Source organism: Falco rusticolus, chromosome 3 (assembly GCF_015220075.1).
Source record: "Falco rusticolus isolate bFalRus1 chromosome 3, bFalRus1.pri, whole genome shotgun sequence".
Classification (NCBI taxonomy): Eukaryota; Metazoa; Chordata; class Aves; order Falconiformes; family Falconidae; genus Falco; species Falco rusticolus.
Window position 1 is genome coordinate 41718276 of NC_051189.1, and position 236275 is coordinate 41954550.

At 37.8% G+C, this 236275-nt stretch overlaps 1 protein-coding gene across 1 annotated transcript; it reads right to left on the reverse strand.

Moving 5' to 3' along the window:
• Positions 1–32507: 32507 nt before the first annotated feature.
• Positions 32508–214762, reverse strand: PREX2 (phosphatidylinositol-3,4,5-trisphosphate dependent Rac exchange factor 2). The gene is made up of 41 exons (XM_037380618.1): positions 214625–214762; positions 214307–214528; positions 165632–165703; positions 165438–165560; positions 163332–163436; positions 160459–160560; positions 158530–158691; positions 150805–150938; positions 146400–146503; positions 139169–139318; positions 135531–135675; positions 133872–133972; positions 129940–130043; positions 128573–128622; positions 127946–128021; positions 127127–127199; positions 125814–125956; positions 125576–125668; positions 124121–124269; positions 121611–121696; positions 119242–119378; positions 116107–116224; positions 115050–115234; positions 112124–112285; positions 108004–108226; positions 107448–107655; positions 101636–101815; positions 98729–98823; positions 96715–96797; positions 96287–96377; positions 94712–94840; positions 88671–88712; positions 85788–86005; positions 82946–83048; positions 80614–80757; positions 75834–75948; positions 62366–62432; positions 60337–60527; positions 48692–48794; positions 41939–42006; positions 32508–37842 (listed from the first exon to the last, which is right to left on the reverse strand). Exons 2-41 carry the CDS (start codon positions 214445–214447, stop codon positions 37797–37799), a joined length of 4821 nt encoding a protein of 1606 aa, XP_037236515.1. The 5' UTR covers positions 214448–214528; positions 214625–214762; the 3' UTR covers positions 32508–37796.
• Positions 214763–236275: the final 21513 nt, after the last annotated feature.

Below are 236275 nucleotides of genomic sequence, written 5' to 3' on the forward strand. Positions count from 1 at the left end.
AAATGCTACCTTTCTTATGATGCAGCTAAAATTCCCAATTGGCGACCCCGAGCATCTTGGCATGGTAATTTGAGTAGCCACGTATGTGCATCCTGGTCGCAGGTTGTGTTGAGTTCCCTCAAGCAGCCAAGGGCTCCCCTCCAAAAGCCAGCTGAGAAATGAGAAATTTCCAGTTGGCTTTAGGGAGTAGCAAGTTAACTGCCGCATCAAAGAAGTGGTATTTATTCTTTCTCCACTTCAAGTAATTAGTTGCCTGCCTTTTCTGGAAGCAGGGTCACAGCCAGCTTTTCCTTCTCTCTCTTTAGAGAAAAACAAACAAAAACATGCTTCTTGGGATTTGATGTTTCTTTTCTTCTGCAACAATTGATTCTGCTGTACCAGCATTCACCTGTTAAAAAAAAAACAACAAACAAACAGTGAAAAAGACATCTCTTATTTTTTTCACAAGAATGTTTTAAAAGCACAAAACAGCATTGAAGAATATCAGGAACACTCAGCACATCTGCTGAATCAGGCTGCCTGCTCCCAATCAAGCAGTGTTCTGCAAGTGCAAGAGTACAAGCTGCTCCTGATTCAGAAACCCTTAAAGAAAAGGATTCATTTTATCAGGAGTCAAAAGATCGGGAGTTCTGCTCACATGGCCATTGGCTGTTGTGTGACTTCAAAGTCCTCCTTACTGACCTAAAACTCATGCCTATACTTAGGAGGAGGTTGGGTGTAAGTGTATGATAAAGGGAGTTTGCAGCACACCCTATAGCATAAGCAGTGGCTTGTAGAATTCTTTAATGGATTGCTGAAACATGCTCAGTTTCGCTGCACATCCCAGTCTTGGTGTGGCAGAGTTTTTATTTTCTGTAGTAGCCACTAAAAAAAACCCCAGCTTTTTCCTTACTCTGATTCTGAGTGTGTTGGTAGTCTTCTAAAATTCATGTCAGCTCAGAGTGTTAGCATATTATCTCCAGCAAAGTACATCTGCTTTGCCCGGTACCACTTAATATGGTGCTAAGCTAGTTTAATCAGCCTAATTAGGATCATGAAATCATAAGGGTAATTGCCAGTGATGCAGGTTCTCCACAGTGGCTGTAACGATTCCCATCAAATGAGGATGTTTGTAAATTGCATAAATCTTACCAGAACCCGGATTGCTCCAAAAGGTGAAAGTCTTTAGCTTTGCTAAATGGTGCTTCCCTCCCATGATCCAAAAATGATAACACGTTTCTATAGCCCTACGCAGCCTGACCTTTGAAAGCAGCAGTACTTCCAGGCCTGCTGGGACCTGACCACACCAGAACTATCACTGCTGTCTGTACCAATAAGAGGACCGAAGAAAACAAGACTTTCAGCCATACAAATAGAAAAGAACCTATTCAAGGAGGCTTTAAAGCAGGGGTCCTCATACTACAGCCCGTGGGCTGGATACACCCCCCCAGGGTCCTCAGTCCAGCCCCCGGTATTTACAGAAACACACATACACACACGCCGGGGGCTGGGGGGGGGAAACCAAGCAGCCGCAGATGACTGCCTGCCGCTGCATCCGCGCGCCGGTCCCCTGGTTAAAAAGTTTGAGGACCCCTGTTTTAAAGATAGCATAACTGTCTATAATTGCATATTGTACAATTAGTTAAATCCTAAGATCTCACTGTGAAAACCTCAGAGTTTTGGGGTTTGGTTGCAGGGTGGTGTTTTTTCTCCCACAGAATCACAGCGTGATTGAGATTGGAAGGGACTGGACCCACACCCTTGCTACGGCAGGGTCACCTTGAGCTGGTTACCCAGCACTACTTCCAGATGTCTTCTGAGTATCTCTAAGGATGCAGGATCTTGCTGGTATCTGTTGTCTTTCTTGCTCCTATTTCCCTAGACCAGGGGTCCTCAAACTTTTTAACCAGGGGACCGGCGCGCAGATGCAGTGGCAAGTGGCAGGCAGTCATCTGCGGCTGCTTGGTTCCCCCCCCCAACCCCGGCGGGGGGGGGGACAGGGGGGGTCTGTAAATACCGGGGGCCGGATTGAGGACCCTGGGGGGCCGTATCTGGCCCGCGGGCCGTAGTTTGAGGACCCCTGCACTAGACCTTCTTTTCCGTCTCTTAATTCTCACCCAGACATATAACCTAGACTTTCCAGTTGGCTTGGGAGCCACACTAGCAGTCCTACTGTGGCTGGGAAAGCTTCCAACGCCAAATGCAGAATTAGCTTTCTAAACAGACACATCTTGTAATCCCACAGCTCCCATAATACTTAACTGACAGGTTATCCCTTGATATGGATTAGGCACTTTAGGGAGACATGAATGCAGACAGTTCCTGACTAAGAGCTTCATGTTACTATTTCCTAGTTGAAGGTCTCCAGCAGCTCCCTGACAGAGAGCTTGCTCTCAGTGCTGAAGTGTGGGAGTGCAGGTGTCTCCTGCAGAGAGCATAGGCTCAGTGACATGGTAAAGTAGGAACAGGAACTTCACTGTTAGCACTTTTTCCTCTTTTTTGTCCAAGAAGGCATAAAAACAAGCCACACTAAGATAGCAATCAAGAAATCATGTGATTTGCAAATAAGCACAGAGAGCTGGGTGTGTCCTTTCTGTCCTCTCAAGATGTTAGGGGAAAAACATTTTTTTTAAATTTATTAAGATTTTTAAGTTCGTTTTTAAAATTGGTATTAATACAGGTCTCTTAAAATGAACTTTCATTTTAATACCAAAGCATCAGAGATATTTTAAAAAATCTCTTGGATTAAAATAACAGTATATAGCATATACATCTGTGTAACACTCAGGACTGAACAAGAACAGAAATGACTGCAAGAATTTGTGCACAGGCATCAAAAAATGAAAGGTGTCCCAGTTTCAAAATATTATGCGCCATACAAAGTAAAAAATGTAAGATTCAAAAAAAAAAAAAGACAGGGAGGGGGACGAAAGAACAGAGCTAACTGTAAGATGCTTGTGACCACACTGTATTATTCAGTTCTTATCCTGTGTCCACAATTCTAGATACCTGAGCTCCGTGCTTCTTGCCATCGTATGTTAGCGGTTTTCTCCTCCTTCACTCTTCTCACCAAGAGAAGAGCGCGCATGTTTTGGTAGGTTGTTTCTGGTTTGACTTAGTTCAAGGACTTCACTGGAGTAGGGGCCTATTAAGTAATTCCATAGGATTCTACATCATTTCAGTTCTGTCACCCATTTTTCAGGAATAAGGTTGCTGCAGCTCTAACGCTGAGCACCGAATTTTCAGTTATGGGCACCTGCAGTACCCATTCATCATTGCTGGAGTTAAGTTACCCAGGCTTCACATGCAAAGAAGGTGTTCTTCAGGAGTCAGAGCTGCCACTGCCTAGCAGAAAAGGAAACTGATGACTTGGCAGGCTGTAAAGGTACTCTGTGGGTCACAAGTATCCAGTGCCAAGTCAACAGTTTTTTCCCTGCTGGCCAGAATTTGATCCATATGCTCTGTAGGAAGTTTGTTTTTTGTGATGGCATCTGGAGTGCAAAAGAGACATTCATATCTAAGAGAAATCTATTGTGGCAATATATGAATTTATTACAGATCTGTACATGGCTTTCTAGCTTCCATTAAGTGCTTTATGTTTCAGCTATCAAAAATCATCATCAAATCCTCAATAACCCTTTCAAAAAACAATTAGGGGAAAAAGAGAACAACTAGCAGGCATGTTAAGAGGTGGTATTCATCAAAACCTGGCAATATTTTCTTTATAAAGCTTTCAATTTTGTCACTATTTCCTTTAATGTAATAACTTTATAACAAAGAATTCCCCTGCCATTACTGTGGTTGTTTCTATTGAGTTTGATAGTCTATGCAAAGTCATCATTACTTGAAGAGGTAAGAGAGCCATTACTCAACAGCTGACTAAACGCTATTCTTGGAGTATGCTTGTACTTTTAAAAAAATGCAACTGAGCTTACCTTCAGGGCAATAAAATCCCTGAGTTCCTGCACTTTATAAATGAGGTATTATTTTTTATTGCTAAAGCATAGCCTTGGAACTTTACAAACCCCTGTTTTAAAATTTTCTAAAACGGCATACAGACACACACACACACAGGCTGAACATTGCAGTGCTTCAAGCTGTTTAAAATAATGGAGGTCTAGCAGTTCCTGACCTAGAAATCTGCCATCTAGCTTTTTATTTAGTATTCCGCTAAAAATGGATCTGCTCAGATAGTATGTTGCCAAAAGAAATTGAAGCTTCTTGGTACATTGTACTGAAATACCCAATTTACCTTTTATCCCACATCAAGTTAACAGACAGAACTGGGAATGACATCACTGGAGAGCTCGTGCTAATGATTTGGCGTACTTAATTTTGTTTGGTGGGAGTTTTTATACTTACTCAGTAAAGGATAGTATCCCTACAAGCATCAGCTTGAGCTTAGACAACCCTGAATTCCTTCCTATGGTGTTCTATTCGCACCAAGGTAAGAGCCATACAACTTCAAAATCTGGGCTAGCCTCAGACTTGTTGTATGAGCAAAGATTCCTTCGCATCATCATTCTCGAGAATTTAGCCTAAGTGTTGGATATTTTGTCCTTTATAATTATGATCTTGGTCACAAACACTCAGCCTCTGTGGTAAAACATTTCCTGTTCCCTGCAGGGCAGGAGCTCTTGGGAACTTAAAAGCTTGCATTATCCTCAGGCTCTTCGTAAGGACAAGAACAGATCGGTAGAAAATCCAAGCTTCCTAAACCCACACTGTGCTCAAGGAGGACGCGTGACTACTTTGATTCCTGTTATGCTCAGATGTATTGTGTAATTTGTTTTCATTCATCATGTTCACTTTCCTGCTTCCAATAGTTCGTTAAGGAACGCTCTTCTCTCATCCTATTCAGAGAAAAATCCATCTAAACTTGAAAACTTTAGTAAATATCCTATTATCCATCCAACCATTATTAGAAATCACAACTCTTTAAAGACTTTATTGCAGCTTATATCCACTTTTAGCACGTTTATAGTTGTTTTCTTTCTGTTTGGCTACGCATGAATGTAGCATGTAGGTAAAAGGGAAAGCAGCAATACTTAAGAGCACCCTGTTAATAGAGCAGAAGCTGACTGTATATATTAAATACGTTTCAAGGACAAACCCGCTCTGAGATTTCACAGTTTTAAGTGCAGTACAGAAGACTGCGGACAGGCATTATTAGGAAGCCAGCTAAGGCTGCAGCGCAGCCTGCTAAGCAGAGCTCTTGGTACCCGCTGAAAGAGGGATAGCCCAGATTCACATTCAGCTACACTAATACCCAGAGACTCAAAGAAGACTTAAAACACCAACTGACCGTGACGTTCTTCTGCCTTTCTGAGGGATACAAATATTAATGTAATTATGTGGTGGTGGCTAAGAGCATAAAAGCACAAGCCTTCAAACCCTGTGCCTTTCCCCTCCCTCTGGAGCACTGCCAGACCAAGCGCGTTTGTCCCTGCGCCGCTGGCACCCCGGCGGCGGGGGTGGCAGCCGGACGGGACCGAGCCCTTGTACCGCTGTCCCCAGAGGCTGGGCGAGCTCTAGGCTGTGACGAGTAACTCATGTTATGCAGGGCAGCCACTAGGGGGGAATAAAGAGCCACGCTGCCGACGTGCTGCGCTCTGAGCTGCGGGAAGGTCTGGGACGTGGCCGGGACAAGTGCTGCAGCTGACCCAGCCGGCGGCCCGGCACCGCGCTGCAGCCCCGGGGCGTCCGTAGTGCGTATTGCGCTCCGACCGCAGGGCTTACCCAAGGGTCGATAAACCTGCGGTACGTTTGTATACTTGCTGCTTCGTTACTATAAACGTTTGGACTGCTAACTGTAGCCCGATTACTTGCAGTGGTGAAGTTATGTAGGCTCTGAACTACCAGGCATTTCAGCATGTGTTTTTTAGCTGAAAACATACATGTAAGTTAGGCTGCCAGGTGCTTAAAGGTAAACATATTTAAAGTGTATTGATAGACGATGCCATTCCCAAAGGGGAGAGTGGGAAGGGGGGCCGGCCAGCAGAGGAGGTGGGTTACAGCTAACTACTCTAGGAGGGCTGTTAAACCTTGGCTGCCTGCAAGACCCTCCTTCGGGAAGCTGCTGAAAGCAAGTAACCTTGCTAAAGCTGCTGAAGAGTGAATCGGTGCAAAAGCCAATCTGGAGAGAGGAAGTTTAGGACAATGTTTTTCAGATGCTCTAGATAGCTTTTGTGTATGTAACTCCAACTCCTCTCCTCTTAACACAAGTTAACACTCCTGACTCATCAGGAAGCCCCAAAATGCACTTTCCAGCTTGCTTATTACCACAACACACCTAAGAATGAACAGGATTATGCTCAATGAGCATACCAGTAATACCAGCTTCCAACATCTATAAATAAATAAATAAATAAGGGTCTAAGCCAAAATCATCAAGAAAGACCCTAAAATAGATTTTAAAAGTTTAGATTTCACAGTTTCAAGGCCTCTGCCCCCCCCTCCTCCTCTGCCCCCTCCTTTGACACAAAGCTCTGAGCTCCAGTAACTTTTTTTATAGCGAAAGCAAAGATTCTGTTGTAGCCATTTGATTGCAGGACCTGAAGGCAGAAAAAGATCAACATGAAAGGAGTAATGGCAAAAAAATATATGAGTTGGCAACACCAATGTATCTCCTTTTCCAGGCTTAATGGAGCTGGCTTTGAAGACAATACCCAGGGATAAGAACTTAAAATTTGAAAATTGACTAATCTAAAGATTGCTATCCTCACATAAAATTCCAGGCAAAGAGGTGTGCGTCGCCTTTTAGTGAGAGGGAGGCTACCAATGATCCCACTTCATTCCCTTTAGTAGGAAGCTTAGCAACTATTCAGTAATAGTATCTCCTTAGGTGATTACTGCTTATACTTGGAGGGACAGGGTATTAGAGGAAGTCCTTGAAATATTAATGCCAATGCCTTTTACAGTCCTTGAAGAGGAGGACGAGGACCTTGGACTGAATGTGCCATTGAATGCTTGCCCTTGGCAGTGTTTCTGCCGTCACACACACATCTGATTCTTTCTAAAGGGGAAAAATTCTTGGCTTGGGATCCATCCCCTTGGGTTTGTGTCTCATGGAAAACACTGGACACAAGGTTATTTTATCATGGCTGATTTGCTTAATTGGAAAGAGAGATTGATATTTCTGCTATGAATGTAACGCATTTAACCTTTCTGCATCTGTCTGCTTTCATAAAGTTTCAACTGCTTTTCCTAAAGCAGCATGTGCACAGATCTTCGTAGGTTGCTGCCTTGATAATGAGTTACATTTTCGACCTGATACACCAAATCCTAGCCATAGTGTCTTCCACTAGCAATTATGAACTTGAAGCACTTAAAATCATACGCATTACAATAAGAACATACATCAGACAATTATCAAAAAGTTAATTGAATTTGTCTCCTGACTCAAAAGAGAGGGAAAAGCTTGGCTTGTTACTAGTAACATGACGTCCCTAATAATATTTTAAAATGTATTTTTAATCTAAGATTAATTTTCAAGCACTTGATAAAGCAATTTACATTTCATAAGCTTCATTGTCCTAACCAATTTTGAAATAAAGGATTATCTACTGTAGCAAAATGGAAAGGCTCATTTGGAGACTAGGCTACCTCTGTGTCTGAGCATTTTTATGAAAAGATATAGACGGTTATTTTGCTGGAAACTTTTTTCATGCAAATTGAGGATTGTATTGCCTATTTTACAGAAATATTTTAGGTTCAGTCTTCTTCTTCTCAGGAAATACAAATTCTGAACTCTACATATAAAAAATAATATGCAGGTTGATCCCAGCTTCCCCTGGAAAGAACAAAGCCTGCAAATATAGGCTACGTATATTATAGAGAAACTAATTCAGTGCTTATAAGCAATACTGCAATTAATTTTAATGTTTTGGTAATCATTTAATCATTATCTGACTTGCTTTAAATCTTACTGGTGTGTTTACATGAATTGGACTGCAGTTCTATTCCAGTTGTATTTGTGGACTGAGTCTTGGGATATTTTGTTCTGTGGCAAATACTCATGCCAACTGACCCATGTAGAATTATAGTGTATTTTTCATACTGCACTATAGAAATTCAGCATAGTGGCTTTCTTTACAACAAGAACTACTTTCTAATTGTTAGGTAAGCATTAATAAATTATTTAAAAGACTAATTTGTGGACTTCAGTACCTTATCAAAGATAAGCATAAGAATTTTTTAATAATTTGTCTGACTTTTAAGGCTTTTTGGCAAATGCTGTAGGAGAGGGATTTTTAAAAAGAAATAGGGAATACTCACAATTGTGAATTTACATAAGGACTTTTTGATGATGTCTAAATGATGGAACAGAAGCTGAAAAAGTGTGGAGAGAAGCACAAGGACTAAGTGATTGGAAAACCATTAAGGGAGGAAACTGTGTGAGTATCTGTATAACTAAAATAGTGGGAGTGAGCAAAGTACTAGAATCATGCAGTGTATGATATTAATTCTCTGGAGAATGCATGAAGTATTGTAGACCATGTGTAATGGTTCATTAGAAAATTATATATATATCAAGCTTAATATACTATGCTATGATGGCAGTTTTGTCAAAATTACAAAGTAAACAACACATTTGTCTACTTGTACATAAGAGGAAAAATTTCCAAGAGGTTTGGAATCACATTTGCAAGACAGAGCCTATGCCTCTAAATTTAGTGGGATCAGTATCAGGTCCACAGTAAGGATAAAGGGTAAAAAGAACAGAAAGCCTGAAGCTTTGAAAGGAATTTTAAAAGGTTGTGTTTCAGAAAACAGAAATACATGGATCTGCCAGATGCGTTGGTGCAGCCTTTTTTTTTAAGTAGCCAAAAAAAAAAAAATCAAGAAAAAAATGCATGAATGAGCAGTCTGTTTAAAACAGAGAAAATGTAAGAAAGTTAACAGGATTGTGGGTATCGCCAACAGATTGTGAGCATGTATGCACGTTGCTATTACTGAGCTTTAGATAAAGTACACTGGTATTTGGAACATTTTGAAACGTTTGGAGAAACAGCTCAGATAGTTATTGGAGATTAAACTGATAGTGAACATTTTCTGAAATAATTAATCCACAAGCCCATTCAGGAATGCAGTACCCCTCTTACTCAAATGTTTTTCTCAGTTCTTTTCCCCCTGTTCACTTCCTGTTTATCATTTATGATTGCTATGAAGAGGTGTTCAGAATAGATGAGTACAAGATCTGTCAAAGTAGATAAGCACATTATCTACTTCTTTATTAGTAAGGATGCTCTGCCAATTCAATATGAGTGGGGGGAGGGGGGGAAGAAACAAAGATGACTGGATTTTGGTCTCTGGTACCTAGGCACATCACACAGAACAATCCAGATTTTCACTGACAATGCATTTTCCTACCATAAAATCAGCATCTCTTTTCTTACTTTGTACAGAGTTTTCTCTGCCTAGGCTATAAAAGCTGCTTAGGTATCCTACTTTCCCTTCTACCCCTTTCTTTGGCATAGATGAAGCTTTCCAGCCACTGAAAAAATTCTTTATCCCAGGATCTACTCTTATTACTCTCATCTCAGATGCTAACATGGATTCCAACAATAGGAATCTTAGTTTTTCTTTAGGCTTTGTTTTGCCCTTCTCATCTGCCGAAGCTGAAACATTTGTAATAAAGATAGTTCTGTTTAAGGCTGCAGACCTGATGTTTCAGTTAAATTACAAAGAATGTAACCAGCTTCAGTTGTTTCAATGACATTAATAAATAGTACCTCAGGAGACCTTCTGTCTCCACCAACGGTAAAGTCTTGCTTCAAGAAATCACCCTTTTAGCCTTTCTATTCAGGGTTCTTAGGACAGAAAAATAATTGTAGTTACCCAATACCAGCTCTATAGAAATAATTACTTTATTGCAGATGTCCTCCTCCATCGTGAAGTTCCATTCACATCTGCACTGAGATTGAAGTTGCACTGATTTTCAAAATTCTTCAATCCTCTTCTCCCCCACCATTCTTGACAAGAGTTTTTCAGTCTCGGTCACCGCTCTTTTGCCCTGTTTGTGTCCTCTCTTACTTGATCCGTAGTCTACAACAATGAAAATCTATATTCTGCCTCATTTATTGGAATATTCGTATTTTGAATATTTCTCAAAATCATTTATTTGCTAGCATTACAACAACATATTTAGTTCTTTTTAGTTTAGAAATGACTGCCTGGTTCTTTCATTATGCATGACAGTAATGATACTATGTACAAATATATTTCCTTTATACAGTTATGACTGGCTGGTCCAAATGGTTGACATATTTTTTATGGCATTACTTTTTAACAGAAATTCACATAGGATATACACCGGTATGAGCATGCTGGTTTTGGCAGGGATAGAATTAGTTTTCTTCGTAGTAGCTAGTATGGGCTGAAAGTATCAGGGGAGACTTGAGGTTAACACCCAGGATTGGGGTTGGGGATACAGAGGTTCCAAAGCCCACTATAGTCCAACTGAAAAAGAGACACAGGCAGCATGTGAAGAAGTTTGAGCTGCTTCAGAAATCATTGGTTCTGTAGAATGTGCTGGTTCTGGCTGGGATAGGGTTAATTTTCTTCACAGTAGCTGTTACAGGGCTATGTGTTGGATTTGTGCTGGAAGCAGTGTTGATCACGCGGGGATGTTTCAGCTGTCGCTGAGCAGCGCTTACATAGTCGAGGCCTTTTCTGCCCCTCACCCCCCACCACCAGCGAGCAGGCTGGGGGGGCACAAGAAGCTGGGAGGGGACACAGCCAGGACAGCTGTCCCCAACTGACCGAAGGTGTATCCCATACCATGTGGTGTCATGCTCAGCATATGGAGCTGGGGGAAGAAGGAGGAAGGGGGGAGCATTTGGAGTGACAGCATTTGTCTTCCCAAGTAACCATGACCTGGGATGGAGCTCGGCTTTCCCGGGATGGCTGAGCACCTGCCTGCCGGTGGGAAGTGGTGAATGGATTCCTTGCTTTGCTTTGCTTGCACGTGTTGCTTTTGCTTTACCTATTAAATCATCTTTATTAAGTGAGTTTTCTCGCTTTTTCTCTTCTGATTCTTTCCCTCATCCCAGTGGGGGGAGTGGGCAAGCGGCTGCACAGTGCTTAGCTGCCAGCTGGGGTTAAACCACGACAATGAGTTAACAAGTTACAAGTCTTTTCATGACAAAATTAACTGTTATGTAAACAAAATTTTCTTCTTAGTTTAAAAGTAGGTTAGCAATAAGAAATACTAACCTTTTTAGTTAGTGTTTCTTGCCATCTGAATAAACTGATATTTCAAATATGAATCCACATTCCACTATAACTGTTACCAAAATCTCGGAATGAAGAGCTTATCAACACCAATTTGATGTAGATAAGCAGACACTTCTTTATTGACGGCCGGGTGCGTGAGTGAGTCCTCTCACAATCAGTGCACACCAAGTTTCAAAATCAGACACCATATATAGAAATTATCCATGCATATTCATTAAGTATTCATGCATAATCATGATATTTCCCAAAAATCATTAGCATACTCTCCTCCCATATCCGATTCTGTGCAGTAAAGGTTAGAAAGGTCCAGAAATGGGTCTAGGGTACGATTTGGGTAGGTGGTATATGAGTCAGTGGTCGCAATCTCCCTGTGCCGGCATTACCTTTTACTAAAGTTCACCGTTTCTTGGCCGGTAACTACAAGCTGTTCCAGTCGACTCTCCCCAGTTCACATTAATTCTGTATTCTGACATTTTAATACACTTTCTACATACAGAAGACTAGTCAAATACAAAGAAATCCTCTACCCAGTCTACCTGTAAATACTGTATCTAATTATCTTCAATCATCTTGAATCTTAAGTCTATTATCTAAGTTCTAATCATTCCTACTAGGTGATTCTGACCTATTCTTTTGGCCTTGCTACAGGGCTGTACAGAGGATTTCATAGCAGCTTTTGCTGTGCAACTACAAGTTTCATTAAAATATATTTCTTACTCCAAATGATTTTATAAAATCAAATAAAGTCAATTAATTCTACCTTATTAGCAGATCTGTACCATAACCCACACCTTAAACCAGTACATTCCCATCAAAAGCTGGATAGCCTATGGACACACTCTTCAAATTTTCATTCATTATATTAAAAAAATACATACTATTTCAAAATTATCTGGTTCTGATTTCTGAATGAAATTGAAATCATTCCCACCTCCTATGAGGATATTACCTAAGGAGAGCAGGAGAGAAGCTGCAACCTGAAAATTATTTTTGAAACATGTTAAACATATCTTTAAGTGTTTTTAAGGTAGTTCTAAATGTTCACAGAAAGCATTGCATGGACAAGGGAAAGAAATGGAAATACTACAAGAAGACATTTTTCTTACAAGTACAGAACAGTCTAATTCAGTTTCTGTTCACATTCAAGAAACTTGAAAAACAATGTTTCAGAAATGCAAATGTATACAATATTTTTGAAGACAAATATAATGCAATTGGTCAAGGCAGTAGCTAAATCAGGAAATTGACTGTAATTGTAGTTTATTTTATGAGAATGTAATAGAATTGCAAGACTGTTGACGCTTATATACATCAAAATTACTAGATTAAGACATAATGTTCTTTACATGAAATTCTGCCCTCAGACTCTGAGGCAAAGAATAAAGTGGCAGAGACGGTGGTAATGGAGTTAAGAGCCCCACGGGGCACTAGAGAAAGCCATATCGCCAGCAAAATTCAGAGGAGGTGCAAGGAAGGAATCAGAGTATCATTTCAAAATGAAGCAACACAAGAATATGGGATGAAGGAACTGCTTGGGCCCCAAAACACACCCTTTCTTTTTACAGGCTTCAGATCAGCCCGCCCCTACACCCACACAGGGTGAAAGTCAGGAGTATGAGGACACAAGTAGACTTCAGTGTCAAGCCTGGACTGTAGGTTGAAGTTGCCAAGGGGCAAGATGATCTCCCAGCTGATTCAGAGACACAAAAATAAGGCTGTTTCCGTAGTGCCCAACAATTACAGACAATAAGATTTGCCACTATGTATTTAACAGAAAACTGATACTGATCTCTGAGAGCAAGAAAAACAATGCTTGTAGGTTTGCTTGGACATTAACATCCCCTGTCAAAGGATTAGTTCATAAGTCCTACAGCATTTCCATTAGATTTGTAGAGTAAGTGCAATAAAAATCCAGCATGACTAAGAAAATTTATGGGGAATACAATGGTGGTGATGAGCTGTGGGATAAGATCAGCTGTGTTTTTCTCAGCCTACTGAACAATAAGATCAGACACCATTTTGGATATAGTCCAAGGACCATGCCAAGCAGAGCAAAAAAGATATGAGCTGATGGTATATTAGGAAATGAGTGATTACAATAAAAACAGATACGAGATGTGTGCAAAATGCATGCTGCAAGAAGAGGTAGGGTGATTTTAAGAAGTGGACTGGAACTGGGGTTTGGGAAGATATAAATTGCAGTGGTTGATCTATCTTAATGACAAAAGTAATGTCACTTTGGATAAAGTAAGAATGAGAAATTGGGACGTAAAGATACAAATTTCTCTAGTGGCAGACTAGGAATCCAATAGGTTTCATATACATTCTGTTCCATTAAGTTTTCCTAAAGCAACTGGACTGTGATGATAATTTGTGGTTTATTATTAATATACCACCCAAAAGATTCTTAAAATGCTACCCAACAGTTTGACAAGGTGACAGCCACAGTAGACACTTATTCAAAAGTATAATCCAGGTGAAAAAAACTCGTTACTTGTCAAAAAGACACTCCTGTGGTGCTGTATTTTCTATCAGCACTTTTCTTATGTTTACCTGAACTTTACTCTTGCATAATGTAGGGAAGCGTTTCAGTTCTAAGGAATTTCAAATTTCTTGGATCAGGATTCTAGAAAGAACAATTTTCCTGTTCTGTGTTAGACGAGGCCGCAAGACTGCCAGGAATGAAGTCTTTAAATTACCAGGTGAAAGAAGAGCTTTTCCATATAAATGTGTTACTTTCTACCAGCAGTTAAAAAAAGGCATTCTTTTTTCCAGTTCAGAATTTCTAGTAGGTGGGCAAAATAGAAATCTTCCAATAAAATATAATGCACTGGGGGGTAGTAAAGATCTTTGGTATACACGTATTTTCTTATACAAAAAGATGTGGAATGGTACAGCTTAATACATTACACAGAGGTTTGTGATCCTTCCACATCCCCCAGAGTTTTAGCCCTTATAAATTAATATAGAGTGAATGTGGATACAACTATGTAGACTTGGCAAAGGTACAGATGTTGGGTTTGAGTTTCCTTGGATTAGTCTGGTCTTACCCAGTTCTGCAATGGAAACATACATTAATAGACATATGCAAAAAACCTTAGAGATTCAATAAAGAAAGCCTAAAAATCCAAGAGTTTTCATTCTTTTCTCAATAACCCTATTGTCTATAATATGACATTTATATGCTTATTCCACAAAAGCTAGCAAGTAGGTAGTAAAGTGGTAATTATCGCGGGGCAGGGGGGGAATATTTTCTGCCCTCCATCTCCCTCTTCTCTTTCCTCCAGCTGGCAATCGGCAGGAACTTTCAGCCTCACAGTGAATAGCTATACCAACAATTTGTCATAGCTTTCTACTTCAAATGAGTACTTGATTTTGCAGCCTTTAGCTATTTAGATGCTGTTATGCATATGTTAATATTTAATTCAATAATGTAATTAGCAAGTCCTTATGTCTCTCCTTTGTGTAATACGGCCATTGTATTCACGCCCCTATTTTTTTTTTTAATGATGGCAGAAATGAACAGTAGTTCTCGTTGTTCTGTGATCTCATCAGCTTATACAAACTAATTTAGGTCAGGCTGCACCAGGTTTGGATGCTCTTCCAAAACACATAAAGGGACTTGAGTAGATTGAATTAGTGATTTGCAGCTTGAGAATTAATCTGGTGTGATTTAACGCCCAACGAGATGGAAGACACCACTTTGCTCAGGAATTATTTGTGAGGCAGAGTGGATTCCAGCTCCTGACCAAATTCGACTTCCTTCTTCAGAAGGATTCGAAGTAATATTATTACCATTAACCTATATAATTAAACTTTCCACTCACACATATATCAAGAATACTTGTAGACAAAGATGCTATCTGAGATGAATAAGGTATCAGAATTTGTTCCAAAGATTTATTGGCATCTTCCTTTTAATTACCTAAATGGATAGTGGCTAAGGGGTACACAGAACTCTCCAAGGGGCTTCCACTTGCTTTGCATTGCAGACTCAAGTACTGACTAAACAAGAACCCCTCAAGTCTGCTCTCTGCATGTGAAAATCAATTCCAGAAATTAGAAACCAAGGGAAGAGGAGGAAGTAGGAGACCCAGCTTTTCCCAGATCCTCATTTCCCTTATCTATTCCTATAATGACCCAAATGCTCCAGTCCACTTCAGAAAGTTTTCTAAATGTATCTCTGGACCTTTGTTGGTTTTCTGCCTTTGTGTTACCTTGCAATTTTTTTTACCAACTTTTCAAAACTGGTCTTAGAAAGCAGAGGGGTTTCCTGTGGGAAAGAGTCGGGGTTTTGTTTGTTTTCTAAAGAAAAGATTATCATTTCTTTAGGAAGCAGGTCCACAAATGTAATATCAGCTACTGACTGCAGTAGTGCTGCAAAATGGTAACGATACGTTGAATGAACATAACACAACAATAAGAAACCAGTACATTTATAATGGACTTGCAGTCCATCTGTAGATGGACATACAGGTCTACAGATTGGGTAAACATTGTTGAGGAATGGTTAAAAAAATGTGATTGCTATTATGGTAGGAATTTGAGGAGTGTGGCAGAGAATATAGTATAAACTTAGCAGCAAAACAACAACTAGCTTATGAAATTTGGTGGAAGGTTATTCATAAATTATCGGAACTAGGAAGGGGAATCGTAAGATAAATTAAAAAGACCTTTCAATTAAGTGGGATCAAAACTAGCACTTTATCTACTAAATAGTTTCAGTGTCTCCTTTGTGAAATTATTTCAACAGATAATATGGACAAAAATCATAACTACTTTAACTTCATTGGGCATTTGCACGTTTATTTTAATGTGTATAGAGGTTAATTTAAAAATATTTAAAATGATTTGAGATAAGTGCTCTCTATGCAGGAAAAGCATTATATTACTAAAATCAATATATATTTATATATAATACATATTTTCAGCAGAACTAATGCTTTTAATGGCAGTTAGATTTTGGTTTGGTGGGTTGGTTATATAGCAAAATCAGACAAGTGCTGCATCCAGAGAGCAAGTAATACTTAGAAAAAAACCCTGACATCACAGAACATATTAAAAACCTGAACACATATGCAAATGAGAGGGAAAACTCAGTAATTAAAATGTGGTGACAAATGGGACAAATTTTCTTGATCAGAAAAAGATTCATTGCAGAATTCGGCATTGTTAGAAACTCCTAGACAAAGAGGGACAAGTCAAAACAGTAAGGCACACAGACAGATTGCTTACCACAATTCAGTGAAAAATCCACAAATACTGGAAAAGGTCATGTGTAAGTATTGCAAATATCTAATAAGGGAGCCAGGGCCAGTAGGAACACATAAGCAATTAGGTAGCCTTGTTGTAATAGAAGTCATGGAGACTATAAGATCAAATAGAAGCAATATCCAGATGTTTAAATTTAGGTGTCTTGAGACACCTGAGACCTTGTTCCTGAAAGGATTTATACACATGCTTAACTTTACAGGTCTTAATAGATTCATGAGCACAGAGTCAACAGGAGCAGAGTGGTCTGCATCTTGGGAAATATGAGACCAGTCCACAGAGGCAGATAGGACAAATAGTATAAAAAAACCAAACCTGGACAAATGCAAAAGAAAAGAACATTTTATTCGTACACACACGTGTATATATGTACAGTTATGTATGTGTGTATATCTGTGCATATGTATGTATATATATGCATGTACACATTATACCCAAGGAATTAAGAAGAAATAAAGAAGTGCAAGATTATATGTCTGGTTATAATTGCCTTGAAAAAATAACACCCAAACACAGTTTGTTTGAAAAGTCTCCATATTCCACAGGCAAGGCCAGCTATTATTAAAGTTTGCTATAGACTGCAGAATACCCTTTCCAGTACATTTTGGTTCCAGTTCCAGCTTTTGCACAAGTAGACTTGCCATACTTTTATTCTAATCTACATTTTGTTGGATTCACATCTTTTATGCTACCCAATTTATTAAAACTCCTAGTAGGTAAGATAACAAGAATCTTCCCAATAGCAGCGGCAGGCAATAATTTTTACTTCTGTAATGCACACACAATCGTGTAGCAAAATGCTTATGATCAGATAACTTTTTGGAACAGGCAGAAATGGTTTAATTGATTTCAGTAATACCATTCTTATTTATAGCAGCTGAAAGTAGGTATCTTCATGCTTAACTTCTATTTTACATAACATTAACACAAAATAAAATAACTTTGCTCATGTCTAAAATAGAAGTTTTATGGTAATGGTTGCTTTGAAGTAGTTCCATGTTTGTTCTAAATGACCAGATACCATCAGTTCCAAAATGGGACTTTGAACATTCAAAGTAAAGAAAGAGCTTTTTTCTGTTGATGCTAGCAGATGTGCAAAACCATGAATGTGATACGAAATTAACATTGACTGTGTTTCATTATCAGACTGTGGGTCAGGGCAAGCTTAGATTCATACTAGAATGTCACAAAAACATTGAAAATTAGGAGTAGAAAGGTTTTGAGATGTCCTATATGTCATTCTTTTGTCCAAAGGCAAAATCAGCTACATCTGTATCACTTGAAACATATGTTTGCCAGTATATTCCTTAAGACCTGCAGTGTGAGAGAGTGCACGCATTTCCTATTCTTCATGCTATGATAGCAAGCATTTCCTAATTTACACTTTTTTTCCCTCTGCTATTTGAGATCTCTCACACAAAAGACATGGAGGGAAAAAAATCCCCAACCTTGCTGCAGCAGCATTCTGTATACGTGAAACTCAGTTATAGTTAAAAAAAAAAAAAAAAACACACACAAAAAGGAGAAAGAAAAAAAGAAATAAAAGGTTTAACAGAAAAAATGTACTGAGAGTAAGCCAACATTTTTTTAAAAGTACAATTTTCAATAGAATATTCTGACAGCTAAGAAAACAGTGTTTTGTTCTAGGAATGCACCTTTATTCTTTGTTTTTTCTCTAATGATTCTTGGATCTCTAAATCTTACTGAATCATTGTGCTGTCACTGGTTGCTACGCTGTAGGGATGAAAGCATGTGTACTTTATCATCACTATCTCTGTGTTCTGTTATTAATTTTTCAATAGGTAACCAAGACCATTCCAAAAAGGAAGGGAGGAAGCAGAGTATTCGAGTCCTCATGGGGAGGCTGTATTTTAGCCAGATTTCTATCTCTGCATTCCCCTGAGGAATCTCATTCACTGTTTTTATTGGTGGCAAAGAAAACTTAAGTATTCAAATATTTCTCCTTTTTGTATCTATTTGCATACCTTACCTTGTTTTAAAGCTCTATTTTAGGATTCTGTTCTCCGTCTTACACCCAGGCACTAAAACTTCGATGAGTTAGAACCCCTTTCTTGATACATTCTTGGATGGAAACCTTTCATTATAGTAAAGAAGTTCTGACTTCCTAGTCAAAAAGTCATGTTATATTCACGGTTCAGGTAACTACTGCAGGCAACTGTTTGATGGCACCTGACTGTCATTAGCAGCCTGGGACTTGTGTTCCTCCTACTTTTGCTCTTTTTTTATGCTTTTTCTAAGTCCCTTTACTACAGAAAGTGAAATCTCTTAACTTCCATGCAGGTGTCCAGGGCTATTTGAGAAGCACTGAAAATGTGGTTTTAGTTTCAAAGTGGCATTCACCTTTCTACTGTATTTTGTTGTTGAATAGTTTTATCCAGAAGTGATGGAACATTTGATTCTTATCATTCTTTGCCTTTCATTTAACAGTCTAATGAAATTGCTGACACATCCACCACACATTTGAAGTCAATAGCAATAATTTGTTAAGTGGTATGTAATATTCTGGGAATGTAAAGAACCATAAATATGTGCCCCCATTATCCCTAAGATCCATAAAAGGACGAAGAGGCCAACTACTTATGGCAAGGTCAAGTTCAAGACTAGTGCTTTCATGAGCACACTGATTCATCCACACTGCCAAGTAGCTGCAGTGCAGTTTCGCATACCACTGGCCTTGCATCTCTTCACACCTGCACGGAGGCCTGTTGTGTGACACCTTGTGAAACATCATGCAGTAGGTACAGCCAGAGATATCCACAGCTACCAACTTCAGTGCAGTAGTAATTGTTGTTGCCCCTTTTGCTCCTCCTGCTCAAGAGTCTACGCCATCTTCCCGTAGTCTCCTGCAGTGCATAACACAAGCCATTGCTATGTAGATAGCCAACTGTCTGCAAGAACTGGTGTTTGAAAACTGGTGGTGCATAGAAGGAGACATTTCCATCAGCGGCGCAGGTCTCTGACCGGTGGACCGTTTGACACCATTCTAGCCAGGCTCCCCATCACAAAGTGGAAGTTTGAATCCAGAAAACAAACGCCACTTGTTGAAGACACATGGTTCAACACTCCTGGCATGACCAGGAAGCCTGCCCTGAATTTTCAGAGGCAGACAGCCATATTTGAGAATGTGGCTCACCATATTTAGCACCTTCAGGAAGCCTGTGAGGCCTACCGCCCTTAGCTTGTACCAGTCAGCTGGCAACCAGTCTGGGGTCAGCATGTCTAGAAGGAACGTGCTGGTGGCTGAGGCCTTCATCTACTGGCAACTGATTCAGCACCCAGAGTAATTGAGGTCAGCGGGGACATGAAAGCCACGCTAACTTCAAAGTTAGATCAGATTGCTTAGGCTGTTTTCCAGCTGAGTGCTGAAAATCTGCAAGGATGATGGTGGATTTCACAACCTATCTGGGGCAAAGTGGGTCAGTGCTTAAGGTGACAAATACTCTTTCCCTTAACACTGGTCATTCTGCATTTCCCACATTTTATCTTATGACCATCACACCTTGTGCTTCAGCTCTGCACTTCTCAGAAGAATCTGGTTTTGTTTCTGCAACCCCTTCTCTCCTGGTTGAGCAAGCTCAAATCCTTCAACCTCACCTTGTGTGCCATGTGCTCCAGCCCTGTCTTCCCTCTTCTGCCCTCCCTGCCGTTCATAGACATCTCTTGTACGGGGATGGTGGGAGGGTTTGAAACCGGGCAGAGTACTCCAGCTGTGGTCTCCTGAGTACCAAGTAGATGGGATAACTCCCTTGATCTGCTGTTTACACTCTAAGAGAGCCCACAGTGTGGTTAGCTTTCATTGCAACTGCTGACTTACGACCAGCTTCATCACTACAGTCCCTGGGCCCTTGGTTCCAGACTTGTCACCGAGATAAAGAGTTACCCCAACCTGCACTGCTCTTCCACATAAAGGATGTTGCATTTGCCACTACTGAACTCTATGAGGTTGCCATGGGACCATTCCTCCAGCTTATCAAGGCCCCTGACAATGGCATCCTATCCTCCAGTGCATCTACCGCTCCCCACATTTTGGTGCCGTGCACAGCTGGGCTGTGAAGGTACATGCCATCCCAGCAATGACACTGCCAGATAGCATTGGCCCCAGTGTCAAACCTAAGTAAGCAAGGTGAGGTGTGAGGGGGGTGCCGCCTCCAAATGGAAGACTACCATGATAGCATGATGGTCAGGTATGAGAGGAAACCTAATAAGCTCCCAGAAGCATTGTTAGACTTGTTCTAATATCCCTCACCTCTTTCTCTCATGTTCCTTACAGACCTCCTCTGGTAGTCACTGTCCTGTGGCCAGTTGTTGTGCATTGATTCTGACTGTGGATTTGCTCCAGGATGATCTCCAGCACCCACTGCTTGGACAACCTGAATTTCACAATCCTGGGCCTGATGATCGTTGTGTCTGGAGCTGAAGTCTTCTCCTTTTCTCCATGTATTCCTGGAAAGTAAAGATATGAAGAATGCACATTCTTTCTTATTTCTGGGAATGCACAATATTCTATACAGCTGCATGCACCAGCTGCTTAAGAAACCAGTGTGCTAGTTTTGCAACTGTTACGAGCATGGCTGGGGTGGACTCATTCCTTGGAAGATACAACCTGCACCAAAGCCTTAGGGTATGGAACTTAAAATGTACATTTTCAAAGCCTTATCTGAAGACTCCCATCACTTAACTACCATATGAATTCAGGCAAAGTTTGAAAATGGCAAGGTATTTAAAAACAAACAAAAAAATCCAATACAAAGCAAAACACTTTACAGAAGTTTTCATCGTTTTTAAGCTTGATAGAGCCAACTTTCATCCTAGTTTGATTCCATCCCATTGCTGAACTCAAACACATAAGGTGGCAGTTTGCTTCATGAAAGGTTTGTAGAAGGCCTGGAACTAAGTTTGGCAATATTTAAAAAAAAAATAGATCTAATTTTTCACATGATACACTGTAAGCTGTTCTTTATAGAAATCAATACAATAACAGCTTATTGAGGCTTGTTATAGAAAAATCTTATTTTGGGGAAGAGGATGATTTTCTGTGATTGCTTGATAGAAGGCTTCATTATTTGGATTTATCCTTCTATTGCACTTCTGTATTTTTTAAATGGTTTAATTACATTACTTTTAGAAAATTTCTTCCTGTACCGATTTAATTTTGAAGTCTCTCAATGAGCCAATAAGCATTATTTTTTCACGTTCAGTGTTTCACCAAGATGGAACTGTCTGCTTCAGCGAACACACAGGAATTGGTGAAATCAATGGAACTTCTGGTTTTCAGTACTACAGAAAATCTGGTCACAATGAGCATGTGCAGTTCTCATGTAAGGCCTTTGGAATCTATGGACTTGCTCCAGAAAAAAAGTATCACCCATGATAAAACCGCAGAAATATTTTTTTTTAGAGATAGAATACTTTTTAGAAAAGGAGACTTCCAAATGACAGCAGAATTTGCTTAAGTAAAAAAATATAAATCTTCTCTGTCTTCTCAATGTCACAAATCTACGTATCAAAGTATCAAAGAAAGTTCTACCTGTCTGGCAAAAAAGCCTTGCAGTAAGAGTATTCAAAATTATTTTTTACATTATGCATAGCAGAACACCGATGCAAGATGTGATATTGACAGTGCCTCATTTTACCAGGAAAATCTTGTAGAAATAGTTGTAGTTTGGTTTTATATTCATGGCCATCATACTACATAAAGCCTTTCCTCAGAAGTTTTTTTGCTACAGGCCTAACATGATGGTTTACAGTAAAATAAACTGGACTTCTCAAAACACAGCCCTGCAGAGACTCACCAACTCAGTCCTGTTTTAAAAAATAACTTAAGCATTCAGGCTTCCACATAAGGCTTATGCAGCTTTTGATCCACTGATCAATTTAGACATACAAAACAATGCGTAATACTTATGCATCCAGCAAGAGGCCGTGGACCATGCTGAAATCCAGATTCAGTTCTGTATCCTAACTTCCATCCAAAAGAAACATCTTGACATTCTGGATAGGTCCCATCACTGGTAGTACAAAAAGGCGGAATAAAATCGGAATTACTCCAGGCATTAGTGAGCCCGTCAGAGCCAAGCACACCTAGTCTTAAAGTAACTACCCATTTCTCCACTGTTTCAATGCAGCGAAGTAGGAAGATGTTTGCTAACCCGCTGCAAAGAGCACAAGAGGCAGATCCATATAGGGATGATTTTTTTTGCCTCTGGAACCACTAGACCAGCAAATTTCTAGTCTATTGAGGCTCCAAATGCACTCTTTTCTTTTTCCTTTCCAAAGGCAATAACACCAATGTAATTCAGATGCACATAGCTGTCTCTACTGCAAAGAACAAAGCTCTAGTTTTCATTAACCGAGACACTCCCATGTGGAGTCTGAAAAACTGGAACAATTGATGCATCCATCTTACAGCTTTATGTAATTGCTTAGCAGGTCTTCTCAACTGACAAGACACGATGATTTTTCAACCTTTTCACAGCTTATAAAATGCCAGCCCTGAGTTGTTTCTGAGATAGGTAGCAAGAAACTTTTAAGTCAGTGCCAGTTACTTGAACATGGCTCCTCCACACTCTAGGGATAAGCAGATATGACAGCTGAGCTGCTTCCATTAGAATGAGTTCCTTTTGCAACAGTTGAAATGAAAAATGGTAAGAAGTAGATTTTTATCCCTGTGTTTGTTTTGATTTAAGCTTGAAGTTTGACCCTGAAGCATCCTTCAGACAGTATAATCTGTAGGAGCAGACACATCTGCCAATTTTGAAAATACTGTGCAACAATAAAAAAGCATCTTTAATTTTTTTTCCTGGGGGGGTGGGGGGTGACCTCTTGTATTTTAAATGCTTCACTAAAAATACAGGAATTCATTCCAAATAATCAATACCAGTCCTACATGCAGTTTTAGTGAATTCAGTCCCAGGTACTTAGTAATTCCAAATTACTCAGTAGTCAGTAGTCCTCATCTCCTAAGGAGATTCTTAAGATCTTCTCTATGACAGAAAAACAAACAAGTTCTTTTTTCTATAGCAGATAAAGCTATTCAGTGTTGCATAAAATCCAATGGGGAAAAAACTGAAAAGAAATTGTATAAGCAAAGCAGACACCACCACCCCCGACCCCCAGCCCCTTCCTGGAATTACAGTACACAGAAGCTCCCTATTCTTCACATTTCTTTGGTGCTTCATTTGCTTTTGCATACTGTAATCCAGCCATGAAGAATTTTCTACCTAAGTGTTGTGGGGAGAGGGCTTGGGGTGTTTTTGTTTATATTTTACAAATATATTGTTTCCTCATGCAATGTCCTTTTACCTCACTTTTCTCATTGTAAGTTCAGGAGAACTGTTGAAATTTAGTTGCCAAATTGTTCTTTCTTTGGATACTGAAGAGCCATGTCAAGGAAATTTCAGGAAGAATGAAGTTAAACAGCGCTAAGAACGTCACATTTGCAGTCATTGGATTATTTTAAATTCATTTTGGTGATTTAAGAGGTAACTAATGTATTAATGCATTACTTTCCCAGTAAGTGTTCTGCAGTAACATAAAAGCAAATGCATATTGGCAATATAGTCCTTTTAATGATTCCTGTCCTGAATAATCTTTCTTTGGGATGCAATATGATTATTTTTTTCTGTTTCACAATGTTTATACAGACACACAGTGTGTGCATTTAAAGAAATAAAATTAAAAAAAAAAGCAGAAATAATGTTTTGTTCCAGGTACACATCCTAGAGACTTTTTTTTCCCCAAACAAATTAAAGCAATCACACACTTTAAAGTTCAGTAAAATCTAAATTTAAACCACTGTCATTTTGGCCACCAGAGCCTGGAAGACGCTTCTGCACATTAAGCATCCTCAAGGGTGCTTCAAAATACTTGCTACCAACAAAAAATGGCAGATATTCTGAAACACATTTTATTCTTTTATGATTGTAGGTGTGATCCTGTTTCCAGAAGCCTCTTCAGCATTAACGACACTATGGCAATCAACTATGTATGTTTAGTATAGCTTTTGAGCAGTATCAATGGCTAAAGCCTCCATAGCTTTCTTTACAGAATTACAAAATTACAATTTATACAGCTTACTAGTCCAAGTCATAGTAAGACTACAGAGTTATGTCATTATCCAAGCAAATTTTGTGAAGAAAAAAAATCACCCTGAATGCAATCCAAAACCTTTTCAAATCCATGGATATATGAAACATGAATCTGTTGCTCTAATTCTTCCATAGTTGTTTTTCCTCCATGTAGTAATGTATATCATAGAATAGAGTCTATATTTTTCCTGAATATACAATGCGCTGTGTACTTGCCTGGCTTCCAACCCCCACATAATGCAAGAACTCCGCTTCAAAATGTTTTATGCTGCCATTCTGATATTATTTTCATCTGTAGGAGCGAGTGAGCTTTCTCTCATCTTCTTAATCAAGTGAAGGCTCCTTCAGGCCAAAAGAGGTTTTGCTGTTAAAGTTCCTGGGGTTTGAGCATTGCCTCTATCAAAAGAGCTTACCCACCTTAACAGCTTATTTATCTCCCCCCTCCTCCTCAGCTGCTTTCTTCCTCACCAGCTTAGGTAATTTGGAGGCACTTGAGAAAAAAAATAGCCTTTATGTTTAGAGGATGAGAGCATGCTAAATAATTAATCCACTGATGTAAATCTTTACCTTACTATGTAGACAGAATACAGAAGTACCTCTGAATGTATTTTGTTGCAAATGACCCATTTGTTAGAACATTTAGGGCAAAACGGAGCTAATTAATTATTACAAACAAAATTACAGGCTCAGCAAATTGCATAACTTCTCTTTTGATAGCTTCAAAATAAATACCATCCTAATCATTAGCCTGAAGAGTATTGACAGGGGCCTGATTCGGCATGTCTAGACCACGTAAACCCTTTGTATAGGAATAATCTGTAGTTATGTAGTGAAATAATTAATTCTGGCCTCTGCCAGAAGAACTGCATGATTCAGCAGTGCACCCCTTCTCTCAGTTGGTGCTTCTTGAAAAGTTATCAATTCTCCAGAAAGTCCAGGAGACGCAGATCTTCCTCTCCCACTTTCATGTAACTATCTATAGTACTGTACTGCTAGTAAAATCAATGAACATAGGTGGGCTGTACTCCCTATCTGCTGGAGGATGACCTGGCTATACCACCTCACTCTCAAGGTTGTGTGTGAGCTCTGATCTGACATTTGTGTTCTAAAAAAACTCCTGCTAGTGAAATACACAGGAGAATGTCTATTTTGGTTTCCAAAGAGGTTAAATCATTTACTAGACAGCAACAGAGACTTGCGTAGTTTTGGGGATGCCCCAAAGCAGGCAGGAAGGCAGGCAGTTCACTATGGAAATTTACTGGTGCAAATATCATGACTTTAAAAGTTGGCTGTCACTGAGAGCATTAAAAACTGGGACACAGATGCTTGTAAGCAGCGTTTGCATGCCTTTAAACAGAGAAAGAGGGAACAGAAACAGCAAGACCTTAAAGGTGGAAGGAATAGTACTCATGTCCCACAGATGTTGAAGCAGAAAAGCTTCCATGCATTTACCGTAAAGTACTTAAGCACATGTTGGCGTTTGGAAACTGCTCAGAGACTTCTTAATTCCTTGCCATGGTCATGAACTATCCTCCTTTCCTAACTTTAGTTACAATCCTGCAATAGGACAGGGAGAATATATATAACATTTCCACATGGATCTAAGAACAATGGGGTATCTAGAAGACTGACCAACAGCATGAGTACGATGACTGTACAGTGCTTTAAGATTATTGTGGTGCCTTGCATCTCCCTCAGGGAATACTTGCTGGGGACCAGTTCTTGCTGTTTCAACAGAAACACTGACTGACCGGAGTTCTGACCTTCCAGATTACACACAATTTAAAAAAAAAATATCTTTGGATAGTTGAGATGTCTAGGAAGCTGTGGTGGTACGATTACAACATGTTCACAGTTCACAGTGGGTAGGAGCCAGCCAGAGAGCCTGTCATTAAGCCGAGACATTTATATATTCAAGGACCTTTGGAAAGGAGGTTAGAGAAAACGAAGCTCTGAATATAAACCAGGATCTCTGAATAACTGATCATTTGCCAGTAAGATTTTAAATATAACTTGCCACACACTGGGATTGGCAATTCTGGGGAAAGATCTCTACAGCCATGACTCAAGCCAAACTAGACAAACATACAGCATACAGAACAAGTGAAAGGCTGTTGCTTTGACAATATTAAATACTGGAACCTCATGTGAGTATGAAAAAATGTGCACTGCTCTTAAAACTGAAAAATCATAAATGAAAGATCAAGTTTGTTTACAAGAAGTGCTATTTCACTTCCGTTCTGAAGGAAGTTTATGACACCATGAATATTACCTCCTTCATCTTGCATTTTATATGCATCTAGATGAGACTTTTAAAGCTACCTCTTTACAAATGGTGCAGATACCCTGGTGGGATTTTCAAAAGCATTTTGATGCCTAACTACCACGGAAATCATTTGTACAAGGCTTTAGACATCTTAACAAGTGGTTGTCTTCATGATTAGGTATCCAAATACAAATGTCTCACAAAAGGGATTGAAGATTTTTCTTGCCATAAGTCAGAAGAAGTTAGATGTTAATGGTAAAATTAGCAGAGCTGGCTAATGGAACAGGAGCATCAGTTCTATTCTCAGAAATGACTGATATACCTAAATACTTTGGTAGCACCAGTGACTAAATGAATAGAAGCCAGGTTACATGTCAGAACCCAAGTTCAAAGCTGAATTAATTCCTTTGATTCATATCTTAACATTAGCTGAAAATATATATATCATATATCAACACATATATATATATATATATATATAATCAGGCTGATAACCCAGCCCTAGGTCACTTTGAAAAATATGACATAATTTCTGATTTTACTTTTAGATAACTACAACTTCAGTACCTATACCAGGATGTCAATCATTAAGTCCAAAGACATTACTGAGAACGGTTTGTGTGTTTGCGTAAACTCCCCGGATGCCTTCCTCCTGGCTGAGAAATCCTTTGAGTGACTGTAGCCCTGCTCTGGTTATGCCCAGGGCTCACAGGCAAATAGCTTGGAGCATAATTCTCATCCAGCTGCCTTCAGGATCTGGAAACAAAGCAGGCCTGAACCGAAGCACACACATTTGTAACATCTAACAGACATGAGACTGGGCCACATGCTGAAAGGGTGCAGAAATCATCTCGGGGGTTTGTGGCCTGGCATTCGGAAGTTTTTAGTCCAAACTAAACATACGCTCTCCTCTACCTGAAAACAATTGAACGTGCTTTTCCCAGGACTGCACACCAGTGGCCTGGCTGTCCTCTGGAAGAGGAGCAATTTTTTCTCTCTCCTGCTAAAGCTACACAATACACACTGGTCCGACAAGAGTGCAAGGCAGAGGAACCTAGGCATCATCTCTGGTCTGTCCTCCCACATCTTCGTGCTACTATCAGTAGCTGAATCACTGCACAACTCTCACTTCAGGATGCAGACAGCAGATCATTTTTCAGTAGACCGGCTGTTACCATCCAGGTTGACAAAAAGTCTTATTCCCTGTAGCGGTGTATTTGAACACTCATGTATGTGATCCACAGAGCATATTTTGCAAGAAGAGGAATCACATGCCTTCCTTTCCCCCCACCTTATTCAAAGCAGACCTACTTCCATCTATCACAACTGCAATAATCTGGCAGAGCTTGTGTTTCTGCAGCACACCAACAGCCCTGCTCAGTGACAAACATCAGACCAGTGCTGAATGAAACAGAAAACTATTGTGGCTCAGCACGTTTGAAGAGCCTTCAGCACCTGTGATTTTCTTTCCTTTGAGTATGAGCAGAGCCCATTTTTCATGCTGGTTTATTCTTTGGCCGCCCCACTGAGCCTGCTCTAAGGAACGTTCACATGGATTATTAGTGTTTAGAAACAGCGAAATAGGACTTGGTGGGTGGAAGAACAGAAGGAGCTCCTCAGTTTCTATCAAATTTTCTACTTCTTTGGAGAAAATTTTGAACTGCTTTGAATTTTACTGAAATCCTAATTATAACGAGTGATACATCTTCATTCTTTTGATCTAATGTGGCCTAAAGCAATTTTAAATATAAATATTAAGGATACCTAGTAGCAAAGTAGGAATGTCCACTGTTTTTTCTGCCCTTCTCACTCTTTATTACTAACTTTATTACCATTCTAAAACATGTTATAGTTGTCCCACTTTTATTCTAACTGGTACAGAATATCCGTTTTCTGTTTTTCTAGCAGTCAGATATATAGAAGACCATCAGTAAGGTTCATATTCAACTTTCACTATACTGAACTGTCTTTTTTATTATAAGCTCATTTAGATTATAGCTAAACGCCAAAGGAAACAGGGTGCTTCTTTACCACAATCTTCACAGAAAGCACTTTGGTCATTCCTCCATCTTCAGAGTCCTCTTTTGGCTTGACCGCTCACCAGCAGGACACGCGCTCCTGCAGGAAGCTCCAGACTGTGGCCTTCAAGAGAGGCAGGCGTTGAAGGCACAACAGGCCTTTAACATTAACGTGACTGGAATCTTAACTTCCGTTGTTCCCCTGAAAGGCATCTAACCTACCATGAATTAATGAGTTCATTAAATGAAAGAGAGCTGTAATTAGGCAGGGAATTTCTGTTTCTTTCAAGATAAGGATTAAGACTAAAAGAGATTCTCTCTTCTCATGACTGCTGTGTGATGAGTATCCAGACAATGTAGTTTAGTCCCACACTACAGTTTCAAATATTAATGCTTTCTCTCGAAGTCATGGGAACTAGTCCAGAAATGAAAACCTACTGTCTGTTCTGTCTGTATGAGGCCCACAAACGTCCTTTAAAATTGGCACATGATTATAATTATTTCCATATGTTTCCCAAGCTACCAATTTTCCAGGGTGTGCTGTCAAAATTCCAAACACCTACCTGACTTCTTAATATATAAAAGCTTTACGTATTTTCCTATTTCGGAACAGCATCTAATATATTGATAAACATTCAGTCAAGCTTCACCTTGTCTTGAATTTAAATTCAACTGTTACTCAACATATTTTGAAATGTATGAGCACAAGTAGCACTGATCCGGATCAGACATTATTTCTATCTCAATCTGTGTGATACTTTGTCATTCACTTTTGCAACGATGCACTGACTTTAGTTAATGCAGTACTGCTCTTCATTTGCTTGCAATCTTGCCCTGTATTGGTTTAATTAGACCTACTGTATGGATGGTTGTGACAAAACCCCATTGATTACATGTGGTCTGCCTCTCATTTCCAGTCAAGCTTTGTGTCTTGGAGACATTAACTTGTTTCATTAATTAGGTGAACTAAACGCATTGACAAGCATGCAAGCTAGTCCGGTTCTGGCATAATAGTCCCAGTATTATGGATTCATCCTCTGTAGTCGATGAAAATTTGGTTATTCATTTAAATGAAAGCAGAATCAAAACTTATTGTGTTCCTTTTATTTGTTGATGCCACTAGAATATATCCAGTACTATTTCCTCCTACTCTTAGAGGCTGCTATGCTTCACAAGGAAAGACAACAATTATTTATTCCACATGTTAAAAGTCCCTCCTTGTCCTGGTAAAGAAATCTAAATAACAAGAACAAAACATGACTAGCTAAAACCTAGAGGTTTAAAAAAAAATATTCTGAATGTAGGTCAAAATAGTAAGAATTTACACTGAGTCTTCTATATAGGATGCAGTTGTTTAATAACATATGGACTGTGCTAATTACTTGGAAAAAAATTAAGTCAGATCTTCAGGACATTTCATTGCTGTAGTGACGCTACTCAGCACTCGTCTTACCTTGCTTTCCTCCTCAATAAACTGTATCTTCCCCCTCCCTTCCTCCCCTCCCCATCCTGTCATATTCTGGAGATGCATTTTCAAATCTTTTCACCAAATTAGGGCTACAGGGAAACTCTGGATGCTACCCCTAGTCCCAAGATTAAAATCAATAGAAAAGGCTTCACATCCATGGGCATTTTCCCCCACTACAGCACTCTAGTCCATTGATCTGCTTTAATGCAACACTTGGCAGCACTGGATACTCCTCTTGGGGAGCAGCAAGAGCAGGTCTGCTTCCTGAAGGAGAACAAGCCAGGACCCGTGGGTGCACACAGCCCAGTGGCTTCCCCCTGGCAGGACCGGGATAACAACAGGCTATGCAGACAGTCCAGGGATGATCAGACAAGGCGAAATTCTGAATCAGGTGGAGGATCCATCCGGAAAGTCCAGTCAGAAACAGCAGAAGATGGGACTAGAGACAAAGCTACCCGTAACACAGGTTCCAATGTCCATCCAGGAGCTGAGGCTGGAGATATGAGCTGCCCAGGCCGGAGCTGAAATGCTGCCCCAGATCCAGCGCCAGCGGGTGCAGGGGTAAGGGTGGTTGGGGCAATTGGGGCCTTTTAGTGCCCTCAGGACCCTGGCAGCACCACAGAGGCAAATGTATAGTGAAACAAAAGGGGAGGGGAAAAAAAGGTATCCAGTACTATCTGGGAAAGCAGTTTCAGAGAACTAAGATTTCACCAAGCAAGAATGAAGTAATTGTTAGAAATTCCACTTCATTAGTATAAGCAAAGTATGAGCATCATCTATCTTGTTTCTGCATGACACAATAAGCCATAAAAAAGAAAGTAATAAAATAAAAGTTTATGAGTAACATTTAAAAGGAAGTATCTTAACTTTCAAAGGTTAGCTGACACATACTTTGAGGCAAATATACATTATCTTTTTTGAACCGTGGACTCACACTGTGCCTCATATGCTCTCTGACACCTAAGTGTGGGAACTCCCTTTGGCAGACATTTTGACATTCAAATGATGATGACAGTAATGCTTCCTCATGAAAGATGAGAAACTGCTGGACACCAAAGCGCTACCATGGTGTAATTTATCTCTTTCTCAGAAGTTGGTTCAAAGCACTATTTATTCCCATCACGTACACTGATCAAAAAAAATAATTCTTTGGACTTAATCTCTGATGTATTCATGGTGAGAAGTCAAGACCACAGAAATGAGAAGTACTGAAAAAAGAAACCTCACTTACGATGGTGGAAAAGCAGGCCATATTTGAAATCATCTGGTCACTTCTGCTTCTCGATACTTCTCTGCAATTCCATGCTGCTTTCCTTCACAAAATTAGGGATAAAAGAGTACTTAGGAGAGAAGACCAAAAAAAAAGTTATCTTTTGAAGTCTAGTTATACAGAAATACTCCATCCTCACCCTCCTCCCTGCTAGCACAAGATGGAAAACAAAAGGGATTTTACAAAATCATTGCAGGTGCTTTTGGTCCTGCCTCCACTGTTCCTCTTGGTCTTGATCACAACAACCATGTAGAAATCAGAACTTCCTTCATACACAGACAACTGCTCAGGCAGGTCTAACATTTAATCAGCTTTCAGTCCTATAAAAGAAACATCCAGTGCAACTCCCCAAACCCCTGGCATCCCAACAGTAGCTAGGCACTAGTTCCCAATCCCTCTAAAGGATCAGTCATTTATAGGTGTTCTTTTAGCGGTGGGAGCACAAGACTCCACATTATGCTCGTCCGATGATCCTTGTGCACAGCAGTGAACAGATGATGACTGTTTCACGCTTCAGCCTGCAGACAAGGGAGTGCCTGAAATGGTGGGTGTGATGAACCTTCGTGGGCAGTAACAGCAGCATGGGGCCAGAAGGGGACTTTCATGGCTGTGTCTTTTCCAGCCTTCACAAAATACAGCTGCCCAAAGCCAGGGAGTGCTGCTCATGCAGGCTTCGGTTTTACACTGTCTATAAAGATACACTTCAATTGTCAGCAGTGAACCTAGATTGGGCCTGTGTTCTCAGAAGAGATTCTTACTATAAACATTTATTTTTAGCAGTTTAATTTCTGTTCTGCAGAAAGTCCTAGGGTAGCCATAGTGAAAGGGTTAATGACCCCAACACCCTCCCACCAACTTATTTCTTGCTCACAAATGAAGAGATTTGCAGTGGCCATATTATGAATGGTTTTATTACTGTCTGACATTTTGTAATACATTGTTATCATTCCAGTCTTTAATATGTAGACTAAAAAAAATACCATCGATCTAAAAGTACAAAGTATTAGTTCAACCCATAATCAATACAGCAACTGATTCAAAGTATGCTACACAGGCACTTTATAGAAAAGTAAAAAGTAATTTAAATCCATGTTTCAAGGATATTTAACATCAAATTCCAAAGGTTACTTCCAACAAAGTCTGCTACCCACTGTTTTAAAACAAAAGCTTACTGAGAGATTCTGTGTATGGCTGTACTTATACATAATACTTGAAAGCAGTAATGCTCTCGTGCTTAATGAGACGTTAAAAACAATATATTCTTCATTTGAAAAATGTGTGCAATACTCAATGCAGAAATTAAGTTCATTTGTAAAGTGTAACACAAGTATTACTGAATACATACACTATATACAGGGTGTTAAAAGTTAATAAGGCTGCTTAGTCTTTTAAATCTGACATATGGTACAGGCAGGACACCCACAGCCACAAAAGATGTGGATATTCTCAGAAAAGTCCAAATCTAAGTACTTGCAGAAATGTCCCAGCTACTTTGAACACTCTCTTGGACTTTCAAACTGAAGCCAAAGTTCTTTCTGAAGTAGTTCCCCTCTAGCCATATAGGATGTCTAGCATGGAGATGTTATTTCTGGAGAAGAACGTAAGAAATGACTACTTGATTGGCCTCTGGACAATCTGAAATTTCTCACCGGTGTTAACATCTGAATGACTGTGCACGCTTTGTATTCATTTATACATACATAAAAAGAAAACAAACCCATGTCTTCTAGCAGGAAAAGAGAAACATTCCTAATAATACATTTTCATTAGGAAAACCTGACTGATATATACAGTATACAAAAAAAGCCCTACACAATTGTCAGCATACAAAAATATGAGTTCAGTATCTTTTTATACTTTAAAACCTAATGATGAAAAATCCAGGTATCCTGAGACAAGTGTGTACTGTGCATCTAATTTATCAATGCCAGTGTACTGCTGGGGTACAATTAGAAGAGCACTACCTGCACTTACAAACAAGTACAGAGATAAAATACATAAGGCAATGCATTAGCTTGAGAAACTCTCCTTTCCTCATAATGTTAAACAAAATCAGTGCAAAATATGCTTAAAATGCTGGCAGACATATCCATGAAGTAGCTGTAGAGTACAGAACGATATGTATATATACTACAGTTACTTATTTCACAATTTAAATGAAAATAAATGGAAGATACTTTCCTTTTTTGAGCATCATGCTTAACCATGATGTGTACACTCACATTCAGGCAATTGTCTTTTTTATATATATATATATATATATATATATATATATATACACACACTACATCTGACAATGAATTAATAAAACAAAAAAAATTGCTGCTGTTTGCTTGTGAATTTCTCTGGCTAAAAACAGATCAATAAAACTCATTCATTTTTTTCCATTAGGGGATTCCAACAAATGAAATTTAAGTATGATTACTATAAATCCTCATCAATTTAAGTTTAATCATTTTGCCTCTAAAACAGTATAAGAGCCGTTCTGACCACTACTGAGTGCATTAAAACAAAGAAGTAAAAAACAACCTGAAAACCTGACGTTTTTGCTAAAACCCAGTGAAAACTATCTAAAAAGCCACTCAAGACTGCAGCTCTCTCAGTGGACATAAAAGTGGTCGGTTGGTTCAGCTGACAGCAGGAATATCTACTTTAAAATGGATCACTAAATACAAAAATGTTTGATACTGAGAAACTGGAATATATACATTTTTTAAATTCATTTACATTTACAATCTACAAGGAAGGTAAGTGTTACAAAATACCTAATTTGGGGAACTAGACTGAATCAATGCTCGTTTCATTGATTAAAACTGTTTAGCATCCTATTACTCATAGACGATGGTTACAAAGAGAGGCCAAACAGCATCAGCTCTGCTTTAAAATCAACACCTATGTTTTCTCCATGCATGAACGCTATGGCAACTTAGCTGTTCCTTGGCCCTTAACCTTCCCTTCCCAGCTGTTAAAGCTCCTATACATTCCCCACAGACTACCACTGAATCATGGTAGTCAGTATCTAGTAACGTATGTCTCTAGATCCTTGAATTTATTCGCAGAAGAATTACACTTGTCTTAGATGGAAAAGTAAAAGTTACGTACAGAATGTTTTCCTTAAAGCAGTTCAACACATTGTCACAAAAATAGGCTACATAATCTGTTGCTGTAGAAGCAAAGATTTAACAAGCTATGGGTGTTATTGTAAATCATCACTCTTGGTCATCTTGTCATCTGTAAGTCTAAAAATTTATGAGAGGATAAACATACCCTGATGAGAACAGGTTTTTTTCACTCTGCAAGTGCACCTTGCATAAGGAACAAATACATCCTCTCTATATACCAAGTAAGAAAAGCATAATTTAAGAATGGGCTTCTTAAAGGTCCATCTAACATTGTTAGAAGCCAGATGTGTTAGAATGCGTGGTGTGCTCTGAAAACAGAGGGACAAGAAAAGCTGCACAATGTTTCAAGCAAACACTGGCTTTTGAAGGAAATTTTGAGAAATTAGGCACCCACTTTCCACAGTCAGTGGGACATTTATGTCCAATTTCCTCTGGAAATCCTGTCTTTACATGCTACCTATAATACTAGAAAACCAGAGTTTAATTTTTTCAGCCCCTTTGATACCAGGCTAAATAGGTATTTCATGTTGCAGTATGGGTTGCTAATGAAGCTCCCAGTGCTGAATAAGTTTTTGAGAACTGCCTTTAGAGGGGGAAAAAAAGAATAAAGAACCAAAACTTGGACACAAAAACAAGAGGTCAAGATTTCTATTCCACAGTCATGAAACAATAGCTCAAGAATTTGGTTAGTGACTGGCTCATAACTCTTTGTACCTTGGTATTTACAAATGTCTATTACTCCATGCTTTCAACAACAAAAATTCGACAACTACCATATTATACAGGGAGATTATTTTGGCATATTTGCACTCCTGCCATTTTCAGTGCAATAAAGAAAAGCAACGACCAGTTACAAAAATGTGTGTGCGTGCAACAGATTTTGTCCTCTAGGTTATTTTGTATTATACAGGATCAGCAGCTCCATGCAGCTGACAGCTGACTCGCCTCACAGTAAAAACGCAAAGGCTACATGGGGAAATCTCACAGGAAGATGCGAGCTCGCAGCCAGGGCTGAAACCAGCACCATTCTTGGCACAAATTGGTTATGGCTTCTCTGCACTCCTAAACAAGCAGAAACTGAAACATTTTTGGTGCTTTTGCCTGGGGCAGGAATTACCCTAGCCAACACTACCTCTCTGAATAAAACACGTCCAACAGTACGAGATCCGGACTAGAACAGCAACTACAGAAATCGTGACTCACTCTTATGTACAAGCATTAGGTCATCCTACATAAAAAGTATACGTTTCTAAAGAGTAAAACTTCGTTTTCTGGTTTTGTTTTGTTTTTAATCAAAAAGATTACAGTCCTACAGCTTCCAGTAACTATGAAAGAGAGTAAACTTCAAAGCAGAAAGGTGAAATTGTTACTGAAGTGTTCGTTATTGTGTGTCACAGTTTAAGGCAAACATTCTGTATTTAAGGTTGGACCAGTAACTGACGTAACTACGTAGAATCAGAGAATTGTTTCGGTTGGAAGGGACCTTAAAGGTACATAAATATATACATATTGAAACTCACATATATGCGCAGACATATATATCTGTGGATATATAAAAATATTTATTTTCTTAGCAAAGTTTAAGTCTGTAAAAACATTAAGAATACTGAAAAAAGGTAGGAGCTCTAATTCCTCCTTTGGAGAAAAGTAACAAGTCCCCTAGATACCCTATATAAAAAACACTCCGCAAGAGTACAGCTCATTTTGAATTCTCACTTATTTAATTGTGGATTAATATATTTGTTGAAGATTTTATAAATAATTAGATAATTTGCCACAGTTATGTTGGAGGTTTGATTGCTACAGCGTAACTATAGGCTGCTGTTGTACAAAAAGTAAATTTTATTCAGTGTATGTCCTGCTCTAGTAGAATGGGTAGCTACTGCTACAAGTTGAACTATTTCAGAATATAGGTTTTGTTTTAATGTGTTCACATATAAAACTTAATTTGGGGCATTTTCTCTGAACATTCATTGGCCAAAAGAACAGCCAAACACAGATATATTTTCCCTGGGCCCTCTAAATACTCGGTACAATTTCAAAATAAATCAATCACAATTACCACTCCAAAGAACTGAAATGCTATCGAAAACAATACTGACAAAATAAGGGAAATGGTAGCATAAGACATCAACCCCCCAAACTACGCTTCAACTTAAACCACAGACATTTCCAGTTAAACATAACAATACTGCCTTATCCTTGCCTTATGTAGATTTGCTGGTATACTGCTACACAAGAATATACACAACTCTGGAAAACCCTGAAACGCAGAGGTGCGATGACGTAAATCATCCATTAGACAGAGTCTGAAATTCAGTCTAACTACGGATGAAGATCAGGCTTACCCTTCTTCTTCATTACAATGGCAACTAAAAAAGGGCAAAACTTCACCTCATATGTTGTATAGGTACTCCTAAAGCAGTACGACAACGACTGCTGAAGACATGGCCAAGTTTACTGATTACAGGCACACGTTCATAGCAGCAGTCTGCCTGCAGCCATTAAACACAATTCTGAGATGATTTTTCCATCTTTAAACCTCACTTACATTATATCCTTGAAATGGTAATGTCATCGTTCTGAGAAATTATGATGGCAACTGGAAAAAAAGGGATCATCAGTGCAAAGGGCCCCATATGAAGTGCATCCTCATTATCAAGCCTGGTTTATTTAGGCTTTTATTCCTTCCACAAGTAAGCATTCTGTGTAGTGTACGAGCGAAGTCATTCTCTCCGAACAAGACATTTGTTTTCAAGCTGCTGGCTGTACTTATCATGTGACTGAACAAGACACATCAAATGAACCTGATTCCAGTGTAAAATTCCCAAGGAAGATTCCTGTTCTACTAGTGTAAGGTTGGAGTGCACAGATTTGGAAGGAATTTTTCCAGGCCAATAGAGAATATTTAGAGTATTTCTTTCTTTATCCTGAGTAAAGAGGTTTTCTATTTATCAAAAACCCAGGCACATACTGCTGTAGTGCAGTCAGATTTTTGTCATACAGTCCCTGTATCTTAAAGACCATTATTGGATTATTTTCTGGAGTAGTCCTCCTCATTCTTCTCCAACAGGTGGTGGTGGCTGGCATAGTTTGTATAATCTGACAATGACAAAAAACAAAGCAATTGTTATTCTGAGAGCTTGGTTATTATTAAAATGAGTAAATTTAAGGAACACAAACTAAATTAAGTCTTCCTGCATTGCAAAACAAGAAGTGCTGAATTTAGATCAATAACATTGATATAAGACCAGTAAAATCTTATTCACGAGCATGAATGTTTACATTGGAAGTGCTGTAATTACAAACACATAGCTAGAAGCAATCTTATAAAGACATTCCAGTTTAGTCCAGTATTTGTATTTCTGCACTGAAGACCCTATTCTGGAGAAAGCTACATCTCCAGTAACCCAATTACCAGTTGTTGCTTTGAATTTCTGAATTGGAAAAGCTGCTTGGTGAATGCAATTGCCTCCATTTTTGTTTTGTTCTGCCACAGTCAGACCTCACTCTAACTGAGTTTCCTATAAAACTGATACTGTTTGAAGAACCTAAGACAGATGTCAGACATGTGACACACCAGCATGAAGATTTTAAATTCTTTCCTGCCTGTTTCTACACGTATGAAGTCAAGGCCAGTAAGATTTGGATCAAATGACTGCCTCAGTACAGACTGAAATAGCCACTCCTTCATTTATGAAGGCTTTTGAACTTCCCTTTTGCATGGACTTGGTTATCAGCAAGTGTTTGAAACTTTAACCTAATGTTAGGAATACTGAAAATAAATGGCAGTTGTTCTGACCTCAGGCTCTCTGCTCAGTTATGTCCAGTATACAGCATCTCCTCTGCAACCACAGCAATTAGAACAAGCAATAGACATGATCTCATTTGGAGATTACATATTTTCCTCAGGGAAAGTGTATCATTGAACGAATAGCAAAAAGAAAAGACCAAGTATGGCATGGGAAGGAGAAAAAGCATCAGAAGCCAAAAATAAAGAGACAATAGCACAGCATGTGCATTAATATTTCACATGAAGAATCTTCGATATTGAAATTCCAGAGCAATAGAAATAGCAGGTTTGGTAGGTCTGGCTGCAGACAAGGTGGTGAATCATCCAGTGGCTTGGGGGCTAGGGATATTTAAGATGTTCAGGGTGTCTGAGATTTCCAAGAATATTTTGCAAATTTGCCTGCTAAACATCACATTAATTTATATGACTACATTTTCACTAATTATAAATCTAAAAATCATACTACAAATCAACACAGAAAACAATAATCTGTACATGTGGCTGGGTTCCACAAACAATTCAACATCAGTAGGCTGGTGCCTTCTTGGCATGATACTGTGCTACTGAGATTATGTGAGGCACGGTATGTATGGCTGCCTCCATCAGCACTAAAAGCCTCTTCCAACATCTAGGCAGACCTTGTCAGAAAAAGCACCTTGTGGCTATGCAAGAACAGGGCAGGATAGCTGCTGTTCTCTGCTTTCAGTTCCCTCAGGAGTTAAAACCCATGAGACACTGACAACACACAATGGCCATGGGCTAAATAAGTTTTCTCTGAATCTTAATGGAAGTGATTATCCAGCAGTGTTGTTTCTGGATGGTAAAAACTGGGAGCATCAGCTCTGTCACCCACACAGCAGTTGAAAACCTGCTTTCAAGCCTCCACCACGATGCGTTCTGAAGATCATTGGGCTCTTCCACATTGTCATCTGGCAGTTCAGTAATGTGATCATTTAAGGTCACATCGTGCAGATACCAAACTATCTGTTAGCAACCATATATAAAACAATACATATATATCTCATATTTGTATACCAATGAGATATTAAGATGGCCTTATCTCTACACAGACAAGTATGCAGAGAAAAATAAACAGGGGTTATTTGAGTTATTTGATTCTGCTGCTGTAACAAAGGAGTAATATTCTAACCTGGCAGAAGACAGACAAAATTACTGTCAGAATCTCATCTAAGTAATTGCAGTGGGGTTAGTTCTTGACAATGTTTTAGCAAAATCTGATTTCTATGGAACAATATGCAGAGAAGCTCAGCCCCAAGTACCAAGTTCTGTATTCTTCAGGTTAAAATGGTAATCATTAAGATTACTTGTCTTCAGAGAAAGTGACTGGAATTCTAGGGGAATTCTGAAACAAACTAACAAGGCTGCATAAATCCTGAATGAGCTACAGTTGCTGAAGACAGCGTAGAGCAGAAACGGCCTTTTCTGGTTCTCTATATGGAACAACTATTTGAGATGGTAGAAAGAGATCAGCTGAGGAAAGACAGAAAACAGTGGCAACTGCAGACAACTGAGAACACCGTTAAGCGACACTTAAGGTTCCATTAAGTTGTTTAATGGAACCAAATGTAATGGTAAAATTCTTTTCAAGGCAAAGAATTGGCAACCCACAGTATTGTTTACCTATACATCAAAGGTAACACTCCTGCTGGTGACTATTCTGACTTACGTGACTTACCTGTCTAATGGGACACCACATGCTCCAAACGCTAAGGTCAAAAAGATACTACCGTGATGTCGTCGCAGCAACGAAGACAGTTGCTGCTGACTGGCAGGCATGCTGTATGCATCTGTCTACTCTGTGTTCTAGGAACTCTCGTAATTTTTCTTCAGCTTCTCATTGCTATGTTGTGGTAGTTTCAATGGGAAAGAGGTGATCTTTCCTCAACTGATGCAAAGCCAAAAAATGTCTCACAGCTAAGTTTTTCTTTTTAAGAACTTAGATTTTTCCCTTATCACAGAAGCTCTAAATCTAGATACGTGCTTTGTCATTTAGAGGAGGGAAAAGTTTGGTTTGCAACCATTCTTCGGCTGCCTCCAGAATTACGTCATGAAGGAGGAGGCCATTTAAGGCTAAAACTGTACCATTGAAAATATGAAAAGGCTTCTCGTAGCTTTTACTGTAACAAAAAAGTTATTTTACTGCCTTAGGCTCCCACAATGCCAGTCAGTTTTGGCCCTGGATTACCCCTAAGTTAGTCACTACTGTGAGAAGGGATGCCCTCATTTGCTGGTAAGGGCGATGACTTTATTGCTGATGGACTTACTTTAGAATCAGTACTTTTGTTAGATCTTATGTAATCTCCTTTACGGGGCAGGCAAGATGCATATATGCTCCAACAAACGCTGCTACTCAGCACCTGAACAGCAGCTGCTACTCAGATTTTCTCATAACTTGTACACTTAAGGTACACTCCTCTTCTAGAATCAGATCAAGCACGGGCACAGAAGAACGAGCAGTGATTTGTTACAAGAAATTATGAGCAGTAGCCTGATCCCTGCTGGGAGAAACTGGGACACCTAAGAAAAGTGGAGCAAACTGCCTAAGAAAAAGTTCCTGATTATTAGTGGTCAGAGCCCAGAAGACAGTCTTTCTGTGAAGGCTATGGATGACATACGTGTTGATTCACATGGCTACCTCTATCAGGTATTACTAATTCCCTGTTTCCTTACTGAAATTTAAACACCACAGCTTGTTATGTATTGCGCATATCTGTTCAGCTCATTCAATGTACTTTCATTATTCAACAATAAATATATTTTAAACTGGTTAAAAAGAGGTTTAAGCTAGAACTGGATTAATAAAGCCACTTTAAGATAAAATTAAGAACATTGTTGTTTGGTTATTTTCATTTATAAGTAGTGTGCTTGTTAAGACAGATTTCAGATATCTGCAATCCATCACAGCATTAAAAGGCTGTATAAATATAGAACGGTCACATTTTTCATTCTAATGGCTATTTCAGAAAGAGACAAAGAAAGACTACAGCATCTCTAAAAGCAACTAGAACATGATTTTGCAGAGATACTGCAGTACAGTACTTCATTAAAATGGGGGTATGGGTTTAGTTACAAATATTTCTCCCAAACACTAAACATCACAAGTGACTAAGGACTTAACTCCAGTGTTTTCCTAATTAACATGAATTAGGCTTCATTTTTCAAAAATGAATGTTTTGAAGTGCTACATAGCCTAAACTTCTGCAACTAATTCCCTAACCAAAACTGTATGGTTAAAAATGCAATTGTTTTTATGGACATTAAAAGCCCAAGCTTACCAATTAGTGCACAATACAGTCAATGTTTACTGTTAGCTTTTGAGCATCTAGGACAGAATTTGGTACAAACTAGAAAAAATCATTGTCTAGGACACAAACAATCAGTTACCTTGGCACAGACTGTGGCGTTCGATCCCTCACTCCTAAATTCTTGGCTGTGTTTTGTACTCTTGCACCCTGTAAAAGAAAAACAATTTTGCTTCATTTATTCCAACACAAGTTAGAAAGTTTTGTGAGCTTTCTAGATTAACCTAACTGTTGATTATAATTAATTAATACATATGCTCCATGCCCCAAAACAACTCTCCTCTTCTAAGGTGGAGAACAAGTAAAATCACTGCATTAATTCTAATTACTAATTATATATAAAATACTAATACTAATTAATAGTAGAGAACTATGCAGAAAAGAGACAATATCTTTCCACTTGTCATTAAATAAATGCAGATATATATATATTACTAACACAAAAGACTTCATAAAAAATTAACATCTAAGGTTTAAAACAATCCAAATGCATCTTGTTTCAATATGTGTAATTTTTGTCACCATTCTTTGTAGAAGGCATGGGTAACAAAGTTCTTTTCAGAAATGTCACTTATTTCCTATGAACTTCTGAACAAATATTACAGATTATTTCCTATTAATAGCTTTCTAGTTAAATCTAGAAAAAATGTCCTAAATTGAGGCACTAAATTAGGATTAGAAAAATACAGGTCCTGATCTTCCTTTATCATCATAGAATCACACACACACAAAAAAAAAGGTTGGAAGGACCTGAAAAACAATAACGAAAGTACTTTGTCTCACTGACTCATCCAGTAAGGAGGAAGCTGATAAAATACACACAACATTCATATACCATGACAGTAAAAAATGCCAACTCTTCTGCAAACAAACTAGCTCAGACATATGAAAGAACTTAGTAAAATTTGTTTTTAAATGATGAGGTATGGTTTTCAAATTGCAGTTTTATTAATGTAAAGTAGTAATAAAAAACGTATCTGTTAGATTTACAGTCCCTGTGTTTTCTAACATTTTAAAGGATATGGAAACTACTTATTCTGTCTATAATACATATGACTCTCCCTTTATTTCTCCTTCTGTACTACGTAAATTAAGGACAAAATAACAGTGAACAAAAATATATAATCTCAGAATTCTTACACTGAGATGTCAGATTGGTGTGAAACATCAAAGACAATTTACATTCCAAACAGAGCTGCAATGGGAGCTAATGATGTATAATCATTGATGCAATACACAGAGTAAGACTAGACCTTGCATTTGACTGAAATCTGGTACCCAGGTAATTAACAAGGTATTAGTTCACTGTTATGGGCTCAAACAAAAGACAAAAAAAAGCTGGCTGGTTCCACACAGGTAGGTTCTCAGAGTTTATGTAAATCAACTCGTGCACAAAAAAGACTGTGTCCTTACATTTCTTTAAGAAAAAAAATAGTGGTAAAGATAGAAAAAAAACCCCTAGACTACCTACAAAACTGAAGGCAGAATATAAAAATGATTTTACTAGCTTCACGTCTAGTTCAGTAAGCTTCTCTCCGACAGCTGCAAAAGACACATGACTACAGACCAGAACAAACATATGTCTTTCCCCAGAAACTCCTCCAGAATTCAGTCATTAGTCACTCAATACCTCCTCTGTTCAGCAGTATGTTCAGTGATTCTTTTCTCTTCTTTCCCGTATCATCTTGAACCCATAAATAATTCACATCACCAACCTCCTTGTGAAAGGAGATCCACATCTTGGATACAAGCTTGTTGTGTCAAGAACCACTGTTTTCTTTTGGTTTGAATCTGCCAGTTTCATCTGATGCCTTTAGTTCTGCACTGGTGAGAACAGTGGTCACTCCCTATCCATGCCACATGTTCTTTAGCCCTCTGTCACATCCTTCTTCACTCAAGCTGAACAATCCTAGATTATGCTGTCTGTCTGCCCTGTCTATAAACCATTCCCAACCACTGATCATTTTTTTTTCTGACCCTCTCTGAACCTTTTCCATTATGTTATACTCTCATGGAAGGAATCAGTTCAAAATGAAGGGTCATGACAGCATGATTTCTACTTTGTCGTCTGTCCTTGCCTAAACTATTATAACTTCTGATTTGCTTTATTGATAGCTACTGAGAATTGAGCTGATGTTTTCTATCATATCCTGAGGTCTTGAACATGAGATATAATGGCAAGCTTGCAGTAAATTATTTTGAATGTGAACAGGGCTTGGTTTTTTCCCCCATGTGCATCACTTCAGACTTATCTACACTCATTTTCATCTGCCATTTTATTGCTCAAGCATCAAGTCCTGTAAAATCCTTTTGTAATTCTTCATGGTTACTTCTCATCTTTAATAAAAGCTTGAAAAGAGTTCAGAGGAGAATAGGGAGAATTATTAGGTAAGAAAACAGAACTGAAAAAAGAAAGATCAAGTGAACTGATCTTTTTCTATGTACACAAGTGATGGCTTATCAGGGAAATGATAATCAAGTTCGGGACAGACTTTTTAGTATGGTCTGTAGCAATAGGACACGGGGTAATGGTTTTAAACTAAAATAAGGTAAATTCAGATTAGATATAAGGAAGACATGTTTTACAATAAGGGTGATGAAACACTGAAACAGGTTGCCCAGAGAGGGGATAGATGCCCCATCCCTGGAAACATTCAAAATACTACAAGTGTACTGCTAAAAAGGGTGTTAAAATCTGGTCTCTAAGTCTACAGTGTACTGGACTGAAAACAGGAGTCTGAAATTGAGGGGAAAAAGAAAAAAAAAAAAAAAAACACACAAAAAAATCCACCCTCAAATGAGGCACTAAGCACAACATCCTATTGAAAAGGTTAAGGAAACTCTGGGACAGAATGCTTGGGAAACACTGTGCAGGAGTCTGCACTGTTCTTAAACTTCTAATAGATATGACAAATGTGTCATTAATTATGTAAGGATAGCTGATCCAGTGTTGGTTACGAAGTTAGGCACGTTGAGTCCAGATCTCCATCACCTTCAGTTTCCCTTTTTCAGTGCCATTTTCTGAAATTCTATCATAATAAAGAAACCCCAGCATGACAGACTGCTGAGACTGGCATATGATTAACATTACTGAGAGCCAGAATATACATATATATGGGAAAACTATCTAAATTAATCACATGTAGATCCTGAACGTCAGCTGTGACTACCTCTGAGAACAAAACCAGCCTATTTTTACTTGCATCACTCACTAGACAAATTAATTTTAGTATCTTGCTCACATAATAAATCAAATGCATTGATTTAAAAAGGAGTCTAGCTTTATACAACCATGGAATTTACTGTTTACCAGGGGAACAAATTAGACCTTACTTACAACCACCAGATTCTTATTTCTTTGGAGGAAAAGCCCCCAAAAATTACTACTAACTTGCTACGTGACATCTGTCTTCACTGAGCAGCATTATACCATTTCTGTTTCAATATACTGTTAATTTATATTCTCCAATGTTATTCTTAAAGCTATAGCAATGTAAATAATGACACTGATTATCTCATGTAGGCATACGGGATAGTTGTGCTATGTGGCTCCAGAATGCTTCCCTCTGCATATCAGTAGTGCCAGAGCACCTGTGCAAGATGCCAGCAGCTCTGAGGAGACACCACCATCATTCTGGACTGTTGTATATGAAATAGTATTCTCATTGCCGTGAGAACAAAATAATAGATTTATTTTCAAGCTACACACTAATTTAAGGATAGCAAGATCCAGTCACATAAAGAAAAAGGATTCTCTTCATGCCCTGCTCAAAGAGCTCTGAGTCAGTACAATTCTTATCAGAATTATTCAAAATGTAGTGCTGTTACCAGACTCATGAGAAGGCATGGAAAAATGATTACTCACTTAAAAGACAACACAAATTCTCTCCTAGCCCTTTCTGTTTATCAGCTTTTTAGTTACCTTTCTTCCTCAGAGCCCTGTGCCTTCCTGCAGCTCCTTTCCTAGGCCTCTGTCCTCGCCACATTTTGCTGCATCCCAAAGACACGCTCCTGTCAGGATGCTTTACATAGTCTTTTGTGGGTACAGATGTTTACATGAATAAATATACATTAGTAGATAAAGCTACTAAAAGATAGTTGGGATGTTTTGTCAAAATTTTTATTTTATGAATCAATCTAGACTGGATTAGCAGACGAAAAATGGAAACCACTGAACTAAAACCATCCCACAGACCCAAGTTCATACCAACTCTCACAAGTCAGTCTCTTTTATTTAGTTCTCGCAAAACAGGTGCTTGCAAATACCTAATTATAACTGACAGGCAATTACTTTGAAAATTGTTCCAACAATAACATCAGAACTATTATGAGACTTGTTAAATGAGATCACAACCTCATTCAACTTAAAAGGAATAAACCACTTCCTGAGGTCATCCAGTCAGGTGTCTCCAATTATTCAGTACTGGTTCCCCAAGCTGGAAGAGGTGTCAGCTTTGAGTAGAGACAATTTCCCCCTGTGCAAAGCCGATGCTGGCAGGACATTGCTGGCTTCTCCAAAACAGGTGGAATAGATGTCCTTTCATTTGCACCTCCCTGTGGCTAATCCCTTTATTCTGCAAAAGACTCAGGGTGTAAATGGGCTAACAAAGTTGTTGTTTGGTTGGGTTTTTTCATATTAAGCCAGGTAAAAGACACAGGTATTGCCCTTTAACTAAATATTCTGCATCAAATCCCAAGAAGCCTTTTTTTTTTCTCCCATCCAAGTTTTATGTCCTGCATTATGCTCCTGACAGCTGAATCCTACAGATAATTTAAACATTAAATCTGGAACAGGTTTCTAGAAAATACTACAGCGTGTTGCTGAAATCACTCCAAAACATTTAGAATTTAATGGAGCGCTATATTTCTACTACAGAACTCCAAGACTGATTTAAAATTACAACAGAAGATTATTACTCTATTAAATGCTGTAGTGGTTTCCTGCAAGAGGAAGAATGTGTGAAAAAAGTCTGGCTTGATGTACTAGCAGGCTTTTCTGCAGTGTCTGTGGGTGGTATTGAGATATTGGTATCTTTAACAGCTATTGATCACCTGCTGTTTCACTTCAGAGAATGCAGCCTCACTGGAGGCTTCTTTCTACATCTCTATTTCATCAAGTACAGTTACAGCTGCTCAGAACCATGCAAGTTACTTTCGTCTTTCATTTTCATTTAATAAACTGCAGAAGATCCACAAATTAATCAGCATTTTTGAAAACTATCTAGAACTGTGCATTGAAAATGTTCCTTTAGACAGAATAAATGCTGCAAGCAGATGTGTAAAATTCTATGTCCACATTTTTTGATTGCAAAATACCCAGATCTACCTTTTGTGTAGAACTTCAGTAGACATACCAACCTATACATGCAAGTTTATCCTTATACAGCAACAGCTTTCTTTTCGAGTCAAGCTAAAGCTGTAATTCCTGAGCAGACCTACATGTTCTGATTCAAAACCCTTGAGGGTATTTTTTCACCACAGAAATTTAATTTATGCACCAAATACAGTGAAAGTCTGATATAAAAAGGAAGGAGACTAATTACTTTGATGTATCCATGTTAGGCAGCAACATTTACACACAATTGATCAGAACCTATGGCCCGACAATACCTACACAACTGCTTTAACAGACTAAAGGTTTGACTTAGCATATGTGTATTTTTGTCCACAGCAAGTTAGAAGTAAAATACAGCTGTTTAATAATTTTCATAACTAAACTGAGATTGCTGCATGGAATACATAGCAAAAATAATGAAAATAATAAAATCAAATGCAAACTCAAAAGCAGAAAATATGCATCTTGCCTTATCTGTGATTAATTGTTCTAATACTTAGTTTATCTTCTTGTCACTTCAGGATTGAGTGCATCCTGTATCTTGTTTATGCTTTTGTCATAAGGCTGAAAACTACCACAGGCTGTAATGTATGTTCCATACGCACACAGAGTGATTAAGCCCCCACTCAACCTCTCTTTGATTGACTGAATAGGTTGGGCTCTTTAATCTTCACTTCATAAGCCTTGTCTAACAGCCTCTGGATCATTTGCGCACATCCTTTGAACTCCTTTCAAGATTCCAAACATCCTTTGAAAATATTTACCTGATAACAAGATATTCTAGGAAAACTTGTGCCAATGCAGTAGAATGTACCCCCCATTTTCAGTTGATACTGTCTTTTAACCCAGCAATTTTTGTCATAGGTTAGCACTAAGAGTTCATACTGAGGTGGTTTTCTACCCACAACAGCCTCTAAATCCTAATATTCTATTATGACCAAAGAGTGGAAAACACTATCTTGAAATAAGCATATCGTCCTCAGGAATCTTGCCTGGAAAGTTAAGAACCATAGTATTTATTTCTCCCCTTCCCTCCTACACTTCCCCTTCTTTCAGTACATGAGTCATTTTAATAACAATAGTTAATAATCTTAAGTTCTTTTTACAGATAATATATATTAAAGTAGTCTTACTCAACAGACTATTCTGATGTAAGGTGATGCCACAGCAGCTACTGTACAAAAATTAAGAAAAATCATAACCCTGTAACAATTATGACGCATTAGACATACAAAGAAAGCAAGCAGCTGGTTAAAACCAGCTTGTACCATTATTTAAAAAAAAAACAAAACAAAACAAAAAAAACCCCAACACGGTTCAGTCAACAATAAAGGAAGAGAATCAAAAAGATAAACAAATACCCACAGTAAGAAAACTCACACAGCTATCACACAACATTAAGATGGAGGTTAAAAAATGCTTGGTCAAGTCATTCCTGTTTGATGATAGGAAACATCTTGTTAGGAAACATCAAGATCTCACCCACAGTGAGCATCTTACCTGTTTGCGCATGACATCTGTAGCTTGCATGATATAGCGGGGAGGTAGCCCATGGCTCCGAGCCAGAATGATTGCCTGCTCTAGGGTAACGCTCAGAGTGCAGCTGCAATGGAAGATAAAAGTCAGCTATCGGTTAGCAGTGATTTCCTTATAATAATGGCTTTTGGACCAATTGTCTTTTTTAAAAAAAGTATAAATAAAAAGATTACATAGTAGATCTGCCTCCTATCCCTCCCCTACCCATGCAGGTATTAGCCTGAACACTAAAATGTTTCTGGAGTAGAGAGATTTTGAGTGTAACAAGTGTTCCTGCTGACTTACAACCAAATGCATTTGCCTTGTTTTGCTGTTATTTAAAAAAAAAAAACCAACAAACCAACCAACAGAAACCACAGCCTGACTATCACTTGGCAAGTGCATGAGAGAGGGACAACCCAACAAGAAGAAATTTTTGTAACTGTATAAATCCCTTTGCAGGTGGTTTCTGCACATCTCTCACCCTCCACTGTTAATGCAGACCCTAGCTTTGGTGCCAAGGTCTTGACCTCTTGCTATTAATTTAGCTTGGTTATTCCCATGGCACATTAGTGCAGTTCAGTCCACCTCTGAGACACTGACCCCTTTCAAAAAAGAACAATAATAAATAAGTAAATAGGGCATTCCTTCAAATAAACTGTCCTTTCCTACTTCGCCAATCTTTTTCAAGTAAACACTTGAGGACAAAAACTGATCATGGTACCGCATCCTAATGAAAAGGCTGTAACTGCTTTGTCAGAGCAACCTGGAAATTTTCAGAGCTAAAGATCTTTCTGTAGGACAACGTATAATCACTACAGACAGGAAGCAGTAGGGAAAGTCATTTTGGACATGCCATCTGATTTCAGTTGTCATGGTGAGGACAAGCATAGATAGCTGGTTTCTCATGCAATCAAGACCAAAGCTATAGAAGACTCACAGATAAAGGCAACAATACTGACTAGAAACAGCTACTTTTTGGAAAGCACAACATGTTTGAGGGCTGCTGTCATCCAAGAGGTGAGAGCGGCTCCATTCTGCACTAATAAGCTGCTTGATGATTTTTCTGTTCACAGCCAAAGTACTGCAATAATCAGATTTTTTCAATCAGCAAGAGGAGTCATACAGAAAATGATCCTACCTCAGCACAACGTGACAAAAGCTGTGTATTTCAAGTTCAAATAATAAAACAAAGACACATGGTTAAAATAGACTTTTGAGTAGCCTTTTGGGAAAATCCTGACCAAAAGATTCTGCATAGTTTAAATTATGCACACCTAACGGAGAATATGTTTCAATCAAACACTCTTCTTACTGAGCATAAGATCTGTAGGAGGAAAAATGTGTCTGCACTTATTTTCTTACTGAAAAAAAACAACCCAAACCCTGACTCGTTTTAAATACTACTTAAGTAAATTTATGGACTGTAAAAAGTTTCACAGCATGAGTGTAGAAGATACTAAATTTGATCTGCAGCTTTATTAATGGTCTTTCATTAAAAATTTATAAGCTAAGTGATTTTCCTTGGTAATGAATTAATTTTTATTCCCCAGTTTCTTGTATACACTGACCTCAGAGTCAACTTGAAGCAAAAATCTATTGATCTTTGGTGTTATATGTTTGATTAAGGTGCATAATAGTTAAATATTTGCTAGAAATTTCAAACACGGTTTTCATCTTGTCTTTGAAAGGTGAAATCTTGCACAAATAAAGTACATGCTCATAATACTTGCCAGCACCAAAATATAAACATCTATCCTTCAAGATCAGACTGTAAAAAGGAAGCTTTGTGCCACCGACAACAGAAAAAAACCAGCAAAAGTATCTGAAATCTAATTTGACAGGTGTAATCTAAGCCAGAGAAAAAGGGCAAAAAGTCTCTCTGTAGGTCTAATAGAGGTTAATGAGCTCAAAGTACAGCTTTCAACCAACTAGTTACTGAGCCAATTTTCCCATAAATCTCATCTTCCTGGAACCCAAATGACTGAAAGAACAGAACAACTATAATCTGGATGCATGAATCAAAACTAACAAAAGAATCTCCTAAATGAAGGTCAGTCAGCTCGAAGAATTAGGTGCAAACACTAATCTTATGATTGGAAAAGACCACCAAACTGCTCCCTATCCAAAACCTGATGAAATGGCTGGTGATCGTGAACATTATGAGCTGTCTACATGTTGACAATGCCATCCATGGTTTGGAAATAAGGTTGCCAAGTGTGTAGACAGACATAACTAGAGTGGGAGAAGCAAAGACAAAGTGTAAAACAGCATAATGAAGATTTCTTTGATAGGCTACTATGGAGGTAGACAACAATGACGGTACAAACCTGAAACACAGGCTAAAACTGAAGCTCTCACCTCAAGGCAAAAAAGAATCGTAATTCTAAGGATAATATTTTTAATGTATGCTAGGAAATTAGTAGTGATGACAGCAGTGATGATGTTAACTACTATCACACCTTTTTAATAATTTTACATTCAAGGTGAAGTCTTACAGTAATGCTGGTTAGACACATCCACTGCTTCTTTTAAAAAACATTCTTACTCATCAACTTATGTTAAAAATGTTAAAGTAGCATCAGAGGCATGTTTGCATTTCAATATAGTATTTCATTAGAGATGTAATTTAATATTGCTAGATTTTGCCTTCTCTTAAAGCATGTAAAAGGTCTGATGAATGGCAGAATTAAATACAAATTATTAGTTACGGCTTTTGTCATGTAATTATGAAATGTTTACTACTTTCTAAATACAAAAACCAACACCACTCTAACAGCTTCATTTTGGTTGAATATTGAATCAATAAAATCCTCTAATAAAACTGATCATACAAACCTTCCACGGTGCTATGCTGAACTGACGCACCACTAAACATACATTTACATGCTTGTGCTTTCTCCCAGCTCTTCAATATAGTTTATGAATTACTACGTATCTGTTATCACAAACTGCCATGGGAACCAGCAGTGAAAGAAACAAATGCACACACAAAACATCAGATGGTAACATGGAAAAGTTGTAACTCAACAGGGCTGCCAAGTACAAAGGGATCAAGGAAATCCAAGTTTAAACCAACACAACTTGTGCAGGAATTCCTCATATGGTAAGACTGTTCTGGTGGTCCGAGAAAGGCTCAATATCAAGGATAGTCAGCAAATACGTGCAATATGTAATAATCCACCTTTCCTCCTCATTTTGAGTGCTGATAAGCAGATGGTACTAAAGTTTACAAAGCAATCTGGAAGCAATTCTGACCATTGAAAGTATCTGGTCATTTGGATACAATCAGCCCAGACAAACCAAACAAGGAAAATGGAGAAATGCAGTGCTCTCCTAACATTCTGTTATGGGAAGCATAAATCCCAAATTCATATATTTTACAGTGTAAGCAAATCAAAATCTGTTTTCACTCCCTCTCTTTTCCTCTCATCCTTTCTTTTATGCCAGAAAAACAAAAGACCCAAATTCATTATCTCAGAATTTATGTCAGTTAGAATCACAAATTCCCTGCCTTGACAGATTACAGCAGCAAGGCAGCATAGACATTTGGCTTTCCCAGCCCAACTGGGCTGAGAATTCCTCATTTTACCCACTTGGTTTCCAAGAACAGAAAGGGGTGCAGCTGCTTCCAGCTACTGCCTGCTATCTCCAGTCTCCCATCAGTCATGACAGCATTGACGTTAAGTTTAAATACAAACTTTCAAACAGCTTCTGGATCAGATCATCCTGAACAAAAGAGGTTAAAATAATTTTCTACCACCACTAGTCCATTAGTTTCTGACTGGATGTGCCTTTTACTAAAGGGCTGCAAATCACCTGGATAGACATACACCTACACTGAAAAATGGAGTTGTAAAAGACGAAAACAGATTGAAATTTTCTAATGGATTATTTGGTGACAGCTTGTTTAACGTCACCTGAAAGGAAAAATAATTTGAGTTCATGTACACTACCTACCGAGCTGACACTCAGAAAACTGTGTATCTATGTTACCAGAGCAAAAAGAATCTTAATCATTCAATTCATGCTCGTTTCAATTAAGATTCCAGCCATCCTACCTCCAAAGATGCATCAAAACATTCCTTAGAAAAATGCCCTGAATAGAAAAGATGAGGTGAAACAAATTGGTTTAGTAGTTACCACAGTCAGAGACGTCAAAATGAATTATGTTCTGGCTATGTGAATAGGAAAAAAGTATGAAAAGGATGCATGTATGCTTAGTCTAATTAAAATCTAAAGCTTCTATTCAACATGTAATTTAATGTTATTGTTATTATTTTAATTACTTTTCTTTCCATACATCATAAGCTAATCGTACCTACATTTGACCACCTTTTAAACCAATTACACTATTAGGTATTAATTTGTTTCTACTGTCATTTATATTAATGCTTATAGAGCAGCTATTATTTATGTCAGTGTATGCAGCAATTAAAAACTTATACTAAAGTAGGTTACTTTGAGGTAAACATTTTTAGAGTATTTCTCTATAATTACTAGTGATGGCTGGGTAATTCCATTGGTTCTTAATTGCATGAGTAACCCAAAGAAGAAAATAGGCCATGATAAGCCTAAAAAGGAGGGAAAATGTTGTTCAGAACTATAAGAAATAAGCATAAAAAGTATAGGCAGGCCTAACACTCAAGACCCTCCCACAATTTCTAAGCTCCTTTCATTGTGGGAATATGTTTCCACACAAGTAAAATTGAAGTTTGCATTATCTGTGCCCATTTACTGAAACTTTGTGAACAGAATTTCATCTCTTGAGAGGGAAGTTGGGCCAGGCAACATGTATTAGACAGAAAACGAGCAAGAAGTTTGTACATTAAACTACAATATTTACAGTGGAATTTTACAACTACACTAAAATTCCACTGGAGTTCCAGACTTAGGTTGAGTTCCTTTATGAACCTTTGTGAAGCTGAGATGTTCCCAGTGTGGAAAGACCACTACTTTAAAATCAGCCTTGGATTGAACCCATCCATTGAAGGTTAGTCCAAAATTTGTGTTATTTTTGCCCAGATACAGAAAGCTATTACTTTGCATGTGAAATACATTTATTGCATTATGATGTTTCAGTAACCATAAACAATGTTTCCAAAAGTAACTTATCTGTGGAAGATATTAAATGGAACTTCTGCCTTTTATCCATGAAACATCAGCATGCACAGGTCTCCTTTACAAGAGGCACTACTGTGATTCCATAGTTGCACAAACCTCAAAATAAATATATCCCAACTTCCTTATCAGGCACATATCTACAATCCCACAACAAGATAATCAAACACAGTTCTACCAGGTACTTTCAAACACAGGCTACCAACAAATTTTTGAGTTGCTGAAGTAGATGGCATGAACTTAGCAAGCTAGAGAATCATGCTTGGGAGGTAAGTATATATTAGCCACATTTCAGACCTAACCTTGGTCAATGACTTCTTTTGTAGGTTACAAATATAGTTTTAATCGGGTTTATTAGATTCAATATTAGTAATTCTTCTAATACTTAAGCATGAAACATGCAGTAGGTAATAATTTTTCTGTTTTGGTTTGGTTTGGTTTTTTTGGAAGATTCCTATCATCCAATATATTTCCAGAAATAAAATGTGATTATCCCACCTTTATTAAAAAGGAGTTTTTCAAAGAATAAGGGGGGAGGGGAGAAGGCACTACTTCTCACCATACATCAGTGTTAAAAAAACTGCACAGAGCATCTTTTCAATTTTTTCACAAACATTCTTTCTGTAAGATCTTGCCACCTCTAACCAGCTGGACACATTGCAAGAAGGCACTTCCATCATTACATTATTTATATTTTTTTTACGAAAGATCAGCATTTCCAAAAGATTCAAAGTATCCTATGCCTTTTGTTTGCTTATTCTCAGTGGCACTTGCAAAAACAAACAAAATAAATATAACCTCAAGTTAAAACGCAGCTTCAGCCATTATCTTTCGTTCTGTGCAGAAAGTCACATTAAAGGCTTCTTCCCATGTAAGCAGGCAAGTAAATCTGCTGGAAAATTGCAGTTTACTTCCCGTCTTGCAATAGTTCAGGTTATTCACTTAACCCACTTCCACTTTAAAAATTAAAGATTTGGATAAGGTTTTATTTAGATTGTTAGAGAGGATCTCTATTCTATTTTTGTTGCAACACAGCAGTTTTTGTAAGGAAGAATCAGATTCTTCCAAAGATGTGGACGGCAAATAAGGCAATACTGCAGGAATTGAAGCATGAGAGGATAATTCTATAGAGTACGGTGATGGAGTTGTGTGTCGATCCTACTGCTAAATGTCCGTAACGTTAAAAGGAATCCAAACAGAAAAAAGAACACATTGAAATCCATACTAGTAACAACTTAGATCCATCTTATCTGTTCCAGTGCATTTTATGCACCTCTCTGCATTTTCAGATTGCATTTTAAAGGAAATAGTAACTCAAAATCTAAGACATTATTAGAGATAATTTTTAGAGATAACTATTAAAGATAACAAAGCAAAAATGTACCAGATTACCCGAAAGGCAAATATAGATCAAAATAAAATGATGATCACTGTAGAAACAAGTGATTTGTGCTAAATGTCTTATTTTGTCTTAAGAGAAATTCTCACTTCTTTAAAAATTATGTAACAGTTTTCAAATAGTAACCAGCACAGAATAAAATACTCTACTATCCTGAATTATTTTACGAGAAGTTTGTTTATGCCTCAGTAGGTAAGGTATCACAAAAAGACATTAATTGTAGACAGACATAACAAAACGCCATTTAAAAACCAGAAGGGTATCAACTAAACGGGAAGGTAGCCGGACTACAAGCACAGTTTAGTGCAGACAGCTGGAGAGGTGCAAGGATTAGTTTTTCAGACTGTGCTGACTAGCCTCTTGAAAGTAGTCCAATCAATCCCAGAAAGCCTTCTTACTGTGGAGCTAACAGCCAGCCTAAATACAGCTGCAAAACTTCAAGGAGACGTCTTTTTTGTCGCATGCAGCCATTGAGCTCAGAACTAAATTCTTACAGAAAAATTTCTGAAATAACCTAAAAGGAAAAACTCTTATGATAGAATGTCTAAAATATATATGTGTGTGTGTATATATATATATATAAATAATATGAATGTTCGGAATACCTATTTTCCACATTGTTTCATTTGATTCACAGAAAGGCAGCTGGCCATGATGGACAGCTTATGGTGTTACTCTGCTTTGCTATGTGGAAGATGGAGCAGGTTTAGCTGGATTGCAGGAGCTGTGCCAGTTACAGGAGACAGCATAATCAACCCTTGGCAAAACCTGCCTCATCATTCCGCCGAGCGTCTGCCAGCCAGAACCCCACTGCTTGAAGGATGGTAATACTAAGGAGAGACTTTCTGAATTAAAATTCAGAAAAGAAAATAAGACCGTGATTTTTCTGGGGTTCATCAAAATTATGAAAGATTTCTTTTCTCTTATCCTACAGGAAATGCAAAATTTTAAATAAACTTGGGATTTGTTTCATTTGGATGCTTTAAGTGATTACTTTGAGCCTGTAAGGCCTGTGGTCCCTGAATAGACTTCTGCAGCTGCTGCACCTAATTTCATTTTGGCACTGAAAAAGGCTAGGACATGTCTGTGCAGTGCAGTCTCACTCTTCTCCCTCAAGCAGGAGCTAGCATCATGATTCAATAAAATTTAAAAGTGCCTTTCATCACCTACATTTGTACAGAGAGATTGCAGCTTCAAACAGAACTAATAGAAGTAAAGGAAACAGAGCATTGTTTACAGGATGACAGCTGACTGGCAGGCAGAAATGTAATTATGGATGATATAAAAGGAAAAAGAAAGGCAAACTATTGATTTCTTGGACTAATTTAGAGCGGTTCCTGGTGTTGATCAGGCAAAGCATGTTTGCTTACAATAATCCAAGGGGAGTTTGCAGTATTCAATGTCACTTAGGGCACTGAGGTTAAAGGGACTTATTTTACCCCGTTTTTCCTTCTGGTGATCGAAACATATTTAAGAAGAACTACTGTCTGAAATAGATATAGGATTGAAGGCTCTAACACAAACTGGTAAACATATTGTCATAATAAAAATCAAAGCAAAGCAATCACCAGCAATTCAAAATCCCCAGCATTATCTTGGATATGGGGATGAAAAAACGAACTCTGTCAAGCTGTTTTAGCGTAGTGCAGTGTAAAAAGCAATTTAATATGGATCACAAAGAAGTCAGAAACCAAGACACTGCTGATCCAGAGATCAGCAATCACTGTCAAAGCAGACAAAGCTGCTGTTTCATAGTTCTTGGCCTATTCTGCATTCGACTGCCACCCAGCGCCTCCCTCCCAAGCTATCTGGGATTTGCTTCTGGTTAGAAGGAGGGGTGGCAGAGACACACACACCCCCACCCCTGTCAATCCACGACACCTAAACTGAGAAAACACAGAAAGGGCTCTCCAGTCAGTTCAGTAAGAGACAGATAAATTGAGCAAGAGAAGGTTCATATATATTTTGTTTAAAGTCTATTAAATATATCTAAATTCTGACAGATTAAAGGTTTTCTCAGTTCCCACTCCTGATGAACAAAAGATGCTCATCAGCAAAGCACCCTGTACTTTTCCACAGACATTCTCTCTCATTAGAGACCAATAATAGAAATTAGGCTAAAATGAGGGTTTTAAAAAATAAAGCATAGACGAACCTTGCTCTGAGTTGATTATTCTTTATTTTTAAGCCGGCAAAACTAGTAAATGGAAAAATCTACTTTCAAAGTTGAACTTGCACAGACAATTCACATCTTTCCCCCATCTGCTTGCCTTAGTAGCACCTGTAGATAATACCAGTTTTCAACTCTAATATCCCTAGCATAATGTTAAACAACAGTCTTTGAGTCCTTGGTCTGGGCCAGCAAAATGTGAATTTCTGCAACTGATCACAATCAAGCATTCACACCATTTAGTTTCTAAGAACACAGAGGGCCAGATACACTGCTAAATACAACCAGGCATAAATATCCTCTCTTACTTAAAATTGGTAGCTTGAATTCTAAAGAAGAACTTACAACTTAAAGAGTACTATTTTGCAAGATTATCTGCCTTGATTAAATAATATTCCAACAGAAGAATTTAGCCTTCAAGATTGCAGGCAACAGGCAAAATCATCTATGTCTATGGGACTCTATCAAATCCAGCATCTTACTCCTCTCTTCTGTCTCCCTCACAGGATCTCATGGTGCTGCAAGACCACTCTGCAGGGCAGCAAGGGGAGTAGTTCACAAAATCGCAGCAGAATTTAGCAGTAGAAAGTTGGGAACAAAATTCACCCAGCAAGCCTACTAGCTGAAGACAAAATAAGCTTTCCATCCAGGCAAAGGCAATTCAGAATGCCAAAAAGCAGGGCCTGCTTAGTGCTGGACTGTAGAGGTGTGGCCTAGGGAGGCCAGAAAGAGAAAACAGCACACAAAGTGACTTTATATGAGTTCAGATTCTAGGGAAAAACTTCTTCATCCTCCCAGTTTGTATCCACAACAATAACTTCCAGAAACTGCTAAAAAAACTTCCTCAACATTTACCATTAAAAACAAACAAACAAACAAAAAGCCCACACAAGAATCCCTTCTAGTCTCTAAATACATGAGTTTTCTTTGGAACTCAGGGCAGAATCTCTTTGACTACCTATAAAATCACAAGTAACACATCCCTTTTTCTTGGAGGGCCTATCTTAAAATGCCTCTGGATAATGCCAAGAGTTGCTTCTTTCTCTGAACAGATGAGCACAAGGGCAGTATTAATGCAAAAGAGAACAAAAGTACAAATGGACTTGCTGTAAAGCAGAAGTAGTCATGCTTTAGAGAGGTGTTTTGCACCTTTATACAAATAGCTGATCTTGAATCCTTTAACATCTAGATGGAAACCCACACATAACACATTTAAGTCCCATTCCTGTTGCTCATAATATAATCTCAAAAGCCAATATATTGGTTTTCTAATATTTTGTGGGTTTAAAATATACTTAAGTAGACATTTAATTGCTTACATCTTTGAATTAGCCCCAGTTTTGAGCAGAAATCTGATGAATAATTTATTTTCCTCTAAGAACAGCTCACGTTCAGAATCAAGCATACCACTTCTTATTCAGTCATCAAATTATTCTGAATAATTTGTGACTCCACACACTGTGGAGTAATAGTTTATTGGGGCTACTGAAGTTGCTCTGACTTTATTCTTAAACTAGAAGAATTTTTAGCACAAATACGCTGGCAAGTTCAGAACGTAATCCATGGGACCATGACAAAACCCAGAGGTAGTCTTTCTCAGCTTCATTTAAAAAAGGCAATATTAAGCCCAATGTCTTTTCTGATCACATAAGACATGAAACTGAAACCCAAATAAAGAGCCAGAGACAAGCTGTATAGCTTCATGGTCTTCTGAAATGACAGCTTCATGGCAGTCCATAGTATATAGTATTTTCATCTTCATCTGATACAGTGACTAGTGTTAAATAATACAGCCTTTTTTCTGTTATTGCCTAAAATCAAGTACAGTATAGAGCACGTTGCATACACTTGTATCACTGATGGAGAGTAATACAAATAGTCTGTTGTAATCTCTGCTAAAAGAAATGGCAAGCACTGTTTTTATACAACTTAATTGTGTTGGCTATACATGGAGCTTTTCCTGTTTTTCATGCTTGGTAATCTGCATTGCAGCTATGTTGCCTTTTTCCCCCCTCCCCCCTTCCTCAAAGCTCTTTTAAATAAAGGACATTACTTAAAATTAGGAGAAAGCAATGCTCGTTCTAAAACAATGTAATGGTTACCAAGTCTGCTAAAACAAGGATTTGTATGGATCAGAAACTAAGGAGCGTATTTTTAACCTGTAATCTACAGTTTGGAATTCTTATAAAAAGAGCAGATACTCAGCATCAGATTCTTGGTTACATTTGTTTTTTTGTTTATTGGGGTCTTTCTCCCCCTCCAACTGTGGTCTGTGCTTTTTTGGTATAATGTACAAAAAAGTTGTAATCTGCTCAGCTGGAACATAAACATATTGCTGCCTTTGATGAATATAATGAAGTACTAGAGAGCTCTATTGGTGTATCATCATATATATATTTTGCTATTAAAATCTCTTAGCGTTTATGACAAAGATCCATCAATTACAGCTCAGTTAATTTTTTGACATTGTATTACTCACACTAACTGTTATACAGGCTGAGCTTCTAGTTATTATAAGGTACACTGGCAAAAATGCCTCTCTTCTGTTTCACTTTTTTCCTTGAAATGGGCTCCACTACAATTCCCCCTAGCATACAAAGTAAATATTTCAGCATTTCTTGCCTGTATTAAGAGTTTAATATAGTAGGTGTTATTCACCTAGGAAACCTTCCTTTTTCTGCTTTAGCAATTAAGATTTCTGCCTTTTACTGACTTGAATGAGGAACAATCCATTATAACTGCACAAAACAAAATCGTACTATCAGTCACTGCAAATACAGTTCTAGAATTTCACCACAAATCTTTCAGGTATGTTAGCTATTTAGTCTAAGATATTAGATATTTAGTGTAAGACCTCTCTATAAATAAAAAGCAGCATTCTCCAACCTGCAATGACTAAATAGCTATTGGAAACAAAAGGAGGAAAAGAAATTGTCATACCGGTGAACTCCGCTGTTGCACATAATTATGTGACAAGCTCCAAGCCTGCTACAGAGTTCAGATGACACTGAAAGCAATCCAACTCCAGAAGCACTGCATGCAGTGTAAGCACAGGCAGCAGTGCGCTTGGATCGGATAAAGGACCCTATGAGTCGGTAAAGTTCATCCAAGCAATTGAGAGGCCTCATCAGCTGCAAGACAGGAAGGGAGAGAGATATTTAAATATTTGCTATTGAAAGCACATGAAATGCTCTTCTAGAGCAGGTCATCACAGATGCAGATGCAACAGCAGGGCTGGCACAGAAAGCCAAAGCCAAATTCCATAACATAAATACAGAGCACACAGTCTTCTGCTCCACGACCTATGACAACGTTTTCAAATTTTTCAATTTTTACCATCACTGTTTCATTCCCAGTCTTGCCTACAGAAGTGTTCTTCACTTCAATAGACTGAACATACCCAACAGTGCCATTTCCATTAATGGTATTGGCAAAGGGAGGCCATGAAGAGGCAACCTACAACTGTACACATATACAGGAGGGATGCCAAGACTAGTTGACCGACTCACTGAGAAAATCAGCTTATAATTAAAACAACACTGTCCTTTATTTATGCAAATGTCTAGTTCCTAATCTTGACTAATAACATGGAAAATTAAAAATGAACAGGAGTGACAAAAACATATTACAAAACAAGAACAGTTAACTTTGTAGCAGGATTTAAAATAACCTCAGCATTACTGTACAGAAAATAAATGATGCACTTAGTAGTAAAGAAGGCAGTTTCAAGTGGAAGGCTGCTCTCAGCGAAAGAACCTTCGAGTGGTCTAGCAATGAAAAACATCACCTCGTGGTGCTTTGTGTAAAGGAGACATTCACAAGCAGTTTTTCAGACCTCGTAATTCCAAATTCCTATTCTCTTTATTTCAGCAATACTCAAAGATTCCAACAACCCCTCCTAATATTCAAAGAATAAATCTTTTGGAAGACAGATTCATTCCCTAAAGACAGTTTTAACTAGTTAGGGAAAGCGCCGTCTCACTTCCTCCCATATGAAGGTTACTTCACTGGAAAGCACAGAGGTCAAGTAAATCAATTTGAGTGAGTGAGTGTGAGAGTGAGTGTGAGAGTTAGAGTGTGAGTGCGAGTGTGTGTGTTTAGGGGTAACAAGCACTCCACATACAGCTAAATGTCTCCTGCTGTACCTGTGACTCCTTAGAAAGTTGCTGACTCACCAGGGAAGGAGAGGCATAGACACATGTCCTACTCCCCTCCCGTGCAGTCCAGCATGGAACCAAGAAACGAGAACTATCAGTCTGTTAACACCCATGCTGCCTGATACCAACATAAAATTTTAGTCTGTCATAGGGCTCAGCCGATGATTGGTGTATTTCTCAAGCTGCAGTAGCTCAATCACTCTTGAAGTCAGTGTAGGGAAGACCCCAGGAAATTCTTTTTTTCCCCTACTGGGCTGCAATATGGGCATTAACTCTCCAACAATAGGAGAGAGCATTAAATGAATTTTCATAGCCCCTAGGATCTCTCAGTCACAGAGATTTAAAAGACAGATGAAGGCATTTGAAGAAAGCCTAAATAAGGAGGTTCAGAAGAGAGCCTTCTGAGCAGGATGCTGAAGGAGTATTTAATTTGGAACCACACTTCCAGTTTTCAGAACAAAGAATTTCTGACTGCACCTGCTCTCCCTCACCCTACCCTTCCACCCCCATATACTCCTGGAGCATCTGCATTGCTCTGAAAGCACAGTGAAAAATATATTATAGACACCCTCCAGCCACACCTTTTGATACAGAAGCACATGGTATCACATACCCCTAAAACACAGGTGGACAAAATGCTGCAAGAGCTCCTCTTTCCCATGCCCCACACCGCCCCCCACCCCCACACCTACCTCCTGCCCCAGCTTTAAATAATTCAATTTTTCGATGGGATTAAGAAAGCCTCAGGAAAGGATTAAAAAAACAGTGTGTAACATGCAAAGTTTAATCAGGCACTTAACATTTTTATTTACCTTTTCTATATAAGCCGCTTTAGATGTTGAATTTGGAGGCAAGTTTGACTTGTCCAGGTAGAATGCCCTGAAAGAACAAACATAAAAAGGCAAAAACGTGTTAATTGTTTAAACTCCTGAACAAAATGTATGTAAGTGACTATTCTTAGACACCATCCTTTTTCTTTTTTTTTTTTTTTTTTAATTTAGTGCTGAGAGGATCAAGGAATAGTACATGGGTAAATAGGCACTCTCACTCTTGCTTTTAAAGTAATAAGGAACATTTTTTGTTCTGGAGACAAAAACTTTCCCTCTGGCCTTTGACAGTACAGTGCAAAATTGTAATGTCTAGTTAGCAGAAAAAATGGATATGAAAGTGATTTTCACCAAAGCGATCCATTAAAAGATTGGTAACAACTGTCTAGATTTTAATAGTGACTATGGGAAACTTGGCATATGAACACTGCCTGAGCCTCATGCACCACAAGCTTTTTTATTTTAGATGTATATAACTGAAAAAATATAAAACCAGAATCCCAAATACGTTACACAGTACTGAGAGTAAATGTATACAAGCTCACAGTATAAACAAAACCCCCAAAACCCTACAAGGAGCAAATATGCATATAGAAGCAAAACGGCATTTGCAACATCCACTCATGCATGCACATGCAAATAAAAAACAAACTGCCTTTCTCTATGATTTCTGCACACTGAAAATAAATTAGTGCATGAAAGGAAAAATCAAAGAAAACCGTTATTTACTTATTTACTTGCAGAACAGAAACACGATAGAGAAAGCATATTTACTGTATCAGATTTATCTATTATGTACTAAAGCTCATCAACCCACTTTCTTCCAGTTCCTTCTATAATCTTTCATTTATCAGTGAATAGTACCAGAAAAGGTTTCTATAAAATGGGTAAATGCAACATGCACTGTTTTAAAAGACAAAGGCTGGCTAATTTCTGTGTGGCATAAAGGAGACTGATATTTTGTACAGAGGGCTTCCATACTATCCTTCTCTCCTAAAACAGGAAGACTTGTTACTTAACACCAGAAAGGAAGAACTTTAGCACAGGAAGCACAGAGCTCTTCTGTGTCCTTCAACTCAGGAATACTAGAGGAGTATTTTTTTTCTTTCTACTTTACAAGCAAATTGCTCACCAAAGATAAACGATCATTAAAATGTCTCATAGGCAGAGGAAATATCCTGCATATCTCCAGGATAAGATCACAGTTTCTCTGCCTCTGCAGCACTGCTTAAAAAAAAAAAAAATACTATTCCTGCCCATGACAGGGGGGTTGGACCAGATGATCTTTAAAGGCCCATTCCAACCCAAACCATCCTGTGATTCTCTGATCACAAAACTCATCCTGCTGGTAGAAAAGCTCCTGAAACCTGCTGGGGCAGCTGAAAATAGAAACACCTTGTAGGCTTCTCTGCCTGGATGAGGCATCCAGTGAGAACCAGGCAACAGCTACCACTGCAGCAATACTGTCCAAGGTTAAAATAAAACACACCAAGAAAAACCACACTGAACTATGGAATGCGTAGGAAAAAATAAAACCAAACAGATTCTCCAGTGGAAACCTCAGGGTATCACTATGATGCAGCTTCACTGCCTGTGCACAAGGAACAGACCTGACTAAAGGTCACAGCTGACCCATGACCCAGGCTGGAACTATGTGGTAACCAAATTTCACTTGCAATAAAATATGAAAATAAACACTGAAAAGAATGCATCTTTGCATCCTAACTCTCAAATGACAGGATCACCTGGATTCTCCAGTCATTAAAACACTGATTCATATAACATGCATGGTTAAAAATCACTCTCCCCACCGTTTTATGGTTTTATTCCTCAGAGAAATTATTCAAATTGTTACATACTTGCAGGGTAGAGGTGCAGCCTGCAGATTTGAATAACCTTTTATTCTTCAATAATCTGGAATAACTGAGCTGATAAAAAAATCCAGCCACCTTTAATTCTAGTCTATTTTGTTTGTCCTACTTTTGCAGTTTTGAAAAGCATCTTCTCCCAAATTTAAGGTTTGAATTAATCCCCTCTGAAAGCACAACAAAGCTAATCTAGTTCTGTTATTCCATTAAGCCTGTTGCATGATCCCGAATGTACTCTGTGTCAAAGGAAGCTGGGGAGTATTGGAAGGAAAAGAGGTTTGCAGAGAAAATTACTCATAAATCACTTTGAGTGGCCACAGAACATAAAAGCTACCTCAGCAGCAACAGACCAACCTTTTTCTTTGCTAGGAAAGCTAAAAAACAAAGCATCACTCTGCCATCCACCGAACATTATCAGACTGAAAGCCTATACTGTTTTTTCCTGCCATGCCACAGGAAAATCTGATTCATTCAGAATCTGTTCAGCACTCCCATTCTCTTTGGACTGTTATTCAGCAAATTCAGCTGCATTAAATGAAACCAGAAACCAAATATAGAACAGTACACACATTAATGGAGTACATGGAAAATAATCAACTCGGAGTACAAAATGAAGCAACACGGACACTAGAATGGGATATACAATTATAGGAATTACTCCATTAATTCAGTCAATTATTCATTAACCTAAAAAACAAACAAAAATCAACTATGCACAACATTAATTTTAAATATCACGGTACCCTATTACAAATGAAACTATTCCCCCCAATCAGATAACACTCCCAGATGTTTCTCAAGTGCTTTATTTTTATTGCTTTTCATAAAAAATGTCTTCAGTATTTTACAGAACATGACAAACTGTGGACAGCATATAAATTTCCAAAGCACTTCACTTAATTACTAAATGCTTGTTAAGGTCCTTAATCATTTTTTATGGGAAAAGTTAATGGCAATCCTGGCATGGGGCCCAATTTGGACAATATTTTCTAATCCATTTGAAATGAACAAGAATGAAATCATAGTTCTTTGTCTGCAAATGTGATGCTAGTTTTGCTTCTATAAGCCTTACAATTTCCCTAAGCTGTAGCAGAAAAGCCTTTCTTTAAAAAAAGGTAGAAAATCCAATAGGCATTAAAACTATGGGGGATTATTGCTGTGTTCCACTTTTGTAAGACATAGCCTATGTAACAATGTCAAATAAAGGAACAAGTATCTCAGGGAAAACTTACACTGGCATGAGGTAACAAACATCTCAGGGTTCAAAAAGAAAAATCTGTCATAAGATGAATGCTTTCCCAAGATGTTTTCCCAGAATTTGAGTACAAAGGAGATGCAGAAATATTGATGTTTTCTTAGTGAAGCATTTTACAGGGTACCCTCTAAAACTGACCTGGTCACATAAAATCCTGGACATTTGAAATACTGAAAATTGAACTCTACAGAGGCTGCAAAACTGCAGAGACACACATTCCTGAGTAACTTTGTACATGCAAATAATTCAAGGAAAGCCAGGTTTCTAGTCTTACTCTCCATTGGTTGTTCCAGGAAGCCCACAGGGTTATCCTAGATGTTGACCATCTCCTCTTCAAAACACAAGGATAGTGAAGAAATTATCGGAGTGGGAAAGAGGGGGCAGTGCAGGTAACTGGGTTATGGCATTAAATAAAAGCAAGTTGTGGGTCCTGCTCTAGAAAGGTTTTGCTCTGATGTTATAGTAGAGAAGAATTTAGTCTTTTATATTTTTATCACTGTGGCATATATTTCAATAAATTCATACTGTCTTCAATAGAAAGATGGAAATATATTTTAATTCTACTTGATTTTCAAGCCCATGTCACAAGACATTCAAGATCCTGTAGATAAGCATGGTCAGCAACATGGCAAAAGATACATCAGTACAGAGGTTCAGAGTCAGGAAGTGTTAGAATTACTGTCCCTAATTCTTTTCCTCAGCTCAAACTACAAACTACAAAGCATGTATTTATGGCATAGATAAAGAATATCTCTGAACATTTGTATATATATGCACATATACTTCTGTACTGCTTTAATAACAGTTCTGCATTCTGCCATCTGGTTAACTATATAGGTGAGCATGTGGATAGTATGCATATGATATATATGTATAAACAGACATTTAGAAATATATATTTATATATATATATATTCAATTGTTTCTGTAGTACAAAGTATCCATTGCAGAAAACTATTTGCCGTCACAGCAAACAAATCTAAAAGTGTTTTACATGTTCCTTCTACTAAATGGTAAGTCTCAATAAATGATAAATTACCAAGTACAATTACCCTCTCAGCCCATACTAAGACCTAGTGATTTTAAATAATGTGCCCTAACATCTATGTCAGTGGTACAATCCCACATACAGGGTCATTACTAGTTAGAAAAAGGTTTAATTATAGCAAAAGAAAACCTTCATGACATTATCACAATTTCAAATTCTCAAAGGGCAGACATAGCAATATTCTGACCTTTCACAACTACTATGCAAACTGAAGTGCAGAACAGAAAATTTTAACACCATGTAGCTCTGAACTTACCACAGGTAATTCATATTTCACATGTAAGCAACTCAGTAAACCCTTCCTTTGGCACTGGTGAGGCCACATCTCAAATACTGTGTTCAGGTTTGGGCCCTCACTGCAGAAGAGGCATTGAGGTACTGGAGCGTGTCCAGAGACGGGCAGCGAAGCTGGTGGAGGGGCTGGAGCACAAGGCTTATGAGGAGCGGCTGGGGGAACTGGGGGTGTTTGGCCTGGAGAAAAGGGGGCTCAGGGGAGACCTTCTTGCTCTCTACCACTGCCTGAAAGGTGGTTGCAGCAAGGTGGGTGTCAGTGTCTTCTCCTAAGTAATAAGTAATAGGAATGGCCTCAAGTTGTACCAGGGGAGTTTTAGATTGGATATTGGGAAAAATTCTTCACCAAAAGGGTTGTCAAGCACTGGAACAGGCTGCCCAGGGATGTGGTTGAGTCACCATCCCTGGAGGTATTTAGAAGATGTGCAGATGTGGTGTTTAGGGACATGGTTCAGTGGTGGACTTGGCAGTGCTGGGTTAACAGCTGGACTTGATGATCTTCAGGGTCTTTTCCAACCTAAACGATTCTATGATTCCTGGCTTACTCCAGGCACAAAGAGACAAACCAGCTTTTGTCAGTCTAAGCAAACAGAACCATGGGAAACAGTGCAGTCTATTGGGAGGAGGATGTGACTGTAAGGTGAAACAAGCAAAATACACAGAGAAAAGAGGAAAATAATTCAATTTAGTTATGCACAAAAATACCTACAAGTATAGGGGTGCTAAGAAAATTTCAAGAAATGAAACTTAACAGCCTTCTTGGCAAGTGTTTGCTTTACCGGAGTAGACTAGGAGCATGGTTGGGACACAGACTTTCAACCCTTGAAAACCAAATTCCTAAGAAACTGGACTCTTAGACAGAGGGGATGATTCTTCATAGTGCTCCTCATTTCCTTGCAAGCTTGCAGCACCTGGCTAAACTACTGGTCTCCCAGCAATTTAAATTCTCTCCAGTTTGTGAAGAGGGCGTTTTGAGGACTTGGTGTTAGGGTGAGTACAAGTATCTGAGGTGCAAACAGAGAAGGATGGTTGCAAAGGAGCAGCCCAGCAGGCACATCACAGTCCTACTCTCAAGCCTTTATAAACAGACAAGCAAGGAATCATTGAAATGGGAGCACAGAAATACGAAGACAGAAAGTCATGGATGACAAAACATGGAAAAAAATACCGTTTGCTCTATGTACTGCCCACTTTTTACATGCTATATTTTAACTCCTATTTTCCAGGAATCTAGTCTCCAGCATTTCTAACTACTTCCAAGATCACTTGAAACAATCCCACTTGTGATGTGAAAGGGAAGTTCTTGGGCCACAGATCAGTTACAGCCACCTTCCAGCTTCTCCCATCGCTATCCAAACAGCCAAATCCACACTGAATGCATTAGTACTAATTGCTTCCACATTTGCCTTTCAGACAGTAGATGTCTCCTTTTTGGCTCCTGATATTCCAGACATGGAATACACTGTTAAAAAAATACAACATGCCAAAAAATCACTGTGTGGTCAGAGTTTCTACTACAGCTACAAGCTGTACAAGCTGCAGGCTTGGGCTGGATTCCTATCAGTGACCAGAAGCGAAAGAAAAGGCTCCACCTCTGATCACTGTGGATACGTGTTCTCTGTGTTTGCAAAGGATAAAGCAAGCAGAATGAACAAGATGTCCACCTCGCTGAGCAAAGACTCAGCATATATAATCTATCAAGACACACAAATTTCAATTTCGGAACACTACTATAATGAATACTGATTGTGCTCTGTCAAAAGCTTCAAGAAAGAATGAATTTACACTCACAGAAAGAGCATAGCACTGGAAGAGAAGAAAAAAAATACCCCAAAACTAAATTCAGAACACCTGGCAGTATCTTTTAGACCAGATAGACAAATTTAATTTACTTTATCCAGGATCTCTCTATTATCTCTCTGGCCTTGCTTCAGTTAGATGCAATGAATCTTAATTTCTGTTCTACCTAAAATGCTTCCCATTATGTTCATCAGGAGACAAATTTAGCTATTATTTCCTTGTTATGTCCTTCAGAGTAAATACTTAATTTTCAATCTCTCCTTCATACAGATTTTGCATTTAGAGAGAGTTCAGCCATGAGTATCTAGTTCATTTGGAACCGCATCTTAAAAATATAAAAGTCACTAGATTTCCAATTTTTATAGTAATAAAACCTACATGATAAATTTGTGTATGTAGCACTGCAGTCCAGTTTTACTGTTGCTTTTTTTAAACACAAAACAATGTATCAAATACCTAGTATTGAAAATAGGAAAACAGTTTTTCACTGCTTTACAAATGTTCCACTGCACCAAAAAAAAATATTTTCACAGAATCACTCTCCACAGCCTGTAACTCTCCTCAGGTTACTCTTTTCTGAATCTGACGGCAATGACAAAAACTGTTCATGTTGCTCATTAACATGTTGCTCACTGAAGTGGACAGACACGAGGGAAAGGAGAGTAAGACTAAAATCACAGGACAACAGCGGCATAAGGACAGACAACATAAGCTTCTTAACCACATGAGCAATTTGGTTTGGAAAAGCTTGGCACTGGAAACAATGGGGGAAGGAATCTGCCAGTTTGAAGGTAGCTTTTAATGCATTTATTACAAGAATTGATATATGATCCGGTCTTTGTGATAACACAGGTATTGCCTTGAGGACCCATCAGTTTGTTCCAGAGACAGACAAGCTATTTCTTTCATAGTAATTAACTATCTCTAAGTGGATCTGTCCTTTGTGTCATTGTATCTCACTTATACCAAAGCAACTACTAGAGAATTTTAGTTCAGCCTGAAGCCATGATGCCATCACATGTATTTTCTGCCTTGACTAAATTATACAGGATACAGAAAACATCAGCCTGCCAAGAAGCCTGCAGCCTGAAAGGCTGCTGTGCATGTATACGTGTGTGTATAAATAAAAAAGAGGTTCTATTCCTCAGACAGATTTTGTTCCATGCTTGCATAAATTCTAGGGGCAGAAATAGTTTCCTTTTCTTGTCTTTTTAAAAATTAAAAGAAACAAGAAAACCCAACAACATGAAAACCTCATGGATTATAACATCCCTGAATGAAGAATTAAGTTTGCTATCATTCTGTGGAGGGCTACTTATGCCATAAAATAAATACAGGAGGCTTCAGACACAGAAACTGTTTGAAGTTACATTGTAAATGAAACACTTTAAAATGACAAATATTACATTCCACATAATCAGATGTTCAATGTAATGAGGGTAGTTAGCTAAATCATTTGTCATTAGATTCACTGATTATAATTGCTTCCTTAGCATAACAGACTTGCATTTACCTCCTAAAATTATATCCAAGAAAGCAGCAACATAGCGGAAAAATCCCACCAAAAAAATAGCCTTTTCCCTTTAATACTTGCTTTAATTTTTCTTTTATTATGGCTGTACAACAGGCTACAAAAGAAGCTGGCAATAGCCTTGGACACAGCTGACTTCAAAGAATAGTTTCAAATCACACAGAATGGCAGGCTGGAAGGAACACTTTTTCCAGACCTTCTTTGTCTATTGATGCACAGGCAAGTTAATTACTATACAGTGGTAATTAACACCCACACCAGTGGTGGGGATGGACAGAAAACCTCAGCTGTCTTTCCCACAGCATGATCCTATCTTTGGAGTGCAGAACTGGGTCATCATACAGTCAGGGGTGTCACAAGAAAGTGCCACGCTGGGGATAGAAGAAGTTATGGGAAAGTAGAGCTCTCCTAATCTCACCTTCATCTATTATTTTGCATATTTCACTCTGAATATTCCAAATCCAAGCAACCATAACATCAGGAACCAAATGTTGAAGCTTTTTAGATGCCTATATGCAAGCATAGATGCTGAAAAGGCATTGGAAATGCTTATGAATCTAAAAGCCAGTGATTTCTCTAATTTTTCATCAGCTAAAAATTGTTGCATAGACAGTTTTGGAATCCAAACAGGTATACTGATATCCAGTTTTAGGCACCATAGTTTGCTTTTGCACTCAACAATGTGCAGCAAAGCATACTGCAGAGACCCAGAAGCTGGAAGCATATTTGGTAGATCCACAGCCCTGCACCCCACTGAATGATCTGTGCCCTAAATATCCTCTCTGCCTTTGAGATACATCCCTCATATGCACAGACATATCCAGGAAAAAAACACTACAGAGCAGATGTGCTTGGACTTTTTTGATTAAGAAGCTAACCAGGAGCACCTGTAGAAAATTGCATTTTAATAGAATGTCATAGGAAGGACCCCATTTTTTTCCCCAGAAAGAGAGTTCACAGACACCGGGGCGGGGGGGGGGGGGGGGGGGGGGGGGGGGAGAAAGAGAAAGAAAAAAGACTAATCTAATAAAATGTCAAATACTCGCAGAGAAGGGAAGACTGGAAAAGCAAGCTTTCTTACTACTGTAGATGGAAAGTCCCATTCTGGGCCATCAAGTCCAAACCTCTGCTAACTTGGACCAACATTAGAGAAGTTGTCATTCCTACACTCATCGAAGTCCATTTTAAAAAGATGGGTTAATTTTTGCAGGAAGCTAATCCAAAACCCAATTTCTCTGAGGATTAAAACTGTTCTCATATCCCATTAAACGTTTTATCTTACTTAGTCCAAGGACTGGCTGAGTTATGGCCATTTAGCTAACCTGTCTGTCAGGTCTGTCCCAGCTTCCAACGAGTCTGCATTGCAACCAATCTTTTGGTCGCAGTAACAACGATAAGATTTATTTCCATGCAATGTAGTAATAACTACCATACTGAATCTCACTCTGCAGGAAAGAGACCTTTCCCAAATATAAAAATTATATTCAAAGGACAGACTGTATTGTAACTAAGTAATTCTTCAAGCAGTAATGCTTCACAAATGACAATTAAAAGTTTACCCTCGTGCTTTTACAATTACATTGCTCACAATCTGCAAGAGAATACTTAAATCAACCAAGCAGTCCAAGTAAATACATTGCATTTGTGAGTTTTCGGTATTGCTATCAGCATTTGTAGTAGATACGGATTCAAACACCATTGTGCCCTGTGCTGCTGAAGCAAAATGGTCTCTGGTATCTGTAAAAGCAAAAGGACTGATTCAGAACGGAAAGAGCCTATTTGAACAGCAAGGAGTACCAAAGGAGGAAGATGAGGGAAAAGTGGGAGGAGGCAGAAGAATACAGAAGGGGCTCACTTAACATCAGCCCCTGTACAGGTGAGACACACAAGTTCTTTCTGGTCCTCTTCTGAATTAGAAGACAACTGCTGAGCTATCAAACACATAGTAATAAAGATCTTTAAAACCTTTGCTGACCTAATTACTTTCACTTAGCTGTACTGCATGTTTCTCTTTAGCAAACAATTTGATGAAGTTAAATTTATATTGCTGGCAACTACTAGCACCAGCTCAACTTGCAAACTGAATTTGAGCATAAATTTCTTTTCCTTATCAGTGTCAGAGAAACAGAACTGGTTAACTATAAAAATAAGTGTAATCTGACTGTGAAAAAGAAATCCAGCATAATTAAGAATAATTGTGGGCCAGTTGCTGAAGATTTCACAGCAGTTTCAGAAATCTAATAAACTAAGAATTGCTTGGGTTTTTTTAAACTGACTTTTTTTTTTCTGATAAAGGACATCCTACATACTGCTGGGGTAGGGGGTGTTGCCTCAGAAATTGTAGAAAAACTCCACTTTAGCTGGCCACATAATAAAAGTTCCCTTATATTATTAATTAGATTAAAATAGCTAGGGTTAAGCATATTACAGAAGATAGAGGGACATTCTTTCCATTCCACATAAGCATGAAATTCTATAATCAATCTTCAAATGTCTTTCATGCATTCTCATAAAAATGATAATCTTATCATTACTATTTCATAGTTGAGGTAGTATTTGCAAAAGCCCCAAAGCAAGAACCATGAAAGACAGAAGTTCTTATGATGCTCAAATCAGTGTCAAAGAGGACAATTTTGCACCTGGATTTATTGTATCACTTCTGATACTGTGAAAAAGCTGGTCACAGTTCCACAGTTACAAATGAATTTTGCAATAAAATCAAGGATTCAGCTTCGTGACTTTATGACTTTATATTATGGATAAAAGTTATCCTTCCTGAAATCCAGTAAAAATTTATTAATGTATCATAGAATGGTTTGGGTTGGAAGGGACCTTAAAGTTCATCTAATTCCAATCTCCTTGCCATGGGCAGGAAAACCTTCCACCAGACCAGGTTGCTCAAAGCCACATCCAATCTGGCCTTGAACACTTCCAGGGATGGGGCATCCACAGCTTCTCTGGGCAACATGTTCCAGTGTCTCACCACCCTCACCGTAAAGAATTTATTCCTAATATCTAATCCAAACCTACGCTCTTTCAGTTTAAAGCCACTAGCCCTTGTCCTATTGCTACATGCCCTTGTAAGAAGTCCCTCTCCAGCTTTCTTGTAGGCTCCCTTTAGGTACCAGAAAAAATGGATCTTTTTATTCATTCAGATAAATAATTTGCAAATTAATTCTTTTTAATGCACACATCAGTATCAGATGTCACCCAAAAGACACTACATGCCTTAAAAATTTTCTATACTCAAACTAACAAGATGTTACCACAAGAAATTTAGAAGTAGCTGAGCAAAGGTACTACTCATTTTTAATTTTGCTGTCCTGCTTGAGTACATCCCCAGTAAGGCCAACATCTGTGTTTGTAAGTGGGACCATACACAACAAAGTGGTCTCATCTGTTTCACATCATTAGAGCATTATTATTTAAATGTGTGAGGAATAAGAGAAGCTGAACTTGTCTCAAGAGTTCTCATCAATAGATGGCTCAGTTGTAGTCTCACTGCCAACCAGTGGTTTCATTCCCACTAGTTCCCACCCTCTGTTCCCATTACTTTTTCCTTTGCTGTTGCTCCCATTTGCCTTCTGCTGCTGTACCAATGGAAAGACTACAAGAAGTTCATTTCACAAGCAAGCAATGCATTCCTTTTCTATGGAGAAAGAATGGTTTATGGATTGTGCCTTGAATGACTTATTTTATTACCGATTAGGTGGTTCTGCACAGAGGATTTCCTCCATGTGAAGAGTTTAAGAGAGTATTATTGCACTTGAGTATGTTTCCAGGGAATATTCAATTCCACTTCTTTGTCCTTTAGAGCAATTATCCAAATGTTAATATCTTTTGCTGCTGTAGTTACGTTATTAGATTCTCTGGCCAAACACCTACACAGGCTAGCAAATGGCAGAACAAGAACGAAGCATCTGCTTTTCTGTTTTCCTTCTTCACATTATGTCAGTGAATTCCTGAAGCTGTTTGTGCCTCATTTGAGAAATGAGTAGAGTTTACCAGAAAGCAAACCAAAAAAATCAATTACTGAACATTCTCATTGGGCATTAGATGGCTAGAAAAAAAACCCACCAGTTTTCCTATTATTGTGACTAGACACAGCTACCCACGGTAATTTTTTGAATGCTAACTTTTTCATAGTAACTTCTTGCAAAAGTAGGCCTTGGAGGTTAGCAACTGATCAGAACTGTGAGTAACACCACCGTAAGAGGAATGTACCTCATTTGAGCCACAGCACGAATGGAGGTCCTAACACATGAGGTAAGCAAGGTCAGGGAACACTACAGCATAAAGTCAGGAAGAATTTCTTTTAAGGATTTTCATGGGGGCTAAATTGGGCCTATTCATAGAAAAAACTGCACAAAAAGTCTTGCCTTGTCCAACTGATAGAAATTTCTTTCCAACAGTAACTGACTTCATCTAGGCCAAATACTGGTATGACCAAAGCTTTCTGTAAAACTGATTTATAACATAAGCCTTGTCAACTAAATACTCAGGAGGAAACTTTCCCCGCCCCCCCCCGCCCCCCCATTGGAAGTTCTAATACAAGAAGGTGGAAAACAAATACTATCTTTGTCATTAACATAGAAGTGCACTGACACAGATGTCACAAATAAATGAAATATACAGTACTCACTGAATGCAAACAGATTTAAAATCATTTTTGCTAAATAGTACTGCTTAGATTAAAACAGAATCTAGAAAGTCCACTGCTCTGTTAACACATTAGAGAAATACTTTTGCAAGATCATGAACAAAACCTTCCAAAGACAGGACTGGGCCAAGAGGTGAAGGAATTGGAGAGACTCTCATTTATCCTCTTTCCTCTTCTGCACTGTCCTTAACTTCTTTTAAGACCTATTCTCTGCTGCTTTTAAAAGCTGCCTAACAGTTCTAGTGAAATGATAGTGTTTCCATCTGATTCAGGAATTTCAGAAATTAACAGATGTGATTTTACTGCAGTCTTTTGTGCTCCTTTTCTTCTACTCATGCAAATAAGAGTACTCAAACAGGCGTTTTTCACCAATACAGTGAGATGCAAATGGTCTATGTACATATCTTTATTATTTTACTTCACAACTAACAGGTTATTTTGTATACCAGAAATTCTGGTTTTATGTGCAAATTCTTAAAGAAATAGTTACTGAAATACACAGCTGCATAATTTTTCTTATACTGGCAAGTATGCACTCTGTAACTCGTACCTGAAGCTGATGCAAGTATCCAAATATGTTTATATTCCCGTTAGTATGAGGGGGAGCGGGGAGGAAGATGCATAGCTTTGAGGAAACAACACTATTTTTAAGTCCTATTCTGTAGAAATTAGATAAATACGGTCTGCAAAATCAGATCATAATGTTTAGCAGTATTCATACTCCATTTGTGATCACGTAGATATTTCCTTTTCTATATGCGTTAGTCCAACAACCTGGAGGCAACTACAGCTATAGCTTTCACGGCGAAACAAATTTTTAACAAGTAACTTAACAGTGCAGAAATTAAAAAGTCAGAACCATGAGTCTTGGAACTTATTCAATCATGCACCAAAAAAACCCCACCATACAACACACTTAAGTTTAAAGATGTGTCATAGAAACTGAACTGAGAAGCCGAACTTGGTAAACCAATCTCAGGAATGTTGGTTTATTACCCACCGTAGTTTCTGGTTATACTGCTTGACTTTTTCTAGTGAGGCTGCATTAATCTGAGCTTGAAATTCTTCTACTGATACACTGTCTCTGTAATAATATCCTTCCATGCTCTCCAATGCTGTGAAAAGAGAAAGGAGAATGTAGAAGAAAAAAATCAGTATTAAATATTTAGCATTCACCTTCTTCGTAGCTTTGTTCGCACACGGGTGAATTATTTTTTAACCTTGAGGCAGTGACCCCACTGTGGATTGCTGAGCTGTTTCTGTATGTCATCAAATTCATACAGACCACTTTAAGGTTTCATTTACAAGAAAAAACATATTTCTTGCCCTGTGTAAAATATAAAGGAGAGCCATAGTTTGAGTTCTGTTTCTCTAATTAAAGTACTTCTGCTCTGTGAATGCAAATGTGGGTTTTAGTTCTGATATATCCTGGAAGAAAACTGTAGAATGAGCTGGGGTAGAGGAAAGGGATTAACATACCAGCTACTTTCACAGAGAGACCTAACAACTTTGGAAGCCCAGTTTTTGGAGATGTGGAGCACTGGAACCTCTGGTTATTCCCACAGATAATGTGAATGCTTCCTTCCGGTCCAAGTAAAGCAAACTTCTCTGGATCTCTAAAAATGCCCTATAAGCTCCTTTTCAGGGATCAGGTAAGTTGGTAAGTTTCTGAAGTCAAATACTTGATTTTGACTACTCTTGCTGTATTCACTTCACCAAAGCAAGGATGAATATTGCAACAAGAACTCAGGAACTAAACAAAGACTCCCAGTAAAGGAAGGATTGTATTTTCATACGATCCTTTTCATATGATCATTGCACAGAAATTAAAAGGAGGAAAAAATGAACACACTACCACTCCATTTTGGGATGCTCTTCCTAGCAGTAGTTTTTCAAAAAAAAAGAAAGAAAAAAAAGAAAAGTTTAACCTTTTCTTTAGCCAAGTCAAAGTAAGTGTTTGAAAGGTTCTCAAGAAAATTCAGACTGAAAAAATCAAGATCTTCATGTTAAGAGGTTAACCTTATTACAACACAGAACACAGCCTCTCCTCTTGTTTTTTTGGGGGAGAAGTATTAAAGATTTTACAATTAGGAACATTGCCACTTTAATGATCCCTACATATTCTATGAATTCATCACCCTATTAGAAAATGCAAGCAATAAGCAGAGTTCTGATGGAAACATGCTGCTGTCTTACAGCTTCAGCTGCACACAGAATATTAATTCTGCTTGTACTGCTTAATATGAACAGTTAATAAATAATTCATTCATTGTGAAAGAACATGCAAATTGCACTCCCCTTCTGTGCTTTCAGAGTTTGTAATTCTACTTCTGTGCAAAAAATATTAAATTTCAACAGTCAGACTTGCTTCTTAACTTCCTTGGTGCTAAGTCACACCAGAAAGCCCCCACAAAAATATCCGCTGTACTCCATTTATAATAGCATGTTAGTGCAAACACAGTTGATAACCCATCCAGCTTATTTTAATGGCATAAAGTTGTTTTTATTCAATTAGATTCCCAACCGGGAAACTCAAGTCATCTGTCGGGACTGGCTGGAGCACATAGTTCTGCCTGTACAGGCACTGTGGGGGACATGCTCACAGGTGCTGGCAGAGAATCCCAGTGTGCTTTGACTCTCTCCTTTCTGAGGGGTTTAACATTTTTCTACCTAATATATTAGAAAGCTCTTTTGTAAGGATGCTTTCCTTACAAACATGTCTTCAATGGTATTCTTGAATCCAACTTGGTCCATTATGGTCTGAATAGGAAAAAAAAATGGGAAGGGTGAGTAGGCTCAAAGGGTTGTAGCAAATGGGACATGGTGTACCTAGGGCCCCGTTACAAGCAGAATATAACAGGGATCTATATTATTCAACATCTTTATCACTGACATGGAGGAGGCTAAGTCAAGTCTGCAGCTAATCCCAAAATGGGAGAAGCAGAGGATATACTCAAGTACAAGGACACCCAGAGAGGGATCCAGAAAGGCTGAAAGAATGGGCCAGCAGGAACCTTATGAAACAGAACAAGAAAAAATGTCAAGTCCTGCACCTGGAAAGGCAGAGCCTGAAGAACAGCTCTGCTGAGAAGGGCTTTGGGGCCATGTTAGACAGCAAGCTGAACATGCAGTGTTCTCTGGCAACCAAGAAAACCAAAAGCATCCTAAACTGAATTCACATAAACATGGCCAGTAGACTAAAAAAAGTGCTTGTCCTTACTTCACTCAACACTCATTAGATAGCATCTTGAATACTGTGTCTAGTTTTGGGTCCCACAGTACACAAAAGCTGTTGATCAACTGGAAAGAGTTGAGCAGAGGGCAAACAAGATGGTCATAGGCTTGAGGACACAATCTGTGAGGAGATACTGAGGGACCTGAGTTTGCACAGCCTGTACAAGTGATGGCTTTGGCTGGGATCTACTAGTCAAATGCCATTAGCTACCAGGAGGTCAACAAGAAGACAGAACCAGACGCTTCACAATGCTGATGGGACAAGCTGCAATGGACATAAATTGAAACAAGAGATGCTTCAACTGGATAGAAAGAAAACACTTTTTCACCATTAGGGCAGTCAAATAGTGGAACAGGTCACCCAAAAGGTTGTGCAGTTTCTGTCCTTCAGTGTTTTCAAGATCCTACTTGATAAACACCTGAGCAACCTGATCTAATGTCACAGTTGATGCTGTTATGAGCAGAAGGTTGGACTAGAGACTTCTTGAGGTCCCTTCCAATCTGAATTTTTCTAGGATTCTATGAAAAACTAAAAAATGTAAAACCGCTACATAATTGAGACTAAGTAGCAATTTTAAATAAAACGTCTTTAAATTAAGCTTATTTATTACTGAGATCTCAATTCTAATGCAGGAAATAGAGAAATCTGAGTGCCAAGAGCAATACCTCAATATTCTCAGACTCCAGTCCTGCAAATCAGGATCCATTTGAATGTATACACTTAAGTGTATGGTTGCACAAAACTGTTATATATGGGGAGGGATAAATAATATAGCCTGGGTAAACATTTAAAAACTTTTAAAAATGTCTACAGTGCCAATCCTGCAAATATATAGACTCGTAATTTTAGGCATGGAGTTAAACAACACAGAATGGAGCAACACAGAGATAGACGTGTACTGACTTATGCCTTGGGTAAAATATTCCAAACCCATGATTTTGCAAATGTTCCATTTGAAAACATCATAATCTATTGTATTTCAGGCAGGAAACAGCTTAGTTCTGTTAAGCTTGGGCAGCAAGAATTCACTTCACAGAGGAACTTACAGACGATTTCTACATTTGTAGCTAATAAATTTCAATTAAAGTTGGAGATCTACTGAGTTACTTTGATGGCAACTCAGCCAAACCTCACAGGAAAGAAGTAAAAACTAAAATCCCAACTAATTCATTAATGAAGAAAAAAACCCCTCAAAATAATGATTTAAACACTTGGATTTAACTTCTTATCCAGGAATTCTTTGTCTTGGAGCCTAATGGACTATTGTGGAGGGGGATTCTTGAAAATTAAAGAAATTTGGTATGATGAAGAAAGAAGAAATCTTTTGTATTACTGAAAATTATTAAAATATCTTTGCCCTTTTCCTTCAGCTGACTACGAAGATGCTTATCCTAAAACTAAAACACTTCAGGCTTCTGGAAACAGAAAGGGAAAGAATTCTGCAAAGTAAGTTCTATAGCACACTGAATTGCCCCTCCAAATCTAAAAAAATTTACTATTTCCAGGATATCCTCTGAACCAAGGTATTTTCTGTTCTCTTTTATATATCTTTTTTTCTGCTCTACTGAAAGCATTTCCTGCTCAGTGTTCTCATTTTCCCCTGTGACTAAAATGAATCTGTTCAAATGAAATCCACTGAAGTGTGTCTTTATTAGTTTGTTTAAAAGTCAGACTTCAGGGATCTTATTTTTCGAAAAAATCTGTGTTTTAAGTTTACAGTAAGTTTGGCTTTTTCTTCACGTATCTTACTGTTTGCTATTTCCTTTTACATCCTCCTCCTCTAGCAGCGACCTCCTCAAAACCTTCATTTGTATGCCTGACTTCTGCCTATTCCACACAGACCCTCAAAGCCTTTCACATGATCCAGAATACCTTCAGCTCCCTCTGAAATCAAATGTGGCTCAAGGCAATCAGTACCTCGCATTCACCATTTCAGTGAATCAAACTCCACGCTCCTGATGACTGTAATGACACTGCAGCTAATGCAGGCTGCCTGCAATTTTCGAACAGCCTGAGCTGATGCACCACCATTCATCACTTCAGTAACATTTGCAGTGTCATAACTACAAAAGCCTGAAAACATTATTTAAATCTTCATAACATTTTAAAGAGACAGAATTCTCAGATGATAACAATTCAGTCCTTAAATCTGAAGTAAAAGGAAAATATAGCATTTGGAAAGAAAAACAGTTTTAAAAGCAAGTTTCGTGGTGTCACTGTTTTTCACTAATGTCTACAAAGAACAAAACAATATGGGTGAAAGAGGATTCATTCTTTGATGTTGGAACCATATAACAGGTATAAATTCAGAAATGTATACCCGTGCCTCTATTTTTTTATCACAAATCTCAGCATTTCTTAAATTCACATTTTAATTCAAAGATATCAATAAATGCCTACAATAAACAACATATTTAAATATATGCATTCTACCCTTATAGTTATAAAGGATTTAAATCAGGGTAAGTAAGTAGAGTTTTAAAGAGAGTTAAGTATTATGTGAAAGAATTGGGTAGGGGGTGCAGGGAATTAAAATGCAAGTTACCTTGTGAAAAAAGTACTGGGTGGATTTTAAATCCCCCTCCATTCTTCAGCCTTTGAGGAAGCTGTTCAAAATGGTAACTGTCAAGGTAGAAGTAAACCTTCAGGGTTTGCCGGCTTCCTTCTGCTTGATATGTGATCGGTATATCTAAGAATACAGTCAGTGTTACTATTTCATTAAAAGCAATGACACATCCTTTTCCAGAAACTGTTGCACCCAAAATTCACGTGGTTAGATAAAAATCACTGCAGACACAAAACTAGTATGTGCCGCACTTTGCATTATATTCAGTGTTGCTGTGGTCACTTTTGGCCTATCCATTATCAAGAAGCAGACAAACAGAAAAGTAGTCTTGATGACAGAAGACTGTCATCTTCGTCAGCCCATCAGTGACAGCAACAATACTAAGCAAATCACGTAGTTGGCAACATCCAACTTGTATTCCCTGTAAATCTGAAGAAACATCCACATACAGCGCATAGTTTGAAATCATTGGAAGGATACCTTTAGCCATATTTCACATGCCTTCCTCAGGAGCATGATGCATAAGATCGGTGTGATATATAGAGTCAGATTCTCCTCAGATTTGTGTGGGATAGAACACAAGTGAATATACAGTAGCTACCAGCATATTCATTAAATTATTATTAAAAATCAGGACTCAACTGAGAAAACAAATGTATTATGGTAGAATATAATGAAACTCTAAGAGCACATTTGATTACACTTTAACAAACTAAATGTCATAATGCATCAAATGGTGTAGAGTTCGGGGCAACTAGCAGTATGACTTTGCAGTTACAGTGACTCCCCAACGTACACTGTGTGTATTATGCCAGATGATTAACGTGTAATGACCATTAGGAAAAGCTGACAAAAATTGTCCATTTAGCTAAATCTCTCAGAGGAAGTCAGTTAATTCAATTTAAGCTTTATATGTATTTCCTGTTTAAGTATCATAAAATTCAGTGATTTGCATTAATAATCATATTATTATGCAGTTTTTACACTGTGTGTATAAATTACTTTGTACCTATATGGAAGAGATCCCAAAGGAATATTTTTCACTATTTTTTGTAGTAAGAAGAACTTTTTTCTTTTATCGATTGTGCAGAATCTTAAATGGAAACCCCAAATTTGCCAGTTCCTTGTCTTCTGTAACCACAGTCAGGCACACAGGTGGCAACACTTAAACCAAAAGGAAAGGCAGAGTTTATTACTATCCTAGAACACACAGACTTTCTATTTATCTGTGGTTTAGCACTGACACCTCAGCTGGAAGATATAGCAACGTGAATGCTCATGACACAGGCACAGGGTTAACCTTCCCATCAGCCCACCCTCCTGTAACTCCAGTTCCATGTTGGTACTTGGTTTGGCAGGGCTTCTTTTTAAAACAGATACTCCGAATAGGGTTTTTTCTTGAATTATACAGAAATATAATATTCTTTTTCTTATATAGGTTGATTCCTACCTAACTACCAGTCCTGCACTACTGAATTCTTCAGAGTGCAGGCAGCTTTGTGGAGGAGCCTTGTGTCTTCTGGTTTTGGTTATTGCAGAAGTTCTCTCATGTGTGGTCTTGATCCAGCAAGGGAATTGTTTTAGAAAGGCTTGATGTGAAGCAGACATGCTTTCCTCCCTTCCCAGGGGAGTTATGAGACAGGAAAAAATGAGGGCTTTTTGCTCACTAAACAAAGTTCACTGCAGGAAAATCTCTACTGGCTGAAAACATATTAATAAAGGAGTGGCTGAAAATGAGTGAAGGGTGCAAACAGCAGACTGTGAAGACAGTCCCTTCCTGTGAGTTGAGCAGTATTGGGAGGAAGGGTTCAGGACCCTGACTGTCTGCACCAGCAGGTCTCAGAGGAAGTTTCTTGCACAATTTAAAGCTGTGTTTGCCATCTCCTTTCAAGGAATGGTTCCAAGAACTACTTTGTCCTTCAGATGACAAAATGAAATGTTTTTGATGCTTCTCCATCTCATCTCTGTTGCATTCCTCTATTAAGACCTTCAAACTTGTTTTACATATGACTTTAATAACAACTAGATCTTACAGGGACTTTCCTGATGCAGTCACATACTCCAAGTGGAAAATTCGGTTACGCAAACAGTTTTGCCCCAAGATTACTGACATGGCCAGATAATGATTCTGCATTGTCACTGATAGCTGTATTTCAGGATGTCTAGGAATATTAGGAGAGCTACCAGATCTACCAATTCTCCATAATCCAAGTTATATAATACTCCCTGCGGGAGGTAATGTTCTAGGGGAAAAAAAACATTACAAATACAGAAAAACAGTAAAAGCCAGATACTAATTATAATTACTTACTTGCAACTAGTGGTTCTGGCTCTGACTGTCTGAAGTAAAAAGTAACTTTTTCCAAGTCAAAAAGTGCAACCAATGTATCTTCTAACATGGCTTGCTCATCAGCCTAAAAAAGGCAAAAGAAAAAGTGAAATGGTCATTTCAGCCAGATGTTTTTCCTACCAGAAATAATATGAGAGCAGGACATAAAAGTAACTACAGATTGTTGCACAATATTTCACTGATGGAGTGTATAACCTAATTAACTCCTACAAACAAAGATATTTACATTATCTATCAGCACCTTCCCATTTATTACTAGTCCAAAATTATTAAACTGAATGTTAAGTTTCACAGAGTAAATTAATAGGTAATTTATAGCTACCATTACTTCTTATAGATTTTAATCAAATAATACTGTAATTATTCTTTATGTAAGATACCAGACTTCAACAGCTTGTCCTGACACCAGGTCTAGCTTGTAAATTAACAGTGGAAATGTGAAAACCAAAACTCTTTTCTTTTAACAACTTTCTTTAAAAAACACTGTAACTTTAGCCTTTCATTTATAAACAATAGATGAGAGTTCATCATGTCCACTCTAAGCACCAATAATTGAACCAGTAGCTCAGAGCGATTTGCACCTTGACCTACAAAACTCTAGGTACAAATAGATATGCCAGTATTCTGATTTGCACCTATGCGTCACTCTGTGTACTCCTGAGCTGAAGAGATACCTAAACAGATCCAGACTAATTTACAAAAAAAGCTTCAGGAAGTAGACTACTAATTTCTCAGGACACTTCACTGAACCTTTAAAAAGGAAAATCATAACCTACAACTATGGTTACCTTGAGTTAAATATGCAGAGCAATTATAGCAGACATCAATAATCACTTAAAGTAATTCTATTCTTTATACAACTCTCCCCTAGCACCTTAAGCAAGAGCCAAATGGAAATCCGAGGCATGTATTTTTCTTCTAAGAACTGAAAAAGTACGAAGGCAAAGAATAATAAAACTAGCTGCCTATAAAATAAGAATAAGCTATAGCTTACTGAATTATAGAAAGCAAAAAGAAAAAAAACCAAAAACAACCAAAACTATGACTTTCCCTGATCTACACAGTGAAATAGCATTCCCCCTTGAATTTATGAAAAAGCAAAGCTGCTAGAAGTATTTTGTCTCCTGGTTCCATTTATGAAGTCCCTATGGACAGAGCAGTTTATCAGCAGAACAGTTTGAAAACCATTCAGTGACATGGGAAATCTTTGCACAACTGCTCATTCTTTACTGAACTCTGGCCATAATGAGTGTAATTTCCTTCAAATACCCTTATTTAAAATAACACGGATCATTTGTAAGCAAAACAGTGCTGAGAAGGTATTGAAAAAGTTGTCTTTAAATACTTTCCCCTTGGTTAAGAACAGTTAGAAGAGTCTGAACAGTTTCATTTTCAATATGACAATGTGTACTGCTGGTATCTGATTACATGAAAATAGCCAAGTAGCACACATTTTCACTACAAAGGAAATCTCTACAATCTTGAATGAAAAAACAGAAGTATTCAGTGCTGTAAAGACAACAGTTATTTTGTGAGAATATGACAACCAAATACATGGAAAAACACCGACAGGCACCTAATGAACTTCAAGGACTCCAGCACCAGGACATGTTGGTGCTGCATGGTGCTAAAAAGCATGCAAGACTCAAGACACAAGCCTGAGCTCCCCTGACCATGCTTTCTTCACATACTCCTCATGCAGATATAGAGTCCTGTTTCTCCCAGGCACCGACTTTACCCTTTTTTAAGCCACACACCTTGTCCTGACATGCCCTGTCCCACGCAAACCCATGCAGGTACCTCAGCTACCTATGAGGTAGTTGCTCACAATAGCTCAAGTAAATGCTCTCCAACAATACCATAGACTAACACTATGATTGTGATTTAGAAATACCTTTACTTTTATTGATCTCTTCTGCTTCTAAAGTTTATCAGGTTAGCTTGCCAGCAATTTGCTGGCGAGATAGACAAGGCAAGGAAATAAGATCTTTGATAAAGAAGACCTTTGATACGAGGAACATCATCTGTTATTTGCATGGACTTTTATATAGTCGGATGTACCAAATCAGTTATTTTCAGTGAGCCATTCCAGAGGTTGAGAAGACTGCCACAATTCAGACCATGCAGACTGCGTCACAGTTCTTCAGGTTAGCAAGAACTAGTCTAGTTCTAATTCTAGTGAGAAGCAGCTTAAATAGCTGAAGGAGCACTTTGGATAACTGGTGATTAGGGGACTGCAAAGCCATGTCCCTTCTAATTGTTTAAGCCACGGCTCTTTGCCATGCCTTGTGAAGAAAAAGCAGATTTCCAGCTACCCTGACAGGCTATGAGGATTTGCCCTGACAGGAGCAAAACAGACTAGCTTGTCTAGTCCTTCAGCTACTACAGACTTATTGCTTTGGTAGGGGGTGGGAGTGGTGTATCATACAGTTATCCAGACTAGCTATTTTATTTATCTTGCATTACTGCATATTGCAAACTGAAGTTCTGATTATCACTTAATGCTACATTGACTCCCAGGGAACAGCTACAAGAGCAGTGGGGAGTCAGGGGTAAAACTATCTGCTGACTCAAAACAAACATAATACTGTCTTTGTGGAAAACATATTTCCCATATCACAAACAAACATTTCCCATATCTGTAATTATCTAAACAGTGAATTTTCCAAATAGCAGCTAATTAAGTAACAACCTAAGCCCAAAGGACACCAAAAATAATTTTTAACTGAGACACTTCAACAGCACCCCTGGTTCAGGGAACAAACACAGGCTGTAACCAAGCATGCCACATGAGAAGTCTTACCAGGTTAGGTGAGAGCAGGGACTGGAAATGAAGGAGAAGACCTGCACTGGCTATCTGTTCCAACCACCTTCTGCTGGCCTCCACTGTCTCCATTTCATACTCTTTGTTGTTGTCAAACATCTGATTTAAGGCCACCATTAGTTGCTCTGAAAAGGCACAGACTGTGGCCACTAGGCTCTGACAGAAGACCATGTCGCGCCTCAGTTGTATCTCACTATCTGTGGATGGGTAAAATCCAAAAGAGGAAAAGAAAAAATGGAGCAGGAGATTAATTAGCAGCAAAGGAACCAAACCAGAATTTTCCTTTTTGTCTAAAAACCAAGTCATTTTAATTTAAAGTAAATTACAAGTTTACAGCCTTATGTCACTCCCAGTAAATAGCACTCCATAACCAAACCTGCCACTTACCACATAAAAAGATTATTTTATAATTCTAAAATTATATAGAAATGTATTTTAAAATCTGGAATTTAAAGTAGATCTTCATAAACAATGTATGTTTATCTTGTTGATTTTAATATCCATGCCATCAATTCTATGTACTTTCGATGTTACAAGGTGATGGATGTGAGTCAGATCTCTGCTGCAATGTGAGAACCAGCTGGGCACAAAAACATTCCCTTTCCACAGGAAAGCAAGGAGGGTCAGAAGCTCTTAGTATCACTGCATCATCTGGTCAACTCCACAGCTACCAGCCGGGTAGGGCAGATGAAGACTGACTGCTGTAAAGCGCAGGCAGGGAGTATAGGAGTGTTACTATCAGAACACAATCTAACCAAATACAATATATATATGAATATGTAATCTATAAAATAAGCACAGATCAGCACCACATATCCAGTAAGCAGCAGAGATTTCTGGCATCAGGAGAGTCCAGGACAGGTCCCTATGTAGAAGTCTATGGAACTATTAGCAGATGATTTAAATTAGGGACTAGCTAACCTACCAATTTATTCTAGATGGCACAGACATTAGATTAGCTAAAGGTCAAGAGAGTTAGAAAGGGAAACATGTTCTCAATAAAGCACAAAATTGTGGTAATAAATATTCAGTGTTTTCTCCTTCTCTTTTCTGAAGGTCTTCAAGTATTTTTATCACTATGAGCTTTTAGGCAAACATCAATCACAAATGGTACAGGTAGACTTAATCTTTCTCAGAACAAGAGGAGAAGATAGGTGATACCGAAGTCTTTCCAAAGCCTAAAATCTTTGTCCTCGCTTTCAGATTCCTTTGCCTTTAAGAGGCTTAGCTCCTTTTCCACTTTCTCTGTGAAGCTGGCAAAATTTTAGATGACTGGATAAGTCTGCAGAAATAATTCTGTATTCACAAAATTAATACTGGCCATAAAAATATGCTTTTCTTGGACTCCAAGTATTTCTCAAAGTAACTCCATTCTGCCTGTTTCCCTTCTGAGTTCTTCAGTCTTTTCCTTGACTGTTGATAATACTGACCACTCTTTTACTATCATTTTGATTCCATTTGCCAGCCTCTTAGAACTTCAGGTATATTTTCTATAAACAGTCTAATTACTAGTGCTTTTGCACTATGACTCATTGGTTTTTTTTAATTATTATTAAAATTAACCTCTCTCTCTCTCTGATCTCTCAAGTTAGGCAGAATCCAGTACAGACAGAATTTTCATCTTTAAAAACTCCATCCATCTCCAGCTTAAAAAAATCCCACTGGCTTCTCCATGGTCAGAAACTTTCCAATGTCACAGCAGCACTCAGGGATTTGAGCCCAACACACATTCTCTCTCCTCTCTTTGCTCAATTTTATCTCTGTTTGCCTAACAGCAGCTGACTTTCAGTGCCTTCCTCAGTATCGCCTGCTTCTCAAGCAGCCCCCTTGTGTCTCCAACAACTCATTTCCAAATCTCATTTAATACTACTTGAACATCTGATACTGCATCCAAGAGCACTTTGGGCTTTTTTTACAAAAAGATTGTTATAAAAAAATAAACTATAGAATTTATGAACTTATGAAACCATGTAAATAGGGAAAACTGCTTTAAAGAAATAAAGTTTGGGGTATTTTCTCAGGTCACTTCTTATTTTAAAACACCTGAGGAATTACTAAATGCTTTTGTAATATTTGGAGCAAATCTGTCAACAAAGAAATGTTATATTTTCCTTTACAAAACTGCTGTTCTGTGTCATAACAAAACCATGAAACAATAATGCATTCATATAGTGTTGCAAGATGGTTAAAATAATCAGCTTTTACAGTTAAAGGTGACAGCTTAACTTGAGCACTTACACACCTACAAACTATAGAGAATCTTCTGCCATTCTTCCAAGTATTATTTTCTAAATACTGATTTATGGATATTTTCCAGACACAATGCCTATTTTATGTATTTGAAATTGTATGCTGTATGGGGTGATGGCAGAATAATAGATAAAATAATCAGACCCCTTCCAAAAAGGAGGTACTTACAAAAAGATATTCTGTAAAAAAACGATAAAAGGAAATGTATGCACTAGAATAGTAAGGTAAGTCTGGAAATAGATGGGAACAAAGAGAAAATAAAAAAGATAGCAAAAAGTCCAAAAGAAAAAAGACAACAGAAGTACTGTGCACAAATTCAGTGATTTAGAAGTTACTTCATTTGCCTAGATCCAAAGTAAATGACCAGAGAAGGCATTTTGCGTTTAAAAAAAAAAAAATAGAATGTGCAATGTTTGTTAGAAATGTCTTTGGAATTGCTGTGGTCTTCAGGAATCCTCATCGTAAACACAGCGGTAACGTTGTTGATTATCAGGTTATCATAACCGAGATTTTTCTCCTTTCTCTAAACACAGTATTCTGTCCAAAAGCAAAAAAAAAATATCTCAAACCATCTACATTCACATCCCCCACCCCCAAAAGAAGCAAAATTACCTGTATACTCAAGAAGTGCCAAGAGTATTCGTGCCTTCACCTCTTAAAGAAAAAAGAAAATATATTGAGGTCACGGTTCAAAATGTTTTCACCAACAAATAATGCATCTATGGTTTCTCATTTTATACCAGCTTAACTCCACTTTCTTGTGTAGGCAACCCTGATTTATGCCTACAAAACAGTAATGAGTCTCAATTTCACTTAATTTTACAAATGACTTAATAAAATTGATAATAATCAAAAGCACCAACACTGAGAAAAACACATGAAGAGGCAGATGCTTTCTCAGAGTACATGCGTAGCAGCTGGCCAGTGCAAGTCCAAATATGAAGAATTCCAGTCTTAAAACTAAAAAAGACCAGTTTTCATTGATTACTAGGCTACCCCAATTCTTTCTTTTTTCTTCTTCCTCTCTCGTTCCATACTTCAAAATTTAAAACTATCTTCATTTTAATGTACACCAAAGCATCCAGGAAAAATACAAAAGCATTTCATTTTATTCTCAGCCTTCAGGATTTTATTTTACTTCAAGCATTTCTTTTCACTTAACAGTCTGTGAAGTAAAAAAGTACAGATTAAAAAAAAGTATTAATTTACACTACCAAAAACTTGGGGTTTTATCTCTTTACACTTTTTTTCTGCCCTCCCCCCCCCCCCCTTTTTTTTTGAGGGGGGGAACTACTCAAAATTTGCAGGCTTAAGGAAGTGATTCTTCCTCTTTACCACATAGCAGAACACAAATAAAAATGTTAACCACCACTGCAAGGAAAAGCCAAATTAAAAAAGTTCCCCTAACCTTAGAGCATGCCAAACTTCCAGCACATCAGCTGTCCTACAGTAACTGCCTTTTGCATCTTTCCAGACTTTTTACACAATTTTCTGTGCAGTCCTATTCCAAGCCCTGCTGAGTGGACCAGCAGAACTGCTATGGGGTATATGGACAATATGACAATTTGGGAACATGTTGGCCCCTACTTAAACTAACCTAATATGTTTGAAATTTGAATATAACTCAGAAGACAGAACTGACATTGGAGCTGACTGTACCAACAGCACCATCTGGATTCTGCGTGTACTTGCACACATCCATGAAAAGCCACAATCTTCCCCAAAGGTGACTATGCTGAAAAAAGAAAACCTTTCAAGTCTGTTCTTCATTCAAGCTGTACAAACATTGCAAAAAGAACTGGCAGTGCCTACGCTTCTGAAATGCATGCCCACGAAACCTCAAATACAAGCATTAAAATACTCAAAATTACCGGTTATTCTTGAAAATTGCCTGGTGGTAGGTCTTTGCCTTAGCCTTCTGTCTTTTGAAAAAAACTTACAGAGATTAGTAACTTGGCATCTTGGAGTCTGAACATAGCATAGTAACTAAAAATACAATATAGGGAAATACAGCATTTACCTGAAGAATTTAGATACACTGAGGCTATTACTTGCAGCTTTTTTTATATTAGTTTGTTGTATCTCTGAATTCAAAAGCATTTGACATATCTATAAACAATGATTTCCTGATTCTGAGAAAATTACAGGACATTGCAACTCTCCTTTATCATTGCTTTAAGTCTTCTCCGTTTCAAAACATACCCATAGGCAAAAGAGTATTTTTAGTTTATTTATGTAAGTAGAGATTTATCTGGGGTTAGAAGTGAACCCTGGATGTCAACCATTTGGTTTTCAAAAAATTCCAAATGCTACAGAAGTTTTCACCCCTTCTTGCTACATGGCATATGGCAAGGAATAACTACCTAGCAGTTTCTCTTTAGACTAAATAATTTGTAATGCAAGATGCCTTTAACTTCTTTTATTCTTAAACATTCTTTTGTACTTTTCTTTAAAATCATGTTATTCTAATATTCTGATCTTTGCCAGTAAATGCTAGATTTTAGTTTTATTTTGTTTCTTACATCTGAAAATATTTTTTAAATAAGACTGAGATTTGCACTGCATGTTTTATGATTTAAATTGAAATACTTTTTTTTATACCTTTAATGACTGAAAGGCTCCTAATTTAAATTAAAATAGATGTGAACTTTCTCAATTCCATAGTATTTCCTGTTTAAACTTTAAATTTTTGTCCAAGCAAAACAGCTGCACTTCCTTATGCAGTTATGCAACTAGCTGAATAGAAAACTGACTTGCTCTAAAACATCTCTTCTTTTGACCAAAAATCTTACATTTTCTTCCTTTGGGAAAAAACAGCTACAGAAATTTCTCCTTCTCTTTGTTCTCTTTAAACTTTCTGTTGTTATGCTGGCCAGTTTTGATTTTACTTTTCCTTCCATCCCTCTTGTGATTTTCCTGGTTCCTACACAAGTCACCCCTCAGATTTTCCTCTTGTGATTTCTGATTCTCACGTTACATCTCTCACATACATCCACAACCCTGTACCTACATTATTCTTTCTCTGTTCAGTGACTGTTGAATTCCTGCCCTGACTACTGCTCTCTCCTGCTCCAAAATCAAGCACTCCTTTAAAGATCTGCCTGTGCCAACAACTTATTTTCATCTTTATCAGTTTAACAATTTAGTAGGCCCAGTCGCTCCAAGAAATAACTTTCATCTTTTCTTTAGTTACTTAGCTCCAGATAAATCCTCCTAGGATTGGTATACTGTTTCAGAGAACTCTTCAATTCTATCAACTTGATTAGCCTTCTAAGGCTGCCTTTTACAGAAAGAAAAGTTTTCTATAGTTACAGTAATGATATAGTAGGACAAATGAAATGAGACAAAGCAATCTCCACATATGCTTTAAATTTACTGTCAAGAAAAGTTTGGTTGTTTTTTTCTGGTTTGTTTTTTTTCTAATCTGTGCAAACCTTCATAGATTTATTAAAAAAAATTCTTCTCCCAATTCCAATACTAATAAAAAGAAAACTGACAGACTAGAATGATCATCCTCAAGGCATTCTGAGTTTAATAATTTCTTCATACTTAAAGTAAATTACAAGAATCCTAAGATCTAGGGCTTAAAGTTTCTCATTTTTGTGGGGCTCCCATGCCTCTTTCTGCTTTAGAGCACTAATCAGTCTAATGCAACACGTTTTACAACACAACAGAACAATGAGTAAAAAATTACAATAGACTTTGATATTTTTATGAAAATAAAAATGAGTCAGTTTTCAATAAGGAATGCACTTACTGAAAGCATTCATCCTTACTTTAGGATTCATCAATAATGGTTAAGTATGTCTATAACAATTGGAGGTTTTAATTACAACAGATTTTTTTTCCCCACAGTGAACAAAATTGTATCTGTGCTCTCCTTTGACTACTTCCTCTAGCATCTGCTAGAAGAGACAAATATATCTGTTTTCCTCAATTATGAAAATACTGCCTTTTGCTTATAAACAAACATGAAGATTCTTCTAAAATCCCAAGACTTAGTTGGGCTTATGACGACAAGTTGAACAAAGCAGTCAAATTAGGGGACCTTTTTTTTTTTTTCTTCTTTTTTCTGAATCAGGCAAATAAGAGGGAAAACAGGGTGATAAATCTCTGTACCATGTGTTAGATTTTCAGCCCAAAATAGCTCAGGGCAGTACTTGCGGTTCTTCTAGGTATCCAGACCATTTGTGAACGCAATGCATGATGGTAGGATTGGAAAGGAGAAAACAAGAAATGTCAATATGAAGGGGAAAATTAGCTGCTAAAGCATTTTTAACCCTGCTTTGTGCTCATCTGATCTCAGTTAGGTCCAGCCGCTGGTTGTCTCTCAAGTCTTAATTTACACAGGCCTAAGCCTGTCTGAATCACAGCAGTCTCCCAAATCTGCCTGAGGAGCACATTTCTGCCCTGAATCTTTTCAACACTAAATGACATACACCTGTCCAGACACGCCTTGGAAACTAAGGCTAGAGAAGCAATTATTCAGTTCCATTCTCCTGTTTCTCTTTCATGCTATTCATGCCAGAGAAGCCACAGGATCATAGGCTTTCAGGTATCCATTACACCACAGGCAAATCATAATTATGATGAAGTGGATCATGATTCTCCAGACTCCTTCCCAGGAACAAGTACTAGTGATACCAGTTTGGAGGTGGTGGAACAAGAATCAAATTAATGAAAAAAAACCAAACCTACAAGGGAATAGAAAGATGTAAAGACTTATGGTGAATAAACAGCCTAAGAAGATAGTTTTACATGTAAACCCATGTATTTGGTTAAGAAGATCACACAGAAGCCAGTTGGAAATCTCTGACAAAAGCTGAGATGCCATGGATGGAAAGGGAAAGCCAAGAATATTTAAAATTAGCAGAAAACTTCTGAGACACTGTGATGACAGAAGGTAAGATGGAGTGTGTGCTCTCCTTGAACAGGACAGTAATAATGTCTTTTACTATTTAGCGCTCTGAACCATATAACATTCACAATCATGATAGTTGCAATAGTTACTATTATTTCTTCACAGAGAAAATTTTAATCCTAATTTCTAAGACACTAGAAAATGCCAACAGTTTTATTGTTCCATAACATCAAGATTCCTTCTGATAAATATCACCATTCCATTACAGTAGTACTGCAAAAAGAAAAGTTTTGTATTATAGAGGCAGCGAGTAATTTTGGCCTTGCTTAACTGTCCCATAGAAATTTGTGTAGATTTAAAACCAAATTTATCTGAACAACCTCAGCTCAGTACTGAGGGTATATGACCAACGCTGAAATGGGTTAAGTCTATTAATTCTACTTATGGGCAAACAAGTTACACGAAAATGGTCTGTTAGGCTTAGCTTCAGAAGGGAGGCAATGAAAGGTGTTAAACACACATTTAGATTCCTACTGAACTGTGAAAGAAACCATGATTAATACTTGAATATAATTTGGTTTAGGATGAAGACAAATCTATAGAAAAAAGAATCCAAAACTTTTCACTCAGTGATAGCCAACATTAAAACTAAAAGAAGCAATTTTAGTACTGAAGATTCAATCCACTGTGATGTCCTCAAAAAACAGGAGGTATTTTTGAGGCTGTTTTTATAATTTTCTAACCCACAGCCTGAAAATATGATTGCATCCGAAATGAGAAATACCAAAAGTCAGAGGAGGAGGAGTTTGTTTGGTTTGGCTCGTTGGCTTTTGGAGGTTTATCTTAATAAAACTTATCAGAAAGCTCTTCCCCGGTGATCTGAGATTTAGCAGTTTTTTTATGGGACACCATGGAAATTAGCCAACAAAACAAAAGGAGCTAAGCATACACACAAATCATTTAGACCTAGAGCTGACAAGTTTTTGTTCCCATGTAGACTCTTAGTGCAAGTAGGTTTATGAAAATAATTTTGCTCATTATTTCTGTTTCTCTATCAAACAGCACAGGAAATAAAGTAGAAGCTCCAGGCAAGATTTTTCTGGAGAGGAAATCCCAGTTACTTTCTTATGGAGTCAGGGGAGAATGCAGAACACCTCAGGTCACATAGTCACTTGGTGGTGAAGAGGAGCAGAGTACTAGGTAACTTGTAGACAGTGGTGGGAGGGAGGTGGAGGAGGAAGACTGATAGGATCAGTTGTGATGGAGTAAGTGAAAACCAGTGGAACAGGTTTGGCTTCATGACAAATGAGGGAGCATGAATTTAGATGGATAATGATTCCAGATCAATACCAGGTAAGAACAAAATATAGGACAAAAGTTGTACAGAGTCTTCATCCTTCCATTTAAGACAGTAGAAAAATGGGAGTTTAATTTCAAGGAAAGCCTCATTCTGGTGTATGAGTCCCAAGAATTTCTGTGACAAATCAGTCAAGCCAACTGGACTTCAGCAGCAACTGAAATAACATAGAGCGTGCAACATTATGTTTCATTTGTTTTCACTTGTCAGAAGATACAATTTTCTCTTCAGTATCTGAAGCCAATAGGGTGAACATGAGACAGTTGAGATACACAGAACATAAAAACGTCCTGAAATTCAGTAATTTCTCATAGAATACACTGTGTTCAGCAAACCTTGCCTAGTAGCAACACAAGGCAGTTGTATATCTCCCCATCCCTTCCCCAGGCTCTCTATCATTAACAAAGTGTTTATGGGCATGTTGTTCTCACTAACCTTCAACAAATTTTCTGATATTCTGGGCAAGACTCCGGACACTACTGGGGAGGTTCCAAGGGTCTTGCTTAATGTGGAGTCGTAGCCTCTTTGGACAGTTAAGCTTCGGTTCCATTTCCTGCTGAAACTCTAAGCAAGGACAAAAATAACATTTTTCTGCTTAAATCTCCTTAGAAAGCCACAGTAAGACATTATCAATTCCTAAATGTTTTCACAGCTCAAGAAGCTGTTGACTTATTTAACTCTAAGTTAAAGCTAGGGTGACAGGTCAAAGAGTTATCTAAGCTCTCTACTTAGTCAAAGGAGAGAGCAATCAGCATTCCCAAACATGACTGTTTCTGAACCAGGTACATAAGTAGAAGGTACCTGTCTCCATGGAGTAAGTGGGACCCTGGAACTTCTAAGGGAAAAATTAATTCAATCGGAAAATTAAACTTAAAACAAAATTACTTATTACTTAACCTAGTCTATCTTTCAAACCACTGAAATGCTCCTTGTATGGTTCATGAAGATGGTGCAGATCAATAATAAAATACCTGTCGTGTTCATATCTTGTGTCTAACTGAACATTTATAATACCACTGAAAGGACAACATTTTGTTATGCAAGCCTACTAGGTACTCTATCTAAAACACTGAGAAACATAAGAGAGCAGAACTGATCTAGGTTCATCCCCATTACTTTGGTCCCAAAATAGGAAACAAAGAAGGAAGAAGAAAAACAGGAGGTTATGTGGTCTTCCATGCAAATTAAATGAGGGGGAAGTACTTTACGTTTTGTAAAAATCAGATAATTGGGCTAGAGTAATCATCCTCTGTTGACTTCAGTGGGATTTTGGTGATTAATAAAAGCCAAAGATCCACCCTCTGGCCATCTAAAATTAGTTTTCATTGCCAAAAGACATATGCAGGTTTGATTATGATTTTATTGGTCCTATTATAAATATCAATACAATATTCAGTCTCCCATTGAGCTTTTTTTTCTTTTTTCTTTAATCTCAGTTCACTGAAAGAAGTCTTTTTCATTCTTTATCATAATCTTATGGCTACCACCAGTACCCATTTATACACTTAGACTTAAGCAACTACGTGACTGTTAGCAGAGTATCTGAAATTACATACAGCATTTTTTTTAAATGATCAATAATACTTATACAAGTATATATTTGGCATAAATATTACTAAGACTATAAATCTACATGTGCAAATTATTTATAAATCAACTTCACAAATATCTAAAAAACATAATAAAAATCCAGTGTTAGTAACAAAAAAGATCAGAAACTGCTTCAGTAGCTCAGACAAAAACATAATAAAAACACCTGCAATGTACAAAACCTGTATCTTGCTTCAAGTACCTCAGAAATTCTATAATCAGTTCATTCTACAATTTAAAGTGTAAGAAGCTAGTTTTCAACTAAGAATAAATTCTACTTTACGAGAATTCCAACAATTAGCTCTTGCAGAATACACCAAGATTAAGCAACATCAGTTCTTTAGCACGCAGCTTGAATAGTAGTCATATCCGTGTACGCTTCAAGCTGTCTTTTGTTTCTCAGACAGAATTACACGTTACCTTGAAGGCCTCGACCTGGTGTAAAATATTTTGTCTGTTCAAAGGCCCTCATCACAGCTGGTCCTTTCAGAAGATTGACAATGGAATCGACCTGTTGGGATCAAGGTTCTGTGAGAAAGATGTTTTTTACAGTAACGATTAGAATTTCTTTCTTTAAGAAATATGGACTACAGAGAAGTAGTTTTGGATTCTTTCTTACCTAATGGCTCTAGTTAAAGTAACAAACTAGGGAATGTTAGACTAAATATAAGGACCTGTTTAATTCACAGTTTTTAACTATTTACAGAGAACTGAAGGAGAATGAGTAAATACATACCATCCCAGTAAACAGCGGAAAGCAAAAGTAAAAAGAAAAGGGAGTATTTGCTGACGATAACTTAGCTCAAACACAGACATTAGTATCAAAGCCAAGAAAAAGAATCTCATACTTGACCAAAAAGATGTTCCAAACAGCTATGGAGCTTGTCCTGTTTATCATGGGAGATTCGAACACTTATGGGAAGCTCATCACCTGAAAAATATTTTAAAATAAAAAACTTTAGAAGTTTCAGTACATTTTCCAAAATCTTTGTAGCTTAAACTACTTGGCACACAGACCAGTGCTAGGCTTTCAGGATTATATGTCCCTATATATTTTGCATTTAGTAGTTACTCAGTAACACAGAAATAGCTCTTACAGAACGGACCACATTCAAAACCTACTGGCTATGGTCCTGGACAACCTGCTCTAGATTAACCGGCTTGAGCAGGGGATTGGGCTAGATGATATCAAGAGGTCCCTTCAAACCTCAACTATTCTGTGACCAGAACATCCAATCCTTCTATGCTGGAGAACATCCTAAACACCAGACTAAATAGTTAAGTAATGTGAACATAATATAGCAGACCATGAAGCCACTGAAATGCATTCACAATATAATTTTTACAGTGACTTTACAGGTAATTCACAATATTAATATTCTTAATAATTAAATTGTTCTGAGATTTTAGTAATTCAACAAATTCTGTATTTGATATGAAGCTTTTAGTAGTACATACCACATCATTTCCTAAGAGAGCACAAAGGAGGACTCTTGTAGGTCACTGCCCTCAGTCACTAACTCTCTCAGGCAATGGGTGATGCAACCTGAACTCTTTGAAAAGCTGTGAAATATTGAGCTTAAAACTGATTTTCCTCCTTGCTGTTGCAGTGACAGGTAAGTAGCCACTTGATAATTTATAATCCAAATTTATTCATGGTCAATCTGGACTCATTTTTCTCATGTCAGTGAAACACTTAAATAGCACCTTTCTGTCCTTGATTCTTTTTTATCTCATTTAGATGTCCTTACAGCCAGTAGTTATAACCCTTTACAGGGTTTTAATTGCAACAGATGGAGCACAGTGCCAAAGAGCCCTGATCTGGAGTTAACCAGGTTAGCTTTGGAACTAGAAGAAAATTAAGTTGTCAGGAGAGTGGGAGTTTCACTAAGCAGCAGTATTTATCAACTCAAACACTGTATCTGCACTTGGCTAGCACAGACATATTCTTTTAGGCATCTCAGCTGGTACTTCAGCTTGATGATGCATGAGCATATATCAGCTCATCTATATCTTAAGTTGAAGATAGAGACCCTGGGTCTCCTCTTTTATTAACAGTTCATTATGTCCTTCATCCTTTCCTCTGTATCTGCTCAGTTCTGTAAGTATGTATTATTTCTGGAAAGCAGTCATCTAGTTATTCACAAGGTATCTCTGTTATCTTGCGTAACGTCATTAATATTTTCCTGTCTCGACTGAAAATACCTCTCCTGGTACAATTAGCAACAAAAATTGCCCTTTCGATGGCCAAGTCTCCCTGGTGGCTCATATTCAACTAATTACGCCCAGTTCTTTCTTTTGCTAAGTCATTCCCAAATTATAAACTCCCAGCTTAGAGCAAGTATTTTTTATTAGTCCCTCAGTATATGACCTTGTACTCCATGCAGTTAAATCCCATCTCACTCCTATTAGCAGCTGCATTTATTTAGATTCAATTTGTCATAGCATAAACAAGAATGTGCTTCTATGTGGTCTCACATTCCTTCCTACAAACATACACAGCCGTATCCTGCCATCCGGGTGCTGACACAGGCTGGGAGAGCACTCCACACTCACCTAAAATGCTCCTTACTCTGTGCAACATAACACACTGTCAAGGTTAAGGCATGAAAGTGGTTAAAAGCAGTGACCCTAAGAGCTCTAACTAATTCTGTCTATTCACAGAGATGCTGGAATGTTGGCTTACTTTCACAGGACTCTTCAGCGCAGCACTAACTAGGCAGAAGCAAAATGACACACTTCTTTTACCAAGGAGGATGCAATTTTTAAAACAGAAACAACAAAACTGCCAGGCAAATGAAAAGAATAAAACTGAATAAAAGGAAAAGATGACAGATTCACAGCTGACTTTTATAAACATACCTGAATCCATTTCATCACTGTGAAAATAAGAACTGCACTGACTGCTACAAATGCTGGTGAATGAGGCAATGGAATTCCTATTGCTGTTGCAATCGCTTGAAAAAAAACAACCACAAAACAAAAAAAGAATTAATGTCCCTTAACACAGGCTCTGTATCAACATTATGGAAATTCTTTCCCTTTCCCCCTTTTAAATTTAATGATGAGATGGTCTGTACAATTCTTCATCAACAATAAATATCCCTATAACTTAGGTTATCATTTAATTTGCAATCCAGGTAGGACTTGGAAGACCTAATTCCGAAAACAGATGATTCAGTTGTCTCCCTTCACCTTGCATGTGAACAAATACTTGTGGAATGATAATACACACTTTTGATGCAAACCCACCAATTTTTCTTACACAAGTGACAGTTTTTGAAACTGTAGCCTCAAATGTTTTAGTGACTCCACATTTAAATTCTGTATTCTTAGTTCATAGCTAATACAAACGACAAAATAATCTAGTTTACGACTTGCAAACTAGAATCCATAATGTGTTTAGAAGAGATTTGATCCATTTGAGTAGCACCAAAACTCAAATTACAACTATTTATGATCTCATCTCTTCCAACTGTTTGTATTATTAAACATGTATAGACACTTAGATCTGTGACTTCAGTTAAAACTTTTATGTATACAAAATGTGACCCACATTGGTCTATTAAGATCTGGGGATTTAAATGTGGGGTTTTTTCTGCTCCTTTATCTCAAAAATAAATTGTTCTGTACAGAAAATAGATGGAGAACATACCTACTTCTGAAGCATAAACACAGTAAAACATAGCCTTTTGTACTAAAAATCCTATGAAAATAAATTGGAACTCAAAGTCTTCAGAGTTATTTAGCCACATTATCATTTAGTTTCAATGCAGGAAATACTTAAGTAACCACCCAGCAGAGAGAATCTTAAAAACCTAAGTGGATAAGATAATGTAGCAGTCTACCTAAAGGATATATATATATATACACACACACACATATATATAATGATCTCATTTTGGTTTTATTAATTGGGTGTATCCACTCACCAGGATAGGACTTATCTATATTTTACATATAATGCTGCAGTTATACACATACCCATGTGCTCCTTACTTATTTTCTTTATTTTTATAAATACAGTAGTGATGTTTCACTAGTTTTGGCATACTGACTTACATTTCCTGGCTAAGGTATACGTTTTGGACCTGTAACCAACCAGGTAAGTGAATGGGGAAAACTTTAAAATGAAGGAATAGTATATGATTGTAATTATATCAATTAAGTAGATGAAAAGACATCAGTAACAACATGTTCCTAACAGAGGGTGAACAGTCCCAAGGAGTATTAAGAACTTCTGGCTGGATATTACAAAATGTTTTCTAACTAGCTTTATTCACTTATTAAAGTCTCCAAAGGGAATATAAAGGTTATTTAAAACCGGACTCTGTAAAGCATGAGAAAATAAAACACAGGAAAATGAGAAATAGATTAGATGTATCAGCTATATCATTCTGCATTTTATTGTGTTGTGTTGTATTTTAAGGTTTAGAATGAGACCCTACATCACAAAATGAGAGCATTCTAATGGCTGAAATTAGTCCACTAGTTCCAGTAATAACCAGTGGCATTATGGGATCTGGAGATTTTAAGTACTGCCTAATGTAATTATTTAAGCAAAGAAACAAAGAATTCCAATCTCACTCTAATGATTGTTCCAAGCTCACAGATTTTATGATTATTCTGCATATGAAACCCTAGATTTTACTATTCTTAAACAGCCAGAATGGACTATAAATGACTGGAACCAGAATAAAGAAAATGTTTCAAATTAAGTGGTACCCATGTCCTAAGTAACACCTTCTTTCTCCACAGATAAATCTTGTGCCAACTGGGGAACTCTGCAACTGGAGCAAGCACAAGCCACTGGAGCAGCTCCTGCACAGCCAATTTGACACATCATGGACATGCAGAAATTATAAATGCACTTCAGCTGGACCAGCACTTTGCTTGTGTGCTCCCCATGGCTAGAACAAAATGGACTTAATCTGTGCAAATTATCTCTACATTTACTTCTGTACAAATTTATACATATATTTCCATTGCTACTCTGACAAAGAGTTCCTATCTACCATGCTGCAATAATCAAATATTAGTGTATGCAAGAGATCTCAGCAACACAGGGTTCTGTAGAAAAAATTATGACCCTACTGAGATTCTACTTTCTGGGCATAATAATGAACCATGATAATGAACAAATAATGAACCCTTATTTTACTTGCAGCTAAAATTCTAATTTAGATTTTCTATCATGTAGTTAACCAATTCTCTTTAAGCAATAGAAGATCATCTTTATAAGACCTATGCTTGCTGTAATTACTCCTTTTTAAAATTCTTTGCATTTTCATTCACAGTAAGCATAATGCATTATGAATTCTAGAGATGAGATGATGTTAATTTTTAGAGTGGAAGAAGGTGAAGAATATATGTTGAGAAACAGATACTTCTTTTCTTTAGATCAGCAAGAGTGGTGGCTCTGGCATCTTGCTTTCCAAGGCAGATATTTGGTTTGTTGTTGGGGAACATAATAAAAGAAAATATTTCTGGGTTGTTTTTTTTTTTTTATAAAACAGGTAATCTAAAGTAAAGCTTCACATGTCTGGCTGTGATATCCTACAAAGGACAGGGATACCAAGATCTAATAACTAATATCTATACTAATAAAAGAGTTTAATTTACACATCTTGTAACACATCTTGATGCTAGTTATTACTCTGCTAGAAATGTCGGAATCATTATATTCTGATACGACTCATAGTCTCACTTGACAGCCTATGAACCCACAGGTTTGATTCAGTCGACAAATAAAAAGTTATTAGTAGTTACCTGTAAGAATCCCTATTGCTGATGGTATCATGACCAGAATCTTCTTGCTCATCACCTGTCACACTGAAACAGACTTTCTTCCCATTCCTTTCCCCCTTTTCGTTATCACTGTCTGCTGGTATTAAAGGTTCAGGTGTTTTACGTTCTGATTTGGGAGAATATGTTATTGAAGAAAGAAGGCTGGGGGGGGGGGGGGGAAGAGAAGAAAAATTCATGTTTTTCACAAGCGAGCTAACAACATGCTAACATTTCTCATCAACATCCTCCAACTATTATTCTGTAATATGTGAAGGGAAATCTTAACTTGGGCCATATCTATTTGAAACAAGAGAAGAAAGTAACACATTCTGCTGTTAAAAAGTGTAACCATGAAACCCATTAGCATTACTAAATGCTCAATCTTGCACAAAGGCAATGATTCTGGCTAGGGAAGAGATACAGAACATTCTTGAACACTTGAGGTCAAATTTTATATAAACATAACTGATTTTAAACATGAGCCATGTACTTTCAGCACAAATCAAGAAAACAAACCAAAGAAACTATATATCTGTGAAAAGCATGTATTTTCTCAATTACTACTGTACCAGACATCTCAGCCTGCATCACAACCTATTTCACTAAGGCATTTTAATACTCTGTATTAACATATCTGTGTATTCCCTGACATTCAAAGTGTCTAAGCCAGGATCACTAGTAAAACTGATGATTAATCTACAAGCTTTTGTGATGAGCACAAAAGCAACATCCAGTCAAGAGGAGAGAACAGCGCAGACTTCTACATTTAGAACATGCACAAATACTGGAAGTAAAAGATTCATATTCTTGGGTGATTAACTCATATTGAGATGTTCTAATTTACTTTCAAGATCAGAACACCTATAATGGCCAATTGTTCTTTAATTCCTATTACTCAAACACTCCATTAGAATGATGTTTTCAAACTAGTATTTGGATTTGAAAGGCAGCATTTTTCTTGCAAAAATGACCTTCTAACGGCCTGAAATCAGAAGACACTGAATTAAGCTTTTTTTTCCTGTAAAACTTAGACAGAGTAGCAGGATTTTTTGTAGGAGCTGTCAGAATGGTCAACTAGCAAACTTTCTATCAAATACATGGCATGATTCAAACATACATTAGATCTTTTTGTTACACATAATTCTTACTTCTGAAGCGAAGCTACAGGAGATACGTATCTTGTGAACAAAATCGCTGCCCTAATTTTTATTAAAGGCTAGCATTCAGAATTCCTTCCTTTTATTTCTCACCACACATATTAGCATTAGCAACACAAGGAGGGGAATTCTGATTTTAAGGGTTTTAACACTTCAGCTTAATTTTGTGGGGGTCTGCCAGCTGAAGCAACTCATACTTAGCTTTTTCAGCTACAGTTACATCACTACTGAGCTACCAAATTTCTCTACTCTTTTGACAAAAATACTCTACCAGAAAACAACCGAAGGTGTTCTTGAAGTTTCTGGACTGAGAGCAGTGACTTTTTGCATACAAAACACAGATAAAGTGTTCAACACCATGTTCAACCATAAAGTTTTTAAGTATACACAAATAATTTCTGGACTCTCAGGAATGGAAAAAGTTTTTTATATATAAATAAAACCATATACTTTGGAAATACATATACAGAAACCATATACTTTGGAAATACGGTAGGTAGATTATCCCTATAATACTGTCTGTTGACTGTATAGCAATGAATACATACCTCAGATGGTATATCAAGCCTGGTCTCATTGAAATCAGACCCAACAGATGCTAACATAGGGTTTGGCATTAACTTGAGGGAGACAAGGATGGTAAGTAAAGCTTTTTAGCAAATCCTTTCATCATTTCTGCATAGCTTTCTCTGGCTAAGAGCTAACAAAAGATAGATATTTATCCTACATAAAGAAAAAGGATCTGAATTGTAACTACGATATACAAAAGGTATAATTTTACTGGACTTTAAACTCACTCATCCACTAGACAGACAACTTTTGGGCTTAACATGATGCCTTAACACTTCATACCAGCGTGAAATCACAACTCAGTTCTTCCCTATCACTTAAGTCACTGTATTTCACAGCACTGTTCAGTTTTGCTCTACCCACTAGGGCATACATGTTCTTGAATATATCCCAAGAAATGCAGACCTTAGAGAATCAGTTCTTCATAATTGTAAAACTCACTTTCTGAGTACAAAAATACAACAGAAGTTCAAAAAGGAATTAAACAAATTAATAGCAGATCATTCTAACAGTGCTCTTAAAACAAAAGGTCCATTCCAGAAAGACCTTGTAGCACTGCCTGCTGGAAGATGAGATGAGATAAGGACAAGGATTAATCTATACTTTTGTTTTTCCCTGTGTTCCTGTTACCATCCACTTCTAGAAAAACCAAAAGCAGCCTTTGGGCAGATCTATTCTGGTAACTTCTTGTGGATTTTGTTGTTGCAAGAAAATAATCAAGAGTAAGAAACAATCATAATGAACTGCAATTTCACCTCCTGAAAATATCTTCCCCTGAGTAATTATCTGTCAAGACACAGACTATTATATCCTCTTCTTTTGTGTGCCTGTTTAGTCACTGCTGCCAAGATCTCAGTAAAAGACTGATTAAGGTAGCTGGAGCTTTTCCTAAGGGAGCTTTTCACTTCTGCTCAGCAGGCAGGCTCTTTTTCTAAGGAAAAATTTTCTGCTGAACTACCATGAATGAAAGCTGGAACTCTGGATAACAGAGTTCTGGAGCTAGTAGTTCCTGAGGTCACTGAAGTGCTCTTTGAAACCCAGTTCAGGGAGTCTAAAACACACAAACCTAAACACGGATGCAAAAAAACCCACCAATGATCATGCTTAAAGAGACTTTTTTTTTTAAGTGGTCTTTTTCTTCTTAAATGCAGCAAATGCACATTTTCCTTGGAGATGGGTCTACCCAAAACAGTATTATCTTAGGTGTCTGTGTCTCATAGGAGAAATATGTGAGCAAGTAGTAACTAACTGCTAGAAATTCTCTGTAACTATGCAGAAAATTTCCATGAAACAGAGAAATTTAAATCTTGACCAAAAAAATTCACACATGTGGAATTAATCCTATATGCAACCCAAATCAACAGATTCCTAAAAATATGTTAGAAACAAATAAAACCTGCTAGGGTGAGTCAAAACATTCAAAATTGATAGCCACAGGCAGTAACAAAAAAACCCGCAACCTCTGAGCTGCTTTGTCTTTTCTGCACCCCACAGAGGCTCAGAAAGTGTTCAAGTCTCTTGTATACTCCCAACAGACATGTTTCCAAAACATAGGTGGGATAGACAGACTGCATGTGAAAGAGGCACCACATGGAACACAACTGGGAGGACTTATTTCTATATAATAACTAGCATCAATGGTGGGCATCTAGCAATGGTACTAAAGAAGTACTGGCGTACTATTAAACTATTTGAATGAGTCGTCAGTGGAACTTTAAGAGGCTACGAAAAGGGGATATATACCTTTTTGTGTGTGTATCTCTCTTTCCCTCTCCATCAGGACTGCATTTCTTATACAATGCAATCTCATCAATGAGCCATGACAAAAGTTATTATGAAGTTAATGTAGGAGTACACAACCTTCTCTTAGACATTCCCTTCCCATAATCCACAAGCTCTCACAGACCTGCTCTTCAGGTGAAGCACTTTTTTTCAGTTCATTTTCATTCACTAACAGACAGGAGAGGCTGGGCAGGTAACACTGCCCCATGATTCTGGGAGTTGAGAGAGAGACCATTACTGACCTCAACACAGAGCAGAAACACCTAGTAACATGGAGAGCAAAAGTTTTTCAACAGTACTGTTATAAAGGGTACCAAAGGTCCGTTATTCTATTATTCAATATCTTATAAATTTAGAATTGTGATGGCATGTTCATATTTTCTGTCCTGAGAAAATCGTAATAATGAGGATTGCTTATAATTATAAGCAATTCAGTAAAGACATCAATTTTATTGTTGCTATGTTGTAACAGAAAACAGAAGTTCTACAGTCTTCATAAAGTTCAAGGATAGGTATGTTCAAGCATTTCCTCTAGCTGCCGAAGTACAAATATTTGTAATTAACACACGGCTGTTTGATTATCTTATCTTACTACTCTATCTTTTGTTTCTTAGTAATTCTAACTTTTCTCTCAATAATTAATTAGTAGTTGTAACTATGTTCTATTGTGATACACCACATACTGCTGAACTGCTCACACCCAGACAGTCCCAGCTTCCCTCTTCCCTGTTCAGCAACATTATGTAGGTCCCTCGGCTATCCTGTTTCCTGTATAGAACTGCTTTCCTCCACAGCAATAATGCACTGGCAGTCCACTCAAAGTCTGTGAGGAATAAAGTATGAAAAGTCTCAGTCTTACAAATAGCAAAAGGTAAAATTTGCTATATAAATCTGTGCACCTTATACAGAATCTGCTACAAGGTCAGTGTACAGGAAATTTATGACAGAAAAGAAAGTAAACCCTTATGTTTACTGTCACAACTGTGTGACTCTCAAAATTAACATATGTATGTATCTGTACACACAGCATATACATGTGTATGCGTGTATTTATTTACACATGTGTATGAAAGAAAGGTTCTGAAGTTCCTGTGCTTTTGCATCATGGGCTCAAGAGAATGGATAGGAAAGGTGTGGTAGACTGGGAACTGGAACTTCCCGAATTATTGATTCATCTTTCACATGTAATTTTCTGACTTCCTTAAAGGAAGAGTGACAACACAGGCTTTACAGTCAGTTATTTTTAAGTGCACCCAAGCACTGAAATTATCTTAAATTTAATTAACTGACTTCATATTCAGCATGATAATTAGCAGAACTACATAAAGGCACAGAAAACAATGTTTTCCGTAAAAAATCTGAGACCACTTACTCTCATTCCTATCGCAGTATGTAATACATTACAATTACTTACTACTGTGTAACTATTACATCATGTTACCACTAGAAAAGTACAAAAATTTCCCACTCTGAAGTAACTATGAAAGGATAAATGATTGTACAGTCTTCAAAATACCAGGAGAAGCAATGATATACCACTTTATCAAAGTGGAGATAATGAAAAATAGTCTTTTAAACCCCCAAAATTGTGTTATTTGTATTTTCAAAATTAGTAACTTCTGACATTTGCACTACATATGGAATTTTCCAAAACTGAAAGACCTATCACCCTTCTTCATCCTCATCCTGAGACAGTAAATAGCCCAGCAGTCTTACCTCACAAATGGAAAAGCAAGTTTTAAATCCTTGTCATGAATGAGGACAAACTGTGGTGAGACTCTGGGTCTCTACATTCAAGTCAAGTATCCTCATCATTCAAAAGTGGCCCTCCCTAGATCCATAGTTCTTCGTTATGGCCAATTTGTTTCTGAAAAATGTCTAACAAACTAATAATCTTCCTATGGGTGAAAAATGCTTTACCTAAAAGTTTATCTTCGGGACTATTCTCTTCAGTACCTGAAGAGTTCAAAAAAAGCTGTTTCTGTACCTCTGCCCTTTGTTCCCATTCCTAGTGAAATTACAGATGTCGTGTGGGTCTCATATTTCTCTCATTTTAAAACAATTAGCATTTCCACGTTTTAGACAAAAGCTACAAACTAAAGTGGGAAAAAATCAGGGACACTGGGAAAAGCAACAAAATATAATATTACCTACACGTAAATTCTTTACCTTCAATTATAGCTGAAGTCAACATTGGTCTCACACTACGCAAAAAGGACACCCAGGTTTACCAGTATCTTCAATGAAAAAATTAAAGGCAGGTCCAGATGGTAACATTTACTTACTCGTCTATTTGACAGACACATGTTTCCACCTCTTTCAGTGCAGCTTGTAATTTGAACAGCAACTTTTGATAGACATCTTGTGTTTCTAAATCTTCTTCTTTTAAGAGGTACCTCAGACCATGGCCCTCTTGCTGGCCAAGAGACTGTCCTGAAGGAGCAGCCATAGTAGTAATGGTATGTTGGACATAAATCATGGGATTCAGTTTACCTGGGAATAATCCAAAGAGGTTACAACATTAACTTTTTTTCAACATACTTTTTGAAATTAGTAGAAAACCTAACAAACATTGAAATACTGTCTTGCTTAAAACTTCATATATTTAATTTTGCATTTCATTTTGCATATCAAAGTCAAGTTACTTGAGGGAAAATTATTGTGGATTTATGACTACTTTTTATTATGCTTTAAAAATAAACCTAAAGTATTATACTAGAGGAATTTCATAAAGCCATGTCTTTAGTTTTAATATTTGGGACATAAACCTAAACCAGTTACCTCTTAAGGCTGTATTATCTGAAGCACCAGCAGTAGCTCTTTCAAGCTCAACTGACTTACCTTGATCAGTGCCTTTGTTTTCCTTTTCATGGGAAAAATGTTTTCTGCTGTCTAATTGTACACCAAAGGCACTACCAAGGGAAGTTAAGGTTTTAGGGTAAGACACTTCCATCACATTGATGTGGCAATTGGTTGGACAGAAATCACTGCTGTGAAGTGGTGAAATCTTTGACTTAGCTTGTTTGAAGGTAGGCCAAGCTCTGTTTTTTAATACTCTTGAAAACTGGAAGTGAGAAAGAAAACAAAATTTTTATTAACAGCTTAGGATGCATCAGTACTTGGTTGACAAAACTTGTGTACCTGAAGAGAAAACAAAAGTTTAGTGTATTCCAGGCATCCTTGACTTCAGATGGCTTGACTTCATGATTTCCATCTTTACAAGAGAAAGAAAAATATTTTTCATTTTCTATTTTTGAGGGGGGTTGAAGTAAATTATATTTACAAATGTAAACAGCCTTGTAAAAAGGAGACAGAATTTATTTCCCTTGCAATGTAATAAAATATTGTGTCCCCCTGGGAAGAAAGATTGGAAATGCTCTATGATCCAGTGCTGTACTACACATGACATTTATAAACACCTGCTGACATAGATGTTTTCAAGTCAATGTCTTGCAAAAAAATCTGATTTTTTTGCCTGAAGCTGTAATAAAGACAGAATCGGAAGCCATGAATTACGAATTTCATATTCAGGAAGGATGAAGTCCATGCTAATGGTTCCCTGGGCTGCATTAGGAGAGGTGCTGCCAGCAGGTGGAGAAAGGTGATACTGCTCCTCTACTCAGCACTGGTGAGGCCACACCTGGTGTACAATGTCCCATTCTGGGCTTCCCAGAAGTAGACAGGCATGGACATACTTGAGAGTCTCCAGCAAAGGGCCACAAGATGATTAAGGGAATGGAGCATCTCCCATAAGAAAAGGCTGATAGAGCTGGAACTGTTCTGCCGGAGAAAAGAAGGCTCAGGGGGATCTCATCAATGTGTTCAAAAACCTGAAGGGAGGATGCAAAGATGATGGATCCAGGCTCTTTTCAATGGTGCCCAGTGACAGGACCAGAGGCAATGGGTACAAATCAAAACACAGCTGTTTCCTCTGAACATCAGGAAACAATTTTTCACTGTGAGGGTGACTAAGCACTTGCACAGCTTGGCCAGAGCAGTTGTCAGACCTCTCTCCTTGGAGATACTCAAAAGCCATCTGGACACGGTACTGGGCAACCATCTCTAGGTGGTCCCACTTGAACAGGGGGGTTGGACAATACCTCCAGAGGTCCCTTCCAACCTCACCTATTCTGTGATTTTGAATGATTCTGTGAAGCTGATAAACACTGGATCATAAAAACCGCAAACACCATTTACAGACTTTGCTAGTCCACCACCTCTTCTCTCACCTATGTATCAGTTCAGCAATTATGAAAATTCCCACCCCCCACCCTACACACACACACCCATTTTATGGTCTAATTCTAATGCAGTGCTTTCGTATCTTTTTCACTATAACACCTGAAATTTTGTACACACTCTTGAACAGGCTTGGAGGTTTTTGGTTTTTAAGATGAGATATGTCAACCCAAAATGGCTAAGACTAAACCATACTAAGTTTGGACATTCAGAAAATACACCCACTTCAGAATCCTAAAAGTCATGAGATTGAGCTCTCCCATCAGAAAAGAGACTTGTCAGTCACAAGTAGGATTTTTGTCTAAACATGTCCTTTTCCCCTTTCCAGTGCAGTTTGTGGTTAGGGGAGGATTTTTTCTGGAAAAGACATAATCAGTTCAAAGGCCCCGTTATTTTAATCACCCTGTCTCTCCAGTCAAAATACTGCGCAGACCTACCTCAGCTATGGAGCATAGATCATGCATAAGAATAGTTTCAAAGTTAACTTGCAAAGTTCCTTCCCTAATAAATGTCAGTACAAATTCAATCAGTCAAGTTTTGACTAACACTTCAGTTGAACAAAGGTATGTCCCTTCTGAGTAATAAAAGGTTTTTGTGCTGGGATGTAAATTTTGGTTTGTTTTGGTGTCATATTACTCCAGCCAGATGAACATTTGACTGATTAATTACATTTAAATCTTTATATCAGAACAAGATCTGGAAGATTACAAGAAATCCAATTATGGAATTACTTGAAGGCTGAAGAATGTACAAATAGTTAAGAAGGGCACTAAGGACATTCAATGATGAAAATGTTCCTGCAAGCAGTACATATTTCACATCTCAATCTCCCACACATCCTGCTCCAGAGAGACCGAATGCCTGGCTACAATTTAATCAGGTCATAAGTCAGGCCCAAAATTCTTTTCATATATGTGTTGAGAAACATCTGGGACTCATGGCCCTGGACTTGAGATCTATTATGAGCAAAATGTTCTGATAATAATAATAGTAGGAACTGCAGAAATCTGCAGAGTTTCTATTTATAGAATTTGAACTTTCACAGTGAAACCAGCAGCCAAGCTGGGCTCAGGCACTCCAGAACTCTCCTGTAACTATGGTTACCTTTACTTTGCCAAGAAAATGACATACCTATTCCTGAAATTCACTTGTGTTTACTAATTGTCATTAAGAGCTGTAACTGTGAAACTACTGATTTTTGAGAAGATGAGCTTGAAAGTGCAGTTTATATCAGCAATACCTGCTTCTAAACAGTATAAGCTCTACAAAAACTTCCCTGAGGCTGTCCATTTCATATCCAGCATAACACAACAAAATTTCATTTATTGCCTTGGCCTCCAGTAAAGAGATTATATATCGTGCTCAATATTTTTGCTACAGAAAAGGTATAAACCACCTACATGTTACTCAAACTCTAAATACATTATTATTAATGTTAAGACTAACTAGTTTATTATTTTTTTAAAAAATATATTGATTTGTAATCAAATTGAAACCACAGAGGTTTATAATTCAGGCAAACAAGAGAGAATGAATGTTTGGTAATGCAGTATTAATATGTTTTTGATGTCCCCTTCAGTGACTCCTCAGTTTATTCCATTTCCTGTCCAAGAGCACCCTGAAAAGTCTTTGGAAAGCTGCTTTTTTGCCTTCATCCTACTGATGTTTTCCTTATAGTTTTCCCTCCTTTTCCTTTGAAAACCAAGAAAACAGTATCTGCTCTTTTCCATGCAACTTGTAGAATGGTGTGAATTCTACACTGAACCTCTTTTTCCTTTTCTTTTTCCGTTTTTCTTTACAATTTTTTGCATATTAACTCTCAGGACAGACCAGTTTGTAAATGTTCCAGCTGAGATCCCCAACTGAGATAAGACAGGGCAGAGCCAGTTCTATGTAGCCATTCTGGGCCTATTTCAAACTAGCTCCAAACTCCCAAGGCTTAGGTTGTTTGGGAGAGGAACCAGAAGCCAGGGTGAGAAATTAAGTTTCCATTAACAAATTGGCAAATGGTTGATTCATTTATGCCCTGCTCAGATATACAACTATAGAGAAATACACCGACAGCAACTCGAGGTCATACTCTGGGTTATTTATTAATTCACATCTCATTAATTTAGATTTCAAGTGTATGAAAGTCAGCACCTTCTTTTTTCCATGCTATCATGTTTTATTAACCCAAGTTAATCTAACAATTTACAGAGCTATTACTGTTAACAGTAATGCTAGAAAAAGTCGTACCAATTTGAAGGGCATAGAAGATGAATAAAAGGGCAACAATTTGTTATTTAAAATTAAGATGCATTAGAAGGAAAAAAAAAGTTTGCTGTTATTGCTTCATTTTTAGTTAACATCTGCAAATTCACTAGAGTATTGGTTTAAGACATTTACAAGAATGCTGGGCCTTTTGTGGGAAATATGCAGTTGATTGTATCTAAAACTGAACACAGTAAACAAGAAAGGATACAATCTACCCAGTGACTAAAAAAAGGGATCATAAAGATCATAAAGAGCACAGTTTGAACACAGTTTATGCAATTACTCAGTTTAAGCAGTCACACCTCAAAATAGCTAAACTCTCAGCTATATTTTTGCCATTGCAATAGACATTTTTAATATTCAAAAATTCAGTATGTTTGAACTCTAAACGTCCAAACTGTACCACATTCCCCTGTTTTTCCCTTAAAAGACCAATATCAACAAGGTTAGGACATGTCGGTCATACCTTTTTATAACTAGAGATTCTTCGGTAGATATGCTCAATTTTCTCACTGCAAATGACGCTGAATTTACTTTGAAGCTCAGTGGGGATCACTTCGTTTAAGGAATTGAGGCTGTTGCAATTCTGCACAAAATGTTCATCACTTTTTGCCAGTGCTTCAAGAATCTAAGACAATAGAAACAAGAGCAGTACGTTATGAAATATGATGTTTAGGATAACCTCTTAACCCCTTACTTATAATCCCTTACAATTAAAGCTGAAAAGCGTGATAACCAGTTGCCTTTTAACATTACAGGCAAAGCTGCATAACAACAATTAATAAAACTTGGGAAGCAAACATTTTTTTTAAATCTATCTCCTGCAGAAGTTATACACATAATAACTACTTTTATTTGGCTTCTCATGACATTGTCTGATAATGGGTTTACTACTAATTTACTACTAATGTAACCATTATAGCTCCTCCGAAATACATTGTCTGCTGTATTTTCTTGAACAGCACACGTTGCAAAGCTGATATATTAATTCATTACTTGTAGCAAAACTTTGGTCTGGCAGTATAAGCAATACTAACACGTTGAAAAAGCATGCAAGAAAACTGAGTGCTATCCTCTTGTACATTCTGCATATATAAACAGGAAACAGAATAAGCTATACAAGTCTTGCTATGATGGAAATAGAGCCAGCAAGTGATGGTGATAGAAAACTGAGGAAAAAAAGGCATGTTGCAGAGATGAGGGTAGTATATAGCCCTTTTTTTGGAGTCAGATTTACATTTCAAGCATTGAAATTTGTGTTGGGGAACTTGGGAGATGCTGGTTGGGTCCAACTCTGAAGATTGGTTTGAAAAAACACCCCAAAATGGCTTTCTAAGAAAGGCACCCAAAATCCATATTAAGGCACCTAAATAAGGAAAGGCTCACATTTTAGAGATACTCAAAGAAGTGTGGACAAACAACACATACAGTATTAATCTATCATGAGACTCATGTCTGTACGTCACTTCTGCTACAGTTCATTATTACACTATTCACGATCACAGATAGAATATATGATTTATAAGCTGGACCGAGGAGTTTTGAAAAAAATGACAACATACAGAAATTTTGGAGTGCAAAACCTGAAGTTTTTAAGATGTCACAGATTATAAATGACTAGTTCCTGAGAAATTTTTTTCTACAGGTCCCCAGCAGGATGAATTAAGCCTTTAACTCTTCTGCTACAGTGTTCAATTACTCTACTAAAACCCCGCAGTCACTTTGGTCATACTTTTAAGCTTCCTTTATGTCAGGTTTAATCAATAATACAAATTCAAATAATTCAAGTGAGGTTTTTTGCAGCTGTGCATTAAAATAAGTGCATTCAAACCCAGTAACTTTTGCAGCACAAGTTTGCATGCTTTCTCGTCATAATAATTAACACAAAGATTTGCACAGTATAGGAAAGCAGGGCAGGATTACTTCATTGCCTAATGCCAAGCAGCAACAAATACACACCATAGAGAGAAGGAAGCATATGGAGAGAAGCATAAGACCCCACTGAACATACAGAGAAGTTTATGCTTACATCATTTAAAACCATTTGCATTGATGAAGTGCTATGACACTTTTTATTATTGCCTTTGAGTTAAGGGACCTGATTTTTCTACCACTGGACCTTTTGTAGTCATTTAGACCACTATCACTTGATATAAACACTACATTATTCTAACACAGTCACATTACATCTCCTTATTGTTTTCTAATAGTTTCTAAATATTTAATTAGTCAGCCTAATCACTAAGGGTGATGACACTGCATTATTTAAGGCCACAATCAGTGTTCTGGAAGTACTCCTTCACTTAACTACTCTATATACAAGAATGGAAAAGTATTTCATAAGCAGTTAGAAAGTAGTAACTTAAAAAATTTATATGAAATTGTTTACAATTTTTTTTTACAATAATTACAGCAAGAATTAACATCTTTAAGGCCAACGACCTGAAGCATTGACTAGACCAGCTCTAGCAAATCTTGCGATGCTGGTTCAAGAAGTTACTCCCCTGTCTATCAACCTGACTGGCTCCAAAGTGAAGTCAGGGAAAAGAAACCTTTGCCCATGTCTCAGTCATTTCAGTAAAATATCAGTACTTTAGTTTACACTTCTGATGGAAATATCAACAGAAAAAGAAATTTGCAGGGATCAATACACTCTCCAAAAGTAAAGAAAAAGGGCTTTCATACTTTTATTAATTGTGCTTTGCTAGCATGCGTATGTGTGTGAAAAGATGAAAACAAACTTAGTAAGAGAGCTGTATTACTACAGTATTTGTCAATCTGACCCAGACAGTATTATATATATACAAAATTTCACATCCCATTCACAGCAATCACAGATTTTACTATTTGGAATATTCACAAAATAAAAACTCCAAAGTAAATTTTAAAGTTGCACTTTTTCTTTTTCTTCCTCTGTGATTTTGCACCTGTATGTACAGCTTTATTTTACTTTCAAACACAGAAAAGACAGAGCTTGTGCTACTCCTCCTACTGAAACAAATTTTAAAAGTTGAACATGCAATCCTGATGAGATTAAGTAACTTTTGGAAACTATAGCCTACTTTCACCAAGTTTTGACATATCAGTGAGTCTATGACTTTCTTTCAAGTTTTCTTTGATAATTAAGAAAAAAGGGAGGGGGGCAGGAGGAACAGAAGACCTTAAAGTTCTTTTATATTTTTTCCAGTTTAGAGGCTCAATTTTTAACCACGCCATAACTTAGTTTGCTTCCTGGATGCACAATCATTCTCCAAAATGTCAAAGGTATAAAGGTGACCAATTGTAAGATACTAAATAAAATACATATAATCCTAAGAATAAGCAAGAGACAGATGTCAGTCCATTGGTATTAAGCATAGTAAGAATTAATACATATAAAAATTGCTTCATACCTTTGCAGTCAAGCTGAAAAATCCTTTTGGTTCAATCATTTTTTCTAACACGTGGCACTTTATTCCAGCTGTGCTGTCATACTCATAAACCACCCCATACTCCAGATGAACATTGTCAACAGTGAGACTCACATGATCCTTCTTCCCATCAATTATTGCCATAGTGTTAAATTTGTCAATTACCTCTAGAATAAAGAAAATAACACAAATCAGTTGAGGAGGGCTGGTCATTAAACAAACTGAAAAGGACACAGGCAAACATTCTAGTAACAGGTATACTCTGATCATTCTATTTAAAAATGCTCATCAAAAAACCTACCTACCAGCTGAATAATTTAAAAATCAGAACACCAGTGGGTTTATGGATGTTAAAATACTAGATTGCTAAAAAGGCATGAACAGACAAGTCACAGTAGTCCCTCTTTAGAAACAGTTATTGAAGGGACTAATTTAATTTCATTTATAATCCAGAAACATTAAAAAAAAAACAACCAAAAAAAGGGAAAACTAAGAACTTTAAATAAACTAGAAGAAAATTACCATGAAAAAACTGTCAACATTCAGAAATGAAATCACAGTATCAGCATTTACCCAGAGAACATAAATACAGTTCACGTTAACTGTCGCTTTAATTACCATGATGCATGAGTGCAGCTTTATCTAAATGTTAATTGCCTGAAAATAATCTGAAGGATAACTGATCTGTTATTTCTTGTGCAGTAGTGACTAATGCATCTAATTTAGCCTTAAATGATTACCAGTAGTGAAAACAGATTAGGTAATTCCTAGGATTATGCATCCTATGAATGAAAATTGAACAGATTTTCCCGAAAGTGTTCACAGAAGCTTTTTCTCAAAATGGGAAATATAATAATTTTTAGAGAATGGCAAATTAAATTTACATGTTTAGAATGCATGAAAAAGCAAATCATTATGTAAAATGCACCTTACAGTCTGCTTGCAACTTCCTCTCTGAAAACAAAACTACTGCTTGTATTTTTCTTGCTACTACACAAACGTTCTGATCAACAACAAAATCAAAACAAGCATCACATACCTTCCACTTTGCAGTCAAAGGCATCTCCTCCATCATCTCCAGAGGGCTTGGTGTTTGTTTTCTGAAGATCTTCCTGTGCACTTTCAATGCTGTTGTAAACCCACTGTATAGAATCTTGCTAAAAATACCAAACAAAAAAAAGACAGCTAGGAAAAACTTTGCAAGTACAATTGGTAGCAACTTATTTCATTGCTCTCAAACATGAAATATTTGCTTTAATTCCCTGATTATTACTAGCTTTACTGCCTTCTGAGCTCCAAGTTTATAACCATTTTTTTAAAACTACAGATAATTTTGGTGTTCTCCAAAACCATCTGAGGTATTTTGTCAGCTTTTTATTTCAGAATGTACTATCATGAGACAATATGAGGTCTGTGATACCATGACATCCATCAGTTTCATGTCTCTGCCAAATACAATATAAGGCATTTCAAATCAAACTGCACATTGAAAAGTATTTGAGACAAGAAGTTGTGAAGAAATAAAGAGAACCGATTTTTGTCTTGCTAAATCTGCTGTGCATCTACCGAACAAAGATATGCTGTGTCCAGTTAATCTATCACCCATGTGCCACTGGCAAGAAAAATATACACTACAGCTTTCATTACTTATACTTGCCTTTACTACAGTTATTTTACTAGATGTTCCTTATTTTTGCCCCAGCTTAGCAAAACCCCCAAAAAAGACAGAATCACAGGCCCTGGAAATCCTGCATCTCATGCAACTGAGTGACACATGAGCACAGAAATAGTGACTTGGTCATACAACCTATAAAGAAGCCACACATATGCCTTAGATCTTGTTTTCCCCCCTTAGTTACTCAGCCACACGCCCATCATATCCTTGTGGAAGGGCCTATCAAGCATGCCATCTCCAGACTACTTCTTCTCTTACCCTTACCCTTCAAAAGCAGCTTAGCAGTCAGCTTATCACTCCCTCTCCAACAGCTACAGCAGAATAAATGGCATGACTATGACTAATCCTAATTCACAGACTTTAAAAAGTTGTTTGTGGAAGAGTTCAAAGTTAAGCAATGATAGCAAAAGTTTAAGCCAAATGTTACAATTGTCACGCAAAATCCCAAGCACATCTGATTATGCTTCTCTAACATACAATATTCAGCTGCTATCTTTGCCCCATTAATCATAGATAACTATATTTTTGTATGACTAAGATACTGTTTCCTAAATTCATCCATGCTCTACTTTTCACTCAATGGCACTGAACTTATTTGATCTTAGTATGACCTAATAGAAGGAGTAACAACTTAAACTGGTAGTCTGTTTCTCCAAATTTAACAGAAGACAGAATGCAGTATGATTTGGAGCAATGGTCTCCAAAACCATTACAGAGGCACAAACTAAGCATAAAATTGTCACAGCATGATGAGTATCACTGCAAAGAAATTGTAATTCTAAGAAGTAAAATCTGCTTTCAATTTTCTTTTTCCAGACAAGACAGAAATAATATAAACACTGTCCAAAAGAAGTTACTCAGTTATTCACACTGCAAGAATCTGAAATGAAACTTCATGCTCCAGGCAATCAGGAAGAGTCCTCACCCTGAGAAGTGGAATATGCAGGAAACAGAAAAAGTTCTCTTTCAATTATGCAATTGCCAATGACAGGAGAGACTGAAATATTAAATTGATATTAATTAAATAAGCTAATGCACTGTACTTACAAAATAGGAGAAATCCATAATCATCTTCCCAATAATTAAAAACTCAAACTTCTGAATAGGAAATGAAATTTCAGCTGTCTTGACACCCATGGGAAAACTGCCATCTATTTCAGTCTAGACACTTCTCCCATAGCATTTGATAGCACTACATCCTAAATGAAGTTTTTCTTGTCAGTCTGAGGGATTTTAGTTATTTGTGATCTGCTGAATTGTGATAGCTGCTTTTTAAGATTGAAATAAATACTCTGTATAGGAAAAAGTGTTAAATACTCCAACATATTACACAAGTGGATTAAAAAAACAAAGTAATTTTGCATGTCAAGGCATTCATGCCAGCCAACATTAATCAGTCCTCTCTGGTTGTCACTAATCCCTATAGGAACTCTACAGCTGCACTCAGAGAGAACACACCTGCTATAAAGAATTTAACTTATCTATTATTCTAGCCAGTTATGCTACTAGTGCACAAAACACCCTCTCTTTACTAGAGTGCATCTTCCTTTAAAGAATAGGTGGGCTTGATCTTAATATGGTATGTAACAACTTAAATTCTGTATTAGAGTTTAACCACAAATGTCCAAACACTTCCATAAAGACTGTATTTGCATGACACAGTTCTAACTACCTCTTACTTGTAATTCTTATCTCATATCTATGCAGTTGGTGTGGGAGAAGGATTTCACTCTTGATTTTAATTGGATTTTTCTTCTCAATTAACATGTACTGGAAGCATTTGTGAAGTTAATTAATGATACTGAATCACAGTTCATGAAAAATTTGCAGGAACTTGGAAAAATTACATTACAGAATCCAGCTGGTTTTGTTTTCTTCTTAAATTTTTTGCCTTGGGATCCTGAGATTTTCTCCTAAACTAACGTGAAAAAGATAACAAAAACTGCATGTATGTATTAAAAAAAAAGATAAATTTTGAGTCCTTGAATGTATGTTTGTTCCCAAGATTGGGATGCAATGGGAAGACAGAGACTTTTATAGGTGGAATATGTGCACTCTGCTATGTGCTGAAGTGTTACAAAATCCTGGAAGAAGATCAGCTTTTTTTGCATTGCATTCTCCTGCTGCTGAGCTGGCAGAGAGCTGTGTAAATCCCTCTCCATCACGATGAGAATATACCTCATAATGCTTTCTGCACAGAACTGCAGAAACACTTGAAATAATCCTTTAAAAATACCATATGAGAAAAAAAAGAGCTGTAGCTTTATATTTATTTCAATGGAGAAATTAAATAGACCTCGAACATCAGCAATATATTGAGCAATCTTTAACTTCGCTACTTCAACTGGCCTCCCTTCACTTTTATTCACCACTCCTTTCCCCTCATCCCATTCAAACACAACAGATGTGGACAAAGATAGAGAGTACGCTGTTTACTTTGACAAAAAAAAAAAAAAAAAAAAAAGAAGAAAATCTGCAAGGGTATGAAGTGAGACATACCTGCATTGGCCGTCTGTACTTCCTGCAAGCCGTGACATGAGCGATAACACTTGCATGAGTCTCTTTGCTAACATTAATTCCATTCACTTTGATTATGCATTGGCCAGGATGAAGACCCGCTGCAGCTGCCACCGTTCCTATTAAATAAACCCACACAGATAACAGACTTCTTTTCCTAAACATCTCCTTTAGAGCTTTCAGTCCAAAAGCCTGATTTAAAAATCAGAATCTGCTCTCACTGACTCTTACTTAGTTCCTCTGACCACAGGATGCTTCTGCAGTCAGCTAGACTCCAAGAAAATGGAGTTCCCCAGCAGATGATTCCATAAAAAGAGATCACACTTTTTTCTAAAGGCTGTTTAATAAAACAAATGTCGATTAGTGATACGACAGTGTGGAAATTCCATCTTAAAGAAAATGATTTTAAAAGGATAAAAAGGCTCCAGCTTGAAACGACAGTGTGGAAATTCTGTCTTAAAGAAAAGGATTTTAAAAGGATAAAAAGGCTCCAGCTTGAAACTCACTAATTATAACATAGACCACTTTTATTGTGATTTTTTTTTATATGCCGCAAGCTTATGAGCATCTTGACTACTTTAGATGTCTGTGTTTTAAATATAAAACAGCAGCTTTCTGATAATCCATAAAGTATCACAGCATACTAGTGTTTCTTGTTAAACACTAAGCAAAATACCCAAATCCAAAGCATTCCCAAGGATCTTGTTCTTATTTTAATCTTTTTACCAACTCTTTTATAACAGAGTGCTTTACGGATTTATTCAAAATACGCAAAGATAATCAAGTAAGAGATCTCAATTTTTTTGTTTGTTTTGTTTGAGAAAAAAAAAACCAACAACACCAAAACTTTCTCTTTGAGCAACATAAAATAGACGGTTTGACAATTTATTTTCACACTGGAATAACCACCTTGGGAAAATCTTCTATGCATTGAATAGGTACTACGAAAATAGCAGCTGTCTCCAGGTCTTTTCAGTGTGACTCAAGCCCAGTCTTGAAAGACAGCCTGTTGGAGTATGGCCTTAGTTCCAGCTACCTGAACATTCTCTATTGCCTAGAGACTGCAAGGCAGAGATGCAGAAGCTAGCTCCTGTAAAAGAAAAGGCTAGACTGAATTTGCAGGGCTGACAAATAGAAAGCTTGTCATGACTTGTCAGCTGAGCAGACTTGACAAGGAAATAGCTTAAATAATATACCTGGATTTCCTTCATTTTAGGTACTATCAGGTTAGATGAGAGCTGCATTTTAAATGCAGTATCAAAGAAAGTCTTTGGAAATTACACCATTACGAGCTATTGATCGCTTCCCAAAAAAAGATTTAAAAATAAACGTTTAAATAGGCCTTATTACATCTCTCTCTCTCCAAAAAAACCCATACCATTTCTTCAAAAAACTCAAGGTCCCAATTCAGCAAAGTATTTAAGCATATGCTTAAAATCTTTCAGGTTTAGCAAACCACACAAGCAAGCACTTACATATTGTTGAGGCTAATTGGAATAAAGTATGTACTTAATGAATAAGGATAGGCAGTTGAATTGAGATCCAGGTGCAGAAACAATTATCACATCAGCTCAACAGTCTGTGGTTTATTACTTTCTCTTGAAAACCTAATTTCTGGCACCACAGCCTAGAAAAAGAGTCATCAGCTTTGTTCAAATCTAGCTGCTTTGCAGATCTGTTCACTTTAAATTCCTCAATTACAAAAGGGAGGGGGGAGGGGGGGAAGACAAAACTGCCCCACAATAGCTGAAAATACAGTGTTAGTTGGCTCCACCTCTAACGACATGTGACAGCAACAAAGAATGCTTCTTTGCAGAAGGACTTTTATTGCTAGTGTACCCAGTCAATAACATACTGAGTTAGGGATGGCAAGCATTTGACAATCCCATCACAAAATGGACAAAACAGTGTTTAGAGGAAACACTGCAATTACTAAAACAGACTAGATTACTAGCACCCTTGAAAAGATTTGTGAAAATTGCATTTTCTGTAAAATGTTTTCAGAACACTGCAGAACCACATGGCTACCTAACAAATTAATGTTCAGGAAGTGAGTGGTTCCCAACACTCATTTATTGGAGGTGATTTTGCATCCAACAGCTATTCCTTAGTCTAAAAGAATGCACAGCCTTAACTTAACTTCCCTACATTTGTCAAAAGCCAGAAAAACTATCCAAAGCTTACAAAGTATAAGAACACAAAATAATCTTATTTTGTTTTATTTAATACTGTATGTTACTTTAAAAGAAACAAAGAATCTCAGCTGAATCACTGGACCTAATTTGGATTTATCTCAGCCATGCCACTTAGACATGAAGTATCTGTTTACCACTGCCATTGACAGCTCTTACCTCTCCCAACAGCATGGACAACTGATGGGCCAAATCCTCGGATTTGGAATCCAAGTCCATCTGCAGAATCAGGAATCTTCACTGTCCTGATACAAGCAAACATTCAATATGAATGCAGCAAAAGGTAGCATTTTGTTATTCAAGATAAAAGTGGACAACAGTAAGTAGGTTAAAAGGGTGCAAGATGCCCCACTTTCATTCACTTCACAGTCTCAGATTCAGCATCGCTCATATTCCAGACACTTTGTACCACTGACATCAGAAATCAGAGCGAAGTGAGATAACAAAACCAGTCAGAAGAAGGCAATACTATTTTGCAGGGAAATTCAATATGCCAATTACAACCTAAGCACCACGGCTTTAAAATTCCTCCCAAAGGGACTGCAGTTTGGGTAAGTTGCCACAGCACAGAACACTGAAAGCTCTGGGAAGGCAGGCAGTCTCTCAGCTAAGAGGACAGAGCCTGGGGACCACAGATCACGGCAAGCCTTGACAAAAGAACTGCATTAGACTGCAGAGACTAGATCCATATTACAATTTGTTACCATCGAAGTGTCTGCTTGGTGAGTTTTATTGAAAAAATATTTTGTTGCAGTTTTCTTCTAGCACCTATAGAAAGTACTGGGTTTTGTAAAGCAAGAATTGGCTACTGCTGTTCATATAACTTGTAAGCACATTGTGCTGCACTCCTGCTGGGTCTTAGTGCAACAGTGATATGCCTACTGACAAACATAACCAACAAAAGCAGTTCTGAGAATCAAAATTCACATTTGCTCCTTAAAATGAAGCCCTGAGCTCACCCAAAGTAAGCTAGCATATCTGCATGATATCAGCTCAGGTTCCAGGAAAAGCAACACAGCTGCATTAGCCCTAATCAGAGCTAGTTAGGTCATGCATAACAGTGCACTCATTCAACTTCGCAGCCTTTACTTCCAGAGCCAGCTTCCTTATTACTTAAGGGATCTTTGCTACAAGCTCCATTTGTCAGTGCAAAAGCAGACAAATTCAAATTGATGCTGAAAAGTGATTTTAGATTTGGACCGTAATAAACTTCATTTACAGGTGGTTTTGAATAGCATCACTGCATCATTTCTTGTACCTTCGGTTTTTTCTGGTATACACGTTTAGTATTTGGAGATGATTATCAGCAGAGGTGAGATCCAAAACCCACTGAAGTCTACACATTTTTTAAAAATATTAGAATATTCTTGAGCTTAATAGATTTTAATTTGAAATATTTTCTGAAGTATAGCATCATTTAGTATACTTATATATTAACTAAAGTTGATACAATCTATATGGTTTCATTCTGAAAATGTTTTGTGAACATGCTAATGAGCTATGAAAGACCATCACTGGCAATTTAGGCCAAGAATTTAGGAAAGAATCGTCTCTTCTGCCAACACAGTTGTGCTAGCAGCAGCTCCTGACAAAAAGCAGGCAGCACTGAGAAACAAATTATTCAACCCCTCTGAACTCCTCATTCACTAGATCATCTCTGTTAATCTTGAAATCCACCCATATTTTTACAGGCAAGATGTGTCAAATTAAACCAAGATCTACATTAAAGAAAGGCCAAGTATATGCCTTTTATGTTTGCTAAACACTATCTTCTACTGGTTTGAGGAAAATTTTTTTGGTGTTGTTTTTCTTTGTTTGGGTGTTTTCTCGGAGTATCTGTCCAGATGATCATCTTTATGCCATATTTCTTTCTTTGCTCTTTTCCCCTTTCTGGGTGCCATATGCATTCCACTGCATAACAGGAGAAATGTGTCTCCACTCCACCACTGAACCAGACTCACTTCCAAGGTACTTTGCGCTATCTGGTAAGAGAGGATGGTTCCTCCTTACCCTGCAAAATTTGATCAAAATTTCTCCTGACCACTGTTTCTTACTTTCCTCTTCCTTTCGTATGTATAAACTAGTAACAACTGTATTAACTTTATTAATAGACCTATACTCATTTACATACTTACTGAACCCAGCCATTAGGCCTCATTTTGTATTTCTTTAACGTAACAAAAATTGCATTTAGGTAGGAATGGTCAAAACAGAAACACATCTGTTACATAAAGGTGGAGAGCTGTTTACTTGCTCCTGCTGTTAACACAACCAGCACACATGCTGAAGTGGCCCATTAGATCACAGAGTCCAACTTCTGCCAAACCAGCAACTAATCCCCAGACAGAGGAACTTGTTTAATAAACACAGTGAGAGGTAAGTGATCAAACCAGTTCATATAGTCAGGGAAACTTCATGTTCTCTTGTGGCTCCTGCAGGTATTTAAAGTGGCAGAGCTGATGAACTAAAGCACTTGTGTTTCACTTTTGCTGACTGTCAAATGTAATAAAACAAAATCAAAGCATATCAAATTGCTTGACCTTACAAAGTCAGATTAGATGCAGCATTTCAAATAACTTTACAGTAGTGCTGTCTGAAGTTCCACCAATCCTTTAAAATTCACTTCAACTGTAGTTTGTAAAAATTCCCCCAAAGGAATGTCAACTTACTCCCGTGGTTTGGTGCTCACAAGAACCCGCAGGGGCTTTCTGCTGTTTAAACATGCTTTTAGGAAGCAATCCACTTCACTGAAGGGTCGCAGAAAAACCAGGTCACCGTTAATGGCAAAGATTTTTTTCCCAACCTCCAAGCCTGCCATCTAGAAAACAAAAGCAGTTGTGTATATGTTTGTTTTTTATAACCACTAACATTATGTTTTCTTCTGCTGGCATGAAATCCCAATAGAAATAATGACACACATCTTCCCTGTACATTCTTTACGCCTCCTTCAATTACCATGTGCAAAAGACTTACACCACAAAACATTTCTAGAACTGGTTAAACTAATATGAAGGGTACAGTAAATATTCATTCTGAAGAGATCAAAATACAAGACTAGTCTTAATCAAGATTTTATGACAGTATTACAATATCAATTAATATTTGTAATATTTAACACTATAGCTTGAGGCAGTTTATTTTTTATGATATTACCTAATTTGTCCATCCATCATTCTCCAAAGGAACTAAAGCTTATTTTCATAAGGAAAGACCTGATTAATATTTTAGTAAGTTAGTATTTATTAAGTTCCAAACCAAAACAATATCCTCAAACGTTTCATGGCTTTTGAGCCAAAGGTATGGCAAGCCAAACTGCATAGAGTTTTTAAACTCTGGTCTAACAAGAAAGGAACTGTACCCAGCTGGATGGCAGGAGTACACAGAGCAGCTCAGGGCACAGGCTAAGCTTTACCACTGTCTGAGATCACAGCAAAACCTGACTGCTATAAATCACTCCTGTGTGGCTCTGTGACTGTATTATATTATTGATTTGTCGTATCTATTTTCATCTGAAATTTCTATTCCAATATGAGATTTAGAAAGGCTTGAGATCCAGGTTCAATTTTTTTCTCTCATGGAAAAGACCCATTCTTTATACATGTATAGAGACTCCCATGCAGTTCAGTAGAATATGAATTTAACCAAAAAGTATCTAAAGCAATACTAACAAACAGAAAGGCTGCAATTTACTCATTCAGATTGTCAAATTCTAAACTTTATCCAAAGCTTGACACATCCTTTTTTATGAAATATATCAAGTGTGACTCACAGACGAGCTTTATATTCATTTCATATTCTACCAAAAATATTTATTCTACTCATGATTAATGTCATCACTGGAATATTATAAAATGTACAAAAATAAAATGATAAATTTTATATCACCGCTCAACATAACAATTTACCTGAGCAGAAAATGAGTGTTGATAATGGTCAGAACAATATTTAAAAAAAAAAAAAAAAGGAAAGAAAAAAAGGAGGAAAAAAAAGATTCACAACCACAGCTTTCCTGGAAAGTTGTTGTTGTTACCTTCTACTACTACATATTTTGCAAACTGATGTACAAAACATACACCTGTGATCAAGTGAATAAAACAGGGAAGATAATTTGTAATACTTGATACCTCAGCATTTGATCCTTTCTCCACCACTTTAATAATTGGCACCTTGTTTTTATCTTCTAAACCAAAACCATAGGTGCCTTCATTAGATTTAATCTGAAAAACAAAATTGTTCAAAACACTGTTCAGAAAGGAGAGCTAAAGTATATCTCCATTAAATAACAATACACAGTGCTAACATATTGTCACAACAATCATTTTTTTCATTCATCAAAGCATACTATCATTGGGTTTCACGCACCATTAATGACTTGGCTATGACATTTTCCACTACTTTCAGATCATGTTTCATGAGTCTCTGCTTCATATTTGACCCTTCCATTTCTTCATCCGCATAAAAACGGAACAGCAGTGGTTCATCTTTAAATTCGCTTTTCTCTAACACTGTATAATACAAAACCACACATATTAATCCTTTTTGTTAAATTTTTTAATATAATCTTTCATCTTTTGGAAAATACCAAAAATGCATACACATATTAAATGCTAGCAAACTATTTTTCTGCATGAATCTAGGAAAATCTTAATTTTTAATGTGAACAACAATTTTTATTTGGATCCGTTCCACATAGGTATCACTAAGCTCATTTTCAACAACAACATCTGGATTCCACCAAGCTGAGGATGACACATTAGCCCGAAACAGTTTTAGTGAAAATGTTCAAGCAAAAGTTTTCTTCTTAAAAAGAATTTTAAAACATGATTCTGAACAGTGCTTCTGGAAAACTGCTGGAGATGCTTACCACCAAGTTCTGGCACTCTCCAGGTGGTGAAACATGTCAGGTTCAGTATTAGAAATGGGTTTGGTGGGGATGTAGAAGCAACTAGAACAGCAGATGTATGCAGTTTGTATGTTTAAAAGTGAAAGGAAAAAGAATGAACAATGCCAGACAGGAAGTTAATTCTCCCTCCTTCTCTAAACAAGCTGATGAGAAAATAATTTCTTCCTCTCTTTATTTCAGTAAATTACCTACTGCTTCAATCCTTTCACTGAAATCTTCCCTCTGATGGTATTAAACATGACCTTGTTCACCTCATTTTTGGTACTGCACACACTTCTGCTCTCATCTCCCTCCTTCTTTCTTCACTATTGTCCTTATCATTTTCCCATTTTTCTACACTCCACTTTCTCCCGTTGTCACCATTTCACTTTTTCAAAGTCATGCTCCTCCATACTCCCTTCATTCCCCCCCAGATGTCTCCTTTCTTTCCTACATATTTCCTAAATGTTACTGTCTCACCTGTCCAAATATGTGTTACTATCTTAAGAAATTTCTTTCAAAGTGGCTAATAAAACTGCCCCCTCCTAAATACTTTAGAAGATTAATTCCTCAGTACATGTTTTAAAATTGACTGGAACTGATTTTCAGAGTATACAATAGCTTTTTTTTTTTTTTTTTCCGGAAGACAGTAGCACAGGTCTCTTTAGCAATACAATGAAAGAACTTTCTATCCCTTCTGTAATATCTCTACCAGCCCCTGCATTTCCTTCCAGCTATGTAAACAGCATTAAACAAAAGGTAAGCGTACCTTGTACAGAATGTACTTACTTACCATGGTGCATAAATCCATTATCACAAAGAGCTACGCCGAATATCATAGCTTCCTCCCTTGTCCGGCAATCCCCCTATTAAACCGCAGCATATTTTTAATATATTTTAATGTAGCACCAAGATGGATACTATGCACAATGGCATAACTTCACACGGCTGACAATGGTTAAAGATTATATTTACCACTGCCACCTTCATATATACATTTATAGCATACATATAAAACAATACATACATGTTTATCATAAAATAGTTTGGGTTGGAAGGGACCTTTATATGGTATACCTCTTCATAGTTACAAATAAATGTAAACATTTAAGCAACACTGCATTCTCCATAAAAATTTAACATTAAAGAATCTGAAAGCGTCAACGTTTTTAACTTTTATTTTATAAAACTTATGCATGTTGACTGAGTGGACAGGATACCTTGTTCTTGTTCCTAGTTCACTGAAAATAAAACAGAATTGATGACAGCAAATTGGTACTGACTTTTGTCCATTTAGTTAGTAATTCAGAGTTTTTCAGAGCCTATCCATTTCATTTTAAGCCATGAACAGTGTTACATGCTGAATCACAAAGCTAAGTCTCATTAAAACATTTAAAGTTCAATTGCAAATAAGGAAGATAAGCACCACAGGGATGAGCAGCGTGGCTGCTGATGGCTGATTGCTTTTACTTTACTAGTTTAAGAGGATTACACTTACAGAGGCTGTTCCAATAACCCTTAGACAAAGTGTCTGCATGTTATTCTGCTTAATACATCAGTAACTTAGAATTTAAATGCAAAACATACTTAAATCCAAAAGGTGAATACTTGCCTGTGCAATCAACCAGTCTATCAGTTTGTTAGCCATAACCACAGATTTGTAGGTCCTCAAGTGATAATCTTTATCCCTGTTCAAAACAAAACAATTTTTAAAAAACAAAACCTCAAAAGAGCCTAACAGATGAAAACTTGTATTTTATAAACAAGTTAGTGCAAGCATGAATTGAGTGTGTTCTAATGGTTCAGAAGTTGCCTCTAGAGTAAAAAAGTGAGTCAAACTGTTCAGTGTAGATAGAAAGGAGGAGGCTGACAGTATCTTCCTTGGGCAATAATATCATTGGAGTATAAATACAGTTGTTTTGTTACAGCTGGGACTCTGCAAATAAGGTAATGGGGTGCTAGTAAAGGAGTGTATTAATATATACAGTAAGCATATAAGCATATCCATCAGGACCTAGAAGGCTCTAAAAGTCTGTAAAAAAAGGTCATGTTGAATGGAGCTTGCAATCATTTAATGATTCAGTTATGCTTTTTGTCTTGATAGGCCTTCAGTCTTGTTTGATTACTCCCAAGAGACGAATACTGAAAGGATGGGTTAGGTTCCTACATTCAAACACAGTATCTTCAGGTTATATACTTCTTCTGAATTACTCTCTAAGGATTTCTCAATTGGACTCACCTAATTACTGGGGTAAACAGACTGTGAAGGCGACAGTACAGTCGTACACCCTGTTAAAGAGAAAGATGAGGTTAGTTAACAACACATTCACATCACACAGAATGTTAAGAGGAATGGACACAGTACTTCATTTAGATAGTAAAAAAAGTCTGTTCAAATTTCTGTATATTTTCACATGCCAAAACTTAGTATTTCATTGTAACAATATTGATGAATAAACTGTGAGAAAGAAAACATTTCCGATCTAATCTAAGCTTCACTGAGACACACGCAAAAAGGACAGCTTTAAGGTAGCATTAAAAAAATTTTGAAGGTATAGTACTTTGAAAGAAAAGTATACAAAACCTGAAAGATAAAGCAATTTTTCCATGCATTAAGGTCTACCCAATCACTGGTTGTTATTCTACACACAAAATGAGTAAAAACACTGCGTTTGATTATATACATCCATATGTTACTGGCAAACTGAAATTACAACTAACCAATAAACTCAAGAAAAAGGCAAAAAGACTCAAAGATTGAAAATAGCTTCAATTAAAAACAAAAAATAAAATATTTGGAGGAGTTTAAGAAACTATTATCAGAAAACTGTATTTTAAAAAAGAAATCACATTAGTATTACTTAGCAGACTGTCAAAAAACATTTATGTTTATAACATGCAAGAAAAAACACATATAACAAAAGCTGTGTCAAATTAGATTCCATTCTACTTCGCTGTGCCTAGTAGTTCAGTATTGAAGATTCTTCCAGATACACCTTACACTAACAAATGCCAGCAGAAAAGTAAATGACTCTGTAATGTAATACCCAAATGCTGACATTTTCTACCACCTCAAAATCATGAATATGATTTTGAATATTAATAAGTTTAAAGGCAACTTTGTTCAATCATTTTTTTGTGCTCAGTAATGTAAATGGATAACACTACCTGTGTTTAAACATCTATGTGACTGCAGATTTACTGCCTTGTTAAGGCACTAATAAGAGACACTCAGATTTAAGAGCAAATTAAACCCAATTTTCTACATACAGCTTCATATCTATTAAAATGGACTGAAAATACAATAGACTGAAACACCAGCTTCAGAATAACCCAGAAACACAGGCAATGCATCCTGCATTTGAAACCATTAAATAAGAAAAATAACTAAAAAATAACAAACTTTAATTTTGTACTTAAAATATGTAACAGTAAGCCAAAATCTTCCCTAACAAATGGAAAACCTAATTTGATTCACATAAATACAGAGACAGGCAAGAGTGAGCAGCTGTTGTTTATCCTAGCATAGTATTTTACAATTTTTTCAAGCAGAACCTTCATTTTTGATGGGTTCTTCCTAATAACAGCAACTATTCTGTCCTGTACCTTAGAGATCACATCCTGCATCTCATTTCTGGGGTAGTATGTTCCATCATCGTATCGGAATCTGTACAGCATGTGTTCGGGTTTGAATTGGTGCTTATCTGTAACTAAATTTAAAAAAAAAACAACAACAACAAAAACAAACAAACAAAAAAGTTGTTAGGTGACTTTCTAAAGAAATCAACCAGAGGGCCAACATCATTTCTTCTAGTAACAGCCCATTACACAGCAATAGGTAGACTTCAGACAGGGAGGGCAGGAAGCCCAATTAGATCATTGGCCTTAAGTTCCTTTATGTCACCAGTGACATCTCTTACAATGTTTAAGTAGTCCAGAAGAAACCAAACAATTTCAAGTCACAGGGCAAAGAGTAAGATGAACAAACAGGCAGGGAACAGCCTCAAAAATTAGGTTCTCAAATGTTTTTAGTCTTCAGTACTTTTGTAAAGCATATTAACCAAATAGCCAAATAAAGCTTCTTTTGCAACTATTCATATTACTGTTCCACATCATTCTCTGTTCTAATTCTCACTGAGGCAAATCTCCAATGAACCAGCAAAAATACAAACCCTCCACAACACATCTGATCAGTCTTGCACTGGGGAGAAAAGGGAGAGGGAATGTATTCCTCCATACATAGCCAGCTGAAAGTCTTATGTGCAAGAGACCAGCAATCATTATGAAGGTGTGGATTTCCCCAAAGACCCATGAAAAAGGATGTGAACAGGTGGGTTTCCAGAGTTTCACAAGATTCCAGCAACAAACTTCACAACTTCCAAGTGTTTTGCCAAAACAGTCATATCGTATGATACAAAACTTCTACAGCAAGTCTTTCTGAAACACAGCCGATTCATTTGATGGCTGAGGATAGGACTAGGCACCAGCACCACCCTAGGATAACTGTCTTGTATTAATTACTGTTTTGCTTGCAGATGTAAGCTTTAATTTTTAAACTAAATTTGCATGTCATTGACTGATAAAAGAGGGTATGTCTTCATTAATCAGAGTAACAGGCCTGACAATGTCAGATAATTCTTCTGTGCGTGCCTTCCTATACCAAGTGATTAAACCATCATACATTGTTCTCTTCAAAAAATTTAGTTAGGCATCATAAACTTTGTATAGTCAAGTGGCTTCTGTCTGCATCATTTTTCATGCCCTTCCAAGCTGTTCAGTATCTCCACACATCATCTGATACATGGACATAAAAATTGGACTCCATATGTTAAGTGGTTTCACCAGCATCATGTGCAAGAGCAAAATAACTTCTCTACCTGTATTCAATATATCTACTAACAGTAAAGCCCAGAACACTATCCCAACTGATTGAACTGATGGTTCACGATAAGGTAATTATCCAAAATAACCCCTAAGTTCTTTCACATATCATTGCTTCTCAATACACCAACTACAGACTACAAAATTTTCACATGTAATACCTAGTATAATTATCTAAATTAATTTTAATGGAATATAAATTTAACTCAGCAAAAAAGATATCTTCTAGTTCTGTAATTAAAAAAAAAATAATCCTGCTTTTGAAGGAGAAAAAATATGTTCGACTAGATTAACATACATTAAGAGTTTTTAAAACCAGCAGCTACAGAAAATAGAAAAACCATAACCAGGACAGTATTGCCTAAGGCCAGATTGTTCCTCGCTTTACAGAGATGCACTGGGAGGGAACCAGGACTACAAAGCACCTTTACATTCTTGCATGCCCATGATGAACACAGCAGACTATACCCTTCAAGGAACACGAGCACCACTCTGTCTTTGCAACCTCTACTTAAACACAGTGCACCAGACACTAAAGGAGCAGGTCTACAGAGCTCACACTTCCTGACTTTTAAACATTAAAGCTGATAGAACACTGCATTACCACTGAAATAAGGAACCCCAAGCTGCTTTGCTTGTCACTCCCAACAATGTACCTATATTTTGTCTTGGGACAAATATTTATATGGCACACGCTACGAAAAAGGGAACTGATCCAGGTTTAAACTGGTCTTTTCTTTTACTTTTTTTTTTTTTTTTTTTTTGCCAAGGTAATTTTGACTCAGTCCAAGGAATCGCACAGACATGTAAATATCTATTGATAACACTATCTGGTATTCAGATTCTTTTTGTAACTACAAAGCTTTTTACTGCCTTGAGAGGAAGCTTCCATTTCTAATAAGCAGCAGCAAGAAACTGGACAGAGTATCTCAGCCCATTGGCTAATAAAAGTCATTTCAGATATTAGTGAATGCCACTAGGTGGATTCAAAATAGCAACATACAAATAGATTCTCCCCTTCTGCAAAACTGGGGGGGGGGGGGGGGGGGGGACAGGGGGGACGGACGACACACACAACAACATGGGAAAACCATAATTTTTCTACTTGCAAGAGATCAAACACCAGGAAATAAAACAATGTCCATCACAACATGGTTCTGTCACTGCTAGAATGAAGCCCAGCACAGTGAAAATAATGGCCAGCACAGTGAATACGCAGTCTAACAAAGCCCTCTATAACATTTGCAATGTGAGTAACAGCCAAACTTTCTTTCTCCCTTGCTCCCTCTGTGAAACAGATGGTTCATTCAACTTATTTTAAGAATTCTATTTTCACTGAACCACAGCTGGATCCACTATTCAAGTAGCATGTCTGGCTCCCATTTCTATGCTCTAATATAATTACCCTTTTATTTCATGAAATTACACAATATTCATTTAACTCTGTATTGAGAAAGTCTATGAGTGTATTTGGGATATAAATTACAAGATCAGGAGAAGAATCTTTAGCAACAGAATCATTCCATTGAAAACAATTCTATGTGTAGTAAACATAATAGCATCTGACATTTGATGATGGTGGAGGAAAACCATGTAGACTGACATTAAAGAATTAAAGACTACATGACTACGGATGAATAACCTTAATGTTTTTCCTCCTACTCTGCATATGTTTAAAATGCACACAGCTAAGTGGCACTCCCACTTTTTTTCCAGTCAAAGATACTGAAAACATCGTGGCAAAGAACTTTAAAAAGTTAAGTATTAAATTCATTGCTGGTTAAATTATTAAAATGTATATTATCAATGATTCCATCTAAATACACACCCTAGATCTATGCTGGAACAGTAGCTAACTTCACAACTGTTTCAGTATTTGTTTTTCTTTAAGGTGCATGTAAGCCAAACATGGCTCCAAAAGTAAGAGTTTCTCCAGCTCATTTATGTGATCCTCTTGGACTGTACCTTGTAAAAGGGACAGAGATGAGGACCTGCACTGGTAAGAGAAAAATGTTACCAATGAAAATTACCTTCAGAAATCAAGCCTTCTTACTGGCTTAAGAATTGAACCATTTCAGAAGAATACTTCTCTCCAGAATGACCTAAATGCAGGTAGACTGACTGAAAGTGTCAGCATAAAAATACCAAATTTAGTAACTATACAATGTAGTGTAAGTAAGGCCTTAAAAGACAAAAGATTTAACTGTTGGGTTCTAGGTTGGATTCCACTAGCTCCGCTTGTAATACCAAACAGACGAGCAGGCACATTTATCAAGAGCCAACTGTGACTCACTCTCTTCTACAATTCTTAATTGAACATGTATCCCTAGAAAGCCTGGCCTTAATAAAAGTTTTAAAATGTTAAAAGCAATCTACCATTCTCTGTTCCCCCAGAATTTATTTTTGTTTACAAGAGAATAGCAATGTTTCTCTAGGTCTCTTAGCAATGTTGTGATCCCAACAGCATAGATGTAATCTGATTAAATTAATGGAGTCTGTCCCAGGAAATCTGCTAGCCATGGACAATGACCCCATGAGGTCCCTGCAAGGATATAACGCAGATTCAACATTAACGACCATCTTTTTGTCAAAATTAAGTCCACTCTAATTACAACAATTACTTTGAAAGCAAGTAAGTTTAAACTAATTATATTTACCATGGTGGATAATGCCATTCTCTAATAAAGCTTGGCCAAGATGAACACCTTCTTCAGATTTGTGTATCTCTCCAATTTCCAACAACCATGACACAAATTCACTGAAATAAGAACAGATATAAAGAACAAATTTTAAATATCATGTGACCAGTTCTACTACATTCCCCTCTCAGTTACCAGTGTTTCTTACTAATCTAGTAACTGATTCTTAGGCATAATGCTCTTCAGAATGTCGTATCACCTTTAAAAAACCCACTCATTTCAACTTTATTATTTCATCATACATACATAAGGTTCCCCTTGAGATGTTTTGTCTTACTCAGAAGTTTTGCCTGTATGAAGTTTACCCTGTACACGGTAAAGACTTGCCATGCTTCCTGGGATTTCCTTAACTAGCACAGACACATCTGACCAGTCAAATATAAGACAATCCCAGGCATACGTACTGCACCTGCCCAAGGCAGATATGCCATGAAGGCAGAACATAATCCCAGTATGACAGAACAGTACGCTTGTGACTTCCCAGGTGTGTCAAGACACGTTGATATCCTGAGCATATACACAAAGTACATACTGCATGTGCAGGAAATACCTGGCTTCTATCACAAGAAACCTGATGCAGTTGAGAGACAGCAAATTTACAGCATGTAAGATATTTGCATGCATGTTACAAATCAAAAGAACAGTGTAGAGAGGTCGTGCAAAATTCACATTCATGGATTTTAACTGGTGACCTGGGAACCAGCAAAAGCCTACTTCAAAAGCGTCCACTTCAAAGGTAGCATAGAAAAGCAGCCATTTAATGGTAGGTTTAAATGTTTCACAAACAGCTCCTCACCATGAGTGTATTCATTACCTGCTTCCAACAACTTCACTGAAGGAACATGATTCAACCACAACATTAATCTTAATCCTGGTTTCAGTTCTTATCAGCTATGTGTCTTCTGACAGTACATGAAAATCTCTCAAGTTTCATTTCCACATTTGAAGCCACTGAGTATCTTCACTATGCTTGCGTAAAAGTCGCTGTACTTTATAAAAATACGTTCTACACTTAACTCTTATGGTCAAATGAAATAAGTGATAAACCCTCTGCCCCTCAAACTCATTTTTTGGTCATATACACATTTTTAGGGTCTCTATGGCTTTCTGTTTCTCTTGCATTTAGTCTTCTTAAGCCATAGGTATTATATGGCATTATAAAGATCCTCCTGATAACAGGGGTAAATTTTTAAACATGTAAACTTTATTTAGTAACTCTGTCCCTCACATTCAGGCAAGAGGAGGACAGAAACAGTCTTAGAGACAGAGATTGTTTAAAGTGGAATAAAGCAAATTTGATATTCTAAACTAGGCATTTCAGAGACAAAATGCATCAAACAAGCTGGGAATTGTTTCTTTAAAGAAACTATTTTATTTAATGCATTTTCACATTTTCAACATATCTTTGCAGTCTTGCTCCTTTAATAAAGCTACTTTTGGAATACGAGTAAACATATTTACATTTCAGGCAGACTAATTTACATTTTGGTTAAATTCTGGGAGTCAAATAGGCCTAACAGATATTGCAAATAAAGCACAGTTTCCGTAGCATCCCAAAGAAGATTTAAAATGTGGTTTTAGCTGGTAAAAAGTCATGCTATGAAATGCATATAATACCTTCCAAGAAAGCACTTGGGGAAAGTGGTTAATTTCCTCTTCCTGTCTTTGATGAGATTCCCTTGTTTGCACATCATTTTGTACAGTCTTTCTCCTTGCTCAGAGATCATCACCCAAGTGTCCTGTTCCATGCCCAATTTTAAACCTGACAAAAACACATTAACATTTTATGAAGTGATATTGCCATTATATTTTAGTGTCTTCCCCAAATAAAGAAGCAATACCAACATTTTACATACAAAAAAAGTAAAGGAACCATTTCCACTGTTATACTCACAATTAAGTTAAATCATAAACATCTGATCTTTGTAATGCATAACCAAATGATATCTTTACGTTCTTCATAGTGAAGTTAAACTGTTACTATATTGTCATCATGACTGATATTGTAGTAATAAATACTAATGACGTGATTTTTAGACCAGTATATGAACGTTTCAAAGGGAGTAGTCATGTCTTCACAAGTTTAAAAGAAAAGGGCCTTGGTTTTGCTCTTATCATGTGATAATAAAAATGTTTTCACTTAAAGGAAACTTTTTCAAATTTCCAATTACTAGTTACTAGTTATTCATGATACATTTGTTAGTTTCACCTAATAATAATTCACCCCTTTTTCACAAAAGCATATACACAACTTGATTATTTTTCTTCTCTTCAGGATTTTTACAACAGCAGAAAGGGGTTTGTTCCAAGATTTCTTACTGGTTTATATTCCTCTGTTTCGCTTCTTGAGAAAATCATCATGTCTTCTAAGTAACAGATGATCAAAACCAGTTTGTATTGAATTATGCATCCTACTGGCCACTCACAGAAGCTTGTGCTTCCAAGGAATACCACAGATCTTAATAATCCATGTGATTTCTCAATAAACAATTATTAATTCTGGACAAATCCACAGATTTCTCAAATGTCTTGTGCACATGTTCTCAGTTTCTGTTCAGATTTTCACATTTTTAAAACTATAACTGTACACATTCAATCTAAGTAACAGTCTGCCACTTCTTCAGTTCTGAAAATATTGCCAGAAAAAAATGTACCTGTCATGAGAAAAAGCTAACAATGGTACTGGACACAGATAAAAGGAGTCTCTCTCATTATCCATGAGCCAGATAGTGTTGATGCCACACAGATAAAACCTCGTGTATTGCTGCGAAAAGAAAACTTCACTGCTATACTACTTTTGGAGCTCATAGGATGTTGATGCTCTTATTTCTATTGGCTGTTTGAATCAGGTCACCACAGCAACATCAGTCTTAAAGATGACCACCTTTTGAATAAATTTCTGTAACTAACTGAATGCTTCAGTTGGTTACAGAAAAGCCCCAAAAGTGACAGAAAGACTTCCTAGCAAAACGTTTCCAATTCAGCTTGATTTCTTTCCTAGCAAGAAAATACAATCTATAAAGTCATCCCAGTTGATAATTCAATTACAACCACTGAAATCTTTGCTAAAATACCTCATTCAGGGCATTTTCTCCCTTTTGCTCAGCTTCTGCTATATGGATTCCAAATAAAAGTGTAAGTTGAATTTCTCTAAGAACCCTGAATCTCTGAGTCTCCCAACATGAATGGCGTAGCAAGCCCCAGCTACATGGAACACTCAAGCTGTATTTCTGTGCCTCACTCCTGCTCCACGTGCTGTATTTACCTAATCCGGAGATCACTGCAACCTGTGTGAGAGATGTGGAGTCTACAGGACCGCTACAAAAAAATGCATGGGCACAAACGGCACAACCAGGATAGAGTTACTCACATGAGCCTCACCCCCAGCCCAAGAGTTCTGGGAAGCGTGTTCTTGATTTAGTTCATCTCAGACTTGCAAAAGAGACAAAACACTGTTTTCACATGTGCAGTCACTTAGACTTCAGTGTAATTGCCTATATATACACACACACAAACAGGTTCTATGTCTCACCAAGTTAACATACAATTAAAGCATCTCTATGTTCATAGTGAATGGGAAAGTGTTACCGGTGCATTTAGATATAGTATTTGAATTCTAAAAAGAGAGGTGTTTGATTCCCAAGTTGTTTGGCAACTTGATTGCAATTAAGCTGATGCACCTCCTGCTTTGCAAGAAATGTTAATACAGACATTTAAAAAAAAAATCACTGTGCTGGAGAAGGTAAGATAAATGTATATATTCATACACTAACAGAGATCTTCAAGAACTACTTTTGAAGATTTTGTGTTGCTAACTAAGTGTATACAAAATCCCCTCCTCCTCCTTTCATGGCTGTCTCCTTGGTGGCAAACCCACTGAGAATGCCAGGATCTGAAAATTTCCCTGAATCATTGGATGCTAAAATCCATGGCTTGACTTTGGGATGGCGACCTCTGTCCTCAAGCTTGGCAGGCTTTGGTGCACACTCACCTCAACTACCAGCTGCTCAATAGTATAATGTGAAGTAGAAAGAATACTTCAACATAAAATACTCCTACTTACTCTGTTTCTTACCTAAATGTATCAAGAGTCTAGAGGAGCTAAGAAACTTAACAGTGAAGTGCAACTTGTTAAAAACCTTTTCAGCCAGTTTCAGACAAGGCCCCATAGAGAAGCAGACAAACCTGGTTTTTGTTGTATTTGACACCATCTTAATCATATTGCTTTTTCATTTGTTATTTTTAAAATGTTAAGTTTTTAGAGGCATCTAAGGCATCATTTTAGCTTTTCTACTATTAATTCCTGATGTCACTATTAATTAGCCGGCGCTCAGACACCCTAGTTGAAACTCTGGTCCTACGGAAGATGTCCTACAAACGTTCAGTATTCAACTTCAGAAGACAGAAGAATGTACTGCTGGTCTCCATTTACAATGGAGGCGCAAATCAATGCCTACTGCAACAGGTGACACAAAATCTGCACAGACCAGGAAAAAAATCTCAGATCTAACTACAACATCATCTTTTCCTTCAATAACAAGGCTCCAAACATCATTATTGATTAGGATATTTTAGCTTGCAAATGAAATTAGCTCCAGAAGATGATGATGCATCATCTTTCCCTGGTCCTACTTTGTTCTGTGTTCATCTTGAATACATGAGTTTATTCATGGTTGCATTTGAGATCAGGACTATATTTCAACCAAGTATTCTTCCAACGTAATTCAGTTATTCAAAAAGGCATTTTTCGTCAATGGTGATTTCTTACTTTCTTGGAGATGGAAGAATACATCAAAGAAGAGGTTGTGGGTATATTCTGTACTATTTCATGTTGGATCATCTGCATGAAGATCCAACACAGACAACCTGCTCATTTCAGTGATTCAAAAAGCTAGTCACAAAAGGGAAGCAAAGCATACAAATCCCACAAGACATTTAGAATAGACCGTCATATATTACAAACCATAACAGTACACAGGCCTCAGTGAAATTATACTGGTTGAGGATCGGCTGCAAAATCATAGATTAAATCATCTCCCCACTTCCAAAACAGCATTCGCTACCAGCCTACATGATTCAAGCCATTATGCCCTTCCCAATACAAGTTTGATTTATTTTTTCCAAGATGGTATTCATAAACCTTAGCTGAACTTGACACCACAAGTTTGCCTAGCAGTTGTTTTTGCTTTATATCTCAACATAAAAATACAGCATGGATTTCTGGCAAAGCAACACAAGGAGGTTTATTAACCTACCTTTTCTCCTCTCTCGCTCTTTCAAAATAGCTTCCAGCCATTCTTGCTTCTCTTCAGGGGTTTTTGCCATGCATACAAACCATTTGTTCTTTGCTGTGTTGTGGATCTTCCAGCCATTAATAACAGTGTGGCCACTGCTGTGATAGTCAGCTGGGAATAGACAGAATGGCTTAAAGAGCACCAATACTTAAAAAAGCAACGGTTTCTATAATTACTAAGAACTCTTTACACATAAAGCTCAGGAAATAAAGAAGAATAAAAATTAACTTAAAGTTATCTGTGCTGCTTGTGAACTATGTTATAACTTAATAAGCTGTACTTTTAACTTTTAATAAATAATGTCCTTCTTAAAATGTAACAGAGAATTGCCTAGCATATGGAAGAAGGTATAAACTTAACACTAAAACAGGCAGAGTCCTATTAAAAGAACAGATGACGGTACTTTGAGTACTTTTGTTCATGTTAAACTGTAATAAATAATTCCTTTAAAAAGCAGCATTGTGGTTTTGCCCCTTAAATCACTCAAAGCTGCTGTACTGATTGAATGACTTACTATTAAAATGTTAAAAGGACTAAATATACAGGGGGGGGAAATACAATTTCTGTATGACAAGTAAGCATATTATATAGATTTGATATCTCTTTACTGGTTACCTGAATAAAAAAATATCTACACTTATTTGTTAAAACAAGTTGAAATACAATACAAGATTTACCCCGATTTAAAAAAAAAAAATGCATCAACAAAATGCATAATTTTTGAAATACGTTCCTAACAGCCTTATGTTCAGTGTGCACATTATAGGAGAGAGGTAACAATTGCTGATGTCCTTAGATATCTTGAACTTCTGACTTCTAACATGTAAACACTATGCTATAAAAATCAGACAATTTACTACTTATTAGTCTTTCTTCACTTCTATAACACTTGATTTTAACATGCTAGCCATAAATCTTCCTCAGAAATTAGCTAAACAGACTTCCTCTCCAAAACTAACACTCCTGAATATCCTTCACTATGATTACATGCATTTCCTGGGGGAAAATTTTAAGCCATAAATGCCTCATGATAACAAATACATTTTTTTGCATAAAATACAGATTAAAACTAGAACTAGCAACCACCGTACAAAATACTAAGAAAATCAAAAGGTCAACATTTTCTCACCACAAACTTTCATTAAGAGGCAAGAAAGTCCTAGGGCCAGCCCTGACCTACTGTAATAAGTACAGAGCTTTTTTCTTTGTAAATATTTTTCATAATTCAGCCCTATTTTGTATAATGAGATGGGATTTTCCAAAACTGAAACCCTTGCTGACATGCTTGCTAAGATTTATCATAAATCTCAGCAGACATGCTAGTATCCTTTCAATAACTCTGCATTTTAATTAGATGGAAAGCAGCCAAGCTTTGTATACTGGGCTGGGAAATGTCAGGATCTACTAGGAACTCATGAGACTGATGGCTAATTTCTAAACCAACAAAACTGTCTAGTATTCAAAGTGTGTAAAGAAAGCACAAGCAAGTCTGTGAGAGGGGGTGGGGGGGAACGAACTAAGTTATTTCTGCAACATCATGTTTATATCACCTATTTATCATGTTTTTATTCACATAACATATACATGTTTTTATTCACATAACATATACATGATATTCTTTGTGCCTTTAAAAACACTGTTTCTAGAAAACTAGCCATCATATGGTGACACGCAATGTCAGAAAATTGGAGTCACAAATCAGTGAAAGGAAAGAAGCCTCAGACAGAAGCTCTCAGCTGACAGACCACAGACCTTTGGAGATCAAAGGCACAGCTGGAGGAAGGAAGGTTAAGGTCCCTTTGTATTATTTGAGCATATACTTCCAAACCTTGCAATATGGCCCTAGCTGCACCTTTTTGTTTATTTATTAAGCTACAGGCTAATACATATAAAACTACAGGGTGATATTTTTCCTGTGGTCTTTGTTATTGCATATATCTATCAGCACAACACCCATGTAATGAAGGCAAATATTATGATTTCTAATGCAGTGAACTGCAGCAGTTAAAATTGTGGCCAAAAAGGTAAAAAATGATGGCTCAGACTCAAAAATAGATTCAGATCCTCGCATTTCACTCTGGGCAGGAAACTGGTATCCACTTAAGCAGTTTAGTTTGGAAAAAATGGCTCATCCAGCCACTTGAGTATCTCTATGTAAAGATGACATTTTAAACGTGCAGCATCCTTGGCATCTGAAACTCTGTAACTGCAGGGTCAAGAACACTGGCAGTTTGACCACATTTATCTCATGCCACTACAAACTTGTCCAAATTCTGTGAAAAGCCCAATAACCTAGCTAGGTACTAAGATTGCCTAATGTGCACAGATGGCAATGTTTTCAAGTGGAGAAAAACGGGTGGCTATCACCCAGTTTTGCAATAGTAACACACTCCTGTGATGGCCAGCTCAATTTCAATCTCTGCATTTAACTGCAACACCCCTGCTTTCTCTTTTGTTCCCCACGTTCCCCATGACTACAATTCTCCAAGGTTCCCATGAGCAATTTGTTCTCCCCAGTACACCCATGCCCATAGTCTCCTGAAAAGTATTTCAGCATTACACTATCATCCCATATAAACTCATACCTTTTTTGGACTGGTTATGGAACAAAATCTCACCAACAGCTGTGGACATACCGGCCAGCCAGTCAGCCAGCAGGTATGAAAGTTCTGACTGGCCAGCTGCATAGGATATATGCACACTCTTCACATCAAGGCAGTAACAGCTGCCAGTCAGGCTAAACAAAGGATCTGCAAACCTGATATAATAGTTAACAGAAGGAGGAAGAGCATGAGACTTCATGTTGCCCCATGCAAAGTCTGAATAAGCATGCTTAACAAATCATTAACCCTCCAACTTCCCAAGAAAAGGTGACAAAAGATGACAAAAGATACTTGATAATACATTAAAGCTTGCCATTTGAACTGTAATATATTGTTCAACATTCAAGACTCAAACCTTTGAGAGATGCCTGTGAAGCTATTTGTTACAGCCATATACAATAGATTCTTTTTCTTCTCTTGCAGTACCAAACAGAAATCTCTGTATTGAGGTACTTCTAAGCTTCTCAGACTTTAAGTTCTTAGGAGCACTGATGCTCAGAAATACCAAGGAAATAACTGCTGCATAATATCATTCCTTTCCCCCTCTGTATACTTTCTGATGCAGTCTCTGGTTACTATTATCATGTAGTGCTTTTTCTATATTGTGCCTCATTTCAAGATAACAGGGGACAGAACTAAGATAATATAAGCAACCATAAATCTGGAATTTCCTAAGTCTCAAGTGCTTGTATTCATAAACTGAATAACATTCACTTAATGGCAGATGAATGCCTTTATAGATATACTTTTCTCTCAAAACTGAATTTTAAAAACTGAACACAGAAAAAACAATACCATCACAATATACCAAATTTCTAATACTTGCAAGTGGTTGCGTAGCCACATTGTTTTAAGAACACAAATAGTCTGCCCTAATAAGTAATACACATTCCACTTTAATCAGTGCAATCAAAAAAAACCAGAATGCTTCATGATGTTGAAACAAAAAAGAAAGCTTACACCAACTGCACTGCTCAGCCAAGGCCTAATTTCATCAAAGAAAAATTGCTTTTCAGAAAAAGCTTTGTTAATTTCTGTAGGCATGCCATTAGCATGACAATAAATCCCACTGGGAATCTGTTTTCCTATTTCTGTGCTTCTACTTAAGAACAACGAAAACTACATTCCTACATCTATCAATGCTGAGAGCGAATGCTCGTGTTCCGCAGAGCCTTATGGTTTCTTATACCAAGTGAAGAGAGGATCCCCAAATCTACTGTAAAGAACTGTGGAAGCATCATCTGGACTCAAAAGTCTAATGTTTACAGACATTTAGAGACCCATGAAGAGTACACGAGAAAGAGTCATGCATAGATACGAATATATAAGTACTCTGCACGCAGAGCTTCCACATAGAAAGTGATCAGTAATTGATGATTAAAGAAAATAAAATAATACAATGCCAAAAAAAGCACATGCAAAGCTAATGTGAATGAGGTTCAGACAGCCAGACTACTACACTTATGAGTGAGATGAGACAAAGAATACAGCCCAATAGCACCAGGTTACAGTTCAAATGTGGATGACTACAGGGAATAAAAAACAAGAACACAGAACAGTAAAGAAACCAAGACAAAGCAAGGTTAAAGAAGGGCATCATGACCGAGTGAAAGAAAAAGTATCAGTGTGAGGAGAGGGAATACACTTCTGACCAGAAGGAAGGAAAAATTAAGTATTTTTTTCTAAAGCAGGGGGAGAGGGTGGCAAGAAAAGGGCAGAAAGGTGCTACAGGCCCAGGAAATAGCACAGACATTTCCACATTTCAAAGAGAACCATAGAAAGGAGGGGTAAAATAGCTATAATTTCAAGAAAAAAATACTTTAGGATATTGGACAAACTGAAATGCAGAAGGTGGAAAATGCAAGGATATGGGGAAAAAAGCAGGTAAAAATAACCATAGAATCATAGAATAGTTTGGCTTAGAAGGGACCTTTAAAGGTTATCTAGTCCAATTCCCTTAATAATAAGCAGGGGTGTCTTCAACTAGATCAGGTTGCTCAGAGTCCTGTCCAACCAGACCTTCGATGTTTCATGGATGGGGCACCTGCCACCCTAATAATTTAGAAATCAAAATAACCAAACCATTAACTGATGTTTCATAAGTGTGGAAAGGAGGACAGATTTTAGACACGTTGCATATATAAAGGCAACAAGATTTGATATAGCTCAGGAGAGCAAGTGGGAAGGAAGCACAACAGCCTCCAGTAAAATGTGTAAGGCTGTAGGAAATGGGGATGGCAGCAAAATGTCCTGTGGCTGGAGGAAATCAGACTACTGGTGTCTGGAATAGAAAGGAAGATGATTTGTGCTTAGCCAAATTATACTTGAAGATTCACTGAGAAAGAAAACAAGTAAGAAGGAAAACTGATGGTGTGACAGGGATCAAGGATTGAATAGCTACAACAAACAAATGAAGAAAGGTGGGACAGATTTGAGAAAGGCAGGGCAGTCATGGAAGGAGGAAAAAAAGAAATATTTGCTAAAGCCAACACTAAAAGCATGGCAGTATCTGGTATCAGAACCAGTGAAAGAAAAGAGATACAGAATTCTTGGGGTATTCATCAGGAAGAATATGGTGGGTATAAGCCTCTGTGGCCACAGTAATGTCAAGATTTCTAAGAGATACCCTCTTAGAAAGTGACATAATGGAAACAGGAAAACTGTCTCCTATTTCTAAAGCATGTAATAATAATACATAACATAAAAGACTGAAACACTCAACTTTCTTTTTTGCATAAAAAAAGGCATTGACTGAAATTTCATACAAATAAAGCTAACAATTGGGCAGGAATACAGGCCAGAAAAGGGAAACAGCAGCATATAGAATATTGGATAAATTATATTCAAGTCAATGAGGATTGATGAAATTCCCTACAGTGTACCCACAGGTATCTCTAACCCATTAATTAAATTTGCGGGCCTGGTAAAGCACATAGCCTGAAACAGATGTCAAGGAGTTCTTACAAAAAAATGTATAAAAACCAAAGAGAATTAACCAAGTGTGACACCACAGTGCTCCACCTTATGTTCAGCATTTTCCCCTAGTTCTACCAAGAGCTTAAACAGTTCAGCAATAACTTTGTTGATGGCACCCAGGCAAGAAGCACTGCGTGAACTTTCAGGAACAAGACATGAATTCTGAATGCTTAATAAGTTTTGGAAATAGTAAGACAAAATTCAGTACAGAAAATAAAGTAATTATTAGGACCTACTCTCAGATATTAATACAGTATAAACCAGAATGGAAAAGGCACCAGTAATGCACAAAAGGATCTGGTGTGGGATTCTGAAACACAAACTAAAAAATCAAAAATAATGCTCTCAGAAAAGCTAGACAATCCTGGGATTAGTAACAGACATCCCACATGCAGCACTACAGTAATTATTCTCTTCCACTTGGCACCAGTAAAGTTTCAGGTCTGGACACTTCATAATGTAACAAACTAGGGGGAAAAAAACAAACCAAAATTCCAAAAGACACAAAAAGTAATAAAAACTTAGAAAACATGACCCATGGCAACAGGTTGAAAGACTTAAAAAGAAGAGATGGAGGACAGACAGAACAGTCTTCCAATAAACTGGTTTGTCGCAAAAAGAGCAATAGTCAAACAGTTCTCCAAGTCTACCCAGTAGAATAAGTGAGCAAACTGTTTTTAAAACAAGGAACACAATTTCAAAAATTCTTGATTTTAAAGAAATATTTAACTTATACTAAGGATTTCTATGAAGCTTACTTGAGCTGTAGGATCCTTGTCATTAATGCTCAATTTTAGAAAGGAACTACATTAAGAAATGCTTGGAATCCATAGATGTAGGACAAACCTAATGCTACTTTTAAATCAGGAGAAGTAATATATAACTCACATAAATTTCCTCCAGACCTACATATTTGCAATGCCACTGCAGGTTTCACGCCACCACCACCCCCTTTTTTTTTTTATAATTTTACATTAAATAGCTGAAAATTATTAAGGTTTTCCTTATTAATCATAAGGAAATTATAACAGTTAAGCTCAAACGTTAAACTCAAGTTTCTAAAACAAAAGTTGACATTTCTCTGACTACTTTGGTTTTTCACTTTTCTAATGTGTGTCAGGAAAATTCAAGCAATCATAGGGATTATATCCCTAAAGGTATTTAAAGCATCCTTCCTTTTTTCTTAAACACTTATTTTACAATTTCAGTATTTATGGTGTTTGAGGTTTCATTCCAACAGAGGTAACTATTCCGTTTGCTTTTACAAATATATCATATACCTAGGGATAATATCGTTTAAGAGCACTGGAATGCTGTAAAGTGAAGTTAAATATATGATTTCAGCCGAGCAACAAATATCACTTTATTTTATTACTCTGTTCATGTTTGTGTAAAACAGTCATCTACAACTGCCCAGCTAATAATGTATGAAAGCAATGATCTGTCACAGGAGCAGAGTTTTGATACAAGCAGATAGTGCTCTTAAAGTGGCATCTTACTCTTGCTTTCTGAGTATAAGAAGCACCCTCCATTCTCAAAGAAATCACAAAGCTGCATTTGATTTCACCACCTCAAAAGACTGCTCTGTTAATGAGCAACACAAATATACTCACCTGTTCCATCATCTACATTCTCTACTTCCATCACTTCTGTATTTATCCTGCCCCGAAAAAGGTAACGGTGGCCATCTGTAGATGCTTTGCTGTTCTTCAATCGCCTGATAAAAGAAAGAGCAGGTAGGCATGTCATCCACCACCTTTTTCTATGTTTCTGCACCACTACCTGGACATGTAGCATTTAAAGACTACTGTAAGAATCACAATACATTTATACATGTGCAGTTGAACTGTGGAAACCGTTGCTGAATGGGGCACTGCTGATCCTAATGCAAACAACATCCATCTCTGGTACGACTAAGCTGCAAATTGGTGGCTGACATGAGAGTTTATCAGGGAAGTTCCAATCTGTAAAAGCTCTGTCCCACCACTTTGGTATCTATATGCCACTGTCTGCCATCAAAGACAAAATACTGTACTGAGAGGATCTTTCCTCCTAAATGATGCAGCCTCCTTATGCTAGTCAAGAAATTCAACACAAGGGTAGCATGACTGAAAAAATGAAATAAGAACACCTTTGGATATGAATCTTGACCTACCCATATTAGCCTCATAAATGGCATTTATGCATGGAAGAATAAAGACAACATTCTTTCTTCCTCACATAAGGGTTAACCAAGAATTACAATTCAGAATTGCCAAAATTTTGTGGCAGTTTCACAGTGGTGTATTCCAAAGCAGTGTGCACTGCTGTAACTCTGTCCTCAGTGAAGTCAAGGCCTTTTGAGAACCCCAGCTGTAAGTAGGTTTTCCCACCTTAGACAAGCTAGAGATGATTTTTCTGTCCATTTTTGCCTATAACGATGGTAAAGAGTGTATATCAAACAAAGGTATAATCGTCTGAATTCTGACCTTCACTCACTCCAGACAGGTACTAAACTTCAGAAAATGACCTGCCTCTCAAACATTACAGTCTAATGAATAATCTAATATGGCATAAATTTCTTATTCAAAAATTGAATAATATATTTTTCAAAAAACAAAACAGCACCAAGCATAAAGGTTCAGTATTACATACTTTTTTCTCTTAAAAGTGAAGTAAATCTAATAATTCTAGTGACCTTTGTACCTATGAACCCAAATTTAGCAATCTACATTTATACAACTCCACAGCAAAAGGATGCTTTAAAATTACACAAAATACCTCATATTATAAAAATAGGTCAATTTTTGTAAAATTTCCAAAATACAAACCTCCTGTGAGCAACACTTTCTTTACCTACTTGCCAATCAATACCCAAAGTATCTTGCTGGCATATAACTAATTCATTTCCCACCATAAACTCTGAAACTATGTTCTAAGTTGAGTTATTCTCATGTCATCAGAGACGTCACCATGTGACATCCAGCTACATGTCACCCAACGACATGTAGGACATGGTTGCTCAAAACTAAAGAAATCGCAGACCTGTTGTGTGTTTTGAGATTTTTCACCTAATAGTGCATTTTAACTAGAATATGGCTACAAAAATAAGTAATTCATAGGTGGACAAGTGAAAAGATACTACGTAATCAGTAATTTAATTGTAATTGTCAGACAACAAAATCTAGCAAAAATTAGAAATTTTGAGAATAGCTTAGTTTATATTTAACCAGTCTACATAAAAATGCAACTGAGAAGTTTTAGGAGGATATCCTTGAAATAAATTCAGTATTCAACACTAGGTATAATCACAAGGTTCTTAAATGGTTCCTACTATGACTGTTCCAAATGTTCTGCAACCTAAGCAAGAGTTGAAACAAAAGCAAAGGAGTGATTCACTATAGCTAGTGAAGTATAAATGAACTATCTTCTCACATGTAAATGCTTCCCTGTTAACAGAGTATTCTATAGGAGGAAACAATATTGACTGAGGAAGAAGATTTTTAAACCTTCCTTAGGATTAGTCAGCAGCTTCTTCAGTGGTAACCTACTGGGAAAAAAATCATTTCCAGTCCAGTCTGAATAAAGTTCTTACAGAACAAACTCAGCAGCTTTACCATGTGGAAAGGTCCCTACAAGACATTCTTTATCACTAAGGTTCATGGCTACTTTCCACAATTACCACTTTCTACACCACATACTGATGAGTCTCATCTTCCCAACATATTGGTTCAGCAAGAAGCTCCACAAGTGCTACAGTGAATCTAACCACAAGTCTACCATAGAATCATGAAATCATTTAGGCTGGAAAAGACCCTTAAGATCAAGTCCAACCATTAACCTAACGCTGCCAAGTCCACCACTAAACCACATCCCTAAGGGCCACATCTACACAACTTTTAACTACCTCCAGGGACGGTGACTCAACCGCCTCCCTTGGGAGCCTGTTACAGTGCTTGACAACCCTTTCAGTGAAGAAATTTTCCCCACTAACCATCCCAAACTTCCCCTGGTGCAAATTGAGGCCATTTCTTCTTGTTCTGCCACTTGTTCCTTGGGAGAAGAGACCAACCCCCACCCTGCTACAACCTCCTTTAAGGTAGTTGTAGAGACCAATAAGGTCCCCCCTTGAGCCCCATTTTCTCCAGGCCAAACACCCCCAGTTCCCCCACCCGCCCCTCATAAGCCTTGTGCTCCAGCCCCTCCACCAGCTTCGCTGCCCGTCTCTGGACACGCTCCAGCCCCTCAGTGTCCCTCCTGCAGTGAGGGGCCCAAACCTGAACACGGCATTCGAGGGGCGGCCTCACCAGTGCCCAGTGCAGGGGGACGGTCACATCCCTATAGTTAGCACAGAAGGAGAGTGATATCCAACCCTTAGCCACCTGCTCTTATGTATGACAAAATGAGTACGAGCATAAACTTATTTGGGAAAATAATTTTTAAAGCATTTAAAATAATACCTTTGAATGATGAGACCTATGCAAAACCTCGTATGAAAAATACCATATATAAACTATATAGCACAGCAAACAACAAGGGTTGCTAATAAGATTTTAAAGCCTTAATGAAAAATTGGTCTCAGATTTGTGCATTTTATGCATAAACTTCCATTTACTTTGGTGGTTGTAGCTGTATATGTACTACTGATTTTACAACTAGACTACGCAACACATGCTGTGGTACACAGATATAAGACTTCTGGTCTTTGTTATCCAACCCTCCTATCTCCATCCCTCTCATCTGCCCCCACCAAAAACAGGTAGCAAGAAGAAGACAAAAAGCACACACTACTCCCCACACATAGCTAAAGCAATGGGAGAGGAGGAAATCATTATGTCATCAGGCTGCCCTCAGTCTTTTCATCCCAAAGCTGATGGTGCTGGGTGCTCCCACATGCTGGACTGCATGACCAGCTACCTTCACTCAGATGCACTAAGCGTACATTTTAGCATTAACATTTCACTTGACCATCCTCTCATGTACAGCCCTCAAAAGCAGCTAGGTCAGGATTCATCCTTTAAATAGGACCACTGCCAAGCCAGAGCACTAATCTAAACAAATTGATATTACGGGTGCAGAGAAAAACATCTTTCATCTGGATGCTACAGACAATCCAGGGTACTAGTAAAAGACAGTTGGGGACAAAAAAGGATGAAAGCTGGCTATCAAATCTGGAACCACCCTTGAAAATCTTGCAGCACTCACACTGATCCAATGGGCATGGCAGGGGTGATGACCGTAGAACCTGGATTTATAAAGCTACTGTTTCAGCAGTTGCAGTCAGTTTTCTCAACTGGACACTAAGGTCGATGATGGGAGTTTCCTCTGACACCACTCACAAGTGTGCAGAGACAGAGCAAAGATAATGGTACTCAGCAGCGCTGTTAAGAGACCATATTCAAGGTCTTTCACGTATCTAGGAATCTATCAAGGATCTATACAGTAACATGTATTCAGTGGCTACTCAAAAACAGGTTCTGGGTCAAAGAAAGAAGCAGTTCCAAGAGGGATGCATGTACACAGAGGTCTTATTCCTCAGAAGCATAAGAGCACCAAATATTAACTGCAGAAGCTTACTGCTAAACTAAGGTATTGCTCCTTGCAATGCAGCAAGCAGCAGCTTCCTGGCTGTTTTCCCTGATTAGAAATACAAGGCTTGAAACTCTTGAATCTGTAAAGATTTATTTTATAGCATAAGCCGTAATACTCATTTGTCTGAACTGAAAATTCAGTCTGTTGACCCTTCGCATAAGAGAATGAGGCCACCACATATAACCTGTTGTGGAAGACTGACAAAACAGGTTGTGTGTCCCTTTCATCATTTGGATTCTGCATTCATATAAAATATTTCCAATGTTTGAATTAAATATACTTCTCTTTGGGTGACAGTTCCCCTCTAAAAATCCTGACTTTTATATTGCAGTTAACTGCAGTAAACACATTGGTGGTGTTCAAATATTCTTATGAAAGAGCATACAAAGGATTAGCTCTGCTGTGAGAAAAATACATTATTTTTGAAAGTATAAATTAATCATTTACCTGTGCTTTTTTTTGCAGTAGACCAAAAGGTTATCAAAAAGAAAAAATATCCTCTCTTGGATATTTCCTGCTGAAATTTTCAGTAGTAGTCCACTTCGCAGCATTTCTGTGCACGTATCTGTGATGTTGGACCCCTAAAATCAATTGGAAAGAGATTATTTTTTTATTCTGCGAGAACTGAAGGACTGTGCACCAATTAAGGAAAAGTTTCTTATACAAACTCACAACCATAATGATTCTCTGGAAACGCCAAGAATAAAATTCATGGTAATTTATTACATTGTAATTAAATAATAATTTCTAATGATGCTTAACACCAGCTTTGTATTCATTCAGTATTGCCATTAACTGGAGAGGGTGTGTGGTTTAATTGCTAAAGTTTCCAAATTGTATTACGTATGTGCACAAGATCACTCCTGAAAAATCAGGCCAACTTCATACAACAACTCTTATCCTCAGTAACTTTACTATTTAGTCAGAAATGTCTGACATAATCCATGCCAAGATGAATTTGGAAGCTGAAGCAACCTGTAACTTGAACATCATCAAGGGTATATATTTCTACATTAAATAAAGCTAAACACAAAATCAAAAAACAGCTAAGTTTAAAAGTCAGGCAAACTATTAGTGGCACATACAACTAAGACTGTCTAGCATACTTCCTCATAACACAATCTCAAGACATCAGAATTCTGCTAAGCTTAAATGTTTCAAATGAAACTTCTCATGCCTCATTTTTACTTCAAGGTAGATCATTCTTTCAGGCATTTTCATAAAGGTTAATGAAAAAGAAGCAATTAACACAGCTTAACATTTTCCTCAAAATACTTCTGTGAAAAAGTCATGGCATTTCTACGCCTTATAAAGAGAAATTTACCTCTCAAGAAAGCCTGCCTTGAATTCGGAGGTGTATTTTGCTATTCTGAAAATCCACGTGCTTGTGGGGCAAAGCTCCTGTCCATGAGCTATATGCATCCAGCCATGTGACCTTATTGATAACTATGCCTGCTGGCTGCATCAAGCATACCCATCCATGGCTTGAGGAGTTTCCTAACTTGAGGCAGTCAACAGCCAGCTTGGAAACCCACAAAAGCTAGGACTTTCCTTTCAACTACAGATGATCTGAGTGACTTATGCCTGCAATAGCTGTAGTTACTTCCTCTTCTTGATCTAACCACAGTAGCCCAAAGGAAAATGCATTCAATTAAGAGCCAAGAAGCAATCATGGGTTCTGCTCTCAGCTCTTCATCTTACCATTCATCCTTTGTACATCACATCCCTGAATATTGAGCAATAGCTCAGACTGTTCTGAGGCGAATGCAGTCTGTTTACAGAGATGATAAGAGACATTGCACAGCCATCACACTGGAACACAATTCAGGTCTCTAAATAAAGCAGCTTCAGCATCAGAACTACCTACCTACTCATTTCCATTTAGGTTTGAACGGAGCCAAAAATGAACATCATCCATAGAGACTACACCATACTTCCCTTCCTACGACAGCATCAGAACCAGAAGCCGGCACACTAATTTTACAGTTTTATTTAAAACCAAATATTGGAGCACCTTAAAAGTACACTCAGTAATATAAGTTGAGCATAATTTAGGGCTGTACTTAATGCTTGCTGACCACAACTACAGAAAAGCAGATAATTTTGTTCCATTCTATTTCGTTGTCTTTGTGTATTAAAAGGAGTAAACAATATCTGATTTTGCTTTTAAAATTTGCTGGAATAGTACTTAATAATAATTTGCATTTTAAAAGGATAGATATTTTTTAAATGTTTCTTGTTTCTTTTCACAGAAAACTTCAGTTTTGCTGGAAATCTGGGGTTATTTTGTAGGGAAGCCAAAAAAATTCAGCTTAAGGCTTCAAAATCGTATCAGCAGTTTCAGCTTTCTACAAAAGGGTCTATTTTTTTCATAGAAAGGGTCTTATGAAAACATTTCATCTCTTTTTACATAAAAATTTCATTTTCACTGTAGAAAAATACAATCTCTTTCCAACAGTCCTAGAAAGATCTGCTACTTGCCTGCATCAAGTTATAAAATACCATATTTTATACATATTTAAAACATATATAATTCAGGCTACGTGAATCGTCAGGATTTACTTCATTCATGATTCAAGTTCAACATTACAATACGGCAGTGAAAATTATCTGTATCACATTACTACCCTTTGCTACTGCTTTCATCTTCATTTTCTTCCTTTCCTAATATAAACTGCTAAATGATGAAAAAAACATTCTAGAGATACTTTTTTTCCCTTGGAGGCCCTCCTATCCAAACACTGAACAGCATTCAGTTCACTTTATCAGATACCTTCTGACAAGATCACAACCTGTGCTGGTGTGGCCACAGGTCAGTGAATTTTGTTACTGCTGGTTTATCTGCTGAATTCCAGGGAATAAGGTAACAGGATCAGAAGCCACATCTGGCTGTCCTACATAAGCCTGCTAGTAGAGAAAAAAAACCTGCCAACCTCTTGTCTATGTAACACTGTAAGGGTCAGCCTGTTCCTAGACTTCAGGTGGGCATGGAGTTGAAAGGAAGAGGAAGGGCATGTTATGTGAAAACACTGCTGTCTATACACCTGGGGTGAGCGCTTCCTTTAGGGATGAAAAACATGATGAAAAAAGGATAAAGCAGAGGGCACACAAGCACTACCATATCCACCATGCAATTCAAACAAGGACTGACAACTAAAACAATGATTTCATGAAGGATGTAGCTACACCTTGAACCTCCACATGGCTTTAAAGCAGGAGCACCAAGCTACAGTTGATATCCAGCCCAGCAGGATAATTCATTTATCCAACTCCGAGCTGTCTCCCTCATAGGGAAAGGTTTGAGGCTGCAGTAACAGATGAAAGATCATTCTTGTCCCAGAAGCAGGTGAGGCTATCTACTGCACAGCTAAAGCTGAACTATACTACCTACAAGCCATACTTTTCTAACAAATATTACGAAAACCTTCTAATGCAAGCATGTTTTTACTAAATGTTTCAATTGAAATTACCATGGAAATCTCAAATATGAGCAATATGGACCTGGAAAGTAATTTGCTATTTCAAAGATTTCATGAATACGTACATTTATACTCAGGGCTTGTAAGGGAAGATCATGCAGTTGCTCAACCTAAATGTAAAATCATTACTACTACGCTGCAATTCATGTTTCTACGCATTTAAATTACCCACAATTAGTACTGATGGGGCATTTTCAGTGAAACCAGCATTTTTGTAATAGGTCAATTTGGAAATGCCATGTATTGTAGAAATAAACCTGTTTTAATCATCTTCCAATAAAACATATAAAGGATTCAATTGGAAAAAACTGACCTGCAAAGCAGGCTTATACTGTGAATCTAGATTAGGTTTTCCTCCATCTATCCTACTGAGTCACTGAAGACTCCGAACATCTAACTAGAGCAGTCCTCTCCTGTGGGTAGCACTAGTGCCAAGGACTCTGTGGTTTATCAAGACAGCTGGTAAGGAAGTTAAAAGCCTGTAAGATCTCAGAGCCTGCAGGCTGTTCAGGTAAAACTGCTTCTAGCAACCTTTGGCTGCCAGTCAGTCACCTATCATTCCACTAAGGCAAAGGCTTGGGCAAGAGGTCTGAAATGTGGGCTACCATGACTGTATCATAAAATAAATGCTTTAAAATGCACTGGAAGGAAAGAGACTATATGCAAGAAATTTAAAACAGTATTTTTTTTGTTTTTAAAAAATCCTTAAGTCACTAAATACCCATCTTTGAGATTAAAATTTATGACTTTTATTACCTTGCAATGAAAAGCAGCATTTGTTGGTTTTGCTTGTTACAAAAGCTACTTATCTACATATTCCAGGCAAATTTCAGTCAAACACAGAGGTCTGACCATACTGATTCAGTGGCCAACACATTAACAGTGATAAATGTCAGATTTTACAGATATTGACATACTCTTCAGTACTTGCACATGGGCATAGGAAATAGAAATAAAATAGGGGAAAGGGCCAAAATTTCTGGTGTTTATAACAGAAATCTCTATTAAAATACTACTTGCTGTTATGGCAGAATGGAAAAGAACAGAATATCCCATGCTATTGTCACTAAATTGGTCCGTGACTCACACTGTTGTTCAGTTTCCAGATCACAACAAATGCAACAACTTTATTTTTTCTTCTCTCACTGAAACTTCCACGTAAATTTTACTGACAGACTCCTTCAGTTGCTGAGCCATTCTCCAGCTGAAACAGCCACCTACACAAGTTCTGAATTCAGGCCAATAAATTTAACCACTTAGGAAATTAAGTGAGAAAGAAAATTTTTAGTATAATGACTTTCTTGAAACAGATGTTCCATTTTTCCATGAATCTGTATTTTTATCATAATAAAGAAAAGCTTCACTTTGTGACACTTATGTATAGGAATTCAAGCCATGCTTTGATCAGATTCTAAAAATAGTCTGTATGTTTTTTTCCTTTCCTTCTAGTTGGGGCCAAGCAATGTGCTAAAGCATTTCCTTCTGGAAGGAAATCTCCAACAAGTTTGCCTCTATTTTTAGGCAATGCAGAAAACCAGATGTTTATTTAATTAAATCCACTCTCATACATTGCATTCAGAGGTTTTTTGTAGTTGTTGTTGGGAATCATTCAAAATACGATTAGCTCTTATACATGCTCTGGGATTCTTACCATTTCAAGGACTAACTGTATATTATGTTTGAAAAGGATGCGCATATTAAGATCAGTGCAATTTTGCCAGATTGGGCACCCTGTAGTTGCCATATGATAATAGCAGACCTGATCAGCTAAACTACAATAAGCACCACATAACTCCACTGAAAACATAGTATTTTAAAACAATGATGCCATTTCAGAGTTCAAGCACAAGTGAAATCCTAAATTTAAATTGGGGTGGAGGGTGGGGGTTGTGGGTACACAACAACCAAAGAAAAAAAACCCACAAGGTTGGAAGGAAATTCCTATGTTACGGTTCACAGAACACATTCTGAGCAGACTGTTTCCCATGCTTCTGTCCGTATTGTTATCCTTTCTTATTGTTAGCTTGACTTATTAATATATTTCCAACAGCAAACATATTTACTACTGTATGCCTTACTAAGGGTTCAGAAGAAACAATGCAGGAAAGTGGATTCCCTTTTCAGGTTTAGAGGTTTGAGAACAGTCTTAACCGACTTCCATGACTAATGATGCACTGAGTTAATAATACTGTAATTCTACACTGCAGAGCATTCATTAAGATGGATTTGATAAATATCTGTAAGAGTCAGGCACTGAAATCAAGTAGAATAATATTAATCACTACAGTGCAGTACAAAATTTAATTGAAAAGCTGAAAATAATAGAAGGAATAAAGTCAGTGATAGGCAATAAGGATTATTTAACAAATTTCCTTGCCATAAAATATTCAGCACTATAAGCACTTAACTTGCTGTTGCTTCCATCATGAAGTTATTGTACAAGCATGTCTAATGCATTTTAATTTCACATACACTAGTCTTTCCAAGTTATTGCTGATGTCAGCAAGTTCAAGCTAATTAAAAAAAAGAAACTTATTTTCACCTAGTCTAAAAAAATCAGCTGTGAAGATATTGCTTCTTTTGGAAAGTGTTAGGTCAACTAGACCTCCTCTCAATTACAACATTTAGAGGTTTACTTTATCTAACTAGTCCTTTGTTTTTCAAAATCCTACAAATGATATCATAGCGTGAGTACACACACACAAGTCATTTGTCTTTAATGACGCTTTTGTTTTTATAAATAATTAAGATTGAAGATTAAAACTAAATGTAGAAAGGCTTGTCTGAATACAAACCAGTAATTATATAGCTTTTTTACTTGCTAAAATTCCTTCTCTTGAGGCACAGTGAATTTTTGTGGAAGGTGCTATACTAACAGTCCTGTACCAAATGATTACAGTGCCCTGAACTCGAGCATAAGAGGGTTGCTGTGCTCTAATTATACCTAGCCCAATTACAGAAATTGAGCTGTTCTTGAAAATGCTGCTACACAGGAAAAATACCTTGAGTGATACATTTCAAATCCCACAATGCACTGAAGTAACACAAAGAATTTTGATTAAAGTAAAACTGGTTGCTTAATCCATGTTTACAATTAATCAAATCTTCCCATACTACTCAATTAACAACAAACCAAAAGTTTGCATAAGTCCACAGATCAGGAGATTTCATGTGGAGCAGACAGGAAATAATATTGTGGTGTCATGGGCAGTATTTAGGAGGTTCTTTGTTCAGCACAATTTTTATGCTTACTTCAGATAGTTACTTGTTCTGCTGCACTCTTCTGGAAAGCATCGGAGAGACTGAATCCACGGCTGCAGAACCAGAGTGTGTACTTAGGCACAGCAAGTTCAAGAAACAGCAGGTGGCAAGGAGGAGATGTAGAGAGGGAACAGAACTGTGTAGACACTATTTTTTCTTTCTGCTGTTTCATCTATTACTATGAGCATCTACTTAAAAGTTGACCCTTCTAATCAATATTCTAGTTTTTAGTTGTCACACTTCCTGACAAACTGTGTCAGTTGAAGTTCAGACAGGTCTATCTCAAAGCCTTCTCTGATTCAGTGTCCCATCAGTGTCCCTAATCCTTTCTTTTCTCTGCACTGTACAAATGTCGTTTCCCACTACACAGCCGAAAGATCAGGTCTCAGTCTATCAGACTACCATGTAAAAAATACCTTTTCCTTGCTACCTTTTCCAGTCAGCAAGCCTTCCACAGAGCTTAAAGGGATAAAAATATCTTTCTCTAGTTCTTAAGTATCTCTCTTAGGAAGAGAAGTAGCACATTTGAGCAAACCATTCAAAAAAGGAAGAACTACTTCCATGTTGAAATTTGTGTCTGAAAAAAAAAAAAAGTGTATTACATTCAAAATGGGGTTTTTAAAAAACATTTACATTGCTTACATTTTTTTTTACTGGAACTGCACTTGTGTTTCCCTCTCATCTCACTGCAGGCAGCTCAGATGTTTCAATAGAAAAAAACTCAGGCAATTTAAAGATACGTTCCTATCTACATCTATCTTTCTGTATAAACTAATGATAGTGCTCAAAATAATACAAAAGGAAGATTCTACTACTACAAGTACTTGATCTTGTTATCTAAGGGAAAGGGTGGCTCTTCTGGTTACTATTGAAAACTAACTCAGAAACAGACCTATGGTTTCTTCACAAACTAAAGCATTAAAGAGCTTCCACTTGCAAACTATGGAAAAAAAATAAGTCTTACACAGATTCTATTGAATACATTTATGTTAGTTTAGCTCAGCAAACAGTAAGGGACTACCTACAAGCTGAAAAAAACTTATGGACTCAGTGCTTAATCAATAATAAACTATCAATTATTTTTTTCAACCAGACAAAATGCAATTAGGCAGCCATGGACAGCATTAAATCACAGCAGCAGTTAAATGAGGATTTATAGATGTGTATGTGTGCACACATGCATGTTGATGTAAATGATCAATATCCTAAGGCTGACACTAAATATTTGCCCTCCTTCCTGGAAGTCTGATATTTTATACAGAGATGATCAGTCATGGACAACACAATTTACAGAGCAGATCCCTAATAAAAGCTGAGATTTCACAGAACTGAGGAGCTGACAGTACCTCAGGGTCACAAAAACAGTACAATATATGCTTGTTGAAAACTCTTACTCCCTCAATATACAAAGTGACAAATCTTAGGACAGTACCTCCCATCCTTCAACATGAGACTGCCATTCTTCTAAAAACTCCAATTTTTCCATTTGTCTCTTGGCCTCGTTTATGTTGGAACAGACAGCTTTCATGGCCTGGAGGGCTTCCATTAGCGCCGCATAGTCACTGTGCTTCCTTGGAGTCCGCTTCAGTAATTCCTATTTAGACATTTAAAAAGAAAAAAGAAGGAAAAAAAAGAAAAAAGAAAAAAGAAACCTGTCTTTGATCTCTAAATGTACATTACAGGAGACTTAAATAGACTAGGATACAAAATCAAAAAGTAGCCATACCTCTCTTTTACTAGGTGGAAAATAAACCCTCCAGCATTGTGTCCTAGTATGACACTAAAACTCAGAGAAATAAATGACTAACAATAAAAAAAACTACTTAGGAAAAAGTTTGCATTTCAGCTACTTTCTCCCTCCAAAAACGTTTCTTCATGTTGAGCTTCTTTTTGGGGGATTGGGGTGTTTTTTGTTTCCATCCACAGGATGGAACTGTTCGACAGCAAGGGTAAAATTCTGCTTAAAAATGTTAGTTTACTAATGTCAAAATTAACACTTGCCTTTCCTGCAACTCAGGGCCAAACACATGTTCCTTTAGCTCCACACTGTTGTTTAATCTAGTGCAATACACCAGAAAACTGAACAATAGCTTAGGTGACTCACTGATTTCAGATGGTTACTAGTAATGGCAGCCATACTAGAAAACAAAAGTGGAGTTGCCAGTACTCATTTGAGATTTCCCATCTCAATCTGCCAACTACCCCTTTACATCTGGACTGACTACGGACAGCCCTCAGTGCATATGCTGACGGAGGCGTGGGTACATTCCTCTGGAGCCCTAACCCTGCTGCCACAACACCCTATATTTACATTTATTTAACATAACTATATTAATTTAATTGTCCCCTAGAGTAATTAGTCATTTCCCCATTTTATCTGTAGATCCTTCATTCAAAAAATAGAATATAAAAATAATTTTAAAATAGGACAAGGGAACTGTAAAACCAAAGATATCTGGGATGACTCAAACATCACTGAAATTATTAAATTCTTTAACTTCTTCTAAAAATCTTTATTTTAACATGTTTACTTTTAGGTTTTTATGTCAGTGCAATGAAATGCATATGCCTCAAAACTGGCAATGTTTCAGATAGAAACTCATACACACTGTAAAAAATGCTGTCCCATAATCAGATTTCAAGTAGCTTCTCGAACATTATCTGCTCTGGCTTTTCTCTCTCTATTTGAAACAATAAACAGTATTAGACCTTAATGTGTTAAGCAAAAATATTTTTTTCAATATTTACTTTCCTGATAATTGTATTATTTAATTTCCTAACATGGAAAAATTTCAGTAACTCAGAGGTTTTAATATCTAATATTTATCAGTGTAAATTTACATTTTTCATTAAGTTTTAGGTTGTAACAGTAAAATAAAAATAAACATATAAACGTGCATAGAACCACCTACAACATCTTACTGTTACTCTACAGTTTTTCTTACAAATCCTTTTGATAAATATTTTTCATTTACAGTTTGCTGATGGTAAATTAGAATCATCAAAGCATGTCGCCAACTCTGCTATCCCAAGCACTTAAAGCGAGGGCATGGTCAAACCCAGCTGAAATCAGTCTCATTAAACTCCCTTAAATGGCTCACTTATATTCAACAATGGAGAGTCAACCTTACAATTAGATGCAGAAGGGAGCTAATCGTCTTGACCCAGCCAAAGTCCTCTGTTTTTTTAATACTGATGTCAGAAGACTTGCCACTAGCTTTAATGAGAGCAAGTCTGGGTCCGATATCTAATAAAGACATTATTCACTGTGTAGAGAGATTGTTCCTGCAGTTTGGAAATATGCTTAGCAACCAGTTTTATACAGAAAGTATAAAGTCCTAAATAAAAATCTTGGAAGTACCTTTAAAAGAAGGGGATACTTGCATATTCTCTGTATCGGCGTTACTAGATATCCCTCCAATGGTACATCTGTGTTCTTGCGTCCTCCAAGGAGCATGCAGTTCTGGGATGTGAACAGTTTCACAAATCATTAAAAAATCCCAAGAAAATTATCAGAAATAAAGACAAGGTCGTATGTACACAGCAATATAGGCTAAGCTATATATAAATTATACACATATATGTAACGAAGGAAGTTTGCAAGACTGTCAAAAGAACAGGCCTGAACACATGCACAGGTAGGTACACTGACTACCATACATGACAAGGAAGACACAATGGCATTACACAGGTATCTCCCCTAGGTACCTTGTTCATCCAGTGTGATTAAGAGAGGGCTTTTTTTAAGTTTATAAATAAAAGACAGTAAATAAAATGCTAAAAATATGATTTCATATGTCAACAAACACAAAAAAAAATAATTCAGGGTGTCCACTGTAGGGGCTTTTGGTTTCAAAACGTGTCTGCAACATTAAGTAGCATCAAAGATGGTCTGAAAGGTCTGAACATGGCCATCCTAATACACACCCCAAGAAAAGTGTTCTGTTTACATGTTTCTATATTTAAACATTATGTGTACTGAATAAAATATACTTAGCTGTGGGCTAAAGAATAAGTAAGCTTTGACAAGACATCAAACTATTGAAGCAGAGAATAATACATGAAATATTGGGTGGAAGCATCTGTGAAAAAGCAGCTGAGCCAGAGAAAAGAATAAGGACTATTTAGGATAACAAAGTATGCAAGGGACATCACAGCAAATATTTGGAATTGCTGGAATTAAAGTGTAAGTACACAAAGACCTAAAGTAATGATGAAAATTATTTTATGGAGAGATCAGAAGGAATTGTGATGCAATGGCATGAGATAATCTACAGCTTCAAAGAGCAAGATGTCTAAACTGAGAACACTAAACAAAAGTAGTTTAGCACAGCCAGATGGTATGTTGACGCAGGCCACAAATCTGGATGCAGACACATTGCTGATGGAACAGAGGCTACACAACCAGACGGCTGCTCCACTCAGCACGTAACTCACAACGCACATACCCCATAACCAGTGCTGCTATGGGGATTTCTACGCCCACCCTTAGTCTCCGCTTTGTACTCATGGTTAAGCAGTTTCTGTCTTATCCTAAAGGATTCTTTATCCTAAAGGATTTCATTCAACCTGCCAACAAAAAAAGCTTTACTGATAAAGACCAAGCAAGATAATGGCAATGCAGACTATGGTTTATATATTTGAGCCTATACTCAAAGGCTCAAAAGTCTGGTTTCAGCTCCCAAGTATTTAAAGGTAATTGTATCTCTAATGACCTGAACTGTTCTGTCTGGCTAGAAGGCTTCACTGCACTTTCAAATCACACAGTCAGACCTCCTGTTCTCTAGGTTAGACTGCTGCCACTTATTCTAAAGACCTGTCCTGAATCTATGAGAAACCGAAAGCAGTTGTGAAAGCTCTGTGCATGCACCCAGGAGTACATGACACTGACACATCATGAACTGCCACAACTGCACACTTTGTTTCCTTTCTCACAAAACAAGCTCTTTGCAGTCTTTCTCCAGAGTATTTTGCTTTTTGTCTCTGTAGTCAGCATTCACCCCTTCTTCTGGTGTCTGGCCATGCTGATCCCAATACAAGAACCATGTGTGTGAAGCTCCTCAGTCTGGGGCAAGGTGAAGGATACCTGTGTCAGCCGCTGAGGAAAAACAGGGCAACTTTGAAGCTGCTTTTAACTATGAATGAAATACTGCTGAATAAGAGACTCTTAGCAAAAAGGCAGATGGCACTTCATGTCACCCCATACCCCCCTACAATAAGGAAATTCACACAATGCTCATTAACTTGTCTGTAAGTAAATGCAGCTAGGAAGGCAGATCCAGTATCCAGCAATAGGACAGCTTCACCACGAACTCTGTCAACAGCAGCAGTGAAAGCCTACTGCATGCTAAAAATAACTAATAAAATTAAATAAAACTTGTGATACTGCCAGCACTGTGACATTTTGCTGGTAGTGTCATTTGCTCTCCAGTCCCAAAATGCAATAATCAGATCTGATCACTCTGAAGTTTGATGTATCTATGGTCACCTTCTCAGGTATTGAAGTTCCAATATAGTAGGCTCCACATTTCAAAGCCGACCTTGTTATCACAAGACACCATGAAGGAAAACACAAAAATGATTCCACGCTGAATCCTTCTTTTAACAATTTATGTCAACTATTAGGAAACTCAGTATTTACATGGAAACTGGTTTTGCTGTGAGAAAATCATAAGGCCTGTCAACTGTCATAACATTTTAAAACCCCTCCTTTATTTGCTTTATACAGTGAAAGACTAATTGTGTAGTTGTTTCTTTTGACCTCATATTAAGTCAGCATCTAAGATCAGGACGGCTACTCCTGTGATCTATAACAAAACATTTTCCTATGTGGCACAGCTGTGGCTACAATACCAGAACAAGAACCTTCTCTTCAGAAGTACTGATGAGTCCTCCAGCCCCCTTTCTGTAATTTCTTTCCCTATCCCTCCTTATATATCTTATCCTATTCCTTTTCCTTTCTACAGACACAGCTGGTTTTACACCCTTGCCTCTTGATCAGCAAGTTCAAGGCACACTGCCTATAATGCTGTATTACACGCAGCTTCAAGTGCAGCAGTGAAAATATGGCGTAGGCAACCACTTCCCCTAGAATCACCATCCCCAGCTGAAACCGCCTGCTAACCACTTGCAGGTGTGCTTGTAGTTGTTATGGTGGAGGTGACAGTGCTAACAACTCACTGCCCAGTCAAAAGTATTAAGCTTAATACCATAACCAGTTCAAAGTTTATTTACCAAAAGAAACGTCCGCACTGTTCTTATTTTGTTAAGGTCAAGAAGAACTTTCTGTGCCTTCTCATGGTTACTGCAGTATTCATCATAGATACGGAATTTCTCTTTCTGCAGAAACAAAGAAATACATTGTTCTTCACTTGCCATTTTGATTTAATTTTTTTTTAATTAATAAAACATGGAATTAATACTTTTCAAAGCTAATAGCCAATATAGTTTTCATTTTGGAAGGTCAGCTTTTCCTTCTACGTTTATTATTTAAGGCCCAGCCTCAAATTAGAATTATGAACAGTCTGGAAGCATCACTTGGGAATTTCAATCATAGAATCATAGAATACCAGGTTGGAAGGGACCTCAAGGACCATCTGGTCCAACCTTTCTTGGCAAAAGCATGGTCTAGACAAGATGGCCCAGCACCCTGTCCAGCCAAACCTTGAAAGTGTTCGGTGTTGAGGAATCCACCACTTCCCTTGGGAAATTATTACAATGGCTGATTGCTCTCATTGTGAAAATTTTTCCTCATGTCCAATCAGAATCTCCCCAGGAGTAACACATACCTGTTGTTATGTATCCATCACCCCTTGTCTTACCCATGTGACTTCTTGTAAAAAGGGAGTCTCCACCTGCTTTGTAGCTACCCTTTAAATACTGGAACATGGTGATAAGGTCTCGTCTAAGCCTTCCTTTTTCAAGGCTGAACAAACCCATTTCTCTCAGCCTTTCCTCATATGGCAGGCTTCCCAGTCCTTTGATCATCTTTGTGGCCCTTCTCTGGACCCTCTCCAGCCTGTCCACATCTTCTTTTATATAGCTCGGACCAAAATTGAACACAGTATTCCATGTGTGGCCTGACAAGTGCCGAATAAAGTGGGATAATTACTATTTTATCTTCTATTTTATCTTTCCTGGTGATGCCCTTGATGCAACCCAGCATCCTGTTGGCTTTCTTTGTCACAGCAGCACAGTGTTCACCCATAGTGAGCTGGTGGTCCACCAGCACCCCCAGGTCACTTTCCACAAAGCTGCTCCCCAGCCGGGTGGATCCCAGCCTGTGCTGCACTCCTGGATTATGTTTTCTCTGTTTGTCTCTGTTGAACTTCATAAGGTTTTGCTAAAAAATTTCAGAGGCTGAACTATTGCAAAACACCGGGGGGAAAGAAAAAACTAGGAAGAAAATGCACAAGAGGCTTATTTGCTGACATCATTACCTTTTTCATCTGCAAACACTTATTTGCAAATATGATCCATACTTCTGCAGAGTCAAAAACTGATGTTACTCAACTTCTGTAAAATGTTTCCTGAACCATTAATAATTTTCTCCTCCCACAATGAATAAATAAAGACTTAGCAAACAAACAGGACTCTAACCTAACAGGAGATAACAATGAAACCTAGACTTTTTGTTAGGCCTGCCAACCAAAGCAAACTAACTTGTCCTGATTTTGCAGAGCTCTGTAACGCTGACATCCTTGTTTTGCTCCAACAGGAAAAATAATAGTTCTAGAAAACAATTACTACAGGGCACACAAACATACTTGTGGAAGTAATGCAACTGTCAGAAGTAAAATATCTTCACAGTCCAGAGCCATGGAGATATTTTACCCAGCATATGTAATTCTTTGTTAAATATTCACATTTATGCTTAGCATCAAAGGGTATAAATACCCTTTAATAATAAAAACAAAATAATAAATATATAATAACAATATATCTATTATATAATAAATAAAATAATTTATGCGTAATAAAATAAACTTTTATTGTATTTATATATAAATATATATTTATAATAAAATAAAATTTTATTATAAATATATACATAAATCAGAATAAAAATAAAGCATACTATTACTTTTGCTGTTTCATGCAACCCTGAGCCTTGCACCTCTCAAACAAATGTTGCCCATTTGATATGTTCATTCTCCATTTTACTCCTCTTTTTTTTAAAAATGACAGTAACCAAGAGATAATCTCAAAGTACTCCACATTATGCAATCAAGTTGTATTTTGTCCTCGTGATTATGTACACTCATCATCATAACAGTAATTAATAAAAGACAATTAATAAAGGAAAAATGTGAAATAAGGCTGTAATAAAAGATAGCGTACATAATGAAGAAAGCAGGTTCCAACTTCGTGCTGCGCATTAGGTTCTGGCTGTAAGCACTCCTCCACCAAGGACAGGAAGTTTTTGTGAACTGCAAGAATATCTTCAATATTTGAAAACAACATCTGCAAAAGAATAAAGCATACATAAATAAAACATCAGATGCAAAACAGAAGAAATATGCAATTAGACTAACCTTAACTGTCTCTTCTGTGACATTTTTATCCACTTTGGCTGTAGCACATTGGATCATTCGGTGAAGGAAAGCCTGCATGAAATAAGACAAATAAGGAAAAACATTTCAAGAAGACTCAAACAACTTTTGGCACTTTACACTTATAATTTCTTTCCCAAATTTCTTACACTTTGGCGTCACATAAGAATATTATTTGGATGTTAAAACAAGTGTTTTATTTATAAAGCATTTAGTACTCCTGTCATCCTAACATGATATAAAACGCTATCTACGTAGTGTTAAAGAGTTAAACAGTGAAGTATGAATGAAGCTGAGAAACTAACATTCTCTGAAATGCCATTTCCACCCTGCACTCATACTACAATCAAGCAAGAGCAAAATGGGCCATTTTCAAAATCTCATTCTAGCACTTTACAAATTGACTACAAGACAAGCCAAAATAATCCACTAATTTCTAAATTAAAACTAGTCAGGAGGTACTACTATGAAATGTAACTTTTACCTTAGTAACCACAAGTAAGAGTTATATTAGTAATCAAACCTATTATAAAGTAAATTGGCTCAAACAAGCCAGATGCATCTGATTTTACTTAATGAAAATGTCCACTCTTCCACCCCAAAGAACCTTATCCCTGGGGATCAAATGAGAAGATAGTAATACCACTAATGAAATACCAAAAGAGTAAGTTTTCTTATACTTCATGTTCAAGAACTAGAGACAACAAGAAAGAGCAATGTACAGTAAATTATTCCAAAAGAAATAAATCACATTTAGGCACAAAGGATAAAATTAATTTTTAGGAACTCATTCCATTACAAAGACTTGGGGACATTCTGAAAATATCTACACACTGTAGACTGAATTCTTACATTAAAATTCTTCACACAGACATGCATATTCTTTAGTCATTAAAAACTGGCACCACAAATGCACAAACGTCATGTCTTTCATAACCATTTAGCTTCAAGTCACTGTGCATTGTACACTGTACATGAACTCATCTAAATTCTGGCATGGTGCAAATTCCATAAAAGAGGCAATAAATAACCCCTGTGTGGAAGTACAGCAGTCACAGCAACCCTTTTTTTCTCTCTGCTGGGACTTAAACATTTTCATTCCCAAGCAGTGATCCTTTCTCTGCTGAAAAAGACTATGTAACTGGCATTAGACAATTTTGTTACTGAAGAGACAAATCTAGTTATCCAGGACATAAACAGAATTATTTTTGGAATATTGCCAGTATATTGTATGCTTCATATAACTCTCTACAGTGATCCACAGCGATGCAGGTTTTCTAATTCTTTAAACCCCTCTTTTTTTGACTATTTGTGCCTTCTTTCTAATGTTTTATTGATGGTAAAAAATGCCATTAATTCATTTGCAGCAGTTAACCATTGGTGGACGACAGCCTTTTATATCCTTCCTTGCTATAAATATCCACAGGGGTTATGGCAAATTTGCTGTGTGCATCACCTGTACAGTGTACAAGCAATCCCACATAGAGTGAAAGTCTGTTACACTCTGTGATTCTAAATTAATCTTTGAAAGAACCAGCCAACAGTTTTAAATTCACTTGGGGGGGTGGGCGGAATTGCAAGAACTACATCTGAAACTCATGTCTATTTTTACTATCTGTAATCTCTCTCTGTTCAAATTATTTCCCCATAGACCAAACATACTGCTCATCCACACTCATGTTATCCCAGAAGATCTTCATTTCCTGTAACTGTGAAGGAAGGTGAACATTCAGTTGGCTGAAGGCAAAACCGAGACCAACCTGGAAGCTGCAGCATTAGTTATTCTTGAGTGATTCAAGACACTAGCCAAAAGTCATGAGGTCAAAAAGAATATACATCAGTTGCAATAAACAGAGCTGCCCAAGCAGCACTGTCTCAGACCCCACATCTGCAGAGGTTATCAGAAACTGAATCCCAGAAAATCCAAACACAGAACCCAGACACAAGTCACTAATTAAGGTAGGGAGGCTTAGGATGATTTCAGCCCCTTTGAGCAACATGGTGCAAGCCCGTATGTTATGCTGCTGCACTCATACTGCAGGAGTAGTGTAGTCACAATTCCGGTTTTTCCTAAAGACTTGTTGTCCCTATCAATGTGGATTTGCTTCCTGAAAAAATCATAATACTGTCCCACAAATCAGTGGATGTGACCATTTGAACCTTTCAGGGCACTTAGATGAGAGCACTATGAAGCCACACGTATCTCAAAATAATTGAAATACTCGTATTTTCTAGAAGAGTTGTGTAAGAGAATTCAAGGAGTGCAGGCAGGATGGAAATGTCTACCTCCATCCACTTGCCACCAAGACCCATCCTTGGTGTATTTCACCTGCTGTGGAGTGAGTAATGCAAAGCAACAATGAAACCCAGGTTCCCATTATGCAAATACCCTCACCAACTCCCTTCCTGGAACAGAGAAGACAGCACTGACTCCACACACACCACACCTCTGCTCTGGGACATTGCTAGGGAGAACAGGCCAGCTGTCACCAGGCAGGAGGGTAGAGAAGTAACTGTTTTTGTTACAGTGTAAAATAACTTAATCCAGCCCTTTGACTACGGAAACGCCTATGTCTCTGAACTCGCGTGAACACGCAGTAGGCCTGAGAGACAGATGACTATTCAAGAGGCTCCAGTATTATCTGAACATCAGCTAAGGACAACCAAGAAAAGTTCTTCAAAAATTAGTACACAAAGAAAAAGCAGGTCATTTGTAGACACAGCTTTAAGGAGGACCCCAACATAGAACAGACCTTAAAAGGAAAATATATAAAGATGCACAGAAACTACTCAGGAGTTGACAGCTGCTGAGCCAACAGAAAAAAGTTCATAGCAGCTTTTGAAAATACACTGCATAAACAATTACTAACCATAGAAAAAACACACCTGTACAAAAATGAAAGAGAAGTAAAATGGACATCTCAGCCAATTTAGGATTAATTAAAGAAGGGAACACACACAAAGAAGTCAGAAACTCCTCTGAAATAGCAGAGAGTGGTTTCTAAAAATTATACCATAACTTCAAGCCTGCTGCTCAAAGTCCACACTCATTACCGAGCACCAAATTACATGAAGGAGCAAAGTATTACAAATTGCAAGGACACAGCTGAACAGCCCCTGCTCCTGGACTGAGCAAACAACTGTAGAAATCAATTGGCATACATGATTCCCATGCTCATGAAAAAAAAAGGAAAAACCAAAAAATAACAAACAGCCAAAAAAACCACCAAAGCACAAATCAGCTCAAACTTAAAGCGGTTTCATTTATCATGCACACTTGTCAGTAAATCATGACTCATCTTTGTTTCCTGGAGTATATTGCACATCTTGCTGAGGTTACTTCAAGATTTAATCTACATTAGTGTAGATGTTTCTTACCACAACATCAAATGCAGAGAATAACGTGTATCCCTGTGCACTCCAGGATTCCAGACCCTTGTCACCTAGACAGTGAACCTCAACTTTCTCAAAGCTTTTCAAGTGTATTCCAGAGTTTCCCTTAACTTACCTTCAATTCTGATTTTCCTCAAGTAACAGCAAAGCCATGTAGTTTAGCTTAACATAACAAAACTCTCCAAATTTTCATCTTGGGCTACCAGCATTCTAACTAGGTTGCTATAGTACATGGATTCACCCTTGCAGTACTGCGAATGGAGGTCTGCTGCTCCTGGCACTCTCTGCCAGGATGACTCTTGCTGATGGCTCTTTTAAAAGATCTCCAGCAAACATTTCAGAGGAGCAATCTGGCTGGGTACCACAAAGTGAAGTCTGTATTTAAAAGACCAAGTGAAGAGGAAAGATAAAAGAGAGGATGTTTGTTGTTTACATTAAAATAAATAAATAATCCAGTTTCATCTATCAATGTTTAGAAGTGTCTATGGAAAACTGTCATTCTAGGAATATCCTTGAGTCACTCAGATTGCTACAACCCCTGCTTCTGCAAAGTCTGACATTCAAATGACAAACCTGAACTTCCTCAGGCATCCTTCTGGAAACTTCATTAACACAAAATGGCATCTAAATGATCAGTGTATAGCTGCTTTGGAGAAGAAATGCCCAAGAATGCTGAGAAATTCTAAACACGAAGAGGCACACCTTTAGAAGTTTGACAAATTCAGACCGAAACCTGGGGTGCTGACTGAGTCTTTCAGAATAAGGGAGAAGCTATATATAAAATATTTAGGATAACAGTTTAGGTTCCTTAACTCCACTCAGGTCCTACTTGGGACATAAAACCTCTTATTTCTGGCTATGTACCACACTGGTAAGGAGTAGGGCAATTTGCCTCTACCTTTGAGAAATGTGGCAAAGCATTACACAGAACATTTGCAGAAGATTTCATACTAATAATAACAATGAAGGCAACTATATCCTTTTCTCATGAATGTGTATTTATTACCTACAAAATATTTTTACATATTTCTCTACTAGTCCCTGTTTCTAACTCTTTTACCCTTTGCCTGACACTGCTGTAACACACTATAGGAAACACTGGGACTGAAAATCCAAATTCAAAGACTTATGAAAGAATCTGTTCATTATGCCAAATAAACACTAATGTGTGTGCCTATCTGTTGATCTACTGCCATTTTGGAAGGCAGTGTGTTTCAGAGAACACACACTGAGTTCCTGTTACAGGGATTTTACTTCGGGTCTTACCAAAATAAGAGTAGCATTGTTGGGTTGTTCGGTGAGGGGTTTTTTCTCCATAGTTGCTCTATGTGTTGTTGGAAAAAAAATACGAAAAAGGAAAAAAACCCAAAACACACCACCACTACAGATAGCACAAGAAGCTGCCAACAGCACAAATGACTTCTCTGGCATCTGGAATGAAATCAGGGAAGACAAAGAAGTCTGTCTGCAGAAGATTCCCAGGGTACAAAGAGTTTTTGCCTTCTCAACAGACAAGAAATTAAGTCTTGAAATTATGTCAGAGCACCTGGATCACAAAATACATGTAACTATTTTTTCTGAAAGCAATCACCCTACTTTTGTGAGCCTAGAAAGAAATATGCTTTTTCATTTGAAAAAAAGAATTAAAGGGGTTTTTTTTCCCCTAGACTTTTTAACGTTGTTTCTACCCCTAAATCTATACTGTCATAAACAAAAACAAGGTGCACTGCAGAAACATAGGTATCTTTAATAAGGTCATTTCCTGTATATTTTCACTTTAGGAAAACCAGTTCAACTGAAGCACCCAATCTATCTTATTGAAGCCTGCTGAATAAAGCTAGCAAGATGTTTTGTACATTAAAACTGAATAAAATCTTATTTTGCACACTGCCAAAAGACAAAATCCTAGAAGAAAGCCACAACAAGGAAAATGTTCACATATTACAATTTTGTGTCTACGACAATAGCCTTGTCTTCACAAATTTTGAAACACTTGTGATTTTTGTGCTTTTTCGTTCCATTCTTAGTGTATCTATAGACATCTGGATGCTGGAAAATATTTTGCTCTTCTCACAATATTCAAAATTATCCTAAGGAGAACACAGAGACCTACACTTTGGAAGAAAACTGCTCAAGATCATAGGTGACTAGCCCAATGTATTTTCTTATCATGGCTAATTCAGCTTGCAGACACTGAGGTAGTGTTTTGCACAGGAGTCTGAGGTCCTGTACACTGTAATTAATGCACGTCAGACTCCAGGTCCCAGAAGAACACCACGCCAGTTTTGTTGAAGCACTTTTGCTTGATTTTGCCACAAAAAAAAAATCTCAGTAGAGCAGCAGCAATAGCAGCTGTGGTAAGCCCTGTGTGCTAACCCTCCTCTTCCCATTAACCTGTGCCAGAAGCAGTGGCAGCAGAGGCTCAGGCTGGCTTCTGCTATTGAACAAAAGACTCCTCTCTCCAGTAATTCACCAGCTGAGGCACCACCTGTTTCTCCCATCTTGCCTGCAGGACTGGATAAATCAAAACCAGCAGTGAGAGCGTGAGCCAAGATCAGATGTATTCTTTCTCCCTACTGCACCTACTACAGCCACTTTCAAAGCTGGCTTCAGATTCTGCTGCCTGTAAGGACAGGGGAATAGATGGATGCATCTGCAATATTTTCCATTCTAGTGCTAATTTCCTTTCACAACAGACAGAACTATTCCCTTCTCCGTTCATTCAGAATGCCCCCAAAGGGGCACGAGTCTGCCTGAAAGAGCATCCCTGGCTTCCTTCCTTAAAGTAAACATGAATTTAGAAGTAAACACACACACAAAAATTATTGCATTGAAGAAACATGGATCTTCTAGAACCTTGTCATACATGGTGAATACACTGCCACATTTTGGGATAATCTTAACCCTCTCTCCATCATGTATAATCTTTTATTTTCTGATAAAGTTTTTCTCTATTGTATCAGAAAACTTCTTCCAAGAGAAGAGCAAGAAAACCTTTCCTCACCCTGTCCTGTGTCTCAGTCACCCTTTCCATATTTCCCTCACCACTGACAATATTTTTCAACTCTATACTGCCATTTTCTTCATCCTATCATGCCCACTGAGACTGCTAACTCAGTTTCCTCCTTTGATGAGGAACTGCGCCCTAAACTGATCTCCCCCACCTCTCAAATCACCTGAGCTATGACTGTGCTTTCACTTTTGATCCCTTCCTTCCTTTCAGCTCCACAGCAGATGACAGGAAGGGATTTATAGTCAAAGTCCAGTTCCCCTCAGCCAAGCAGGAAGTCAGATGTCTCCACCCTCTTCCTTGTCCTGAAGCCATTCTCAAAAAGATTTAGTACAACCTTTTCCTGGCCAGAATCAGAAGGTATCTGTTCCCTTTTCTTCCCAGATGTCAAGGATCCCAACACTCACATCTGATATCTTCACGTGGGGAGAATGGTCTTCTGAGGACTAGCTATGCTCTTGCAGGTCAAGTCAAGTCTGGTTGGTGAGTAAAGATGGAGTTACTCACATACTCAGTTAAGATCATGCCTAAGTGAATTACCAAATCAGAGGCTGGATGTTGGGCCAGCTCACATATGCTGCTACAATCTGAAGCCATGTGCAGAGAGCTGCTTGAAGATCATCTAAATTCTTTCTTGATTAAAATGTAGCTTAACTAGAGCTTTAGAGAAAGGCCATACACCAGCATAACACACCCATCTGCAAGCTGAGCAGAAGACAGTCTGCCTAATATTCTTGGCAAATATTTCATGCAACATGGGTTGCTGCTAACTGGGCCTTTATCCCTTTAAAACTACAAACAGGTTAGATTCCAGCCTCAGCATCACCAACAGACAGTCTTTGGAAGGGTAAGGGGGAAAGAGAGATTTGCCGGTCCCATATGAATTTCTGATCAGACTGCTGAGATTGCAACAGATCAACCGACAAAAAAAGAAGCGTCCATATCAATAAATAAAATGTTTCCAGCATGCTTGTGAAGAGGTACAAGATTAATCTTCATTGTATTTTGAAGATTTCCTGATGAAGAAAAAGATGCTCTGGACTGAAGATACTCTGGATTGAAAGATGTTCACATGTATGTGGAATTCCCTCTGGTAATACATACGGTCCTGTTGGTGCATGTTACAAAGTGAATAATATACTGCTAATAATACAACTGATCTTGTATCACTCAAGTGGAATGGAAAAGAAATGACGTCTACAAACAAAGTCTACCTCATAAAAGTCAGCAGTTTCCTGAATTTACAGAACACTAGGTTCTTACTGGGAAATCTCAGTGAAATCAGCTGTGTCCGCTACCAGCAAATCAGAACAAGAAATTAGGAAACTTCAGAGCAACTGTACATCTGGAAGTAACAGTATGTTCCCATTAAACTGCAGTAATAATTAGAAAATAATAAATAATTTGAAACTTTTATACTTCATACTACAGTTTCTGCTTTTTTTATGCAGACATGTCTGTTTATTCTAATTAAAAAAATCTTGAATTTTCACTTAATTTTTACTCCCAAAATGATGATTTTTCTAAACTTTTTTTTTAGTAGGAGAACACAGATTTGGAAGAACTAAACACTTCCAAAGTATTTCTGAGAAAACTTTTTAATTCTCCACTTCAAATTTTATTTCCTTCAGCAACTCACAAATTTCAGAAAGTGTAAAACGGTCAAGAAATACATTTGACACAAATTACCCCTTTGAAAGAATGTTTTAGATTTTCTGATTCAATTTTAGAAATAAGTTACAAATCTCAAAAATAGTACAAGAAAGTAATTCTCTGCTAATCTCCCTTCTTTAGCTTGCCAAAGTTCATTAACATGTTTTAAAAACAAGTTTGAGTCTTTTCTGACTCAAAAATATCCACCAGAATTAAAAGAGCCATAATCTTTATCCCCAATTGTGAAAAAGAAACCTGAAATAACACATCACGTCTCCACTTTCAGAATTAAAATTTAAAGTTTAATTCCTATTGCATTTGATTAAGGGAGGAAAGCCGACTCAGCACCAATGAAAATTAATTAAATCCTTAATGATTAAGGCAGCCAATTTAAAAAACTACCTGTTTTACCTATAAACTGAGAAAACCTGAAACTACTGACAGTCGATCATAATGGGAGCTCACCAAACTCTTTTTATATGCTCAGTTTTCAATTCATAATACATTATTTTTCTAGTATTGGATTGCACAGTCCTCAATTGTGAGTTTATTTAATGTTTAATAGGGTTAGTTGTAAATAGGAATTAGACTGTTTGAGAGTTCTACAATTTTTATTGCCAGAGCTGTATAAACTGTACTTTTCAAACACTACTCAGTTCCAATTCTGGCTGCCATTTGTATTTGCACACTTATGCCAAGAAAAATATGAAGCAGGGAAGAATATGAAACAGCAGTTTTCTATCCCAATTTCAATTCTTCACAAAGTCTACAGAGAAGCTTTACTGAATACAGCACCTTCAAAAAGTACCCTCCCAATCACAGAAGAAAGCAGGAACATCCCATTTAGTTATTTTCCAATCAGTAGAAATCAGAACACTTCCCTGCATAAGGAAATCTCTCTCATGTCTGGGATACATATCGCTGATTCCTATCACTTGTCACTTAGATAGATTCTGGGATGACCAAATGGAACCAAATTAACAGGCTTATATGCAATGGTGCCTCATTTCATGCAACAATCATGTGCCACATTTCTGAGTCTCTTACTATGACAACAGTCTTATTCTGGTAAAACTCCCAGACAATTGTATATACTTTGGCTTCACCTATAAAATATACAAAACTGAGAATCTGCATAATCAAAAGACGTGAGGATCTATAATACAATTAAATAAATACAAACGGTAAGTCATGGAAAGGCCTTGAAAACATAGCAAGTAATCCTAGACCAAAAGCAAGGCTTTACTACTGTCAACAAAAGGTAGGGTAAACAAAAAAAGCATCATGGAGAACAAGCTCCCAAGAAATACAACAAAAGTTAAAGTGAATCCATATTTTTACAGTTATCCCAAGCATGTTTACCTCCACCCAGTAACATCTGCATTTCCAGATTAATTTGAAATAATTTCACAGCAATTTTCATATGTTCAAGTATCATGGCTGCACTCACGTGCTTTCATGTCCTACAAATCATGGGGGGAAAAAACTTAAAATTTCAAGTCCAGTAAACCAGAGTTTATTTGAACGTTAAGAGAATACTAACCTGCAACCTTTCCACTGGCCTTGGATGTGTAGCATTAACTGTAAATCAATTCAATCACAACTGTGAAGAAATGATGTACCAGAACACCCAAAGCAGCCAGAATGGTCATTAAAGTGGGCTTTAATAATAGCCCCCATGCACAAAGTGGCTGAAGCATCTCCATGAATTTGATCCTTAATTTGAAATCCAAGATTATATACGCTACACTTTGCATCAGGGGAACCATTCTGACAGCAGATTGTCTTAACAGTAATTCTCCTTCTACACAGATATGTAGAGCCATTAATCTTTGATCCAAATGTTCATGGACATATTTGAATTCAGGTAGACAAATCAAGCAGAGGTTCTATACGCCTGCCCTGGTGAAATTACATGTGTTTGCAGGTTTAAATCACTTCTTTCCCCCCCACCCCTTTTTGTGAAGCTGTGAAGTTCTCAAAATTTCATTGGAAAACTGGATCATCTTCACAAGAAAATTCAAACACTGAGAGCAGAACCTCTTTGTAAGTAGGTCAGAAAGCAGTTTCAGCTGTAATGTATTTATCCAGCAATAAATTTAGTGACAGACTACTTTTGAAGATAGTGATAATGGGGAGTATTTAACAAAACATAGAAACACACATGCTTACAGAGATAATTATATCTATTCTTGCTGTACCATCATGTAGTACAAAATGTCTTCATCAGACAAATACAGTCTTATCACACTTGTATAAAACAATTTTAGATATTTAATATTTGTTTAAGATCAAAGCTCCTACTATCACTCCTAGTTTTCGCATTTCAGAATTTTAAATGAAATGTAACACTGATATGAATGACCCCACCATCCCAAACCAAGAAACAGCCCATCTACAAAACCCAGGCTGTGTTAATTGCTACCAACAGCAGCTTATTTAGCACTTGCACCTTGTACCACTTTGTCACATGCTGGAATTGAAAACAAATTAAAGAATTTCTCAACAGTAATGAGATCTTCTTGTAATCTAGTAATGAACTCTTCCCAGGGCAGCACACACCACTGAATTCACTGGTATCTGGTCAGCAAGGCTGACCAAAGCAATTCTTCGCAGAAAGGCTGACCAAAGCCATGGTAATTACTTAAGGCACAAAGGTCTGAATTAAAAAGAAATTGTTTCAAAGCAGAAACACACAACTTTACTGTAAGAAGGTGACAAACTCTTGCTTCTCTTCTTGGAGTATTTTTCCTGAATTTTAACATCTTTTTTCTTGCTAAATGATCAAGAGTAGATAGGTTGAAGAAACTAAACAACTAGACTACTCTGAGAAATCCAACTGGCTGCAGCAGTAAACTGAGGTTTACAATTTCTGAGTATTGGCACAGACCCAGCTTTCAGTTTTGTAGGGTCAGACCCCCAGCACTTCTGATTCAGGATCCTACAGGAATCACTGACAATTCAATGAAAGAACGGGACCCCATTCAACTGGATCTTACCGCAGTGTTAAAAGATTAAATTACAACCACGATCGATTCTCCATCAAAGATATTCTGGTGAAAAGAAGTGGACTTAAAATTCACCTTGAAAAACTAAAACTATTTTACTTAAAATACATTTTTTTAAGTATTTAATAAATACTGCAGTGGCACATGTATACTTAGATGATTTGTGACTTTAAACTCTCATTTCCAAACAAATGTTTTCAAGTGCTGGGAAAAAATAATACATTTCTTGTATCATCCATGGAAAAAACTACAATTACAGCTATGCAATTTTTTGCAACCTGTCTTGAAAAACTGATTTTTTATTTCAATCTAGAACTTAAAGAATAAAATTAGTAAATGAGGAAACTACTGCCTTCTGAAGATTAGATACCGATGTTAGTTGTCTTAACTCTGTTCCAACAAGAATACAACCACACCAAAATTTAAATTATTTTACACACAGCTTCATAACAAACAAAAGATTGTTACATGCCCCTATTGCCTGCCATGAACTGGTCTCATGAATTTTCATCTGCCTATATGGTTTTGAGCCAATTTCCATGGAAATGCAATCATTAATAATATTTTTTCTGGCTTATATTTGATTCATGAGATGCTTCAACTGCACAAATGCAAAGAACAGTTCATCTTTAATTTCTTTATTGGCTTGATAACTATCAGAAAGAGTACATGATAAAAAAATTCTAGCGCTCCAACTTTTTTGTTCATGCTACCATCTAAACATCTGGTGAACATTAATTATATCACAGGATATTTACATGCTAATCTCAGTTTACATCCATCAAAGAGGTTTCATTTCTTGAAGGATACAATGATCACCAAGGACATGATTTTAGAAAAATAAATGGAGCATATTCACATCCAGAATACAGCTGCAGGAATAAAGCCATACCATCTGAATTTATCCACATTAGCTGGATTGCCATACTGTCAAATAAATGTGTAATTTCAAGAAATATGGACCGGGATTCTGTGTGCATGCTGGGGAGAAATAACCCCACACATGCTAACAGGCTTTCCTTCTCTCAGTGGCCCTTTCTTTTCTCCTTTCCCTATTCAGGAACACGAAGACTGCATGGCTGTTCTTGCTCCTTTCATTTATTTTTATAAGAGAACAAAAGACAAAATCTGATTACAGTACAATTTTCATTGCCTTCCTAATTAAATTTTTGTCTGAATGCTGGGACCTTAAGATGAGAGAGCTTATTACTACCTTTTCTTGAAATAAGAGGCTCATTCTTTTAAGTTATTATCAAAAGCTTTAAACCATCCTCTAGCTGAAGCAGAGAGAATTGGGGACTTTTTCAGACATTAACTCTGTAAATAATAGTACAATAAAAACTGCCACTCCTAATCAGTCCACAGGGGCAGTCTAAGACCGCTACTTAAATTAAAAAAGGAGAAGACTCAGCTGTCGTAGCATCACACGAATTGCCCTCCTCACCTGCACTGTAACTGCAGACAAGTACAAGCAGAGCACTTTGGTGGCAACTGCCATCTGTTAATACTCAGCCAGAGTTTGACAGCACTGAATATTGCTCATACCAGGACATAATGCTGCTTACCAAGACACCCACGTTGATTACTCAAACTAAAGTCTCACCAAGTCTTTCCACATAAGGTTACACAAGGATAAGGAACATTTATTTGTTTTTATTATTATTATTTTTATTTCATTCATGAATTTGTCATGAGGAACGTACTTTCAGTTCCTATTCTCCAAACTAAAAAAAAATTTAAAAATTGTCTAAACCATTCAAAACCCCAGACACCAGACTTCTAAGAACAACACAAGGGAACAATAGTGTTAGTGGGACCAGGAAATCAAGAAACCATAAATAAATATCAAGTATTGTATTCCAACATCTTCAATAGTTTTAGATCCTGCAGTCCTTCCTCTGGGTGAGGAAATGACGCCTCCACAAGTTTTCCTCTTGTCTACAATAGACCACTATAGTTTGCCATGCCTGGGCAAACCAAAGGCATTGAACTTTCAGATGGTAAGCCATGCACAGGCCCATCTGCTGGGCAATAAAAGCCACTGTGACCACAGATTCACTTCTTGACTACAAGATGCTGCTCCTCCACTACAAAGCCTGATTCCCCTCTTTTAAGGAACAGAGTACAGCTGTCTCAGAGATGACAAATTCATCTGAGCCATGGCACTGCATGACTTTATCAGCAGAGACAGCTTGAAAATACAGGCAAAATAGCCTCAGAAGCAATACCATGGCTAGGGAGCAGCTTTAGGAGGAGAGCTGATGCCAAGACCAAGTCTGACAGTCTTCAGGTCCATCCATGATCCTGGTAGAATTCTCTTTATCTCCCTCCTTCCCTTTGATCCTGCCTGTAGGAAGAACCAGCAGCAGGGAGGCAGTGAGGCCAGGGCAACACATTCTCTATTAACATCTTCCCGGATGTGCATTATTCACAATTATACCAAAAATGAAGGGAAAGAGGAAGAAAAACTTGTGGGAAGACAGGTTTGCTTTAAATTAGGAAGCACAAGCCCTGAAGAAGAATTAATACTTCACACACACAAATGAAGCCAAAAGTGCACTAACAGGCTGAAATCCCGTCAGAGAGCAGCAAAAAGAAAAGTAGGTTACTTGATCTTGCAGGCTGAATATTACTTTCCCCAAACTGACTATTAAAAAGTTACTAATTGCTAGACTTTTATTTTTTCCAGTGGCATGTGAAAGAAACTGGGATAAGTACAGAGGAAAGTTGCCAAATCCACAGAGTTAGAAACTTTCCACAAGCTTTTTTTTTTTTTTTTTTTTTTTAAGAGACGGAGTTCCATTTCAAAATATTTTTCTAGCCTCTTCTACTGTGAAGACTGCAGTGCAATGATGGATGCTATCTCTATAGATAAACAAAACCATCATTCCCAAGAGATTTGACCTTCACCTTCCAACCTAAAATAGTATGGCCAACTACATAGCAGCAGACAGCCCACATCCTTAAAATATGTTTGACTGAATTATGGTACTAAGTACTAGTCTTGACTTCTCAGGTTTGCTACAGACTGCAACTAACTAGAAGAATAAAATATACAACTAAACCTAACAGTTAAGTTTGCCAGAAAATAAATTCCAGCAACTAAATGGTGACGGAATATGTGTACTGTTTAATTCGTTGTTGTTCTTAAAAAGAAGTGCTCAAAAAATGCACAAACTTACATCATCGTTACATCAACTACAGCAATAAACTACAAGCTTCCAGGAAGTTTATCATCCTGTTTGCTGACTATAAATTGGCTTGTTGTGTTTTGATACCATGTTCCTGTTCCTTCAACTCACTCCAAACTAGGCAAGCATTGGAGGCAACTCACTGCCTGTACTTCAAACACTTACCCAGCCTGTATACCTTCTCATCCCAAAGATGCTGAAAAGAGTGTTGTACAGCAGGAACAGTTTCACATCTTCCCCCAAATGTGAGGGAATGAGCAGAACTGTGGCTCTTTTGACTAGAGGAGGGTAACAAAAACACACCCATGTGAAAAGCATTTTAAATATACTGGACATTTACTGACCAAACATGGCGTGAATATTTAGGTAACAGGATGTTAATCTGGTATGTTGTCATTTAAAGAGGAGACCACTGCAGGTCCAACAAACAAAAAGATTTAAAGTTTACAATTAGGCTTCTATTTGTTGGGTGTTATGTTACATTTTAATCCTACTTTTAAATTTTTATGGAATTTCCTTTCCATTAATATGCTGCTTCACCAGAATTACCAGCAACCAACGTGCAAAGGGAAAAGCATGAAGCCACAATACAGTCTCAGCCCTAATATTGCCACTATGATTTCTGCCACAAGGGTAACTCTTCAATAACCAGCATGCGACACTCTCACTACATAATTGATATTTCCTACCATTTCAATGGTTTTCAGCAAATTCTGTTCTAAGTCTGGGATAATAGGATTAACTCTACCACACGAGCTATGGAAAAATTTAAATCCTTATCAGTGATACTATAAGCCCTCTCTTGATGACCAACTCAAAAGCAGAACTTTTGAAATACAATAGTCATCACAGAAAACTGAGGTCCCTTTATAATAAATCAGCTGAACAACATGAGTTCAAACATTAGCATGAAAGAAAAACTAACTTGGTATTAGGGAATACTTTCTTCTTTATTTTGTAGTCTCTGCTGTTATCTATGAAGCTCAGTAAGCACACATCACATTTTACTCTCTTTGTAAAGAAACTCAGCATCCAGGACTAAGACAGAAAGAAAATTTCAAGGAACTTTGATAGCATGGCAAATACTGCACATTTTCCTTCTGAACCCTGAGTGGACAAGCATCCTGGTCATATATAATAAAGAAATGCAACATCCATTTGCAATGTAATGTAACGTAACAGAAAAGCCTTCTAGAGATGTCTTCATTTAGTGATAAGGACAGTATAGCAAGGCTTAAGTTCACAGAGCTGTCATACATGAGGGTAGATATTCCCAGATCCAAGCAGCTCATAGATACAGCATCCCTTCTGGAAGCACCAGAAAGCTTGTCTCATTTTCTGAAGGGATGGGTGACATCCAGATATTGTTTTTCAACTGTCCATTTAGACTGCGAGGACACTTCTTTTTCATTGTCATCCAAAGAAATAGACCAAAGGAAAAGAGCACAATTTCCTGCCTATTTTGAAAAAAATCAGAGTTCACCTAAGGAACAAAGCAGGGTGGAGGCCCCAGCACTACAAAGTCCTCCTGAAGCACAGTAAGCGCTTGGAAATAGGCAACACTCAGCATGTCAACTTGCAGCAACCAGATCACAAATAAATAAGCCTGACAGACAGACAGACAGACAAACAACTAACTAAATAAATAAGAAATAAGAAATCTCTATGTGCAGAAAAGGTGGGCCAAACTGAGGCCAAATCCCCAGTGAACACAGAGCTGTTCAATATACCAGTATGCTTTGCAAGGCAAATGCACAAAGGATTTTATGGCCAATGTAGTTTTCCTGGTCGTGTGATATTATCTAGCATTGGATTGTGCATTTTCAGACAGAAAGGGGCCTTAGCCATTGGCCTTTTTCCAGGAGCTAAGGCAGGACAACAATCAGATTAGCAGCTAGATCAGACTGAGAAATCAATCATAAGTACATACATATCCTGTCTGTCACACAGCTGGTATGTAAACAGGTAATAGTAATTAGCATAGCTCCACACAAGTATCTACCTATGCAATTAATTATGTTCAAGAAAAAAAGACTAAGTCATTCTGTAAATACTGCACAATACTCTGTATTTTTGTCTTCTCTTCAAAAAGCAGACTGATTTGAAAAGATTCCATAACATGCTCCCATTCAACGAACGGGCAAGAATATTATTATTGCACAGCCAGCTTCTCCCACAGTACCCATTTTTGTCAAATTTCTTCTGCACATGAAAAATTCCAACGGCAAAGTTCTGGATTATAGCACACTGTGAAACCAGAAGGGTTTCTGAATGCACCTTGCACAAGTCTCTGTGCAATGCTGTCAATCTGGCATCCATCCCTATAGCTACTCCACATTTTTCATTTAAGCAGCATGCAAAGATCTGGAAATTCCCCAAACTAAAGAACAAGCAAAGTTGTCAATAGGCATGAGCCTCCTGCTCCTACATAATCACATTTTTACATGGTCCTCAAAAGACTACTGCATCAGGGAATCCTCTGAGAAAACACAACAAAACAAAATAAATCTCTCATCTTCCTGAAGCGTTCCTCTCCGCTCACCACAAAGGAGAAAAAAGGACCTGCTTGCTTATTGTATTTGCTCTGTTTTGTTCATGTCCTAGATAACAGAGGAACTGAGGCAAAGTTCTGCCCTTACTTCTGAAAGAGCATTTTTCCCAGTTTTCTCCATGAATTGTATGATCTTGATCAAACTCTTAAAGTTCACATCTTGTATCCCGAAGCCTCTGTCTTAGCAAACAACCAGACACTGGATCACATACTATAGTGTAGGACAGGCAGATTTGGCTTCTTAAAGAGTCCAAAACCTCCCCTGTATCCCATGAGTAGTCAGTGCATAATGCTGTTTTTGAGAGGTGTTCCTGGTAATTCATAGCCAGGTTGCTGAGCTATGGGCTATTTAAAACTTTTCTTAGATAAGGTAGTAGAATTTGTACGATTCAGATAAAGTAACGGAGTCTGAATAAGCTTGGCCAACAGTACTGGACCAGTGGGTGCAATGTTCATGTGAATGCTCCTGTAATCACCATGAGAAAACTATCAGCAGTTCCTTCAGGCTATTCAGTCTCACAATTTCCAGTGCTGTCAATATGTGCACAAAGGTCTTGTGTGTAGTTTCTGAGATTCCTGGACACTAGAGACAAGTCAAGTAGACACAATCCTCCCAGCTCCTGTGTTTAGACTATGTATGTGCTTTGCAATCCCCATGAATGCCAATGGTTTAATTTTTGACCACAAGAAAACATCCCCAGCTTTACTGTTTGCCTCTGGTTGGAGCAAATGTAAAACTGCAACTTTGATAGGAAGGAGGACCTACACATCTGGTTTTGCCTTAAAAAAGTCCTACATGCCTAGTCACTGATTTCAGTGAAAAAATGACTTTGAAAAAACTAATATTTTGTCATCAATTTGCAATTCTTATCCTGAGTTGACAAATTGTGTTTATTGATCACTTTATAAATAACTTGAATCAGATTTTGCTAAAACCTGACTTTTCACTCTGCCTCAAGAGTATGCATACAGGGCTATTGCTCCCAGGTGCTTTGCCAGCAGTCTTCACACTGGCAGAAGCTGATGCAAAGTCAAATATATCAACTGTTATCAGATCCACTACCATGGTAAATAAAATCAACATATTCTAAGTTCAAAATAACAACAGGTTTTCTAGCAATGTGAAAGTGACCTGGGACACATCAGAAAGACAAATACCTGGGTAACAATTACCAAGGCTTCAAAAGTCCACAGCAGATTTCCTGCCTAGTCAGTTATTTAAATACAAGAAGTAATAATCACTAAGCACTTTCTTGAGAGTTCCGTTATTTCTATATAACATGTAAAGACTTCCTCATGAATCAGGTTGAATGAGCTTTCCAAAAAAGCAAAAAGGACCGAGGGGGCAGAGCAAAGGCTGATAGATGGGACATTAGGATCTTAGTACAATACCCTGTTATGTAGCCTGAAATACCAAATTTGTTATAAACTGGAGTAACTTCTCACTGGCTAAAGCCACCCTACGTAGAGCCCAGACTGTTAGATTATGTACATTTACAAATGCACTGTCTCACATGAGGAGGTCCTACAAGTGAAACTAGTCAGGATACAATTAAAATTATCCATAATTGAGAGGATATTCTGTTCTGAGTTCCTGGGGTTTAGTTTTGTGGTACTGTTGCCATTGTAAAAAGCAGGTTTGTTCCCTTGTTTGGCATTCCTCGTGAATGACATTTTACTTGTATGGTCTAGTCCTACTCCTGTAGTTCTCATGCTATGAGATGAACCTCAGGAGAAAATAACTGAATTCAGCCACATATTTTCAATAAATATGTCATGTTACCCTTTTGAAGTACACTATCTGTATGATGTTAAACCAGGCTATTCTAAGCAAAAAGTAAAGTAAAATGTCAGTGGTGGATTTTGTCAGGGTATTGTCACTTGCAGCACTCCATACACATAGAAAGAACCATACCACTTTTTTAGAATTTGGTTTAGATGGCTGCATTAATTTTATAACATGTTTTAAAGTCCTCTTACATGATTCCAAGTATCTGACTGAATTTATACTGGGTTAGAACTTCAGGATCAAGCTATTTTTCTAATTGGGTGTACAGTCATTCATTTTTAGAAAGGATAGACACTCTAACTGAAACACATTCTTCAAATATGAATGTTCAGTCAAAGTCTATGCAAGGCAAAATCCAGCATCAATGTTTTTCTCTATCTTTTTTCCTTATCACACAGGACTGTATGCTAAACGTATCAGATTCAAGTCTCAAAGGCTCATAAAAGCGCTGGTTAATTAGATATTTGGGATGCAAAAAGAACTGCTTTTCCCACAGAATTTAACATAGTATTTTGGAAAAAGAGTAATCCTTGACTGAGTGTATTAATTTAACCTGAAACCACTGACGTGTTCCTGCCAGAACAGATTGTAGGAAATTTCAAGGTCCAACATTTTCTTCTAAGTTCGATGAAAACAAAGCCATGAAGATCATTTCAGTCAACCTCACTCACAGGAAAAAAATGCTGGAGGAAGCAGCCAGAACAGTAAGGATGTGCTGATGCAAGCAGGAACTCAACCCTTTTTTTCATGTTAGAAGAACACCCCTCTCAAAGAGACATTAGGACAGAGACCTCATTGGTAAGAGGGTGGTAACTAACTCCAGGCTGAAACAATGTTCAGGACAGTCTCTCTTTATTGTGCCACACTAGAGCACACCCAATGTTAGTGATGCAACATCAGAGGATTTGTACTTCTACCTCCTTTCATGCATTAGTCAATTATGTTTGCAGTTTGCAGAAATGTAGACTTCTGGATCAAGTCTTATAAAATATGCAGGTTACATCTTAAAAGGAAAATACCAACTCCTATAAAAAAAAAAAATTTAAAAAAATCCTTTATCATTTAAGACAAGCCGTGCTTTCAGAAGCACGCCCACAGCCCCAGGTGACTGAACCTGAGGCTGTTTCTGCTGGGTTCTGCTATACCAGCAAGCCCAGCACTGCTGTTCAGACCATGCAAATGGGGCATGGCTGTCTTGGGGAGCTCTTCTAAGGTGCCCACAAAGACAGATCTGTGCTTTCTATTTTGAATGGGGCTCCAGTAAGTGTTCAGTCAGTGAGGCAGATCTATCTATCTGTGTATATCCACACACTGTACTTACTCAGTGTTTACTGCAGGCTTTTTTCTCCCTACCTTCTTCTTTTGTTTTGGTTTTTTTTTTTTGTTTGTTTGTTTGTTTATTTGGGGCAGGGCAGGGTTAAAGATTATTGTCATCACAAGTAAAAAACAGCTTCTCAATATTTGGAGGATGGTAAATATGAGGCACAGTCATCCAGGGGTATGGAAGCACTTTACAAACAATACACTGAGCTTCCACAACGTACTTGCAACATTAAATAACTGTAGAAGCTCAAAGTGAAAAAGGAATGCTGCCACACATTTGCAACAAAGCACAACTTCTATATACAAAAATCAACTGGCATTCTTTGCAAACGAAAGTGGGTTCTGAAAAGATGCAATTAAAAGGCTTAATTTCCATGAAAAACAATCAACACTGAGAGGAGTAAAGCCACATAATTCATTAAATCCACTTACATTCAACTGGAATAATTATTAAGGCCTGTATTCCCATAACAGATCTACATAACTGTAAATGTACCCCAGCAGGAAGCCTTCAGCGCCTAATAACTCCAACTAGTGCAGAACGCAGACACAACCCTGAAGCAAAATGAACTGAGAACATCATGCCTATTCGCCTTCTCTACAGAATTTTAGTATGGCTTCAAGGAAACACACAGACAGGGCCTTGACGATGTAACAGATTGTCAAATCTCAGACTAATGGTTATGATGGACATTTCTGCTCCTGAGGCTCCATGCAGCTCTCTGCAAGTAATGTTCTAATTAATTCATACAAAAAGAAAAAACTTAGACCATCGTTAGTGGTTTTACAAGAAGTATTTCCTGATGTTCTTACAGGAAATAAGGCACATTGCTGTCTCGGTCACCTTCCGTTCAAGTGCGGAACACATTCTTTTGATTTTGCCTTCCCTTAACAAAACATAACAACAAGTGTATTCAAACAAACAAAAAAAAAAACCATAAACCTCTCGAAACAAAACACTCAACTGCATTTGCTTTTAACCCCCTGCAGAAAAGCAAAAGACCTTGCAGAAAAGCAAAGACCATATGACAAATATTAGTCACATCACTTCTTATATAAATGGAAGACACTAATAATGTCCATGATACCAGAATTTACATAGGGCTAAAAGTTTAAGAGTGCTTTTACTATCCTGAATGGATATTTTTAGCAGATAGTTTTACAACCAATGCACACACTGAATTGCCATTGGTTTCCAAGTTTTTCAGAAGCATACAGCTTTGGAACCTTCCTTCAAAATTTGTGTTTAAGTGCTGGAAGCAGCCCATTTTGCATATCCTTTCATTCTTGCATCAGAATTAAGTTGCTTGTATCTGTTTTCTGTGCATGCGCTTTTTATAAAATTTGCAGCAAGTCTGAAAGGCAAAACTTGCCAGTGCACTTCTTACCAATTGCTTTTTCCTTTAAACTGTGTAAAAGACACAAAAATAAAATATCCCAGATTTTAAATAGATAGCTCTATGAGGTTTTAAAGTGATTCATTTTTTAAATTATTTTTTTTTTCGCTTTAGAAATGAAGCAATTTTTAAGTGAGGTTTTGAGCTACAGCAATTCTTACCTCATTAGTTTGGAAAGACCATTATCTTTCCCTTTTTTTAAAATAACTACTAAGAAGTTACAATAAAAAGCCACAGTTAAAAAATAAGGTCACAGAGTCATGAACCTTAACCACACGACCAGTTAACTTCTTCCATGGAACTGTGGGAGCACTGGGCAGAATGGCAGGCCCTTCCTGAATTTACAGATCACAGTCCTATAGACACCAGATTGCTGTGGATTACATTTAACACACAGATATAGCAGCAAGAGATGCTCTGTAAATCCAAAAAGAAAACAACCAAAGTAATAATTTTCTCCCATGTATAATACATGTCACATAAGATACATTAACTTACTTCCTTTCATTTTGCTCCATCCATTCCTATACTCAAGACCATAAGGCTGTAAATTACAGCTTTTTGGAGACAGTACCTGTGAGAAGCATTTCTGAGACTACTGCTGAAGTTTATCATCTTCCTATGAACAGTTCACTCAATGTCTCCAGAAAAATGTAATTTATTGCAATAGCAAATGAAACTGAGATGTGAAGAGGTCTCCTTCCTTTAAGTGAGTTAAAAATCTAAAGAAAAATTACGTACATCTATTCACCCTACGACAACACCCCAGGTAAGAACATTTGGGAAATAGCTGCCTTTGCAGCAGGAAGATTCACCATTTACCTTCTCCACACACAATGCAGAAATTCAGTGCCCTGAGAGAAAAGTGCAGATAGTTTAGGCTTGAATTCTAACACAGCAACCCTGCGATCAGAGCCAGGGAGGCAGGCATCATGTCTGTCTCATCCTTTATATGAAATCAGGGAAACTCTACAGTGAATTATTATAGTGTTGTTTTTTTCTTTCACTCCCAAAACATATGTATGAATGAAATAGGATTTCTTCAGAAGTAAGGACTTGCTTTCAACTGTTGAAACAGCCTTCTTAACCTGCACAAAGCTGTACTTCTAAGAGCAATGTCAAATGATGACTAGTATCATCATCTGCCCTGTAAAGGCTCAGTATTTGAGAATTCTGTCAATCTCCTTCACAAAAATAAGACTTCTGACCTGTAGAAACCAATCCCTTCAATTGGGATTAAAGAACTGGCTAAAATGGTAGTTAGTTTACCACAGATCATCTTTAAAGTCTGAAGCTAACAGCAGCTGCTTTGGGTTTTCTCAAGAGCAGCACAGCCAGCACTTACCTTTGACTTTTTATACCATTTGTTAACATATTCTCAGGTACTAATAGTTCCTGCTTCCTTCTGATAATAATGTGATCTTTTGCTATATGGCACTATCTCACATACGCTCCTCTACAAGAGGGGCCACTGGCTGACACAGGAAGACAGCGTGGCCAAGGCATCTTTGTGAAGGGGCTACGACTGCTGCCTGCCCCACCTTTTGGTAGCAAGCAGGGAGGCTGGTATTATAAAAAAGGAGCTGAAGGTATGTTACTGTTGCTTATTTATAATTACAGTAAGAGAAGTTTTAGTTACTTCTTTTCTTATTAAACTATCATTTCATAAGGCCTTGCAAGCTAAACAAAAAGAAATTACAAATTATTACCACCTCAGAGAACTGAGGGAATTTATAACAGCAGATTTGTTCAAAGAGCATTTTTATCAACATCTGCTACGTAAATGTCTTGTTTCCTAAAATCACCATCACCTGCAGTACCTACAGTTAGTTAACTGTTAGTAAGCTCATATAAGCTAGAATTTCAGAGTTAGAAACACATCACACATGCCTGGAACAGGCTACAACAGTAACCAAATCACTCAATTTAAGGAACCCGTGTGGAGGAATTTACCCACTAAGCAATATATTCAAAAGCACTTTTAGTCAAAAAGACTGTAAGAGAAGTTACAGAAAGATGAGTACACGAAATAAATACTTACATGTCTTAATATTCTGCCTATGGGCCAAATTCCAGAGATTATTAAGATTAATCCTAAATTTGGACTTCCTTCATTTACTGTGGCATAAACTGATCTTTGAAATAAAAATATACACTCCTTTCTTTGATTATTTTTTAATTAACTGAATTAATTAGAGTATTTCATTACGGAAATATTTTTGCTTGTGTGTATTGCTTTAAATCCTCAGAAACTGAAGATTCAAAATTCTTCTAGTTTTTACCTCTCTGTACTGTCATGTGATTCAAAAACCAGTGACGTAGAACAATAACATAAACCAAATGAACACACCTCTAGTATTGCCAAACTTTGTTAACTGTACTATGACAAGTATCAGAGGTTTTTGCTTTTTAAAATCAGCTTAAAGCAGAGAATGCAATGCTTAGTTGTGGTCATCCTATCCTTCTGTTGGACAATACAGGATAAACAATGGCATCTGCATATCATCACCACATCTTCATCATCACAGCATCATCAAGAATAGTCAACATATTCTCTTTCTCAAATTCCTGGGTGCTCCACTGAATAAATATTTCAGGGATTGAAAATTTTTACAAATACTGAAAGCAGATAATTTTGTTCCCCCATCTATAGATTAGAAGCTAGGTAATCTGTGCAGCACTGGAAGGATGAGTTAGATCTTTCAGAAGCATCGCCAGAGAAAAAAAGGTTGCATCAGAATCTGTTTTTTTTTACTTTACATTTACACCTGCCAAACTATATAGAAATGAAACAAAGGAAATAATTATCCACGTGTAATGAAGCAAAGTCCTCAAACAATTCTGGGTTTATGGAGCGTAATTTTTTGAAAATGCAAATTTCAGTGAAATTCTGCAACTGCCTGTTGGATTTCAAAGGGATAAAAAATTCAAGTATTTTTATTAACACACTGAGCTTTGTAAGTCAATGCATATGGTTGCTGAAATCTCTGACCTTCAATTCAAGACTCATGGAATGTGAGGTATAACACATTGCATTTCAAATATATTAACATGCCAGAGGCATCTTTAACTCATCACATCTGAAAACCCAAAATTCCGATTCATATCCCAGACTTCAAGGGAGAGAATGAAGAATCACTGCAGTTCAAATTTATCAGAAAGGAAAATGCCAGAACACAATTACTTTTAATTGGGTCTGAATAACAATGAGAACACTTCTTACCACTTGAAAACTAAGGTAGAAATATTAGTCTCATCATCATCATCCAGGCCAATGTCATAACCACTGTTTTGTTTTCATGCACTTTTGGGGTTCTTCTTCCTGAATGTATTTTCTATCAGGTGCAAATAATTTAAATACCACCTCTCAATTCTGCTTTAGTACAGCTGAGTATGTTTAAGAACTAAACAAAACAGCTACACAAATATTTCAGTTATGAAGAGTTATTTCCATTTTTAAGCACAATAAGAAACTGCAGACAGCTTAGAGCAATAGAGGGGAAGAAGAATGTCCTCAGATGGCAATAATAAACAAACACCCTTTTATTCTGGTCAGACCTAGTAACGATAGGGCACAACAGTTCTTAGTTCATCCTATGAATGTAGATCACAAAGATCTTTTACTCTGATTCAGCATCTTTAATTCATTTAAATTTTTAAATTTTGCACATGCATTGAACCTCTAACTGTACCACCACTTGAATGTTTCTGACTGTACAGTTTGGAAAAAGTTTTAGGACCCTTTACCTACCATCCAGTAAGATGGTCCAGGCTCATTCCATACACAAAAATGAATCTACTGTGGCTTTAATTTTGTTTTACAAAACAACTGAGACATAAACTAACCCCAAACCTGACTGTATACATCATATTGATTATGTAAAACAAGCCACAAAACTAGAACACGACAGCATTTTGAAAGTGACTGTTACTCTGGCATCTAAGTAAAAAATGAGGGGAAATCTGCTTACATTTCTAGCTCTGCAGAACTATTCAAACCCAGCAAAGCCATGACGGTACAGGAGAAAATTATTTGCTTCATGTATATCAAAAGCTGGTAAGCACATTCATTTTCTAAGTTGTACACACTACCTTGATCTTTAGAGCATTAATAGCTAATAACTAGGAATGCTTTCTGCAATTTTTTCTGCTACTCACAGAATTCTCTGTTCTTAATGGAACAGTTTTGTCTATAATTAACAGGTTTTAGTCATTAACATAACTGGGGGGGGGGAGGGGAGGACACACACCAACCAACCCACAAATAAAAAATTATACAGTTCTAATTAGAGACATACACAAAAATATTACATCTGAAAACAGGTATGGATAATTCTCAAGGTTAAAAAAAACTTGACAAAAAGCTGATTACAGTCACACCAATCATTACAGCTTTATTCTAAACTCTGCATCGAGTTTTCTTCTTTACAAAAACAGTATCAGCATCACCACCCATCCTCCAAAATGAAATCACATTAATTAGCTAGGGAGAAAAGTTTCAAAGCATACCAAATGCTTACTAGAGCTCACTCTGCTATTGTGTTTAACTTTGAAAACAAGTCATGATGAGGGAAATCTACATGATAAGCATACTTCAGCTACAGAAAAAAGGTTTTAATCTCCCTAGAAATTGGCAATCACTTGCTGTGTTTTCTATACTTTATGTTATGTTTCTCAGCTCACTGGAACGAATTGGCTGCTATGAATGAAAAGAAACTTTGCATCTAATCAGTGGCATGAATTTAGACTGAAAGCTGCTGTGCAGGACTTCTATGAAGAATCTGGGCCCTCTGCCATCCTTGTGCTTGTGAATGAAACGGCGTGAGCCACATGCCCTCCTCCTCCTCCATCCCCCAGCCGGGGCCTTCGCCCTTCCCTTTGCTGGGGGGACTGGGGAACCAACCTTTTGCTGGTGAAACGACCATGACCCAGAAAGGCATCAGTACCATCAGTGCACACGCTTGAGAGATCTCAGCTGCACTTTCCATCCTGCGGCTTTCACTCCTGGTTTCTAAATCAACTTGTGAACCAATGGCGAACCAGCCATCCTGACTCATTCCCTTGATAAATAGGCCCCTAAATTGATCTCTGACCTCTCTGCATACTTTTCCTAAGTTACTGCTGACCCCAGAGACTCTGCACCCTGCTGCCCATACAGGTTTGTCTCTGTTTTTGTATCGGGACATACTGATCAAGAAGAAAAAGCAAACAAACCAAAAAAAACTTTCTTACTATACAATTACTTTAACAGTAAAGTCCCTATTCTTCTATTCACTTGAAGAACTACCATATGTTTTTGATTAAAGTACTACAGCCAATGAGTTTTCAGGAGATACAAAATAATACATAATTATTTAGGCTAATGAAATTTCATATTTCCTTCAAAATTAGTGATAGATGTCCTACTTAACACAAAGAAGTTCATAACAAGCTAAATTGTAGATATAGAATATTGCTGGATCTGGACAAAGAACGAGCTGCTGTCAAGTAATTAATTAACTTAGAAGCTGAGTCAGATTGGAGAACAGGCTATTAAAAATTTCAAAAAACAAACACAATGTCTGTTTCATATATGTATTTGCTCAGTTCTCTTCTGTAGTCTATGTTCAAATACTACTTAGAACAACTTCAATAATGCATTTTTCAAAACAATTTCAAATATATATTTAAAAGAGTAGAACTATAAAATACCACCATTTTCCATAGAATACTATATTAATGGTTTTCTCTCATTTAAAACATGAATTTACTAAACCTCCTAGCATATAATTCAAGTTTATCACTTCAGTTTTCAGAACCATCTTGAAAACTATCCAAGTTTTTCTGTTTCAGGAGAAAAGTTCTTTCTCTATATATACACCCAAAGAATCTATGCAGATATGTTTCCATTCAAATAGTAAATATTACTAAACCCTTGGGCTTTGCATTTTTTCATTAATGAATGCTTCTACTTTGCTAAACTACTTATAAAAGCATTCCATTTTACTAAAAATGTATACTCTAGTGCATCTTAAGTAACCTATGCTTATATACAAAGAGCGCAACAGATCAATTATGAATTGTCAAGGAAGCTTCTGGCTTCCAGCGCAAGGAAGGGTACTGATCTCCAGCACGTGCAAGAAATCATCCCCAAGCACAGGACCCCTATGACAGCAGAGGCAGCTTCGCCTCTCTCTATCCAACAGAAGCAGCATCTCTCTGTCCCATAGTCAAAGGTACATCAGACAACAAAACTGCAGATGAAGTGTCAGGTGCTTTGTCAAAAGTTGAAAGATAGGACTCAAGGCTGTCTTCAGACAAAGATTTAATACCAGGTGTTACACTGTAAAAGCAATGGACTTCTACTGTGATCACGCCCATTCCCTGTCACATGACAGATCCTCAGTAAAATGTATTCCCTGGCTGCTGAAAAAAAAAAATGGGGTCGGTCAAGCAAAGTGATGATCATGGCAGGAAGAAGAGTCAAGATTCATAGTTTGGCTAGCTGAATGATGGCTTACTTGTCCCCAACATCATAACACTGTTGCACAAATTACGTCTTAATCTACAACACCGAGTAGATTCTATACAGAAAAAAAAGTTGTTCTATGGTGACAGTGCAACCAACCAAGAGGAGTAACAGGGCAACAGACACCAGCCAAGGGCACTGCAACAAAGACTGATCTTGCCCTGCCCTTCTCAGTCCAACTCACTTAAGATGAACAGTGAAGTACTACTCTAGCAATCATTTCAGTAGTATCTTTTTTTAAGCTGAAAAATATACATTCTGCCATGTAAACTGATACTCACCTCTGCTTAAGTCATTAGCCTTTACATTCAGAGCAGAAATCTCTACTGCTTCAGTGGACTAACTGGTAATAATATTAGATTAAGTAATCCTCAGAGTTTACCAGAGCAAGAAACTGCACTTTCCTAGTGTTTCACAATTACTTCTTAGCCAAGGAACAAACAGGAAGACCTAAGAACACGGAATTTCAGTCCAAGTTTTTTAGGCAAGTACACTCAAGTGTTCTTATGTCTGTGTTCTTATGTATTAATTTCTGCTTAGAATTTATTGGCTTTTCCTGCCTGTGCTCCCTTGCTTGCCATTTCTACTCTCGTCATCCACTCCTGCCTCATAATTCTGTTGATTTCTGCTTTCATGCTCCTTTTCCCTGATCCTGCATTTATCAACACATTCATTGAGTGGGAGAATAGGCACAGTCTTTCCCAATTCAGCTTTAAGATTCAGTACTGAAGGGGTGCAGGTTATCAGACATAACTGCCCAAAAAATCCTGTTCAGGCCAGCGGCTCTGGACTGGAACAGGCTCAGCGGCTGTACAGAGATGGCAGATGAAGAGTGAAATCAGTGCAGCAGTGTGCAGGGTGCCAAGAACACTGAGTGCAAACAGATTCTGTGGGCAGCGATGGTGGAGGCTTCTAATTAGCCTCCACCAAGCGCTTCCGAGCTTTTCACTTGATTGGACCGACTGGATTCACACACAAGAGTAAAAGCCAATTCTCTGACATTAGGAAAATAACCCCACCACATCCTCCACTTTGTCTTGCTCTCTCTCATGTTTAATAAAGTTCTATGAAATATGAAGGTGCCAGTTTCCTGACCAAACACACACAGAACCCTATTCTTGCATCTTCAGAACCCTACTCTTGCATCTTATCTGTTCATTAAAAGTAAATGTGCTTTACTGACGGCCATAAAACAATAAAGATAAGCTTTTCATTTGTGCCGAGTGCTTAAATACATGCAGAATGAAGTCACTACTCACCATGCTATACAAAGTCAGCATCATATTTTCTCTATACTATAAAAGTATTGAAATATAAAACCACTAAATGCTCTTTTCACCTTAAAAACTTTAAATACTACATCATGAGATCAAATGAATGGGCTTTTAAAATTAAAATTAATAAAGCACTATCAACAACCTTTTGCTAACATAGGGCACATACATATCACTGAAAGGCACCAGTTTATATTTAAACTATTGTTAATACCTAAAGCCCTGTATTTTCTCTTATCCCATTGCTGTTTTCCCTGCAGTACCTTCAAATTAACCAGTCCTCTCTTTTATCTGTTTCCAAAACAGTTGTCTCAGCCAGGTTCCCAAAGCCTGCTGCTCTTTCCCCCAGCAGTATCAATGGCTACTCTCATACCAGTGAACCTGTTCAGCAGGATAGTGGATCAGCTTTACACATCACGTTTTCTTGCACTATGGCAGGCTAACCTACCTCAGAAGTAGCTAGAGGTTCAGTATTTCAGACACATCACTTAAGAGACAGCTAAATTTACCCTTTATGCTATTTCTCTAACCAAATACAGGAAACCTATAGAATGTTTCCAGTGTCCATAGGTACACGTTAAAACTTAAAGTTACCCTAGTTATTAAAATGCTTGAGCTAAGAAAATAAAATTCCACACACTCAAGTCTCTTCTCTTGCAATTTGTTATTGGTATGGCTAGCAGTTGCTGTAACATTCAGCAGTCTCTGTCTCTGGTCCTCCCCATATTTCATTCAGCAACGACTCCAGATGCCAGGCATCAGAACACCCACCCACAGTGGCACCACTGACAGGAACAGCATGGTTTGAGTTCCAGTTGTTCCAAATAATGAAACCCTGAATCTATCATAAATAACATGCAAATCTCAAAATAACCGTGGCATTTTGAGAATGCTTATCCATTATGTGTTATCCAGCACTACTATCAGAACACACAATCTACAATACACATTAACAGTCTTTTTGGCTAATGTAAATTTAGACTTTCAAAGTAAATATTTATCTAAACGAAGACAAAGCACTTCCATTATGACACTAGAGTTCCAGGATAATGCTAACTTCTTAGTGCTTTTCTTGAGCCACAAGTACGTACAGTAGCTCCTGTAAAAGCCTGTAGAAACACAAACACTAAGTATGCTTCTGGAAACTTAAGTATTTTATTCATGGTCACTTAATTTATTCATTTTTGTGGTTACCAAAGAGAAGTGACAAAAATGGTCATCTTTTATCCATACTAGGGGCAGACAGAAAAGACTGACAGTAAAAAAATGGAATGTGAATAAATTATTTACAGTGTAAGAACAGATTTTTTAATGGGAAAGCTAAATCTGAAAATGCATAGACAAATCTGATGGAAATCTTGGCTGCTGACGTAACACCAATAAAGAAAATGGATCATACAAAGGGGGGGGGGCGGGAGGGATTATGTATTGGTCAGCATTTAGGAAAGGTATTTAACAATACGTAATGGGATGGAAAGGAAAGAGAGACAGAAAGCCTCCTAACCAAGGTGCTCTGAATTAGTCCTTGAGGCAATTTCTCTTCCCAAATTAACTACCTAGATAAACAACTCCAAAAACAGGTACCTCTAGTAGATGCCTCAGGTTAGGACAGACCAACAGCCATATCTGCATATACATATATTACACAACATAATTCTTTTACTATTCTGATTTAGCATTGCTTTGTCTCCCTTTATCTAAAAAGAGCCTGGAAATAAAACTGTTATTAGACTAGGATCAGTAGCCTGTTCTCCACCTCACCCCAGAATCTAAGGGAAGTTTTTTTCCCCCTGTAATTTCCAATTAACAGGACATCCATAAGTATGAGCATACAAATTTAGAAGCTTATTGTGCAAAAGTTTGTTTACAGAAAATTAGGGGCAAACTAAACATATTTTCATTCTTGCATTACCAGAGTCCTTATCACTGAAGCCATTCTTTCTCATTAAGGGAAAAAGTGGTCATAGACTTTATAATTAAAAAATATGAGCCTCTGTGGAGAAAAAGCATCAGTATCTAATTCCCCAAGGCCAGGTGGCAAAGTCCTGAACACTAGTCATTAAAAGAGCATTTAAAAAAAAAGAGAGAAAATTATCAAGTGTAAGTACACACAGAGGTTGAGATGAAGTGCCCTGCCTAAGTCCTGTTCCCATGTGAATAGGTTAGGGTGGCAAGAGCACTGGCAGATGAACCGCTTTCACTCTGCACCAGAAGTGTTGGAGATTGGAGGAGAATCTGAAATTTAACCAGTATCTGGTTCCTCAGGTCTTCCTGGGCATAGCATCAGGCTACATCATAATTTATGTTAACTATCCATTTTTACCAGGACATTAATCATCCCCTAGAAAGAGCAGATTCACATGGACAGCTGACTACTTCTTCTCCGTACCCTGGACACAGCCTGTGCACATACAGCTACAGAGAGTCGGAGGCATAAGGACCAGCAGTGACAGGCTGACACCTCCTGTGGATGCACCCATCTACAGAGAACTACCACTTAGGGATTTCACAAGGATTTTTAAATCTCTTTGCACCATTTATCAGAGCATATGCTTCCAAGATTGGCTATAGCCCTTAAATATTTTGAAGACCTATCTTTATCTCTCAAGTTCAAATAGATTAGTTACCATTGATCTACCGTGCTTTTTGAACAATTTTATTGTACACTTTTAATCAAAAAGAGAAAAATTATAACACACTTTTCCCTGGATACAAAATATGGGACCTAAATTCAAATATCAATGAGATGTTACTAAAGTCCACAGACTAAGCTTTTTTTCTTTAAAAAAAACAACACACATTCACACCCCCAAAAGACCTCCACAAAAAACTGAAAAAAGGAAAGGAAAAAAAAGACAAGCTACCAGAGAAGAAAATATGCATATAACACACAACAGGCATAAAATAAAGTGAGAAAATGAAAGGTTTAAAATTTGTTTTAGCAATATGTTTCTGTAACAATTAAAATGTGATAAAAAACTATACTCATGTGTGAGGTCTGGTCGTGACTCATCATGGCTTTACAATCCACATAATATTTTAGGATGTGTGTAAACTAGAATTAGAGACATACTAGGTATGGTGGGCCAGATATACGTGTTAGTAGAGGCTTTTTCGAGGCCAAACCCCATTATTTTAAGATCCTCTCAGTACCAGTTAGCCTTCATTTTCTCTCAAAACCTTAGATGTGAATGGAGTTAGAAATTTGGTTGCATGTGACAAGTGTGCAGTTAGTTCACTTATATGTTGCATTAACCAGAAAAAAAATCTCATAACCTTTCACCGTACAAGACTTCATACCACAACAGGAATATTCAACGTGCAAGTATTTGCTTCCCATCCATAGTGCACAGTAAAGCTACAGCTGCCCTACTGTCACTGACTATTGCAACTATTGCTTAAGTCCATTTATCTATAAGGAACAACACTGTCTCCTGCAAGACAAAAATAAGTAGATAAAATAAAGGGTCAATAACCAGAACTTCTGTGATATACTGGTAAATTCCTTTTGGAATTTCATGGGATAACTATAATGAATGCTTCATTCCATTACCACTGGCCAGCATGTAAGAAATGTTTACTCTGTGAAATTAAAAGATTTAGAATTAAATGGGGAATTCAGAGCGCTGCATTAGCCCAGAGCTGTTTGGTGGCTGCAAAACAACAGGAAAAGGAATGGAATAGCCATTACAGCCTTTATTGCCGTGGCACATTAAGACAGACAACAGTATACAAAGAACAAACAGTTTAGACACACAATAACATTTTGCCAAAATCCTGTTTTACATCTAACAGTTCTTGCAGTCAAAAGCCAAACCACACTTGGCAAGTAAATATGGGGAATTTTTCAGTACAAAGATGCATAATATGCAAATGCATGATAGTAGTCATGGTGGTCATATTGACAGAGAGAGAGAGAGACCATTCAATCCAAATCTAGCTCTCTTAGTAGTAGTAGTAGTAAAAGCTACAAATGCAAAACTTCATTGTCAATTTCTGTGCTGGAAGCTGCTGTAATACAGGTAAGAACTAATTAATCAAATGTATTTTCAGCACACATTTCTCACAAAATGCCCAAATTAACTTCATTTTCATGATACAATTGCCAGCAGAAAGCAACACTGACTCACACATTCCATACAGTAACCTACATAAAATCACTTTAAACGTCACGAGAAGAGTATTTTACATAACACTGACATTGATAACTGCTGTAAAATCACATTTATATCCAAAGCAGGTTTGACACAGAAATAGGAGAAGCTTCAGAAAGTAAAAAGCAATTCCTTTTTACCAATTCACCTGACAATTTTGACTCAGAGCCATGAAAAGTGTCTGAAAGGATCTTGTTATCGAAAACATTTCTCAGTGAAGTGTGCTGCAAGCAAATTTGGAAAACCTATGTTTTATGTGATTGTACATATTGACAACTCCATTACAACATCCAAGTTAAGAATTTACCAAGACTGAGCAGTAACTACTCAATTTAGCAAAAGTTTCTTCATCTGGTCTACTGAATGAAACGATTGATTCCTGTTAAACATTTATCTTCATGTATTCTAACTAGAATAAGCTTTAATCATGACTGAAGGTCATCTCTACCAACTCATGGGAGTGTTCTGTAAGATATGTATAGGAAATCTGAAGACAAGCAATCTTTTATGAACACATCAGGCTGAATCTCACCGTAAAGGGCTTTTGCAATGGGTTGGTTTTTTGAGGGTTTTTGTTTTGGAGGGTCAGATGCTTTGTCTCTCCCTACCTATGGAAAACCACAGCTTATATTGCAGCAGTGTCAGTGTAAATTATCCTCAGCTTCACATGAAAATTTCATCACTGTATTTGCTGAGACACTGATTTACCAGCCTTCCCCAATTCTGTCCTGGCACAGTAAAATAAAAAAACAAAGCACAGTTCTTTTTTGCAGTTATTTTATTATTCTGAAAAGATTTCAAGTCTGCTATTCATATTCTCCTCCATTTCCCTTTTGAGGATGTCAAAGTCAGGTCCGTAGTAGGCACACAAACGTGAGGATTCTTTAAAATAATTGTGTTTCATCACCTATCCAAAAGCATTCTAACCACAGCACAATATATTTGAGCATTTCTAAGGGGAAGTTTTAAGCCTTCCCTGCTGTAATTTACTATTGCTAACTGCAAGTACTGAAATGTAATCAAGACAGGTAGAACAGACAGTAAATTGCCTTGTAAAACATTTAATAGAGTGAACCACTGCTTTTCAATAGAAATCGCAGCAACTTCATATACTAATGAAAACCAGTTCTTTGTGCATTTACACTCAGACTGAAGAAAGCTTTGCCTTCCTTGGGGCCAAAGAATTCTTCAGTATCTGCGGAAAACAGGAAACTTTCCTTCCCATTGTTTCTGTCCGGTCTGACTATTATAACAGTTCAGTATAACTAAACATGGAAAAAAGTCCCTTTATTTCCTGTGGGGACAACCTCGTAGCATATGGGAAGAAATTGACACACTCATTCAGAATATAACTGCCAACTTCCAGGCATTATTCTTAATAAACAGGATCTCACAGTGTTGAAGAGATAAATGAATGAGGAGTAAACTTAAACAAAAATAAAAGTTACTGCTATCAGGTCTTCACTCTCCTGCCCCTCTCCACATAAAGAATTCTTCCAAGTATATTACAGCATATTGAAATGCAGTAACCACATGCAATTAATATTTTAATTTCCATTCATTAATTCCAATGTTATTATTAATGGTAGTTACACGTGGTTTTGTGTAGCTGAACTATAGAATCAACATCTTAGAAAATGAGCCTTTCTACTTAGAAAAAACAGCAAATATGATCCTTCCGTTTAAGAGGTCTCCTCCTCACACACAGAAAGATCTGAACTCTGTCAACAATATTTCCAACATTATAAAGCAATCTAAAACTTGTCACTTTCCAAATGTTAAATCAGTCACATCATCTTGAAAACCTGGAAGTCTCGAGATCAGCTAAAGACAGCTCACATTTTGCTCTCTAATTACAAAATTCAATTATCTCTTAATAATAATTGAAACTTCCTATTTCATCATAAAATAAATTAAAATAAACACAGAAGAACCAAATGCAAAATAATGATATTTTCACGCCTCAAGCTGACTGTATTTGAAGATATCTAAGAAACCACATTTCTACCTTATTGCTTGTCACACTCCCTTCTGCCATCCAACACTGTTAACTCCTGAGACCACAAGTGGCACTTAATTTAGCACTGCAAAATACAGTGATGCCTGTCTTATTAACACAAATACTACAGTATGAGGAAATCTCATCACATACTTGACATGTTCCAACGGGGGTTTTGTGCGCTTTTTCATTTTTAGAAGAACCAGTAACCATTCCCTTTTCCTTTTTGCCTCGTTTGTGCAGTTTTCCTCCATTTCCAGTATTCCCTCCCCCTGGTTTCCAAAGCAGAGTTTCTCCAGTAATCTCACACCTCTCATTCTTCACATTTATTCCTGTTGCTGGCTACTTTTATCCTCTACTGAGACCTCTTTTCCATAACTTTTCCCCACATACTGTTTCACACTGCAAAACAGAGTGGTCTGAAGGATCAAACGGCAGCTACAACTCATACTTCAAGCATGTTCCCGTATCTCTAAAAATACCATTTCCAATATTCAAAGGTAAATGAAGAGAGGAAAGCAGGGCCTAAGCAATGTGCTAATAACACTTCGCAGAAGAAGGATAAACAGAATTCTTTAACATCTTTTGGTACAAGAAAAAATATAACTCAGTACCTCAAACATCTATTATACATATTTGGGGGTTTTAATTTTTACCCTCTGAAGAGTGTTGTGAAAAAGATGAAGAACAAAACTTGAGTGAAGATCAGTGATACTGACACCAGAAGAATTCATCCCAAAGGAGTCTGAAAGATGATCAGAAGCGTGAAAAGGGTTTCATAACAAGAATAATTAGACTTGGACTTCTAACAAGAAAAATAGTGACGCAAGCACATAGTGAATTTTTCAGGCAGGACATTTAAAATGAGCAAAAGAGATTATCTTGTGGGAAACACATTCAGAAGTTACAGGTGCCAAAAAAAATATAAACTGTACAAAAATAAACTAGGCAAACTCAGAGATTACTTAGTTTACATCCAGACCCTGCATACACAATGTCCAGTAGAGACAGCCCCCAAACCATTCATGCCTGAAGTACACCATCCTTAAGTAATGCTACTAACCATTATAAAAAATTTACTGTGGTAAACCTATTATTAAATCTAGCACAGCAATTCCAACACCTCTCATTTTAGGTCTTTATCTTATACTGCAAGTTCATTTTTAAGTGGTATTTTATAAGCTTTCAGGAACAAATATCAGCAGGCACTGGAAGGAAGGAAGGAAACAGCTATCATTATAAATTTAGGGTGGCCATTTTTACAAAGGCATTCTACAAATCAGGACATATTTACTGTCTTCCTGCTTTATATGGCTTCTACAGAATAAGTCTCCCCCACAGGCAATAAAAAGATAAATAGGAACTATTCAGCAATGAACATTTTGCAAGAGACAAAACACTAACTCTACAGGTGTGTGCCACTCTTCTCTCCCTCTACCTTTGCTATCTGCTTAATGAAAGCAGTTCTTATACACTAGAGCTTCCATTGCTTCCAGATGTTTAAATCTCAAATGCCTCTATGACTCTCAAAGCACTTAAAAAAAAAAACAAAACAAAAATACACACTTAAAACTCCCTTTACCATGCTCACACTACAGAATCTGAGGATGTTGTCTCAAAGCATCCTGTTGTATGCTATTTCTTCTAGGCATGTGGACACACCATATGCTTAAATTCCTTGGGTAAGGTAACTTAGCACATACTAAGCAATAAAATGAAGTGATTTTCCAGTCTTGTTACACAAATTCATAGCATCCCAGGCATCAATCACTTTGTTACACAGCACATCATTTAAACTTTACAGCTTTGTGCTTTTAGTGCCCAATTTTTTTTCAAAATGTCATAATAGGGATTAAAAAGTAAAAACGTGGCAAATTAAGTTCACAGAAGAACTGAGAGCATCCTGAAAGTGTGTTAAGGGGAAGGGAAGAAGAATCTTGCTTGCCATTCTTCCATTTTCTATCTGGTACTTTCTAGTTTATTTCAATAACATAAAATGGGAAGTTGATGACTCTTATGGTATCTTTTGTTAAAGAAAATAAAACTACTGAATTACTTCAGGGGTTGCTCCACTTTAATGCTGTTACCTAGTAATCAGTATTTAACTTAATTCCCAATCTGCAATTTTTAGCAGGGAAATAACGTAAAACCAGCTTTGTTTTAGAAACACATTCATCATGTTTTGAACTGTTACTTTTTTGGGGGGGGGGGGCTGTCAGGACGTAGATACAGATGATTCAGGGTTTGCCACTGAACACGTCTCAAAGTGTCTCGTCTACTTCACCACTTTGTGCCTATTACAAGGTAGTCTTTCCAGTACAGGTAACTGGCTACCAAACTCACCCTTCACTACTTGCCAACAAGCCCTGCCTAAACAAGCCCCAAGATACAGGTCACTGAAGGCTTTCTGTAAGCACAACTTCATGAAGTTAGTAAGGCAAAGAAATTAGGCTTTTCAAAAAACTAGACATTTATGACAAGTACAAGTATAAACACAATTCTAGACCAAGTAAGAAAACTTTCTTGTGGTTTAGTCTTTCTTTCTAGCTTACAGTTCCTGAAATATGCCCCAGCCATTTCAGCTGGGGACTCAGAGGTCACAGCCACACACATATTCCAAAGGGTCACCTTCAGATTTCTTTCTCAGACTGCCAAGTACATGACACTAATCATTGTACCTCAACCAGTCAGACCTGGCCAGCCTTGTGGCTCTGACCAGCCACTACCCAATTATATTTTCTCTATATTGCTTTTTGTGATACAAATGAAAACATCCTTGTTATCTACCAAGAGTCTACAGTCCCAAGTACAGAGAATTTCCAATGGCCCAGCCCATACCTAACTAGCTACAATGAGGATTAACTGCATAAGCATCATGGATAACTCATCCTGGCCTTGACAGTCTCCATGTTTGCAGCCTGTTTCTCCTTTCCTATTCAGCCTCACTGCTGATTGCTCTTGACTAATCCACGCTATTCCAATTTATTTATATCGCTGATGGGGCTCTTAACACCTCATTTTTGAACATCACAGAAGACACCAGGCACACACCTCAAACAACTTGGCTCTCCAATACATTACCACATTACTGTTGAGCTACACTGTGACACGTTACTAACATGGATACTGGGTAGGGCAGCAAGTTACCTTCTGAGGCTTCTCTAAGAGCATTCCATCTCTGCTGTTGCTCCTCTGTCACATCATGTTTGATTTAGTATAAGAAGGCTGGGATTGTTAAGTCAACATGTAGGAACATATTCATCTCTCACTCTAGGAATGACTCCATTTAAACAGCCTGAGAAATTACTAGTATATTTCACAGGGCAAATTATACAAAAAACTTTATTTATTGTAAATTCACCTGTCAGTTGCTACCGGTCACTTGCTGTAGTTGTTACAATAGGCAAAAGTGTATTTAGAAAGCAAACTTATCAATACATATCATGTATTTAAACTCCAGGTGCAAATACCAGCAGCTACAGCTAAATTTAATTTTGAAGTGAGAATGCATATAAAACTTCCCTAGGAAGGTCAAGGAGTAGATGATTTATTTTGCTCCATTCAGCAAGGTATTATCATTTTGTCAGGGGGCCTGCATCACATAACTGACGCTGAAATAAGAAAATCTACCCTACTACATCATATTACTGGTCTTTTCACTATTCTTCAGTTCTAGCTGTTTCTCCTACCCATTCCCCTACACTAAACTCATGCTCACCAGCCTTGAAGTTGAAAGCTCATAAGGTATGCCAGGTGACATGGCAATCAGGCTGCCAAGAGCATAAAGGAGAATCAGGAGGTCTCACAGGACTTAAAATAAGTGTCATCCCCTAGTATCTCAGTTCTATCCCTACAACTGGAGAAATTCAGCTGTGAACAGTCCATGAGAGAATCATAGGAGCAATAAAGCTGACACAAAATGAAGCTGGCTTTGAAGAATTATCCTTGCAGTTTCTCAGACATTTTAAGTAGACAACCATTCTTCTAGCATTAATTATACATAAAGGGAAAGGGCTGCTTTGCTGTCAGACTACTGAACTGGGAATCAAGACATCAGATTATATTTCTGGCTCTGCCACTAACTTCCACTGGGACCCAAAAATCAAGATCTGTCTCCAAGTTTCCCATTTGTAAAACTACTCAGATTTGATTTATGAATGACAGTGATGCACTGAGATCTCTCTGAATAGAAAATATTACAGAAGTGCCAGGTTATCTGTTTCCTGAGTAAATATAATACAGTTGAAAAAAAAAATCTTTGCATCTGAGTTTCTTCTTGGATTTTGAATATTTGTTTTCTGAGAAGTATAGCCTGGCCATCTGTACTGCATTTCAGAGGATAAAGGAAACAAACCTGAAAAAATTGCTGTCCTGAACAGCTGAAACTTCAAGACAGTCTTTTTCCCCGTCATACCAACAATAAATTGCAAAATGGATGAATCATGTAGGTTGGAAGGGACCTCCAGAGTTCATCTAGCCCAATTGCTTAAGCAAACCAATATCAACTACAACAGGTTGCCCAGTCTTGCCCAGTTCAGCTTTGCACAAAATAAAGATTATTATTCCACAGACTCTGGTCAACTTATTCCAGTTTTCGACCATCCTCAAGGTAAATAATATTTTTTCCCTTCACATTGAATTGGAATTTCCCATCTTCCATTGCCTCTCCTTCTTCCACTGCATCTCTGAGAGGAATGAGGCTCCATCTTCTCCATATCTACCCATCAGGGAGTTGCAGACAACAATAAAAATTCCACTGACCTTTCTTTTTTTAAGGTTGAAGAAACCTTGCTCTCTCAGCCCCTCTTCACAGTAATATGCTCCAGGACCCTCCTCACTATGCTGGCCCTCCACTAGACTTGCTCCAGTAGGTAAATTTATTTCTTGAACTATGGAGACCAAAATGTATGCCACAAAGGTCTCACAACTGTAGAGTAGAGGGTAAAGAATCACTTCCCTTGACCTGCTGGTGACATCCTTGCTAAAACAGTCCAGGATGCTGATTGTTTTCTGCACTGCAAGACTGCACGGCTGACTCATGTTCCAGTTCTTGTCCACAAGCACTTCCAGAGCCCTCTCTGTAAAGCTGCTTCCTAGCCCCCAGCCTCTACTGGTGGACAGGGTTATTCCCTCCCAGGTACAGGGCTCTGTATTTGCCTTCACTGAACTTCATGAGGCACCCATCAGTACTGTCAGTACCCCACCCTGTGAGATCTGAGTACTCAAAGTGCACCATCCTATCCCAGCATCCAGAACGTTACTGAAGACATGATACAGCATTGGTTCTTGAGGGACACTACCCATAACTGGATACCATTTGTACCCTGTGCTGTTGACAACTGTCCCTTTAGTCTAACAGATCCATCAGTTTCCCACCCAACTTACTGTCTATTTACCCAGTCCAAACTGATGAGATCTGGATGTAAGGATACTATGTGAAACCATGCAAAGACTTTGGTTAAATCAAATAATATCCATAGCTTTCACAAAGTTCACTGAGCCAGTCATCTCCTCATAGAAGGCAATCAGGTTAACCAGGAATGATTCACCCTTGATAGATCTCCAGAAGCTGTTTCTAATCATTTTCCTTTCTATTAGCTGCATGGAAATGGTTTTGAAGATGATTCACGGCATTACCTCCCCAAGGAATGAGGTGAGGCTGACAAGCTCGCATTTCCCCAGATCCTCTTCCTTGGCCTTCCTGAAGCTAGGTTTGCCATCTGCATTTTCCCAGTCACTGGGAACTTCCCCCAGTCACCATGACCATTCAAAGATGACAGACAGGCCTCACACTGACATTGGCCAGCTTGCTCACACACATCCCATCTCATCTTAGACTTGAGTATGTCTAATTGTCACAAGTAGTTTGTAACTCTGCCATCCTCTACTGTAGGCAGTGACACATTCTCACAAAATCTTCAAGTAAGCTTCAAGAGGCCTAAGGAAAAACCCTCATTTGTGAAAACACCAGGAAAAATAGCATGGAGTACTCAGCCTTTCCTATGTCCCCTTTTCGTAAGGCTCCCTGCCCCACTGACCAGTAGGCACACATTTTCCTTAGCTTTCCTTTGCTATCAATGTACTTATGGAAGTTCTTTCCATTGCCCTTCACACCTCTAATTTCAATGCCAGCTGAGCTTTGACTTCGCTATCTCCATTCTTGCATGTCTTTGTATTCTTCCTGAGCAACCTGTCCCTAAGCTCTCCCTTGAGTCCCACACCAACACAGACAATCTATTCACCAAAGACAGTCATAATCCTGCTCAGTCCAAAACAGAAAACTGAACCAATATGCATGTAGTTCAGAATTAAAGCAAAAACATTTAAACAAAATTCCTGAAAAAGAATATGCATGAGTACATAGGTATTCGAAGTTATTCAAGATACTTGTATAAAAAGATAGAACCTAAATCATTCTAATTATTAACTGAGATTACCTTATTCAAGTCTGTATTTCATTCATGAGTAGCCCAATTCCTTTCCAAACAGGGACATGTACTTAACATACAGACACATGGTTACAGCCTCCTACAGACTGGGAAGTTGCCCCCCATCAGTATCTTAGGTCAACCATAGCCAGTTTGGATTTGTTTATTTTCGCCAAAATTCAGTTCCTTTTGGTTTCCAATGTGAAGAACTTCTCAGTTCCTCTTATAGTATAATACTAACTCTGCCTTCGACATCTTCGTCAAAATTGTTCTTCTTGCTAACCCTACCAGAAAAATACAAACCAGCCTTGGAATGTATCATTTCAAAGTACTCGGTGCTTTAAAATGGTGAAAAAAATCACTACTGAAGAGGGTTGAAAAGTATGTCTCTATAAGTTTTTGAAATTACTGCAAACAGCATACTATTCAACAGTGTTAGTCTGCACGGAGTAACTTAATTCTAGAGTTATTGATTGATGGTCCCCTCCAAGTAGTCTCTTCTGAATTAGCACCTCATATTACAAACTTGTGAAATGTATGTGGCAGGAGAGTCAGCACCGAGCTATAAGGCAGAGCAAAGGAATAAATGGAATACTGCAAATATGATGATATTTATAAATACAGATAAATCAAGAAATTGTACAACATTTCTAAGCATATCATGGTCTTCAGCATGATGTGTCTCAGTCTACAGTAAGTCTTAGGAACAGAAAAGTTTCTTAAGTGCTGTGAAACAAAGATTTCTCCTTTCAGTATTTTATTTTCACTGAGCAGCTAAACAAACAGCTGAACCTTTCCTGTTAAAGAGCAGCTTTTCACAATATAGTCTAGGTACAACTGAGAGCAGTAAAATGAAATCCACTGAAAAGTATGAAACATCTGTCTAGAGTATAATGCAGTATAATTCCCTATGCTTCCAAACTTCTGAAAAATCTCTACTTTTTGCTGTTGCCATACCTTGCATGAACTCTGTGCTTAGCTAGTAGAGACCCCAATAATCTTTCTTGCTAATCCGTTCTATAAAGCAAGCATTCAACCTTGGGGGCAGGAGTTACAAAGAAATAAACAGCTTTTAAGTGGTTACCGTTACTCTGATAAAGACCACAGGTGGTGCTATTGATATAGCCAAGCAAAGTCAAATAAGAATAGAATACCACACTCAACGGTTTTTGTAACACTTAAGCAAGTTAAAAACAGCAGAAATTGGAAGTGAATGGAAAAGATATTGACTTTCTATGGTAATTGTGTTTGCACTTCCTTTCGACTTTTTATGATGAAGGAGCCATAGAATGTTGTTTTTCTTTTTCTGAAGAGAAAGGAAATCACATAACCTTATCAAAAAATGCAGCCAGCTAAAACCCTTCCCTTCCATTCATTTAATCCCTTTTATAGAATATAAATGCAATTATGCAAACCATTATGAAGTCACTAATCATTACTGTAATCGAGATATACATATAACACGTTCAGGGATTTGGACTCAATGATCCTCATGGGTCCCTTCCAACTTGAGATACTCTATGATATATACACATACACACAGAAACAACACACACACATTGTTACCGTATCAAACTACAGCCAGAAAAGATCATTTAAAAATGGTTCTTTTGTGAAAGGCCCAACACCTAATGTCATCGTCTAGCATGACCATTTCAGGAATTGCAATCCAGGCCATAAATCCTCTATTGCCAGTCAGTGTGAGTAACACTGAATTTGACTGAAGTTTACTTGGAGTCTCAATTACACTTGTGCAACTAAATGGTCTGCTCAATAACCAGAGAAATACCTATTGAACCAAGCGAAAGGAAAGACTCAGCATGGCAGGGAAATACAGATCTTTGAGGAGTCGCACAGCCACTGAGAAGGCTGGGCAACAAACTTTATAAACAAGATCTCTTTATGCCTACTGAAAAGCAAGGATTCAGCTTCCCTTAACAGGGCACACATTTAAAGAAAGCGAACCCCTTTTTTTCACTTTAGTGCAAGCAGAAGTGAGGGGAGAAGATAGTACAGTAGGATCTAATGGAATTAAACTAAGATTTGAAAGCTAACTGGCACAAATGTATATATACTCACAGGAGAGACTCTGTAAACCATAGTATAGTCTACATAATAAACTGGCTTTGTTTTTTCACCCAGCTGCTTCAAGATCTAACTAGTCACCCCAGCTGAGGCCACGGCATTTTGGAAGGCTTACACAAGTGCCAACATCTGCTTCTATTCCCATCAACGTCAAATTTGTCAGAACATGAAACTGCCCAGAAAAACAATCCCTGTCATAGAAAAATAAACTCTACTTCCGTGGATATCCCCTGAAGTACCAAATGTAGCAGATCCATTACATTTCCAATTTTTATTTCAAAATAAAATTTTTCACAAATATATATATATATATACATTTTCATATATATTTTTTTACATACATATATATATTTGCCTACTATTGTGTCTAGCCTATTTCCCTGCAGCGTACTTGCATCCTACAGCTCTTTATGGCCTGGTTTGCCTTTACTGGCCAGTCAGTCAATGTAAAGCACTGTTATAAAAACTAAGCCTTACACCAAGTTACAAGGTGACAAATTAAGCCAGCCACTTTTTGGCAACTCTTTACTGTTAAATACTTATTAATTTCTCAGCAACTTCTACCCACAGTTTGACTGGTTTCTTTACTACTGCTATGTTGAGGGTTCAGGTGAGTACCCTGATTTATACAGTAAATGAAACCTTACATGAAAACAGTACACAAATATAAAAAACCACCGCAACTTATTTTTTAAAAAGTCATTAAAATTCAAATAAATTCTCCAGAAAAAAATCATGGATCAATGAAAATCATGGTAAAGTTTATGTAGTTTTTACTCTAGTTAGCTAACTGTGCTTATAGAGCAAAATACAAAATTTTCATTATGTTTACACAGTGCACAGTAAATACACATGCTTTCTCATTTGCTGTAAAGAATGAAATAGCTAAGGTATATGTTGATAAAGTCACAACATTTTTTTAAAGAGCATCTTTACCATGAACGCTCAAGGTAGCATTACTTATTGAGTTACACAATCGGATGACACATAAATATTCACCAACTGTTGCTTTCTCTCCACTCCAGACAGTGCACTTCGGTAGCAAAAAGATTCTCCTCTATCCTTGCAAGTACAGCTTCTTTTTAATTGGAAAACAAAGATTTTGCCATAGGAAGATGATATGATCACCAGCGAGATCACCCAGCAGCAGAAAAATCCCAACTGCTAATTTAGCCAGTAAAGTATGAATAGTTTTTAACAGAAACCTTATATTGTAGCTCATCAAAAGCTCCATCTGTAGATACAGTTTTCAAAGACATTTTAGCACCTTAGGTAAATTCTCCCATCACTAGATTTATTTCTTTTAAGAAATGCTAAATGCTAACAAGAACAAAACCTCTGGTATGGCAATGACACTCAATGTTACAATGAAGTATCTGAAGGAAAAGTGTAAGCCTTTCTTCATAACTTCCTGTGCATGCCTCCTCCCTCTGACATTGCTGCAACTACTGGTGGATTTCATTTATCCACCTCACATATGTTTACATAACTCACTCAAATGGGTCCAAAATTGTTATTGCTCAGTATTACTGATGTCTCAACATACTGCGCTACTATAGTTTATTACTGGAAGATTTAGGAGATCTGAAAGAATAATATTAATACAACAAGACCTTTCCACTCAGACCTGATCTGTGATGAGTGCAAATTAAAAGCAATACACTGTATTTACACAGCGTAAAGCCAAAAAGAAGAGGCGAATGAACTCACATGGGAATGATTACTCAGCTACATTATCTAATAAAATAATGAATATATTAAATCTTTTGCTTTGCACTTAATAGCCTTGTAGACTTTTGACAGAACACACAAACAAAGCTGTTTCTCACTACACTCATGACAACTGGAAGACGAAGAATCACAGAGAAGTAGGGCAACAAGAATACTCTAAATAAAAAAACCAGAAATTTGTCCTCAGTGAGACACTCTTTCCTTTTAACATAAACTGAAGCACCTGAATAAATGTAACGTATAATAGACATGTTTCCAACGCAGTGAGACCAGCAAAGCATCTCCCATGTTGATGCACACCAGCAAAGCCACTTGCTCCTTATAATCTCTTCATTCTCCAGCGAGCCACAAGCTGTACCAGGGAAAGCCCCATTTCTCCAACGTGACTGCATCAGCAACAGAGGCCTCCTTCTCCCACCACTCGGATAAATCAGGCTTATGCGTCCCTTTCACTCCTGTCTGTATTATATATTGCCCACTGCGACAGTGTAATTTTGCCTCAGCCAAAGGGGTCATGCACGTTATCAATTCACTCCATATGATCTCATGAAGTACTCAGGAAAATGAGTTATGTGTAGTATGATGTACACCATGCTTCCACACAAACTTCACTTATATCCTGCCCCTTTCCAATGCAAGAACAATCAATTGAAGAAATCTGGACTTTCCTGTTCCTTAATTTAACTGCCTCCTCAACAGGGCATATATACAAAATGGAAACTGCAATCCAAATTGGTGAAAAGTTAGCTGTCTTGCTCACCGCTACTACACAAGTCCTAACGTATTTTTCTGCATGAACCATACACATCATCAAAGATTACATTCTGGAACGCAGCAGAAGAAATAGGCTCTAACCCTGAAACCACAGGGTTTTTTCATTTATCTAAGTGAATACTCTGTTACTGTTAACTACAGTGAAAACTGCAGGTACTCCGTGCAGACTGTTACAAAGACTATAAATAGCTTCAGCTTCTCAGTCAAAAAGGAAACACGGTTTCTACAACAAACTGAGGCAACCTGGAAGCCTAACTCTTAACTTTTACTGGAACTTCAACCCCTCAGGCTGCTTATACTTTCACATGACATCCTGGAAAACAGGGTAAGGTTTGGACAGAGAAATAGTAAGTGCTGGGATCCCACACTGTTGGTGGGAAGGCCACTTCAGACTAGCTCTAGACTAGTCCCAAGAACTGCACGCTCACTAGCAGACAGATGTGCTCCTACAGAAAACCTTCCAGATCACTTGCATCCAAAAGGAACCCAAGTTGTGGGCCCCAAAACCACCTCATGGTGTGAAACAAAGTAAACTGGGACAGTGTTTGTATCTCAGAAGAGCTGGTCCTAGGACTGATAATGGTTTTAATAAAAAGAGAGGGAACCAGCCATAAGCCTAAGACACATAAATGAGAGGATCTAGCCTCCAGATCAACAAGTAACCATAGGAACAAATACAATGACAGTTTTGATGCCTTATGTAAAGTAAGTGTGAAGGTCTCCATACTGGCCCTAGTCCAGTGGCCCTTATAAATCCACCACCACAGCTGCTCTCAATAGCAGTCCTATCAGGCAGGCCAAAGGAAAGCTCAGAAGTTGTTTCCTGAAACCAAGGCTGAAGCACAGTTAGAACACATGACATTTCCCTCTGACAGGCTTAATCTCTGAACTGTTACTTGAACCCTGTTTGCAACCATTAATGAGTAAGAAAAACTTTACACAGAACCAGGTATTTGACTCCAGCCCTCTTCCCTTTCTCCATACAATTTATTTAGATCATCTTGATCCGAAGTGCAAAAAGAGTTATTACTGAATTCAGTATTTGGATGCAACTTGAAATGTGTACGGTCTGGTCTTTAGAAGAAGCTGAGCACTTACTGCTCAAACATCAACATCTGTTGTGTCTTAAAATGTGGAGTCCAAAATTAAAGACATTACAAATTATTTCAATTTGCTGAAATGATCTAAGACCAACACACACCAAATTTGAGGCTGAAGATACTGAAGAACATTCCCTTAGGATAGATAATTTTTTACAATAGGTAAAATCTGACTGTTAAATGGAAGCAAGTAAAGCATAATCACACGGTCACTTTGTTAAACATACGTGTTAAACTTCTTTTCTAAAAAAAAAGAAAACACATTGGACCATTTACCATTTTTCATGGTTCTGCTGAGGATAAACATATGGAGAAAATAAGCTACTCTGCAGATCTTATTTCACGCCAGTGTCTGTGCTTTTATTCTCCCTGTGACAGCCAAGTTGGGAATTTCCTCTTTCATGATAATAAGCAGAAAGTTCACAGATCTCAAGGCAGCAAAGCAGGAAGTTTGCAGTTTGAAGGATTTCCCCTCTTCAGCAGGACAGGGGAGGAGAGAAAAGTACGAGGGGGCTACTGTGAAATCTTTTAACTTATGCAGCTGATTTGGACATATTTATCTCAACAGGGTCCTAAAGCGATGCTGTCAAGACCATGTGCAAATGAACACTACCTGCATCCGTTCTATAATAATTTGTCATTTTGGCTTTTTGAGAGTGAAAACCGCTGCCGGTCTGATTAGGGTATTACCTGCCACAAATAAACCTAGCAACATTGACAGACGTAAAGGGAAGCTAAAGCTGCTCCAACAGTGCTCTCACCAGAACTTGCTACCTTCCCAGCTGACCCTGTACCACATGTGGCTTTAATGCCAGGCAGCTGCTGCACACCAGCACTCCCGCTGTCCTCCCCTTACCTCCCTGCACCGCCCTCTTTCAGGGACTAAGGCAAGTAATGGAACTACGGCGCCCTGGAACACAAGCCCTCACACCCGAGGCAGACCTGACCCCAAACACATTACCCCCTTAGCTTCCCTGCCTGGAGAAATGAGATCATCAGCGTTTAAGTGAGGTCACCAGTGCAGGCTCTCCGAGGAGAGCGGCTGGGGAGGGGGGGGACGACACAACACGACCCCTCCCCAGCTATTTCAAAACCTGTTACTCTCCGTCGCTTTTCGGCAAAAGCGGACGCCCCGCAGAGCTCGGGGCGGAAGACCCCCCCCCGCTGCGAGCCCCGCGGTCCCGCGGCCAGCAGCAGCCCGCCCCGCTCCCCGCCCGCCCCGCGCCCCGCACCAGCGGCTGCGCGGCGAGCGCGGCCCCGCCGGGCGAGGCGAGGCCCCCCCCGCTCACCGACACCAGGAACTCCAGCGTGCCCACGTAGTCCCGCTCGGTCTTCAGCAGCTCGTTGAGGACGCAGACGCGCAAGCGAAGCTGCTTCTCCAAGTCCTTCACGCTTTCCCCCTTGCCTTCCCCTTTGCTTTCCTCTGTCATGGTGCAGCGGGGAAGGACGGTGCTCCCAGCCCGGCGCCTTTCTCGGCTGCAGGCAGCGTGCCCGAGCGCCCCGGCACTGCGCTGCGGACAAGGACAACAAAAGACCCCGCTAAGTTACATAGCGGGGCCGGGCTCCGGCCGGTCCCCAGCCGCGCAGCAGCCTCGGTCCCTTCTCACCCAGCTCCAGCAGCGGCCCGAGGTCCGGAGGCAAGGAGCCACCCCAGTGCGTGCGCCTTTCCAGTCAGGAAGGGGGGACAGCCTGGAGGAAACGAGCGGTCACTGGTTCCCAGCTCGCCCTGTTAGCTGAGAGGTTGGAAAGCCTCCGCAGCAGCCCAGACTTGGACATTAATCAAAAGCTTTGTATCCATGTGACTCCAACCCCTTCCCCCCCTTCGCTAAATCTCAGGAAAAAGGAAAGGAAACAACTTCAGGGAAGATTGCGTGCCAGCAGCTGCCTGTTTCACACACAAGCTGCGAGCTCCAGTTTGAGGCTAATTGGAGATCTCCAGCAACATCGCACAAGAATTATAAAAATGTCCCAGCAAGCTGGCTGGCCAGGGAATCGACAGTTGTTTTTGTTTTCGTGTAATCATCAGCAAGAGAGACATCTCAACTCCTTCCACGCCTTCCCACGAGGTGTATATTACAATGTGTATTGCAACTGATGTGTATTGAAAATAGATGCTTTGATATTCCTCTCGGCACACACTGAGCTAAGCATGTGCTAGCAGGTACAAACAGTACATTCTGCAATACGTACAGAAAAGTTCTTCTGAGATAAGGGGTTCTGTAGGGGGTTTTTGTTTATTGAAACAAGGTGCTATAAAATCCCCAGGTTATACAGCTTTCCTGTCTGCACTGGAAGTCCAGATTTGCACGATACATTAAAAGAGTAAAAAAAAGAATTCAGTAACTTTTCAAACAGCTAGCAAGAAGTATACAGCTACTTTATACAAAAGGCACTGATTTCTTGAAAACTGAGATGTCAGGACACTACCATGTGCATTTTGAGACCACTGATGAGAGCTTAAGGTTCCTCTGGCTAGCTCTTCAAACTGTGACTGGAAAGAAAACCCAGGTCCTCAACTTAAAGGTTCCAATGTCAAAGTATATTTCTAAACCTGCAACATCCTAAAAGGGAGGAATAAAATTAAAATCAAAGTGTAAAACACTTCTAAAGCCACAGTACAAGCTGTGGGAGCAAGAGTCCTTACCGGGAGAGAGTAAGCAAAGATATTCATGTTCTGGTAACTGAACGTCATCTAGCTGTCTGCCTCAGACATCTTTTGGGAAATGGAAAACATAGTTCCCAAAAGGTTTCTCAAAGAGCAGAAATAAAAAAAGCCTGTTTCTTTGAATGTGTCCTACTTCCCTGCATTCTCCCCTTCCCAAACACACACAGCTCCCTCGCATAAAACCTAGGCAAGAAGCAGCAGCTTCTGGGGCTGGTTCTGCTACAGATACCCTGTTTAGCCATTTATGCATGTGCAGCCAGGCCTGTGAACTTGTCTGCTGACCTCAGTGTAGCTCTTTCCTCAGTGAGACGTTAGTTCTTTCCAAAAAAACAACACTGATTTTCATGAAAATCAGAACTTCATCCTTTCAAGGACCTCACTCCTTTGCCAAATCTGGTTCAAATGAACTGATGGGCTGAAAACAGGCTGGGGCAGAAAAGCCAACACAGTTCAGTTATTGAAGCGAGTTCACTTAGAAAAACTGTGTCAAATAGACAACATGTCTGATTATTAGCTCAAAACTTTTTCACCCTCTCAGGTGGGCTTCACCAGTGAGGGACAGAACCAAAGTCCCAAAGCCCTGTGTCATCTGCCCTGATCCTATGGAGGAGATTAAGTGCTTCACACTTGCATTAGCACCAGGAAGGCTGATGCTGTGGTGGAAAGGCAAAACATTAGTGACACACTGAACCCCACAATGAAGTTTTCTCAAGTCATAACCAGCAAAAGGATCCAGAACCATTGGAAGAGAACACCACACTATTGCTTTGCCACTCCTAAATGCTTGTGGGTGCCCTTTCTCAGGCAGTCATAGCCAAGTGCCTCAAGCTAGTTGAATTTCCTGCCAGCAAGCACCATTTCTTTCTTTTAGGAAAGCACAAATAAGGGACTGCTACAGTTTCTTATTTCAGACATTCCCCTTTGCTCTTTGCTTCAGCCACATGCCATTAGCTGTCACAACCCACATGCACACTCACAGACCAAGGTGAAGTCTAAAAGAGGCAGGAGCAGCAGCTTACTGTCTTTTTCTTCCCCATCATCTATAGTAGTAAGAATTCCTTCCATTTACATCTGTCATCTCATTGCCAGGAGACCTAAAAGCTGAAGTGATCCTTGTCCCAGTTTACACTCCTGCTGCCCTCACTCAACTGATTCGCGCCCCTTCATTCAGGCAGACAGCTCCAGCTATCTGGGCCAGCAAAAGCATTCCTGACAACACAGAAAAGATTTTTATGACTCACTTAAGGCCACTGAACCCAGCAAAGCCCACGCAGATGTGCAATGATAGGAAAAGTAGTTTAAAGCACCATAGACAATCTATGGATTGTGTATGGAAAGCATACGTGCATACAGGCTTAGCCAATTTTCCTGACAACCTGCTCGAAGTACTAAAGACAAGGGCAAATTACTCTTTTCTTCTAGTTTCAGGGAAGAGCTGAATTGCTCCAATTGTAGTTTTCACTACACCAACATTGGGAAAAAGAATAAAATGAAAGAAAGATAGAACATACACACAAGATGAAAAACTTCAGCCCAACAAAATGTTTTAGGCACACTGTGATTTATAGGGGAACCTAACCAGTAAATAGCACTACCTGTCTTAGCTACAGAAAAAAGTTATGTAAAACAGTCTCTTGATTATGCTACCATGTGAGAGAGCAATTCTTGCTCCCTATGGTGAAAGCCACAGGTTTAGAGAAAAAATTGTTCCCATGGCATGCTGTAATATGGAATGCAACAAGAACTATTTTGGTCCAAGGGTACTCAAGGCCCAAGTTTGAACTCCGTTTAAAGAGTCCTGTTGAAAAAATATGTCATGACACAACTTTTGGCCTATTCACAAAACCACATAACTGAGGATCGATGGGACCTCTTAAGATCATCTAGTCCAACACCCCTGCTCAAGCAGGGTCACCTACAGCAGGCTGCCCAGGGCAACAGAACAGGTTGTCCAGCCAGGTTTTGAGTTTCTCCACTGATGGAGACTCCACAGCCTCTCTGGGAAACCTGTGCCAGTGTTTGACCAGTGTTCTACAGTAAAAAAACCCAAAAGTCCTCTCTTGTGTTCAAACAGAATTTCATGGGTTTTAATGTGCCCACTGCCGCTTGTCCTGTCAGCAAGCACTACTAAGAGGAGTCTGGCTCCTTCTTCATTCCCTCCCATGAAGCTTTTAGAAACATTGTTAGATTGCCAATGAACCTTCCCCTCTCCAGGTGGAACAGTTCCAGCTCTTTCAGCCTCACCTCATGTGTAAGAGCCTCCATTCCCTTAATCATCTTTGTGATCCTATCTGATGACCTGGAACAGGTTTCCAGATATTAAAACCCTTATGCATGACAGATGGTAGTAAACAAACTTCAATGATCTGCCATGACACTTCTGTACTTTATGGGAAAACCACATGAATTTTTTTCTGTTGCTACTGAATGATGGCTACCAGTGCAAGACAACTCCAGTATCACATGTGAACAAAAGCAAACATTCTGCAGGGCATATTATCTTGTATCACAGCACTGCAAAGGTCTCTTCAGTCCAGCTGGGAATTCAAAATCTTCTTTTCAGAGAAGGCTGAAATACATTTCTGAAGCTATATCAATAGATGGGATAGCTCATTCTGCAGGCGGCTTGCTGACACTGAAGACATTTCTCCCTCCAGGGTTAGTTTCCCTGAAGAACAAAAATAGGGACAGACTAATACAAGCCAACCATTTCTACTCCCCTTGAAGAAAACACTGCTGGAGGTCCCTTTTCTCCAGATAATACTGATAATGCAGCAATTTCTCCTACTCTAACCTGCCTTGAACAGTCCATGAAATGCAGAAATGGCTATCAATCAAAGCTAAAATTAGCCATTTTTCCTGTAGCAATCTTCGCAACCATGTAAGAATTCTTGAGAGATCCATCCAATAAATGTGATTAACAAATGCTAAAAAAGTTCATCTGAACAAAAACAGTTTTACTGGTGGCTTTACTACTGTATTAAGCAATGAAAAGGTTAATAAGTACAGGACTAACTGTAAACTGTTATGAAGTAAGTGTTGGAGGGTGAGTAAATGGAGGAGTTCATTTTTGACACATTGCTGCCTGCTCATTCACCACAAAGTTTAAAGTAAACCATCTTTGCAGCCACAGGTTTTAAGTCACTATTTGTACAGAATGGGCCAAAATAATCCATTCTGTTATCTTCCTTTATTGCATTTTTGAAGGAAGATGGAGGTACTTTAACCACAAAGACATGTAAATTGCCCCAACCACCATAAGTCTGTGGAGGCAACATAATATAGTCATCAACATAATGCCTACAGTGAGCTCATATAATCAAAAGATTTCTGCAGGTATTCTGAATATCGGCTGGTGTTGTGTGTCCCCTGCCCCAAAACAGACTTTTTTTACCCCAAAATGCTACATGATTACTTTCCAAGTATAAATGCTCTGGACTTTGCCACACAGTTTTTCCACAAGCCTCTAATAATGATGATTATCTATCTGCAAGGCTTTCAACCATTATTATTCCCACCAGCACAAGGGACATGGCAAACATCTGTAGCAAACAAAATCTTAACACTCAGCTTTACTTAGCGTGTAAGGATCTACTGCATGATCCAAATCTGATTCATTCAAAAATAAATCTATAAGGATATATACAGAGTATAACTCTTAAGAAAAGGGGTGATGTGTGATTCATTTAAGGGAGTGTATCTGACTTTCCCTGTAAGAATCAATTGCACCTTTAAGAAATCCTTCAGCAAGAAGCCACCTAATTCATAATGGCAAGTGATCTCTATAGGTGTTTTTCTTCAGAAGGCTATCTAGCATGAGACAACACATCTCCGGAACCTCAAGACAGGAACGCAGTTAGTTCACATACTTTTTGAATTTAAATTAGTACTAAAAGAACATGAACCAACAAAAATGCATGGCAAGATCTCCTCAGGAACTAATTAGCTCAGGAAGAAACAGACCTTACATGGAGCCAGCACAACAAAGTAAAAATGGTCTCCACGAGGTTGAACACCAGCTTAGTGTACCTTGATGAAAGCTATTCAAACTACAGCCTCAGCTTATGTAGTATCTAAACAGAAGGACAGAATGGACAGCTGCAGACAGTTACTCCACATCAATTTTAAGAGGACATCTGATTGTAACTTCTTCATACTAGACATTTAGCAACCTTTTTAAAAAATGATAGGAAACTGAAACTAATTATAAAACATGCAAGCTGAAATAAGATGAATACAACTTACACAAGTAATCTCAAAAAAACTCCCACATCTTAGTGAGAAATAAAACAAATTAACTTCAGAGTATACAAAGTCTTTCATGTTGCTAGCCAGATTTATATGACCGTAGATTCTCAATGGGAAAGAAACCGTAACTGATCAATTAAAACACCTTTTTTGAACTGTTCACGGGAGCTCTGCAGAACAACCAAACAGAGACTGAGGAGCAGGACTTTATGTGGAAACAGTGACAGAAAAATAACTCAGCCACTTCTTTGACTTTCAGATAACAGACAGTTAAACAAAACTTGCTATTAAGGAAAGCATTAATGAATTTCCATTTGGTTTACTTAAGGGCAAAAAAAAATCCTCTAATAATAAGAACCTAATTATGAGCTTTCAGGAGAAATGCTAGCTGATGTACAGTGAGCTCTCCAAAGACAATAGCATGTTTGTTTGTCTATAGTTAATGAGGACAGTACTCATCAATAAGTTTCCAGCAATAGTGGCTGAACTATTATATGAACATGCCCAACTATTCTGCAGTATTTAGAAGGAGGAAAGAACATTAGATTCATCAGCTGATACAAGCTATAAGATAGACACATCTCTATCTGACTTTGACAGGCATCCTTTATACCTTGGCAAGTACATGACATGTAGACCCACTTGAAGGCACTCTTTCACTCAGCTTGAAATACCTGTGATACAAGAGGTAATTTTATTGCATTTAAGTAAGGAAATTTTGTTCCTCAAAGTGTAAAGACTCACTACAGTTATTCAGAGGCTAATGCATTAAATATTTTGTTTAACAAAATTATTTTTTGCTGCTCAAAAAGCTGAATTTTTTCTCAGCTATTTTAATGTTCTTACCCTTGTACAATGACTTAAAATAGTTTTTTTCAATTTTTTTGATGTAAAACTGATCAGTAATCTCTAGGCATTGCATGTGCAGTGTAATGTACTGTCAATATTTACTGAAAATCTTAATCTTAAATAAAGCAAGGCTACTAATTAGGTCAAAAAAAATTCTATCTTGCTTTAATTGCTGGATGAAGTGATACAGGAGCCTCAAATATCAATCACTTGAAAGCCCAAGACAAAAAACCACAAACCCTCAATTCCTGCTTTGTCAGAAATTATTTTTTATGCTTGCAAATGTGTGTTTGAGAGAGGGTGGGGAGCAGACAAGGAGATGTAACATAAAGCAGATGTCCAGAAGCAAGCTATACATACATGTAACAGAGCACAAGTCACACTGGTAATACCAGCACAAAACAACACTGGTCTCAAGATTTCCATTTTCTTTTAAGTAACCAACACTTGCACTGTATCTCTTTGTCTCTGCCAAAGCAAGAGTATAGACTGTTGGAGTTATGATATGCTATAAGGTACGTGGCAGCTAAGCTGCTTTTTTCTCCTAGTTTCTTTTGCCATGCAACAACTTGTATAGATAATAAAAAACAGCTGAGATACTGAGTTCACTAGTTAAAAGTTGAAAGTACAGAACAAACTGCCATTATACTCCAGAGGTTTAATGTTGATGATACCTAAAGCAGATATTTTGTATTTCCAACCCATCAGAGAGTAGAAGACTGGAGAGAGTAGTATTTTGAAACTGTTTCGAATTAGGGGTTCTAGCAAGACCTGTCAGTCAGGAAAAGATAAACTTTAAACTGAAAAACTAATTTGAATTGTATTATGGCTGATGCATTTTCTTCATTAAGGTGCTGAAAGAATGATAACTATTATAGAGATACCTAAATATGTTCTTCCTTAGGTAGGATTGTTACTGTCAGAAGATGAAGCTTCTGCCAAAATAAATCCTTCAAAAATCTTCTTCTATTAGAAGTTATTACCAGAAAAGCAGAGTAAGACTGGATATGTCCTGAAATCATGACCAAGTACAGCAGAGTATTCATTTGCTGAAAGGTTTTTATATGAAGAACTGAAACCATTCTGTTCGTAAAAGCAGGATTAAAAAAAAATCTGAATGGTAAGTTTACCACAGTGGCAACTTACTATTTTATAGCAAGCTATTTCACAAACAAACTACGATTTGTACGTTCTGATGTTCTCTGTTCATTTATCCAAGCCAAGGCTCCATAGTCCAAGCCATGTCGTTTAACCATGAAACATGACACAAGGTTAGATCATCAGCTGACATAAATATGATAATTCCATTAATTTCACTGACCATTAAAGACTCAAATGAAATATGGACTAGCAGTCTAACCCTACTTGAACTATCACCCATTTATTTTAGCTATGTACATGGAAAAAACCAAACATATTACCATGGAGTTGCAGTAGTTCTTTGGAGGCAGAAATGTTGCTGGTTTACAGCATGTTCCTAATACACTTTTCTTCTCTGGGAAGGTAGGAGAAGGACATAAATCATTAAAAGCAAAATAGAAAATCACTACCAAAAAAATCTATGAACTAGAAAAAACCACACAGATTCCTTCATAAGTATACTTAGTTCTTCAAGCATAAAGGGATTACACATTAATACTAAATGTTTGTAGAATACTTTAAATAAAACATGATAATTTACTCAAGTCTCTTTCTTTTTAACCTTTCCTTTCATGTCTACCTATCATAATAACATATATGACTTTACCAATATATTCACATAATTTGCCCCCAGCGAGCTATAAAATGTCAGCTATAGCAGTACAATTTTTTTTTCAGGCAAGACTGATTGAACAAGGATGTGTAACTTTTTTTTAAAAAAGACAAATGTCTTCATTCAGCTCCTCTGTCTTCCAGGATTTTGTTTCTGTAACACAACCATTTTGATATATTACTTAAACTGAAAATTTGCTTACAAAAATTAAATTTTAAGCTGGAAATACAAAACTAATTTTATACAGTAGAAAGTGAAAAGATTCAGTATTATGCTTACTTCTACGTGAGTTTAGCCTAAACATCTAGATCTTGCAGTCAAGTCATACCAACTAAACTCCAAATCTTCTTGAGATTTTTTTCCCAGTTTGTTCCTATGTGACACTACAAGATGAGGTTACATTGAGGGTAGAAGGATCTCAGCCTATCAATAATCACAGCTTTCCTCCTTAGCTGATGGTCCTCCAGAAGCATCTGACATACAAAACTAATACCTTTTGATCCTAAGTTTTTCCACCTTCCCACAGTTTTCTGCACTGACTGCACACTTCTGAGAGTATTGTATGTATTTTTAGTAGCCTCTTCTGTGTAGATTTTTACCTGGTCTTTGTGGTATGATCCAAGTGACTACTACTCAGGCATTAAGGAACATGACTGGGATCTGGTATGTGTTCATTCTCTTACCCTTCCTTTAAGAAAAAAAGGCCTATGCTGTTACATGTTAAGGTTGGGATTACAAAAATCACATACCAGCACAAAATATTGCTATTTATAATGGAAGAAAGTCAAAGCAACACTCCTTGCACTTCAGGCAGGAACTGGTTAAGACTACAACAGTACCCAGTTTGGGGATAAGTTAACTGCAGCCCTTTGAGACTATGAGAAAATTTCTTTTTTTCACATGTATAACTAGTAATACAAGTGTTTAAGAAATACTTTGACCAGGTAAATCTAGACTTTGATGTTATATCTCTTTTCCCAGCACCATGGGACCAAATAATAATCAGTTCTGACCCAGCCAAGTAAATCAGACTGGATTCCTCTAATCTGTGTAGGTTTGTCTGGAACTCTAAAATCCCTTTTGCCTGGTCCCTACACCAGGGGTCTGGAAGGATGTACAAGAACTGTTACAGTGACATACAATGAAAAATTCATATAAGTGGAAGGGACCTCTGGAGCACTTCTAGACCAAACATCCTGCTTAAAGCACGTGCAGTTAGAGCAGGCTACACAACTGAGTTTTTAGTCTACTACTCTGGGCAACCTGCTCCAGTGTTTCATTGCTCCTATGGGGTTTGCTCCCCTTGTAGAGTCAGCATGTTCCATGTTCTAACTTGTGTCTGTTGCCCCTCATCTGTCCACCTTACAACTCTAAGAACATTCTGGTTCCATCTCTCTCCTCTACAGGTTGAACAAACCCAGCTGGTTCTCTTGGCCCCTCCTCATACATCACACTGTCCAGCCCCACTAAGCTTCCTGTTGGTTCTCTGCTGGAGTCATTCCAATATGTCAATGACTCTCTGGTGCTGAGGAGCCCAAAAAGATATAGTGCTCCAACAGTAGCCTCTGAAGGGCAAGACACAGGGCAAGAATCACTTCCCTCAACCTGCTGGCTACACTCCTGTTCTTATACTCAGCCTGGTATGACATCTGTCCCTGAATAACTTCTCCTTATGAAGAGAATGCAGGACTTGCTGACTATGCCAATTTTAAAACACTTTTGTTCTGCCAAGAATCAATGCAACCTGAAACAGCCAAGTGTTATGAATACTTAATACTAATCTCCTCTTGGTTATTAGCTAAGTTTAGCATCAGTCTATGGCTAACAGAAGAGTTAAAGATCAGCAGCAGTATAATGCTGCTCTGAGACAAAAGTTTACTAGATGCAGGATATCAGCATGCCTGCCAGTGACAGCACACTGATTTATGAGTGCTGAAAAATCAGTAATTTGAATAAAGGATAGGTTTGGAACAGAATCCATTTATGGCCATCCATAAAGACTGTGTAGCAATAAGTGCAGTAAGGCAGCCATGGGAATGGATGATTGGGAATTTCCTGTGGAAGTAACATTTTTATTTTCCACAGTAAGAATTCCCACTCAGCTACTATGACATTGTTTGAAATCTAGAATGTTTCCTGTACAGGTGCTCCATGAATGCTGGAACTGCAGAAATGCTTGTGAGGCTAAACAGCACACAAACATGTTCTGTCAACAGTGCAATCACAATTTAAAAACATGTTTAAATATACTGATAAAGAGGCATGGCTTACCAGCCAGGAAGCAGTAAAATAAGAACTGAATCTGGAGCTTACCACTAATTTGTCATATAAGCACCATTAAGTCATTTCACTACCTTCACATCTGGGTTCTTACCAGCTATTAGCTCTATTTACATACTTGACTACCATTAACCCTCAAATCAATATAGGTCCTTTTTTTTAGCAGCTGTTATGTTTTCATAGACCTTCATAACTCACATTTCCTTGCTCATATAATGTGAAAAATACCTGGTGGTGCTTCCCCAAAGTACCTCCCACTGAAAAGAGTTACATTTGCTGCTGGTGTGAACTGGAAGTATCAGTGAAGGGCAGCTCTCACACTAGCAGAAATGTCACTGTAGGAAACTAAACAGTAACATGCATACAAATCAGTATAAATTTTAATATCTGATAGGTTTTCCCTTCTTGGACAAGAGAATTTATTCTATTAGAATAATAATGTTCCCTCAATATTTATAATTTCCATTAGTTTTCAAATGACTGCAATACACAAGATTTTTACTTTACTAGTGCAGTTTGCTTCCCTGTGAGACAGTGGCATATAGTTCTGGTACTTGACTCCATGAATGCTTAATAATGCTAGATACAGGATTTGGACTTCCAGCAAGGACTGGTGAACTGAGGTTTATCCAGCAAATTACAAATGATTGCAGAGTTTGATTTGAGCAGCTGAGCAGTATCGTTATATTGAAAAATCTCTATAAGATTCACAGTAATAAGCCCAGGATGGTCCTGTTGCTGTAGGATGAAGTTGAGCCACCTCCAGTGCACAGCTTCAAAGTCCAAGGCTTGCAGTCCTTTTAGTAGAAAATATCCTTTTCATTGTGTCATTCATTGAAAAACTATAACACACTTGGTAATATAGGAACTTTATCTGGTATCATTACTATCTATGTCTGGGACCGTTTAGCCTAGACTGGGACTCTGTAGCCTGGAAAAGAGAAGGCTTGTGTTAGGGTGAGGGGCAGGTCTCATCAATGTGTACATATACCTGAAAGGAGGCTGTAGAGAAGAGGAAGCCAGGCTCTTTTCAGTGGTGCCCAGTGACAGGACCAGAGGCAAGGGGCACAAACTGAAACACAGGTGGTTCCCTTTGAACATCAGGAAACACTTTTTTACAGTGAGGGTGACTGAGCCCTGGCACAGGTTGCCCAGAGAGGTTGTGGAGTCTCCACCCTTAGAGATATTCAAGAGTTGTCTGGACATGGTCCTGGGCAACCAGGTCTGGGTAGCCCTGCTTGAGCAGAGGGATTGGACACGAGGTCCCTTCCCACCTCAGCCATTCTGTGATTCTGTGAACTGCCAGGCTCAGAGGGTTTTGGTAACTGGCACAAAGTCCAGGCGGAGGCAAGTTACTAGGGGTATACTCAGGGGCTGATACTGGGTCTAATACTATTCAACCACTTCATTAACGATCTGGGTGATGGGACAGAGTGCATCCTCAGAAAGTTCACATATGACATAAAACCAGGAGTAGTGGCTAATAGACAAGATCATTGTGCTGCCATTCAGAGGGACCTCAATAGGCTGAAGAAGAAAGCAGAGAAGAACCCATGAAGTTCAAAAGGAAATGTGAAGTCCCGCACTGGGGAAGAATAACTTCAAGCATCAGCATGCAGTGGCAGCCAACCAGCTAGAAAGCAGCTTTGCAGAGAAGGACCTGAGGGTCAAGATTAACATAAGCCAACAATGTGGTGCAGCCCCATGTAAGACCAGCACAGAGCAGAGGGAAAACTTAAGAAGAAAGAGGCAGCAAGAGAAAAAGTAGTAAGGAGCCGCAGAAGGAAACTGGTACACACCAACCCCAACTGCCTGTGCCACCCATCACCTCACAAAAGAGACTGAGAATAACCCACAGCAACAATAAGGGAGATGATGACAAGGAAGATCGAAGAAGTGTCTGGAGAAAAGTTAAGTCTTGGAAGAGGGAAGGAAAGGTGTTTTCCCCAAGTCTTGTTTGTCTTCTTTCTCAATACCCCAATCAATTTTTGCCAATCGGCAATAAATTCTCCAGCTGGAGTCCGTTTAGCCCATGACTGCCCTTTGATTCCTGCAGTCATACCCAACCATCCCTCAAGCCCCCTTTGACACTTTTCCTCACATGCACACATGTAGAACCTACCCCCACAGTCTTAGAAGTCACCCTGCTGTTCCCTACAGACCCTCAAAATTTCCCTTGACCTGCACCCATACTGCACCAGCATCCCAACAACTAACAAACCCACCACAAGATTATGCCGCCAACAGTGCCCCTGATACCAAACACTAACCAAGTACACCAGTCTCTCTAGTCAGAAAACATTTTCTGCATGTTCAGTCATCGCGTGGAATTTAGTCTCAGGTTGTTACTCAAGCATGTAAAAGTTGCTTTCTTACCTCAGTTTTGTTTCACCCCAGTGCTGCTATGTCAGCTGGTGTGGCCCATCGTGCATGTAGCTCTGCAGAGCTGGAGCAGTGCTGTTGCTCCAGATTAGATCTATTTGCTCTACTGTCCTGATCCTCCCTGTTTTCTCAATCACCTATGAGAGAAAGCAGAATCAATAAGACAACATCAGCAAGCCACCAAAACCTAAATACACTTGTTCTGATTTTCACTTAGAATTTAGCTGTGTTAACTGCAGCACTTGTACAACGCAAACTCTACAGCTTCTGCTCAAGTTTTGGCATGGTAGCTCAAAAACTAAATACAATATAACTGCTGTGTGATTTACTAGTATGTTACCTAACTGAACAGTTCCCCAGTCTCAAGCAATCAGAGTAAAAACTTTTTCTGAAGCAACTTTACTTTGAAAGCAATCATTGTCCTTTATTCTAAAGTACAATGTCTGGTGTCTTCCCTGAAAAATTTCACATGCACAGTAAGAAGAGCTGTGTTAAGGATTTAAACAACAAAAATGTATGTGGGATATAACCTATTCCACAGGGGAAAAACATTATGTATACAGCAGGAAATCAATAATCTGATCTATATTAATTAGAGACTACATAGGAGACAGTGACTGAAATAAGAAAATGTCTGAAATACAGCCAAAGGGCAGTCTCACTGCTTGAAAACAGCCCAGTTAGTTACCTTAGTGAGCTCAGCATACCTGAGACAAGATAAAACCCTGTCCAATTTTCTTTCTTACTTGGAGGCGAGAAAGAACTCTCACCTCATCTCTGTCAGGGATCAGATGTCTGGACACGGTCCTGGGCAGCTGGCTGTGGGTGGCCCTGTCCAGGCAGGGAGGCTCAACCTGAGGACCTCCTGAGATCCCTTCCCACCTCAGCCATTCTGTGATTTTGTGTCATTGCCTTTGTACAAACACAATGGTGACACTGCTTTGCCATTTAAACCTGCAAAAAATCACAGACAGCAACTTCAGGTTAAGATTATTAAAACAGATAAATTTTCTGTCAAGTATGTGTACAGAGACCTATTTGCTTTGTCAGGGCCCTGAGGGCACTTACCAGCCTTAACAACGTTGCCCTGCCTCCCCCAGGCTCCCCACACTGCCTATGACCAGGAGGCCATTTTAGTTCCCCCGGGGCTCCCCCAACCCTGCCCGCAGCTACGACCAGGAGGCCATTTTAGTTTACCAGGGCTCCCCCAACCCTGCCCACAGCCCAGGACCCCATCTCAGCCCCCCGAGGCCAGCTACCCTGCCCTAGTGATGCAGCAGCAAGGCAGTCAGCAGCCCCCCACAGCCCTGCCTTACCCAGCCGTGGGCCCTGCCACACCAGGCCCACCCAGGTCCCAGCCTGGCCTCTGCCCAGCCACATCGCCGTGGCACTGCCCAGCCATGTCTGACCCTTGTTCTCCTCACCAGGCATGATCCTGACTCCCAGCTGCAGGCCAGTGGCCTGGCCTGGCCCTGTCACCACAGCCCAGCCTGGCAGCCGCTGGATGCAGCTACAGACTCTCCCTCCATCATCTTCTATGTTTCTGTTCCTGTACTATCAAAACACTAGTGATGCTGCCACTGTAATGTGTTTTTTATGTAAGTCCACATTTCCTTGAAAAATTGCTTCTGTCTTTTTATTCTGCCCTAAATATTTTTTGCGTGCTTTACAGCACTCGCCCAGATCACAACAATTAACATAGAATCCATTTACAAGCTTAAAGTAATGAACAACACAGGAAAGACTTCATGTAGTTGAAATGTTCATTATATATCTGCTTGTCTCCCAGAGCTTTTTTGCTTTGGAGCGAGAATTTCTTTCTCGTTATCACCTTTCTCCCAGCCTAATTTGACATGAAGACTCTACTTTGCTGTTTACCATATTTCATCTTCTAGAAAGTACTTTTTTTTCCCATAATTATTACATCCCCCTGTTACTCATACATATGCTAAAAATGGCAACAAATTCCCACATTAAAAATGTAATTGTACCTTGTATGTATAAGCAAAGATATATGTGTACTTGTCAAATTAAGATTTTTCCCTTATGTGCTGCAGTACAGCCATCCCACATACCACTGTTGTCCTCATGCACAGAAAATGAAAGAAAACAGGAGTATCACTTCATACAGACACAACTAGCTCATCCTCCATATCTCAATTGTTATTTAAGCTAGTTGATCAAAAAAATTAAATACCTCAAATCATAGTAAAGAAAAAAGCGTAAAACTTCTAAATCAATACTTGTGTTATCTACCCAACCATGATTCTTTGAAGTCAGTATGGACCCAGTCACATAGAATCATGGAATCATTTAGGTTGGAAAAGATCTTTAATATCAAATCCAACTGTTAACCCAGGACTGCCAAGTCCACCACTAAACCATGTCCCTAAGGACCATATTTACATGTGACTCAACCACCTCCCTGGGCAGCCTGTTCCAATGCCTGACAACCCTTTCGGTGAAGAAATTTTTCCTCATGTCCCATCTAAAGCTCCCCTGACACAACTTGAGGCCATTTCTTCTTGCCTGTGGCTTGCTACTTGGGAGAAGAGAACAACACCCACCTCACTACAACCTCCATTCAGGTAGTTGTAGATAAGGTCCCCCCTCGAGCCTCCTTTTCTCCAGGCTAAACACCCCAGTTCCCTCAGCCACTCCTCATAAGCCTTGTGCTCCAGCCCCTCCACCAGCTTCGCTGCCCGTCTCTGGACACGCTCCAGCCCCTCAGTGTCCCTCCTGCAGTGAGGGGCCCAAACCTGAACACGGCATTCGAGGGGCGGCCTCACCAGTGCCCAGTGCAGGGGGACGGTCACATCCCTATAGTTAGACCAGAAGGAGAGTGATAAGTGAGTGTAAGTACTTTCCTAAATACATTAAGTATTACATATATACTTGAATGCATATTTAGCATCACTGGAGTTAAATTTTAAGCATTTTTCTTAAGTGTTTAGAGTCACTGTCTTCAGGACAAAGAAATGACAATATACACCTTGTGTGAGCACAATCTTTGAGTATTAGTTAAGATTAATAACTGTGTTTTTTTAAGGCGCTAGCAAGATTAATTTTTGCAGTCATCTTAGGGTTCCAGAGATCTGGCTGTGGATTTTACCTGTGTAACTCACATTTACATATCCTGAGGACATTTCTAGGGGAGAAGCAAAATTTAACTCCAATATTAAACAATGTTAAGTAATTTAAAACTATGTAAATGGGTCTATACTGTAATGTCATAAAAGTGTGGTCTATATTATCACAAAATTATGCTGAATACATTCATTTTCATTTTGGTGGAGCTTTTTGTTTGGTTTGGATTTGTGTTGTATGTGTGGAGAATATATTTTCTTTCACAGAATCACAGAACGGCTGAGGTGGGAAGGGACCTCTAGAGGTCATATGGTCTACCCACCTCCACTCAGGTAGGGCCACCTAGAGCTGGTTGCCCAGGACCATGTCCAGGTGGTTTTTTAGTATCTCCACGGATGGAGATTCCATAGACTCCCTGAGAAACCTGTGCCAGTCTCAGTCACCCTCACAGCAAAGTTTTCACATGGTGGAGAGCAGACAAATTATTCTCTCTGAGTACTATTCCATCAGTATATGGCCTTTCCCCACCACCTCCACACCAACACCCCCCAGCCATTTACCAGCTAACTGGCAAACAGCACTTTTGATAATGCAATTATTTTTATATTTATTGAAAGATTAAAATATGACTCCCTTGTGTGCCAAAAACACCTGGAAAAAAGCGGAAGTTCAGAGATTCTAATGTGGCACCAGAGTGACAAAAGAGTAACTCTGAAGCAGAAACAGTTGTCGTGATCACCAACACAGTTCACAAAACTAAAAATATATGAGAACTATGAAAAACGTTCATGAGGAACATTTGAGTAAATCACAGAACAAGTTGAGTCATTTAGTGGAACGCAACTGAAGGAACAAGAGCTCATTGATATGCCACTGGAAAATATGTCTTAAATGTAGTCAATCCACTGCCAATACTGTAATATTGTCGTAGCAACTGTAATTAGGACAGAATAACATTTAAGAGCATCTTGAGTACTAAACACAAGCAGAGTGGTGATGCTGCCTCTCTCTGGTCATTAGCTATGTATCAGATGCAGTTTGATCACATTTTTCATAGCTTCCAGACTGATTTACACTGTGTAGGGACTTAACCCAAAACATTTTATATATCAATCTTTACAGCTCTTCAAAATGTATTTTAACATTATTTGATTTCCCAGTAGAGGAACAGACACATACAGTGTATTTATAGATCATCCAGCACTGTCTAGTCTGGGAAATGAACCATCTATTTAAAAAATGTATTTGTTTTGGTTCTATTTCCAAACTGATGACTAAAATATTTAAAATACCTAAATAACAAATAAACATTTTTTGACATTTTCTCACAAAAAGCAACCTCTCTGAGTTGTGAATGAACACAATTTGATAACACCAAGAGCTGAAGAGCAAGTAAGAATAGACATGCAGATAAGAAATGAAAAATGCCCAAATATCATTTGCCATATTCTTCCATATTCACTAGAGAGTATGGATTTTTATTTGTGATCTTGAATTAAGCCCACACCTTTCATTACAGATAACAGCCAAATTTTCAACGTAAATGCAAAATAAAAGCATGAGCTCACATCTTCTTCTCTCATTTATTTTCTTTTAAAATAGATAAGCCATAGAGTCCTTCTTAAGCATGGAAATGCACAGAAGCCACAATGTTGACAGGTCTGTCAGCTTTTACAGGTGTACTGGGTCTGGCTGGGATGGAGTTAATCTTTATCACAGCAGCCTGTATGATGCTGTGTTGTAGACTGGTGACCAAAATAGTGTTGATAACAAATGGATGATTTAGCTATTGTTGAGCAGTGCTTGCACAACATCAAGACCTTCTCTGTTCCTCACACTGCCCACCAGCAAGCAGACTGGGGGTTGGCAAGGGGCTGGGAGGGGACACAGCTGGGATGACTGACCCAACCTAAGCAAAGAGATATTCCTTACCATATAATGTCATGTTCAGCAATAAAACTGAGGGGAAGTTTTTTCCAAAGTAGCTGGGGACTGGCCAGGCATCGGTCTGTGTGATGAGTGACTGCTTTTCTGCTTTTGTGTCACTTGTTTGCTTTTTTTCTTTTTTTTACCCCTTCACCTACTAAACTGTCTTTATCTCAACACATAAGTTTATCATCTTTGCCATTCTGACTTTCTCTCCCATCTCACTGCAGCAGAAAGTAAGCAAGTGACTGGCAAGGGGCAGCGAAGAGAGGAGGGAGCAGGGTGAGGGGGTTGCCTGCCAGCTGGGATCAATCCACCACAAGTTTCACAATATCTCATTTCACTTGTTTTTTATTGTCCAGTGTATCCACTGATGGAAAAAATCCAAATTGTACTTATATAGTTCAAGGCCATTCTTAAGTTTAAAAAAACCCAGAGAATTAGTCAAATACTAAGTTTTTCATCAAGGAATGAACTTTTTCATAGACTCGTAGAATCATAGAATGGTTTGTGTTGGAAAGGACCTTAAAGATCATCTAGTTCCAACCCCCCTGCCATGGGCAGGGACACCTTCCACCAGACCAGGTGGCTCAAAGCCCCATCCAGCCTGGCCTTGAACACCTCCAGGGATGGGGCATCCACAGCTTCTCTGGGCAACCTGTTCCAGTGTCTCACCGCCCTCACAGGTGGTGGAATTTCTTCCTAATATCTAATCTAAATTTACCCTCTTTCAGTTTAAAGCCATTACCCCCTTGCCCTATCACTACAGGCCCTACTATAAAGTCTGTCCCCATCTTTCTTATAAGCCCCCTTTATATATGGGTTTTTCTGTGGTTTTAAACTGCCCTGTTTTGCCTTGTATTCAGCGAACAACTGGAGCTTGATGCTCTGACTTTGGGCATCCATACAGTTTTATCTCTACCTCAAACAGTAGCACCACTGATTTTAAAAAGTACTTCTCACATCAATAAAGGTAAGTAGATACATTAGTAACAGAACAAGAGATATGATCAAAACAATTTACAGTAAGATACTTTTTCTGACTGCATAACTCAGCCAGCTAATTGTGCTCCTATGCAAAGCAAAGACACACTGCGAATTCTGAAACCATTCAAAAACATTTTAATATGTTCTCTAGTACAGAATCTCAAGGAAAAAAAAACCCGAGATAATATTTCTTTTGTGAAAAGTCTAAAAAGATTGGGAGTAGAGGGCAGGCACGTATTGGATTCTCCATCACTAATAAAGGAGAAAATTATACCATTCTCCAGTAGTTTTGACTACCCTATATCTTATTAGCATTTGATTTTTTAGGTTTGGGGGTACCTGCTTAAAATTTTAAATAAGAGAAAATAGCAGTGTCAGTCTTACAGATATATGCTTTCTAAAAGTAATCTTTTGGTAAAGTAACTCATCAAGGAAAAGACAGAGAAAACTCCAAGGAAGCAAAAAAACCCAGTGAAAACAGGGAAGGCCAAACAATCTATGAAAAAACTCAGTTTTAATAATTGCAGGTGTTCACTATACTTAATATGTTTTAATCATCCTTTTCAACACGTACCTTTTAATTATTTCAAAGGCACCAAGGAAAGGGAAAGAATATGGCAGGTTAGTTCATTTTTGTATACTTTTAAGTTAGTCTCCTCACTCTAAAAATTGTTTACAAGAATAGTAAAATTAACATTTCTTGGCAAAGGATGACATTCTACTGTCTGTTTGATCCTAAGTTTTTATCAATTTTTTTTTATTTGAACTGCATTTCTTAGTATTCTGAAATGAAGTCCTAGAAAATTATGAAACAATGCAGATTCATATCTGACCAAGCAGGCTATTTTTCCATGTGCTGAATTGCTAGCCACTTACAGTAAAAGGAGAACTCAGGGGGTTTTGTGCTTTTGGGAAGGGATACCACTCAAGTAACAAATAATAAACCATTGTGTCTATCTATAAACACAGGGAACACAATGTATTCACCAAATTCTTTGCTAACCACATTAAGAACTTCTTTTTACCTTTACATCTTTATTATGAGGTAAGGATTCATTCATCCCATAACTGTCATTCATCTGTTACACCAAAAAAATAATCAGCTTATCCAATAAGACATAAAGCTCCAGCTGTGCACTACCAGCACTTGCAGACTCAGCTACTTTACAGCCACTTACAGCTACTTACATGCTACTTACATGCATCTGTAACCATATGATACTGTGTCACCTGAGGTCCTTATATACATTTATGACTTCAGTACTTCTTTCAATCCAACATCTCTTACCTCAAGTGAAAAGGGTTCAAATTTACATCATAAACCACAAAAATAACAGGCAGAGTTTGATTCATCATGCAGTTTAAAAACACTATTCACTTCTGGAGCCAGCAACAGAAATCTACATTCCTGGTGCCCAGAGAGGCACACACAGTTACCTGTATAGCTGAAAAGACAGCTCCATCCAAGAAATAAAAATCACCCTTTCACACATATCTGCTGTAGGAATGATTGGTGTTATAAAGCTGAAGGGAAGGACCTTCCTCCTCGAGAAAACAATACAAAACAAAACAAAACTTCTGTGTACCATTTAGTACAAGGGTCTCGGAAGTAAAAATCATCACTTACATTATACCTAGAAGTAAACGGACTTAAGAATTCACTGCTGTGATTGAGGTTTTACGGTTTTAGCTAGAAGTGCTGTTTGTTTCTCCACAGAACAAGACAGCTGAAAAAAGCTCAGTGTGCCTAAACAAAACAGATTATTTACTTTTTCCAGCCATATCAGCTAGTCTAACCAAATATACTCTCTTTGCCTTCAGTCATTGCTTCACGATAGCCTTGATAGTCATGGATGCAACAGATATTAAGAGTATGGCATCATGAGGCTATGGTCTCATTCATCTCCTGTCCTTGCTCTTGACTCCACGAACTTAGGATCTGCCTTGGTTTCTCCTAGTTATTTTTCTGTTCATTTGTCTTGCTCAATGTATCTCTTCCACATACGGATACCATGATAAAAACAACACTGCCACGTCAACACATTCACCCCCAGATACTAAATTTCTTTACTCACTTCAAATAGGAATGACTCAGAAAAAAATCTTTTTCTTCTGGAACATGTTCCATCTGTTCTACTTGTGCTGCCAGTAATGATTAGGAGAATTATTTCTATCAACAGTCTGTACAGTCTGTAGTTTAAACTACATCTATCAAACAATACAATATCTTACTTTCACTTCTATTTTTATCTGATTTTCATTTATTAACTTATTTCTCCTTTAATGATAAAAATGTCACTTACTTCATGTCACATGCATAGTTATTGAGGAAAAGGAAAAAGAAGTGAGTGTCATACATAATTTACAATTTCTTTTGATTAACCATATTCTGTTGGCAGAACTGCTCATTTTTCATGTAAAAAGCTTGGAAGCATTGGGTAGTTCTACTGGACTGACACCATATAAAAGCTTCTGATCAATTATTCACACACAGATTAAAGTGAATTAAAGCTGTAATCTTGGAACATCAGAAAAATATAAAATGACCAAGATTATTAATATGAAAATCTTCCAAGAAGTTGTAAAAGTGAAATTCTCAGCTACAAGCCTACTGTTATCTTTTTGGTCCAAAAGTCAAAGGCAAATTTACTTTCTTTTTTTAATATGTTCATTCATTCTTTCACAATTTCTATTAATTCTGCCAAAGACTTGAGAGAATCTTATTATTAAAGGAGACCATTTCAAGGGAAAAGTGCAGAAATAGTTCACAGGATCGGTTTAGTTTTAAGCTCACCTCAAGCCCTATGCAGTCCACTCATGACTAACAAAGGCAGTCTGGAGCTGAACAGTTCTTTCTCATGATGTCTAGAAGCTGTAACATTTACCTCCTCAGTTCTGTCACCAACAGGGAAAAAAAGAAAAAAAAAAACCCTAGCATCATGGAGCAATATTATTCTGTAATAAGAGCTCCAAAGAGCTGTCAGAGTCCAGTCATGCCTTTGTCAACAAGTTTTGGCACTCATTTCGTTAAGGCTGAGGATATCATTCAGAAAATCTAGATAATGTACAGCCAGCCTCTCA

Coding starts and splice junctions, on each gene's coding strand:
- PREX2 (XM_037380618.1), bottom strand. CDS start 214,447: ATGACAGAGGAAAGCAAAGGGGAAGGCAAGGGGGAAAGCGTGAAGGAC. Junction 165,561..165,631: donor TCACAGAAGAGACAGTTAAG/GTTAGTCTAATT, acceptor ATTCTTTTGCAG/ATGTTGTTTTCAAATATTGA. Junction 88,713..94,711: donor TATCAGAAAATTTGTTGAAG/GTTAGTGAGAAC, acceptor TTTTTCTTTAAG/AGGTGAAGGCACGAATACTC.